General features: G+C 37.0%; 17 protein-coding genes and 1 long non-coding RNA gene across 42 annotated transcripts; 9 read left to right on the forward strand and 9 right to left on the reverse strand.

Annotated features, from left to right (window-relative positions):
• Positions 1-24,954: 24,954 nt before the first annotated feature.
• bun (TSC22 domain family member bunched) lies at positions 24,955-154,867 on the forward strand. Of its 10 annotated transcripts, XR_016196581.1 has the most exons (6): positions 24,955-25,111; positions 32,183-36,406; positions 63,514-64,266; positions 115,801-118,171; positions 126,306-126,357; positions 154,136-154,241. XR_016196581.1 is itself a non-coding variant. In XM_089258515.1 (5 exons), exons 2-5 carry the CDS (start codon positions 33,165-33,167, stop codon positions 154,616-154,618), a joined length of 4,530 nt encoding a protein of 1,509 aa, XP_089114641.1. In that variant the 5' UTR covers positions 24,955-25,111; positions 32,183-33,164; the 3' UTR covers positions 154,619-154,867. The 10 variants fall into 10 exon arrangements, 9 of the variants coding, with proteins under 9 accessions (XP_089114641.1, XP_089114646.1, XP_089114649.1 ...); XM_089258515.1 differs by lacking the exon at positions 115,801-118,171 and having other exon boundaries at positions 154,136-154,867; XM_089258520.1 differs by lacking the exons at positions 115,801-118,171; positions 154,136-154,241 and adding an exon at positions 139,935-141,478.
• Positions 51,393-53,446, forward strand: LOC115562110 (uncharacterized). 3 transcript variants are annotated; one of them, XM_089258530.1, is made up of 3 exons: positions 51,393-51,704; positions 51,768-52,586; positions 52,632-53,446. In XM_089258530.1, the coding sequence occupies exons 1-3, from the start codon at positions 51,689-51,691 to the stop codon at positions 53,348-53,350; spliced, it is 1,554 nt and encodes a 517-aa protein (XP_089114656.1). In that variant the 5' UTR covers positions 51,393-51,688; the 3' UTR covers positions 53,351-53,446. The 3 variants fall into 3 exon arrangements, with proteins under 3 accessions (XP_089114656.1, XP_089114655.1, XP_089114654.1); XM_089258529.1 differs by having other exon boundaries at positions 51,394-51,704; positions 51,768-53,162; positions 53,202-53,446; XM_089258528.1 differs by having other exon boundaries at positions 51,394-51,704; positions 51,768-53,446.
• On the reverse strand, positions 79,365-80,898 carry LOC115562116 (uncharacterized). The gene is made up of 2 exons (XR_003980063.2): positions 80,615-80,898; positions 79,365-80,560 (listed from the first exon to the last, which is right to left on the reverse strand). It is a non-coding gene; the product is annotated as an uncharacterized LOC115562116 (long non-coding RNA).
• On the forward strand, positions 95,611-96,522 carry t-cup (tetleys-cup). The gene has a single exon (XM_089258531.1). The coding sequence runs from the start codon at positions 95,781-95,783 to the stop codon at positions 96,507-96,509; it is 729 nt and encodes a 242-aa protein (XP_089114657.1). The 5' UTR covers positions 95,611-95,780; the 3' UTR covers positions 96,510-96,522.
• A 3,098-nt stretch (positions 154,868-157,965) lies between the features above and the next one.
• Oatp33Eb (Organic anion transporting polypeptide 33Eb) lies at positions 157,966-168,868 on the reverse strand. 4 transcript variants are annotated; one of them, XM_089257117.1, is made up of 5 exons: positions 168,728-168,864; positions 161,926-162,114; positions 160,219-160,375; positions 158,854-160,151; positions 157,966-158,789 (listed from the first exon to the last, which is right to left on the reverse strand). In XM_089257117.1, exons 3-5 carry the CDS (start codon positions 160,269-160,271, stop codon positions 158,101-158,103), a joined length of 2,040 nt encoding a protein of 679 aa, XP_089113243.1. In that variant the 5' UTR covers positions 160,272-160,375; positions 161,926-162,114; positions 168,728-168,864; the 3' UTR covers positions 157,966-158,100. The 4 variants fall into 4 exon arrangements, with proteins under 4 accessions (XP_089113243.1, XP_030238758.1, XP_089113244.1 ...); XM_030382898.2 differs by lacking the exon at positions 168,728-168,864 and adding an exon at positions 162,194-162,420; XM_089257118.1 differs by lacking the exon at positions 161,926-162,114 and having other exon boundaries at positions 168,728-168,868.
• Positions 162,862-164,953, forward strand: LOC108658801 (uncharacterized). Its single transcript, XM_030382934.2, has 5 exons — positions 162,862-163,080; positions 163,140-163,245; positions 163,326-163,560; positions 163,755-164,375; positions 164,707-164,953. Exons 1-5 carry the CDS (start codon positions 162,974-162,976, stop codon positions 164,913-164,915), a joined length of 1,278 nt encoding a protein of 425 aa, XP_030238794.1. The 5' UTR covers positions 162,862-162,973; the 3' UTR covers positions 164,916-164,953.
• On the forward strand, positions 165,601-171,807 carry Oatp33Ea (Organic anion transporting polypeptide 33Ea). The gene is made up of 8 exons (XM_030382900.2): positions 165,601-165,962; positions 168,052-168,382; positions 168,751-168,992; positions 169,053-169,311; positions 169,371-169,985; positions 170,098-170,158; positions 170,688-171,382; positions 171,443-171,807. Exons 2-8 carry the CDS (start codon positions 168,169-168,171, stop codon positions 171,604-171,606), a joined length of 2,250 nt encoding a protein of 749 aa, XP_030238760.1. The 5' UTR covers positions 165,601-165,962; positions 168,052-168,168; the 3' UTR covers positions 171,607-171,807.
• A 1,139-nt stretch (positions 171,808-172,946) lies between these two features.
• eRF3 (eukaryotic translation release factor 3) lies at positions 172,947-179,423 on the reverse strand. Of its 2 annotated transcripts, none has more exons than XM_030382902.2 (7): positions 178,185-179,423; positions 175,561-175,749; positions 174,726-175,495; positions 174,583-174,669; positions 174,339-174,515; positions 174,071-174,239; positions 172,947-174,004 (listed from the first exon to the last, which is right to left on the reverse strand). In XM_030382902.2, exons 1-7 carry the CDS (start codon positions 178,660-178,662, stop codon positions 173,961-173,963), a joined length of 1,914 nt encoding a protein of 637 aa, XP_030238762.1. In that variant the 5' UTR covers positions 178,663-179,423; the 3' UTR covers positions 172,947-173,960. The 2 variants fall into 2 exon arrangements, with proteins under 2 accessions (XP_030238762.1, XP_089114653.1); XM_089258527.1 differs by lacking the exon at positions 178,185-179,423 and adding an exon at positions 176,517-176,574.
• A 111-nt stretch (positions 179,424-179,534) lies between these two features.
• SC35 (SR family splicing factor SC35) lies at positions 179,535-181,990 on the forward strand. 2 transcript variants are annotated; one of them, XM_089258532.1, is made up of 4 exons: positions 179,535-179,750; positions 179,897-180,027; positions 180,995-181,438; positions 181,487-181,990. In XM_089258532.1, the coding sequence occupies exons 1-3, from the start codon at positions 179,670-179,672 to the stop codon at positions 181,389-181,391; spliced, it is 609 nt and encodes a 202-aa protein (XP_089114658.1). In that variant the 5' UTR covers positions 179,535-179,669; the 3' UTR covers positions 181,392-181,438; positions 181,487-181,990. The 2 variants fall into 2 exon arrangements, with proteins under 2 accessions (XP_089114658.1, XP_030238768.1); XM_030382908.2 differs by having other exon boundaries at positions 179,536-179,750; positions 181,513-181,990.
• A 1,222-nt stretch (positions 181,991-183,212) lies between these two features.
• On the forward strand, positions 183,213-184,539 carry LOC115562113 (uncharacterized). 2 transcript variants are annotated; one of them, XM_089257113.1, is made up of 2 exons: positions 183,213-183,970; positions 184,169-184,196. In XM_089257113.1, exons 1-2 carry the CDS (start codon positions 183,495-183,497, stop codon positions 184,179-184,181), a joined length of 489 nt encoding a protein of 162 aa, XP_089113239.1. In that variant the 5' UTR covers positions 183,213-183,494; the 3' UTR covers positions 184,182-184,196. The 2 variants fall into 2 exon arrangements, with proteins under 2 accessions (XP_089113239.1, XP_030238771.1); XM_030382911.2 differs by lacking the exon at positions 184,169-184,196 and adding an exon at positions 184,301-184,539 and having other exon boundaries at positions 183,233-183,945.
• Trm1 (tRNA methyltransferase 1) lies at positions 184,467-186,494 on the reverse strand. Its single transcript, XM_030382905.2, has 3 exons — positions 185,952-186,494; positions 184,822-185,898; positions 184,467-184,757 (listed from the first exon to the last, which is right to left on the reverse strand). The coding sequence occupies exons 1-3, from the start codon at positions 186,431-186,433 to the stop codon at positions 184,553-184,555; spliced, it is 1,764 nt and encodes a 587-aa protein (XP_030238765.1). The 5' UTR covers positions 186,434-186,494; the 3' UTR covers positions 184,467-184,552.
• A 343-nt stretch (positions 186,495-186,837) lies between these two features.
• LOC115562112 (large ribosomal subunit protein mL62) lies at positions 186,838-188,762 on the forward strand. Its single transcript, XM_030382910.2, has 2 exons — positions 186,838-187,051; positions 187,114-188,762. The coding sequence occupies exons 1-2, from the start codon at positions 186,890-186,892 to the stop codon at positions 187,543-187,545; spliced, it is 594 nt and encodes a 197-aa protein (XP_030238770.1). The 5' UTR covers positions 186,838-186,889; the 3' UTR covers positions 187,546-188,762.
• On the reverse strand, positions 187,536-190,419 carry LOC108657658 (uncharacterized). Its single transcript, XM_030382903.2, has 4 exons — positions 189,521-190,419; positions 189,295-189,447; positions 187,821-188,781; positions 187,536-187,753 (listed from the first exon to the last, which is right to left on the reverse strand). Exons 1-4 carry the CDS (start codon positions 190,156-190,158, stop codon positions 187,619-187,621), a joined length of 1,887 nt encoding a protein of 628 aa, XP_030238763.1. The 5' UTR covers positions 190,159-190,419; the 3' UTR covers positions 187,536-187,618.
• Positions 190,420-191,036: 617 nt separating this feature from the next.
• snsl (snustorr snarlik) lies at positions 191,037-195,823 on the reverse strand. Of its 3 annotated transcripts, none has more exons than XM_030382976.2 (4): positions 195,614-195,823; positions 194,083-194,236; positions 191,848-191,934; positions 191,037-191,779 (listed from the first exon to the last, which is right to left on the reverse strand). In XM_030382976.2, the coding sequence occupies exons 2-4, from the start codon at positions 194,159-194,161 to the stop codon at positions 191,211-191,213; spliced, it is 735 nt and encodes a 244-aa protein (XP_030238836.1). In that variant the 5' UTR covers positions 194,162-194,236; positions 195,614-195,823; the 3' UTR covers positions 191,037-191,210. The 3 variants fall into 3 exon arrangements, with proteins under 3 accessions (XP_030238836.1, XP_089114271.1, XP_089114272.1); XM_089258145.1 differs by having other exon boundaries at positions 195,599-195,772; XM_089258146.1 differs by lacking the exon at positions 195,614-195,823 and adding an exon at positions 194,300-194,782.
• Positions 195,824-198,213: 2,390 nt separating this feature from the next.
• hoe1 (OCA2 melanosomal transmembrane protein hoepel1) lies at positions 198,214-227,825 on the reverse strand. Of its 4 annotated transcripts, none has more exons than XM_030382891.2 (12): positions 221,261-221,546; positions 214,804-215,434; positions 204,199-204,305; positions 202,589-202,739; positions 202,450-202,510; positions 202,028-202,166; positions 200,868-201,772; positions 200,475-200,804; positions 200,039-200,386; positions 199,836-199,983; positions 199,576-199,669; positions 198,214-199,016 (listed from the first exon to the last, which is right to left on the reverse strand). In XM_030382891.2, exons 2-12 carry the CDS (start codon positions 214,875-214,877, stop codon positions 198,932-198,934), a joined length of 2,442 nt encoding a protein of 813 aa, XP_030238751.1. In that variant the 5' UTR covers positions 214,878-215,434; positions 221,261-221,546; the 3' UTR covers positions 198,214-198,931. The 4 variants fall into 4 exon arrangements, with proteins under 4 accessions (XP_030238751.1, XP_089114652.1, XP_089114651.1 ...); XM_089258526.1 differs by having other exon boundaries at positions 214,804-215,437; XM_089258525.1 differs by lacking the exons at positions 214,804-215,434; positions 221,261-221,546 and adding an exon at positions 227,361-227,825 and having other exon boundaries at positions 204,199-204,300.
• A 1,050-nt stretch (positions 227,826-228,875) lies between these two features.
• On the reverse strand, positions 228,876-234,124 carry hoe2 (hoepel2). Its single transcript, XM_089257718.1, has 6 exons — positions 233,362-234,124; positions 232,164-232,562; positions 231,941-232,110; positions 231,128-231,859; positions 230,352-230,678; positions 228,876-229,760 (listed from the first exon to the last, which is right to left on the reverse strand). Exons 1-6 carry the CDS (start codon positions 233,615-233,617, stop codon positions 229,086-229,088), a joined length of 2,559 nt encoding a protein of 852 aa, XP_089113844.1. The 5' UTR covers positions 233,618-234,124; the 3' UTR covers positions 228,876-229,085.
• Positions 234,125-239,976: 5,852 nt separating this feature from the next.
• On the reverse strand, positions 239,977-240,799 carry LOC149091625 (uncharacterized). Its single transcript, XM_089256768.1, has 4 exons — positions 240,683-240,799; positions 240,566-240,605; positions 240,413-240,477; positions 239,977-240,361 (listed from the first exon to the last, which is right to left on the reverse strand). The coding sequence occupies exons 1-4, from the start codon at positions 240,743-240,745 to the stop codon at positions 240,083-240,085; spliced, it is 447 nt and encodes a 148-aa protein (XP_089112894.1). The 5' UTR covers positions 240,746-240,799; the 3' UTR covers positions 239,977-240,082.
• Positions 240,800-266,400: 25,601 nt separating this feature from the next.
• On the forward strand, positions 266,401-267,353 carry LOC149091626 (uncharacterized). Of its 3 annotated transcripts, none has more exons than XM_089258471.1 (5): positions 266,401-266,501; positions 266,581-266,620; positions 266,705-266,770; positions 266,855-266,919; positions 266,971-267,353. In XM_089258471.1, the coding sequence occupies exons 1-5, from the start codon at positions 266,439-266,441 to the stop codon at positions 267,247-267,249; spliced, it is 513 nt and encodes a 170-aa protein (XP_089114597.1). In that variant the 5' UTR covers positions 266,401-266,438; the 3' UTR covers positions 267,250-267,353. The 3 variants fall into 3 exon arrangements, with proteins under 3 accessions (XP_089114597.1, XP_089114598.1, XP_089114599.1); XM_089258472.1 differs by having other exon boundaries at positions 266,738-266,770; XM_089258473.1 differs by lacking the exon at positions 266,705-266,770.
• The last annotated feature ends 2,761 nt before the right edge of the window (positions 267,354-270,114 follow it).

The raw sequence follows: 270,114 nt of genomic DNA on the forward strand, positions 1-270,114 counted from the left end.
AGATTTATGTGAGCTGATTCGGGTAGAAAGAGAAAGAGAGAGAGGGAGAGACAGTGAAGGAATCATGGAGCGCCACCCTTATGTAAATGTAAAGCTACCCTTAATTTAAATGCAAATGAGACGGTATGGGGTTAAGGCAGAGGGTTGAGTAACCTTTTTTTTTTTTGAAAATTCATTTCAAAGCCCAATAAAAAACGACAAACTTTTTTCAAATGGCTGCTCGGTAAAAACTGAAATGAAAAATAATGTGAATAGGGAGAATGGAAAATGAGCATATACAGAAAAATCTAAACATGATGCTGTCTCTCTCGCACTCACAAGCAGCTGGGGGAAAATGCTTTTTTCATTTTTATTGGTCGTTGGCTTTAAAATGTAGGCGTGTTTACCAGGCTTGTCTACCAATGTGTAAGTGTGTATGTGTGTTGGCTCATAATTGTGATGGCCTATGCAGGACGAACAGGAATACAGGAGCAAAACTGGAGAGTCAGGACCTCAGGCGGCAGCAGAGGCAAATAAAATCGATTTTGTGTCACAGGCACAGCAATAAGTACAAAGCGCCGCACAGACAGCGACAAATACACAGACGAGCAAAGCAAACACACACACACATACACCCTCCCACACACAAACAGCATCGTCTTGCCTCAGAGGTAAAAGTTTAGCAGGAAGAAAAAGAAAAAGTGTTGCTAGCTGCTGGACGCCCATCTCACTCATGTGTGTGTGTGTGTGTGTGTGTGTGTTGAAAACTTTGCATGTGAGGTCCTTTTGTAGTAGACGTTGTCCTGCCAGCGATAGCAGCAGACTCTGTGCGTGCACGATAAGGACTCGAGCGCAAAGCAGAGCCAAAGAAAATCGCATAAGAAAATGGCAGTTGGGAAAATTGGGTAGGAAAACGCGTTGGGCTTCAGTTGAGCTACAGCTGCAGTTGTATGTGTGTGTGTGTTTGCCTTTGTGTGTGCCTTAGCTGTCTGGCTTGTCTGCTCTGCTGCAGCAGGATATCCGATTTCTAATGTAGACAGACTTTGACAAGAAGGGGGCAAAACACAAAACAGAAAAAAGACCAAAGCACAGCAATAACAACCGAGCAGCTAGCTATCAAGGAAGAAGAGCGAGCGGAGAACTTATTACGCCTTTGCTCCCTCCCGTCTCTCTCTCTCTCTCTCTCTCTCTCTTTGCTATTTAAATGAAAGGTTATTTTGCTTACGGTCCAAGTCAAACGCACGCTTGCTGGAGCCATTTGCATTATTCTTAATTCCAGATAAATTTCTTTTTATTTTTATGCGCTTTGGCTATAAAGAGGGCCACAAAGTTGAGCGAATGTCGAACAGACGTGAGGAGATTTATAGGATTCTCTCTGATTCTAACATTTTAGTTAGCATAGATATAAATATAATTATAAAATATTTATAAAAGTATAAATTATAGTCTTTGGTTTTTAAGTAAATTTATTTATTTCTTTTATTTATTTATTTTATTTTATTTATTTTATTTTTTTATTTGTTTATTTATTTATTATTATTATTATTATTATTATTTTTTTTTTTTTTTTTTTTTTTTGAATCCGTACAATGCAAATATAGTAGCCTAAGAGCACATTTAGAAAATAATATAAATAGTCTAAACATCTGTTATTAACAGGAGGACTTATTATTTAAGTAAATAAATATCTATGAATATATAAAAATATATATGAAACAAAAATAAATAGATCAGAATCTCTTCAATTTATTAAGATTTTGTTAATCGGACTCAATCTGATTTCTTCTAAAATCAAAGGCAATCAAGCCATTACAGTTAGTACAATCACATCTAAATAGCAATGGGGCTATCTCACGATATTGTAAACAAAACCATTAAATTTGCAACAGAGAAGCAAAAAAGGCAGGCATTAAAATAATTTATGTTGCATGCTTTTAGGCAAAACGAAAAGTTGCGGCCCAATTGAATTTTATGCCTCGATTCGGGCATAAAAATTACACAAATATTAGACCGACAAAATTGCGCACTGATGAGATGCTTTTAGTGCTAATGTAACGGTAAAATCTGCTGACTGCTAACAAAAATAAAGTGAAGAGAGCAAGAGAGGGAGAGAGAGAGAGTCAAAGCCAAAAAAAAACAGGCCATAAAAATCTCGAAATGCATAAAAACCTCTTTCAATTAACATAAAATTAGCATTTCAATTCAATTTATTTTTATATATAGCCAATGGAAGTGGGGTACAAATGGGTTGAAGTTATTTACGCGGAAGACACACAAACAGACACACAACCACACGCAGACTTAGTGGAGCTAAAAACATTTACATTTCTGCCCGCTAAAAAAACAGCTAAAAGTTCAGCTTGGGGCTGATATTCATGTATATGTTCTATATATATAGATATATATTTATGTGTGTCTGCCTGTTGTATCTGTGTGTGTGTCTGTGTGGGTGCTGGCCAATGTAAGTGGCCATAATAATAAAAATAATGATGCCCGCAATAAAGCTGATTCAAGTCCTCGCACTCAGACCCTCCCATCATCTCGTCTCAGTCCGTAGATGCTTATTGGCTACAGCGCCATAGGTTCGTTGACGATTTGCGTAAAAAATGAACGAGAAAAGAGAATAAAGAAATGCCAGCAAGGAAACTGGAGACAAACAAACAGAAATAAAGCGCCAAAGAAAAGGATCTGCTTGGAGTTTTCTTGCGAATCAGCGAATTTTTCATGCTGCAGCGATTATTCAACACGGCAATTGTGCTTCAGCACCGAAAGTACACTGAGCGAAATTGAGTGTTGCTTGAAATGAAGAAAGTTGTAGCTGATGACTTGGATGATAATTATGTGTTTAAGTCTAGACTGTGATTTTATGGAATTTATTTTTAAATGGGTTTCAGTAGAATCAAAAATCTCCGGCTTAGACCTTATTCAGATTATCTCAGCTTGAAACTTGGGGCTTACGTTTATTACAGTTCCAAAAAAATAGCTCGAAAGGCCCCATTCTTATCTGAAGACCCAGCTAGATGCCTAGGCACTTCAGCCCAAATCTTTACTAGCGCCTACACTAAACTATTGAGTAGAGTTAATTAAGATCTCAAATTAATAGAAATAAAAGTTAGAAATGAAAGCTAGAAATAAAAGCTAAAGTATAGCAAGAGATTTCAAGGTCTTACCAGGGTTTAATCTAGTATTTACAACCATATACGAAGTTTGATAAAAATAAAACAAATATAAATATACATATATTTTGAAATAAGATCATTTTGATTTTAAAAAGATTTTTCAATCAGTTTCTTGACAATATGAGATCATTCTTAGTGGTACTTCTTCGAGTGTATTTCCAGTCAACATAACTTCCGGGCGCAGACAGCAATTCCTTAGCTCAAGGCAGGCAACAACTAACCACTATTCACCCATACACCCAACACCCGCCCACTTGCCACACTCACATACACACACACATACATCTCGGCCAAGTGTCATAAATTCATAATAACGCAAATAAGCACCGGCAACAGCAACAACTAGTGCAAGGGGCAGGGGGGCAGCGGCAGTGGGGCAGGGGGGATAAATCTTATCGCTGGCAACGCATCTAAATCGGCTGAGAGCAGCGGGCAATGGGAAACCCGCAACCAACAACCAGCAACAGTCGCTGCCAGCAGCAGCACTCTGTGCTGGTATTGGATGAGTCTCTGTATGTGTGTGTGCGTGTATGTGTGGCGGTAAATACGTTTTTTACGACTTTATGCTAAGCACTTTTTATGCATAAAAAAAAACAAGAAACGCAAACGCGAGGGAATCAACGAAAAGGACGAGCAACCACCAAAAAGCGGGAGAGAAGAAGTGGGCGAGTGGTTGGATGATTGGGTGGATGAGGCTGAGAGGTTGAGTGGCTCGGCAACCACCAGGCAAAAGATGCGCCATCGCACACATACCCAAACACCAAATACACACACACACACACACACACATAACCATAACCGTTATTTTTCTCGCTGCGACTGACCCTTATTTATGCGTTTTTTAGTATGGAAAGCACACACACACACACACACACACAGACAAAGAGCGAATATCCTTTCAGCAGGACCTCGCACATCCATTGAGCGAACGTATGTAAAAAACAAAGTCCAGGCGAAATGCGTTTGCCTTTTATGCTTCTGGTGTAATATATTGAAAATAGCTGTCGAGTGTAATAAAATGTGCGTGTGTGTCTGTGACTGTGCTAGAGTATGTGTGTGTGTGTGTGCTACGAGTGTGTGTCTGTATGCATATCAATAAAAATGCCAAATGTGAAAAGCAATACAACCAGCAGCAGCATCAACAACAAAAACGCAATTTGTTTACCGCACCGTGGCGCAAAGTCAAGCAGAAAGTGCAGCAAAAAATATATAAAAGTAATATAACTGACTATAAAAAAATTCATAATAAATATTGATATTCCTTTTGGTATTAAAATTTTGTTGTATTTATTTCACTCTTTAAAAACTGTTTAATAATATTAACCTAAGCTTATATAGACAAAAAATTGTTTTAAAAATAATCATAAATATAAAAAATTATATCACATTTACATACATATATTCAAGTCATAAATTGTTTTATTTCTGACTATAAGAACCACTCAGCTTTATAGTTCTTTATATATAATCATAGCAGTTATTCGCAAAAAAAAAAAAAAAAAAAAAAAATAAAATAAAAAAAATAAAACATTTTAAATTCTGAAAAGAACAGAGGAAATATTTTATTCTTTTCCTTAAAATTCAAATTTACAAAATTAAAATTTCTGCGTAATTTGTAGATATTTTCTGTAATATAAAAATTCTTTAATTATATTATTTATTAATTATAAGTGTTAAACATTTTTTTTTCTCTTTATATAAAAACGTTTACTAAATTCAACCCACTGTACTGTCCAGAGTAGTTCACAGTAGATCTCCCCTTATTGTGCTACGCTCGCTCTTCTTCAGGCAATGTTTTTGAATTGAGCTCAATGAAATTGCATCGATGATTACTTATGTTGATTTTTTGCTTTGCTCTTCAATTTTGTTGGCTGCAATAATTTTTATGCTCATAAATAAGAGATGCCCATCACTAGTTTCAAAGTTCGACAGAACGCAAGAAGAAGACGACGACAAAGTAACAGCAGCAAATGAAAAGCGCATGGAAATGCGCTGCTTTGAATAATTTATAGCCCCTGGACAGGCAGGAGCTCAAGTCGAACAAAGGAACTTGAAGGATGCGTCATGCAAGACAATAAATTGACTTCTTTTATGATTTTTTTTATGGAATGAAATCCAGAAAGCAGGAGAAAACAATATTTGTTGATTCACTAAGAATATCTAGTTATCGATTTTGAATTAAATACTATTATTATTATTTTTAATTAAAGAAAAATTTGCTACTATCTAGGAATTTTAAAAAATTATTTAATATATTGTTTAAAAATATATATTACCATATAAAATATATACCGTACATATACATGTTAACCTTTATACAAATAATATAAAACTATAAAAAAACTCCCATTTTCGTAGAAATTCACTGAAGCCCCAGTTGCTTTGCACCCTGCATGCTCCTGCATGCTCCTGCCTGCTATCAAGTACAAAACTTAATGTTTCACATTCCAGGCATTCCTTAATCCCACTCACACGCACACAGACCCACACTCTAACGCACATATGCTTAGTCGTACGTAACAAATACAAAATAGATTTAAATTCCATTTGCTGGGCATTAGCACGCAGGTCACAAGCAGTTACAGGACAGCTCGACAATCCCCACGGGAACGGGAAGGCCCCGCGCCCTACAAAAAAAGAATGCGAAAACATGGAAAAAAAACAGGAAGAAATATCGCACAAGGGCGTTGAGAAATTTACTTTTAAAGTGTTTCCATAATAAATGCATGGAAATTACAAGAGACTAGATTGTGTGTGTGTGTGCGTGTGTGACCCCACGCACATGTTTAAAATACTTGACAACCACCACAGAGCTGCGAAGGGTTTGCAAAAAATGTAAAAAAAAGTAACAAAAATAAGCCACAAAAACTTTATTTTCTCTACAAAAAAAAACCGCACAAAGAAAATAAATTTACAAATAAAATTCCACACGGGCGGGCGCAAGACTTGGCAAAAAAAAAAAAAAAAATGTCCATCATGTGTTAGGAGGGTGTCTGGCTGCAAATCCCGCATGAAAGATTACTGGAGACAGCAACTGAGCCCGAACCACCCGAGGAGCGACAAGGGCAAAAACCCACCCAAACACAGGGGACACAGGGCTACAAGAAAACTGAATAAAATCTAAAAAATAAACCGAAAAACACTAGTAAAAATATTGGGGTCGGATATGACCGACTGCATAATGCGCGCTCATTAGATGAAAATGCGGTTTTCGAGGAATATATTTGCAGAGAATATTCTGCTTTGATCTACGAGTAGAACTTGATGATGGGAGTGGGAATATTGCAATTGGGTAGAACAGACTGCGTAATACGCGCCTTTAAAGAAGAAGAATGTTTCGGTAGAGGCGGCCTTTGTTAGGCAAATGAAACTGCGATATGCAATGAGTTTATTAAGTAAAAATATGAATATGTATTGAATAAACACATCTGTTGAGGATACTCAATGATGATCCAATATCAAGTCTTTATTCGAGTAGAGACACTGCAATCGGGTATGAAAGATTACTATCTATATTCCTATACGTATATAAGAATATAAATGCATAGAATACTCAGCTGTGATCCAATACCCAATAGTTCTTAGAACTAATACTGTAGTAGGTAGAGTTTAAAAAAAAAAATACCACGCCCAAGTGGGCGTAACAGAAAAGGCATAACACCCTCTTCAAATCAAAGTACATACGAAATAACACTCGCTCAATTTTAAGACAGAGACAGAGAGAGTGAGAGATATGCTAATAAATAGCTCTATAGCTAGACTCAACTTCTACGCAAACCAATATACTCTCTCTATCTCATCCTAAGCGAGTATCATTGGATAAAAACATAATGTATAATTTTTTATGCCTCGGCCACAGGCGAATTGTTAACACTGTTGTTTTTTCCGCCTTCAAATATGAATGGCAACTGTTTCGGCTCGCCTCTCGACCCCGTGTCCGGAATTTTGACATGTTATTATGCTGAAATAATTTTATAATTTATTTATTTTGCCATGCTCCATGGACGAGGATGTATTCGTTACGCTCAAAATGGAGACTGGCTGGACTGGTTTGGTTTGGTCTTTGGCTTGGGACTGCTGTGATGATGGCAACCTCAAATATTATATGTGTGTCTCCATTAGAAGCAAATAGAAATTGTGGACTTGGGTCCAGCCCTTTTTAGAATTCGCATTTCCTGACGATGATGGCGGCCACAACTGACATTTGGTATTTCCTGTTGTTGTTGTTGTTGTTATGACTGAGTATAAATAAATGCGTAAAAGGCGACGTAATTTATTAAGATGTATATATGTACATATATAGGTATAAATATATGTATATGTCACAGTTCTGGGTTGGTTGGGCGAGAGATACAATTTTTGTTTGATGCAATTCCCTTAGCCCTAAATGGTTTTTCCTGATTATTAACGATACAAATGAAGCTGAGGTGCGTGAAATATGAGTCGAAAGCTTCAGCAATGGCTGAAAGTTAGATTGAGCGACAGAAAATATTTATAAGTCTTAAATAATAAAAAAAAAAAATTTCATTTTCTTCCTCTGGTTTCAACTGTTTCAAATTTGTTTTATACAAAGTCAATAAAATTTGTTATACAATTTTTAACAAATTTTTAAGTGAATTAATTTATAAACTTTAGGATATTTATATAAAAATCCTTTACGAAAATATTATATATGCTCTACCATACAAATTTTTTATATTATATACAAGCCATCATTTCTTGGGCCTCCATTACAACTGCACATTTTATTATGTTTTCACAAGAAATTTTCAAAAGGATAATAGAAAGCAATAACATCTGCGTATAAATTGACCGGGGGCAGGGCTGAGGGCTACGACGCTCTCATACAGAATAATAAAATATAAATATAATTTTCAATGCAGCGTAGTTAGAGAGGAGGCATAACTTCTCAAATCGAATTACGGGTCGGACGGGTCGCACGGCATCGAAATCAGGCCAAACAACAATTTATACGCCACATTACGCAATTGAAAATCGAATTGTGTTTTTATTTTCGTTTTCAATTGACTCTCATGGAAAATGCGAACATTTCAGCAAATTAGATTTTACAATTCTTTTTTTTTCGTTTTTTTTTTCTGATTTTCTTTTGCTGTAGGCCGTAATAAAAAGATTGCGTTTATGTAGGTAAAAGTTCGGCTGGATTGTGCCCAAGAGCACAATAAATAGAAAAAAATTCAACTACTACTCGAATTGTTTGGCTAAGGGGATGGCGGAGCAGGGGGCGGGCTGACGAGCTTAAGTGGCTGCCACAGGAATTTACATAAAGTCAATCAATCATTGGCATTTGCCACATGCCACAGCCAACGCCATTTTGCATCCCACTTGTGAGATTTCATTAATAAGCCTCGCTCCCTCACTCACTCTGCATCTCTTTGGCAATCTCGCTCTCCCTCTCTAGCTCTCTCTCTCTCTCCTTGGCAGATTAGCATTTCGTCGCTCATACGCCCCGTCTCTCGCTGAGCTCTGATTGCGGACTTCGTTCTGCACATGAGCTTGCATAATAAACGAGTCGTCGTCCAGGACTCGAAGGGTGTCATGATGAATGATGCGCTGACTGAAGACACCCTTCGCTGCCAACGCAACAGCAAAGAAACAAAAAACCCAACAACAACAAAAAATAAATAAAAAGTAAAAGAAGAGAGAACAAGCACTGCCATCATTTTTCATGCGCTTAAAAAGTAGCCGCTGGTCAAGTGGCTACCTCTACTCCTGCTTGTCCGCCTCCTGCTCGCCCGCCCCTGCAAAACTGTTCAAATTTGATTTACTCACTTGATTACATGCTCTCAGCTCCTCGGGGCCAATTGTCGCGGGGCGTGTAATTTGCGTAAAAATGTCATATTCATATTCCGGCTTGATGTTGATTGATGAGGCACAGGCTCAAGTGCCAACAGGGCCCAAATATGTGAGGCCAGAAAAAGCAAGTTTGAAAGCTTTAACAATAGCCAAAGCAATTGATACATATTAGTTGAAAAAGATATATTTCATATAATATATATATATATCTATATATACTATATGGGATAGGAAGTGAGAAAAGTTAAAATATGATTTATTAAAATTAAGGAATGCTTACTTCTTATAGAACACGCTTCTAATCTAGTATGATTTAGCAAGATAAATCAGAGATCTCTGGAGCTTCTTACTCATAAGTAGAGCACGCTTAGACTGAGTGCTTTTAGTCTCAAGTTGGAGTTGAATTAAAGTAAAAGTTGATACAATAAAACGACGGATTAACTATCCAAAGAACTCTTTAAATACTAAATACAAAAATATTTAAAAAAAAAAACATAAAAAATTAAAAGTTAGCTCTACTTTAATACAGGACTCTTTACTCATATGAGCTCTTGAAATAAATACAAGAGACTCAAATAATATAACGTCAAGTGTCGCATCAATGGAAATCAAAAGGAATGTTCAAATGCTGAAAATGAAAGTAGTCGAGGGGCGTGTCAGGGGCAGAGCCGGCGTCAAATTAGGAAAAGCAGCACCTAAGCTCAGCCCCAAACACACACACTAACCCACACAGACGAAAGTCAATAGAAAAGAAAATCAGAAATAAAACGAAACGCAATTTAAAATTTTTCTTGGCGTAAGGAACAAAAAAATGCGAAACTCGTAAATCCAAAAGGAGCAGCCAAAGAGCAGGACACACGCCTGATTGGCACGCACATGGCACACACACACACACACACAACAAACAAAGTCAAATATTTGATGTTGGCGCATTTCATTTTCAACTTTTCAAAAAAAAAACGAACAAGGAAAAGGAGAACCAAAGCAAAGGAACAAATTTCAGAGCGTCCAAATTGAGGAGCTGCCTGCAACAATGTAATGAAATTGACTTGTGCGTGTGTGTGAGTGTGTGTGGCTTTGCAGATAAGACAGCTCACACACACACACATAGCCACATACTTGGCCAAGTCACTCGTGTGTGTATTCATCTCTGTGCTAATTTCTACGCATTTTCCTTTTACATTTCTACGGAAAAATAAATTTTCTATCCAGAAGGCATATTTGTAACGCCAGCGACAGGAGCGGAGTGTGTGTAGGTGGATATGGGTGGGTGTGGGTGTGGGTGTGGATGGCGACGTCGACTTGTGCCACAAATGAAATCCAAGTTGATTTCTTGTGCATTTAAAAAGGCATTTTGATTAGTCGCAAAGTGGCGCGTGGCATGTGGCAGCCATTTTCGATAGCCGTTTGCCTTTTTTGAACTTTTGATTAAGCTACTTAGAGCGAAGTCTTATAGTTCATTGAGGGTCTGGCTTAAATGTGCCTCATATACAGTTTTAGGTATGTATAAGCCAAGAGAGAGACAGAGGGAGAAAGAGCTGATTGGGAAATAAATTGTTTTATAGAGTAAATATATCTAAGAAGAGCAGTATATATAGTTTGGAGACTAGTTTTAATTAATTCCTAAAGAGTTATATTAGCTCGACATAGACGACTTGGAATAGTTGGTTAGAAATATTTTATTTATATATTTATTTTGTACAAAGAATTAATTCAAAAATAACAGAGCAGGGTCTTTGGGTTAGAAATAATTCTCATTTTTTTCCGAAAATTGAATAGAATATAATGCTACATGGCCCTATGAGCTAGGACAGTATATACTAAACTGAGATGAGTTAAAATATTTTATGCATATTTCAGGTCGATAAAAAAAGAGTAAATTTTACAATATAGTTAGGTAGACAGAAAATATATCAAGCATGGCTTGCTTTTGCCTTATTTTATATTAAATTTTATTAAATGCCCAAGGTAAATTGATTAAGGCATAAATATAAACAAATTTGTTATCTGAATTATTTTAAATATAAATTTTAAATAAATAATAATATTAATAATAAATAATAAATTTACACAAATTTATTTATCTAGATTTATAGACAAATTTTTCAAATATTATATAAAGGTTTGTATTTATTTTTATAAGATTACATTCTAAGAAAGTCATACGAAATTTATGTCCTCAACCTTTCTTAAAAAAATAGGGAAATGAAAATAAAAAATAAAAAAATAGGGAAATGAAAAGAACGTATAGAAAATAAAACAAAAATTATACAAACTAATGAAAATAAATACTTGCATTTTATATATAATATTATAAATAATTATCCAATTAATTTCTTTTTTTTTCAATTTATAGCAAACCATTTTCATACCAGATTAGTATCATGTCTACCTAAGCTTTTTTCAACTACAGCCCTAATTGAGTGCCCTTCAACCCCTCGGCGAACCCTGGTCTAGCCCCAGCATGAACTCAATCAAGCACAACTCTCTCTCTCTCTCTCTCTCTCTCTCTCTTTGCTGCCCTTTGGCCAATGCTCCTTTCGCGTCGAGACAATGCCCTTCAAATTTCTTTAAATAAACGTCTCATTATTAGCGCAAAATGTAACTGCCACGCCCATTCTACCACTCTGCCACACACACACGTGGCTGACTGACTGACTGTCTCTTTGCGATTTTATTTTTATTTCATTTTTTTTTTTAACTGTCCATTTCGTGTACCTGTTTTTTGCCAGATTTTTCACAGCCGACATGTGTCCAATCAGTGGGAAACGTGCAGCGAACCAAAATCCCTCTCCTCCATCTCCAGCTGCTGCCCCTTCTCCGACCCCTGCTCCTGCTCCTGCTGCTGTTGCTCCGCCTGCCCCCATTCGAATTTTGCAAAATGTGTAACATTTTATTTACACTAGTGGGACACAAGAAAAGCAGAGCAGATACACTGTTGGAGTGGGGCGGTGGGGTATGCTATATAGCAGGGCATGCTCTTATTTGTCCTCTGTCAACATGCCCCCTGCATATAAAGAAGCAGCAACAACAACAACAACAGCAACAACAAATCAACTCACAAAAGTTCAATTTCAATGCTGATGAAGACTTCTTCTTCTTCTCCTTCTTTTTTTATTTCGTCGTACTGTGGCAAAGTTCGTATTTTTCTTTTCATGTTTATCTAGCGTTCAAAATTTATACAATTCCAAATGGGCTAGATAAATATTTGTAGAATGTCCATGACGAATACCGAAGAAGGTGTAGACTCAGCTCGAATGAGGCTGGTCAGCTAAGAAAAAGCATGAAAGTACAGTTGCTACAAAACACGAAATGTTTTGGTGAGAGAGAGAGAGAGAGAAAGTGGAGAGAGGTAAATAAGGTTTTGCATTAAAGGAAAATCTTAAAAAATTGTGGAAGACAGGAGAGAATATATCAAGAATAGACCTTCAGATCCTTTATTTTTAATCAATATAAAAATAATAATATACAAAATATATATATATTTAAAATTCTATGGGTTTAAGTAGTCAAATGCCTATAGCTTCCATTCCTACACAGATCGATCCAGATCTTAAATGTAAAAAAGTTACAAGATTAATCAAGATGGCAATTTTATCTCAAAGCAAGCAAAACCGAAGTATTATCAATATCTCATCTTGTTTAACATTTCCCTTCAAATCATTAACTCGCTCTCTGCCCGCTTGCCAGTCCCCACTTGGCAAATTAGCCAAACACTATGTAGATCCCAACAAACCTAAACGACATTGGCATCGACATTGGCCACGGCTGCAAATATGATTGATGAAGTCATTTTCAGTGCGGCATTGCTTAACACTTGCTTAAACCCTTTGTGCAAGGGCTGGCAGACCCCATTTGGCCCCTACGCCAGTCGGGCTTGCTTAAAGTTCATTAAGAAGTTTTTCGCTAAGCCAAAAAGATGGCGTCGATGACATGGTGGAAAGCGTGCGATGGAAACGCGAGCCACTGTGTGGGGGTTGCAAGTCGGGCTGAAAGCATTTTGATGTAGCGCAGGCAAACGAGAAAATCGAAGTTTTGCAAAGTGCTTCAGACAGGTTAATGACCAAAAACCGTTTTGCATTCAAACGAGGCTGACGGAGCTGGCTGCAACCCCGTACAGCTTCCGTGGAAGGCTAAGGGTTGTCATGACAAACGAAAATCTAATTTACAGCATGCAATTCTGTGTGTGCTCGGGGGTTGGTTTTTGGCACGTAAGGCGACGCCTGCCAAGGATTAATTACGGGCTGCTCAGTTAATGAATGCGGAACTGAACGTCTGAGTCGGAGTCTAGATCTGAATCGCGGCCTGAGTGGGTGGTTCGATGGGGCTGCTGTCGTTGCTGGCATGGCTGCGATATCGGCGATAAGGGGTTAATGTGTGCCATTGTGTGAGCTCAAATTACCAAGAAACTTTCTTTCCACTGCCAAAGCGAAATATTTTTGCGATGAGCATGACAAAAATTCATGCACTCCCGCTTGTTCTCTTAACTCTTTCAACTTTTTCATTAAACCCCATCTTCCGTGCCCATGCCCATGATTCAGCATTGTGGTAAATGCGAATAATACTTGATTGATTTCATATTAATTTCTATGAAATTATGAATGTTTCAGTCACTGACACCGACGACGCGTCACAGCAGTCGTCGTTAAATGTGCGGTTAGCTAAAATGATATATGGCCTGCCAACTGTAACTGTGCTACAGAAGGGGTTAGCCAGAGGCAGACTGTGCGAATCTCATGTGTACACAAATAGAGATATCTGAGATGAGCTGCGTGGGCGAAGGAGCCTTAAAATAGATGAGACGAGGAACGAACACAAGATGTACGGGTAGAAAAGTTGCTCAGAATAATAAATATGCAGCATGAAAAAATCATTTTCATTTTGGTATGAAAACATATATTTATGACTGTGGGCAACCTGGAAGGACATTAATAGAATTTTTTTTGTGAGCAATGAAACTTTCTATTTATAAGTAAACTGAATTTAAATATATCTTATTTCTTGATGTTTATGTATTTTAGTACTCTTTAAATATTGTATTTCTAAGAAATTGCTATAATTACTAAAACCAAAGTAGATTGTTTTCATTCCTAATGGCTCAATTATTGAACAGTCCAGGAACCACTCTAGAATAACTGCTAAAGGCCTATCGATAACTGCCCCCCGCAAGCTCCCACCCACACAGCGCTCACATATACCACACACCCACACACTCATTCATTCATTCGGCAGTCCACATAGATTACAATAATAACAAGTAAAAGAAGAGGAAGAGGAAGCAGGAGGAGCAGGAGCAGCAGCAGCTGTAGTGACATTTCAGCATCGTCTATAAATCCAATAAGAGTTATAATGCCTTGCAAATATCATAAATATCAATATGAAGGACAATGCGAGGCAGTTCTGGTATTTCTTCTTTTTTTTTGTTTTGGCCCCCGTTTTGCTGGCATTAAATTTTATTGATATAAATTTTATTTTAATGGTCAGCATTGCGACGGGGATAACATGAATGTCCTATTTAAAGGATTAACGCCCTGAATTATGAGCTGCAGAACGGACACATAAAATATCTCTCGTGAATTTGCTTTTTAAGTTAATTTTATTTTATGTGACTTGGGCCTAAGTCGAACGAGTGGAATGGAATGGAATTGGCCGAAACGCGTTTCGTTTTTTTAATGGTGATTTATACAGAGGCTCGTTTTTTTTGGGGTCTTAAGCTCTTTTTGTGAATACCCTGTAAGAGTTAAAGATGAGAAACAGTTGAAATAAATGCTTGAAATAAATACTAGAAAGAATACTTGAAATGTGTCCTGAGATGAGTTGAGTCTTAATTAAAATTTTTGATAGTTTTTATAACTTAAAAGTTTATTAGCTGTTTAAAAGATTCGACGATCATTTGACATATCAAATTCTCAATATTCATCAAATAATCTGAGAGGGTAAAATTTGTACTTACATTTATATAAACCAATAATAATATTGCTATCCAAACATATTATGCAAATATTTTTTTATATTTTTTTCCCCTGTAAAAGTCTACAGTAAATTTTAATATTTACCAAATTTCAATTACAGAGTATCTACTTGTCGATCATTTTTTATAGGTTTTTCAGAACTCTGCCTACTTTTTTGTTAGACATGTCGCTTTTTTATGGCATTCGCACGCCCATCAAAATTGACAAATGGCCGGCGCCCCACCCGACCGGACAGTGGAGGCCATTAACTAGAGTTGAAGCGACTAACGTGTTACATATTAATTGCACATTATTTATCGAAAGCATTACGAGAACAAAAGAAGAAGACGAACCGAGCAATTGGGGCCGCGATTCGATTTCGATTGCGTATTTCGATTTCAAACTAAATTAGCCACAAAAAACAATTTCAAAGCTCATTAAATTCGTGATTGAACCAAAGAAAACAGAGAAAACAGACAACTATTTGGTAAATAGATAACTGCTAAATCCAGCCAGAGACATGGTTTTTAGCGGGGCTTCAATTGATGAACCCATCGCATGTACATTATATTGATAAGTGAGGTTTAAGGTCGTGGCAATAATAATAAGTGAAACAAAATCGGTTGCCGCCTTTTAGGCTGGCCTCCAGACAGACGATGCGCTACCAATAGATGCATCGAGCTTATGGGTTCTATGTGGAAATAACTGAATGAGTATGGAGCTATCTAGTTCCATTTCTAATCATGTTTACTTGCAGATGATAAAATTCATAGAAACCTTTACTCATTTTCAAAAATATATACAAAATGGGATATATTATTAATAAGTAATCTTTAAGCCAAACATTTAAAGATCTAATGCTCTAAGCATTATACAGAATTTAGAATTAGGAATTGAGCTGAGAGTCACAAGAAGTACAAGAATTAAAAAACAAATATATATGTCAGTAAATATATATTTATATATACTTTACCATGTTTAGACATACTTTATCCGTATCTGGACTCTTCGCTATATAAAGAGTTTTACAGAGACTGATGAAAGGATTGTTGAATCAGTATTCAGACAACTTGAACATTCAAGACTTTTCATTAAGCATCACAGCCATAAGCTATATGTAAACCTTATTTTTTCCAACCTAAAACAAACTTATTTATAAATTTGTTTAGTTATTTATTTTAATAATTTTTCGAATACCTACCGACATTCACTTCTGTTAACCCTCGAGAAGCGCACTCAATAATCCCTTTCCGTCTACATTAGATTTCATCTAGCTTTTTTTGACAGCTTCCTTTTCTGTCTGTGCATAGTTTTTAACTTGAGCTAGCACAAAAATCTATTAGACGCCGACAAGTGGCCCCAGCTCACAAACATATGTATGTACATACATACATATATCTCATACTGCATGTCCTTTTTGGCTGGGCTGGTAGACATGTCCTTGCACGTCGCCTGCATTTCTAAGTTTGCACATTTGTTTCGTTCTTCGGGCCGCACACTCGACCGAGTCCACACATCTACAATTAATATTCAAGCAACCTTTCTGCGCAGTGTCGAAAGTAGATGCCGAAGCCCCTTCCAAACTCAGCTGTCTTTCAGGCATACCCCCCCCCCCCCCCCCCCCCCCCAGCCACTGGGCTTCACGCCCGCCTTTTTGATGGGGTGCAAATTGGGTTCGGGGTGCGATGCTGTTGTTGTGCTTATCCCGAATGTCCAGAGTATTCAGAGTCCAATCTTTTTGAGGGTGGCTCGGCTATAGTCGCATTAAGTGTAGACATTATTCATTTTTGATGATGAATTTCCATGTCTCACATGTCTAGGGTTTTTCTCCTCGCCGCCGCCTCCCTCTGCTGCTCCTGCTAGTGCTCCTGCTCCTGCTCTGCGTGTGTGTGTCCAGTAATAAGTAATAAGTGCAAGGGAAAAAAAGGAACTTTTAGTTCTGTTGCTGTTTGGCATACAAATGAGTTAAAGTTACAGTTACAGTGTAGCGAATCCTCCTCAGTCCTCCCCCTCTTCTCCTGCCAACCAAAGTGAAGTGAAAATGAATGTCTATATAGAAGAGGGGGACTGCTCCACGTTAAAGTCACGCGATTTTGGGAGGCTTTAGGCAAATTTCAGAAATTATCTTCCATTTGCAATTTTACATAGCAAAATATAAAATACTTTGATTTAATATTCGAAAATTGAATGCACAGGTAATGAATATCTTGAGCAAAGGCCCCATTCCCCAAAAAAAAAATAAATAAAAAACTATTTTTTAAGCATTAGAAACTAGCGCTTAGGCAAATTATTTTTCCCTTTAGACATTATCAAAAATTTGGGTTGTAAATACTTTTATATCGACACATTAGGAAAATTAATAATTCCAAAAAATGTATGATAACCTATAAAAAAAATATCTATCCTATAAAAATATACATCTGTTAGCTCCTGTCCACAATTTTAGAAACCTAACAAAACATGTTCATTAAAATCTCAAAAACAAAAATCCTCCAAACCAAACGTTAACATTAAAATTATGCCCGATTTATGAGCTTAATCCAAGCGCAACAAACTAAAGTAATACAAAATTCCCAAGTTGGCAATTGTCTTGCACTCCGACTATACAAAAATGTTGCCAGAAAAGAAGAACAGATCTTAGCCCTCAAGCTAGAGCTTGAGAGCTGAGCATAAATCTTGGCGCTCAAAGACGAAAATCGGAATTTGTAAATGCGAGATGCGAAATGGAGAAATGTTTATTTTTATGCGTTTTCAATGCCAATTTCTATGGCCCAGGCCGGCTGGCCATGGATAGCAATTTCCATTTCGAGAAAAAGAAGAAAGGAAAAAAAAACCAAGAGATGGACAAAAAACAACGAAGCAAATCCCCAAAAGCGATTTGACCATTAAAATTATACCCATAGGACTCCGAAAGGAAATGTGAAGGAGGGAAGAGAGACTGTTGCTCGAAAGATGGAAAACGGAATGGAAAATGCAAGCCAATAGAATGAAAGAAGGAAACGGAATCGTAGGCCAAAAGCTGTTACCAAAGAGTTTTTTTCTTCCGTTTTTTGGCTTGTTTTTTGGGCACATTTGTGTGCTCGTTAGAGGTGGGTAGCGTGGAGGGGGGGAGGCTTAGGTAGCATAGCCATAGACGGGGATAAAAAATACTTTCTTACGTGCTGTCCGGCCATATTTTAGAAACTAATGTGACATTTCGATTATTCGATTGGATTTAATGTGTTTTATGACTTTAACACGTTCCACTGTGCGTGGCTGTATGTGTGTGTGTGTGTGTGAGTGTGAGTGTGTTTGTGGTGATGACACTTATGATATCAAACGGGGTGGCTGCGCGAAAAGCCTTCTGCATTGATATACTGTTAAATGCAAGGGGCGTGGCTGGAGTTGAAGTACTTAATTGTAATTAATTGAGCAGGAGTGCAGAGGAATTTAGAAAAAATGTTAGATCGAAATCCTGTATTTTATATAAATAAAAATGGAGCATGGAATCTTGCAAAACTTGTTCTATTGGGTATAAAAGCTAAGTTTTTACTAAGAATAAGTATTATTCTGTATTAATTATCATGTGCTATAATAATCATCATATAATTAGTCATAAATTCACTTGGAAATTCATTTGGACAACATGCAAAGCATTCTATTTAATGAGAGCTATAGGAAGAGGAAGAATGAACTCTGTTAATTTCAGACATCAGGCTATTTACGATGATATACTGAGCTATTTTTGTTGGAATATTTTCGATTTTGAATATGTCTTGTCAGTTTTAAATGGATCTGGATCAGTCTATACTAATGAACAGCTTCATAGATTACTGTACGCTTCTTTAAAATCTAGATGATTTTTGTTATACTTTAATCCATAAGCTGTTCGATATTTGAGAGTCTATAAGATAAAGGGGAGGATCTAATGATCACTACTTTCTTATCCATTTTATATATACTAAGTAAAGTTTGAATCCTTAAAAATATTTCTTATAGAAACTGGAAAAAATATATATTGAGTTTACTTAAAAGAATTTGACGTTATAAAACAAATTTCCTGATATAGACATTGTAAAAACCTTTTAAGGATAAAACCAGTGAGATTTCTGTCTCTCGTTGCATCGCTCTATCGTTCTCTCTCTCTCTCCCTCTTCCTGCCTTTCTCTTCCTGCAGCTCTACCTCGCACACTTGATCATCTTTTCGGTCTCGATCAGATTCTTCACATGATTTCGCGTAGCCAGCGAATCGATGCAATAGATGTAGCCCACCAGCTCATCGCCGATTTGATTGCTCTGATCGATGCGATCGTAGGTGACGCCAATGACACCACATCGCTTCAGTTTATCCCGGATATCAGCATCGGTCGCCTCGGAGCCCCAGGCAATGCTCTGCATATGCAGCTCCTTGATATGGCCCAATATGAGGGGCTCCTTGAACAAGGTGGTCGTGTGGAAATTCAGGCCGAAGAGCTCCATGATGCAGGCGAGGTAGGCGGCATTCTCCAGCTTACGGACACGCTGATCGGCAAACTGCAAGGGTCGATCCGGGCCCTGCAGCAGCAGCATCACCGGATAATAGTTCTGCTTGTAGCGCAACATAATGCAGATGTCCGCATCGAAGCTGGAGAACATGACGCGACGCTTGCCCGCACAGCGAAAGATCACATCGAGCACCGTGTCCACATAGTAGTTGCGATCGAACGTTGGCTTCGAGCTGGAGTCCTGCCAGCGGCCTCTGGTGTCCATTTGCGGCCACTTCAGCTCCACATTGACGCCCACTCTGGGGGGCAGCGAGAGCAGTTCACCGTTGAAGATATCGCTGAGCAGCGGGAAGGGCATTTGGTCCTGCAAATGCTTTTCACAATTGGCCGAGCAGCCGCCGGCCGAGGAGACGTAACGCAGGGGCTGCACATGGCGCAGTTCCTCGTAGTAGAAGGAGTCGAAGGGCACGATAATCGTATCGCCACGCTTCCGGCCGCCCATGGCCATGAGACGGCTGCGATTGAAGTGCTCATGCGGCATGACCATCACATCGTAGTCCTCCAACAGCTTCTCCACACACCATGCCGAGCAGAGGGCAAAGGTCAACGTATAATCATGATAGATCACCACCTGAGCATCCTTCGTTAGCATCACATCCAGCTCGACCATGTCCGCATCGCTGGCCGCCGCCCGCTTGAAGGCGAACAGCGTATTCTCGCGATAAACATCGTCGCCCAGGCGATAGGTGCAGCCCGAGCCACGATGCCCGATATCCATGGGCAAATGTTTCTCGCGCCAGTAACGCTCGTAGGTCAGACTCATATCACACGTGATGCTCTCCGTCGGCCGGATGATCAGATACTGCAAACTCATCTCGATCAGTGGGCGATGCGTGGACGCACAGTGGATATGGATGCGCAGCTCGCCCTCGGAGTCGTGCAGCTCCTCGGGCTGTATGAAGCCATAGCCATAGTGATACGAGGGCTCATCCGAGGCAGCCTTATAGGCGTACGTGTAGAGATCGATGCGGTAGAACGTCTCCAGCGGATGCGACAACGAGAAATGATACAGCTGCAGATCCTGCGGTCCGCAGCGAACGCCGTTCTTCGGCTGGAACCTCAGCTTCTCGGTCAGATTGAGATTGGCCACCTCGGTGAATGCGATTCGCAGATTCTGTTGAGTCGGCGCTGTTGAACGACGACCCGCCTCTTGTAGGGTCAGCCGCACCGGTTCCGAGCCCTGGTTCAGACACTGCTCTGGCGGCGTCTCGAACATCGGCTGTATATAGATGTAGAGCAGTCGCGGCGTCTGCTTCAGCCAATAGAACGGCGCATTGAAGATCTTGAACTGGACGATCGTTTCCGTGGTGACCCAGCCACGATCCACAGACGGCTCCAGGGCATCCCTATCGATCTTGCCGAATGCATCGCAATCCTTCAACATATTGTGGCAAGTGCGGATAATGCGCGGCGTTATCATTACCTCCCAGAAGCGTATGATCACATCGTCCATCAAGGGGTCGTAGCCGACGATGCAATATCGATATTCGATGTCTTTGTTGCGCGGAATTCGCACCTTCGCCTCGAATTTGATGCACTTGCAGTTGCATTGGCACTTGCAGTCCACTGCGCGCATTAGGTACACCTCCTTGGGATCCCAATTACCCAGCGAGTCACAATTGCCCGTTATTGCCATATATTCATTGCCCTGCAGCGGTGTTTCCGTCGTCACACAGAACGGCCAGTCGGTATAGACGATTTTCCGTAGTTCTTTCTCAGCCTCATCCTCGGTGTTTACACCTTCATCCTCGGGCTCCTCGCGCACCACGCACTCCTCTCGTTCATTGGCAAAGAACCAGCGATGCATTCTCACTATATATGTCTATATCTATGTCTATCTATTCATATATAAGCAAATTTTGCGTCGTATAAGCAAATTTGATGCAAAACACAATTTCAATTTACAAGAATTTCTCACAAAAGATTCCTTTGTTAATATAAATATATATAAATAAAAAATATTTTGTTTTTCCTACTTGGCCTAGGTTTTATATAAATATTATGATTTCAATTAATTTTTCTAATATCAGTTTTTTTTAGATTTTAAATTTTAGGTCTATCAGAGATCTGTAAAGCTTTTTATATTATTATTGAAGGCGTTCAGTAAATTATTTCGTTTCTGATTGGTTATTTTATAATCAAAATTATATATTAATGTAGATCTATTATAGTCTGCAATAATAGGGTTTATTATACAGTCTATGACAGCCGAGTCTGTTATACAATAACGTCCATCCCTTAAAAAAGAATCGTTTATAGTTTAGACTGTTATGGTGATATGTAAATGGTATAGTATGGCATAGTATTTTCTTGAGATCATTCTATATATTGCATTCTATATTATAGGATATTTCTTATAACAAAAACTTCTTGTTATATGTGTGTATGTAAAAAGTCTAATCAGAGCTAGTTAAAATTCACCTCCGTTCAGTTATAGTAATGCACGTCCACTAATTGTCAGAATTGTGCCCACATATCCAGCATTTAGGATGTATTTCTTCTCCGGCCTCTTGCTACGGCGTAATTGTTCCCCCAGGCGCAGTTGAGGCCAACCTCGATTCCAATTCGATTTTCAGTTCATTATGTTTCATAATTCCTGTGGCCCATTCTTTGAGCATGTTTTTGCTTTTGCCAACTGTTCAAAAATCCCACGCACTTTATGAGGGGAAATGGAAGAGGCGGAGACGGGGACGTAGATGGAGATGGAGATGGAGATGCAGATGGGTGGACGGGGGTTGTATGTTTTACCTCACAGAGTTTTCTGCTTTTTTTCGGGTGGTTCGCGTGCCTGGCCAAATCTAATTGGACCCGTGTCGTTTCATCTTTGACATTTTGCCCTCTAACAAATAAAAATGAGAAGAAAAAAAAGCGGAAAATACAAAATTCTATTTAAATTGTTGAAATCCGCTTAGGTCCTCTCGGCTCAGCCTTGGACATTTTTTTTTTTTTGTATGCTTGAACTCAATTTGGCTCTGGAACGCTTTTGGCCACGTTTCGTGTCGAATTTCGAGCAGTTCGCAAATCGAATTGTTTAGCTGAGTTTTTCATTTCGTTCGCTTGTTAAGCTTAAAAGCTACTTAAATCGTAGGAATCGTCTATACTAAGTATTTATTATATGGAAAACTTAAAGGTCGCCAGAGAGTTAAGTTCAAGAGCTAAGAATACCCTGTAATATTTACTTCCCTGTTTTGAAATTTCCTTTCTGCCCTGCTCGAATACATTTAACGGTCAACATTAGCGATAGTCTGTCTTGGGCATACTTTACTAAACGATAAATTAGTTCGACTATTCATATTATAATTTATTCCTCGGCTTATTGGAAAGAACTCGAACTAACATTTGTGCAAATTTAATGGCTTTTCCAAACAAAAATCGATAATATGCAAATATGCGAAGGGAGAGCTAATACCTCACACACACGCACGCACACACGCACACATATGAATTGTATCTGAAGCAGCGCATAAAACAAACAAACGCACCGAGTCCTCACTCTCTATGCTTTGCCTCCCTTGCATACATACTCATACATACATACATACATATATAGCCACACACACTCCCACTCACACACACACAAACTAAATAACTAAATACGCATTAGCATCCTGTCGGATTTTCCTTTATTATTGCTGCTGCTGCGGCGACGGCTCAACGACGCGTGCTAAGAAGAAGAAGAAGAAGAAGCAGGAGTAGTAGTAGTAGAGCGCGCTAGTTGCACGCGCTTCTTCGTGTGGCAAAGCTGGACTAAACCAGTGCACAGTGGGACTGAACTAATGAAAAGTAGAATTCAAAATACATATATAAAAAACTTACATTATGTTTAATTTCAAAATATATCTGCATTTACAAAAAAAAATATATACTTCTGTTAACAATTTAAAGGGAATAAACGATATTATTTCCATTAACCTCCCAATCACATTCGCTCCACTGTGATTTGGAAAAGTTTTAGTGCTCCAAACTGAGAGGAAAGGGCAACAAATTTCAGCGAATGTATGCAGAGTGTGACCGAAGGCATTATTAATAGAGGATGTGGGCAGCAGCACACACACACACAGACGCAGGCTCACCAAACACACATACACGCATGCAAGGGATATAAAAGCAATAAGAACATTAATCTTCATAATTATGGGCAAGCAGAGCAGCCGCAAGCAATAGAGAGGGAGATAGAGCAAAGGCAAAAGTGGAGGAATTCAAATGCAAAGAGAAAGTTTTGCATACGTCGCGTCGTTCGAAGAGTCTGAGCGGGAGAGTTGAGTGTGAGCGGCGTATGCGTGTGTGTGTGCGTGTGTAAGAGAGTGGGAATATACATAAGTGTGTGTGTGTGCTTGCTTGCCTGGCAGTAGGATTTTATGGAAATGACAGTTAAGCTCAGGCACAAACTGGACGTTGGTCACCCTAATGAATGTATATATACAATGTGTGTGTGCGCGCGTACCGGCGTCGAAATGCAATCAAATGGAAATTGTTAAAGAAAGCAAAAATGCGAAACAAGAAACGAGTAAAGGGAATCGGCAAAGCAAACGCTTCGCTGCGTTCGAACAGGGATGCGGATTGCGTTTGTGAGAACGGAACAGTAGAAATGAAAGGAAGAGAGAGCAGGAGAGCAATGCGGAACATGAGCAAAAGCATTCAGTGGGGAAGGGTGCAGCACTAATTACGCAGAAAAACATGTCCGACACGAGCCTCGACCCCCGGGCAGGTTTTTGGTCAGCTTTTTGCGTTGCAATTTAGATGCGTATGATGGTGGGGTGTAGTGGCAGCGGCTGCTGCAATAGTTCAAAGGAATTGTTATTTTATGGGCTTAATTCTAATCCAAAACACGTTCCAGAAGAGACGCTCAAGTGGGGTTGAACACTGTCGATCATTAGCGTAATTTATTTGCAATAGATAATTGAATTCGACTATCTCAAATTAAATGTTATAAATAGCTCTAGTTATTATTTGCTAAGAAATACAAACAAAACTTGTACAATAATATTGAAAAATTCCAGTTACAACAAAACAAAAATTTAAATTGTAACCGCCTTCAGGGGCAGCGCTTGCACAACTGTTGAGCTTAATGAACGCTCGCGCACAGCCAAACAACAGTTGTGCGAAGCGAGCGCAAATGTTATTTGTTAACGATAGTTTCAGTTGTATATCGATAGGCCGCATTGTATTGCAAATTTCAAATTGAATAAAAACTGAAATAAATATAATAATGAATGTAGATAAATTTAATCTAGCTTTGACGGGATCAAAATCGAGATAATGTGGGATACCATTTAATTGCCGATACGTTATATAAAAATATCTTGAAATTAATATTATTATTTGCGATAAAAGCCCAGATGACTATTTTATATTTTACTAAATTATAATGTTATTTAAAAACATAATTTTTTTTAAAGTAAGAGTCACAAGTAATTATTTACTTCGCATTTAATAGATAAATTGATGGAAATACAAAATAAATACCAAATACTTGTGTTGCTAAACTGTCAAAATGCACTCGACTGCGGTATTCTCGCCCATTTGATTTAGCCGACAGCACGGTAATTTGTTAGTATCGCTTTGCAGGTCACACTGCACGAGTCAGTGTTGCAACGTACCTACCGCCTATCGCCCGACCGCCACAATCTGTCGACCGTTCGGAGCCTGCCGTAAAAATTTCAAGGTGAAAAGTTTGTAATTGAAAATAGTAACAAATACCGCAAGCGCAAGCATAAATAAGTAAATGTCAAGCCACAAGCTAAGCGCAAAATGCAAAATCAATTCGCACCCAAAACAACTCAGTGCCGAATCGTATAACAAAAAAAATGTGTAAAGTGAGTGCATGAGTGTGTGTGTGCGTGTCTCTCTACATTTGGTGTCTGTGTGTACGTGTGTGTGTGTGTGTGCGTGCAAATTGAATAAGAAACGGGCACAAAAGCAATGCAACATTTGCGTTGAAAATGTGAATAATTTACCAAAAAAAAAGAAGAAAAACAACAACAACAAATACAAGTGCTAAGCAGTTAACAAATATATAAATATATTTATATGCGTATGTGTGGACGCCGACGATTGTGTGTGCATGTACATACATGCATATCCATTTGTGTGTGTATGTGTGTAGTGGAGAGAAAAACCCACAGTTTTTTTTGGTAGCGACCGACGTTTAATACCCCTGATTGTTGTTGTGCCGTTTAAAGTGGCTTGGCCTTTTCTACTCTTCTTTTTTGCAAAAAACAAAAAAATAAATTTTTTGCAAATCTCCCATGCACGAGCTTCGCTTACTTAATGTCTCTCTCACTTTCTGCCCCTCTCTCACACGCGCTGTTGCTACTGCTGCTGCTGTGTGTGGCACTCTCTCAGCGCCCGCTCTCATAGTCTGTCTCACGTCAAAATTATTCCTTTTGTCCGATTTTTTGTTGGTTTTTATTTTAGTTGCAAAACGAAGAAAATTCAACATATTTCTTTTTGTCGCGCTCAGTTTACGTTATAATTTCGTTGAATTGAAATGCATACAAATTAACAGAAGAGAAACGGGCATAAATTAAACTAAATGCGAATTTTGTAAGTTAATTTCGCTTTGCAAAATTTTGTCGCAAGCAGCGACGCTGCGGCGCAGTCGCTAGCTGCACAGTGCAACAAATCGATGTGAAAAGACACAAAAAAAAATCTACGAAAAGCAAGTAAAACAAAAACAAATAAACAATAGATTAAATAAAAACAAAGTGATATACTAAATAACGAAGAATAACTAAAATATATTCCAGTGATTCAATGTGTGTGCGTGTGCGTGAGTCGCTATGCCGTTGAGAAGTCGACGTTGACGTCGCAGCCTATGTCCGCCCATCCTTGCAGCTGTTGTTGTTGGTGCAGAGAATGAAATGCGTTGTTGTTGTAGTTTTCGTTCACTTTCGCTTCATTTTCGCTGCGTTTGCTATTGTTGTTGTTGCTGGCAGCATTCTGCACTTTGTACCTTTTCGCATTATTGTTGCTATCTTTGTTCAATACACGCACAAACATATACACACACACACACGCGTATAGATTTTTCTGATTGGTCTTATTGGAAAACAGCTGGCAAAGCAATTTAGTCATTTTGTTTATAAATAAATCAGCTGTTTGCACTTTGTTTACACTCGACCAATTCAACTTCATTTTCAATAAATAAAATATAAGGAAATTTGTGCGAGCAAAGAATTTCAATGCTATGGAAGTCCCCTCCTCCAGTTCTCCCCTCAGCTTGGATAGTGAGTGTAATTCCAATTAAGGTAATACGAGACGTCGATGATGACTAAATGTCCAGTTGGATAAGCCTATTATGGAATATTAGTTCTCCCATACCCTTACCCAATCATCGGGTGCTGTGTGAGTGCAAACACAATGATATATTATATTTATATATACATTATTCAACTATATACATATGGATATGTAAACTATGTAGTTTTGGAAGCAGAAATTCACCAGTGGATCTAATCAGTTACATTTATTTCATACATAGTCAAATTTTAAACTATATATAGAACTTCTTAACAGATATCGAGCTAGTATCATCTTGAATTTCTGTAATATATCTATATCTGCTCTAAATGAAAACTTGATTTTCTCTGGAATGCCTAAATTTCTGGTTCCCTTAATAGAATGCCTAAAGACCATTGGAATATTCAAACTCTTTCATATTTTATTATAGACCAATTGGTCAGATTCCATTTTGCTTAACCTTGAAACAGACATGGGCAAATTTTGTATTGTACTTGCCACATGAGGCACACTTGCAGGCGCGTCTTGATTTCCTCTCAATATAGTTTCAAATTTCATTCCTTTATGGTGCCTCTTCTCTTCTTTTTTCCGACTTCTGCTGTGTCATCAGCTAAAGTCGAGCGCATTTTGATTTTATGTTCTTTCTTTTTTATAATTTGTCTCAAGTTTGATTTCTGCTTAGAAATACGATCTATATGTATGTATATGTCTATGGATTAACTGTTTGTTTGAACAATTCTTTTTTTTTTCGCAAGCGATTGCAACAAAAGACGTTGAATAAACTCAATAGAATATGCTTCTTATTCTTATAAGAAAGTCAATTGGGATGGAGAGGGTAGAGCTGTGAATAAGGCATGCGTCGAGTCACGTCTGTAGCTGTTTTATTGTTGACAAAAAATGTATGCTTACCCTGTAAGATGAGGAGTAGGGTGTAGAGTCCATTGATGATTGATCATATATAAAGCCCATTTCGAAAAAATTGATAAATGTAGAATTTATATACTACTTAAAATATATGCGCATATACTAAATAGCTCTCGAGTTTTGCTATATATACGTACACATACATATATCGATTATATATTTAAAAAATATTAATGCAGTTTCCTCTTAGAGGGTATATTCTCGTTTATCGCTATTTCGTTTTCGATTGTCTGTTTGATTTGTCTGCTATTTATTTTCCTTGATTTGATTTGCTTTAATAATTGAATTTTTTTCTATTCTTATTATAATTTTTTGCGTATCTCATGGATATGCAATATCTTTTCATGCGGCTCTTCATCAACTTTTCTGTGCTGCTTTTGCATCACTTTATCCTCCTCTCTGTTTGACTCGCTCTCGCTGTCATTCTCTTGCACGTCTCTTTATGTTGCACTCTCATTCGCATTGATTTTGTTTAATCAAATTGCAATTAATTTTGCTTTGTTGCGCTTTGATTTTGCATTTCACTTTGACCTTTTCCCTTTTGGTCTTTATCTTCGTTGCGGCTACTGTCGCAGTCGCCGTTGCCGTTGCCGTCGCAGTCGCTGCCTTTGCCTCTGCTATCATCATCAATATTGATTACCGGCAGCTGTCTTCCACTTAAGAGAGAGGGAGAGAGAGAGAGCACCGACAGCGCTGGCATTTTCTCTCAGCAGCAGCGGCAGCTTTGCTCTCTTGCTGCACATCGCGCGCTGTCTCTCTCTCTCTCTCTCGCTTTAGCAATTTGCACTGTTTGTTTGGTATGTTGGTTCCCCGTGTGATGCCTCGCCGTCGTCCTCGCTTTACTTGTAGGCGCCCACGTTGCTTTCCGTCTTACGCGTGTCTGCCTGTATGAGTGTGTGTGAGTTTGCCTGTCTTCAGTGTGTGTGTGAGTGTAGGCAGGAGGCCAACAGGCTGCCCCTCTCTGGCTCTCTGCTCTATGGCAAAATTGTTGCAATTTGTTTAACGCGCACTCGCTCTCTTTGTGCACTCTCTGTGGCTCTCACTCTCTCACTTGCTGCCCTATCTCACTCTGCCTCCCTGCATCTCTCAGGCCACAGTCGTGTTTTCTTTTTTTTTCGCTGCGCTATCTGTTGTAGTTGTTCTTCATTATATTTTTTGCTTCATCGATTTTATACTTTCGTTGCAATTAGTTCTTCTTTCTACTCTTTCTCTCCCTTTCTCCTTCTCCTTCTCATCTTGTTCTTCTTCTGCTGGGCTTTGCTTTGCGCTTGTTATTATTATTGTTGTTGTTGTTCCGTTTATTGTTTGTCGTCTCTGTTGAGGCAGGCAGCGGCGCCTCCCTCCGCCGCCCCCCATTGAGGCAAATCGTATCTGTTGGATACACTTAAAGGCGAGTGCAATTCTTGCACCTCCAACCATCAGATACTTTGATTGCCATTGTGTTGTGGCATGCACAGAGGCATAAATAACAGTTATCTAAGCTAACTGCGTCTAATAGAATTCCAAATGGGCCTCGAAGGTAATCACAGCGAAAATCCCATAAAATTCGCTCGATTTCAGATTCCTTTATTTAGATATGGAATACAATAATACATAATAATCTAATTAGAATTTAGTATACTCTATAAAGATATTAATATTTATATCCCATTGATTTCGTTTTCTTCTAACTTGATTCCCACAGAATATCCTTATCTTAAAATCTTAATAGATTCTTTGTTAAAGCTATGATCTTGATAAGTCCACAAAATTCTAAAGAGTTCTATACAAATTCCAGACATACCAGATATTTGCTTTTAATGTCTAAAGATTTGGTTAGATACAATGATATCATTTTCTTCTAACTTGCTGTTGACTTTATTAGAAATTATCCTTAACATAATATCTTAATAGATTCTTTGTTTTGTTAGAAACAACATCTTAAATAAATCTACAAAAATTCTTAAGCTCATCGCATATTTGTTTTAATGCCTGGTTCAACGTGTTTCGCACACTAATTGCCGATTAATTCTGATCTCAACCTTCAAATTAAGTCAGCACAAGGCCAATGGACCTTCCACCTGTCTCTGTGTGTCTGTTCTACCCTGAACAGAGTTGACCTATAACTGATCTACGCTTTGTTTTTTCTTCTTCTACCTCTACATATTTGTTTCTTTTTTTTTCTAATTGATTATTTTCTCATTTGCCAAAAAGTTGTTGTTTGTCGCGTTTCTTTCATGTCAAATAGTCTTGGATTCAAGGTCTTGGCTTTGCCTTCGGGCCGGGGGCACACGCAAAAGTTCGAGACGTCAAATACACGCGCCCGCACACACACGCACACACAGATGGACACACACACATTTAAATGAAAGTTAAACAGTTCACGAAATTTATGAATGATCGCCAAAGCTTACGGCTATTAACAAATACAAACATTCACATCCGTTCATATACGCACTTATTTTATTTATTTATTATGATTTTTTTTTTTTTTTTGCAAAATTTGTATATATTGTTTTCATGAACTATTTCTGTTGTTGGCATATTGAATATGTTATTGAGCTTGTAAGAAATCTGGCAATTATGTAAATATTATTAAATATAATATATAATCAAATGATATTTTACTTCTATTATCTGCTTGAGTAGAAATATTTTAAAATTTATTTAAAATAATTTTACTCAAAAATACGTATTTTAAACAGATGAAACTTGAGCTCTTCTATAAATCTACTAAAAATATTAGGCATATCTTTCGAATAGTATTAATTTGAATGATTTTAGTCAGGGAATTTACGTGTCAACGCTCTAAGCTTTTGCACACTGTTGTTGTTGTTGTTGTTGTTGTTTTTCTGACTGCCTTTTGTTATTGAATTTGGCAACGTCAATTGCGCGTTTATTTCCGTAAACGAGATCAATTAAATAATGACAACAACAAACAAAACAACAAAGCAAAAGCGAACAAAAAATGAATGGAAGATAAAACTGCCGAAAAAAATAAATATTTAAAAATAATTTTTAGACTTTGGCAAAAAAAAAAATCGATAAACACGAAAGAAAGGCAAAGGAACCAGGTCTTATGTGTGCCACTTAACTAATTCAACAAACTACGCCGTAAAACGGAAATAATGAAATCAATATATATGTATATAACAAAATTTTTAAAAAATTTCAAATAAAAACAACAAAGAAAAACATCAGCCAAGAAAAACTCAAAATCATCTTCATCATCATCAATAGCCACATGCTGACGATCATCAGCGGAATATCATAATCGTAAACGAAATACTACGCAGTTATGAAATCAACTACTCAGAGATGATACTACGACGAGCTATAAGCAGTAAAACCTAGTTATAACAGCGGCTTAAGGGATTGTTGTGATTTAGATAGAACTTCAAGAGAAAATGTTCTGAGCGCTCGAGAAGAAGAAGATCTAGCAGTAATAGTTGACTCTAGATTTAGCTGGATAAAATATCAAATTAATAGTTTCTTTAAATAGTTCAAGATAGTTTTGGAGAATACTTTAGAAATGATTTGTGATATCTAATGTTTAAGAAATTTAGTAAAATTTGTCATTTTTAGATATATTTTCAGTGGTTAACAAATTTTCAGATAATAGATTCGTTATATATGCCTAATAAATAACTGCTCTCTTTTAGTCAGTAAACAAACAAATCGCTATATATAATTAGAGCATTTTATTACTCTTAGCTTCTGACTCTAAACTTATTTAGGATCATTGAAACTTGAGCATTTTCAGTACTATTAAGTTTATAGCGCTTTGCTAAATTTCTTTTCAGCTTTTAAGTAGCTGACTATAGATCATAAACTATTCAAACATATTATTTCCTGAGCTGTTGGAAATAGAGAAAAAACAGATAAGAACTATAACATAATTTTATGATTGATTTTTCAGAATCTAAAGGCAAATAGACATAGGTATTTATAGAAAGCAAATAGTTTGATGGAGACTAATCGATAGTTCTAGTCATATCTTGATGATTTACATACATATATAATTCTATGCGTATTATAGTCTCTGTTCTACCACGAATCATTCCAGGATTTATTGAAAAATGATCTGAAATGCAAAACAGAAATATTCATGTCTATAGATTTCCATAGATGGATTATGCGACTCATCGATGTAATTTATTTGTCTAACAGATAATTTAAACATCAAAGAGTTGATATTTTATATGGCTGTCCAAAGGCTGATTCAAATAATTCCCACAGCTCAATATAACAAGAACTTCCCTTCATAGAGACAGCATGATCTTTGTAATGAGAGCTCCAATGTAAATAGTATTCACCTTATCTACAGAAACTATTTACTTTTCTCCAGACTTATGCATAGCCCATATCACATTCCCATTGTTTAATAGTCATTGGAGAATTTCACTCTAATCATGGCGTCCAATGGGTGTGCCTGGCAATCGTTGATTAAATAAACTACTCGAATAACTCGTATGACATATTCAATTCGATTCTCGTTAAGCAAAATACTTAAATCAATTATTTATGTTTATTTTTTAAATTTCTCTCTCTCTCTCTCCCCCTCCCTCTCTCTCACCCGTTCTCTTTGCAGGAATTAAATTTCTACAGCGTACTGCATTGCTAGTAAACGGGGCACCAGGAAATTGAAATCATAATAAAAAGCAAAACAAAACAAATGTAAACAAAACAAATGCAAAAATCAATTTTGTGTGTGTTTTTGTTGGTTATATAGAAAAGTGCAACAATAACAAAGTTTTTAATTTCATGCTAAAGTTAAATTAAAATTCTTAGTTAAACAAATACAACAACAACAAAAAGTAGTTAAATAATTAAAAAAAATATATATATAAAAATAAAAAATAAAATATAAATCCAAAAAAGAAAATATAATTAAAATATTAAAATATTTGTGTTACATTTAAGTAAATATCATTTACAACAGCTGTGCTGTATGTGCCTGTGTATGTGAGTGTGCGTGTGTGTGCGCCTCTGTATGTGCCCGCTAGATGGCGCTGCTCTGCGAGCTGGCGGCTCATTTAGTTATTGCGCGCCGCGCTCCTCTGATTGTTGCTAATAAAACGCGCAAAGCCGAATTATATAGCTAAGCAACAACAACAAATAAATTTCAATTTATTACTTAGCATAACAACAGCAACAACAACAACAACATCGACAGCAATCGCAGCAGCAACAATTGCTACAACTGTTTCGCGCTTTTCGGTTTACGGTTTGTCGGTTGTCGTCGTCGTCGCCGTCGCAGTTCGTCATTTGAGTTGCACCTGTAACGGTCGCAACGGTTCGCTATGTATCGTCGTCGTCGTTTGGCAGCCGCTAGTTTCATCTTCGAAGTGGGCAAATCGCAGCAACAATTGCCAATAAACAGCAACTCTAACTAAAAAATAAAAATAAAATAAAATAATACAAACTTTAAAATACCAAAAAAAAAAAATAATAATAATAATAATAATTATAAAATATATTATTTTCTTCGTCCACAAATAATCCAAGAGTAATTGTCAGCAAAACTGGATTATTTGCTGAAAACTTTGCGCACGCTGAAATCCAATTCGATTATGGCCGAGAATCAAAGCGCTGCTAACGAAGATTCTGGTCAGCAACAACAGCAACAGCAGCAGCAGCAACATCAACATCAACTTCAACAGCAACAACAACATCAGCATCAGCTCAGCACAGCAGCAACAATTGCAAATAGCGGTCAGGCCAGCGGCAGCAATTCGGCCGCCTCATCGCCCGAAAGTTCACAGGAGACGCACAGCATCGTAGCCAATACAGCAGCAACAGTAGCAGTAGCAGCACTAGCCGCAGCAGCAGCAGCAGCAACAACAACAACAGCAGCAGCCATACGCCGACAGCAGACGAGCAATATACCACAGCAGCAGCAACGCGCCAGCATCAACATGTTCGATCGCCATCTGAATGCTAAGTTCAAGCCCACTGGTGGGGCAGCTGCTGGTGCGGGCAATGCGCCCGCTCGTCGCAATTCCATACAGACGCCGGGGCGTGGCGTTGTGGGCGTGGTTGGCACCACCAGCATCAAGAAGCCGCCGTTGACCAAGGTCAATTCGTTGGGCGGCAGCGGGCAACATCATCATCATCATGGCTCGCACTTGCATCATCATCAGGCGCATGCGCATCAGAACAACAGCAACAATAGCAACAACAGTAACAGCACCAACAACAGTAACAACATTCAGCGCACCACCAGCGAAAGTCTGCGCTTGAATGCGTTGAGTCGCGGCAATGCAACGCCAGCCACAGCAACAGCAACAGTTGCTGCAGATGGCAGCGTGAGTGTGTCGCGTGCCAGCAGCAACAGCAGCTTGTCGCTGGCGCCGAAATCGAGCAGCAGCAATCACTCGACGGCAACAACGGCCACAGCGGCAACTAGCAGCAGCAGCAACAGCAGCAACACCAGCCATGCTGCCGGCAACAACAAGCCCAGCTCGCCCAACAACAATGGCGCTGCGCTGCGTAACATTACAGCGCCATGGCCACAACAGCAGCAGCAGCAGCAACAGCAACAGCAGCAGCCGCCGGCACATCATGGGCATCATCATCATCACCAGCATCATCATCATCCGCATCACACCAGCCACAGCCAGGGACATCAGTCAGCAGCAGCCACAGCAGCAGCAGCAGCAACTAATGCAGCCGCAGCATCTTCTGTCGGCAGCAACAATCGCAAACCAAAGACGACTTCCTCATTTCAAATCACCTCGGTGACTGTGGGTCACGCCAAGCTGAATGCTGCCGGCGACACGGGCGACGAGTCTGCCGATGATCTAGATGAATCTCATACGGATGACAATAGTCGGATTACAGATCTAGAGAATGAAACGCCATCCATGTCGGAGGACACGTTCTCCAAGGAGGAAGTCTTCTTTGCCAACAATGCATTGAGCACCACAGCGCCGGTGATACCCACCAGCTCACAGTACGGCCTCGTTGTGGTGGACCCGATTGGCCCAGCGCTGGGCCAGACCATACAGAACGTCCAGGTGAACGTCTCGGATAATATCATCAATGTGGTTAGCGCGGCGGTGACGCCCGGTGGCACCAAGAAAAAGGAAGACATGAAGGAGACGCAACATCGCAGCGAACGCTTTAAGGTGGTCAAGATCGAGTCGACGGAGCCGTTCAAGCGCGGCCGCTGGATGTGCATGGACTATCTGGATCACTCGAGTGTGGGTGCGGCCAATAACAATGAAAAGACTGGTAACACGGAAGGCACAGCGGCCAGTGTTGGTGCTGGTGCTGGTGGCATCGGGGCCGGCAGCAACATGCTGGAGGGTGGCTGCGATCTCCCAAAGACAACGCAGAGCATGATTTTGCCGCCGAGTATGCTGCACGAGAATCACTTGGAGGCGGCCTCGGCGGATGCCAATTGGAATTATTCCGACCAGCAGCAGCAGCAGCAGCAGCAACAACAGACGCAACAGCAACAGTTGCAGTCGGGCGCTGGCAATGCGGGAGCAACAATTGGCGGTGCGGCGGCTGGGATACACATGACGGGCACGCCCAGCGGTGTCATGACCGCCCCTGCCACTGTGGTGCATGGCATGCAGCAATTCGTAAATGCGGCCAACAGTGAAGCGCAGCAGCAACAACAGCAGCAGCAACAACAACAGCAGCAGCAGCAGCAGCTCTATGACAGCGTCAATGCCAATGCAGGCACGCCCAATGCCAATGCGGAGGGATCGCAGCACGGGCAGACGTTGCCAATGGACTATGCCACAGCAGCGGCCCAGCAGCTGCAACAGTCGCTGCAGCAGCTGAAGCAACAGGAGCTCGCAGCAGCAGCAGCTGCGGCCGCTGCGTCAGCAATGGATGTGGCAGGCAATGCGAGTGCTGGTTATTTGCCGGCCACGAGCGGCAATAACAGCAGCAGCAGCAGCAATAATAACAACAACAACAGCAACACAAATGTTGCTGGCACAGGTGCAACAGTTGTTGTCGGCGAGAGCAACATGAGCAACAGCTATGTGGAGCAACAGCAACAGCAACAGCAGCCTTTGTCGCCGGCCACGCAAACGCCCCAGGCACCGCCGCCCACATTCGCAGCAGTTGCTGCCGGGCAGCAACAGCCACCGCCGAACTTCCAGTTGGAGCCGCAGCAACAGCAACAGCCACAGCCACAGGCAACATCGCAAATCGATGGCATTGCACCGGCCACTGCAGCATTCCCAGCTGCAACAGCAGCAGCAGCAGCCGTAGCAGCAGCAAATCAGACTTCAAACACTTCCACTAGCACAGCAGCAACAGTTGCCGGCACAGCAACAGCAGTAGCAGCAGCCACTGTAGTTAATGCAGCAGCAACAGTTGCAGCTGGCCAAACGTTGCCATTGCTGACGCATCTGAACAGCTACGAGCCAACAGCTGTTGCCGCAACACCAGCAGCAATACCTGCAATGCAGTTGCAAAGCGCGCCAACAACAATTGCGGATGTGCAGCAATTGGTGTTGGACGAACAGCAGCAACAAGCCGCAGCCGCAGCAGCAGCAGCAACTGCAGCATCAACACAGACTCAACCACAAATACCGCCAACAAATATCGCGAGTGTCAGTGCCAACAGCAATGTGAATTTAACAAATGCAACTGCAACAGCAGTGGATGCAACGACAACATCGCTTGCATTGAGCGACGAACAGCAACAATCGACATCAGCGACAACGGCAGCACCAGCAGCAGCAACATCAGCTGCTTCTACAACAGCCGCAGCAACATCATCAACAACAACACAGCAACAAATACAACAGCTACAGCAGCAACCAAATGCAGAATCAGAGACTGAAAGGTAAGTTCAAATATGAAAATATTAAAGTTATATAACTGAGTATATTAGAGAAATATATCAAAAATTTTAATGATGTATTAAATTACATGAATATGATATATGTATGAAGGGAATATGTTATATAGACCTAAATACTTTAATATATAAAATCTAAAAATCAAAAACCTAGAAAGGAAATTGAAAAATTGAGATTTATAATATATAACGCTATGATGATACTTGTATAAATTCAGAAAATATATCCGATTACTTTTGGCAGTATTCCCACAGCTGAAAATGATTCATGTCAAGAAACTTATAGTTAAAAATTCTTGGAAAGTATCTACATAGGAGAATATTGCCTTTCAATTGAGATTGATTTGATTCCACACATTAAGCATAAATCATTCGCATTCGCTCGCCGAGTGAAAGAAATGCACTAATTGTAGCTGCCCAGATGTGAAATCATGTGCTTTAAATAAACTGCATGATAGATCAGAAGATGTGCCCAAAAAATTTTTGTATGAGTCATCACAGATATGCGTAATATGGGAAAAGATAACTCAGACCAGACAGCAAATTAGCAAATGTAGATAAGACTATGATATAATGATCGATATCGAAAGAGATGATACAATGTATCGATAGCCCTCAACTGACTTAGGCATGATAGGATATGATGAGATCCATATTTGAATTATTGAACTATTGATTCGAGATTTGTAAGAAATGAAATGAACTGTTGTTATCGATTGGCAGTTTATAGAAATTATGTTTGATAAAGATATCGATAATACATTTCAAACTTAATTTAATTAGCGTAGACAATGGTTTCATACATTTAACTAAAATTTTTGAACAATTTTAGATCGTTGGCTATAATTAATAATTGCAATGAAAATTTTGAAGAATAGGCAAGAGATTTTTTTCAAATGATACACAAAATGAAGCAAATGTAAGATAGTAATATCCATTTATCCTCATCGATCAAATCAATTTTCTATTGCCTCCAGCAATAGAATCAAAATGCTATGAAAATATCGCATAGCTTTCCACAGATTTATTTCAATAGATCTTCGATTATTATAGTATACTTATTTTTCCAGCAAATTATACTATAATTTCTCGACAACAAAACTCACAAACAATCATTTTTATAGCATTATATATGTATATGGATCAGAAATTCTTTTCAAAATGCTCATTCTATGTTAATTTATAGTTTGTGATTATGGTGTTGATCTTCAGCATCTGTTCTGGCTCTGTCAGTCATTTAGTTTCGGTTCGGTTCATTCACAAAAATTGTTGTTCATTCATTTGGCAGTCGAACGAACGTTCCAGCTTTGTTTAGACTCGTAGCTCTTCCTTATCGGCGTCTATTTGTGCTGTCCAAACATTTGTGTCGACTGTCCGAGTTTTTGTTCTTCTAATAATCAATTAGGCTAGCTGAGAGCTATTTATAGTGCCGACAGACCCTGAGCTGCGATTTGTGGACATTTCTAATGCTGTGTACTAAATTTAGACGCAATTGTTTGAACGCGTTTCGTATTGATATCGTAGCACTCATTCCTATCCGGATTTTCTATGGAATTTTTGCTCGGTTGTGGTTCGGTCACTGGGGGGGAGTTTGGGGCGACGGGCTTCGGGTCTGCAGTAAAGTGCGAACACGCGCCACATTTTTGTGCCAAAAATTTGTGCGCTTTGTTTTGTGCCACTTTTTCGCTCTACCTCTCCTCTGCTCTTCGCTATCTGGCTTTTATTTCTGCCATCTTTTATGGACGTTCGTTCGTTGACTTGCAACATGCCCCAAAGGGGGCCCTCCAGAGGTTGTCTCATTATAATAATTTATTTAATAAAAATTCATCAATGAAATTAGCTGAGAAAATGTTCGTGTGTGGGCGACCAAGCAGGCAGGCATACTAGCTAGCTAGCTGTAGGGGGACGGGAGGGGACTTCAATCGTTGCCCATCAACAACAATAACAGGGGCGTGACACAAAAGGTCGCTTCAATTAAGCGCACTTTAAAGCGCACAAATTTTCGCTCAATTGTAAAGAGAGAAAGAAAGGGAAATAGAGTGAGAGAGTGAGGGAAGAGAGAAAGAAAGCTTTATAGCCCAAAAGTAATTTTGTTGTTGCGTGGCTTACGTGCACTGTGAACTGGTAAAAAGTTTAGGTTGAATATAAAAAATAATTTTATGATTAGCATAAAGAAATGGCTTAAAAGAGCTAACGGTAATTAGTATACGAACTTGGCTCATAAATCAAAACTATAAAATAAAAGCTAGTTTAATTTCAAGTACACTTCCATTTGTACATAATTTTTAATAAAAACTCTAATCCTATATCCTCTATAATTATTTAAAATTGTTTTAAAATATTTTTTAAGTCGAAAGTATGAGCTTTTCTCTCTGTTTCTTAGAAACTAGTTCATTAATAATGCGGCAAACCAGTTCATTGGCAATGTATTGATTCAATTCATTATGAAAGTGAACCACTTCACGAGCTCATAAGTGATTTTACTAAATGAACATAACTGGTTCCAAAATTACTTGAATAAATAAAAAATATTTTCTTATATTTTCATTATTTTTCCCCTTCAAACTGGAGTTTTGTAACATTTTTCTTAGGGTATCTACTGTGCTTCAATGCGCTGAATATCGTTTTAAATATTCTGTTTATGGATTAGGTATGCTGTTGTTGTTGTTGTTGTTGTTGGTGACAGTTGTGTCATTTGGCTCGCTTGGTCAAACAGTTATGTGATGACTAATTTGTTATGTATGTGGGCATGAGTCTGTGTGAGTCACTGTTAGTGTGTGTTAGTCTGATAAATTGATTGATCAACTGCGAATGGGGTAGAGCAGTTGCCAATTTTAGTGCCAAAGACAAAGTCAAGGCCCCTCCCAAACACAGCAGATTATGGCCACTTATGTTATGTATCTGTATGTGTGAATGTATGTATGTATGTATGTATGGGCTGGCATAAAGACAACTGCAGCTGGAAAATGTAAAGCGGCTGGCAAATTACAATGAATTATGTGGCTTGGCATTAAAAATAACCACAGTAAAGACACAGGCAGAGGCAGCAGCAGACGCCCAACTCGAGACAACGCGTCGTATGAGTAATGCAGCGAATATCCTTCTCTCTCTCTCGCTCTCACTCAACTGTTCACTCTTTGTCTGTCTGTCTCATCTGCTTTGTCCGACTTTGCCGGCTTAGCAACAGCTTTTGCCTTGTAATGCCTGCGAAACAAGCAGAGGCAAAACATGTGGGCAATGGTGTTGAAAATGATGGACTAACTAGATATCCTATAAATGAGTGAATGTCTAATATGCTTATTTTTGTCTACATCTCCAAAGATCTTTGCATTTATTGTATTATTTTAGACTAAGATCTTTACTTTTTCATATTTCAATTCCATTGAATTCTTATATTTTAATTTCCCAACCCATTCACACTCCGAAGTCTGCCATACCCACTCAGCTTTGGCTCTTTACAAGCGGTATACAAATGGGCTGCACTTGACAGCTGGCGTGCCTGTTATGTATTTTACATAAGACAAATTTTCTTGCTTTTCCTTTTGGCCCAGAAGTTGTCCAGTTGGTGGTTATTGAAGTGCTGTGCCGGCTCGACTCTGATTGATGCAATGTGGTAAGGGCACAAGTTGTTGCAAGTGCACTTGCTAGCGGCATATGTGTGTGTGTGTGTGTGTATGTGTGTGTAGAGAGTGAGGAAGATAGAGCAACGATGGAAGCTAGGGAAATCGTGTGTTGTATCAAGTGTAGAGGCGACAAATTAAGTGGAAGCTGCTGACTGATTGACGGCTTTTATGTGGTTAAGATCTCACACTGAACCGTAGCCCCACTCAATCGAAAGAAAATGAAAGTATATCAATAGTTAGAGAGGGATAAAGAGGAGCGGCCATGGGTACATAGAAAGAGAGGGAAGATACATATGTATATGTTTTGTTATCTTTATATAATAGCTAAACCACTAGCCAGATTCAGTTGAAGCTGGTTAAATAATTCAAGCGAACAATTGGATAACAAAATGGGTAAATTGATAGCCGTGTGGGAGGCCAAAGAGTGAGATGGGGAAAGCAAGAAAAAAAGGAAGGGGAGAGAGCAATAGAGAGAGAGAGAGAGATAGAGAGAGAGAGAGAGAGAGAGAGAAAGAGGAATAGAGGTCTTTTATTCGGAACTACAATTGCAAACGTCTCGCTGATCTCTTGATTCGACTTAATTAATTGTCGTCGTATTTGCATGTATTATAATATGTGAGTGGAAAGTTACGAAGCTAACGAAATTGGAACTGGTTCTCCATTGAAAGGAATGAATATTGTGTAAAATTAATTCAATTAAATTGCTGAAAATTTAATCCGATTTCATTGCGACTAACTAGACTAGATAAGAGAGAGAAAAGAACTATATTGAGAACTGTATACAAAATGGAACCAGTATATGAACTAGATTCATCTGCAATGACTCTTCATTTATGTTGAGTTGATTAAATTGCCAGAGCTGAAGTTAATTTTAAAATCCACGGATTAATTGCAATCCCTTGCTGTGCCCCTTTTAAAATAATTACGAGAATATCTGTATAATATGAGCAAGCACATTTCATCATCCATCATTATCGCCATCCTCATCCTCAGCAACCTCATCATCATCATCATCATCATTATGCAGTGGGCAATGGTCATCCAACCATCGAGCAACTGGGCTCTGTTGTCATCGCCCTTGTGGCTGAGCTCATTGAGCTGTCATTTAAATTAGCGAATAGCGAAACAAATATAAAAGCAACAGTATATATACAGCATATGTATGTGTGTATGTATGTTTGTATATATAGAAGAACTACACATAATTTTACGATTAATATGAAGAAAACAGGCATATAGAGAATAGCCCAGAAGAAGTTTCAGAGCAGGGCATAGCTCTGTTAATACCCTGTGCTTCGAAATATGAGGGTAATAACTATAGATAATATAGATAGAGATAGATGGAAAAACAATTTATCGAGTATAGAATTTTACGAACAATAAATGTATCGATAATAATAATAACTCTAATGATCTTATCAATATAAACATAAATCTCTGAATACATAATATATACATACATATAGATAGAGAGATTGAAGTAGGGATGGGATTAGGTCTAAATAGAAGCCTCATATATAGAGACATATTTCTATGAAATATTATAATAACGAAATATTTAAAATTTAAGTGAAAAACTCAGATTGAATGTCTGACCATTCATATTATATTTTTGCACTTCTACGTAAATTTACCCCCAAACAGTATACCCTTTATCCACATGTATGCAATGGGTATAGAGCCAGACAAAAGTTTTTTTTTTTTTATGGCGAAAACAGTTGTGGAATTGTCGCAGACGCTGCGTATACGCAATAACATTTTGGAATGTCTAACACGCGTCTTTAATAAACAGCTCAACGCGCACGCTCTGGGCCACTCACTAACTCTCTCTCTTTCACTCGGTATTTCGTTGTCTCTGTCTTAAGCTTTCTTCTTTCTCTGCTTCATATAAGAGTTTTTTGCGACCTTTTCCGCATTTTTAATTTATTTTGCAATATGAAACGTAAAGCCCAACACACATTTCATATTTTATACACACATTAGTAATATATGTATATGTATATATATATATTGAGAGATCGTTCCAATGAGTGATATACGCATATACATATATATGTATATATACATATATATATATATGGGACTATCGACAGATTTACTGCATTGGAACGCAACGATCCGAACAGCAGCTACCAAAGTCAACGACCCAAACCAAGCGAACAGAGAGAAAAGAACTTGAAAAGAGAATGAGAGCGAGAGAGAGAGAAGAAGGAGAAGGAGAAGGAGAGAGTAAGAGAGGACAGAACTTCACTTGCGTCATGTGATAAGGCAAGGCAGCGATTGCTAATCCCTGGGCATGGAAATTGATTACCTCAGCGTAGTGAAAAACAATAGAGGGACGGGCAGGGAATTGTATATAAAAGGGGGGCAAATATATATATACAAGGCGAGGCAACCAAAAAGAAACAAAAATAATAATAAAACAAATTTTGGTAGTCATATGTCAAGTGTGGGTTAGGCTAGGCGCCTGGCATTGACCGACTTTCTTAATTGAAGAACAAGAACAGTAGAGAAAGAAGAAGCAGAAGCGCCTCATACTTCCGGGAAGCATAGGGGCGCTCTATTACTCACATTAATGTAGGCGTCAAAAAAATGTTATTGAAATCAAATGAAATTCAAAACGAAAGAAATTCGCATCCATATATGTATATATATATATATATCTATGTCAAAGTCATATGGCTGTCAACCAGATGTTACCTTACCTTGCCTTAAACAGCGAAACCAGAACGGTAAACGGACGGTGGATAGGAGAGAGAAGGTAGGGGCCAGACGCAGGGGGAACAGGTAGGAGCAAGTCGACGAAATTCTTGACACCTGTCCGTTACGCTCGCATTACCAATGGCACGAGCATCGAGCAGTCAACAGCCAAACAGCTCCAATTTAATAAATAGTCATCAGCTGACGAAGATTTGAAAAATGTTACGGAAATGGCAAATCGAAATGCTGAAGGTAGATCAGTAAGAATTTTAACACTTTATAACGAAAACAAAGATTGATCGAAATTTGTTTTAAATAAAATATAAAATTTGATCAAATGGCCAAATATGAAAATATTTTAGATATTCTGTATAGTCAATCAGAAAATCTTTTACTTAATTTATGGTATTTGACTCAGAAAATATATAAAAATAAATATTAAGTTGACGATCGTTCACAAATAAATAAACAGATTTATATGGGTTTTAAGTCTCAGCACAGTCTACTTAAGACTCTTATAAAGACTCTTAACAAGTAATAATTGATTGCAAAGATTTTGCCAAGTAATTCTTAAATTTGTCTAGAATTTTAAGATTAATATAGACTGAATAACAAATGAACTTTTTCGATATTTAAATATAAATAAAATTCAACGGAACACAATTATTTACTAAAACGTCATGCAAGAAGTAATGAAGAATGCAAAACTCAATAATAGCCCGTATACATCATATGTAGTTTCTTAGAATCCATTTCAATGATAGATGCTGCTGATTAATGATTTTGTTTTCTGGAAGCTCAACGACAGATGAATGCTGAATGTATATAGGATATATAGTATATTGGCATTATCTGCGGCAAGGCCGTAAATAATTCAGTTGCCAAAATTGTGCCTTGACTTCCTTATTTTGGCCGAGCTGTCAAAGAGGCGAATCATTTATTTTGATTTCTGTTTGCGGTTTTGACCTACTAAAAACGGCTCCCGAAAATTCTATGAGAGAGTGAAAACCAGAACGAAAAGAAAAATATGAAAAAAAAAAGAGTTCACTTCCGCTTTCAGTTTTTTTTTTTTTATTTACTTGTGGTGGCTTTATCGTTGGGGCTTTTAGTTCTTATCGAAGGCGGCGTGTGCAGAGAGCTCCCGAATGAACGAACTACTTGTTTATCTAAATTATCTGGCATATACTCTATATCTATTTGCTTGAACCAAATTGAATAAGTGAAACAAAAAATGCTTGAAAATGAAAGCCAATTGAAATCAGAAAGCAATTTAAATATATATATATATTTATAAATATATGTACATATACATATGTATATATGTGAAACAGCTGTGACAATATACAGGCTGGAATGGAGGAGCGAAGGTTTTGAAGACGGGTTTACTGAGCAAATTAACGTCAGAATAAATTGAAGGAAGTCACCAAAGTCAGGGAAAAACATGTGTCGATTGCTGTTAAATTAGGAGGTTTTATATATATTTTGTAGAAGGTTTATGTAGTATAAGATTTTCAAAATATACTTAGATTAGAGATTGACAAAAAAAAAATGTTTATTATAAACAAATTTATGTATGAAATATTTGCTCTATAAATAAATTTTATAAGCATAATAAAAACATAAAAATAAATTGTAAACATCATAAACTAATACATATGTACATATATATGGCCTTACCGTATCTACAATTTATGAATATCTAGTTATAATAAAAATGCAAAATATCAAAACGCTTATCTCGATATCAAATGCTGCATAAACTGAGCTGAGCGCAGCTCTTTGAAATTTTTGCGTCTTTGCCACGTTCACAAATGAATTTATAGATGCGCCAGATGCTTGATAAGCAGCAAAACTCATTATATACATATATATATGTACGTACATACATACATATGCACATATATAGAAATATATATATTTTTACTTTCACTTGAAAATTTATTGGCTCGAAATGTTCTGCAATCAGCAGAATTTTAATTCTGTATTTTATTTTTTGCATTCGTTTTGCTTGCTGTTAAAAAAAAAAAGTATTCTGATAATGTGGACTGCTATTATCACGTTATCAACGCCTTCAACAGTTACCGAGTTGAAAAAACGTCACGAACAGTTACATCAGCATTTTTTTGGCCACAAGAAATGATGCGTGTGGCAAGTGTGTTTGCACAGTGGAACGCATGCAGCGGAAAATAAAGTTCAATATGATGAAGCACCCGTCAAAATTCTGATTATGACTTTATCAAGAGCCGATTAAGAAATGAAGTCGAAATTTTCAATAACAAGTTATAAATATATATTTAGATATGGAAAATTGTATAATTTCTCCACTATTTAATGTGTTTAGCTCTCGTTTAGCCCACATACATAAATTTGCATTTATAGGTCAGAAAACAAACCTTTTCACGTTTATTTCCCTAAACGTAATAATTCTAGTTGTATTTTTCTTTTTCGCTAGCATTTACAGCTCAGCGAGCCGCCAAGCTTCCCCCTCTCACAGCCCCTTAAAGCACTTAAATAGTTGTATACGAAATGAATTGCGTCTTATGCGCACTTGCATACGCCGCTATACTATATGCATATAAAACCTTTTATAGTACATGCACACTATGTACTCTATATACTATATAGCCTTCCGAAACCCAATGCGAAATACGACGTTTGCTAATTTTCTTTTTGTGCGCAAACCAAAATGTAAAAAAATATATATATATATATATATGTATATAAAACGCAGTTTGACCTTCAATGAAATTCGATGCGCAGCTCCAAACCAAAACGGGGCTTAAATTACGCCCTACAAAGGGGTTAAATGGAAGGCGAGCTGCTTGACCAGAGGAGTGGGGGAGGGTAATGTGTGAGTATTGAAGCTATGCTAAGCTGAGCTAAGCCTAAGCGCCACTCGATAAATGGAAACAACTTTCTAATTAATGACGTAGACATTTAATTCATCTATTCACTGGGCATGCGATATTTTACAATAACAAGATCACAACGAAATACGGCACCAAAAGTAATTAGAGAAAAACAAATAGCGAAAAATAATCACATAAATCAGATCTTAAGCGAAGTCAGGCTACACTAACAACGGGAAATTTTAACGCCAACCAAAAGCTAAAAATAAAATTCTTTAAAATTTAAGCAAATCATTAATTAGTAACATTAAAATACATTTTTAATATATGCTTAAGGTGACTTGATAATTTATAAATAATATGCCTATCACACTTTGTGTAGAGTATTTGCAGCTCAGCATTGGGTAATTCTCTCTTTGTTGCCATTCAAAAGCTGCTCTTCTGCCCAGCCTAGCCTGTAATGCACAGCAGCAACAACAACAACAACAGCAATGAGGCTCTCCCTCCCATAAGACGACGATGATTACAGCACACGCCTTTGACGTCGCGTCGTCTGTGAGTCGTCTCGTCACCAAGCACACACACATGCACACTTGCGAGAAGTAATTTTGCATTTGTGGTTAGTTTGTGTTAGTAGCTGCAACGATCGTTGAGCCGGCGCATTACAGCGTCTGAGGCGCACCCCCTCGTTCGTTGCTCACTAGCTCACATGGTCGGCGCGCTGCCGCTCTCGCACACACAACACATGCATACGCATACGCACACGCACAGACACAGACACATACACATGCACATACACAGGCACAGGCAAGCAAGCAGTCATGCGTTCGTTTTGTGTGTGTCTAAAAATAGCCACAAATATTGCTGTTGATTTTTATACGGACGTCGACGTTGGTTTTTGTTGTTATTGTTGTTATTATTGTTGTTGGTGCTGGCGCTGCTGTTGCTATCAACCATCACCTATCAATGTGTGACTGTTTGTTGTTGCTTTTATTATAATGCGCAGAGTGTTATGCTTATTGTTGTTGCTTAAAAATAAACTTTGCTGCGCGTGGCAATTTTTTTTTTTTTTAGAAGCTTCACATACATATGTATTTACCTCTCACTCTCTGAGCGCGTAGGCGCACTCTCTCGCTCTTTAGGCAAGCATGTGATAAAATGTTTATTCATGCTGTAGCTATCGCTCTCGCTCACACTTGCTTGCTCTGTTGTTAACTTTTCAATTTTGCAAAAATTGGCAAATTTCACTACGAAAAAAAGTTAATGCTTTTTGTTGAAGTGTGTGTGCGTGTTTTTTTTTTTCAGTTAGTTTCTCACGCGCACATTTTTAGCATCTTTGCGCATTTTTGTTGTTGTTACTGCTGCTTTTTGTTTGTAACGGACCGCTGCTCTGTGAATTGGGGGGCGTTGCATGTCTGCACTGTTGGTTTTTTCGCAGTCGACGCCTACTTGAAAAATGTTAACTGCACTTTTCAATGGAAGCAATTTCCGAAGAATAGAGAAAAAGAGTTGCTTGGGCAATTTTATTGGGACATTTGAATTTCCCTTTGTGCGCCATGCAGTGGAACTGAAAGCATGATAAGTTATCAAATCCCTGCACATCTTGTAAGATAATTGTACTACTCTACTTATCGTATCATTTCTTGTTGTTGTTAATAAACAAAGTAATCTGAAATTATCTTCTAGCTAATCAAATATTTTTAAAATGATTCAATTGCCACATGGAAATGGAATTTCCTTTGCACTCAGTCGTGTTTGCCATGCTAAGCACATACATACATACATACACATACAATTCATTCTGTGATCTGGGTTGCTAAGCAGTCGCTTCTAATCACATTTTGCACACAACCTGCCCCACGGTCTGACAAGCTCAATGGAATTGGCCGTGAACGAAAATCAAAGAGAATAAAATAGAAATTGTTGAACAGGTGTTTCCAAGTGCGAAAAAGGGAATACCTCCGATTACGTTTGAAATTCGTTTATAAAGTTTGTTCGCTCTTGCTGTTGTTGTTGTCTTCAAATTGACACCGTCGCTCTTGCGTGTATGTGTGTGTGTTGTTGTTGTTGTTGTTGTTGCTGTAATATTGTGACAGGCGCCAAACGGCGTTTTATTGATTTATGAGCGAGTGGAATGATTGATTGATGATTGGCTTTGACTTTCGGCTGTATTGTGATATTTGCAATTCAAATTCAGCCAAAATACAAGAAAAACAGCAAATGAGAGATAGAGAGCACGCATACACATACACGGACGTATCGCAAAGAAAGCGCCGTGAGAGAATGAAGGAGAGACAGAGAGAGAGAGAGAGAGAGAAATTAAATGAAAGCAGAGAAGAAAATTATTGATAGACGTCAGTTGGCTGTTGATCTAAACCAAAACGTTGGGATCCATGGCGAGGGGCGGTGGGTGGTGGGCAGGAATGGGCCGATTGGCGACGAGGACAGTTGGACGGACGAGGCGAGCACATGATTGAAATAAAACGTATAGCACAAAAGAATCCCAACAAAAAGGAAAGCAACAAACACACAACAAATAACAAAACAAAATAAAAGGAATACATATGTATTCATTTATTTTAGCTCATAAATTTAATGCCAGACGGACGGCATAAGATGTACCCAAAATGGTTGCTCCCTAGTTGCCACAGTCTATCCCTGTCTCGCTCGCTCGCGCTCTTCTTCAATTGTATCTAATATCGCCACAGTGTGTCAATTATCAATGATATCCCAATGAAATTATATAGCTGAAACTGCGTTTCCTTGATGGATGACGATATTTTATGATTGTTATTGAATTTCATGAATTTTTGTTGCTATATTTGGATTACTTTCTTTGAGTAATCCAATATTTTAACATTGAAATATAATTTTGTTCCCATATATAGAAAATATTCTTCATTTCGTTCTCATCCATTTACTCTTACCTTTTGCCTACCTCTCCAGAACCCTCACTTTATCAACCTTTCCTGTTACTTTTTCCTTTACTTGTTCCTACCACCCATCATACTCAAATTGTCCACACCATATGCTAATCTGGCAGCCATTTCCTTTCGTCAAGTCGTTTGGGCTTTTGCCATTTCCGGTGGACAGGCGCCGCCGTCTATAGAGTAAATCGGAAAGGGAAGAGGGTATTTGGCTAGATTGAATTTTCTACTTGACCATAACCTTGAGTGTGCTATTATGGAAATTGAATGCGGCAACCAATCGACCTCCCATGAGGTAAGCCGCACTGCTTATTCAATTCCATAAAAAGTAGTATGTTAGCATATTAGGTAGTTATAATTTTAGCCCATGGCAAACAAACTCGATTATATTATCTATATACATTATATTTAATAACATATTTCATTTTATACATGCACATACATATGTAGTATATGTGGCACGATTTTCACAATGGAAAACTTTTTCCTTTATGCATGTCAAACTCAATTTGTTATTTATTTAGACAACTTTTTGGGGAAGGCAAAAAGAAAGAATATCTCCCTGAACTTAAATAGATAGTAAACAAACGTCGTGAAAAATCGAACCAACAAACGGAACTACTTGTGGCATGATACGAGCCAGCTACCACCAACGTTTTCTACGTCCTTAACTGTTCGTTGACTTGACTGAAATTATTTTTACAAGGAATATATTATTTATCGATTTTTTTTTCTTTAAAGTTAATTAATATTTGTGAATATTTAAAGTTAAAGGAATATATATCGATTTGTTTGTGAAGATTTACTTTTTCTGAAACTTACTGTTATCGATAAATATCGACTGTTTATTCTTTAATATGAGTCTACAATAATTACAATAATTAGTATTCATTTAATTTCATTGTAAAGCTGAAGTTATTTGAAAACAAAGAAATGCATTTTCCGACCTTTTCTTCCATAAGTATTCCAAGTCAAGTTCCAGTGAGTAAACAAGTTATCTTTAGATATCTGAGTAGCAGCTGAAAGGGTTTAAAGGGCAGCCAAGAAGTTGTGACTCGTGTTGTTTACCCTGTTTAGCCGGATACGGGGTTCGCTGGTATAACGAACGACCTTGACAGCGAAAAACTTACTATCGGATGTGACTGAAAATGGAAAAAAAAAAACAAAAACAAGCAACTTAAATGGAGGGATGGGGGGAAAAACTTGATTATGGATTTGCATTTTGGGCTGGAAAACGCAATTTGCAGTCGTCGTGGACTGCAAATGAAAATCAATAAAAATCGCAGCAGACGGCCAAATGTGAAATGGAAAAACGGGAGAATGTCAAATGGCGCTACAAGCGCTAAAAACTGAGTGAAACTGAAAAGCTAACTGAACGTGAAAGTTGCAAAAAGAAGAGTGGTGAGAAGGAGGGGGAGGAGAAGAGGAGAAGTAGGGTGCAGGAGCAATGGGTAACGCCTTTCTTTCATTAGCGCCTCTGCCTAAGGGGCTAAGTGGGCGTGCGAGTGTGTGTGTGTGTAGCTGTGTCTGTGTGGGCGTGTGAGTGCGGGGGCGTTGTCTGCCATAAACGCTGCGAGTTGCCACAAAATTTTCGCGTAGGTTTAAACGTAGATTTAAGCGCAGATTTAACCTGAGGCTGAGCAAGCTACAATCTACATCTTGTTCAATAGGATGCTGTTGTTGGTAGAGCTGCCAGTAAGTTCAAGTGAACTGAACTGGATTAAGGATCGGTAAATTTGTGAACATCTACTACTACTATATATCTACTGCAGTTTGATCTGGAAAACTTTGAAACTCGAATTTGAACAAACAGAGATTTATTGAACTGATTCCTATTTCAGTGAATAAGTTTTTTTGAACTGATTCCTCCCACAGCATGCTAGCCAGAAGTTATGAAGCCTAGACCAAACTAAATATGATTTAATGTTTCTGTCCTATATTCCAAATAGAAATATGATATTTATACGCTTTTGTTGCTCGAAACTAATTCGAACTAGCTCATTATTAACTTATAACTACTCAAGTAATAAAGTTTTCCTTTAGTTTTTAAGCGGAATTATATTCGCTCATTAGCGTTCATTTGTGGGCGTTGGCGAAAAAAAAAAAATATGCACAAGTGTGCAAAGTTAATAAGCGTAACTGCGTTTGCTTCACGACGTCGAGGAATATGTGTATATGGAGGGTAAGCTGAGAAAAAAATATATATATTTGTTATACATTAAGTAGGACATTCTTGAGACTGCCCTCGTAAATATTTATATCTACGTAGTATCAGTTTCTGTTCACAAGGCAGGGGGGCGAGCGGCTGTTGCAAAATTTGCGTGACAAAATGCACTCTGGTTATCGCGTCGCTTCGCTTTGCCTGGCCCAAATTGGAGCTGGAGGTGAGATGGGCAGAGGCAAGAGGCGCAGAGAATGGGAAAGGTTTTCCATAATGCATTGTCTTTTCGCACCTAATTACGCCCTCGCGTAGTCCACTGTTTGTTAATTCATTAAGCATATTTGCCTAGCAGAGGCAACAAAAGAATCATTCCCCTCCACTCTGCCCCCCCATTGTATATAGAACCTGGCCGAAGAGAATGTTTGAAGTTTATGCGAACTTAAGTGGGCTTTCGTGTGAGTTGCAGTTAAACAAGCTATTGATTGCCTCAAACCCATTATCAATTCGAACATTTCTTTTTATTTTTACTGACGCACATTTCGCTTGTGCCTTATTGGATTTGCGAGCATTTCCGGAGGTCGATGTCCGCTCTATAAAGAAACAAAAAATCTGAAAATTTGCATACTACAATTGAGCGAAAATGTAAGGAAAGAAACATACATACTTATACGTATATATGTGCAAATATAGCAAAAATTTCTCTTCGTTCACGAAAAGCTATCAGCTTGATTCAAAATGTTCGCCACACGTATTGAAATTTTGAGCAATTATACTAATTTATATAATTAATAAATTGAAAGAGAGGAAACTTAAGATGTCTCATGATAAGATATGGCCAACATCAGAAGGATCAAAGCAAAATACCGCGCAGCATCTCTCCTACTGACAATGAAAAACACTATCTCAATCAATATAAGTTTCGATAAGAGCCAAACAGGATAGAGTCACTACTATAAAAAGAGCTTGTGCCTCTTTTTCGGTCATCATTAGTCTGAATTCCAGTCAAGATGAGAGCACAATACGGTAGTTATAGTGTGACATACCTTTTGCAGAGGTCCTTTATTGTTATATCTTGAACACTTGCAGTCCTTTTGGCTTGCCTTGCCCTCCTGGCTGTCGCCATCGAAGCTGCCTCCATTAAATCATCGGCTAGCAACGATCTTTATCGTCGCGTTGTTTGTGTTAGTAAGCCGAATGGATTCCGTACTCTTCAACCTGGTAGCTGCTCGCAGTACTTCGAGTGCTTGGCTGGTGTTGCTGTACAAAAATCATGTGAACGTTTCTATGATCCCAATGTCCAGCGTTGTGTTAACTACAACACCGGCTGCACCGAGGAAAAACAGTTGAGCGACTCGAAACCGATCGCTGGCACTGTGGTAGCATCAGAGCCGTGCGAAACGACAACTTCTCCATGTGTTGAGACTACAACTCCTCCTTGTGCTCCTGAAACTACAACCACCACCTGTGCACCACCAGCAACACCGACAACCCTTACAACAAAAACAACGACAACAACTACATCCAAAATAACCACAACAAAAACAACTACAACAACTACGCCCAAGACAACCACAACAACAACAACCACTTGCACCACACCAACAACAACCACAACAAAAACAACTACAACAACTACGCCCAAGACAACCACAACAAAAACAACTACAACAACTACGCCCAAGACAACCACAACAACAACAACCACTTGCACCACACCAATAACAACCACAACAAAAACAACTACAACAGCTACACCCAAGACAACCACAACAACAACAACCACTTGCACCACACCAACAACAACCACAACAAAAACAACTACAACAACTACGCCCAAGACAACCACAACAACAACAACCACCTGCACCACACCAACAACAACCACAACAAAAACAACTACAACAACTACGACCAAGACAACCACAACAAAAACAACTACAACAGCTACACCCAAGACAACCACAACAACAACAACCACTTGCACCACACCAACAACAACCACTACAAAAACAACGACAACAACTACGCCCAAGACAACCACAACAACAACAACCACTTGCACCACACCAACAACAACCACTACAAAAACAACGACAACAACTACATCCAAAATAACCACAACAAAAACAACTACAACAACTACGCCCAAGACAACCACAACAACAACAACCACTTGCACCACACCAACAACAACCACAACAAAAACAACTACAACAACTACGCCCAAGACAACCACAACAAAAACAACTACAACAACTACGCCCAAGACAACCACAACAACAACAACCACTTGCACCACACCAATAACAACCACAACAAAAACAACTACAACAGCTACACCCAAGACAACCACAACAACAACAACCACTTGCACCACACCAACAACAACCACTACAAAAACAACGACAACAACTACGCCCAAGACAACCACAACAAAAACAACCACTTGCACCACACCAACAACAACCACTACAAAAACAACTACAACAACTACGCCCAAGACAACGACAACAACTACACCGAAGACAACCACAACAAAAACAACAACGACCACCTGTACCACACCAACAACAACCACGCCGAAAACAACCACTTGTACTACACCTGCAACAACCACGTGCACAACAACAACCTGTGCTCCACCTAAGCCAACACCCTGCTCATCTTAAGGACGTAAAAGTGTTTCCTCTCAGGGCACAATAGTTCACGTTCCTTTTATTATGGCTATGTGAAAAACGTGTTAAATAAACAGTGCAGAGTATTCAGATCTAAATCGTTTAATTTTAAAATCTAGACTTCAGGTCTCCTCAAGCATTGATCAAGTATTTCTACTTTGATCTTAACTTTAGATCAAGAAATTTACATTTTAATCTGGTTCTGGTTTTCGGTATGCTTCCCATCCAGTCCAATTAACAAATAGTTCGACGAGATTATAATACTGAATGAGATCTCGAACATGAGTTAATTAAAATGAAGAAGCAACAAAGAGAAAAACACGAAGAAGAAGAGGAGAAGCAGACAGACAACGTCATAAATTTTCGACATAAATAATTAATAGCCAATTTTTCGCCTGCCAAAAAAAAAATAATGAAAATATGAAAACTTAGGAATTTCATTATGGAGGCGGCTTTTCTTGGATGCCGTTCAGGCGGACGCCCACATAGAGAGAGAGACCTGCGAATTTCTATTACTTTCTTAATTTGTGTGAGAGAGAGCGAGACAAGGAGGTGACTGAGAGTGGAAGAGTATGAAAGGATGGAGCGAAGGGGGCGCAATTGGCAGTCGCGAAATTTATCATCTTTTTCCCTATACTTCCGGAAACGTTGTCGGAAATGTTTGTGTGGCTAAATGGAAATAACTTGTTTACATGATAATTGTGTTTCGTTTTCGCGTGGAAGCCTCAAATGCGAGTTGGGCAAACGTTTAAGAAAATGAGCGTAAAGAGAAACAGAGAATTCCGCTCTGAAATATGAGTCAATGAGTCACCGAATTCAGGACATTCCTCCAAATGAAATTAATTTAAATATAAAATACATAGAGTGCTAAGACTTTCCCCATATTCCCACTATAGGTAATGCATATTTGAAAATGCTATATATAAAAATACTATCAAATATCTTCAGAGTTTTTTTTTTTTTTTTTTATATTTATAAATTATTTTGAATATTCAAAGAAAATGAGTTTAATTCAACTAAATTCCATTTCATTCGCTGCTCTTCGGCTCATTCCGTCTCTTTTCTTCTGCAGCTCAAGACTTTTATACTGCTTGCCTTTGTCTACACAAACACACACATCTAAATATGTATGCACTTATATACACATACATATGTATGTGTACACGTATTTAATACAAATAAAGTTGAAGCCGGTTTATTCCTTTGTCTGCCATTTGAAGCTATTTTGCCGGTTTTTATTATGGTTCGCGGTTTGTTGTTGTTTCCGTTTGTTTCGGCTCGTTTTTTTTTTCGTATTTGTTGTCGCTTTATTAGTCATCCACATGAGTCGCAAACCTAACCTCACCCAACACCTTCCCCATCTCCCAAAAAACCGCCATGTATACAGCAAAAAAAAAACAACCGAAAAAGAAGAAATAATGAAAAAACTCCAACTGAAAGTCTTGCCTCTCGCTCACACCTCTTGCCAGCCGCCTTTGTTTGTCAGTTGCGTATGACTTGTGCCTGTGTGTGTGTGTGTGTGCGTGTGCATGTGTGGATTGTGACGACTCAGCTGACGCTGACGCCAGCAGCGGAACGCAGCTGAGCAAGCTAAGCGCCAAACAGCTGTTTGCTGTTATTTTTGTTGTTGCTGGTGTTGCTGCCGCTGGGTTTTTGGCTGTTGCCGGCGCTGGCTGACAACGCCCACATGGCATCCACACACACGCACACACATACACACAAGCGAGTACCGGAACATTTGTGGGCGGACTGCAGCAAATGTAATTGAAGTTGTGTTACATAGCAGTCAGCTTTTGGGTGTGACGTTTGCGTTTGCTTTAAAATTGCAAGCTGTAATTGAAAAAGTTTTTTTTTTTTTTTGTTTTCATAGCACCAGTTCTTTAATGCTCAACTCTGTGCAGCTAATTAATTAATTGGTAATTGAAATGCGACGGCAACGGCGACGGCGCCTTTACGCTCCATTAATTTCGCATTCATTTTCTTCACGCGCCAAAATCTGCAATTAATTTTATTTACTTTGCTGCCTAATGGTTTGACCATTTGTTGTTGTCACGCCCACACATGCAAAAGATGAGTCGAAGTAGAAGGAAAAACAGTGCATATTTCAGAATATTAAAATTAATATAAAAACAAATTTTGTTGCACGTCAAGCGCCGCCGAAAATTAAAAAGACGCAAGCAACAGGCGAACAAAAAGCAAAACAGAAAGAAAATAAAAATACAAAAAATGTAAACTAAGCAAAAATTTTGTATATGCAGTGATCTTCGGTTAATTTGTTTTTGCATGTACCCTATAAATGATGATGGGAATGATGGGAAAGTTTTTTAGATGCAAAATGCAAATATATCGATATCGTGATCTATGATGACCATGTTATTTAATTGAATAAGTAGACTATCGATAATTATCGGAAACCAATTAATATATAATAGTTGCAATATATTCATAGGAATTCAACAATCGATATTTATCGATATTGGCCGAAGCCAATCGAAAAGGCATTTCATATTCGCCTGGCTAATTGCTATGCTCTATTCATAGCCTTCCCAACATACATATTTGTTTAGATAGTTCTGTTTGAATTTTCATTGCCAAAATCGCGAACGCTGCTGCCTCTCGTGGCCGACGCCAGGGGGCGCTGCAGCGGCTTCCGCACAGGGTGAGCCAATGAAAACTAAATTAAGGCAAACTATAATAAATCAAATTCGTAACCACATGAAAAAAAAATCGAGCAATAGAAAACTAAAATTGTCGAATGCAATTTTCTCGAATGGCGCAGAGCCGGGAGGAACTAAAATCTGAGATTCTCGTGCTCTCGTGCCGCGCGATCGTAAAACAGTTTTGTAGAACTTACATATATTATGGGCAAACATGAAATGTGCAAAATGATTTCAAATGATTTATTTTTATAGCCATAAAAATATTTCATAGAACACCCAGTTGATACCTAATTGGACCGATCATCAAAACAACATTTTACATTTGTAGTTGCGTTAGCAATTGGATGATTAACTAAGAGTTGCGACTAACAAATCATTTGTCATTTTTCCGTATTTATCAAATTTTACTGGAATTTTTGGTTTTGCTTTTGCGATTAGGCTGATTTGCACCTTTCACTGCTCGACTCTTAGGTATTTGGGCTCTTATCAAAGCCCATCGATTATGTCGTGTCTTAACTTGAATGCCCACTGTGTCAGCACTTATAATACATACATACATATGTATGTACATATATTTATTTATAACTTGTGCAAACAGAACCAAGTATTATACCCTACATATGTACATATGTCTGTATGTCTGTATGTATTATGTACATAGTCTAGCTGGTTTTTGTCAAGTGTACTTGAAGCTGGAAGGCCTTTGCAATGCACGCTTGATAACATAAGACAACTAAGTCAGCTGCATTTGAAAGAGCGTGTACTTGACTGGCAAGATACCCTGCACTTATGGGGATAAATTGATTAAGTATTTGGTATAGCTTCATGTCTAATCCTTATGCCACAATTGAATATTTTAATATGTATGTATATCGAGAGAGTATCGAGATATTCAATTATCCACAAAGCGATATATTCAGATTAATCGAGCAAGCTTATAAGACTTAAGATGTATGAAAATAGCGGTATATGGATGTAGATTTATCGTTAATGTATCGACATCTGCATGTCGATATATTAATAGTTCAAGATATCGATATATTGCAATTGATTGCATTGCTCACAGTAGTAAGTGACAGTTAATAGCTGTGTCATTCCAGCTCTGGAAATATGCAGACACTCTTCACATTGAGTAGTGTATTTTTTCTTAATCATTTTACTGAGAAATTGAAGAACTTTGCCGTTGTCAGTTAAACAGTTGGCGCCAGGGCGCTTAAATTGCCGTTACGATAACACAGGGCGTGGGCGTGCATACACACATACACACTGACACAGTCGCAGACCCAGTCACACTCATGCTATGTACCTAGGGTACATTCCACACACACACATACATACATACATACATACGGGCAACTGTTATAAAAGCCGTCTGTGCTCCATCTCTGTCGCACCAATTGTGTGCTGAATGGCTTTAGCGACATTTTGCTTTGCATTTTTACATTTTGTTTTTATTTCAGTTTTGTTGTTTGTTAATTTGTTTCATTGATTGACAGCAACAACTATAATAACAACAAATTGAGACAAGGCGACGGTCAAGAGGAAGCAAAAACAAAAAACAAAAAAAAAAATAGAAAAAAAACCAAAACGTAAAAACCAAAAAAAATTGCAAAAAATAAGAAACGAAACGGCGCAAAGCGAACGGCGACACAGAGAAAAAAATCAAACAATTTTCAAAACATTTAAAAATAGTGCGCAAATTGCTATATTTACGTTATAGAAGACAACAACAACAAAACAATAACAAATGCCAATATTGATAACTCTCTCGAGCTCGGTGCTCTCTCAACGAAGCGCGCGCTCTCTATGCCTGAGATCAACAGTTAGAATTATCTTGCTCACTCTCTCTCACGCTCACTCACTCACTCACTCGCGCTGTTTGTTATCAGCAGCGCGCTTACAACGCTTTTACACACGTGAATGAATCGTACGCTCGCTCTCCGTCTGCCTCCCTGCCTCTCGCTCTCGCGCTCACTTTAAGCTAATTGCATTTGGCTTTGTTTTTGTTTTGCCTTTGTTTTTGTTTTGCCTCTGCCTCTGCCAAGCTTCCCTTCTCTATGCTGTTCTTCGTTGTTTTTATTGATCGACTGCGCGCCTTGCACATTATCGCCATGTTTGTATTTGTTGCCATTTTTCGTTGCGCTTAAAAGGCTAACAGAAAATAACAAAAATAACAACAAAGCAAAACAAACAGCAAAAAGATATAGAGAGACGCAAGCCGAGAGAGAGAGCAAAATATCTGTTTATTGCGTTGTGGATTTTTTGTGTTTGTTTTATGTCGCTCTACAAAAATTTTTAGTATATGACCAAATTTAATGAAATTTAAGACATCAATTAGTTGGGCAAAGTATACAAATATCTAACGATTTCGCTGGATTTTAGTTAATTTCTCACATTTTATGTATTTATTATATATTTTTTATAAATATTATATATTAGTATTATATTCTGAATTTATGAAAGTGAAATATATATTCAAATATTTTAACAACTAAATATCCCACTTAGCTCCTCAGGTTAATGTCTTGACTAACGAGTCACACAGTTTGAGAGCCACAATTCGTTCACTTTTAACACTCATACGAACACAGTTGTGAAGTGACAGCTAACTGCTATAAGTAGTGCCCTCAAATTTCCCATTAGTCTGTGCCACAACCTCACATGCGACTTTGCTAAATTACCCTGTGGAGACTTCTGTCTGTTATCATAGACACTAACCAGTCATTTATGCATCTACATAGCAAACGCTTGGGACGTTTAGCATAGACACTTACTATCAAGTAAGCAGTTCGATGCACGTATATAAGCAGTGCCCAAGCAGTTTGTGGGCATTTTTCGAAAAAATATTTTTGTTTTAAATTTGACAAGATAAATTTTTAAACAATTTTAACTAATAACATTTTCTATTCTCTTTCATTGCAGGTAAGCGCATTTATAATTTCTCTTTACTGTCTGAGTAAGTATGTGAAGCACCCAAAAACAAATTCTTTTCCCACCTGCAACAAAAATGCAAATCAAAATTTTCATTTTCGCACATTTTCTCACAATTTCGACAACAAAAATCAAAATCATGCACAAAAAAACTTTTGTAAATTTATATTTTACTTATTTCATTGGTATTTTAACACTTGTTGACATATTTTGTTTGAATTTCTGTGTAGTTGTTGTTTTCTTCTCTTTCTATTTCTCTTACGTAATTGCTTGCTCACACTCTCTCTTTCTCTCGCTCTGTCTCTGTCTCTGTCTTTTGCTAAGCTGCGTCCTGCTTCGCTAATTGTGCTGTCAATTTAAACAAATGGCACACAAAAGGCTACCACAAAAAGAAAATTCGAGAAAATAATGAAAATCTTACATAAATTTTTCGTCAAATGAAATAAAAATTCACATTGGAAAAGTTTTTGGTGGGTAAAAGCGGTTGCTAGCGATGAAACTCAATAGATAAAATGCAATTTCAAATTGAAAAGCATTTTGTTAATACCCTAAAAAAACTTATATTAATTTTGAGGAAATTTATTAATTTTATGAAAACTCAGAAATGAATTGATGAAGTAGAATTTAATATTTTCACTGTGCAATTTAAAAAAATTTCACAAATGAAAAAAATGAGAGAAAAAAAAATTATAAACTATAATAATAATTTAATAAAAAAATATAAATGAAATAAATACAAATTAATAAAATAAATTCTATATAATGGTTTCAAGAATTGATATATAATATAAAATAATATAATATATAAACAAATAGTACAAAAAAAAATTATATATATATTATATATATATTATATTTACAATTCAATCACAAGTACTAAACCATTTAATATATAAAAAAAGGGAAAAAATTTAATGCAAAATGCAAAATAAATAAATAGTTTTTGATGGAAGGAAGTTTGCAATTAACAATAACAATTTATAGAAAATATTTCTATACAACATTCTTGTTAAAAAAAAAAAATGTAGTTCATTTTTAGTTTTCTTTTATTTGATTTTTTTTTTACCGGTAATTTAATTTATTTGAATTGTACACTCTCTTTTTAGTGCATTTAATATTCGTTGGTTTACCAGTTTCCAATTTGGTTTGTTTTTATTTTTTATATTTTATTTTTTATTTTTATCTATTTTTTTTGTTGCTGGCTAATCTCTGATTTGTAGCCCCTCTTTTTCTTTTTCACTTTTCACAAAAGCGTTTTTCTCGTTTTTCCTCCAACAAAAACAACAACAACAATAGCAAATGTGGAAAGCAACTGCAACAGCAACAGCAGCGTTAGCAGTAGCCGCTCCATTCACCTAATTTTCTTTATTTTTTCTTGTTTTGGGAAAAACTTTTATTTCCTTGTTTTGTTTTTGTTTTTTTTTTTCCTTTTGTTTTTCTGCGACACACTGAACAACGACAACAACAACAACAAAAATGCGCTGCATAATTTTTGCATTGTTTTGGCCGAATAGTTAGAGAAAGAGAGGGCAGCAGGCAATGAAGGAGTGAGAGAGAGATAGAGAGACAGATGCAAGGGGCAAAGTATGTTAAATTCGCATTGTAATTCGTGCATTTTACAACAGCAGCAACAGCAGCAACAACAAATGGCACAAACAATGCCACAACAACAACAACAACAATCCGAATGCAAATTTTGTTGTTATTGTTGCGCTTGTTAAAACAAATTTTTGTTTTCTTGCTGCTGATTATGCAACAATAGAAAAAAAAAAATGAAAGGTAAAAAAGCCTGAAAAGTAAACAAACCAAAATGTTGAGAATTTAATTTCAAGAGGAATATGATAGAGCTAAATATGCTTGGGAATTGAACTAGATGGATATATCTATAATAATAAAATTCTAATTTTTAAATATCAATTTATTAAAAATAAAATCATATAAAAATAGGTAGAAAACTGCAAAGGTGAAAAATGGGGAAATAACAAAAATGAAATAATATTTATAAAATATATAATGATAAATAATATAAATAATAAATAAAAAAAATATATGTTATAATAAAAAATAAATAAAAAAATATATAATGATAAATAATAAAAATAAAAAATAAAAAAATATATAGTGATGAATAATGTAAATAATAAATAAGATATATAAATTTTTAATGACAAATAATAAATATTTAATGATAAATATAATTGATAGATCAGTCAAGTGATATATTTAATAATTTTCAAATGAAATTTGCGGCTACAAAATTTAGCCGTCTTAAAAAGAAAGTGAAAAAAGCTTAACTTATTAATAGACCAATACAGTATAAAAAAAATTGTTTAAATTAAATTATATACTAAATAGAGTATATAATAATATTTAATTATTATGTATATCATAATTACTATTATTATTATATATTCGTATTTTTTTCCAAATATATAAATACTAATGATAATAATATATATTAATAAAATATTATAATTGATTACTATTTATTAGTATTAATATATTTCCAAAAATATAAATACTAATCAATAAATTTAATTAGTGCTCACACTTGAATTAATCGATTGAGCTCTGCTTGAACATAATCGTAAACCTAATCGATTTTTTTTTTAAATTTTAATAAGATAAACATAATCGATTAATATAATTATCGTGAAATAAGTAAATATATCTCTCTATATACATATATTTTTATCTGTTTATCCCGGATGCACATGCAACATTTATTGTTGTTGTTGCTGTTGTTTTTGTAGCCAGCTGTTGGCAGCAAATGGGGGAAAACGTAATGTTTCTTTTCTTTTGCTATTTGGCTGCTGTGGCAACTATTTTATTGCAGTCTATCGACGTCGTTGTTGTTGTTGCTGTCACAAAATCCATGGAGGCTGCTTAGCCATTTAATTTATTGCTGGAGACTTCAGAGAGACAGTGAGAGCGATAGCAAAGAAGAGAAATGAAGATGTTTCTCTTTATTTGTATTCGTATTTTAGAAATTTTCTTCACTTTTTGCCAAGATCAAAAGGCGCGTGGCGGAAGCGAAATGTTGCAAAGAATTAATTGGCAGCACTTTTGTTTTCATTTCGTTCGTTCGTCTTTCACTTTGTGTTGCATGCAACAAAGCAATTTGACAATATTTTCAATTCGTTTCATTTGCGCATAAATTGGATTTTCATGTTGCCGTTTGCCCATTTCGCCACAAACTATCATCAACTCCTCACATCTCTCCCACTCTCTCTCTCTCTCTACCTTTCATACTCGTCTCGTTTGCTCTGTGTCATTTGTTTTGAGAACTGGAGCGCATCGACACGTTGCCACAAATGTTGCATAAGTTTTGAGATGTCGCGTTGCGGCTTCCGCTTTTGCGTTTCATTTACCCCGCAAATTACCAAAGGGGCGTATGTGTAATACGATAGATCTTGCTGTAAACAGTAGGTCGATAGAAGCTATCGATAGCTTGTCATTCTTAATATACTTGCTATTAACAATCAATTTATATTTGATATTCAGTATCTACAAATATCATATAAATTATGTTAATTAAATTAAAAATATCGATAGGTATAATTATATATATTTATATCGATATTTAAAATCGATAGTTTAAAACCTCTTTTAAAACATATTTTCGATGAACCTGGAAAATTTCCTATTTGTCTTCTGGCTACATAACTTATAATAGTTAAAGTTTGATCAAGGTATTGCTGAGCATAAACTCAATTCGAAAGCAATTCGTAGACAATCAATTAAGACTCATATATATCATCAATTGCATATAAACCATTTTTTTTAAACATATATTCCTTATTCCGTTGCTTCAATACTCCGCTTTATAAACATATATTGAGTTTCTGCTGTTAGAATTTAGATCAATCGATATATTATATTTGATAACTCTAGTTGCTTTGCATGGCTGGCTATATACAAGTTTTAACTGTTATTTATATTTGAAATTATGAACAAAATCGATAATTATCGATTAATATACCATTTAATCTCGTTGTTTACATCCAGATTTTGATCGATATTCTGATTAGTTGATAAATCGATATACTGTCTGCTCGATTATTTTATCTGTATTTCGAAACTTGATCAAATATTGAATCAAGAGATCAATGTATTAATTGATGCATCTGCCAATGTATTGTTTGATATGTGTATATCGATAATGCGGTATGTTTTGTCAAATCGATATTTGTAGATCGATAACACGATGTTTTTCAGATTCTTCTCGTGCACACACTTTCCATTTGCCTGCCTCGACACTATTCAGTTCATGTCAATCGCCACGCCCACCAATTGTATATACCCCACACTCTACCTGTTCCCCCTCCTCCACGCCCTCCCTAGAATTGGCCAACTCCAAATTTGATATTCGTGATATGGAAATATCTCTACATATATCTACTGCTCTCTTTCCCTCTCTCTCTCTCTTTCTCTTTTTTTCTTTCTTTTTATTTTTTCTCTCTCTTTTTATTTCAAACACAAATCGTGTGTGCGTGCGCACGCGCTTTCCAACACTGTTTTCTGCAACTCTCACATATTGTTGAATGTGCGTGCGCGCTTATACAGCTTTGTTCACGCCCACGCCCACGCCCACGTCCACGCCAACGCCCATCATCCCGCTGCCACGCCCACAACCGGTAGTCGCCAGCGCGCCTTTAGCAATCCGCACATACCCTTCGTACCGCTCAACGGCCTCGACGGCCGCCGCCTGCAGCCGCATCTCTATTACTACAATCAATCGCACTCGGGCCGCAGCTCGTTCTGCGTGGACGAGTCGCTGTGGCCCAGTGCGGGCGCTGCCAGCGACAGCGACCTGTACACGACGGCCACCGACGAGGATCCCGAGGAGGCCAGCGATCAGTTCTCTCCGACGCTCTACGGCCGCCTCGCCGCCGCCCAGCCGATCAGCCGTGCCATTCCCATACCCAGCAGCAGCAGCAGCGCCGGCAACAGTCCACAGCACCACCATCCGTTGCAGCACTATCCGCTGCACCACTCACATCCGCACCACCTGCACCAGACGCTGCAGCATGCCCAGCAGCCGCAGCGTTCGCTCAGCAGCGGTTCGGCTCCGCCTGCGGTCGCTGCTTCGGCGGCAGCCGCTGCCGCCGCCGCTGCTGCAGCTGCCGCTGCCGTTGGCTATATGGCCTTCAGTGCGGGCCACGCCCACTCGCCTCTGTATAGCAGCTCGCCGGATACGTTAGGTGGCTACGATCCAACATATGGGCCCGGCATCCATCGGCTGCAGGTGCCAAGAGACTCGGCACAAAGACGTCCCCGCTCGCCGCTGGATGGCGCCACTGTGATGGCTGTCAACAGGTCGGTGTTGGTTAACGAACAAACCAGAAAAACAAAAAAAACGCCTAGAACACGGTGTTTATGGTTTAGTTTATTGCGCCTTGCTCTATAAACTATTTATCGATTGTCGATTGAGTTTTGCACGAAAGGAACATGATTTATTTTATACATATCATCGATAAAACTACCTCATTTGGTTGCTGGATGCTCTATTCATATATATGTTATGTAATCATGGGGTATTTGTGGAGTTTAAAGTTGTTCTTTAAATGTTTATCGATTGGTTTTTTAAGTGTTGCACGTTGCATATGAACTTTACGAATGACTTGGATTAATCAGGTGTTTCATTTATCAAACATATGTGTATTACATAAATATGTCATGAATATGTCATAAAGGTATATCACAGGGTGTATATGGTTATCGATTTTCGATAGACTATTGCATGCTGCATTGTCCAAGAAACTCATCAACTTTGCTCATCTGGACTTAAACCGATTATTGATACCTTATATAAACAATTGTTGACACAAAATATCGTAGTAGCGATTTCCATAAACACCTCAGTATATACTCTCTCATATACTACTCTAAACACATTCCATCTGATATCTATGCCTCATAGGTCCTTCATCTCTTTGGGCACGTTTCATTGTGTTAAATATATATATTTTTTTTAAATATCTGAACTATTTTAAAATGTCTTTGTTGTGGCATGAAGTCCGATACGATTTCTTGTACTAATTTTATTGGTAAGCTATAAATAATTATTAATGCTTAGCTTAGCTCAATTTTATGATTCATGAGGCTGACACTTTGACTCGTCCAACAACTGAATTGATGTAAAAAATTTCAAATAATGTATGTAGAATATCTGAGCAATCTATCATTGGCTAATAGGTTGGGAGAGACTCAAGCTAAAATAATTCCAGAATAATAGAAAGTGTGTGAGTCAGTCAATGATTTAAAAATGTAGTGAGTTTAGGGATTAAATTAAATTAAAGATTTACTAAGAGTCAAATAAACAAATATTTAAAAAAAAAAAAAAATAAATAAATAAATAAATAATAATAATAATAATAAAATAAATAAATAAAATCGTATTTTCTGTCAGTTAATGTGAGTAATTCTTAATGAATAGTTATTCATAACAAAGTGTGATATAAACGATATATAAGTGTAATTATAATTTATTTCAATTATATATCAATAAATAAATAATCAATATATATATATATATATATCACTTTATACTTAAATAAATCAATAAAATATATGATATAAATATATGATATAATATACAATTTTAAAAAATATTTACACATTTTTTAGACTAAATTAAAATTTAATTAATAAAGCTAATAAATTACTTGTAAAGTAAGGCTTACCTCAGATATTTCAAATATGTTTAAAATACATTTTTAATAACACTTTTTCCACCAAATATATGAAATTCCCATACATATATAATTATACCCAAATATCCTCCCCAGTTATTAACTTCCCATTATCCAGCTGAACCCCTGTTCAGCTACTCTGCAAAAATGCTTTGTCATATCTCTCAACAACTTTGTCCACTTGCAAGCATTACAAACAAAGTTGCAGCTTCCTTCCGCTGAGCTTCAGCTACAGTTTTTTGATGTGGCCTTAGGAAATGGATTTTACTTAATATTTATCATATTTTTTCTATAGCTGTCTTCGCTGCAAATTTCCGGTCTTAAGCGCAGAAAAACAGATGATGCGTCATTTGTCATGATTCAAGTTCGCAATTCTCGTCCAGGGCCTCAAGACGCAATTTATTTGCACGAAACGAAGAGGCCCTTTTATATGTTTTTTCCCTGTTTTTAATTACGAAACAGGAGAGGGCCGGCCGGCTCTCCTGACTGACTGGCTTTCAACAAAATTTGCCCCGAAACACTATTCAATCAACCTTTGGGCATTTAAAACTCATGTCAGGTCCATTATAAATTTTAGCTTAAGACCTGCGTTGGGGCCCTCCCTCAGCTGCGAGTTCTTTTGGGCTCTGCCTTTCAATTTCTTGCAACAACCAAAAGAGTTACGAGTGCGTCTGTATGTGTGTGTGTGCGTGTGTTTGTAGTGCGTTTAAACGCCACGACCTGCTGCCGGCCAAGGAATGATGTCATTTCTAAACTTGGACTTTTCTTTGGGTTTTATTTTTGCGTTTCTCATTTCTTTTTGGCTGCTCTTAATACCCAGCGCGAAGGTTAACACCAAATACTGGCAGTGCAGCAATCTTGCCAAGGTATGTAACATGCAAGAGAGAGATATAGATTAGTTAAGCATAAAAAGCTAGTCATTGAGTTATCGGTGTGTATCGAAATTGGAGTTCATATTACTGCTCAATTTTATAAATGTGAAATGTGGATTAGCTTGTTATATATAAATTTACATACGCTTTTCAATAGCTTCTGTTCATTTTCAAATGTTCGATAATTATCGATATTTAGTCAGAGCACTCACTTTTAACGTCTAACTTACAAACTTAAGTATTTAAAAAATACAAATGCAATCAGACAACTATGCAAAAAAAATGTATACAACAAATACTTAAGTATTTCCAATATGCACAATTTTCGATAATTATCGATTTTGAAATTAGTGTCTATATGACATATTTTAGGCCTTACAGCTTATAGCTAACAAAAAAACGATGTATGCTTTAGTATATGCGCTCTAGGGTATCTCCCAGTCGTTCACTTTCACTCGAAAGCTACCCCAGCTGAGGTATTGTATAACGCCTTGGCGCTGATGATGGCATTTGATGATGAGTCGTAATAAAAAAGCAATTTTTATATGTGTATATGCTCATGCATGTAGGTATAATAAATATTACGCAGTTTTTTTTTCCCTGTGTTTTCTTTCCTTCATTTTTGACCATGGAATTGCGCATTAGTTGGGGCCGAATGAGTCCCCCAGGCGCTATTCAAGGGCTCTTGCTGGCCCGCCCCTCCCCCAAAGACAATATCCCCGTTCGGCATGAAGGAACAACAGTTTTCCCTTGATAAGCTCAATTGGGGAAGAAGCTCATAAAGCTTGCCCCCTCCCCGCTCTCCCCAGAACTCCCTTGGATTGTGCTAATTTTTATTAGCTATTTGGTTTCGGTTGGTTTATCTGCAGGAGCAGGCGGAGCAAGAGGAGGTGGAGGCGATTCTTTGCGTTTCTGGAATGCGCAACAAATTAAACAAAAATATGTCGCAATTGAGTTTTATCTTGTGGAAAAGTGGGAAAATTTCTGTGTGGAAATGTGCAAATGGTGTAAATGATTTGTGTTTTGTTTAATGGTTGATATCGTAGTAAGATTTAGATATGTAACGGATTTGATTTAGAAGTAAAAGATATGTATGTATATATGTATTTTAGTTCAGTTCCATAAATCCCACAAAGGCTATCCCCTACACTTGACTCTAAATCCTTCTTTAACAAAGCGCATTTAAATGCGCTTAATTAATTAATTTTTGGTAATTATAACCCTTATCAAAACTCAACTCAAAACGCTTATTCAAAGTACAGTCTGCCCGCACAAAATCAAAGCATAAATTTTATTGCTGCACAGGCAACTGCAACCAGCAGATGATAAAAAAAAGCCTCAGACTTCCCAAAAAAAAAAAAAAAACAAAAAATTTGTATCTGCATATAATTTGTTGCTTTTTTTTTTTTGGAAGTCCTCCTCTGCAGCAGCAGCAACAAGCAGCCAAAATGCAGTTGCGAGTCGCTGGCGAAGTTCAAGGTTAAAAAGCACAAAAAATGTTCGAATGCATTTTGAGGGGGAAACAAACAGAAAACTTGGGAGAAACAGAGAGTTCTGGAATTTTTAGAGGGGGCAACGTTGGGCGAGAAAAAGATTGCGAAGTGCAGGCAGAGGCGAAGGCGAAACATGTTTGTTTGTTTCGTGTCGCCTGGCCTCCCCAACCCCTCAACCTCCGCCAGGGGGTAGTGGAGTGGCTGGCCATAAGTGAGCTGCGTTTCATTGTCGACATTTTGGCTGCTTCGATGATGTCAGCGTTTATTTTTGGAGCCCACCAAAGCACAGCACAAAAAAAAAAAAAATAAATAAAATAACAGCCGCAAACCTTAAAAACATGCCAAAAATAATATTCAATGAGAGCGACGCAGCAACAACAACAACAACAGCAACACAAGAAAAGAAAACCACAAAAAAAAAAGAACTACTCTCTCAAGTTAAACAAATAACAATTACGAGCATCTGCTTCGAGACTTGGTTTGCTCGTAATGAGAGGGGAGACGCCTCTTTCTCTCTACTACTACCTTTACTCTACCCCCCTCTCTGTCTCTCTTTCTGCATCTCTCTCCACGAACTTCTCGAACTTGTTTGACTGTCGAACAAAACGTCGTAAACTTCTTCACTGACAAAAAAAATTACCAAAATAAAAAAAAAATGAAAAGAAAGGCAAAAACAAGAGCAAAGCATAAATGTTGTTAACATAGCGAAGTGGGCAATACTCTAAGTGGAAACTACACTTGAAAATGATTTAGAAAAATATTTACAATTGAAATGCGGCATTAAAATTCGTACTTAAATTGAGATTTTCTGTAAGCAATTTCGATATGCAAGATGTGATGAGATTTAACAGACAGCAGTATTGCATTTTTGGCTAAACTTTGGGCTAATCAATTAAATTTCCTACTTATTTAAGTTACTCTTCATATGCAAATTGTGAGCCGCAGAATAGAACATCGACGTCTTTCTCACTGAAGCTCTTTGGGTTTGTCTTTCGTTCTTTGCTAGGCAAGCAAGCTGAGATTTATCACTAGCTCTAGAGAACTCTCTTTCTCTCTCTCTCTCTCTCTCTCTCTCTCTCTCTCTCTCTCTCTTTCTTCCTCCCTTCTTCACGCTCTTTCACTTGTTTCCTGTCTCTCACATACTCTGCCAATTACAAATCTTTTCTTTCTTTCTGTTTTCTGTCGCCTCTCTCTCACTTCTCTGAAGAAGTCTCTATCTCTCGCTCTATACTCTTTGTCTCTCTGTCTTTCTTTATCTATCTTTCTCTATCTATCTTTCTCTATCTCTCCCTCTGTCTCTCTATCTCTCTCTCTCTCTCTCTCTCTCTCTCTCTCTCTCTCTCTCTCTCTCTCTCTCTCTCTCTCTCTCTCTCTCTCTCTCTATCTCTCTCAATATTCAATTAATATACAGATCAATCGAAAACCTCATCACTTGTCATTTGGCAGTCAACTGGCAAACGTTGTAACAAATCATTAAAGCCCACTGCAAGGGTAAATACCTGAAACACTAAACAAAAAGCAAAAACATAAAAAAGAAACATAAGAATTTGTTTACCTTGGCCAAGCGATTTATCTGCGGCTGAGTCTGCGGTGACTGGCGACCGGAGTCTGAGCTCTGCACTCGTTTCATATCTTGAGGTTATTTTTGGCTCGCTTTCCCATTGTTTGCCAGCTGAGAGGCTAAGAGGCTGAGACTCTTGTAGGCCGCCAAAACAGCTTGAAGAATTTGCTCAAGTTTTATATTTTTTTTTAGTATTATTTCATTTGTGGTTTGTGTTTGCTTTTGCTTTTTTTTTCGTTCTCTTCGTCTCTCTCTCTCGCTCTCTATCTGTCGCCCACTTGGCGCGAACCACTTTTATCCAGTTCGCTTGGAGTCGAGTCATCAGCTCTTTTGTTTGGCGTCTGCTGTCATGAATTCGTGACAAATTATTGCCTATCGATATTCGTCATTGTTCTAACATTTACTTTTGAGCACTTTGCATGCAATACAAAATACATTAATACAAATACAAACATATATACATATACACATATATTACTCGACTCTCGACTGAACTATTTGAATTGTTTGTTTTTGCACTCTTTTCCTTAAAGCTTTTTGACATACTTGAAAAATATTTTAGTAATTTTTTAAATATTCTCTCTCATTACAGGTATGTGAACTCTTTAAAATGTATTTGACTTATGATAAGCCTGGGCTGTGGGTAAGTGAAAAGCTAAATTAGTTAAATTAAACCATTCGAGTTGCTAGAATGTGGACAGAACTAGAAAAAGTTCTTTGACAATATCTAAGGCAGCATGGAATATGTTTGCTAAATTGTTTTGAAAAATATTAGATAATGTCCCTTGAAGATTATATGATTAATTTAATTTTTAATTATTTTTTCAATAATTCAATTGTAATTATCAAACCTAAAATAATTAATAATCTTTTTGCAATAGGAATTATATGAAATTAAATTCAATATAGACTCAAAGGTATTCAACAAAAACCTAGAATTTTTTTCAAACAATCAATTTTATAAGATTGACCTAAAAAAATATAAAATCTCCGTTTTTTTTTTCTATTTTTTTCGGACATAAATTTGAGCTTTTGCAATGTGACTTATCATAAGTCCACAAACTCTATAATAATAGTAATCAAAGCATATATCAACATTATAATCGTCTGAGTATCAATCAAAGTCAACAACGCTCAGATTTCTCAAACATGACGAAACTTGTAAAACCACTTTTTATAAACAAAGAAATACACGTCGAATCGCTGTAATTTGTATAATTAAGAGTTGGCAGCGTTAGATGACTATCCCCTGCTTGTATTGCATAGCATTAAAAGCACACCCACATTTTGCGATTTTGCAATTGTCATATAGTCAGACAGTTAATGAACTATAATATAGCATAAACAAGGAACCACGACCAGGAAATGGGTGAAGCCAAGACAAAAGAACAAGATGTGAAGCTAGCAAATCGATGTGATTACATTGGGTATTAAGACAAACAGTGAGAGAGAGAGAGAGAGATAGATAGAGAGGGTGTAAGATGATGAGGGAAGTGTGACTAATAGATATCCTATATTATCAGGAAATTGTGAGATGTAAATAAACAATTCAATATGATAAATAAATAGAGAAATATATAAAATTGGAGAGAATTGTTAAAACTTAAACAAGCTGCAATTGTGGAAGTGAATGAGCGAGAGAGAGAGAGAGATAGAAAGAGGAAAACTAATAAGGAGACATTTATCCCAGATGGAAAACAGCTTGATTTTTTCTATAATAACTCACTGAGTCGAGAGTAAAAGAGAGAGAATAAAAATAGTAAGGTGTGCATTATGTATCGATAATTATCGATCTTAAAAAGCATTAAAAAATCTTTGCAACTTGATGCAAATATTTACTAGATGATTAAATATCACAGAATATGTTATTTTCTTTAACTCAAGTCTTGCAGACAACAAACGAATACAGTAGTTATCGATTGCTGGCAAAATTTTATATATATTTATATAAGACTAAGTATAGGAAAATAGAAAGTATCCAGAAAATTACTAATTTATTCGTATTTTTTTGATATTACCAAAGACTAAAAAAAAAAGAGATTTTACAAATCGATAATTATCGATTTATTTAAAAACCTACTTCTTACTGCTAAAGAGAAATCCCTTTTCTGTCTTTCACAAGTTTGCAAGCAGTTAAACCTGTTGTGCTTCCATCTGCAGCAGCTACATACCCTTGATCTATCGATTTTCAATAGTTACAGGGTACAACGACAGCGACAATGTAAGGAAAACAACTTAAGTCAACTACGACGCCACAATGTCTGGCACGAATCGTTGTTTACAAAGGGACAGCGAGACAGCAGAATAAGAGGGAATCGTTAATTTCCACAGCGTGAACAGATACACGCTTACTGATACAGATACAGATACAGATACAGATACACAGCTGTAGATATAGATACAATGCTTGTGTACATCGGCTGGCGTTGTAAATTGCATTTAAATGGCTGCCAGTTAAACTGCCAATAAATGTAGCAAACTCTGCTCTGCCCTGCCCTTGGATGCCCACCGAGTGTATATAGTTCGTGGCCCGCGAGGCGATTTTCATCTACTGAGTTTTCACTAACTAGCAACACGTGCGACTCGGCTTCGAGCAAAGCAATTTTATTATTATCATTATTATTGCATTGCAATTCCATTATTTAGCAGCGACAATGCATTCGCTGCGAGTGGGTCTAGAAAACTTGTAGATATCTTTGATCTTTTGCTCCAGGAATTGCTTTGTAAATAACTTATATACTATATTCATCGAAATGTTTTTTTTATTTTTATATTTGTATGTAGTGTTGTAAGCCTTCCTGTCTTGTATGTCCGAGTTATTTTAATATAAATTTAGTTGCTGTGTGATTTATTTTAATGTTTTGATTCATTTTTTCTAATCTAAAAGGTTCAAACATTCCTCGTTTGAGTTTGTTGCATATGGCTGCGCTCATTTGCATTTTAATGAAACTAAGGTCCAAAGGCCAATTAATTTGATTAATGCTTGTATTTTTTATTAATCATATTTAAAAAAATAAATTAATGAATAAATAAAAAAAAAAATAAATAAATAAATAGGAATTCTTATATATATATGAGTATAAGAATAAGTAAGAAATATTATGTACTCTTCTTACTTTTATTTCTCATATATTTCTATACACTTTTATTAATCGAAACTGAACTTTGCCGCTTGCTCATGGCGGTTTTAATTATTAAATGTCAGATAAAAAAAAAAAAAAATAATTAAATACGTCTAAAGGTCATATTTAATTGTTAAGCTAATAGTTGGCATATATTAATTATTTTTTTTAATAGCCTCAGTGAATTTAGCTTAGAACTTAAATGCCTTTATATACATTGAGGTAGATCGCTTACATAGTAAGTAAATATGTATATAAATAATTAATAATTCATTTTCAGACACAAAGAAAGATCAGTTTATAACAGCTCTATTGTCTCTGTAACGCTGAAATGGGGAATTTTTCTACATATATACTTAGTTATATTTGCTAACGTCTTATATAACCACAAAGAGCTAATTAAAGTTCCTGCTTTATATAACTTTGTCCAGACTCATGAGCTTCCATTCTGGAGGCCAACGCTTTTGTTGACCCTTTGTTCGCACTGAGTACAGAATTTAATTACATTTTGTTAGCCACGTGGCGAATGTTTATATACAGTAACTTATGTAAAGAAAGAGTTATATATATGAGTATACATACATATATACATAGTGCAATAACACATTCGTTTATTTGGCCAAGCTAATGAGCCGCCTGGCCCAAACAGAAAAAGACCCCATGACTACCAGCTCTCTCTCTTTCTCTTTACACACCCTCTAAAACAGCAGGGGATGGGGGCTGTTTGGTTTCTTTTATGTCGGCTGGGCGGTAAAAATAAACCAAAGCTCTTGGCACATGGTGTGCGCTTCATTAGCCGCTACAAACAAAGCCAAAATCAAGCAAAAAGTCCAAAAATAAAATGAAAAGCGATATATAGAAAATAGAAAACATAAAACATTTGCAGAGCGCTTAAGTTCATTATGGCATCGGGTTTCAGGTGGTTCATTTATGACCTGAGCGGCACTTGGAGAGTCTATAGGGCCCATTGAGACCTCTAGGGCTGCCCTAGGGGGGCCCCCTCTCTGTCTGTCCAGCTATAGCTGTTGACGTGGCTAATATATCGCATGGAGACGCAGACAGTTTGGCGACGCGGCTAAAAACGTAAAAAAGAAAACAAATTAGACGAGTTTAGTTGGGAGTGATTGACTGGAGAATACCCTGTTTTGACTGCCTTTATATATATTCATATCAAAATCATTTTCAAGCTTTAGAAATTATTTAATACAAATATAATTAGTAAACCCTATCACTCAGAGATTCTACTTATAGCCAGAAACCCTTTTCGATATTTATCTATTTTGGGAAAATGAGACAATGTCAACTTCAATCTCTTCAGCTTCAAAAACTAACAATATAAGACCACAAATACTTAATTCCTCTATTTCATCATCCTCCTTATAATTGTAGTAAACTCCATCTAAGGCCTAAAAATGCTCGCTGAATAAAACCCTAACAATTCGCCAGTTATTTACTGGATATCAAAACGATTTTGCACAAATTTCTACGCTTTTCCTTGTCGTTTTGCATAATTCTTATGAAACACAGGGAGTCGGTAGATCGGGGCAGCTTGAGCTATGCAATTTCTGCTTGCGAAATCAACAGCAAAGAAAAAAGGCAGAAAAAAGCGAAAAAAAAAAAATATAATGCAAAATTCAGCGTAATTTATATCAATTATGGTGGATATACGAAAGTCGAATATTGAATGCACTAGCTGAGATAGTCATATGATAAACTTCATTTGAGATGGAAAGCGGGGAAAATCATATACAGTCGATAGTTTGTATCGATAATTTGTACCCCGCTAAATCGGAAATCGCGATAAATCGAAAAAAATGTTATCTCCTTGAAAACAAATCGTTCTCGATAATTCTCGATAGTTTGAATTGAAATTGATCCCTTACTTTATCTTATATATGACTCGACTGTTTTATAAAAATATTCCAGCAATCATATTTCAGTGTTGAAAAATACAACAAAAATATAATATAAAATGTTTCACAATTTTCGAACAGTTATAGATTCTTCTCTCATTACGTAGCCAACATGGCCTGAAAGGCACACTGCATTTGGAAAGAGTAAAAGCAAGGAACGCCCATTTTGGCCTAATTACATAGCCAAGTTGCAATTGACTTGAGTTCCGTTGCCAGTGCAACTGTGCAACAAGCAGCGTCTGGCAAATGGTTGCAACTTGCAACTTCAAAGGCAAATGCCGCAACAGCAAAAACTTTATTAGTTGCAATTTGATTTTATGATTGTTTTGCCTCGGCTGCTTCGTGTCTGTTTGAATTTAATTATGTGCGAATTGCCAAACAGCAGCAGCAGCAGCCACTGTAGCGAGTGCGGCCTGTAGACAGCCTGCCTGCGGTTATTTGTGCATAAACTCAAATGAAATGATTTCCAACATGAATGCAAAGAAACAAAGTGGCTGCAACTTGATGTGGCATGTGGCTGAAAGGCTAACGAGTCTGCAGATGAGATATTTATGACAGATCTATATGATATATGAATTAAATTTTTAATATATACATGTATGTCATAGCATCCATCGTACAGCCTTAAAGTATGCCAAGAATTCTATTTATACCAAAAGGCTTGAAGTTTATTCTATGATGACATATTTATAGATAAGATACTTTTTATAGGCAACATTTATAGATTGTACTCTTTCTCTACCTAAATGATATCTTTTAGTCTTTATTATCAAATAGTTAATATAAATAAATATTTTATAAAATATTTGATATAAACAAATATTTGATAATGAAATATTTGAATGATATAGAACAAATTTGTTCGATATTTTATATACTATTTTATATATTTAAGCAATTTTTCCAATTATATGAACATCTCTTCTCTACTAAATTTAAAAATATGTTGGGGAATAAGTTAATAAATAAGTTATTTGGGGGTTCTCTGAACATACTTCTTTATAAGCATGAATTATTTACTATAAATGAATTCGACTTCTTTTTATAACTTTCTGCAAGAACAAGAGAGTTGTCGACCATTAAAATACACCCTCACATTAAATACACATAAGCTAGGGTATTTTTAAGTCTATACTCTGCATTTAGATTTCCAGCTCAGTTTTGTTATGACGGTTCATTATTGAAAATATTGCCAGAGTTTGTTTTTTTTTCGGTGCAAATGGAGCAATGAACTGGGTTTCTTTCGTCCAGTCTCTCCTCCCCCTCTCTCGGTCTAGCCCTCTGTCTATGTCTCTCCCCTACTCCCTCTGCATCTTGCAGCGAAATGTACATTTGCATATGCGAGTTGTTGTTATTCGACCGGAACTATAAGTTCGTAGTGCCCATTACGACAATTGCAAAAAGAAAGAAAGAAAGAGAGAAAGAAAAGAAAGCAAAATGAACAAACCTCATGAAAAATGTAAACATTCCAAATTTATAACAGAGCAGAGCAACAACAACAACAATGAAAGGTCCTGCTAACCTACTAAAAAACCCGAAGGTGATTGCACTGCCAGAGCCTACCTAGTGCAACCGAAACTACTCCCCGTTCTCGTATAATACCTCACTAAATAGTTGAGGCACGCGATTTTGCGACTCGCCTTGGGGTCAACAATTTCTCGGAATGCATTTACAGGCATCTATTTGTTGCTATTGTCGTGGTTATTGTTGTTACTGGAGTTGCGTGACTGAATTTTAATGAAAATGCATTTTAGAGTTTGGCTCGTAGGCTTTTTTTTTTTTTTTTTTTTTTTTTTTTGTAGCCTTTTAATGCATACAAATTTGTGTAAGCTTTATAATTGCATTTAGTTTTCAAATTGTATTGAATTGAGCTCGCATAAGTTTTGGAGCACTGCAGAGGAAGAAGAAGAAGAACAGGAACCTGTATATGTAAACAAAAATATGACTTCTTGATTTAACTAATCGGGGCATGTTCAATTATTTAATCATGCTGTGCTTAATAAATAAAAACAAAATCTGTGTAGAATATTTGAGGAACAATAAACATTGAATATTGAATTGAAACAATGAAGATAGCTTGAAATTAATGGGGCACTAAGAGAACACTAAATATAAGCATATATTTATATATTATACATATATTTAGTTATTAAAAAAATACAGTTAATTAATTTTTTAATATTCAATTGAGTACATATTAACAAAATATATTTTTTTAAAACTGTTTATAAATATTTCAAGTTAAATTAAAATTTTTTGAACTTATAAAAAAAACATTTTATAAGAATGGTCTTAACTCAATTATTTTTTACAGCATGTGAATCAAGTAAATATAAATAAATATTTGATTAAAGACAATGTGCACAAATATATGTTGTCTTAGATAATTGAATAATTTAATTAAGATTTAATAATCCTTATATGGCCTTTCAGCCACTCACCATACATCTGTATGTAAAAAATATGCCAACAGAAGAGACGATGTCAGCTTTTATTTATATTTTTAGTAACCTCTTCAACTGTCCTTCGCGCTGCTTGCGCTGCCAGCGAATTAGCATGATTAGCATGCCCAAAAACAAAGTGAATTAAGCAAAGCCAACAAATGCAAATAAAAAACCCCCCTGGCCACGCCCCAAAAATAAAGTTAAAATTCACTTTGTTTATTTTGCATAATGATAAATGAATACAATTTCAAGATTTACAAAGCGCATACAAAAAAATAAAACTCAGGCAGATTTATTTTGATTTTTATTATTTCTTCTTATTTTTTTTATAACGACTTTAATTAATTTGTTGGGTTTTTTTTATGGTCTGGCAACGCTTTACATGCATAAAAACAATACCGGTTTGGCTGTTGATTTTTACGTTGTTATTTCTTTTTTTTTTTGGTAGTTTTACACAATTAATTTCAATTTGGATTAACTTTGTCATTGACACGTCGCTACGCAGACCCAGGGGCAAAAAAAAAAAACAAAAACAAAATAAACTACAGCAAAAATTACCATGCTGCATGCAAAATATTCCCAGTTTCTACCTATATATATTCATGTGTGTGCGTGTGTGTATATGCATATCTGTAATCATATTCAACTTTCACTTTCGTAAGCAAAAGCTGCAAATATTGTGATCTGAGGTTGATTATCAATGCCTGCGAGCCACAGTCAAATGACAATTGTGATTGTCAACAGGTGGCAACGCCCAAAAAGAAATCACATTATTTGGCGAGGGTATATCATATATATGTATCCAATATATGCTAAACCTTAAAAATTTGTTTATATGTCTAGTTTTGAGCTAGTGAATCAAATTATCAAGGAACTGAACTAATTCATTTTATGGAGTATGAATATACGGTTTAGGAATGGAATATATGGCATATGGTATATGATATGGGGATACTTCATATTTTATTTAAGTATATATATAGATATTTTAGGCATGTATACATCCATTAATGGATTATTAGTGAAAGTATCGTTGGGCTTAATTAGTCTTATATATACAATAATATATATGTATATTTAGGTTATTTAGTCGTTGACTCTACAAATATAATTCTTTTTCCATTCTGAACCATAAAGTATATATACATATATATACTTTGAAATCATTTTTCAATCTTTGTGTTTTTTTAAAGATGATTTATTTTGTTTTTGGAAATTGCGTAGGCCTCAACACACTCAGCCACCCTAGCTGCCCGTGCCTCCCCCTTCCTTATATCGTATCCTAAATAAATATAAGCGTGGGCGTTCTTTAGATTTATGCCTAAGATGTTTCTTTTCACAGCAATTCTGTTTTGTCGGTCATTTTTTTTTTTAATTTCTGGAAATTAAAAATGTTTTACTAGAAACGCAAACGCCTGCAATTTGTTGTCACAGTGAAGCTTGTCTAAAGGTAGCTCCAAGTATATTTCTGTGACTTCCACTTTTATCTCCAATTTCGAAACTTACCATTGATAATTATGCTTATCAAATGTATAGATAGTCCAATTACAGATAAGCTTTCAGACCTTATGTCGCTCTATGTGCTACATTCAAGAACCTTTTTTTATGCATTGGTAAATGTTACTCAAAGTGTGGACTTTGTGCTGGGGAAACTTATTCGTCAGCCATTAGGGTATTCTTATCTGGCAATAGAGCTTTTTATTGGAGGGAATACTGTATTATATTAGTATGGTTTCGCGTCTATTGAATATTAATGTTAAGCAATAATTTATTATATTTTTAAGGCTTGGCTCCAAGCTTGAATTGCTAATTTAAACAAGATTGAAGCCAGAAAACATTTTAATAATAATCAAGCTGTAAAACGTGTTATATGTATGTAGTCTAAAGAGCGAGCGAATAAAGTAAAAGTCATTTGAGGATCATACAAAAATTGTTTATTGTTATTGGAATTTGAAGAAAACAATTTTTGTTTTAACGTGATATTTAAAAAAATATATATATTAATTTCCTTAATTAAAAGAAAAATAATAAGCTCAAGAAATAAAATGCAATTGTTTTGCTGCCTGCCCAGCCTGATCAATTTTGAATCTTTTTACCACGCTTTGCACTACTCAACACTGTTAGCATTGTCTCTTACAACACTGGCGCTGTTTTGGCGTTGCTTTCGTTTGCTGCTTTTAGAGTTGAGAAAAAAAGATATTAATAAATTATCTTATTATATTTTCTTTGGAATTGTCAAACTCTTTGTTTATATTTGATCAACACATTTATTTTCCATAAAATATAGCTTAATTATTAAGGACACAAATATATAAAGTAAATTGTCGACTATGTATGTGTAATTGTGTATGTAAATGTAAGTACAAATATTGCTTACATCTAATTACAATAACGTTTATAATTAAAATCACAATATAATCGCTCTTTCGAAGAGGTTTTTTACTCCTCTTCTTCTTCTGTTTTTCATGATTTTCATGTTTCACATTTGCGTGTTTGTCTTTGTATAGAAGGAATCAAGCATCAATGAACCGAGTGAAGCAACCGACGAACAAACGGGCACACTGCCAAAAGTGTTGAAACATTCATTTTCTGCTGCTTTTGGCAAGTGTGCCCTAATTTTTTTTTTTTTTTTTTTGTTTTGTTATTGAGCACGCTCAGCACTCATTCACTCACATTCTCTTCAGCTGCTGTAGCTGCTGCTGCTGTTGTTGTTTATAGAACGGTCATGGCGATGAACATGAGCAAGACGATGATGAGCCAAGGGCAAATGAACATTAGGCAGGCCACCTCAAACATATTTGCGCTGTAGTTGCTGCCTCCTCTTTGCTCTTTATTCTATTTTGTTTTTGTTTTTGTGTTGAATATAGATCTCAGGTGGTGGACAACTTGTTGCTCTGCTTGCACTTGTAGTGGTAGTTGCAGTTGCTCTTTGCTGTTGATGCTGCTGCTATTGCTGCTGTAGCTGCTGTTGTTGCTATTGTCACACAGTTTATACGCTGTTTGCTAGCCTTTTTTTTCGCACAACTATTACGGTTGCTTGTTGCCGTTGTTTCTGTTTTGGTTTTTTGCTTCTGTTGCGTCTGCTGCCATAACACAACGACCGTACGACGTTCACTGTCACACTGAACGGCTAACCGCTTCGAATGTCTGCTGCCTTCACTGCCTTTGCTTTGCTTTGCTTCGCATCGCCGGTTTGTTTGCCTTCTTATGTGTGCGTGTGTGTGTATGTGTATGTTTGTTGGCAATCGTCAATCAGCCTCTCTCGTTCAGCACTCGACGCTGTTTCTTACGCTCCGATCGGTGCTGTTACTGCTCTCTCTGTCAATCTCGCTCTCTTTGTGTCACTCTCTGTGTCTGCCGACAGCGCTTATAAATCCGCTTACCTTTGCAATTGGAGCTGGCGCTGGTGCTGGTGGAGGGTACAGCAATTGCGTTTTATTTCATTGACCCCGGGGCAAATGATGATTTTGCTCGTTGCTGCATTCCGCATGAACAAGCACAATTCTAACAGAACTAATCGAAGCTTGAAGAGCGCACTTATCAGTGAGAAGCTGAGCTTTGACTTACAGTGCAATGCAATCGTAAAAGCTGCCACCGAATCGCATAGAGAGGTGCTTCAAAACTGAAAGCTTAGAATAAAATAGCTTTTTCTTCCCAATCTTTTAATAAGACATCAGCTCGATGTAATGTGTATCAGGTCCAAGTGGCAGATTTTTCAAGGAGCTGGAAATTTGAAATACTGAAAAGCCAAAAGGGATGTTCCAAAAGTGATAAATTAGGAAAAATTTGTTAAAATCGTTTTCCAAGACATATATACTTTTGTCTGAGATGCTAAAACTAAACTGAAAATATTTGTGTGTGTCAGGTACTTACATAATTTTGAATAGGTAAATGTTTTAAAACCAAAGGTGTAAATAGATTTATTATATATACCTTAGACACACTGCATTGCATACATTTCTCTAAAGTTGATTAAAACTTTTCCATTGACGAAACGCTTATCTGTTCGACCTTTACAGAACTGATTCGATTGTAATACACTATGAGGGCCATATGGAAAATTACAGTCAACCTGTTTTGGAGTTGGTTTTCTCTCTCTTTTGCTCTTTCCCTTCGTTCATAGCTCTTCAATTCGATATGCATTGTCATTAATAAAGACCGCAAGCACCAACGATCTATGCCTAATCTTATCAGGGCTCTCTTTAGCCACACAAAATGTAATACACATGTCCCCAGCTACTTCAGAAATTGGCAATTGTGCTAAAAATATTGTATGACCCATAATATAAATATAATAAAAGTAATATATGTGTATATGATCGTATCAAGTCGCTTGTATATTGAGGGACTTTTCTGTTTGTACAATTACAAATTGATTGGCTTAATTAAAAAAAAAAAAACTTTAACTTCGACTGCTTATTAAATCTATTTATATTCTTGTTTCATTGCAGGTATGTTTGTGACTCATGTGTTTTACTATAATTAAATAGATAGATGAGTGTAAGTAATAAGTATCAATTATATAAAATGGAATGTGGGGATACATATATCAATGTAGACATTTATAGAATATATACAAAAAATAGAAAATATACATAAATATATAATGATTGAAAATTGCTAAGCCCATATACGTTTTCCTCAGTATATGAAGTTTTATATAACTGTCGTGGAGCTTGACAATAGAATTCTAATAAGAATTTCATAGGAATGCGTTGCATGAAATTGAATACCGTCAATATATAGAGAAACAAACGTGCCTATATCACGAATAATCTCCTATATACATATATTTTTGCGATATACAGCTACAACTGATTAAAGTGCTTTTCCAATTGCCCAACTGTCCAAACACTCTGTACACTTTCTTTTGTTTATGTTTTGCGACCTATGTAGGTCATGTGCCAGTTCTGCCAAACACAGAGTGAGAGAGAGAGAGAGATAGAGAGGGACTGATAGGGGTTTAAGGAGAGCAACAGCAGATGCAAGGAAACGCATGCAATTAACATAGTTCACTCAAGTAAAAAGATGAAGGAGCAGACAAGTGGACGAGTGTCCTTAGCCTATGCCGTTGATTCGGGTCCAGTGTCCTTCCCAACAGTACTTAACTCGTGGCTTACGACATTGATTAGACAGAGCCTCGAGCCGAGTGACTGTGATTAAATATTTACATTTATTATTTGTTTTGTCATTTCTTTTTGTTTTTGTGGTCCTCGCACAAGGTCCTTAAAATTGTGCGCCTCGTTGATTATTTATAAATTGGCGTAATTAGTTAGACAGTCAGCGAACCATCGACAACGACCCAATCAAAATTAGGACAATGAGCGCCAGAGAGGCAGAGAGAGAGAGAGAGAGAGAAAATAAGAATTCACTGCTCTCTCACATCGCTCTCAAAGCGTGCAGCGTTCATTTCTGCAAGGCAGCAGCAGCTAGCACACATACACACACACACACACACGCACACCCTCTCTCACGCTCTGTCTGCTTCGCTAGCTGTCTGTCTATTGTTGTGATTGCTGCCAGTTCACCACTCACACAACGCACTTCACCTCACCTTACCATAGCTCACCACTTGTTTAGCAGCGATGACCCAGCCACATTTGTTTGTATTTGTATTTATGCTAAGCATATGCGCAGGCGCCTTTTGCAGCAGTAGAGCATAGTATGTGTGTGTGTGTGTGTATATGTAGTAAATCGTTTAACGTGCTCTCTGTATTTATATGTGTGTGTATACGTGCGCGAGAGAGCGCGGAGCCTAGTGGCATGGGCTAATTAGTTTGTGTGGCAGCACTGCTTGGGAACGGGCAACCACCCACACACACACACACACACACATGAGCACGCACTTTGCCTGGTCGCTTTTGCCTAATCAAAGGCAATTGCAACATAAACTTTTGCGCGCGCTCGCTCTGCCGCTCTCACGCTCTCGCTCACGTGGCAGAAATGAACTTGCAGCGAGCGAGAGAGAGAACTCGTATATGTGTCTGTGTGTGTGTGTCTGTGCTGCTGCTGCTTGCGCTCATCTGCATGACCGATGAACGCGCCAAACGGGTAAAACACAAAAAAGCTACCCTCAGAGTGCTGCTGCGGCTGTCAATCTATACTTTGGCTTCTTTCTAACCAACAAACAACACACAGGCAAAGCAATTCTGTGTGAATAAGTGAAAAGATAATTTATAGATAAATATAAATATATTTAAATTTCAAATAGCGAAACACAAAAAAAAAAAAATAAAAATAAAATTCGCTAGTTAACGCTGCCGCGTCTTATCTCGCGCCCCTGCAGCAAGCAGTAGCAGCTCGTCTCTGTGTGTATGAGTGTGTGTGTGTGTGTGTGCGCGTTTTTTCACTGGTATTAGTGGCAAATGCGGAAGTTGTCGTCGCTGCCATCGTCAGTCTTCGTCGGACTTCGCAAGTGTGCAACGCAGTTGCTTACATCAAATCAAAAAAAATACAAAATAAAAAGCAAAGTGCAAAGTAATTTGTGTTACATAAAATACAAATAAAAATAGAAAATCAAATTAAATATAATTAGAGCTGTGCAATTTTTTTGTTATTATTATAAAACGTACGAATCGCAATCAAAATTCATTAGCAAACGTCTCAGCCCTAAAACTCGACCAGGCGTCCGTTTCCACTCTCACGCGTTCGCTCTTCGCGCTCTCTCTCTCTCTCTCTATCCCTCACTCGCTCTCGCTCTCCTCCACACACAGTGTACGTGTGTGTGTGTGTGTGTGCGTCTGTGTTGCAGTAATTAAACGTGCGTGCAGCCAGCTGCCCCTTGTGCTTCCCCCTTGCTCCATATTATCTCGCCCCCCACCGCTCCATCACACTACAGTTACTTTGGCAGTTCTCTAACTGTTTCGCGCCTATTTCGCCTACTCGTTTCTATTCCCGTTCGTCGTGTGGAGCAAGCAACAAAAATTTCATTCATGGAAAACAAAAACAATCTAGAAATTGCCTTTAATAACGGAAATATATTTATTAAAAGGTAACGAAAATTCATTTTTATTGTTCGAAATTCAAGTTTTTTTCTTTTGATTTTCAATTGTTTGACTAAATTCTGATACATATTTATCAACATATCAGAAACCTCGACATAACATTCCTTATCTTTAATCCCAAATCTCTCTACATTCATATGCAAATTGTATATAAGAAGTCCATTCAAGGCTACGCATGCGCTCTATTTTAGCAGTTTTATTTTAAGGGAGAATTTGTAGTGTTATATAACAGTTGTTAAGGTCAAAGTGAAAGTGATTTAGCTGAAGGTCTAACTAAGCATTTTAATCGCACCTCATTTGCGAGCTAGTTATTCTGGTATTTTTTAAATTGACATCAACTTGGCTCAAGGCTCAGAAAAATGAATGTTAAGTGCTTTGTTAAGTGATATTTAATGCGGACTTATATTTAGTTTTGACTAGTAATAGTTCAAGGGTTTTCTTTTTTTTTGACATAACATTTTAAGTGATAAATATTAAAATAAACAAAATGAATCAAAAATGAATCGAAAAAATTGAACAAAAAAAACTTATAATAATAATAATAAAAAAAAATTAAACAAATGAAAGGATAACATTAAATTCAAAAATAAAAATAAAATAAAATCAAAATTAAATTAATTTAAATTTGTTAAGTATTTTAATGTGTCAAGGCATCTTCCCAAATAAAGAATCACAATATATATTTATAACGAGGCTTTCCCTTTTTGAACTGAATCGTTTCATCATATTGAACAAGTTCCCAAGACAACATTCGGAACCATCGCTGTTATTGAGCGTTTAGCGGTTTTTCTTCAAAACCAAAAATCGATTATTCTTGCTACAATTCCTTCTCATGTCCAAACTGGCAAACTAGTTCAGTTCCCCCAAATTGTAAGTGCTATCATTAACATGTTTGGCAGAGCCCATAAAAATCAACATATGAACACGCCTCTACACAAACAACCCCTGAAATTAATCCATATATAAACTCTTGCAGAGCATGCGATGTTTATCTCCAACATACACAATAATCACGCGTCCAAATTCGAAGTTTTTGGCAACGTCTTCCTGCTAGATAAAGCCAGGCACAGAAGTTGATAGTGGGATAGCGAAAAGCAGAAACAATAGTCCAATGCCATTTGGTATGTGAGTGTCCTTAACGTCCGAAATAGCCTTCGTCAATCAAATGGCCTTTTGAATAGCTCGCGATAAACCCCCCACAAAAGTCGCCTCATCAAATTGCTTTTCCAATAATTTCGCTTGAACTTGTTGGGATTTCCATGAATGTATGTATGTAGATGTGGATACATAGTACATAGGGTGTACGACACAGGTATGCCAGGGTCATTGCATCAATTGAACTGTGCAACATGCCTCTTCTGGCAGCATTTAAATCAACAATTCCTACTCGTATCACCTGAATTGTCTGTCCATTGATTTTGCTCAATTCTATTGATTGTCTCTGTCTCTGTCTCTATTTTACACACTCTCCATCTCGCTCGTTTTCTGTCTTGCTATTCATTCATTCAGCTTGGCTTTCTTATTCTATTTTTGTTTTGCATAAGTTAAGCATGTGGAATACCGTTTTTAGACAGCGAAATACCCTGGATAATTTACATATGCTATATTTTAGTTTATACAAGAAGCTAAAATTTGAAAATGCTTCATTGCATTCTTTATAATATGTAAATTTACTTTTGTCATGTTATCTTAAGAACACGCATACCAAATTATATAGCTCTATTCTTACTTAACTCAGAGATTGGCCTACGCATATAGATAGATGTAGGTATTCATGGCTATTCACTCAACCAACTGTTGATAGACATTTGTCTATCGCCTCAATTGTGACTCAGTTCTCTGCCAGCTGATATACCCCATTACAGGGTATATATGTATATACAATGAACTACATTGTCTTATAGTCATCGCAGTCGTTGTCTACGTCGTCGCCATTGTCATCTTTCATGGCTTCGTTTTCGATTACGCAATGCTCACTCGATTGCTGAAGTTTCATTTCATTCATTTCCACATTGTGGATTTTTCGTTGCCAAAAACAACAACAGCAACAACGACGCCAACAACTGGCGAACAACCCCTTTGTGGGTTTCCTTGGTTAGTCGCTGCGTATACGCAATATTTTTATAACTCTGACCACATTTCCTGGCATGCAGGCAGGGTGACCTCAACCTAAGTCAACACACCCCTACACAGAAAAATACCCAAAATAATAATAAAAGTGAAATAAATTGCCAGCTGGAATAATACAACTGCCATCGAGACAAACTCAAATGTCAATTTAAGCATTAGCTTTTCATGATCATTACGATCATTATGATGATTTAGCCAAAAGCAATAATTTTGCTAGCTCTTAATACCCTATGAACTGAATGGTGCTTAGAGAGGCTATGATGAGGTATCAAATGGAATATGAAAATATACCTTAATCCATTCTACTCTGATAAGGAAATCTTGAGAAATACCAAAGAAATAAACACTCCAAGGGCAAATGCTTATCCTATCTTTTATGTTATCTATATAGTTCCAATAATAATATTGAAAGATATATAGAATAATATCTATTCTCATAACTATTCAATTATAATTAATTTGTTTCCTCTATAAATATTTATAAATTTGTAATAAAAACTTTCCCTTTATCTTATATATGCATAAATATTTATATACTCACACATACAGGGTATTCCTAAGTTGTTCACTTTCTTGTCTCTCATTTCTTTTCGCTTGAATGCAATTTTATTGTTGTTGCGGTTTTTTGTGCTTTTTGCCTGTTTTGGCATTTTGGAAAATGAATTTGAGATTTTGCTATGCTGATTATTTTGGCATTTATTATAGACATTTTTCAATTGCTGTTGTTGTCGTTGTGCGATTTGTTGTTGCCATAGAGCTACCCACTTTGATGATAGGCTAGTCGCCGGCCACGTCCCTTGAGGTAGATCGCCACACAGCTGCCATAAGATTGTTGCCCCACACGTTAATTTAACTAATGGCCCTACGGCCCATTAAGAAGACACGACTTTTCGCCTGCATAAATCTATATAAGAGTGGATATACATACATATATATGTACATATATATACTCATATTCGTATTTGCGTCAGCTGTGTGAAACTTTATGGAATTCATCGAGTGGCGCGCGCGGTTTCTTTTGAGTGGATTAAGCGATAAAGTTGACTCTGAGGGGTGCAGCTGACGTCGCTTAGAAAAGCATCAATTGATATTTATTGACTGGCAGATCATATCGACTGCTTGTCTATTAAGTATTTCTTGGAAGAATTGTAGAAACTTACATTGTTGATGATGATTAAAATATCATATAAGTTGTAAGAAGTGTTGTAATGATAGGGTTAATATATTGACTAATGTTCATTGAATAATTTGTATTTAGGGTTTTTCAAGCACCGCTTTTTAAATGCAATTTATATTAAATAGAGAAAATGCTATTATTTATTAAAAATATGTTATAGAAAATAAATTATATTTAATTTGATACAATATATATACATAAGCTTTAACTTCAATTTAAAACTAGCTATTCTTGAAATGAAAAAGTTAGCTTAGATTATAGATATATATTCTTAGGGAGCTATAAGGAAAAGATCATACCTAAACCATACAGATATTGATGAGCTGCTCTAGATTTCTTTAAACTTTCCACTCCAGGGAAGTGCAGCTAGGAAACTATAGCTAAATAAGTGAATTGGCTATGTAAGACTTGGACTACAAATCTTAAATCAATGATAGAACTTTGACAATTGAAGTATAATACATGGTTTATCTTTTCCACACAATTTCAGTTGAATTACTAAACTAGGTTAACTAAGTAGCTAATCTTAAGCTCTAAGTAGAACTTATTGTTCTTCAAAATATTGATGGACTGTATAAATTCGATTTGGAAATCATAGAACTTCATCTAAACTGTATTTAACATTATAAATCATAGATGCAACTACAATTACCTCATATTACACATGCTCCTTCAAATAGTTTCCTCTCATGTTCGTACTCAAAATCCATTCCAAAATATCTATCTCCTATATATATATATCTTTCGATCTCCAAGCTCATTTAACATAGAAACTACATCTGCTGTTTGCCTCTGCACATGGCTGTAAAAGCTGAAAATATCAAGTTGACCTCCAGCTATTTGGGTTACATTAAAATGCTTGATGTGCTATTCAGTTATTTATTGCTCATACGCAACGTGCTACATGGACATAAGCAAAAAGAGAAGTGAATTGAATTTGTTGAAGCTGCTGAGCAGTTGAATATCGCATTGAAAAGTGAAATTTGATAAGAGAGCGTGCCCCCACATGAGGGATTGCAGCTGCTGTCGGTGGCAATAAACTCTAATAATGTTTCATAAAAACGAAATGTACGTGCTGTGCTGGGCTGCCACAGGCAAGAGATGTATGCTTAGAGCTGCCAGTGCGTCTGTGTTGCTCTGCCTCTGCCTCTGCCTCTGTCTCTGCCTCTGCTTCTGTCTCTCGTTGCAACAAAGAACTTAACTCAAATGCCAACATGTGCGGCATTTGGGTTGTCTCACATTTCCTTGCAGCTGCCGCCCACTTGCCACTACATGCCACATGCCACACACTACTGCATGCCGCATGCCACATGCAACATATTTAGGTCAAGGTTGCGCTAGCTGCTGCGAATGTGTTTTTTTTCCCTCTATTTTCTTGGAATCTGTTTTTATTTTTTTTGTATTTTTTTTTTTGCTCCCTTTTGTGTGTTGCTGCAGTGTGCAATGCGCTTTTAGAACGTTGACGAGTCCTTTGGCAACGTCCTTGCTGCTGCTGCTGCTGCTTTATTGTGGCACAGCGCAATGACGCGTAGCACACGCACACACACACACACATATATATAGAAATACAATTCACATAGATACTCTGCTGTCACTACTGCCGCTTGTAGTTTGCATAATTTCGTTATTCACGTTAAATGCGCGCTTTCAACGCCTTGATTTTTACCCCCTGCCCGCCGCCAGCTTTCGGGCTCCTTTATGATGTGCATAAATTTTACGCTTCAATGCGTTTATTCTCAAACTCAAACACACATGCACAACACACGCACACGCACACACACACACATATTATATAGTTGTATATATACTCCCAGGTCCTTTGACAATTTTCGCTATTTTCGTCTATTATGCGAAAATTATGCGTAACTTTCTGAATAGAAATTTAACTTGAGCAATAATGTCTTTTGGGGGCTGAAGAGAACTACTCGTGCTATTCAATTCAATAAATAGCTTACATATTTCATGAGCTTCTCCTTCTGGGCTGTAGTTAGGCCCGCAGTCTTTCGCTGTGCGTTGGCTAAAAGTTGTTAGGAATTCGAGTGCTAAAAGTTAAGACTACTGCAATATTAAGAGTTGTAAAAGTCGCAATCCTATTATGAACTTTCATATGCTCTATTTTCGTTTGAAGGCCTTTCATTTTGCTAAAAAGAAACTTGTGCGATAGATTTTGGAAAAGAAAATTTTCTATACTCATTGCAATTGAATTTCAGCATTTTGTTTTAGATATTTTGAATCAACCGATTGTATCTATAGCAAAGGCAATATGTTTTCCAGCCAAACAGTTCCGTTTCATAAGCCCCAAGAACTCTGCATAAAGCTGCTATTTCAATCGTTTTTATTTACTTCCGAAAAATTATATAAAGTATATAATTACCCCCATTAAGGTCTGTCACGCCTTCTTCCTCCTGATATATACATTATTCCTGTTAAAAACGATTCTAAATTCCTAGAATTCAATGAAAAATGCACTTAAAAAAATTTGTTGAGGCTCAAAAAATCAAATAAATAATTTTTCCAAATATTTTTATATATCTAAATAAAAAAACAAAAAAGCAAATACATAATTTTTGCAAATATTTTAATAAATCTAAAAATATTTAATACAATAAAAAACATGCTGAAATTAATAGAAATATGAATTTCCAATTATTGTACAATAAAAAATATATATTTTTTTTAATGTAAGCTTGAAAAAGTAATTTAATAAGTTTTAGAAATTTTTCGTAAATCAAGTTATTAAAAAAAAAAAAACACATTTTTTAGAAGCTCAACTTAATTGAAATAAATTCAAGTTATTAGCTGATATCTTTTTTTTTTTATTTATGAATGAATTTTCTTAGTTAATTTGTTTGCTGTGCGAACTATATTATGGCTTTAGCTCAAAGTTCACGTTCCATTGAGTCTTCAATGCTGTGTTTCTATATATATATTTATATACATATACATGTATACAAGTCACCCACGACTATTTCGCTAAGTACGGTTATCCTTGTCAAAACTGACATTTCCTTCTTATGTATATATAGTATATATGAAATTCTTAATTTGAGCTGCCTTTGGCCAAAAGCCCTGTCAACGTGTGGGCGACAAGCCTTGGCAGCCCAAGCATTTTGACATACAAGTATATATATATATGTATATATACATATATATATATATATATACATTTTGTGTTTTGTGTTGTGCATTCCATTTGAATAGAGATTTTCTGGCTATGAATACATTTCCATGGCAGGATCTTCATCCCACGTTGGGCGCCAAAGCTCATTTTCATTTTCATTTTCAATTGAGTGCCGAGCGAGGCTGTAAGTATGCGTGTGTGTGTGTGTGCTTGTCTTTGTGTGAGTGCTGTTGTTGTCCAAGGTCTCTAGCCCTAACAACTCTGGTACTTGTCATGCACTTGGCAACCCTACCCTAGCACACACACACAAACACTCGTCGAGTCATCAAATGCTACGTCAAGTGCCCACACACTCAGAACGTGACTTGTTTTTGGTCCGAGTCAAAGTCAAAGTCAGGGTCGTCATTCAACCCGTTGTACGTTCATTAAAAAGGGCCCTAAAATTTGAAAATCTCAACTGTTTAATAAGTGTCCGTCCACCACCGCCAAGCACCGGCCCCCTCCCTCCTCTGCCACAACAGCCGCCTCTTCAAGTGGGCCAGCTTTGGCCTTGCTTTCAGTTCTAGACTCCCCCGTAATAAAAATAAAATATGGATATACATGTACCTCTTTTAATACCCTTTTGGGGGGCATTTGCATTTTTATAAAATTTGAAATGCCTTTAAAATTAGCAATTATTACATTAATTATTATTAAAGAATCTTAAAAAAATTTTTTTTTAAATCAGTTGAATGTAAGCTATATGGGTAAAAGTTTTAGAGGTAGGCAGAGTTTATTAAAATTTGTATAAAAATACTTTTATTTTTTTAAGGGTATTAAAACTACAATATTTCTAAGAGTATCAAAGCTTCGACCTGCCATTCTCGCTTGCTTATATACACATGTATATATATACTTTATTTTATATATAAATATATATTTTTTTTTCGTTTCCACATTCTCACGTTGATTTAATTTTGCATCTAAAGCACGTGTGCTTCAGCTTGTTGCTGCCTTAATTAAATATGTTAATTAATTTCGTTGTAAACACAATTTTTCTTTTTCAATGTTTTTCTTTAGTATTTTTATTTTATTTTATTTTTTACATTTTCATATATTTTTTTTGGTGTTGGCCGCTCACCTTATCATGGCGGCAACATCTTTTTCATTTAGCTCGTGCTTGTTGCTTGCTGTGTTTTACACTTGTAAAAGTCGCACGTTGACATAGCTGCACACACACACACACACACACACACAGATATGAGGGGGCGTGGCACTCGACAGCCCAGCTGTCATAATTCCAAAACAAAACTGTCAACGTGTGCGACATTTGTTGCCAACTGCCTCACTGAGCGACTGCCTGACTGCCTGACTGCCTGACTAACGAGCAAGTTTTTCAAAAATAATCAACATATTTCGGTCTGTCCGCTTGTCAGTGTGTTTGTGTTTATAGTAGGGTAGCTCAAGAGAAACTACACGTATTTTTTGCTATAAAAATTGCAAATATGAACTGACTCTATCAGCTTAAATTGAACGCATCTATTCCAAATTTATATTTTATGCCCAAAGCCAAGCCTATCGAACTTAAATTTAAATAGTTTTCATATTTCTGCATTAGCAATAGTTTTGATAAGTTTACGCTTTAAATATCCCATTATGACGATTTTTTTTTTTTTTTCATTTTTTATTTTATTTTATTTATTTTTATTATTATTTTTTTTTTTAGTCTAACCAACTTCTTTCAATCAAATCTCCACTATGATCCTCGGCTCTATCGCTTCAGTATATACTGCATTTTTGCTTGAGAAGCTCAACAGTTAAAATGCGAAGCTTTAAAGCTCAATTCATTTGTCTCTGTTCTACGCATTAAGCTTAAGCTTATGCAATTGTTAAGGATGTGAGTGTATTACAGTGGCGTCTCAGCAAGAGCATACACGCTGCTATATGAGTGCTATCTTTCTCCCTCTCTCTCTCTCTGCTTCTCTAGCTGTGTAATTTATGATTGCCTCGCAACGAGGCAAACGGAATGTTAATTAAATGCTTGGCTCATATGAATAAATGTCTCTGATTATGAAGCATGCAATGCCTATCAACACTCACATACACAGACGCACACACACACACACACACACACATGAACACACCTAGATACACACACACACACGCACACCTGCTCGAAACGAGAATTGGCAAATTTTGTAATACAATTTTCCATTGATTGAAAATGTTTGGCAATTGCTTAATGATTGAATTTTGCTTCGGTTTCGTTTTTTGTTGTTTTAATTTGTATGTTTTCATTTGAAACGTAAACAATTTCTTTCCTGGCGGTTAACAGTTGCGATATGCAAAGTGCACGGCTAACACAACAACAACAACAATAACAAAAACAACAATAACAATAAACAAGAGAAATAATTAACAGCAACTGCTAACATGCATGTTCAATATACAAAATGGCTGCATCGTTAGCCAACAAAATGGCGGCTAGCAGCAACAGTTGCAGCAGTAACAGTAGCAGCAGCAGCAGCAGCAGCAGCAGTGCAGTAACAATGCTGCAGCAACAACAGCAACAGCAACAACAACAATTGCAACAACAAACAAACATTGGCCCTATGGCCGCTTCCGTCATACAGCCCGATTATTTACTGAATAATGATCGCGGTTTATTTAAGGTTTATTGTTTTATCAAAGATTTTATTGGGTAAGTAAAATGCATAACAACGTGTAGCTAGCTACAGTTAACAATCAGAATAAACAATATTGTTGATGTACAGATATGTTATGTATATATGCATATGTATGTATATATTGTATATATATTTGTAGAGTTCAGCCGGCAAGTTCATGGAAACTGAAATTGGCTACAGCAAAATTGCACAAGCAATAAATCTTGTAATATTTCAGTAAATATATGTGCAATATGAAGAAATAATATTATATAATATATAATATATATATATAATATGTTTACTTTAACTTGTTAAATAAAAATATGTATATATTATGAAAAATTGGATAAAGCCTTTTCAATTAGGGAATTCATACCATAATAGAATCTCTTCATGTTGGACAGGTCTCTAAAATAAATAAATTATTAAGTTGTAATAACAATATATACTTTATACAGAACAACCAGTTATAAAGACTTCGCTTATAGCGCTCGTACGGTTATTACGACGAAATTTTTGGTTCCCTAACAAATTTATATGAGTATGGACTATACGGTTATAGATATTATAGCACTTTCAGGATATTACCACAGTGTCTTGAGCGTCGCTATAACCGTATTTCACTATATTATTATAATTCTATATACAATATATTAATATCCTTTAACGAGCTGAGTCGAGCCCTGTCGTCCTATTCTTTTGATCTCAGCGATCTTGTGAAAACTTGACACTTAAAAATTTTAACTTTGACTTACAGTAGTTCGTGTGCAGGGTATATCAAAGTCTTGCTGACTAAAGCTTTTTTACTCATGCAATATGGTTACAAAAACAACAAAGTGTGTCAAGCTCAATAATGAACAGAAATATGAGAATATAAGCTCTAAAATTTCTTTTATATTCTCTAAATCTGTTTATAAATTTTTATAAATTTTATTATTAATTTCCATGTCTACAAAATTCTATTGGGAACCGAATCAGTTTCAAGGATATAATATTATATTTATATAAATAATATCAGAAAAAAAAAAAAAAATAATAATAATAATAATTTGGCAAGTTTGAAGTTAGTATGTCAACGTATCCTATCATGTACATTAAAAAAAAAATAAATATTTTTAAAAATTGTTTATATAGAGAACCTGTACCAGATAATACCCAATCATCAACCACTTCATAGAGCTCTAAGATGCTTTATACCTGTGTGTGTTACACAGTGGCTGCTACTGTTGCTCTGTTGTAAGCCCTTAGCCAAACACTTTCTGCTCTGTGTTATTTATTTGTTTGCTCATTTTACATTGCTGGCCTGGCCTCTCCCAGTGGAATGCAACACCCTGTATATGAAATATGTATTTTGTATTTGCTGGCGCTTATCATATGACACTTGTGTTTGTGTATGTGTCTCACTCTCTCTATCTCTCTCTCTCTCTCTCTCTCTCTCTCTCTCTCTCTCTGTCTTTCTTTGTCACTCTGTTTATGTTTGTTTATTTGTATGTGTAATTCATATTTAATCAACTGATAACTGTATAATAAAAAATATTTATGTACACTTTGTATCAACGTCTCTCGCCTTTTCACTCTCATTGAAAACATTATCAGGCCGTTGGGTTTGGGTGCTCGTATTTCTGAACTCCTGTTATTCCCACTGCCATTATCACCTGCTTAAAGTGGGTCTGGCCGTGTGGCACTCGCCTGGCCTGATATCATTTTGATACGACGACTGCCTGCTGTTATCAACGCAAATATTTGCTTGCTATACGCACTGCGCAGCTGTCAACTGTGCTGTGATCCGAAGAGAAAAGCAAAAATAAAATAGCTTGAATAAAAGAAAATTTGTGAACTTAAATTGTGCAATTAGCATCTGGATTTTGTAGGCTTCATCGGGTATATTGTTATCGAATCTGAAATATTTATGATTTGTCGACGATCTATAGCTCTGAATAAAAGTGTTATTTATGAAATATGATTGGAATTTGTGATTAAAGATATTTGATTATTGAGCCTATCTTACGTAATAGATGCTCATTCTCATTTTATATAAAAATAATAAAATTAAAAGAAACTCTCCTTAAATATAATTTGTCCCCCATTAATGTCAATATTTTATTGTAGATCTAAAATAGTTTTCTTTATATAGTAGCGAAAAATTGTATTCAAGTTCCTTTCGAAATTTATCTATTGAATTAAAAAATAAAACAAAAATAAGTTAAAATTTTCTCAGAATATGCCATAAATAATATCAATTAATTTTACTTCTTATAACAAAAATTTATAAAAGTTTTCTAGGCTCAAAAATCAAAGTGGCAAAAAATACTCTAATATATTAAATATAAAATAAGAGACCAAACAAATTTTTGTAATTTTAAATTTGATTATTTAACTTTGTATTAACCCAACAAAATTTTTTTCGAAATTTTTATTGACTTACATGTCATTCTAACTTGACACCTAGTTTCACTCCTAGATAAAAAAAAAAAATTCAGGTCCAGGCTGGCCATGAAAACCTTTGGCAAATCGTTGTGTAGTATCGTCGCAGTTACAAACAAAAATTCAGTCACAATCGAACTGCAAAAAGAATAAATATCAGCTCTCGTAAAAAAACGTTTTTTTTTTTGTTTTTCCAAAAAAGTAAATTCATTAATCCAATTTGTCTAAAATGGCTGAGGAAAATGGAATATTTAGTGCATTTCTAATATTCGGTCTGATTGTGGTTGGCTACTTTTTTTGCTACTTTTATCAGAGGTTCAGGCAAGCCGTTTCTGGGCAGAGCAAATCCAATCAGGACCCGGCAAAGCCGCCAGAGTTGCCACCGTTTCCGTTTACCCGTATGACATCAAATCAATTGCTGGAATACGATGGCACGCGCCATGATGGACGTATTCTGATTGCGTTCAAGGACAAGATCTATGATGTCACGGCTGGCCACGAGGAGTTCAGCTCACAGGGTGTGCTGGGCTGTGTGGCCGGAAAGAATTTCTCTGGTTACTTGGAGCGCGCTCTGCAGCCGCGCGAGACCATTGTCGAGTATATAAATCGCTGGGATACGCTGCTCGATAAGAATTATCCCATGGTTGGGCTCCTAATCGACGAGGAGGAGGAGATGCAAGATAATTCATTGGTTAACTCGGAGACGGGCATTATGGAGGAGAGTTTGGAGGATATCAATCGTGATAATGATAATGATAATGAATTTGGAAATATTACATACATAGATAGCTCGGATGTACAAGTGATTGAATCGACATTTGAGGACGACGATGTCAACGAAACGGTTATCAAAGTTCCGGTGGGCAAAGTTCAAATGAAGGATGTTCCCGAAGAGGCCCAGATACACGATACATCCGAGACGCCACTTGGCGCTGCAATTTCAGAAAAAACTTGTTAAATATTAACTGGCTTTTGTTGCTTGTTTTGCGTACCATGTCTTGTTCTTGTGTTAATAAACTGCAGCATCACACACACACAAACAAGAAAAAATTGTTGTAAAGGAGATATGGGCGAGGTATGATATGAAGGGAGTTATGATAAAGGCTACTGACTTTCCTGAAGCCATTCAATATGGATTTTGTCATTTATAAGTAAGAGAAAGCTTGCATAATTAGGATACAGACTCTTTGGTAGCTTCAGGCTATATCCTAGTCAGGCAGTTTCAAATGACCTTGGCGCCTTCAAAATTGAAGGAGAGTCCTAGCAAAAAAAAATGTATAAGACCAAACCAAAGAGGTTCTCTCCTGATTGATTCTCATGCACTTCTTAAATATTTCTTTAGCTGAACTCCATATAACAGCTATATATACAGCCGCTTTAGTTCTATCTAAGCTGAGTTGAACGCTTGATAGCTTTTCCTATATATTTATACATGAAAGAGCAAAAATTAATTTTAATTTTGGGTAACTTGAAACCTTCTGTAAGTCAATTCCAAAAAACCTCTAGCATTACCTTGAACTTCTCTTTTTTTTAAGTAACTTGAGAACTTCAGCACGAAAATTCCTTAAAACCGCCTACAACTTGTACTTTGCTCATGAAAGATCTGAGAAAAAAAAATAAAAAAAATTCATGCTACAAAGGCCACGGTCACTAATTGTGTGAGCGAAAAATGTTCTAGACATCAATTAACCGTCCGCCCACTTTTTGACATTTCAAATGTGAACAAGAACAGGGCAAGAGCATGACTGACTCAACGCCTGTCAGATGACTGATGAAAAATTGTTGTAAATATTTTAGACTGTCGCATGTGAATGTGCGAGCAACCCACTAGAATCATCTCTATATATGGCCTTATATGATAGCCAGGTGGACAACTGCCCCCAACTAGATGCTAGTTTCATTTCATTTTCGTTTTCATTTCACAGCTGACTTCGCACTTGGCTCGAAAGTTATATCCGATTCTTAATGCATTTATTTTTATAGATTTACCAATACATATGCATTCACATTAACATTTCATTGACAAGATTTTGGCCGGCATGGCTGTTGGCCAAAAGTGCATTCGATTCTTGACGTCTGCGATTCTCAGTTTATTTTTATAAATTTTCGATTGGCTTTGCGCTGTTGCCACTCGCTAAACACGCCAATTAATTAAAAACATCGACTATACATTCGCTCTGCTGTTGCTGCGTCTTTTTTGCGTCTTCACATTGCAATTTGACAACATTTGAGAGCAGTTTGTAATGCCTGTCCATGAAAAATTAGATATGTTGTATGATATGGAATGGTAATACAATGCGATGGAAAGGATAATACTAAAGAATCTTAATGTAAATACAACTAAATTTCCCTAACTATACAAGTTACATATAATTTGGGGCATTTTCTTGTCTTTTACTAAGGATATTCTATATTGTTTAACATTTTTATACAATGTCTTATACCATTTATTAATTGTTCTTTACTTTTGTATTTCTTTGCAGGTGAGAATAAACATTCAAATAATAAGTTACTAGATACTAGGCTAGACCTATGTATAACACCCCTAAGATGGGTTGAAAGTAGTAAGTATAACGACGTATGGATGGGTATTTATTGGAAATGCCAATCGAATAGAAGAAATATGGAAATATAGATAAGCATTTATTGGGAATAATAATCGAATAGGAGAAATATGGAAAGGTTTTTAGCTTTCATGGTCAGCTTATGAGCTAGTCAATATAATAAAGTCCATCTCTTTTCCTACACAACTTGTCTATCAATAGAGCACCTTCCAGTGTTGCACAACGAATACAAATATGTCCAGTATGTCAGCTAGGCAATAATAAATCAAATATGTTTACAGTTTACAGTTAGTTTCTTTTCTTGAAGGTTCATACATATACATACGGTAAACCCTTTACAGTGCTGCACAACTAAAGTAAAACCATCTTGCTCTATTTACTCAATTTATTACCCAATATCAGTTCGAAAAGGTTTACACACTGAATATTTTCTTGGAAGCCTTGTGCTTTGGTGCGTCTTTGTTATCTCAGCAACTCTGGCTTACCTTCTTACAATATTTGCTTACTTACCGTTATGTCGTACGATCGAATGTGTTTACCAACACTAAGCCCCCCCAGGGCAAACACGAAAGAGCTTTACACAAGCGAAAACCCTTCACTTCCAGTTTGAGTTCACTTGAAAGATTGTTCTTATATTTGGAACTGGAGAACAGTGTGTACACACTGCCTAACTGATATGGTACCGCAAGTCTTTCCGCAAACTCCACAAGCACATATAGTCGTATATATTGAGTCGCAATTAAAAACGCCTCACAAATGTTGACTCTCTCAGCTGCTGTAAGTGCTGTAAAAACAAAAGCGTTAAGCCAAGTGCGCTGGCAGGAGAGTAGAGAGGGAAAGTATTCGAGACAATGACAGTGTTGAATAATGATGCAGACAGCTTGTCAACATTTCGCATTTCTTTTGGAACTTTCTACTCTTTTGTTGTGTTGACGTCTCCGATAAACCTGAGCGCTTAGCATAGCGTATATCGCAATTAAATGCCAATTAGAAAAAAAAAAAATGTTGCCAATAGATACAAATTTTGTATTCTCTATTCATTCGGGTTTTGCTTACGTGCGAAATATATGTACACAATTCTCTAATGAGCCAATAAATTTAGATTACGTATACGCGCAGGTGGCCTGCTGCAGCAATTTTCTTAAATCAAAAAGGCAGAGGCACACAGAGACTGCGCATGGCATGCATGCTGCACATTCTCATTATATACCCTGTAAGAAATGGTAGACAAGAGAGTGTAGTATGCATAGAAGGGATGCATATGTTACATATGTGAGATATATGCATATAATAATACTACAATTTTTATATGTGATATATTCTGTGTGTTTCTGGAGAGCATTATCTAATACTCAGGCATTTTTCATGATATATAGATATTTATCCATATATAATATATCTCCAATAACTCAAATGCAGTTAAAAATTGAAATGAAGTCAAATTATATGTATATATGTAGGAATATTCTTATATATAGTAAAAAGTGATATTCATATAGAAGAAATTCTCTATTTACAATCTTAGTTAATTTTCTTCTATAGATATATGTATTTTATTCCACCTTGTATATATGTCTATATATGTCATACGTCCTTACTCACTATAAATGAGATTTTAATATATCAGTAGAAATCTTACTCTCAAAATTTCACATTCCTCTTTCAATTTTAAATTTTCTAGGATATCTGCCTAGTCCATGAATATTATCATTGATATAATTCTCATTTGTTGCGCTTTAGTTTAGCTATATTTTCGACGTATTCACCGCGATAAATTTCACGCTAACTCAACACTTGGCGCTGTTCGCAATTAGCGCGCGCTCCCCTCTTAATGCCGATTTTTCGTACTCCTCTCGCTGCACAGTCCATGTGAATATTTAGTTGGTTTTGGTTTTTTTTTTGGCACATAATAAAATGTCGACGCTAGAGCGAGACTATCGTGAACGGAAAAACTGCTTTCATCAACAGGTTAAATTAATGATAATCATCGTCGCAGCAGCTGTAAGCCGTTATATATATATATGGATATGTATGTATACATACGTATTTACGATATATAATGCGTTTTTGTTTCGGTTCCAACTATTTGCAAATGACGTCTCTTGTTAGTTTTATTTTGTTGTTATTTTATTTTGATTGCTGTAAGTGCTTTGTAATCAGGCACACGCTTATCAAATGCTGCTATTCAGCTGTTCTAGCTGATATATTGATTGACATAATAGCGCTTATACCAAAGGTGTGTGTATATATAGTGGATTGTGCTAGAATTAGGTTTGATTTTCAGTAAATGCATTTTGTATTCAAATAGGGTTTGTTGAATAATTCAAAGAAAAAAACTAACTTTTGGCTTAAATCTAAACTTTTTTAGGTTTAGTTTAGAATAAAGTAACATTAAATATATAATATTATTTTAAGTACTCCAGATATCAGAGTAGCTGAATTGATATTTGTAAGATATTTTCCAGATATTTCCCTTAGAATAATTCCCAGAAGAGCAACATAAATTGCTTATATTTTGGAGCGGGGTTTTTCTATAAAAAAAATCCCTTAAGTATTAATGGAGACGATTTATGTGCTTGTCTATTTAAATATAAATTAAAGTATATATGGTATATATATACTAAACTTGAACCCATTCGAACCCGTTTAACTATCTCCACCCACTGGTGCCATAATTCTTATTATTGACTTGTTCATTTATCAACGACAGCAAAATAATTTTGCTTTCAGGCAAATACTTTTAAGAAACAAATTTATTTACGGCTTTGAAATATATTTCTTAATTTTTTTTTTCTACCTGTCCTTAAGCTATATCTCACATTCTATTCATGTGCTTCTCCTCAAAGTCTTAATGATAAAATATATCACATCGTACATCATGCTTAATTAATTCCTGAATTAGATGCATAACAGGTTGTTGTTTAATTTAATATTTTTGTTTAATTTTTTTTTTATTGATATACTATATATCGTTGTAGTACTATTTATACTAATTTCTATATTTTACTGTGACAATATTTGCTTCCCATTTACTTTACTTAAACGCTTCATAATTGATGATGATTGCATTTCAATCAGCCAGTAGCATATTTTGTGTGCTGACTAAACCACAGAGACCACGCCAGCTAGACTCAGTTATATACACCACCTACACCCACACGTCAGCCAGAGCCCCATAGAGGAAAACAGTAATATCCATATAAATGCTAATTATCATACCGCGGTGATTAGATCGCGATTTGATAAGACTCTTTGTCGCAAGCAGCTAGACCACACTCTGCGTCAGTCGATTCCACAGGAATGTGCTCTTGATACTACAAACGTGAAATGTACCATATGTATAGCAGGGAGTATATTGATTGGATGATGAAGTATGTAACAGAGAGTAGGAAACCAGGCTCTGTTTGGTATATGAACGTTTGACATATATTTGATCTGCAAGAAGATCAACTGAATTATACCTTGATTTCAAAATAATATAATACATTGCTTTACATATATAACCATAATCGATTTTTGCTATAACTCGAAAAGTTTTGGTATTATAGACGTAAAATTTGATATGCTGATTATATGAAAGTATATAAAGTATGCAAATATTTCAATTTTTATACACCTCATTCATTTTCCTAGTTATATCAGTTTGTATATAGAGAATATCTCCAACTGCTTACTCGAATTCAAGGCACTCTCATCGTAGGGTATCTAGTAGTCGTACACTTCTGCAGCTTTAGCACTCCCTTTTATACTTGTTTTTAGCTAATCATTGATGTTAGGTACTCTTAGTCGTTATCGTACGACGACGTCGCTGTCGCAGTTACTGTCGCTGCTTCGGTCGCCGTCGCCGTCGCCGTTCTCTTATCGTCAAATTTGGCGGCCAGTAAAATGTGAATATTTCGTTTAGCTTAAAGAGTCCAACAGCAAAAAATACGAAGAAAAACTGAGAGGGTACAACAAAATTTGTGTATTTTTCAAAAAGTGTATACATATTTTGTTTTATTGGCGGCGTCAACGTCACAGCTGCTGCTGACGTTGGCTGCGCGGCGAGCGTGTAGCCGGCGTTGACGGCGCAGCCGTTTTTGGATTTTGAACGCCGCATTTTGTAAAAATCAGTTTTCGGTTCGAATTCAGTAAACAAAAACTTGTCGCCGGCGCGAGACACGACAAAGAGAATCAAAAAGCAAAAAGCAAAAAAAAAAAGTACTGAAATAAAAATTGTTGAACGAAAATTGTTGTTGCCGTTGCTGCTGTTGTTGTTCGTTGTTGTTGCTGCTGTTGTTCGAGTATTTGTTTAAACAATTTGCTATAATTCAAGTTGAACGTACGCGCCAAACAGAAGCAGCTACAAATAGATAGACAGATACAGCTACAGCTACAGATACAGATACGAATGCTAATATAGATACAGATACAGATACAAATACAAATACAGCTGAAGTCGCTCGCCCAGCAGCCGAACGATCGATGACGTGTGTTAATTGTGGCTGGGCTCGTATTGCGGCTGCTGTGCGACGCCCTGACCTTGTTACTGCCGTCTCGCACATGCGGGGAGAGCATCTGTATCTTTATCTTTATCTGTGTATCGGCGAGAGATACTTGCGCTTAGGCTGAGTCGCCACGTTGCGCCGCCATACAAACGCACACAGATACTCAATTTCTATCGGTGTCTACGCATATTTAAATATTGGCTAAAAATAGAAAAGAGAAAAACCAAAAAACAAGCAAAAAGAAAAACAAAAACCTAACGTAAACGCAACGCATTGTGGTATAAATTTTTAAGTTTGCTTTGGCTCTGTTTGGATCTATTAATTTTGCTGGTACTTCCACAATTTGTTTTGCATTCGGCACGTAAATATGTGGACAGCTCTGTAACGGCTCTTTGTTTATAAAAGTTAACAGTGTTGGGTAAGGTTTTTAACGGAGTACGAGACCAAAATGTGTATTAATTGATGTTCTTATGAGATGCAAAATTTGTGAAAATTTAATAGCAAATATACTAGAAAATGGATTATAGGATCTAAACGACATAAAGCTAAAAAATATATATGTATAATACGTTCGATTAATATTGTGAATATTGTTCATATATTGTGAATATGGTATATTTGCCTACCTACTAAAGAAATTTCTAGAACTCGAAAGGAAGCCAGCTTAAACAATTCATAATTGAGAATTCGACTACGAATATAGTGTTGGTTAATGTAAAAATAATAAATAATGATTCACATTTGCGGCTAAATGCTAAAATTAGATTATATATCCAACTAAAACAATTATAAATTCACCAAAAAAAAAAAAAAAAATTACCTAAAGCGTGTTGGTAAATGCTACAAAATGTCCGAATAATTTTTTTTTTACATCTCTCAATGTAGTCAAAGCAAATAAAAATGTAGATACATATATTCCTAGCTAGAAGTGAGTCAAAATATGCATCAAAGTCCATCAATCATCCTATGACAATACTCTTTCAATATGCTCTTCAAATATTTATCTAGTCCGAAATATTATGCCTCAATATGCTCGTCGCTAGCAATTAGAATCTCGTTTCTTTGTATGTTTAATTAATTTTTTAATATTTATTTTTAGTCAACGCAGTTTAGCGCTTGATTAATTGTAAATTGCTGACCAGAGAGAGAGACGGAGAGAGAGAGAGCGAGCACAAGAGGCGACAAATCTCTCGCGGTTGAATATTTGCTATAAAAATAATGCTAAATTTTTATAAAATATTAGTTGTTACCATTTGGCACGATGTTAAACAAGTTCCAGCGAAGCGCGCGCTAATAAACAAATATAAATAAACAGAATCGAAAAAAAATTTGAAATTGAAATTGAATTTAAATTAAGAAATAAAAAAAAAAAAATAAAAAAAAAACGTTGCAATTGCTGAGCGCAATTCGTGTTCATTCGTACATTTTCGCAGATATTTTAGATCAGCGAAACTACAAAATAGTATGTAAATACCAACAACAACAGCAACAGCAACAAAATTTTTTCGACGCGTTGTTTTGATTTTGTTTCACGCTCTTTGTGCTGATTGAATAATAATTAAAAACACAAATTTCTTTATATAACAGCTACAAATTAGGGCGTGGCCTACGTAAATACAATTTAAATTTATGCCAGTGAATGCGCGAAAATAGAAAACAAAAATAAGAAGAAAACACCATAAACAAATAAAAAAGGCAGACAAAACATATCTATATTGAAGAAAACCATAAAATAATAAAGAGAAATAATCAAATTGATTGTCAATTGTCAAAAATTGTGCCAAAAATAGACGGCGAAGAGCTTAGACCCCGAGCAATATCAGGCACAATAAAGTGTAATTGTTGTCACTGTTTGCCATTGTTCACCTGTTTCGTGTTTGTTCATTATGCTCAAATATCCGCGCACCTCCTCCACCACCTCGTCGGGTTACTTCGATGACGATGAGACGCTGACGAATCCCTATCAAACGCCGCCGCCATCGCCGCAGTGTGTGCCGCAGTACTTGCAGCGGCATATGGTGCGCATGTTCAGCACCGAAGAGTAAGTTTGGGGGCAGTGTTGCAAAACGTTGTAACACAATTTTTCAAACGAACATAGTTATGGTTTAGTCCATCAGATTTTTGCTTAGTTCAAGAGCTAGGCATTTCGAGAAAGAATTCAAGTACGACTGAATAGAGAATAGTGTTGTAAAACGTCCAGTGCAGCAAACGATATTTTATTTCTGATGGACCAAAAATGATCTATATTCTTTATTAATATTTTTCGATTTAAATCTAACTGCAGTGCACTAATGGGTTGCCAAACAATAGTGTTGTTAAAAGTTTGCAAATGAAGAAGAAAAATTTTCAATCGATTGGTTTTTCTCTAGGTTTTTTGTCTAATGGAAATTTCTTATATTTAAAAAGATCTAAGCAAAAGAGTGTTGTAAAATGTGTTGACTATTTTAGAATGCATATGATGATTCACCTTGCTCTTAATCTTTATCTCTTCTTCAGCTTATCTGTGTATATGTATGTGATGTACCTCTGTCAGCTTTGTTTGTTAGCTGACTTATTGGACTTAGCTCATTCAAGTTTGATCTTTAAATGCCAGAGTACTTAATTCTGGCATTAAAAAAAACAAGTTGAGTTAGTCAATGAAACGAGTTTCAGTTGTCCTAGACTGTCGAAAATTAAGTTTAAAAATATGATAAATATTTGTATAGATAAACTGAATAACATTACTAGCTGCACATGCATTATCAGAGTATATAGTCCATTGCTAAATAAAAGTAGTTGATCTTTTAAGTCACAAAGAACCTTTTATAACTCTATTAAAATTGATTGGCAGTCTATAGATAGTCAATAGCATGTATAATAAAACCAAAAATGACGCTTCCTATATATAAAGCAACAATCTAATATGGATGCTCTCTAAAGTATCTTCGAGTAAATTCGATCTACGAATATTGAGATTGAAAGCAACTTGCAAAATTTTTGCAAGCTCTAGAAAATTCCAGAAAATCTCTCTAAAGCTCGCATTATGAGTTCCTCAATGTTGCCATCGTTGCTGTGTCAGCAGTGACTGCCCACATCGATACTCTCGCACAATGGTATTATTTCCATCTACATACATAAGTCGTCGCTAGACCAATTAGCTTCGCAGTTATTTTCGTTTTTTGTTTTCAACACCTTGAAAAACATATAACTAATGCATGTATGCAAATGTTGCTTTTGATATGTTTATGTGAATTTTCAATGTCTATACAATTAGTTTAGCATAATGCTAGCCACAGTTTGCAGTGTTGAACAAGTCAGTTTATTCATGAAGTGTTGCTCAACAGCTAGAATCGATAGCATATCATTGCATTGACTAGCTTAGCTGACCCCAATAGCTATTTTCTTTTATTACTATTGCTATTTATTTATATATTTTTGATTAGCACATCAATTTCCAAGCGTTTTGCATAATTAATGCGAATATTATACAAGAGAAAAATATATATATAAGTTAAATAAATTATAAAAACGTCTTGCGAAATGTGCATTAAATGCAAATTTTCTGACAGCGAAGAGCGCAGAAGAAAACTCGCTGAAAAATCAATTATCCAACAGCGTGAGTTGAGAGGGTAGAAGACGGGGCATGACTTGAGAATACCCTTTGAGGTGGTTTAAACTAAATATGCCTAATATCTTTCTAAGATTTTGTTTTTTAGCTAGAGTCATTTGGTTTAGTTTTAGTTTTCATAGAAAATTCATAGAAAATTTCAGCATACCCTTTAGCAACTTCTTCCAGGGTATACGTCAAAATCAAGAAATTAAAATTATAGCTTTTGCGGTTGTATAGCAAAATGCAACAAGCTGACCACACGCGCCGCCCCCCTAGCTCCCTCTCCCCCTCTGGCTAGCTCTCCATCTCTCCCTATCTCTATCTCTCTCACTCCCTCTACTCGTTTTGCGGGTGGCTTTTGTTTGCTTTCCAGCCCCTCCCTAGCTGGCGGCGATTACATCGGGGGACTGCTGGCTTATCGCATAGGAATAGCACAGCCGTCGAACACTATAAACGATATGCGAGTGTTTTTTCTTTTTTGCAATTGCATTTCAAATTGTGAATGATTATGGGGCAGTAAGGCTATGAAAGGGTGTACGTAACGGCAAAGGGAAACTGTCCTCGAGCTAGGTATGTACATGCATATGTGTGCCAATCTTATTTAATGTCGGAAGAATATATAGGGAGAATACTTAAACTCAAAGAGTAAAGGTAGATTAGGAGATAAAATATATTATTCATTTACAAATTATTTTCTACATAAACAAAAATATATAAATATCTATCATATCAGATTCAAGCATTTCTTCATGCCGGGTATTTTTCACGTCTTGCATGCCCATTGTAAATCTATTCACAATTAGTTTAATATATTCCTCAAGCACTGCCAGGGCGCAGCTATTGCATTTTACAGCACACTTCTAATCTTAATCGCATAATACTTGTCGCACGTGCCGCACATTTGCGTTTGCCCAATTTCACGCAGTGTGGCAACGCTGTTATCATTTGCCTTAGCTGCCGCGCCAACTGCCAACTGGAAATTAAGTTGAAGCGTTGCAAAGATACTTAGAGACTTGAATGTACTTAAAGAGACTTAGCTACTTAACTGCTTATTACAGCTGAGCTACCGAGCCGTCCCTATGGCCACTCGCAACAATGCAAACTAATTAGACAAGCCTCACAGAAAGGCGTTGCCAACTTTTCTACAGAATGCTTTTTTATTCGAGTTGTATTATTTATCAGTGAACCGCCTTGAACTGCGTCCAAAACCTCGCTGTCTCGCTCTCTCTGTCTCACTCTCTCGCTGTCTGATTGCCGTTGCCAATCTAAAGTGGAGCTCGAATAGAGCAAATAAAAACAGCCACGCCCAGCCAACAAAGAAAAGTGGGCGTCCATGGTTGCTTTTGTTTTTGTATATTGTATATATATATATTTTTTTTTTTCAAATTTGTTTCTTGTGCAGTTTGTGTCAACGGCCCAAAAGGTAAACGCACGCGCTCGCCCGCCCCCTTGGCGACCTTTGACCTTTTCGTGCCGCAGGCTTTTAGCTTGCATGGCTCTGTCTCGCAGTCTGTGCGACTCCCTCCCTCTCTCTCTCTCTCTCTCTCTCTCTCTCTCTCTCCCTCTCTCTCTCTCTCTCTCTCGCTCTCTCTCTATCTTGCGCTTACTCGCTTGATTAGTGTGCAGTCATTTGGAAAAGCAGCGTGAAAACGCAAACACATGCTCCAGGTGGAAGCTTCTACGCTGCGGCTTATAAATATGTTATCGATTATTTGTATTTTTAATCGAAACGCTATCGGTGATGGGGTTAAAACAGGAGCTGGGTATAGAAAAAAGTTCTGAAATTTGAAAAGTTTTAGCTTGATATAAATTAAAAATGTTAGAGCATGCAGAAATTGGCTAAGTTAGGGGCAGTTCGAGAAATTCTTGGATTAGTTAGGGGTGACAATCTGTGAAGAAAGGATGTTTATGGTATACATAGAAAAGTTACATATATAGCTATATTGTATAACTAAGTGCTTTATCCTTATACATTAACTTTGACTTGAATAAAAATGATATAATAGTGTTTTATAACTCTGAAATGAGCAGAGCAGAAAACAAATCCCAGAGAAAATAAAGCACTTAAGATTGTAGAATGCAAAAAATTTACAATTTAGTTCCATTCAAAGAAATTATATGATTTTTTGTCTAGACGGAAAATGTAAAATTAAAACGCGCTGTTTTTATTACAGCACACCTGAAAAACAACACACACACACACTCGCCTGGGCAGCTGGCAAAAACACTTTTCATGGTCAATTCAATTGGCACACACACGCACTCACATATGTATATATATATATTATATATGTCTATATATGCCCCATATAACGGGCCCAGATGTTTGTGTTTTCCATAGGCCTGCGAAATGTTTGCATTTATGTTATTGTTGTTGTATTTTAGCAGCAAACAAATTAAAGCGCAAGAAAACAAGAAGAAGAAGAAGAACAAGTATTTAACAATCGTATTTGTTTATTTATGTCGAAATTAACTCTGACCAAAAAGCGAGAGCAGGAGCTGCCACAGCAGCTAAAAGTCGTTTTCGCAATTAATTGCGATCGAGCGGATGAAATTTATTATTTTCATTCAACAGACTCCGCAATTTATTTGGCAGGCATCTCAAATACCCTTTGAAATTGAGTGAACTGAGGAGTTTTTGTGGTGAAGTAGATAGAGATAGCGTGAGGAGAGAGAGAGGGAGAGAGAGAGAGGAGATAGAGAAATATATATATTTATATGTATATAATACAAAAGTATTTCCTTTTAAAATCATATTCATATATTTTATAATTCTATAATAATTTTATACTCCATTGATATTTTTCTTGATCTCCTGTAGACTTTCTTTATCTTCACCTCTCTGTACTTCCACTACGGCCTCAAGCTTATTCCTCTAATTCCAACACTCTCCCTTTCCCTCTATATTCTCTCTGTGTCTTTCCCTCTATCTTTCCCAGAGTATTTCTTAATTGTATCTTCTTCACTCTACCTTTCTATGCCTCCCACCTTTGTGACCTTGTTAATGTACTCACATACATATGTTGTTTTTCTGTTGTGCTGCTCGCATTAATCGGCCACATGGCTCCACATCCCCATTTAGCACCACTCCCTCCGTTCCCTCGCTCACTCAGCAATTACAGCTGGCGCCACGTTTCCATGCCCCAGTAGCAAATTCTTATTGTGCCCGACTTATGATATATACCGTGAATACCTTATGGTATTCGATCTGGTTCTGGTTCTGCTTCGGCTTTTGATTCTGTTTATTTGGGTTTTGTTTATTGATTTGGTCAAGAAATAATAAAAAGAGCAAAAGTAAAGGTAAACAATTTGTTTACAATGCAAAAGGTAAATTTATTGATTTCTTCAATTCGATTTTCACAAATTGCGCACAAAATGTATTACGAATTTCTGTCTACAGAAAATATGTAAAAAAAAAAGTGAAGAGAATTTCAAAAATATTTTTTGTACCATTTTTTTCTTAATTAATCACAGTTTGACATTGAGCAAATGTCAAGGTTAAGTTTGCTGTTGGCTTCCATTGTATTAGCTGTTGTTGTTGTTGTTGTAGCCACCCACCGCGTCGAAGTGTTTGTGAACAAAAGATCTGACGGTTGTTTTATTTTTGTTGTCAAGAGCAACAACAGCAAAATTATCTTAGCAATAATTGAAATCTTTTGTTCACAATTTCAACACAGTAAATAATATAGAAGAAAAAGCTTCATGGAATGCTAAAGATTACAAAAGCAGAGGGATAACAAGTGAGAAGCTGTAAGATTCTTAGTTAAGCCAGCTAAAAATACCCTGTAACTTATGGAGTGAATATACATACATATACATATATAAATATCAAGTAAACTTTTCTTCAATTCATTTTAAAGTATTCAAATAATATTTGTTGTTATTATATAATTAGAATCCTAGAATCCTCTGATATGCACTCTAATAAATAACGCCTCATTTCGTATACACCCCAATTACAGGGTATCCCAAACATAACAGCAGACATTGTGAACAAAAAAGAATTAAATTGATATTGGAAATCCATTAATCAAAGTTTGCAAACAAAAAAATAATCAATGCCTAATTAAATCATCTATAAAATTAGCATGATGATTATTTAGAAAGACGACCTTATCAGCTGGATACAAAATATAGAAAAAAAAAAGTTGAGATTAAATATAATATTCATTTTGAAGGAACTTCAGCTCTACTTTTACAACTGCTGATTACAGCTTTCGTCAGCTCTATATTTATAAGTGATTTCTAAAATATAGCTAAGATAATTGTTAGTCGATTTTTATGAAGAACTTGATACAGAGAATGAATAGGATATATTGGATTTTTTGCTATTTATATACTATATGAATAGGATGTCATATTGAATTTGAATGCTTAGAGGATTATTCTTTAAAATAAAAAAATAAAATTCTTTGATAATACTTTGATCACGATCTAAAAAGATTAAACTCAACTTTTATATAGATGTTGTCTATAGATAAATTTAAGATAACTCACACAGACCTTTAGATACATATGTTTGTATATATCTATATGGATATTATATATTGTATATTCTACAAACTGTTTTCTATAATATACACATTAAGAATAGAATCTTCTTGATACAGATACCAGTTATTCTTTATATGATGTCTCTTTATATGATGTCTCTTTATATGATGTCTATAAATCATATAGTAACGTATAGTTAGCTAAGTGTCTTCAGCTATTGCTCATATATCAAATAGTTGACAATAAACCCATTTACTTAGCTCACGACAAACAGCTCATGCAATTTCCAGCTCAGCTGAACCATCATATCCATTTTCATATTCATATACACATGTATGCACAAGTATAGTATAGCTTGATTGGTAATACTCACACTTAGCTTTAATTGATTTGGCTGTCCGTTGCACATAGGGCGTGGCAGCTGCAAAAGGGGGCGGCTGACCGGCTCGTCCGGCACGTGAAGCGCCGATGATAGCAGTCAAGCGAGTAGGTAAATACAGGCGGTGCGACAATATGCTTGAAGAGGGTTGACATAGGCGCAGTAAGGGGGCATCGAGGGGGTAGCTACTAGCCTAGACTATAGCGGGTCAATACGTGCCTGGCAGCACAAATTGAGCATTTCAATTTACGACGCAGATGGCTAAGCGCAATTGATACGGCAGCAACTGCTGCTGCTGCTTTTGCCCGCATTAATATTGCAATAACGTTTTGCAACACAGCTGGGCAGTGCTGATAACGAATGATGTTTGATAACGATAAATGTCTACAATTGTTGGTGTTGTTTTTGTTGTTGTTGATAGGCCAAAGACAGACGCCAGCCAGTCTCTCAATTCGAAGGCGCGTCTTCGTGGCCCTAAGCATTAAGCTGATTGTGATGCACTGTAAACAATTATAAGTTTTACATTATTATTAAAAAAAATTTTTTTAATTAAAAAAATTGAAAGCAATTTAATTTTTAGGAAAAAGATTTTTTAATTTAATAAAAAAATGTTTAACAAAAATTAAATTTATCTTTAGTAAAAAGATATTAAAACACAATATAAAATATAATAAAAAAAAATATATATATAATATAAGAAAAAATAAAAGAAAATTTTTTTAGAAAAACAAATTTTTATATGTAGTATAGTTTATAAAAAGATATTAAAATAAAATATATAAAATAAAATATAATATATAATAATAATAAATAATATAAGAAACAAAAAGCAACCTGAATAGAAATTAAAAAAAATAGGCTATAAAAAAAAAATTTCAAATGAGTTTATATATTTTTTTATTGTATTATTTTACATATTTTATCTTTATGTTTATTATTTGTCATAAACAATTTCAGTAAGCTCAAGCTCACTGTTTTTATACCCTGAACCCATTGAAAATGGGAAATCAGGGTATAATGGTTTTGTTAAAAGTATGTAAACCAGGCAGAAGGAGGCGTGGCAGACCCCACACAAGTATATATATTCCTTGAATCAGGGCCGACAAGCGGAGGTACGATTGGGCCCTGTCCGTCCTGTCGTCCGTCCCGTCCGTCCCGTCCGTCCGTCCGTCCGTCCGTCCGTATGTATGAACGCGTCGATTTCAGAAGATATAAGAGCTAGAGACTTCAACTTTTTTTTAAAATGTCGGTATATATCACGCGCAGATCGAGTTTATCACTAAAAAACGATAACTCATTCCGATATTTTTTTATCGATAAAAAACCTTATCGAAGATCACTTAAATAATTATATCTCCCTACATCTTTCAAGCTAGAGTCCCTGCCAAATTTAAAATTTATGATAAGATAATCTTTTATACAATTTCGGTTTTTGTAGTAAACATTTACCCCCCACCCCTAAATCCACCCCCTCACCCTCATCTTTGTAAAAGTCGTATATCCAAATACTAGGACTTGTGATCGGGTATACACATACATTTTAACATTTCTGATACGTTCTGGAAAGTTTCATTACGATCGTACGTCCAGAACTTAAATAATCCACAAAAAAGTTCTCATAATATCGCCAACACTGCAGCGCAACCCGAGCTCAATCGCCTGTATATATGTGTGTGTGTGTGTGCGTGTGTTTGGTTTGTATGCGTGTGTGGTGTGTGTGTGGATGTCGTGTTTATGTGCGAATTATTATTGAAATATCAGTTGCTCGAAGGGTTCAGGGGATCTCGTAGTCGAGCAGTCTCGACTAGAGCTTTCTTACTTGTTTTTTTCTCACTGTGCATAGTTACATTATTCATAATTGATGTGACTGGAAACTGAGTCAACCTCCAATCGAATGGATAGCTCAATGAAAGTGGGTGAGAAGAGAGGCCTAGTTATCGATGTGTGTGGGTGTCGCACGCTTGCCCTGAGTCAACCTCTTTGGCATTGGAGCTCGTTTCATGGTCGTATTGCCATCATTCTCTCTCTCTCTCCCGCTACCCTTCTCTCTATCCTTGGCTAGCTGTGACGTCATTTCGCATGATATTTGTTGATTTTTCACTGCAAATATTTTACGTTGATCTGTGCAATGCGTTTGCTCACTTTATGACTCAATTAAAAGCAAACACATACGCATCACCATAAACATAATATTTACTCTGGTCGTTTTTTTTTTCGGCTTATTTGTAAAGTCTTCCAGCTCCAAGTGCCGGCGATGACGCCAGTGTTGCAAGCTATTAAAAGATTTGATTGCGTAGATTTTTGAAAAGATGAAAGAGCAGAGCGTCGTTTTTTTTCGGCGGTGTCATTAAATTGGATGGGGGCACATTTATTTTGGGGGGATGTGGTGAGAAGATTTTAAAGATCACAGAAATATAAAATCTGACTAAAAGTGAATGGGATTTAAATGAAGATTTCAAGGGAGATTATAGACGGATCTATGAGAGTCGGAATACCATAGATCGGTCTTGTAACTGTTAAAGTTCTCGAACTATGAGCAAACTAACATATTCCCTCTTGGATTTCTAGTTATATGTAGAAAGTTGCTTAAGATGGGGATAGATTGAAGAGCTAGAGAGATATTTCATCTAATCTCTACCAACTCCCTTTCTCTCTCTCTCTCTCCCTCACACTCTCACCTCATCCTCTAATATTTCATATTATGTTTAATCATCATTTCGTACTGAACTTGAGGCAAAGACTCAGCAAAAGAGTCTGCCTTTCGCTTTTCGAATCATGCCAGAGGTCAGGCACGCCCCCTTCCTATACAAGCGCCTCCCGCTAGCAACGTTAAATTGCATACAACTTTGTGTGGCACGTTGCATTTAATAGAAGTAAAGAAACAAAAAACGAAAGTAAAATGAAGAAAAGTGCCTCACGATTTCTGTTGCTGTTGCTGCTGTTGTTGCTGTTGTTGTTGGTGTTGCTGCAGCTGCGGGCTGCGATTAATTTGCCGTTTAAGAGATGTTGGTTAGTTGTTGTTGTTGTTGCTGCTAATGTTTCATAACAACAACGAAACAATGCCTGGAAATGGCTGTCAGCAGCATGCAACAACTTTTCAGCAGCTGCTGCTGCTGCTGCCGTTGCGGCTGCAGCAACTGTGTTGCACAATGAAAATTTGTTGCCAATGAATTTTGTTGGTTAGATCTGTATATAAATATATGTATACTGTGTGTGTGTGTGTGTGTGTGTGTGTGTGTTTGTGATTGTGTGCAATTGTCCGCTAATTGGGCGTGCCCATCGAAAAGAAAAATGTTGTCTATTTTTCGCGCGATAAGAAACAGGCAAATAAACCTTAACAATCGGCAGTAAACAACGCTTTTAACAGCTGTTAACGGGCAATAAAAGGCAACTACAAAACAACCAGCAAACAACACTCATTAGCAGTAAACAACTACAACTTGGGCTTACCCAAAATAACAACAGCAACAATAGAAATTCGCACGCGTTGTCAACAATATAAAAAAAATATATATTGTATATGAATACAGTGAACACGCGCTATATTATATTTAAATTGCCAACTTCAGTTAATAATCAGGAATAAAAAAATATTTGCATATCTTATATTTATATTAACAATTTAATATAAGAAACCTATAAATGGTTTGGGATAATTTTGCCTTACAGCGAGCACAATTTTTGGTCCAATCTCCAAGGGAATACAAGAAATGGTTTATAATCTTGCCTATAAACAAATGAATACATATGTTTAATGGAATTTACACAATATTAATTAAATTAAATAGTTTTAATATTTATTACGTTTATTGAATTTACTTTAATCACAATAGATAACCTAACAAATTTTTGGACTATTTAAACGTCATTCACTCTCTTCTCGTCTTGGTGTTGCCAACCTGTTGAGATTATTTAATCAGGATGCCTCAAAAAACCTCATCATGCCACTTTTCTCCTATATTATTATCATTTATGGAAAGATATTTATAATTAGATCCACTTTGATTGTTTTCTGCTCACTGTATATACTAAAGATCCTTGAGCCGAGCGTGTTAAAATAAACACCTGTTTTATTTGCTTCTAGAATTAACATGGGCCCCTGACCCACTTCCATCGATATAGACTCCACAAAAAAAAGTGATTAAATTTAAGAAGCCTAAAGCTTAGTAAAAATGAAGTTCAACTTCTATATTGCAAAAAAAAATTATATTAATATTTTGTAAGATGCGACCATATAAGACTTAAGAAAATCAACTTTATTATTTTTTCGCTATTTACTTTAAAATAGTATTTTTTTTTTTCTGTAACCCATTTTAACAGTGCCCTCAATACAAGCAATTTTGATCTCTAAAAAAATTTATACATATGTATTATTTGTAGATATGTATATCTGATTTTCAGTTGAATTGCAAGCGTTACGCACATTTTCACTCTTGAGCATTTTATCGCCTGCGTGTCCGGCAGCAATTTTCAACATTTAATGGGCTTTCGAAATTGTTGTTGGCGTTGCCCCAAACTCGTAAAAAGCAGAATTGCGAAAAAAACAAGCTAAAAGAAAAGAAAAATTAAATAAATTGTTAAGCCTAAAGAGAGCTTTGCAGAAGATGGGGAATAAACATATGTTCATTTGTATATATAAGTGGGTAGCCGTAATTATGCTTACATATACCATTTGAAATTTTATTAGATATGTTTATTAAATCAAATTTTCCACCTTTCTTTCTATTTATTTGCAGGTGAGTTTCGCAAACGAATTGAACGTTAATCCCATTTGTATGTAAAATGTATGGTAAGCCTTAAATAAGTTTTGGGAGAGTCAGAGAAGTAAAACTTGTCATCGAAAACCTAAATAATATTCATATAAATTTGCTTTACAACCGAGAAACGTACTCTTGTACCACGGTGCAGTGTGTTTACACAGTGCGCTAAGCATAAAAAGCTTTCGCAACTCGTTCGAACAAAGCGTCCCAGATAAAGCAAATCAGCTGATCTACGTGCACAGGCAGACAGTAGCTGACAGCAGCAGCCCTCCGTCTCGGCTACTGTCCCTCTCTGCTCTTCTATGTTAACTTTGCTGCTCTTACGTCTGTGTGATTTTATATTTTCCTCCCTCGCTTTTCAACAACGTGGCAACCTGTCAGCCTGAAGTGGCATCGCGTGTGTTTGTTGCTTTTATTGTTGTCGACTATTGTTGATGCTGTGACGCTTCACTGAATTTCAAAATGTTCTTTGCCGTTAAATGTGCGTGCGCCGTTGCCGCTCTCGTTTTGAGCTCACTCTCTCTCTCTCTTGTTGCTGACAAAGTTTTGTTTACGCTCTTGTCACTTGCATTATTCAGCTGCAAAAGCTTTCAAAGCAGCCATGTTGCTTTTTGTGCTTTGCATGTGTGTGTGGGTATGTGCGAGAGAGCTGTACGCTGCTCAGACAAAAATTGTCTTACATTAAAAAAGAGATTTATTTTTGGGCATTTTTTCCTGTTGTTTGTGGTTGATTTGTTTGTTTGTTTACACGCGCCTTCTTTTTTGTTTTGTTTGCTTTCAGCACGAGCCACAAATGTGACGTAGCCCTATGCATGTGGGCATTTACACATGCTTCTATATGTATGTGTGTGTGTGTGTCAGCCCATAGCTTTCGTTCAGTTTCATGCTGCAGCTGTGAGCTAAACTTCAAGCTCCGCTTGAGCAGCCGCTGTCGCTGTCTCTGCTTCTGTCTCTGCCGCGCTGCCCTTTTGCTTCGCCTAGCTGCAAACTTTCAGCTTCGCCGCAACTTCAAAAAGCAACCACCAAAAAGCTGCCGCCGCTGTCGCTGCTGCTGCTGCCAATGTTGTTGTTGCTATTGTTGTTATTCTTCTTTGCTGTAACCTGGATGTAGTTGTTGTTGCTGTTGTTGTCTGTTTTGTGAGCGCAGCGCAGCGAGCGCTCTCACGGAACACAACAGCAACAGCAGCGCGACCCACCAAAAGCGAACGTTCAGTTATGCTGAGGAGCTCTGGCGCAGCAAACACGAAAAAAATCACAGACACGATAAAATAACATTAAAATTTTTGTTGTGTTGCTTGGCATTGTTTTTTGTTGCGTCGCGTTCATTTTTTTCTCGTTCCATTATTTTATGTTTGTTTAAGCTACAAATAATTGTGTTTTGTTGCCGCCGTCTGCATTTATATTGTTTAAATTGTGCGTGAGCGAGATAAAGAGAGAAAAAATTAAATAGCTGTGGCGCACAGTAAATGATCTTTAATCTGTTAAACAATTAATGTGCATACACGCACACGCACATACACGCGCACACAGCTGCAGCTGCAGCTAAAAGTTAAAAGTTTTTAACAAAAAAAATCGTCTCGCGCGCATTTTTGTACATTTTCTTTCGCTGAGCAAAGAGAACGAGAGAGTGATTGAGAGCGATAAAGACGGAGAGTGAGAGAACACGCTTGCTTGCTGAATACGTATACAACTGTATTGAAAGCGCCGCTCTGCTGAATAACGCGGCTGGGAGAGCGTCACAGTGAACGCGTCTCGCTCAGCAAGCATAAAATAATAGAGCTGCTCTCTTCACGCGTAGCTGTTGTTGTTATACCAGACAATTTGACATAAAGTGCAAAAAGAAACATAAAAGCTCTCTAAGGGCTTCGAAAAATAAAAAAAAATAAAATAAAACGAGAGGGAGCCACAAAAGTGAACGCATTAAAATAAAATAAAATAGCTGGGAATTTTGTGTGAAACAAAGGTCAGAAAGGCAAAACAACAATTGCTAAGGCATTCGCCCAGTGTGCAATACAGAAACACTGCATAGTAAGAAAGAAGGGGAAAGATATAAAGTACTTGCATTTGTATGTGTGCATATCATACGACTAGACTGAAAGAACATTGCGGTACTTACAAAACGAAAGAAATACAGCAGCGCACAGTGTGTAACGTTTAGCCCGCATTAGCCCACTTCGATAATGAAAACTGAAGCCGGCAGCAATAATATCAATAATAATAATAACAATAACAATAATAGCTCAAGCAAAATGGATTTTGATTTGTATCCAACTATTTCGGGCAAACAACAGGATCCCGTTAGGGAAGTGGTTATGAAGTACATTGATTACTTTCTACCAGAGTCCGAGTAAGTATTTGCATAGCGTGTAATTGAAAGGCTGTAGAGATAAGCTAAATATAGCTTTAATTGATGTGTATATAGAAAAGTCTGCTGTTGTGGTTTATCGCATTGTGTATCTTGCTCAGCTCGTGTCAGAGTCATATAGAAACTTATCTGTTCAAGTCAACAAAATGTTACTATATGTAAATATCTATGGGGTTTTTATTAGGACCCACTATAATGCATATATATAAATCAGATTATCTGTAGTTGGGCTTTGGTGACTCAAGCACTTAACAGGCCAGTTAAGGATTGTTATTATAGCTTGGCTTTGTGTTATATATAGAATAGATTATATATACTTTTCACAAACTGCCTTCGCTTTTCGGGCTTTAAATCTTGTTGCCAACTGCAGAGAGTGCAAATAAAAATCTCACAAGTCTGTGGTACACCCTCTATATATACCATGTTTTTATTTTATATATACAGCTGTATATGGCTGCCCTATCAGCTGTACGTCTCTGCTAATTAGTTTTTCAAATCCACTTTGTAGAAGCTGTTGTTATTGGTTTGTGCCTGTTTCTATTTATAACACCTTTTTGCAATTGCTTTGGCAATTTGCAATGAAATTTTAGCGAGAAAAGCAGCTAATTTATAGCTAAAATTAGCCATCAATATTTATTGGTTACATATGCGTTTTTACATGTGTATATGTACATATATGTATGCATGTGTATATAGGTCGCATAGCCAGTTGGCGCTGCAGGCGCCAAAAATTGACGTTTTCAATTGGAATTGCAATTGTCTGTCATATGCTGCCATTATGTAGCTGTAGATAACTCTGTCCGCCTGTCTGTCTGTACGTCTGTCTGCCTGTCCGCCTTTCTGTGTGATTGTATCTTTATAACTAGCTGATACAGGTTATGCACGTATAGTTTCCTGTGCCAAGCCGCTGCGTCGTTCCGCATTACATCAGCTCCAAACGCATCAGTTCGCAGTTGTTAAATGATTTTGTCTATTTTTATGCACTTGTTGAACGTAATATTGATTTGGTTTCATAAGCGGTTATATTGACTATAAGCCCATTTAAATATATTTATAATATTATGTGAATTATTCATATAACAAATAATAATAATAATAATGACAGAAACTTATTATTATTATTATTAGCTATTTACTTAGCTAGAGCTTAGATTTACGAATCACAACTCTCGAGTAAATAGAATTATGACTCGGTATTATTCATATGCTAACAAAATATTTGCTATTAAAATATGATTAATAGATCTTTCTTATCTGCTTCAAGAGACTGTTTGTCTACCCACCTATTTAGCTAATTATGTGAACTGTGTCTGCTAGAAAGTTATCTCTTGAAAATGTTGTGCATATTTATTTTTTAGTTAGAAATAAATATATGTAAATCTGAATCAGGTAAATCTATTTACTCTCTATATGATATATAATCTAGCTATCATAGTATAAAATTTGCTTTAAAAAAAAATAGGTTATTCGTATCAAAAACCTTATACTTAATCAAACATATTTACGATAGAATTTCTTTCTTTCTACATGATCTCAAATACCAAATCCTTATACCCTGTACATTTATCGGTTAGGGTATTTCAACATCAACTTTGTTGTTGCCAAGTTTTTATTCAGTCTGTTTTCGTTTCACGTCTGACCCCATTGCGTTTGGGCCCGTTACCGCGTCCAGTTGAGCAACTTGTTGCAGGAGATGAGTTGCAAAGTTGCAAAGTTGCAATGTTGCTAGTTGCCAATTGCCACGCGTTGCCAACTGAAGTTGTAGTTGACTAGTTGAGGCTGTAGCTGTCGCTCTCGCTGTTACTACAGCTGCAGCTGAAGCTGAAGCCGAAGCCGAAGCCTGCCAAGTTGGCGACATTTCAGACACTTTAAGGCTTCCTACAACTTTTTGTCTACATCTGCCAGCCCCCTTTGGCCCCGCTCGCCGCGCCGCTCGAACCGGTTTTTGTTAGTTGCGGCTTTTAACTGTTTTTAGTTTCTTTGCACAGGGCCCACACAATTGGCATTTCGTGGCTGTTATTGTTGTTGCTGTTGCTGTTGCCCTTTTGTGATCATTTTTTATCTTTTTGTTCGCCTTTTTATTAAGTTTTATTTTTTCTTTTTATATCGTTAAATGATTGACTCTTTAATTGGGTCAGGGACAAGGCGCATGAAATGCCATTTTTTATGGCATTTTCTGTTTTTGTTTTTTGATTTATTTTTATTTTTCAATTATTTATATATTTTCTTGGCGCTCAATTCAAAGTGCGAGATTCGCATTTTTATCAGCTGTGTCGGCGTTTGCTTTGTTTTTATTTTTAGTTTATTTTCTTCTTCTTGTTTTTGTTGATACATGAGCAAACTATTTAAATTATAAACCTCGAATGCGGGCTTTTATAGGCTCTGAACAATAGTTGCTTAATAATTGTTCAGTTTTGATTTGCAGCTAATATGAAATGTGAAACTTGAAACTCTCAAAGAGAAAACATTTGTTTTAAATAATTGAAGTTTTTTTTGAATAGAATTTTAAAACAAATTAATAATTAATTAATAATTAATAATTTGTGTTAGATAAAAAACAAAATTAAATATGATTTCTTTTAGAATGATTTCATGTACTTATAATAATAAATTTTCTGTATTATTATTATTTTTTTTTTAATTTAAGTATAAGACATATTTTTTAAAAATATTTCTTGAACTTGTTCTAAATAATCTTGTTTGGCTACTAAACTGAATATGCCCAAATCATTCTTATATAACTTCCTAGTAAATTGACGCTTAATTTCCAGCCACTTAAATATTCCTTATCGGCTACGTACTCAAAGAGAGCACCGCCATATCAACGAACTCATTCAGAAAGCGATGCACGTTTATTTTGTTTTTTTATTATTATATCCCACTACTTAGTCTTCTGACGACTTCCTGGTTTTCATAAACAGTTCTCTTCTCTGCTTATATTTCTGTGTTTGTTATTTCGCCCTACAAACAAACGTTTTGATGACAAATTTGTTCACTTCCTGAAATCGTCATCAATCGTCCACACATATATAGTAGATATATAATGTTTATAGCCTGATGGCGCTCCAATGCAAATAAACACTTGAGTCAAATGGAGATCTATAGATGTTGACGAAACGGGAAATACGCTCAAGAGTTGAGACCAAGACAGAACCTATAGTAAACAAAATGATGTATATGCTGACTCTTCACATTCTTTATTATGTCTCTTACTGTTGTGAGAAAGGGTATACTCGTTTTTTATGCTAGAGAATAAACATTTAATATTTAATGTTTACTTATATTTAAAAATGTTCTCTTTGTGTCGTTTTACAACACTGTAAGCAGTAGTTGTGCATATCTGCTTATCTCTGCATGTAATTTGCCTCAGTTTTTGTTGCTGCCATCAGCAAAATCGTTGGCCACTTCAATTATTCAACAACAAGTTATTTCCATTGTTTTGCTTTATGCCAACTCAGCCAAAATTTGCCGCATAAGCTGTAAATGAAAACGGAAATAGAATCCCAAAAGGCAAATCGGATTGGCCAGCCAAATGATGTTATTGTAGTTGCAAGAATTTTTGGCAAATTGTGAAATCATTGAGACCTGCGTGATTTGTTTATCTGAGATATTTGAATTGGAATTTCGCCTGAAATAGCAGAGTCCAAACGAAATGCCAAAGTGCAGCGACACGCAGTCGAGTGGCGCATTTGGTAGTGCGAACTAACACTAACTAAAACAGTTGGCAATGGGCCAGTTCAAACGATTCGATTCATTTGTCTAGCAATTGGCGTGTAATTTGATGTGCTCATTGCTGCTGCACTCGATAAAATAGCAAAACACTAAAAACTGATAAACTGAAAACTGAAAAACTGAAAACTTTAAATCAGAAATTGGCACGTCTATTAATTGTGGTTGAGCTTCACATATTATTACGTACGTATAGAGACGTATAAGAGAGAGAGAGAGGGAGAGACAGAGAACATTGTATTGGAGTGTTACATAAGACGGCTGTTATATTAGCAAATCTTGAGTGTGTTCTATTGTAACCTGAGCTTTATATGGCATATAAAAATGGAAATGAATACACAAAATGCTTTAAGCTGTTAATCCAATTTTAAATGATAATTAAACTAGCTTTTCATTTAATACATGCTAAGCGAAACGATACTGATTTATAATATAAATCATATAACACTTCTTAATTAACGTATCAATTAGCATTCCCTATGCTTTATTTTTTTTAGTGTATTTCAGTTTCGACTTCCATCGATCTTACTCATTGTCTTTGACACATTTAACTTGCTGAAAAACGATACAAAACATTTTGTATCACGTGATTTGAACGCTCAACTACATAGCAAACGTGCCGCAACACCAAAAAAAAAAACATGTGTATAAAATCAAATTTAAATTAAAGCTGTAAACCCAAATAAGAAATAGGGGGGGAAATAAAAAATATTGGATGACATCATTTGTTTGTTAATGCGTCGAAATGGGCAGCGCTTGAACTTTAATAAACTTTGCACTTCTTTTCGTTGCTTTTCTTTCTTTCTTTCTTTATTTGTTTTCTCTGTCGTGTGTGTGTTTCCCTCTTGTTCACGCTGCGCTCTGCTGTCTGTCGCATTGGTGTGTGACGTCAGCGTCAGGTTTTGATTATTCGCAAGCGTGTGTTGATAACACGTTAACTTAATAGCTGCGATACCCCTAATGTTGCGGTGTTAATGATCTGAGTTGACGTTTTCAACAACACCTAGCTGTATCAGTGTTCCATAGTTTCGATTGACGGACAGATTAGCCGGCTAAAAGCGGTTATAATTGATAAGATTTTGATTTCCATTTCAATGTGTACATAGGTGACAAAGAGTAGAGCATATATTATGGTAGGCAGGTGACGTCTAGTATTTCTATATTTATAGACATTTATGAAAGTATTATAAAATATTTGAATGCAAAAGGCAAATGCCATCAGTGAGGGTTCCACGGATGGAGCATTTTGATGAAAGTCAAATCTCGATAAACGATAAATATCGAACTATTGATGATGAATTTAAAATATAAAAGTATGAAGTATTATTTATACATTTTATTAAGGGTACACCCTGTCTGAGTATCAATGCGATTCGAACTTTACTATATGGATAAAACGAAATAATTACAATTTATACTGCGTGCTGGAAAATCCCTTGTATAATAGCTCAATTGTACATACACATACGTATTTATTTATGCTCTTTGTGAAGATTATTCTGTAACTGTGTTTGTTTTAGTTATTGAGCAAAAAGTTTCGTATTTTCTGCTTTTCGTTTATATCAAATGCGATGTACAAAGCCATTGACCGTTGCCCGCATTGACATTGGGAATGCACGCACACAGCAGCAAATACTATATACTATATACAAATATATATACATATATGTATATGTGTTTATATACTTTATTGGCGCTTACTGAAAGAAAGAGAACAAAAGTCACGGCGTGCGCGTGAGTCAGTGCACTCAACGTGAGGGGTCGTCCAGGCAGAGACTTTTACTTTTACTCGCGCCTGTCGTTTATGATTATATTATTGTTGTTGCCTTTTTGTTTGTTGTGCAAAATCTTGGGTACATCTGTGAGTGAGTCCTACAAGGGCAGTCGCCGGACGGTGAAGAAACTCTCGCCTTTCGTCCTTGTCGATGTCGTGGAACTCGAGCCGCGTCTCAGCCGGACTTGAGTAAGCCATTAAGAACAGGAAAGAAACAAATGAAGAAGGAAAATATATATACTATGTGTATTCAATCATCATTAATCTGGTCTCATTTTATTGTCGAGACCCGTCTTTAATTATTTTGCATGCCTCAACAGCATAAAGGCGCATTCTTTATTATATCACTCAATGACTGCGCGCATAAATAAGAGTAATCAAGTTATTTTTAAAGTTATTTTCATAGCCTGTACATTTATTTTTTGTATTTAACAACAATGCACAAATTTACGGAAAATTTGTGGAAATTGCATTTAAATACGTCAATTTGAGTTGGCAAGGAAAATTATGGGCATTTTCCTTTCATTTTATAAATGCAGTTAATAATTTAAGCCTATAAGAGAAATGATGTTGAAGCTTAAAACTTGGGGAAATTTGTATACAAGTATTATATATACCTATATGTAGTCTTAAATTTATGATTATAATAAAAAGAAAAGTTGAACCCTGGGCTACAAAAATTACTAGATATACATATAGCATGGTAATGGTAATAATAAATCACACTTTATGTTACCTTAAAAATCATGTGTTACCAAAACTTTCACAAAGTTCAATCATATTTCCTTTGGGTTTCCCCCAAAGCAGTAGTTCATTCATAAAATTGCTTTCCCTTTACTCATTAGGCTCACACCAAAATTATTTCATCAAATGGGGAATGTGAGTTTACCTTTGACTTGCCACAATGAGCAAAAAAAAAAAAAAAAAAAAATAGTTGCAAAAAGTTGCCATGCAAGCGAGAATTTTCCAATAATAGATTTTGACTCATCGTCGATTTTCTACCCTCATATCACGTGGAGCCATCTTATTGATGACACACTTAACTACTGCCAATTTCGATAAGTGACGATGATGTGCGAAAGAGCGCAACACATTTAACGTTAAGACGTTTAGCCACAGCGAGGGTGGTTTAAAAAATTGTTGAACATATACAAATGCAGAATAAAATAACTTGATATCAAAAGCAAAATCTAAGTAATATATATAGTTCTCATCACTTCAGCAATTTTTCAATTAACTCTCGTCTAAATGTATGCAATTTTATCATCATTCGCTTGCGAATTCTAAAGGCGCGCTCTATCATTATTCCCAGCTAGACCCTGATCTATAACCCATAAAACTCGCCTGCATTGGTTCAACGCACTCAATGCTAGATATGTTAAGTAAATTCAAATCAAGAATATTTGATTATTAACGCGTTCGCTAATTGCTAAAAGTCCTTGAGATTTTTGTTTGCTTGAATTGATTGTTTCATTTCGGTATGGAGCTGTGTGAAAAACCAGTTGGCCCAAAACATTTGCTCAAGGTGAACACGAATCGGAGCGAGTGTTGAGAACGTTTAAGTTAGAAACTGTTAAGTTAGATTTGAATTCTGTCTCTCTATCTATCTCTCTCTCTCTCTCTCACACACACTCCACCTCTTTTAATCATTCAAATTGAATTCGAGTTTTAGCTTTTATGTAACTCGTATACAAATTGCAGAGTTGGTTATTTCTTGTTTTCTAGTAATTTTTTTTTTTTTTTTTTTTTTTTGCCAGTGTTGCATAATTAAAAGCCGACTCGGACAATGCTTTCATATGCAATTTGTTTGGTCACTCAATAATTAAGGAAATATATACTTATATGTATTTATTTCCAGCTGCTCCACTGACATGTTAAACCATTTGCAATTGGAATTGACAGACCGTTAAGGGGGCATCGGCGGGGATTTTGAATAGAGTACATTCATTTAATCACTATAATGAGCCAAACGCATTAAAGAGTCTTTTGTGTGGCAACATTTGATGGGGGCGATCTATTTGATAGATCTCAGTTGTATCTTTCACAAAAACAATTTGGCATATTTTTATATTTGTTTTTTATTTTTTTGCGAAAAACTGACAATTTAATTGAGTATTTGACATTGCGCTTTGGCATGTCGGCGCTTTTATTTTTCCCACTGGGCCAAAAGTCGTTTCAGTAGGAAGTTTTATTGTCTTTTATATTGACCTCAATACGCACAAGGTCATATGAAATATGCCATAAATTTATGTAGCCCGCGGATATTTCTGCCATATAAATGAAATCCACATCCCAAATCACGTGATTTGTTTTTAATTGTTGACGTTTGATTTGAAGATAAAAGAGGAAATTAAATATTATAAATTATAAAAAAAAAAATAATTTGCAAGGGTAGCCGTTAAAATAATTATTCGGTCAATGAGTATAACAGTTTTAATATGTTATACGGAGTTGAAAAATTCGAAAAAAATTATATTTATATGTAGATTATTTCTAGATTTATGTACATTTTTTTTTTTTTTTTTTTTAATATTACACAATTTTATTTTTAATTTTAACTCTTCTATTAAATTATTTAATAATCCTAATTTATCTGTAAATTTTTTTTTGCAGTGCATCTGGAACAAGCGCGGTTGCGATTGACAACAAAATCGAACAGGCTATGGTAAGTGGCATACGTGCGTCGGCTCTATTTATAGAGTCGCAAATCCTTGTCTTTAATTATAATTTGTTTAAGTAGGCGATGTTTTTGTCCCGATTGATAAGCACACGCAATCGTTGAGGTTGTTTTGATGTGGCTTATCAAAGTCTTCTGTGGCGGGGACCGTGAAAATGACATCACAATTATTGTTATTCTGAAACTCAATTGTAGATTTCAGATCAGCTCTCAAGCTGATCGAAAATCTATAAAATTATACATTTTGTGCGCACTTATCGGTAAGGCAAACACTCCAAACGCCAACAACAAATAAAAAAAAATCGATTGTACAACACTTGAGTGTGGTGGCCAAAGACCTCACGCACGCGCTCAATCGCTCTTCTCTGCGCTTCTCATTGTCTGCAAATTTAGTTCAATTGAATTGGATGCGACGCGCTCTTGTGGATTTCTTGTGTACATATCAATGGACAAGTACGCAGCTATTTTTAGACCCAATTAAAAGAGCAGCTCAAAGCAAAAATAAAGTGAAAAGAAGAAGAAGAAGAAGCAGAAGACAACAATTGATTATTATGTATTTTTTGTTTTCTTCTCTTTTTTTTCTGCTTGCAAACTCTTTGTTAAAATATGTATCCCATGCAACAATTGAACTGCGTGCCAGCAGCTGTTGTGGGCGGCTTTTGATTGAGCTGAATTTCCCGCACTCCCACGCAAACATGTTGCTGTAAATATGATTTATATACATATATTTTATATATAGCCTTGATTGTTTAGCTGTTATTCTTGGTCGCTCTTTCATTTGAACCCCTGGCAACTGCACTATTTGAGCTGTTATACAAGCGCTTTGTATGTTATATATTGTTACATAAGATATTATGTAACTGAATTGAGTTTACTTTTATGATTGGATTATGTTATATGCTGCTGTGCATTGTTATATATTATATCAGACTCAGGGCTTCTGGGGCTTGTGCATGACTAAATTCCATTTAAGTTCCTGCTATCGATGCGCAACAAATTCATTCACCAAATGCCAAATGCTATCAATAGGTGTTTGTGGAATTTTTATGATATTCTCGAGCAATTTGACTTTATGAGTGCCAATTAGGCCATCGAAAACGTCTCAATCTTGAGTTCTACTAAAGTTAAAGTTGATAATAAATCAATTTATTAACGTAGCTGTCGTTCATATTCAGTTCTCTGTTTCAAATCTTTAGAAAAGTCTGTTTCTATAAAGTCTGATAGAGAATTAGGTCGAATACCATAGTTCCGTAAACAATTTCTGGCTGAGTTCTCTTCTCTTTAGACTTGAAATGAATCTCAGCTGAATCTTTATTTGCAATTTAGTTTCCTAACTACATACACTAAATCTTCAGCTTTCTAGCTCTTAGATATATAGGACACAATATTCATACTTCTTCAAGCAATCAGTAATTCAAGGTCAATCTTGAGATTTCACGCTACTTTTGGCAGCTATCTTTCTTTAGTTTAATACAAAGAACTTTCAAAGTCTTTCAGCGATTTCTATTGTTGTCAGCTGATCAATCAATCAATCATAAATTTAGCATTGCTTTGTGGTCTTCTAACTGCTTTTGCCTCATTCACAACGGATCTGACTAAATTTGGCTTGGCACATATTGGGTTCTGCCTACATGTTGCATGCAGCTATAGCTACGCCTAAAGTTGATTGCAGCAGTTGTGCTGCGACAGTCAATCAACTTTTCCTTTTGAAATCAAATCTAACCGAAGCCGATGCAGAAACAGAAACAGAAGCCGACGCTGTCGTTGACCATTGTGGGACAATTGGGTCAATTCAATTGCCGTCTGCACTTTCTTTCGGGCAAAGTGAGATAAAAAGCCCAAAGTCGATTCTGTGAGCGCCTTTCTATTTGCCCGAGAAGTTTCTTCAGTCTTGCACATGTGAAAGTAAGTTTTCCATTTGTTTCACTTTTTTTTAAAAAGAAAATAAAGAAAAGCATGAAACAGGATTTATGAGTGCTACAGCAGCGATTGCTGTTTCTACTGCTTCTTCTTATTCTGATATTATTATTGCTGCGATTACTGTTGACCTTGGTAAAAAAAAAAACCAATGTAAAAAAAAACAATTTTTTTAAAGCATTTTATTTTTTGCTTTATTTTTTATGAGTGCTGGGCTTATCAGCAAATTTTGTTGTTTACAAAATGGCAGACCTTTTCTTAAATGTGTGTGTGTGTGTGTGTGTGTGTGTGTGCGACGGCGGCTCTCGAATAAATGCCATAAATTGTTTGCCAAAGCAAAAATATAATAATAATAATAATCAACATCACAAAGCACACGAACATACACCCACACAAACACACACACACACTCACTCACACACAGACAGCATAATCACTTCAAGTACATTTTTTTTTGTGTCCATGATATGGCGAAAACAATATTTTTTTTCAATTCATTACATTTTATTATAAATAATTATAATTATATGTATTCGATCAAAGCGAAAGTGAAAGTCATCGAATTAGGCATGATTTTTGCTGTTGGCGACTTTGAGTTAAGTGATATTATTTTATGTTGGATAGGCATTTCGGGTGCTATAAAAATAACTTTAAAAATAGAAATGATATGGGCGCAAAAAAAGTAATAATAAAAATAAATAAAAAATATAAATATGCATATAGAAATATGAAAGTTGGTAAAGGAGTAGGCAAAGATATTTAAAGAGCTTTTCAGATAAGGTATTCTGATTAGATAATTTGAAGTATTCAAGTGCTATAAAATGCTTATGAAAGTCAATATGTAACTTATATATAAGAAGTTTGCTTTATATAACAGACTGAAGAGCATTTCTCAAATTAAATTCGTATTAGCTTCAAGTGAAAGAATCAAAACTTTTAGAGATAGCTTATCTGATTATATTTGCTATCAAGTATTCAAGAATCTACAGTTATATTATTGCTTAGGTATAGTAAATTAAAAGAAATCCATATAGTAGTACTATCTATGAATATTTGCATTCCACAATAGATATGAAAGATATGCTTCTAAAAATACCATTAAATGGTTTTAAATTTCCGGCAAATTGTTTTTAAAGCCTGGAAGCTTAAATAAATCCACCAATTTAGTCAAATATCTAATTATAATTATAAAGGAATTTCTGTGGCTAAATTTCTATATTTATTTTCTAAAGACAATATTAAATTTGGTTAGCAGCTCTTAACTTCCGACAGGAACTGCTTATAGTATTTGCAGATAAGATATAACTAACTTTATAGTATATTATACAAAATCTGCGTTTAGCTATAGTATAGACAGATAAGAAAGTAGTAAAGTTAGCATTTATACTATACATTTCAAGATAAGATAAAGATGAAGTGCTTAAGAAAAGTATATAGATTACTCTCTATAGATAGATATGCATATATAGTAAAATAGAGATATATTTACTATATAGAAATCAATTTCTGAATTTTTTCGCAGAAAACTCTGGAATAATTTCCATTTATAACTCTCAATCTATATGCTAATCGAATTCCCGATAAATTTCCATCAGCCCATTTGCTTTCAATTTGTAAATTAGCTTTCTGAATTCTTATCATATCTATTAACAGTCCATATCTGAAGTCTTTAATTCCTCCGTAATTCCCAATCGAAAAGAATTTCTTTGCATGAGTAATGAGCTGTGGGGAAATTTCGTACGTCTGTTTCGTTCAGTTTTTAAATACTTCTGCATATGCGAAATATTTTTTAATGTCACTTGCTATCTACAAATATTCGCTCATTTATAATTCTTTTCTTTTATGGAGTAATTTATTTACAGCTGGCAAGAAATATATGATATATGACATTTTTCCTGTTTTACAAATTCAGGAACAGCGAAAACAATAATGCAAATACACATGCACACGCCCTTCAAGTGGGCGGAAGTGTCTGGCGTTGGTTTCCTCAAAAACAATGCTTTCTTTATTCGCAAATTTGTATACACTTAATGTACTTATACTGTATACATATATATATGTATGTATATTGTTTATTTTGTTTAAATTTTTTACACTTATCAATCAGCAAGGCGAAGCTGTTGATGACGTCATCTTTTTTGCGCATTAAGAGTTTTTCTATATGTAGTCTATATTTTTTTGGTCAGCTAAGGCACACCATGGTGGACTATCATTAGAGAGTAGTATATTGTATATACTGATAAGCAGACACAACAGGCTCTGGCAGAGACAATGATAATTATGTTAAGTATAGGCACTTCTCGAGGCACGATTATCACAATATTTCTTATATATACACACACACACACACAGAGCCCGCAACTCACACGTTCCAATTCTATATGCTAATCTCGTGAACATTGCGCGTAAATAATAATAGTAGAATAATCTTGCGAAACAAACAAAAACATAGAACAATCAAAGCAAAACAAAGTCGAGGCGCCACTCTGGGCTTCAATATCACTTTTTTAATACATCATATATGTATATAGTCTATCGTATGTCCATATATACATATATGTACATGCACACGCACTTGATAAGCTTTTTAGGTTAGACTACTATTTAATAATTGATTTAACAACACTGCTTATCAACACTGCTGCTCGAAGCATTTCAAATGTTTGTTCAAAAGTCGAAACTTGATAAGGTTTTCGAGTAGAAGATGAAAAATTGATGAGGTGCTTTAGAGTAAATAATAAATATATTTTCATAGCTTTCAATATGAAGAATTTACAATAGCTAGATAAATTCTATAGTATATCTATCTATATAGAATACTAGCTATATAGAATATACGAAAATTCTAAAGCATACTTTTGTGCTGTTTACTTAACTAGAGCTTGCAGGGTTTTAAATTATCCTCAAATATACCTATAAATGTGTTGCATATATCTATATGTTTCGTATATCTTCATAGAGTATGTTATATATATACTTGGTTCCTTCTCTTTAAAGAATCATAATTCTTTATACTTTAAGGTATATATATATTCTATCAAAATATCTCAAGGAATCTTTAACTTAATCTATTCTTGTAACACATACAAAAAAAATTTTAATTTGCACTCCAACTTGAATATAGATTTCCGTTATGGCAACCTTTGCTATTAGTAATTCATTGAAAAAACCCTGCAGCCATAAAGATTGCATATCAGAGTATATTGCTTATACATATATGTATATCTCTCAGCATACCTTACCTGCCTCTATACGTCTAGTTATACGCTTTTCAATCTTATCAATTTGTCTAAACTTTACACCAATGATAATTAACAAATAGTCGTCGATAGTTTGACAGCAAAAAAACAAGACAAGCAAACAAGAAAACATGTTTAAGACATAAGGAAACAAGTTGAAAAGCGAAAAAAAAAAGCAACAAGCGACAACGAGAACAACAACAACAACAACAAGTGCAAGATAAGAGTTAGCGAACGAGAAGCGAACGATAATGCAACTTAATGACTTAATGACATTTATGGTGTTAATTTTTCAACGCTCGTAAGCCTATTTTGACTCGGCTAGGGTTAAGTGGGTATATTTCCAGCTCCAGTGACAAAACAACAAGAGGCGCAAGCCATAAAAACACACAGAGCAACATAATAAGTAAGAAGAAGACTTAGAAGAGAAGAAAAACAGATAAGATAAAAGAAAAAAGAAAGAAAAAAATTTAAAAACACGTTGGCCACGTTTTGTTTTACTTCTTTTTGTTTTGATATTTTTTTGGGCTTTAACCAAACTCTGTTTGTGCAAGTGCTTCGAAGTTCGAAAGTGAAAAAAAAGGAAGGGAAGAGAAGGGAACAGCGCACAAATGATTATTGCTAAATGCTTTTTATGCCACTCATAATAACGATAATAGATGATAACAAAGAGGCGCGCGCTTACATAACAAGAGAAGCAGACACACAGACAGACTGGCTGACTGAAAGAGTTCTTAACATCTGGCAATAAGATTTCAGTAATTTCCCAATTGGGAAAATCCAAACACTCGTCTGCAGTTGGCAAAATATACATATATATATTATTTTTGCTGTTTTGCATTTCTTTAGCAACGGAATCAAAGTTGAATATGCCGTCATTAATATAACCATATCTAATGTCAAGTATCTGTAGCACTATTTGTATCTGGATGTCTGTCTGTCTGTCCGCCTGCCTGTCACTCTGTCATTCTGCTCTAATTGCAGTTTGATTGGACTGACGTCAGATGTATGTAAATGTGCCGCGCTTGGCTTCTGGCTCAGACTTCATAGTCTGAATAGTGCTAATTAGTTGTGGCACGAGCGTTCCCACTGCGTGTTTATCGCTCGATCGGACAAATATAGTCAACAAACAGCGAACAGAAATGACTCTCATTAGAGATGACAACGTGAGGTTATAATCATGTCACGCTTAAGACTTTAAATGTGAAATGGTTTACGTTTAACTGAGAATTCACATACTTTATAAATATCAGGAAACATCTATAAGATTTTCTATTATGCTTTGGTATGAAGTGAACTAAATGGAGTCCGTTTTCAGAAAGGGCTAAGCTCTTTGGTTTATTATATTTACAATATCAACATTTGCATCATTATCTAACACTGTCTCTACACTAAATTTTTCTTTAGAATGTCACTGCAAAGCAAATAATATTTACTTTCATTAATGTTAAAGATTGATACACCTCATCAACTACAAATGAAGGCTTACAAATTTAAACTCTCACAAACTTCTGCATTATCCAACACTGTCTACCTACTAGGGTATATAATTGCCACATAGTCCGATTGTGAGTAATAACAACAAATATGGCTACAAATTTTCCTAAAATTTTCCCACTCTACACAGCAATTGTGATATCTATAATTGAAAGCTAGCGCTACAATCTCCAATTCATTGTGTTTCTATTAAACTTGAGACGAGAGCGCCGCACTCTGTCAAAGGCTGCTGACGTCAGTGATTGCGTCACCACTAATGAATAAAGACAGAGTGTAGGAAAAAAGTGCAACATTTTGTTCGCAGATGCTGTTTGTAATAATGATATAATAACTGCACATAAGACTATAGAAAAAGTTCACGTTCCAGCATAAGTTCTATAGAAATCGCATATGTGATGCTGCTGCCATTATTGTTGTTGTTGTTGTTGTTGTTGTTGCAGTTGTTGCTGTTGCTGTTAAGGTCGGCGACTTTCAATTCGCATGAAATTTAAACCAAAAGTAATGCATAAAGTGTGAATGTGAATGTGAATGTGTTTGGCTTACAATTTCACAAGCCGGATGAGCTCACCTGCCCCCAGCAGCAACACAACTGTGACTCAGTCATGCAACAATTTTTCGCAGAAAAAAGTGTTGTGGATTTTGTTGCAATTAGCTTTTAGCTGCATGCATTTGCATGCATGCCACAAAGTGTAGCAAGTTGTGTCGAATGTGACGACATGCCAATAAATGCTTTTGTCTGTGCACTTGCCAAGAACGAAAGGAAAAACCAAGTGCTGAAAAGACCAGAATGTGTAGGGCTAAAATATACCCTGTAGTGCATAGAGAATGAAGATAAGTATGTAGAAGTAGTATTATTCTTCTCAATAAAGAGCTACCATTTATACCAAAATTGGGAATGTTTAAAGAACCACAAAAAAAAAAAATATTATTATTCCCCCACATTAAATTTGTCCCTCGAACGAAACATCACAACCCACACACACACAGCTTCATCTAAACAGGGTATTACGACTATGAACTATACTAAATGCTCTACTTGTTATTTCTTTAGTTAGTTTGTTTCGTTTTCTCTAGAAATTTCATTTCACATTCAAGGTCAAGTTTTGCTTCTGTTTGCCATGTTTGTTGCCAAAAAAACAAAATCAGACCACACAAACACACACGGATACAAATAAGCGTTTACATTGTATACTCGTTAAACGTGTTCGACAACAACAACAACACATTCGGCCAGACTTTGTTGTATATTACTTAGTAACTGGCCTAGCGGCAGGCGTCTGGCGATAGCCTTAGACTGCAGACGCCGCTTTTAAAGTGGGTCAGTTTTATCGTTCGTTATTCATATATTTGCGAATGCATTCGAAACTTGCACTCGATAGCATTCAAATTGAACGACAATTCGCATTTTTCGTTGCTAGGCGCACTAAATTCTCATTATGCTGCGATTGTATGGGGAAAAGTGCACTGTGGCCATACAAGTACGGCTGTTGCAGCAAGAGTGCACTGTGCGACACTCGCTGTATGTCCTTTTATAGTGGCACTCGCTACGGTCGTATATGAAAAGAATTATACTTGGCAGTCCAGCTACGGCTGTAAGTGGCAAAGTGTACTTTATACAACACTCGCAGATATCGTTTACAATTAATTTCATAAAATAAAATCCAAAAGACCTTGATTAGCTAAAGCAACGCCCAACAGTAATTAGCACACACATACATACATACATACATATATATATATGCAGGCATATATCTGCTGGCCGCATATTCAGACTTATCTAGCTGTCGTTTATCAACACTCAAAGCCCTTGGGGGCGACTCTGAGTGGACTAATCAATTGTATGCTCTTTGGATTCCATTGTGCGTGATTATCGTTATGGCCTACTAGAAAATAAGTTTCATTTGTGAGTGTGGCACACACACACACGCACCTCAACATTTAACTCAGTTTCAGGCAGCTGCTGTTGGCTTTTTATGCCAACTACAAAAATTAATTAGACAGCTTCGTCGACGACAGAACAAGGCAATTGCGCTTTTATCTTTCATTTCGTTTGTCAGCTTCCTGCTGGCTAAATCTTGACAGACACGGAACTAGACGTAATAAATAAATCAAATTTGATTTATTCATTTGGTCACACAACAAAAATTGGCAATTTGTGCCGATTTTTGAGCTAAATTATTTGCCTATATCTATTGAATTGAGGCAGAAGCAAACAAGAAAAAACCGGCTGCCGAAATAACCAAAAATCATATTATAATTTATGCTTTCTGCTTATTGTTTATTTGTCTGACTGCTGCGGCGCAAACAATCAACAGATTTATGCAAATTAAACATCATAACAAACACAAAATTTGGCGCATTTGAATGAATTTTCACCGATATGGCGCCTGCATACAAATTAATGTTAAACAGACAAACTGGTTGTAGCTAAATATTGTAACGAATTCTAAATACACTTTAGCATCAATCTAAAAAAAGGTTAACAAATTATTTTCAAATAGAAATTAGATAGAGAATTATTTCAAATTTTTATATATTGTGCATGTCTCTGATTCATATATGTTATCCCCATCATAGTTTTCTAGCCAACTATTTTTAATTTCGAAATTCCCACAAATAATTTCTAGATTTCCTGTTTCACAAATTTTTCATTCGCATCTTTCATAAATTCTTTTTCATTGCTGCATTTCATGTTTTTCGACTGTCGCATTCTTTTGCATAAACATAAATTCCTCAAGTAGATATAGAATCTGTAGAGCTCTCATCGCTCAACCCTTAATATATCATAATTTTCATTCAAAGACCTCGCCATCTCTATTCACATAAATCATTATGACCCTGTCGCATTTGCATACCGTGAAATGAGGTTCGCCGCTGTGCCACAAAGCGCAAAGAACTGTATTATTAATGTTGATATATTGACATAATGACCTTTGCGCTATATAAGATCTGGTATGCGTTGAACTTTTGTTTCGTCTAGTATCTTCCGTAATGCTTAAATTGCTTTCCATTTAGCAGTCAGGAAATAATCGTCGATTAATATCCATTTCTAAACTGAATAATTTGATGCCGCTGACCTTTTAAAGTATTTTCAACTTGAATTTAAAGCAAGTTAGAGTCGATCTAGCTGCGATTGCTTCGCTCGGCTCGTTTCTATTTACGAGGGGCGTGGCAGCAGCTGTTAAGCCTCAACGGTTGACAATAAATTTCTCTTTGCGTGCGTTGTGCGTTTGCAATCACAGCAAACAAAACTCTTACACCTTAATACACACGGCCGCCTCGGTGTGCCACTTAACAACAACTAGAAATGTCAATCAGCTGCCAAACTGTCAACCTGCACTTGATATACCCCAAAAAAAAAAAACATATGAACAACAATGAGCAACGGCAGCAACAATAGCAACTACCATGGATTTACAAGCAAAGTTTCTTCCACAGTTGGCAAAATATTGTATTTATTTGTCATATACCCTGTAGTTATTACAAGTGCTGTAAAGGAAAGGGGTATCAACTACAAGTAATTTATGATAAATCATTACTTGAATGAAGATAATTGGTAAATATTTAGAATTATACAAGTTAGTAGTTGTTTATGGCTTAAACAAAGTTTATCCTCTAAATTATATTGAATATATTACTGATCAAAATTTTTAAAAGTAGTTGTAAATTTTTAAAAATGTAGATCAGTAATATATTCAATATAATTTAGAGGATAAACTTTCCTTAAGCTTTTAAGAATCTCACTAAATAGCAAATTACATTTATTTCAAAAGCAAATACTCTTAGAAGAAACAGCCTTGATTCGCAATGAAACAAACTTACAGGATATCACTAAGTCGAGCAGTCGTCGCCTTAGCCCCATTCTGACTCGTCTTATTGTCATATGTTTCATTGGTTGCCAAGCGCACGACAGCAAATTTCGCTGTTTAAAAAATTTTATACATATATATGTACATGCAAGTATATATGTATATATATAGTATATGATATATCATACCTTTATGAGTTTATATAATATTGAAAACTGACAAAAACAGTTGCTGACCTAATTAACTTTTTGGCATTCGCCGCATCAACAAAATGAGCAACAACAATGAGAAGAAACAAATAAATCAGCTCAAACCAAACTGCCTAAAAATAATTCCGCAAATGTGATTAATAATTGCCATGCCAAAAAGCGTACATCCCATGTTTTTTGGTACAAAGAAAAATTCATAAAAATTTACTTGAATATTATTAGCTTAGACTATAAATAGGAATCCCATATGAGAAGCAGAGATAATTTGCTAGTCATATACGGTTATTAAGATAAATGTGCCCAAAAGGAATCTCAGATTCGCGACTTAATTTTAAAATATATTTTTGTATATTTATAAAAAAAACAGTAAAGTTATTTAGGTATATCTATTCAATTAATGTCAAGTCTAGTCCAGTCAACATTTCTTTGCCGTTTACTAACATTGTTTAAGTCATGTAAGTCATGTTAAATTGATTTCAAGGCTGCCTACCAACACTGTTCAACTGGTCTGCAGCCTTCACTAGCTATAAAAACATATTGATTAGATTAACTAAGTCTTGATAAACAGTAAACTCGTCAGCTCTATAACTAGCCTTAGCAGTTCATCTAGTATTAAGATGTATTAATTTGCTATCAGTAATAAGCAGATTGTTTACCAACACTGCAACACAGCGACTCTAAGCACCAGTGTTTAACAATGCACATTAGCCATAAAAGTATTATTGATTAGATTACTAGAGACTGTTGATAAAAAGCGACAACTAGTCAACTCTATAACTGGACTATTTAGTAATGTTTGCTCAAGTTTTTATAGATTGAAGAGCTACAGTCATATTATACATATATTGACTTGCCTGACTCTGACTGTCGGCCTATCAAGCAAACTGGTTGGCATTTAGATGTGTTTGCCTAGACTCGCTTTATAAACTATTGACGAGCTCTCATTAGCTAGACTATGTCTACCATATAGCAAACACTTGAGATTGCGCTCGGTATTGCCTTGAACTGTGCTCGGCATTATTGATAGACGACTCCCACCTAAAAGCAATTAGCTATTGAGCTTTTGTCGTAATGCCCAGACAACAGACATCTTATATTAGAGTCGAGAGACAAAGCTCAAGTGCATTTTACTCGACTCCGAGATTGGCGATTCGAAATTCATCGAGTCAACTTTAATTCATTTTGATTCTCTCATTTTGTATTGATTTGCGAACCAGTTGAACAAGTTCATGCGAATTGCGGCGCACTGAGCTGCGTATGGGTGTGCGTGTGAGTGTGCGTGTGCGTGTGGCATGTGTCTCGCGACAGGCAACTGGCGACTCACGATTCGCGACGCGAGGCAGAGACACACCTACCTACCTGGCCTACCTGCCTTGCCTGTCTGCCTGTCTGCCTGCCTGTGTTAACCTCGTCATATAGTCGCAGCTTTTCGTTTAAATTTGGCCATGATCGCAGTCGCCGCCGTCGCCGCCAACATGAAAACGCGTTTTGACTGTTTTCTTCTCCTTCTTCTCACTTCATTTTGCATACGATTCAAATCGATCCGAATCGAATCGATCGCACAATCAGTGAGCGATCGTTTAAATTTAGATGATTTTGCAATACAATGATTAATTTTTTGTTGAGAACTTGATTATTTTTTTTAAACGAGCTAATTTTATTTTCACGTGTCGCCTTCTTCTTCCTCTTTTTTTTTTACTGCTTAGGCTGGAAATCAGCTGTCATCTTATATATATGTATAGATTGATAATGTTAATTGAGCTGTTAATCTAAACTAATCTTGCTGAACTCCTTAAACTTAATGTATAACTTTCAGTCTATTGTATATATTGAGAACGAGTTGTGTATTGGTATTAGTGATAAATGCTTTGATTTGCTAAATATATGTGAGCATCCATTTCAATAGTTACTTGTTTAAGCATAGGTCGAGAGCGGTGGAGCTATAAAGTATTATGTATTTTGATTGAACTTTATAGTAATAGATATACTTTAGCCAATAATTTTTTTTCTTATTTTTACCTTTTTTTACGATATTTGTTTTCATTTCCTAATATATTGCTAAATATATTTGAAATATGGAGAGTCTGAGCTCAGGGATAGTTTGAATATTATTTATTTTGAGCATATATTAGATATACATATACCTTTATCTGACACACATGATAAATTCAGCTATATACTGAACTCTAAAGTCAAAGTCTCAAATATCATTTGCTACACACAGTTGCCTCTCATAATATGTAGAAAACCCGTTCAAAACTTCTTTCAAACTCGATATTAAGACTAAACTATTTGAGTATAACACAAGAACGTTAAGAACTTTATACTACGATACAGCTATTGTAGCTTCTGTATACAGCATATCTCCATATCTCCATAGTCTATCACATTCAATAGTTTCCATTGCGTTTAGGCCTTTTTCACTCACAAATCTGGCACCAATATGCCAATTGAAATATTTGGAAAATTGTGGCCAGACAACGTTATTCTACGCACTACGTTTGTCGCCTCCATAGATAGTGGAAAGTTTTTTCATTGTGGACAGAACAACAACAGTAAATAAAAGCGAGGTGTGTGCGAGTGTGTGTGTGTGTGTAACTGTGTGTGGGTATCTATAAAGCGAACAACGCGTCGCTTTATGCATTCGCTTCCGCATTTAATAGTTTAGCCAAGAAAAATGGAAAAATCATGTTTGCGCCACGTTCAATTTGCCTGATGAGCCATTTTATAATTAAGTATTAAGAGGCAATTAATTAAAAGCAAGGCAGAACATAAACTATACATAATATAGAAAATTAAATGTATTTTTTCTTAGAAATAACATATATAATATGATTTGTTTATTTATTGATGTATTTTTTAACATTTTCCTTCCTACGCTCTTCTCTTTACAGGTAAGCACAACATTTATGACTATGACATAAGACAAACTTGGTAAACAAACAAAAACAGAAAATGTAAACAAAAATGATAATAAATTATTGGTTGGCTCGGTTAACGTAAGTCAATTAGTTTATGGAGCTGCCAGATGATGATGTCTGTGATGTCTACATTCTATTGGAAATTTTTCCGTTCAATGAATTTCAATCAAAAAAATCGAATGAGACAAATGTAAAATATGCCATAAATTGAGCCAACTATGCGTAAATCTATAGAGCATATAGAGGGGTGCCATTATTTTTTTTCAAGTTGATGAGAACCCTAAAAAAATTTATTTACTGATTGCCAAAAATAGCCAAAGAATATAGGAGAGCTAGAGAGAAAACAAAATAATTAAGCAGAAAACAAGGAAAAGAATATTCCACATTAAGCATATGTTGATATATATATGTATATATATCTATATTAAATATATATATCATCGGAACTTGCAGAGGCGTGTGGCATAGGGTCCACAAAAGTACAATAACAACGTATTGTATCAAAGCGGATCAGTTGTTTTTGTTTGTTCGTTCTTAGGCCTTTAATGATTGGCCTTGAATAAAATAATTCAGTTTTGCTTTTTCTTTTTTTTTTTTTTGTATTTATGTTATTTTGTTTTGTTTTTCGCATTTCATTTTGTTGTTTGTTATTTTATTTGATGAGCTTGTCCGTTCTTCGTTTGAATTTTCATTAATTTTCTGCGTTGTTCTCTTCGATTCTCCTTTCGCTGTTCATTTGTTTACGAACTATTTGTGATATGCATAGTCGACGTTAATTAGAGAAAGAGCGCAGGAGAGAGGGGGCGAAATCGAGCCAGCTATTCGATAGGTGTTGTAATGTGATAAATAGATAGGGTTGTTTGGCCAAAGAGTTGACTGTAAAATGTGTCACAATCTAAGTGTGCTTAGGGTGCTTTATGAGGAGGGCTTGATGCGTTAATGATTGAAGCTTTAAATATAATCTTTTATATATTTATATCTAATAATTTGATGGTACGATGAGATGTGAGCTTAAATTTCAATTCCTAAGTATTGAGATCTTGTAGTATTAGATGGAAAATAGATATACATTAGAAATATTGTGAAATATTGATAAACGTGTAAATTTATAATAAAATGGATTTATTTTGATTTAAAAAAAAAAATCAAATATTCGAAATGAAATTCACAATGAAATTTAAGATCATGTAGCTCACAAATTACAAATTTCTTACAAGATACATAATATAATGGAATTAAAAACTCTATTGAAATGCAACAAATTGCAAACTCTAGTAATTGTAATCCTTCAACTTGCTTCAGTCGCCCTCTAATATCCGCCCATTTTAATGTCTTCATTCAATTTGAGCAGCCACACGTATATGGCGAATGCTATTCACACCCAGTTCCACGTTTACGCAGGCAGCTCATAAAAATCCAGGCCATGTATGGCTCATAAAACTAGCTGCTTGGCCTGCTTCGGCATTTGCTGCCACTGCAGCGGCGCACCAAAAATAATTACAGAAAGCAAAAAGAAACACAGACTGCAATTAAAGTCTGTGGCAGTTGCAGTAAATGTGGCTTGGCCACACACAAAGCGCTTAACGATGCGGATTTGCATTTTGGCCAGGTAAGCGACAGACTTCTGGGCAGACGCGCGACCTGCGCTAATTGCAATCGAATGCGCAAATTAGTTGGCCAGAGCCGAAGATGGCAACGAAATACGTTAGCCACGTGTGGCAATTAACTTTTTCTCATCTGTATAGAGGTATATATATATATATATGTGTGTGTGTGTGTGTCTGTCTGTCTGCCGACAATTTGTTGACGCACACGCAAACACGAACTACCCTTTGGGAGCGAGGCCACAAGCATCATAAAAGTCCTATAAATAGCACAACATAAAAATTTGTAAATACCCTACGCAGCGAGTAATGGGCATATTGTGACAAAGTGTGTCAAAGTGTGCGCTGTGGGGGAGATGTGCGGCGTGAGAGATGAGAGAGGAAAGGCATTAGAAATAAAAGTTTAGTTGCATATGGAAAGTGCATTGGTAAATCTAGCTATCTCTGTCTACTGATGACGTAGAAGTTTATCAATCTATCAATTCATCTATCTATAGATAATATAATATAATATTTCTATCGGCCTATCTACTACAATATCTGTTTATCGATCTATGTACATTTTTATCGGTCAATCAACCGAGTGTGCGATAGACATATTTCCGTTAATCAGTCAGTTCCGCTAATCCATCGGCTTATCAGTCTATTTTTATCTCATATTAAAGATTTGGTTCATTGCATTTGTATGATATGCATATAGGTAAATTTTTTTATACATCATACACGCTTTATTGTCTTGATTATCTCTCAATCAATTTGTCTTTCTTGCAATCTCTGTTAGCTTTTCAGTTAATATATTTTCATCAATAACAATCTATGTAAATATCAATCAGCTGGCCCAATACCAATCTTAATCGTATGGTAGATGAAGAACTTTCAACTTCAAGTCAGTTTCTTTTAATATTAATAATATAATATATTAATGAGTAAAATCACAAAACATTATATTATTTTTTTAAGGATTCTTCAATCTACCAATGCCATTCTTCTTCAATACACCTGAAAAGGGTATTTGGCATTCGTTGCTCTCACCTATTTGCATTGTATTTACCGACAACAAATTTCACACATTCATTTACTGCGCATCCTTTCGTGGAACTTGAAATTTGTTCTTTTGATAATGCGCGTTGCCTAATCTCAATTTCTGTTGCCGCGATTCAGGTTGAATAAACTTTTTTCCCATTGACCTCAATTTGTGTGAAATTTAGAAAAATAATTAAAAATGCGAACACAACTAATCTGAAAACAAAAACAAAAGCAAAACTAATAAAAACTAAAAACCGAATGCAAATGTTGACGCGCTATATTATTAAATATTTCTTTGTTTAACGATTGCAGTTGAGCTCGTTTCTTTTGTGTATTATCCTTGTAACCATTTTTGCGAGTGTCGCTTAATTAGTTGCTGATGTGCGGAATTTGTCAAGTTTTGGGTTAAGGTCAAATACTTTCCCTCAAACAGCAGCCGAGCCCCGTGTCATATTCAATTCTCAATTTTCAGAAATTTCTTTCAAATATGCCGCCCCCGAGATACAGAAGAAGAAACATAAAGAAGCCGATGAGTAATAATTCTTATTCCGTACGCGGATCAACCTAATTTAAGAACTGTCAATGTGTTTAGCGAATATCTTTATACAGCATATCGTATAGATATACATATTGAAATGTGCTGTGGGCCGCACATGTTAAGCTGTCAAATCTTCCGCCCTATATACATACATACACACACATGTTATTGAAATATATATATGTATATATCTAAGATATCTCAACGAAAATAGTTTTAAAAGCAATTCTCAACTCTTGGCACGCTTTCCACTCAGATTCGATTCGATGCGAAAGCAAAAGTTCTGTTCTCACCGTTTGTTTTCCTTGATCTGTTGGGTGGGTGGGCGTTGCATCACATTATTATTATTATTATTAGGTTTATAGTGGATGTCATTTGCGTGTGCAACACGCGATTTTAATTGCTTAATTCTATAGAATAGTCGCCAAATCATAGAAATTAATTGGGCACTTGCCTTTTGGCTAAATGAACATGTGTACAGTAATTAATCATATTGGTCTCAAAGTTGCCTAATTGACGTGCATTTTGTGAGCATACATATATACATATATTACATATATTGCATATGTCAATATATAATTAAGAGAACATGTCTGAAGAATTCCTCTGAGGCATAGGCAAAGAATTGAAATGTATTTTGATTGGAACGCAATGGGAAATGTCAAAGATGTAGACATTGAGTTTATTTTAATTGGGAAAATTTGTGTAAAGTTTTCTATAAATTGAGTAATACAACAACACGCAAATCTAGAATTCTAGGAATATATGTGGTGTAAGTGATTATATTATGAAACAATCATGATTTAGATTGAGTAAAATATATATATATATATATATATATATATCTATATAGATATATATATATATATATATATATATATATATATATATATATATATATATAATATATATCTATATATATATAGGGAGATGCAGATAAAAGAGAATTCTATAATGAAAACAGATATATAGTTTTAAGTTTTGAGACCATTGCGAAAATTAAAAATGAAAACAATTTTGTATAAATTCCTTTTTCTAGATAAATCCTTTTCAGTTTTAGGAGCATTGCGAGAGCTCGAAGTAATTCCAATGAATTCAAGGTATATACTTTTCATAGACAGTAATACCTGCAGTAGTTATACGTAGTCGTATATAATATATAGGCAGTAGTTATATCCAAAATTTATTGCTTTTCAAGTTGTAGTCAAGCTTTTTTTTTAATAGTTGTGGCTCTTCAATATTTATTTCGCTGCTGCTGCTGCTGCTGCTGTTTCGTGGCTGTTCGAACCAAACCATTTTTCATTTAGCTCGTTTAGCATTTTATTGGTATTTCCTCTGATTGGCAACCTAAACAAATTGCCCATTTGCAGCTACACCCAGTTATATACATATATGCATACATATATAGACAGACATATTGTATGTATGTGTGTGGGAACTGCTTGATAAGGCGCACTGGCGCTCTGTTTGAGGTTCAGCTACACATGTGCCCGACTAAAAGATACATCTATGTACTTAGGCTCTAGTTGACACAGTTCGCCATTAGATAAATCCACCGACTGGCGAGTGGCGACTGGCTGCTGGTTACTAGTTGCTGGCTCAATTGTTTGGCATTGATCTATTTGCAAAGCAGCATACTAATTTCTATGCACACAGTCGGCTGCTCTGGCAATTTGGAAGCTCTATTTATTTTGGCCAAATATTGTGCCAGCAAAACAACTCAACAATAACAAGAAAATACTCGACTGTGATAGGCACACAAATTAGCATGAGAATCATGTACGCATGGTAGTTCTATATATATACTTGGCAACGCAAATAGCTGACTGGCTTAGATGCTGCTGCCTGCCAGTGTTGAAAAACAGTTGAGTTTATTTTAAAGTATTATTTGAGAGTTTATAGTCAAGTCATATTGTGGGTAAACTATTGTAAGGAACTTACTCAAAGCACTTGTTAACATGCAAGAGAGTGTACCTAAATATAAAAGAATAAATGTAATAAATTACAGTGTTGAAAAACATTTCTGTTTGTCCTTGGCTCACATTTTTAGTAGTTAGCAGCTTCAACTGAATTTTTTTAATCAAATTTCGATATATGAAAAAGATGTAAAAGCATGCATCGGTATGAAACTTGATGATATATTATATATATAATTTTCAGTGCTGTAAAGTAGTGCATTAACGTCATCACGTTTCTACTGAAGTTTATAACCTGGAAACAGCAAATTTTCGATTTCGTGTACAAGAAATATCATTGCTCAGAAGTTATTAATATCTTTACCCAATATACTCTACTGATACATCACCTAACAGAGTATCCAGCAACGTTTGCCTGTCTGTCTACCACGTCTTGCTTTTTTTGAGATATATTTACCTGTTTCCCCCGTTTATCTTGGACTTGTAGACAGCTGCTGCTATTTTTTATGTCCAGACTTTTTTTTTTGTGGTAAACAAATGTGCTAATAGTCTGTTGATTATACGAGCTAAACGTACTTGGCCGTTTGCTAATGTTGTTGTTATTGTTATTGCTTTTTTCTGGGATGTTCTATTCGCCTTTGAGTTAATCACGCGTGGCTGGTGTGCAACACGACTGATAAGCAACAGCTTGGCAGCTGCGATAAGCGAATCAAGATGAGGCGATTGCCGCCAGCTAGGTAGGAAGCAAGACCACACAATCGAAACCCATTTCAACTGGAATATATATATGTATACATATACGTTATATATGTAGTATATATTTCATAAATTTATGACCGATTTTTGTTGTGTCGTCGCTTGCTTTTTGATTTGTTTTTAATTAATTTCAATTGTTGCCCACTTAGCTTCTGGTCGTAACGTCAGCAGCAGCTGTTCCATAGAATCCAATAATCAAGAAAAAAAAAAAAAGGCAGCTCTCATTCAAAATCAAAACAAAAAACTCAGATACGTATCTTTCTAGATATTATGTATAGACACGAACACTCAAAGAAACGATCAAGATGTGATTAGAACACTGAAAGAAATATCTTGGGATTAATATGAGATTTCTATGAGGATTTAAGGAAAATTTTTAATTATTTTTGATCTAAAAATATATATTTATTTTTAAAAATTTTAAAAATATATTATTATAAAGTATTTTACGTAAGTGTTTAATCATTTTTTCCGTCTTCGAACTTCCATTACATTATTCCAGCTCCCATTTATATTGCCATATTTCTCTCAGTGCCTTCGGCTGCCCCAAACAAGTTCGAGGCGAAAATTCTCAGGCATATTTCGTTTGCTGATTAGCCAAACTGAAAGAGAGAGACACGAGAGAGGGAGAGAGGAGGGAGACTGTGACATTTCTGAATTGATAAGCGCTTGGGGGGCAGCTGTTTGTTGTCGAATTCCAGTTTCAGTGGGAATGCACTGATAAGCCTCAAGGCTGGCGCTGACAGCGCTCAAATGCCTTTAGGGGGCTCCAGTTTGTCTGGTAACGGTACACAGAATTTTGGCCAAATGCAAATTTGCAATTTGGCGCAGCTGTCAAAACATTTGCCATTGATGCCTTCTTCCTGTTGCTCTTGGCAAACAGTTGACAGAACGGGACGCAAAAAAAAGACGAAGAAGAAAAAAAAGAAGCTGGGCAAAATAAACGTCTTGAAAAGGTGCTGACAGGTGGCGTGATCTAACGCCGTGTCTCTCTCTCTCTCTGTACTCTTCTCTTGTCCTATTTCCATAGGCCTCAAAAATATCATATATCCATTTGACGTTCAATTAATACGACTAATCAGTGTGACTAATTGAACCTAGTCTAGACTAATTACTTTTCATTCTTATACTCTTATGCTCTACTTATATGTTTTGGTCCTATGATGATCCTATATAGGGTTTTTGATTCGGTTCCTTGATCTACTTCCTTGTTCCTCCATTTTTAGTTTAGCTTAGCTTTACATTAGCTTTAGCATTTGTTTTTCTTTGGCTTATCTATTCAATGAATATTCTTTGTGGGCAATTACAAATGAATTCTCTATGGATTTAATTCTCCATGGTCAGTTAATGTGACTGTTACCTGAGCTTATCAATTTTACTAAATCAGATATTGTTCTGCATTGTGTTCCATATCTATTTCTGTTACGCGATGGCTAGTCATCGGCAATTAATCTGAAATTACTGTCTTATCTTTGATTAACCAACAATCGTCCTTGAAGTCACTTTCTTTTCGCTTATAAAGAACTCATAGAGATCTCTTCTGTTCTACTTCTTCGCTTTGTCTTTTTGCTTATACAGAACTTATAGATATATCTTCTGTTCTACTTCTTGACTTTGTCTTTGTAATTTCATTTGCCTTTGCTTTTGCCTTTGCCTTTGTCCTTGCCTTTGCCATTGCCTCTGCCCCTGTCTTTGCCTTTGCCTTTGCCTTTGTCTCTATCAAGGCTTTTCCCTTTGACTTTGCTCCATTTTAACTTTGTTCTCTCTTCTCAATGGCTTTGTTTTCCTCGCTGTTACCTCTGTAAAGTCTACTTAGCTCATTAGCTAAGTTGTTTGTTTATTTACTATTAGGCAAATCTATTCGTAATTCATCTGTGTTAACTTCGTTGTTTATTTGCCCAAAGACGAGTCAGACTTGATTACCAAGGCAGCTGTCATCTTATATAACCCCATGACTCGTTCTGGCAGCTCTTCAACTTGGGAGACTGTATGTCTAGTTGATCTTGTCTCTCAGTCACCCGCTCTATTTCTCTCTCTCTCTCTCTCTCATTCGACCCTTCTCACTCTGTCTCTCTCTCTGTTTTATAACCAGATTTGTTTAGTATTATTTAGCGATGTTTCCCAGCGATAAGCACGAATAACGTTGCTTAATTATCTTATCGCTCGTTCGCTTGCTCGTTTTGGTCAGTGCAATGCGATTCGGTTTATTGCGGCGCAGTGTTGGGCAGCGCTCAAAGTCCAGAGTCAACTGCAATCCCGTTAATTTGTGCACCGCACAACACGCGCCGAATATGATTCAGTATTGGAATCAGCCGGAATTTGTTTTTAATTGCCACAGCTGCAGCGCTTACACTCAGAGAAACTGCCATCAAGAACTTGACTAAAAATAACTTTCTGTTTTCTTGACCGAACAAAAATTATAAAAAAAAAATTTTGTATTTTAAGACTGTATTTTATTTTAAGTACAACTTGAGTTGTACTTTTAAAAAGTCTTTAAATTACGCTGCAAACATTTTGGGTATCCAAATGCACCTCAATTTTGACATTGTTGACATTTCACTTTTTTTTGTTAAAGTGCATCACATGAAAATTGTTTTTCAAACGCGCCCCTTTGTTCAATTTTTCCGTAGCTTTCCTCTAGCATTTTCGTGCACGCGCTGAACGCGTGCCAAACTTTCCGACTAGAAATTAGTTGAAAACAACAAAATGAATTTCAAATACAGAAAAAAAAAAAATAATAATAAATGAAAACAAAAATTAAAAGAACACATGTAAAAATAAAAACAAAACAACACAAAGTTCTCTCCGTTGTAATTTTCCACGAGCTGTATGTAGTTGAATTTTATTGCAACAATTTGTTGCTTTTGCCTGTTCGTAAATAACAAATAAAAATTTCCACACGCAGAGAATTTTATAACAAATGTTTTTGTTTTTGTTTGTATTTGTATTCACTTTAGAAACATACATTGTTTGCATATGCGGGGGAGTCTCTCTCTCCCTCTCTCACCCTCTTGCTCTCAAAGGTCGTGCTTTGTCATACTCACATATGTAATGGCCGTACACACCCCCTTGATGATTAAGCCCCCGCTCTGCCCTTATCGCCCGCTCCCCACGAACTGCATTGCCAGACGCATTGACGATGTTTGTATTCGTTGTTGCTCTTGCTTTGTATCATGTGAATAATAATGAATAATAATGAATAGTGACGCGTCTTTGAGTATTGGCTGTTGGCCAAAGCAGAGAAGCACATGATAGTCGTCTAGCAACTGTTAGCTGTGCACCCAAAATTGCAATTATTGCATTTATTGTTTGAATTTGCTATTAAAATTATTCATTCATATTTTGTTGGGCAGCTTTTGGTGGGATTTCATTGAACAAATATTAGAAAATGGCAGAGTATATACATGAAACTAATCATATTAATCATGTTCTTGCATTCAAAAACTTCTGTTTGTATTAATATCGAGTTTCAGTCTTCTGATTCTTCCGATCATCGTCCTCCATAATTCTCATGGACTCTACATTGACTTCAACGAAAGTTTCTGCCGATGTGGCAGTAGAGAAGAGTTCTATTTCTGATAATAATAATGATAATGATAACAATTGGTCATTAATAATATGATGCTGTTAATTTCTTGTTGAGCAAGCATAATAATAATATGCAAATAAAAGTATTTATACTAATTATGTAAATGCTAACTGTAAATGAGAATGGCACGATAATAGTATATAATAATTTGCGTACTACCGCTAATGCTAATGGTAATGATAATGCTAGTTCCTCAATACTAACTTTTAGCTTTCACACCCTTTTATGAGACCTTCCCAGTTGTTTTCGCCTCGACAGCAAAGTGTTCAGATACACGCTTCAGTTTTGTGTAAATATTGCAATTTGTTTATACAAATGTGGCTTTAATTGTTTTTATTTATTTCATGTTTTGTTATTGTTCTCATTTTTAAATGTTTTCCTTCATTTTTTGCCGCCTGCAACGCGGATGTTTTTTTACAATTTGCAATTTGTTGCCGGCATTTGAAGCTATGGGAAAATCAGATTTAAGCTTCTTCTACACATACAGATGCACATACACATACACACATATATGTATCTGTGTACGTGTTTGTATTTGTAACTGTATCGGTGTTTGTTGTGGAGCTTTGTTTTGTATATGTGGTAGATAGATGGGCAGAAAGGTAGAGAGAGAGAGAGGGGGAGTGAGTGGGGCGGGGGCGCGGCTGCATCTGCGACATGCGCATGAAATCGATACGTTTCATGTTCTCGCGCTGTGTGCTGTGAATTGAGTTTTTGAACACAGTTGTTGCTATTGTTAATGTTTCATTCTGCCGCTGCTGCCGCCGTTGTTGTTGACAATTTGTTTTGCAAATTTGCAAGCCCTTGAAAAACAAAACTGACGGCTTGATTTGCGGTTGTTTTCTTTTGTCCATCCGGAAACGAATGGCCACGCTTACATTTGCATATATTATATACATACATATGTACATACATGCATACACATTTGCGTATGTAAAAAGAAAGGCACTTCATATCAAATCAAAGCTCTGTGAGAAACTCTGCTCTAAGGGACAAAACGCAATGCGCAAAAAGGTAAAATGCCGACCACGTTTTCTGCCTTGCGTTGCTCAAAGGCAAAAGCAAAAGCAAAATAAAAACATCGTATGTTTGCTCAAAAAGTATCTATAAGAACGCTCGCCCATTCGCTCACTGAGCATTCCTTTTTCGCTTTTTGGATGATAAAAAAAAATGTCGTAAAGTTTTTGCGTCGTAGCGCAAAAGTGTCAAAAGAAACAGAAACAAAAACAACAACAACAAGCAGCCAAGAAATTTGTCATGCCGAAAACGAGTGGCAAAATTTGTTGCTCTTTTGGATACTGTGTGTAGATGTTAATGTATGTCTGAATGTGAGTATAAATGCCGGCTGGTTTCTTAAATATGTTAACAAATTTTTCGGGCGCAGTCTGCTGCTATATTCCTATCAATATGGATATTAATAAATAAAAAAAAAAGTAAATATATATATATGTATATATAGTGTGTAAATTACTGAGGCAAAGCGCGTCAAAACAAACAGAGAGAGCAACAAAAACAAAAACAGTGACAGAAGCAGCCGCAGAAACTCAGCTTTTGGCAGAAATGCTGATAGATAGAGATACATACCCGTCAATGAGCTGCACAGACACACACACACACACAAACGTATATGTATGTACATGTGTATACTGTATAGCTGTCGCAACATGGCGCGCACTCCCAAATAAAGTATCTGCCAGCAGATACACAACACAGCGCTGAGCGCTCTCTTGTTCTCTCCCTCACTCTCTCTCACACACACGCTATTATCACATGCACACACACGCGTTCTCAGCGCGCTCGCGCTCGTGCTCTTACGCTCTCTCATGCTCTCTCGCTGCTGTCGCTGCCATTTTATATAAAATGCGTCGCTAATTGCAAGCAGACGTTCAGTCGCCAGTTCAACTCGCAACACGTCGTACGTCAAACGCAAAAATAAAACAGATACAAAAAAAAATAATTATTTAAAAATAAGATATTATTAAATATATTTTTAAAGTATAAATATTTTGTGTAAGCAGCCAAACAGAGACTCTTCAATTGTGAATTACATTCATTCAGCCAAACAAGAACTGTAAGAGCAGCAGCCGCAGTGGAGAAAAATTATTACCAAAAAAGAGCTTTCAGTGTCGAATGCAAATGCAAAAGCTCTGCGCCGGTCTCACAAATCACTGAAAGCTGTGCTGCGTATTCAGTTATTGCTGAACTTTTGCCGTGCTAACAACGCAAAAGAAAAAACTATACCAAAAATTAAATATTAAAGCAAAAAGAAAAACGCACAAAGCAGAAAAACAAACTGTAACTGTGATACAACACTGCAACAAATTGTATATTATATAAGTGCGTGAAAAGTGCAATACAAAACAATCAGAACTTAAATACTCGCAGAAGAAAAACTTAAAGAAAACTAAATACTTTTGTTCTGTTAAATACTCAAGTGTAACTAATAATAATAAATACATATATACAAAAATGATGGGCACCATGTCTCTACGTCAGCCTGAAAATTGGCTCTACGAAATTTGGCAGAAGGGCTACGACAGCCCCTGCTATGTGATGGTGCCAAATGCCAAAGTATGTATAAAGAAGAAAGAAAAAAATATATATAAATAATATACATATACTATAGTTAGTTGCATTGGCTAAAAATTTCACCTTGCATTTTCTATTGATTTTTTGTGCATAGATTTTTTTTTCGTTTCAATTGAGGCTGCGCGCATTCAAGGCAAACATGTCGTACAAGAATATACATATATATGTAGATGTATTTACATATTTATATATATGAATAAACGTCTTTATATATGTAGTAGTATAATTATTTTGTCAGAGAGAAAGAATTTAAAATAAAGATTCATCAAAAAAAACAAAAATAAAGAGCACATGGAACAAGTGAAGCGACGCCATATTTGGTGGTATTTTTTTTTTTTTTTTTGAGAGTTTCGTTGAGTGCAGGCAAAAAATAAGAGGAAAATAAACGAAAGACTCGAAAGAAAAAAACAACCAAAAACAACAGGCAGAAGTTGTAGAAGAAAAAGAAGAAGCAGCGGCAGCAGAAGCGTTTGGTGTCTACCTCAGAAAGCGACACGCATGAACCCCAAAAACGAACCTCGACCCGACCGACTACCAATTTCTATTTGTCTGTCTCTGCCTGTCTGTGTGTGTGTGTGTGTGTGTGTGTGTGTGTTTCTGTTTGTGTAAGTGTGTGAGTGCGTTAAATGCATTTGCCTTGCTTGTGGTTGGTTTGTGTTACCTGCATTTGGAGAATAGAATTTCGAATATATAAATATATGAAAAAATGTATAAAAATCAGTATTTAATAATTTCAATACTTTAAATTTCTTTAAAAAATATATAATTATTAAAGAAATAAATATTTAATAATTCTTATCAGACAACAAATAATATGTCTACAATTTATGTATAATAATGAATGAATTTTATTTGCATTCAAAATATGTAACTATAGATGTATGTACATGTTTCTTCTTTTTTCCCCTATTTTAACACTTGGTGTTTATTCGATTCAGCGTGAACCAGTTTTTGTTTTTATACGTTTATGAACTGTTTTTATATAAGCAGTGGGATTCACAAAGTAAATTTTATGAAAATTATCATTTTCATAATTTCTAATTCTATATTTATTTTTCAAATATTTCACTGTTATTCGTGCTATTTATTTACATGCATAAATCAATTTTTACATTTATTTAAATTCATTTATTAAGCATTTTGTGAACAAATGAAAAAACGTGCAAATATTTATAGACTCGACGCGTTTTTTTTTTTTTTGTGATTCAAGCGCTTGGCAAAAAGCCCAGCCAAAAAAGTAAAAAAAAAAAAAAAATCACTGTGGAACATGCGAGACGACAGCGCATTGACCATGCCCCTTAGAAAAACACCCACCTTCGCATAGGTCACCCAGCTATAAATCATATGAGCTTCTTGTTTCTTTCTGCTTTTATGACTAAGCGAAAACGCGAACAAAACGCGTTGGAAACGCGCGCAGTTTTGCCAGCGTGGCAGCAAAATGCAGTGAAGAAAATTAATGAATTAAATATGTATATATATTTATATATATGCAATATATATATGTGCATTCAATATTTTGTTGCATTTTGGGTATGAATACGTAATTTTCAACAGAAAGGAAAAGCATTTCAAATTAAACAGAAAACGCACTCACCTGGCTCCATGGGGTGTGTTGCACGTGCCACAAGCACACAATCAAGGTGTGAGCGGGTTGGCAACAGGCGGAGACAGACATTTGTTTCGTGGAAAATCTGTCGGTTTTAGATGGCCTCCAACCACGCCCACTCTACCATATAATGGGCATATTAAATTTTCATGAGCATTGCCAACACGCGTGGCATGTTGCTGGCATTGACATTTAGTCATAAAAACGAAATATATATATATGTATGTATATGTATTGTGTGGCAACACGCTACAGCAATGAAAGGCGGTATAATGAATGAGTTTTTACATTGATTTTGTCGCCATTCTGTAGAAATTGAAACTGAGCGCCAAAGTTGGTTCTGTTATCGATAGCTGCATGGGGGAATAACAGCAAGCGGTTATGTTAAGCAAGAGCAGCAGAGAGAGAGAGAGCGAGAGCGAGCGGGCACTGTTATTTAATATAAATGATCAGCACAGTTAACATTTTTGGAAATTATAGCCATGTAAACTTAACGTAAATTGAATTTGAATTTTTTTCATTTACTAATTTGATAATCTTCTTATTGCAGGACCTGGTTAAGTCGCACCTGATGATAGCGGTGCGCGAGGAGGTGGAGGTATTGAAAGAGCGCATCTCCGAGCTGATGGACAAGATCTCCAATTTGGAGCTGGAGAATAACATACTCAAGTCGAACATGTCGCCGGAGACCTTGCAGCAGTTGCAGATGCAGCTACAAATTGCTGGTAGTCAGCAGCCGGCAGCGGTCGCAGCGCCGCCAGCAACGCCGGCCATACAGGCAGCGCCGCCGGCAGCAACAGCAGCCGTTGCAGTGACAGCAGTGACGCCGGCGTCGGCAGCAGCCACCAGCCCAGCGGCGTCAACAGCGCCGTCCACAATCATCGCCAATGGCAGCGGCACAGAGAACGGAAGCAGCGGCAACAGCGGCAGCGGCATCGACGCAGCTATCACAACAGTCGTCGAAGCAGCACAGCCAGCGACCAACGGAGGCAGCGGCGTCGCAGCCATCAGCACAAATGGACCGATGTCCTAAGCTGTTTGTTAGTTTGTTTTAATCGTAATTTTATTAATGTGGCCCACTGTCCAGGGGCACTGGAATGTCGAAATAATAACACAACAAAAAACTTTGTCGCTGAGACAGAGTTAAGCGTTAGCAGCCCCCGCCCCCCTTCCAGCAAGAGCAGCAACAGCAGCAGTAACAGCAGCAGCAACAACAGTAACACCACCAACAACAAAAGCAGACCAAAAACCAAAAGTATTACAAACAAAAGCTCAAAACAAATAGAGAGCAGAGTGAGCAAATGTAAGTGAGTAACAAAAAAAGAGAGAAGAGCAGGAGGAAAAGCTCTGCTGTTAAAGTTTTGTGCTGTTGGCTGCAACTGCGGCTGCTGGTAGCGCTGCTGCAGCCGCCATTTTGTTAATTTCTCGATTGTGATATTTGTTTAACACACATACCTTCACACATACACAAAATCATCCAAACACAACATACACACAACACACACACATAGACAGACATAAATGAATAGATCGCGTTAACAGCCACGGCTGCGGCTGGCCAACTGTTAACGTCGGCTTTCACAGAGTGTTTTCATTCTTTATTTAACAGAGCGCTGCTGCGCCAATTAACATAAGATTTATGCAATGCACAGATAAAAACAGAAGATGAAAATCTTGTTAATTTGTTTTTCCCATTTTTCAATCTTTTTCTTTTTGTTTATTGAATACATTGTTTTATGTTATTTAACGCTCGACAAAAGTTGTGCAAAAAACAAAAGCAAACACAAAAAAAAACTAAGAAAAACATAAAAATAAATAAAAATTAAATGCAAAACATCTAAGCTGAGGAAAAAATTATAAAAATAATAACACTTAAATTGGCTTCAAATGAATACTTAAATATTGTAAAAAGTAGAATTTGAGCCGCGCAATGTGCATGGGTAGAGAAAGATAAAGATAGAGATGACAGGAATGCGAAAAAGAGGAAGATAAAGAAAATAAAATATGTGATAATTTGCATTGTGCATTGTAAATTGTAAAAAGCAAGCAAGAAAATATCCGAAGCAAGCGCCTAAAACAAAAAAAAAAGATATATATTATATATATATATATATATATATATATATATATGATATATATATATATATATATATATATATATATATATATTTCAGTAAATTTCTTTAAGTATATATATATATATATATATATACTTAAAGAAATTTACTGAAAGTCAGCGGTAGCAGCAGCAGCAAATATGAAAATAATATCAACAATTTTATTCACACTGATTATTTATATATATATATATATATATATATATGATATATGTAAAACAACAATCTGCTACTTTATAATTTTCAATTATTTAATTTTAAAAAAAAATGCAAATTATCTAAAGAAAAAACAAAAATCATAAATGTGCATGTTTCAAATTATTAAAAGCAAAAATGAAAGGAAAATTTAAATACAAATACACGAGAAAAAAAAACATACGTAGAAAAGAATCGTTGTAGTTATATCTATTAGAATATTCTATGTCAAATTCTTCATTTTTGCTCACAAAATTTAATGAATCAAAAAACAAAGCAGCAAGAAAATTATTGTAAATATATTAAATATATATATAAAATGTGTGCAACTTTTGAAGAGAGCGAAAAAAAAACTAACTAAAGGCAAAAAACACAATTAGAAATTCAAGCGAAAAAAAAAAATCACTTCAAAAGTGAACAGCCCTACTAAATTAAATACACCCTACTCAGCAGAAATGAAAGCGGATGAGATACAAAGCTAAAACAATGAAAGAGGATTTAAAAAGAATGTATTAAATATTAAGCAAAAGTCGTCCTATTTTAATTGTTATGCAAATATTTAGTTTAATAATTAATATTAATTTTCGAATTTTTGTATAAATCAAATCTGTTGTAAGATTTCTGTTAATCAAACACATACACACACACACTATCTCTCTCTCTCTCTCTCGCGCACATACAGAAAAGAGCATTCAATTAGCTAAAAACTGCAAAAGCAATGAAAACTATAAAGAGAAGAGTGAATAAGAAATATAGAGGGATACAGAGACAGAGAGAGAGAGAGAGAGAGAGAAATTGCGTAACGTAAACCCACAAGTTTTATCTGTCTGGCATTTTGCAACACTTTTTGCAACACTGGCCACCTGCGGAGACTCGAATTGTCTAAGGTCGGCTGCCAGCTTTATTCCAAAAGTAAATAAACCAAGCCAAGCTATACAAATATACATATGTATATATGCATATACATATATATCCCAACTAAAAGCATAAAACTTGGGCGTTTACGTTGCGCTGCATACTCGCACATACATATATCAGCTGTTATGGTACACTATATCGGCTTGCAGATCAGCCATCCACACACTATAGAAAAAGTATTTTTTGATTTTCCTTTTTTTATTATTTCTGGATGTTTCGTGTTTTTAAAATATTTTTTATTTTTATGCTACCCATGATTAATTTTTACGCGCTTAAGTCCTCATTTCTAAGTCTAACTATTAATTTATTAATTAGTTTGTAAGTGATAAATACAAAAACAAAAGATTAAAACAAGTAAATCAAATGCAAATACCAACTATATTTAAATAAAAATAATGGAAATACAATTATAATAAAACAAACAAAAAAATACAAAGAAAAACTTAAGTTGAAATCTTTTTATTGGGTGTGGGATTTAAATGGATATCAATGTAAAACTGCGGCTTCATATAAACCAAGCGAAACGTTATTAAAAAACCCTTTGACGTTAAATATAACGTAAAGTTTAGCAAAGTCCCAGGTAACAGAATATAGCAGAGTGAACTGCAGCAACGCAAAAAAAAATCGTTGCATATCCTCTAGGGCCAAGTGTCTTCAAATTCACGATTTCGTTGCATACCCGCGAGGGCCGACCTTTCAAAACAGCCTAACTAAAATTCTGCTGAAATACCAGGCGAACATAAATAAGCAGAAGGTTGCAGTTACATCTGCAAGGTAAAATCTGTTGCATATACGCCAGGGCCAACCGTCCGCTAATTCAAAATTTCGTTGCATACTCGCTAGCGGCAATCGATTAATGCTGCTGTTAAATCAGAACAGCCAATCGCTATGTTAAATGGCCACTGTAAAGTAGCAGCTGCTGCTTACATTAACCTGCGGAACTCTTCAGAAAGCTGCTGACAGAGAAGGCATACATATTTGTGGACCATTGCAATGCAAAGTGTGCAAGGATCTGATCCTTTAGGTATGGTATGGCTTAACCAAGGATAAAGGATAAAGGAACAAAGAATACTTTGACTTTGCTCAATGTAAGCCGATATATTTAGTCATCCCTAAAATAAAATACCGTCTGTTTATACATAGATTATACATTTATAGATTAATGCTATAAATAATTAAATGTAAATGGTAAAACACAATAAAAGTGCGAACAACTCATGAAAAGTATACGTAAAAATACTATTTGCTAGCACTCAAAAAAGGGGAAAATATTTGATCGTCCAGTTTAGAAGTCGGTCTCTGGGCTCTGGGGCCTGGCAGCAGGAGCAACTGCTTCCTGGTAGCCAGGCAAAGGTTGCTCTTCAATCACATCCGTATTCTTAGCTGGCTGGGCTGCATTGAAGGACTTGAGTGTGCCCAGCTGTGCGCGCACGTCCGCTTCGGAGAGATGATGCAGTGGCACATTCGCAGGCACAGCCAGGCGCTTGGGACTCGTGTTGCCGTCGTCTCGCTTGCGCTTGTCCGGCGGAAAGATGACCTGTGCATAGGTAACTCCAGTACCATTCGGCTCTACAATGCTTTGGGTGCCCGAGGAATCGGTCAACGAGCTGGGCTGCCTGTAGAGACTGGTTTCCATTCGACGCGGCTGGACAACTGCCTCCTCCTGCGGAACATCGCGACGTTGCATGGGCGAGCCAGAGGCAACAGTTGTCGTCGTCATCGTCGGGCTGCCTCCGCGGGCCGCAGCCGTGTCCTCGTGCGGCACCGGCGCATATAGCGAGGGCGTGTAGTTGTTGTCCGTCACCTTGCAGTTGTAGAGATTGAGGCCCTTCGCAAAGATGTAGACCAGGATGTCGAAGAGCACGCTGGCCAGTATCAAGGAGGCGGTCAGTATGTCCAGAATATTGCCGTGCTTGGGCGTCTCGCGCAGCAGACAGCGCTCGTAGTTGGGCGCCCAATAGACACAAGTGGTGCCTGAAATACCAAATCAATCATGGGATAGAGGATATCAAAGGGAACCCCGCAAAGGAAAACTTACGTGTGACCAGATAGTAGCTGAGATGCACGGGCACATAGGCGAAGAGTCCCACAAGCATCACCTCAAAGGCCAAGGCCAAGGCTTTGTCCTGTGGCAGAACAGCTCGCAGTGTGATCAAAGTCTTGCCAATGATGGACATGCCCAGCAGGAAGGCGGCGGATATGCTTAGTACCTGGAAGAGGATGATGGTCTTCTCGCACCTGTTGGCGCTGCAGGCGCCGGGCGTGGCACGCGAAGTGCCGCCCGAGTTGAGCGACTGATCGCCGAGGCAGGAGCAGCCCTCGTAGAGCTCGAAGCTGTTGATGGTGCTGCGCCTGGTGCAGCCCGCATAGCAGGGCGAGAAGTAGGTGATGCTGCTGTTCTCCGGGCAGACGGGCATGAAGGCGGTGGGCGTGCAGAGGCACTGGCTGGCGCAATACGGCTGCGAGAGCTTGCCCCCCACGACGCCCGCAATGGCGCCCACGTCGCAGCTGATGAACACGTAGGCCACATAGATGACGACCAGATGGATCGCCAGCGAGATGTTGATGCCCGTGATGGTGCGCGCCGAGAGTTTTGCCTTCGATATGAGCAGGCCGGCGATGAGCATGCCCACAGCCATTACGGGCGGCCGCAGGAAGTACGAGACGAAGGCCGCCCGCCACTCCTGGGTGAGGCCGTCCTGCTCGTTGTACGGCAGAAAGAAGCGACTCTGCAGATAGTTCTCCTCCTGCAGGCCATAGTTGAGGACGCCGCTCTGCAGGAACATGATGCTCAACAGGTTGAACATGAGCAGGCGATTGTTGAACAAACGCTTCAGCGATGGCCAGAAGTCCGAGTCGTCGAGGTAGGTCGAGAACTGGCTGCCAAAGCTCCTCATGTTCGACTGCTCAATGATGCGCTGTGCCGCCTGATGGATCACCGTCTTGGGCAGGCGCTTGGGGAACAGACCCAGCAGCACAGCGCCCACAAATATGAGTGGCGCGAGCACAACCCAGCCCAGCCACCAGCCCACATGGGTCAGGCCCACGCCCAGCACCAGGAACGAGCCCACCTGCTGGCCCAAGGCTCGAGACGCGAGCACGACCGCAATCACCGCCGGACTGTCCTGCGAGAGCGAGTTGTCGTCGATGTAGCTGACGCCCACCGTGTAGAAGGCCAGCGAGCCCATGCCCAAGGCCAGCTGCAGCACGAACAGCATCGCCAGCGTCAAGGTGCTGCTCTGCGTCTCGGTCAGCGTCAGCCGCTGGAACTGGGCCAGCGAAGTGGCGCACAGATTCGCATCCACCAGAGCATCCTGCGACTTGTCGCCATTAGCACTGAGCCAGAGAAAGGTTTGCATCAATTTGAGATCTACATTCATATATGTATATGCCATGTACTCACAAGTTCATTATAGCGGGTATCACTGTAATCACACAGGCCACCGACTGCAGCATAAGCGTGCCCACCAGCCACTTGATCGGATGATAGACGTCCGCCCAGTAGGCAAAGGCCAAGGCAAACACCGCCTGGAATAGGCCACTGCTGACCAGAAGCCAATCTGTGGAGAGATTAAATTGAAAAATGAGATAAATATGTGTAGTTCAATTATCGTAATGAAAGACCTGGAATAGCATCAGCATGTAAATTAAGTGAAACTATTTATGATCTGGTCCATGTTGGAGAACTCAGCATCTTCTGTAGTTCATTTTTTAGGTCTCTAATGGAACTATTTAATATAAACTTAAAATAAGTTAAGTTATAAACTAAATAGCGCATTTAGCTCTAATCCTTAACTACCTTTAATCTACTATATATACATAAATGCATACATCTAAAATCTAGACATACATACATACATTCTATTCTTTATTATTCTTCTATTCTATTCTAGATTTAGATCTAGACATCTACATTATATTCTTTATTTTCTTCTTCTATTTTATTCTACAGTATTCAATTGCAGAAATTTTATTTATTTTCTTAATATTTCAATTTTTTTTTTAATCTTCCAAGAATATATATATAATAGGTTAAAATTTCCAACATTAAATCTCTAACAACTCTACATATGTCAGGATAAATAACTTGTTATTGAAAACAATATATAAATGTGAACTAATCGACATATATTTGTCTAGTATGATCATCAATCCCTTGATATGATATACCTTTGTCTAGATATCTTTTGTCTAGAAGGAATCAGTTACATTAATCCTTAATCAAATGTTAGATTTCCAATTGTCATACATTGAAACGGGAATTTGGAATTCTTTTAAATCAGATAAATAAAAGAAAAGCCTTGCCAAAGTTAAGATCTCTATTTTCAATTCCTAAAATATTTCTTATTCTTAATTTTATTGACAGAGTTTAAGATAAAGCTCAAGTCCTTTGGGATTCTTAAAGACTGAATAAGCTTCAATTTTCGATTGATATAAATATGTCTTACTGATAAATCCCTTAGCAATGGGGCACACGAAATTGATATTCACAATATTTGAGCAATTTAATAAGGAACGATGACGTCACAGTTATTTCCAAAATGTTTGCAATGCTTTGACGATGACAAATACTTAAGTGTAAATAATAAATAAATATGATCCATTATTAAATTGCAGAATCTACATACATATATTAGTTTAACGTCAACATGGCTAAAACATATTTTTGCCCTAATGTTTGTAAATAACACGAGCTATAAATAGTGGAGCTAGCTATGGGGTTTTACTTGTCCCGTTGGGCTGTATCGTTGTCCCATAAATTGTGTAAAAAATAGTCCTATTGTTATGATTACACGGTATGAAATCTAGCCCAGTTGTTGGCCACTTGTATCTGTGATGACACACACTCGCGCACACACACACACACACACACTCACACACACACACATAGCCAAAATCATAAACAATATCGCAAAAACTGATAAGTTTGCTCTCTGTTCTGCATGCCCTCTCGCTCGCACTTGGTGGCTGGAAAAGCTTAGCAACATTCGAAGTTCGAATAAACGTGCATTGAGGCCAACAACAAGCAGCTTCGACCGACTCTTTGCCCACTGTCGTACACATATAAATGTATATATGTATGTGTTCGTATATTTCTTGGCTTACTCACCGACTAACAGAGGATTGTAGCCGTACTGGAAGGCCGCCTGCTTGGCCGAGACACGGAAGTAGAGCTCGCAGGCGCCTTGCAGCAGCCCCGAGCAGAGCAGGACAATGGTGAAGGTGCGCAGGCGGGCGTATTTCTGGCAGGCGGGGCCGCGACACCAGCCCAGACCCTTGATGCCGCAATCAACGCTGTCTGTAGAGGAAACACATACATATATATTGTATATAGTATCGTATAGCTATAGTATATTCATTCCTTATCATTCACACACCATCGGGTATATTGTTGGCATTGACGGCAATCTGCGATAAGTCGGAGCTGCGCGTATTCTGCACCATTCTCTGTTACACTATTCGAAATTCGATGATTCAAATAATTCGTTTTAATTTGTAATTGTTTTTTTTTTTTTTTTTTTTTTAGCTTTTCAGTTAATTCGTTTCATATTCGCGCGACTATTCGAAGCAATTGTCAATGGGCGACTAGCGGCACAGGTGCGAGCACCGAAATGCAGGTGCCATAACTATAACAGACCCTGCCCCTGCCCCTGCCCCTGCCCATGCTCCCTGTTGGCCCTGATAAGCATTCGGATTTTATCTTATCGCCGCTTGATTACATTTCAATTCCCATTCGGACCCAACTTTATTGCTTACGCACTAGCAACATGTGGCCAGCCACTCGAATTGATCTCGGCAACATTCGATATGTCCCTAAGCAGCAGTCGCGCTTTCGAGCAACATTCGCAGTGTTATTTATGCTGCTGGGCACATTTTCTCAAATATGTTGCGAGACATTCGAACTGTTATTAATGGCATCATTTGATCTGCTCTCAGCAGTGTTGCTTAGCAACATTTGAGCTTCATTGTATGTTGCAGGCTACCAAATGTGCCTAAGCCCATTTCGACAAATTCCAGGTTTAATTTTGACTCGTGCTAACTTCGAAAATGCCTCAAAGCAAGCTTTGCTCTAGTTTTGTATTAACAGAATCAGTTTCAAATAGAAGAGCTTAAGATTGGAATGTTGTAAAAATCTCTTCATTTTCTAATGATTCATTATGAAAATAGCACTAATTGTAAAAGTCATATTTTTGATGGCTACCATGAAGCCTGAAGCTCTGTCATTACCTTCGACTCCGCCTGTCGTCATCTGGGGCGCTAAACTGTAAGTCAGAAATTGCTGCACTCTGGCTATTGTTTATGGAATATCCTTGCCACACACAGAACGGAGCCACGCAACATCTTCCACACAATCAAGCCGAAGAAATTTGCTGCTCGCCTGCGGCCGTTGCTCAAGGATCACATGTTGATTGTTTACTTTGCGCCGCTGGTAAGTCACAATGGATTAGTTCACAGTCCATCTCACTTGAACGCTGCTTGTCTCTCCCTCTCTATCTCTCTCTCTTGAAGCTGACCTCGAAGGATCTGAGCTGCCTGCAGCCTGACTGCTTTGCCTATTTGCGTAAAATGGAGCCACGTACGTACTACAGCAAGATTCGAAAGCCGGTGACAGCGCTGGGAACGCTCTTGGCCGAGCACAATCAGGAGCTGGTCTGGAGCGAAAGAGACAAAATGTTGCAGCTGCCCTGCAAGAAGGGTCACATATATGCCTACAATTTTCAGACTCAAAATCTAACCGAACATGGTAAGTCGAACCAACTGAACTGGTTCAATAGAACTGAACTATAGCCAGATTACTATTGCATTAGTTCTATGTGATCAAAAATGAACTGATAATCACTCTAACGGGTTCATTCTTCACTGTTCCGCTCAGGAACTAGTCGTTCCACTGAGCTATTCAATTTCCGCTTATGATATCAATTTATTGCTACTCCACAGATAAGTTTATGGAGGCTGTGGCCTCCAATCTAACGGCCTGTCAGGTTGTCCAGCTCTACACAGCGCATGGGGAGCCGACAGAGGAGATCGAGCGACGCATACGTAGAACAGATGAAGCAAAGGGACGTCCACTAGCCGAGCCCCAAATGCAAACCAAGTCGCAAATGCCATCGAACATCAGCCGTAGTGAACCAAAAGGGGATGATCAGAAGCAGATTACAGAGATAAGGGTCTTTCGACATCCGAGGGCCATCATTACTTTGAGCACGATTGTCTATGCCCAGGAATACTCCACTGGCGTTAACGTTTACTACACACGGGAGTACATTCATATGACCGAGGCGGTGAAGTTTGACGTTGAACTGCGCGATCCATTGAATATAATGAAAGGCGTAGCCTTTCTCATAAGCACGGCAGCAGGAGATCTTCGGATAATATTGTTACCTGTTGTCGGTAATTGGCGTATATACAAATTAGTTTTCCGTAATGTAACGCATACGCCCAGAGACCTACTTTTCTATGGCAAAAAATTTAGTTTTTGTTGCCAATCCCTAAACGCGTATTCCAAGGTAGGCAGTCGCGTCAGCATGCAGTCACTCAGCATGGATGTTGTTGCAGTTGGTAAGTAAACAAATGGATATCCTGATCTATATACAAAAGTTTATACAGTTGATCTATTGTAGATCTGATATATTTGTCGGTAAAGCAAAGTAATATAAAAGTATTAAGTAAGTGGAGGATAATAGTTGTCTAAAGACTGCGACATTTACAATTTATACGTAATTTGCAGGATCGAAATATACAAATTAAGTCCTATGATCTATTTTCATTGATATGATGGAATAGGAGAGGGTTTATTTCGAAATTTCTCTGTATTAAATTTATGATCCCCAGTACTTATACCTATTGAAATAATCTAACGCATTTCTTTCTTTTATATTTCTATATTCAGATAGCGTTACGGCGATGGATCCCGACTATATGCCCAAGCCCTGTTGGCTCTGCGAGGTATATCTAACACCTGCTCTCACGCAGACGCTCTTTACTGTGGCCATATTGCTAATGATGTTGGTCTTCGGCATAACCCTTTTCTTCAATATGGGACAAAATAACCAACTGCCAAACGGCAATGAGCCGGATCCATTTGTAAAGTCTCATTAAAGGGATCAAAATACTCTAATCAATCAATCAAAATAATTCCAATAAAATGCCTAACAATGAGAATATATTTTTTTTATATATAACAAAAGTAAATATTTGCTGTTAACTATAGAAAAATTTAAAGATTAGGTAATTAAATAAAATATACAAATATTGTATTATACAAATATTTATATTTTGTATTAAATCCTTAAGTTTAGATTAAAATACTTTACAGAAAAACATTTTTAGCATTGTTAAATGACTCAAATACCCAGATAGATACTGAACTGAACTATTGTAGCATATCTCGCCCGATTGTTGCACATTTGGAGAGCAGATTCTGGGTTTTACATTCTATACTCTACGCTAATTCACTTACAAATCCAATCACAATGGGACGAAAGGGAGATAGACATAGATAAAGATGAAGACAGGCAGGCAGGCATATAAATTGTTTTGAGCAAGGGGCTGAAGCGTGGATTGTGAACTATATTAATAGTAATAGTGTCATTGTCGCATTTGTCATTGTTTATTATTGCATTATTGCTATGGTCCACATGCAGCTCTCACACTGAAACAGACAGAGAGTGGGAGAGAGATCATGGCCGAACTACTCACACGGATTAGGAACTCACGTGGCGCATGAGTAACGTAACGTAACGTAACGTAAATGGGCCTGATAATATATTTGCAGTCCACTCTATATATTTGCTGATAATGTTATTTTATTATCCGCATTATCGAGCCACAATTATTATCGGTTCGCCTTCGGCGAGTGTAGTTGGGCCAGGCCAACACAGTTATTTCGCGTTTCTATTCGTCAGTTTGATACGCGACACGCGGCGGCACGGTTCTAAACGTCTTCATTGCCTCCGTCTCTCTTTGTCATCCTTTCGCTCGTTCGCTCTCTCTTTCTCGCAATGATAACTATCCGCGATCCTCACATCTGATTACAACAGTCGTTCTCTAAGGAACCTAACTGAACTGAATTTAATTAAGCATATATTAATTGCTTTTCGAGTGCCGATAAGTTTAATCATAATTGCAAACGTCTCCTGATAAAATGTAAATATACATATAGAGTGAAGCAAAAATAAATCAAAATGTGAAATATTCATTAAGTTTCTTAATCTAATTTGGGACTAATCTTAACGTGCCAAAAATAATAGTGCTATATTAATTAATTGTCCTTAATTTTGATTATATATATTGAAAAAAATCTACGTAAATATTAATTATATCTTAATTTTTTTAATTAAAAAAAAAAATACTAAGAAGTGTTTTGGATACTTTCTTAAAAAAAACAAAATAAGAATAAATAAAATAATTTGTAATACCTTATCAGTCTATGAATATCCAAACAGAACAATCAAACTAGAAATCGTGAAAATAGCTTTCACATCTTTCGCAATTTGCTTGAACGGAATTTATAATTAAACCTTGTTAACCCCTATCAACCTTTAGTCTAATTGATCTGCAGTAAAACTCAATATCTTAATTAAGCAAAATAATATACGAAACACTTTATGTTCCTTCTAATGTAAACCTAAAAGTTTAATACGTTCCTAAGCTCTATTATCTCTGTATAGAAAACAACTGATAAATCTATTTAAAGAAGGCTTTGAATACTCTTCATCTCTCCTCATCCTCACTTGAAACAGAGTTCATAAGCGTGTCGGATGTTTCTTTTGTGATTCGAAAAATAAACGCTGACCGATAGCTCGACACATCGACCTCTTTGTGTTCAATTGATTTGTCGTGTGAACGCCTGGTATTATCTGATATAGAACTATATCTGTTTGTGCGGGCTTAGTTGCATTTATGGCTGCACTCGTCATTCGTCTGTTTGCCTAGCAGGCAATTAGTGAGAAGGAGAGGAATCAAGGGGGTTTTTTTTATTAATATTTGCAAATTGGATTACACATGGATTAGATGTGTCTCGCTTCTATGGGCCCGACTATTGTTTGTAAAGCAGCTTTCGGTCGAGCTTGCATAGTGCGAAATTATTGCTATATTTATGTTCTGATATGTTTCTCTTTAGTGTGCAGTTAGAGTATAAATAGATCTTATGAAATCGTAATTTATTTGCCTGTTTTTTAAATTTATTGCTCAAAACACTCAAAATTAATCTTTTGGGATCGTTGTTGGTAGCTTAACGGTCAGTAATTTAGTCAATACCAAGAATTATTATTGTTTACATTCTCTATTGTTAAGTTTTTCCAATCAGCGTGAGATAAGAAAGAGAAAAGTATATTCCGAGAAGTTATTATTTCGCGTATAAAACTCAAACTAAGCATAAAAATAAAAGAAAAAACAAAAAAGTATAAGATCTATAATTGTTAAACCTAAGTTATTAATATACATCTCCATAGCCAATTAAAAATCAGTCTACTCGAACCATAATATTTGTGCTATTTATATAGTTTAACAGGGTATTATACAATCGACTAGGCAGGCAATCAGCGATTTGTTAATACTCAACGATAAGATAATGTCCAACCGGACCAGACCAAACTAAACTCTATATAACTCTACAGTCTCGTAAAATCCAGATGGGTATTTTTCGACTATCACTTGGTGCTACATAATTCCAATGCAAGTTCACTCTCTCAGCATTAGCTGGCATATTGTAAGAGCATAAAAGAAGAGAATGCGAAGATCCGTTTATAGGTCGTGACAGAAGGAGACTGACCAAATATTATGGTAGGGCTTATCTAATCAATAGAGCGCTGGCGGGCATAATGTGATCTTGAATATGAATAGGTAGACGCCCAGCGTAATCAATAATTGTACCTAGAATTCCTATATCATGCGATTTCGCAGTTTATGCGCCGAATTCCAGATGAAGAAGTAACAATTAGAACGAGTCACGATTAATTAAGTATTTTAAGCAAAACAAGGTCGATCCATAACAAGATTGTGTTTTGCCAAATATGAATAATACCTATAAATAGAAAATTGAGAATATCTCAAATTGTTTTTTATGATATTGATTTCAGTAGGATTTGCACCATAAACCTGACGTATCAGAAACTATGTAAGCCCCTTCCTCTTTCTCGTCTCTATCTCGATCATTTTCATCCTCTTACTCTCTTTATCTCTTACTCTTACGCTTGTCTCTTCTTCTGGGTATTCAATGTAAACATTTTTTCAGTTCCGAGGTATAAATTCGCATTTATATTAATCTTATCAGCACGACATGCTCATGTGCAGTGGCCATTGAACACAGCAGACAATCAATTACAACCACTCTAAACTTGAGCCCGGAGCCATGTCGGAGCTACGGAAACAACATTTGCCCCCGGGACACTATTTGTGTGGATTGGGCAAATGGCATCCCGCCTGGCTGCAGAAATATGCCACAACAAAAGCGTTCATGGGCGTCTACGGGCTACTGGGAACAATTCAAGCCATGTCCTACATGTATTTCATTGTCACGTTGACCACACTGGAAAAACGCTTCAAAATCCCTAGCCAGACGACGGGTGAGCATAACACTTTGATTGATTGACATGGTTGTGACTGAAAATATGCATGTTGCCGATATCTACCACGATCGAATAAATATAACAAACACAAAATATAAACAACTTGAGTGTTGTCGACTCAAGTATTTAACTTACAATTCAGTAGTGCGTTTCCTACTACCTTCTTGAAAGTTTAAAGACTTTAATAAATGTAGTGATAGACATAAGAGAGCAAAGCGACTCTATTTCTGGTTATTTTAAACTTCAAACCATTAAAAACCGTAAGCTTTTTCATTATTTACTCCCTCAATCAATCAAATAGCCTTAAAAGTTACTATTAGCATATGGTTATCACTAACTCACCTAAACTGATCCATTCCTCGCAGGCATTGTGCTAAGTGGCAATGAGATATCACAGATAATGCTGTCCCTGATCCTATCCTATATCGGTGGTCAGCGCAATCGTCCACGCTGGATCGCCTGGGGCATTGTGCTCTGCGGCATATCCTGTTTCATATTGGTACTACCGCACTTTATCTATGGAGCCGGCGATGAGGTATTACAGTTAACACAGGAATATCAGGATAGTCTGGTGAATAGTTCGCTCAATGTGAGCTTTACAGCCGCGGTAAGACGAAACTTCATGAATGGTTTAATATTCATCAATAAAAATATTTCTTCTATATAGAATGCAAGCGCCTCGAAGAGCAAGCCAGAGCAGCTCTGTGGCGTAGGCAAGGCGGCTGACAATTGCGATAGTCTGTTTACGTATGTGCCCCTGGTGCTGATCTTCTTCTCACAGTTTGTGCTGGGCGTGGGTAATACCCTGTACTATGCTCTAGGTCAAACGTACCTAGACGATAATACCAAGCGAACGAATACGCCATTGATGTTGGCGGTGGCCATGTCGCTGCGCATGATCGGGCCCGTCTTTGGTTTCTTCTTTGGTGAGCCTTACATGATTCCATTATCGTTGGAGTGCTGGCTAATCTCTGTTCAATTTTAGGATACATTTCATTGAACACATTCATTGACCCCCGGAAAACGCCTTTGATTGACAGCAAGGATCCACGCTGGTTGGGCGCCTGGTGGCTTGGCTGGGTTATCCTGGGCACCTTGATGTGCGTCTTCTCCGGTCTGATTGGTCTCTTTCCCAAGCAGCTGCCAAAGAAATCGAATGAGGCGAATCGCAATTCGCATTTGCCCCATGCCCTTCGTCACGAGGAGCTGAAGCGAGAGGAGGGATTTCCTTTGAGTAGTCGCGTGTCCTCGATTGCCGCCTTGGATAGCATTGGAGCTGGCGCCAATGCTGATCTACCCAAAATGAAGGATTTCCCACGTGCTCTAATGCGCCTGCTGCGTAATAAGCTGCTCATGTTTAACATCTCATCGGGCGTCTTTTATATACTGGGTGCAACGGGCTTCATGACCTTCCTGACCAAGTATATGGAGGTTGTGTTCCATAAAGCGGCACAGAGTGCCACCATTATCGTTGGTCCTGTGTCCATTCTGGGCATGATCATTGGCCTCTTTGCCTCTGGCATTGTCATATCCAAGAAGAAGCCATCCATTAGCAAGGTTCTAATGTGGAATGTCGTTGTGGGCATTATTTACATATGCGGTTAGTTGAAAAAAAATGATGAAAATATATATTTTACATACATATATATACATATAAATTATATATCATTTCTATTCTTCAATTCAATTTCTCTTCTATTGCACTTTTTCAGGTCAGATCTCTTATGCATTCTTGTATTGTCCCGATTCCTTTTCAACAACTCATCTCGGCAAGTAAGTCATATTGTCTTTATTACCGCACTTATTTATTATGATTATTATTTTAACTATATTTTCTATTTATCGTTAATTTGTAAAATTTGCACACAGTTTTCACACTTTTTGCATGCCGCCATCTTGTTTGTTTACTTTAATTTGCCATTCTGCCCACTTTCTAAGCTCAGCCTTAACAAGCGTTGCCACCTGGTCGCGATCATATGCTAAAGTTGCCGTGTGTTGTTTTGTTTCATAGAAATTCGATAAAGCAAATGCAGAAGTAGTTAATAAATTAATAAAATAAAACGACCGACATAAATGCATAATCGAAAATAAACATATCATAAAGTGGTATAAATACGCCGCCGCTGCGTGACGATACTTCAGAATAATGTTATTGATACTGCTCTGCCAATCAGAATATTTAACCTTAGTTGCAGCAAGTGCTGCCAGCTAATAAAACTTTCCAGCACTTGTGACGTCACACCGATCGCACAACTTATAACTCACACATACTACATATATTGTACTCCGTTTCTTTTAACAGCCTCAATTTGACCAGCAACTGCAATGCAAACTGCTCCTGCGAGGGCGTCAACTTTTCACCAGTCTGCCATGAATCGAGCGACACCACCTACTTCTCGCCCTGCCATGCGGGCTGCACCAGCTGGAATGCAGATACCAAGCTGTACGACAAATGCGCCTGCATCAAGGACTCGATTGTTCCTATGGAGTCGTATGGCAAAGCCGCAGAGCGTTTGGTATTGGAAGATGGCACCACGGAGATGACGTTCATAGATAGCACGGATCTGGATATATTTGGGGATGATGTACCGCTACTTAGCGATGATAATTCCGAGGAACTTGTCGACAATATATTGCAGCGCAGCAAGCGAGCAGTTGCTGATCTGGTGCTGCGTCCAGGCGTCTGCATGAAAGGATGCGATACGGTCTTTTGGATATTCTCGATAACTTCCATTATTGTGAACTGGTTCGGCAGCTCCGGTCGTATTGGCAACGTGCTGGTCAACTATCGCACCGTTGCGCCCGAGGATAAATCATTTGCCCAGGGCTTGGCCTTGATGCTGATCAGCTTATTTGCCTTGATTCCGGGCCCAATAATATTTGGTCGCATCATCGACTCCACCTGCCTGGTGTGGACGAAGACCTGTCATGGCAAAGGCAATTGTCAGCTCTACGATCAAACGAGATTCCGTTATTCCATCAACTTTTTGTCCTGCTGTAAGTAAAAGTAAATGCCGTAAGGCCTGTTGATTATCCTTTCTCTCCATCTCTCTGCAGTCTTCACGTTTATTGGCGTCGTATTTGACTGGCTCGTTTGGTACTATGGACGCGACCTTGACCTGTATGGCGATAAGGAGGCAAAGCGCCAGGAGCCAGCAAACAGGCGCGATCAGCCCATAACACCGCTGTTGGCCAAAAAGTCGGTGCAAGCCGATTGTTGAACAGCTTCCAATACTCCAGCTATTGGTGCGATATTCACAGCCATTTGTACAAACATCTCGCAGATGCAGAAGAAACAGGCAATATTCCTGTAATCCTGTATGTTGTTAATACTGTTATTTGTTTATGAATAATACAATGAATTTATATGTATGTTTTAATCAAAAAAGCAATGAAAATAAATAAATCGAATCGATTTTTAATTACCTTGTATTCAGTAAGCCATCCATAAAATGATATATACTGTGTTGCGAATTAAAAACCATGTGCTGCAGCAGGGAAAAATATAAATAGAATAATTATCAAACTTTTAAAGCATTGCTGAACTTGTTTCAAGTCAAAAACTGCACACCTCAATAACCGTTGTTTGATCTAAACCTATTGAACTAGTTCAAAAGCAATTATCAGTTCTTTTATGGCAGCCTATCGATAGTTTTCTACGTTTATAAAAAAATCTGCATAATTTAAAAATACCACTAATAAACGCCTAAATATGTTAATATTAAAAGTTTTTACAGCATTTTTAATATTTTATCATAATTTATAAATCGTTTAATGTTGGTTCGTTTTTTGCTTTCTTTTTTCTCGTTTCGCTTTTTATTGATAAAAAATGTTCAAATTTATACGGATCTTATTGGTTTGTCTTTAAATATGTATACATACATGTATAATAATAATACATTCAATGTTGTATAAATATTCCCGTTTTGTCTATATAATTTCTATTATTTCGTTTTTCCTTTTTTGTTTTTCTTTTTGTATCTATATTTCATACAATTTTATAAATATTTATTTATCAGTTGCATAGTTCTTTTCGTTTTATTTATATAATCATTTACTTTGTAGTTACGAGTTTTTTCTTTCTTTTTTGTTTTTTTGTTGAGAAACATTTTAAATATTATCATGTATAACTGTCGGAGAGATTTTTAACAATTGTATTTTCATTTATATTTCATTTCATTTGTTCGCCCTTGTTTTTAAATAGAAAGCGCGGTAAGCATTAAAAAGCAGGTTTCAAATATTTCAAATATATTCATATATGTATATAATTTCCAAGTTAATTGAATTAACTCAAATACGGGCGATCGTTCAACTTAGTTATGGTTTCGTTATATAATTAATTCGTATATGGTAACAACTTTTTAATTCAAATCTTTAATTAAATACAATAAAAATTGTTTTAAAGCAATCATACAAAAACTGTAAAATAAAATGGAAAAGAATCGGGGAAACTCAACTAGAAATATATAATCGATGAGAGCTGAAACCTTCTCTTGGTCCTGATTACATCCAAAAGTAAAGATCATGCATAACTAAATAAAAATAAAATTACAATTGAATATTTATTTGCATATTAGGAGCAAAAAGGCATTTTTTTATTTCGTTTTCGTGTTTGGGGTTCAGGAGCTTTGCGTTTGCCTTCAATTAACTAAATTTTACAAAAGCTAAAATCAAAAGAATATTTTTGACAACAGTTTAGCATTTAAAATTTACAAACAGTTAAGTAATTAAAAGTATGATTTGTGGTTTTCTTTTCTGCAGTTTCATTTTGAGCTTAAAAACCTATGTATTCAAGAGAAAAAATTATTAATAGTATGCTTCGTAGTATAACAAAAAAGAAATTTAAATAAATTTAAATCAAAGCTAGAGCAAAAAAATAATTGTTTTTTTTTTACTTTTTTTCGTGTTTTTATAAGTAGGAGCTGAGGAATTGGCAACTATTTAATGCTTATATCTTTTCTTATTCCTTTTGTTTGTATAAATATAAAAATTGTTTAGCTTGCAGCTTTTTAGTTTTTTTTCTTCTGGATTTTGTTTTAAAAAATTCACGAATGTTTGCTTAAAAGTTTACAAGTTAATAAAGCGATGTCTGCTGCTCAATTTCCTTGAGTTTTGAGTTTCTTTTTGCCAAGTCGAAACAAACGTAAATCCGACAAATATCTGTACATATAAATAATTAGTACATTTGCATGTTTCTTTTAGTTATACATAACATAGTTTATATTAATTTATATAAATATATATTTATATAATGCATTTCTGTTGCTCTGTTGCTCATCCTGTGTGTGTCTCTCTCTCTGTGTTGATAACTGCGTGTGCCAAACTATTTACTTCCTCCATGTTTTCTTTTAGATACTTGCTATATAATTCTTTGCTCTAACCATTATATCAATTGCTATTGTTGTTAGGTTACATAATAATTGTGTATGAAATTAAAACTGTAGAAAGCGTGGCGTAGGCGTTGGCATTGGCGTCTCATCTCATCTCATTCCGTTCGTCTGGCATATATAAAAAGGTGTTTTGCTGTAAAGCCGCAGTGAAAAAGGCGGGCGTTCGAAACTTAGCTTGGCTCAATTTATTCGATCACCTTGAGTACCTTGCCAATGGCGATTGTTTTATCTAATAACAAATATAAATATTTATATATTACTTTCTGACTTTGAGATTTATCAATTAGTCACTCACTTTCATCTCGCAGCGTAAAACGTCCCATTTGTGGGAACAGCTTAAACTGTTCAAGGCAAATCATGCCGTAGCATTCAATGCGCATTATTGCGACCTGATCCTGTTTAACAAATCGTGGACGTGTTTTTGATTTCTCACCAGTCTTTTTGTCTACCAAACAGATGAGTGCCTATAACCGAGACATAGATGAAATATTAGAGATATATCACTATAAAAACTAAAAAGAATATAAACTGCTATATATATAATATATAGAACGATATCGCACCTTGACCGTAACTTCCTCGGCAGCGCAGTGTATGTGCATGACAGCTGAATAGCCCGCACAGATAATTGATTTGTGTTCCAATATAACGACCTGAGCATCAAAGATTTTGCCTGTCTTAATTGGGTTAGTGGCATCACAGAGCACAAAACCAGGCGAAACATCTTCTTCCTCGATGCCCTACAAGAGTTGATAGTTGTTTGATTAGTTTTGATTAGGTAATTAATTTAGTAATAGGTAAACCTACTTTCAGCTTGATTTTGACATTCTCGCCGGGCCCTACAGAGGTCACCTCATAGTCATCTGAAAACAGTTGATCAACAGCCACTTGCGTCTGTAATACAAATACAGTTAGTGACGGATCGACAATTTTTACAATGTTTTCCTTACCCTATTGGGCATAACCAGCAAATTTTGACCCTTGCGCGCGCAGCCGGATTCAACTTTGCCCATGACAACGGTGCCCATATCCTTATATTTATCTACAATGGGCATAATGAAGGGGCCATCCTGATTGCGATTTAGCGAGGGCAACTCATCGATAAAGGGTATAAAGGCAGGCCCCCTGTACCAGGGGCACAATGTTTCTGGTATTTGATCCTTGAGGCCATAGCCGCTGAGTCCGGAACAAGGCATAAAAGTTAAATCCTTGGCTGGATTGAAGCCGAGCTTCTTGAGGTATGGTAGTATCTTGTCTTTGCATTCGTTGTAGCGTCCCTGATCCCAATTAACAGTTGGGTCATCCATCTTATTCACGAGCACAACCAGATGCTTAACGCCCGCCGTTTTGGCCAACATGGCATGCTCTCTCGTCTGTCCACCACGATCAAAGCCTGTCTCAAATTCACCTTTTCGCGCGGAAATAACAAGCACAGCCAAATCCGCCTGCGCCGCTCCACCAATCATATTTGGGACAAAACTCTTGTGACCAGGTGCATCCAAGATGGTGAAATGCTTGCGATCCGTTTCAAAGAAGGCTCGACCTACTTCCACGGTCTTGCCCTTGTCGCGCTCCTCCTGATTTGTGTCCAACGCCCAGGACAAATACCAACTCTCGCGCGATTTCTCTCGCGCCTCTCGTTCATATTTCTCCAATGTGCGCTTGTCCACCATGCCCGTCAATGACATGATCTGACCGCCAATAGTTGATTTACCAGCATCTAAAAAGCAAGTAAGTAAAGACTGTGAAAATTTTTCTACATTTTGTGACTAGTTCCGGACCTACCAACATGACCAATGAAAACCACATTCACATGCTCGCGTTTGCTTCGGTTCTCTTCCACTTTGATAATCTTTTTCTTTGAGACCTTCGGCGTGGCTTCACCCTCAACGAATTCAACATCATCGATTTCCTCCTCATCAGGCGTAATAATAGGATCATCTTCCACATCCCAGCTATCAGCGGGATCCGTTTCTGTAATGCATATAGAATATTATTAACACAATCTATATGTACAAAGAATGTACATATTTTTATGTGCAAGCTAAGTGATTCAGTATGCAAGATAGGTTGGCAAATAACTAAAAGATCTAGTTTTAATAAAAGTGTAAACAATTATGAGTAATCATTATTTAATGGTTTTGCAAAAAATTCCAGAAAATAATAAATTAACATCTAAGAGTTTCTTTCTATATCAACAAGTTCCCGCCCATGATACAGAACATATTCATATTTTCATTTTTACTGCAGCCCTGGCTTATTGTTATCTTTGGCTTTTGTGCTTTTGTTGTTATGAAATTGACAAGATATGGCGGGCATGCATTGTTAACAACCTCGTTTGAAGGCGTGACTCATAATATTTGGTTGCAGTGTTTGATTAAACGTGCATTAACGTGCGTATAATGAAAGCCTAAAACTTTTCAGGTTTGGAGATTTCGCAATATATTAAATAACATATTGATATGTCTCAAATTGTAAATCACATTTTGCGTTCGTGTCACAATTCAAATATACGCCACGCGCCTGATTTCAATTCCATGGTACAACTTGCCGGGCCGTCAAGAAGGGGGAAGAGTGCGGCAGGTCACAAGCAATCAGCATTAGTTTTTTATTTTGTTGTGGGTTTTATTTTTGTGGACACAACTCGATGCTTTCAGTTGGAACTGGTGGAATCTAGTAGCCCTAGGTTATGGCCTCGTTTAGAGGCCAATGCGCGCGAAGCCTCATTAACCGTTACTAACTTTTTTTCATGAGTCGAGTGGGACTGCCGCCTTTTTGCAACATTTTAGCCGAATACAATTTGTAACAAAATTATAATGAAAAGTAAATAAAATTCGAACGGAATCAGCAAACGAACTTGCGCACACGTTGACGCGATCGACCGTTCAGCGCGGAAATGTAAAAGTAGCTAAAAGCAAAGCGAATGCCAAGCACACAACAAAATTCATTACGAGCTGGGGCGTTCGCCCGCTCAGTTGGGTCAACGTCGTTGTTGTTGCTGGCGCTGCTGCAAGCAGCCGACTGAAATTCATAATCAAGTTGAAAGCGGTTCAAACCGCAAGCAAGGTGCAAAGCGAGTGGCACGCACACACCAACGTCACTGTAATTTTGGCTAACAGCGCGCGCAGCTGCTTATAACAATAACAACAACAGCAACATACAATCCTGTTGTGCTTAGCAACAACACAATGGCCCCAAACCAGGGCTGCATTCAGCAACATGCTGGAGCCATGTGACGAGTGAACGAACATTCGCCACTTGAAAATCCAACCAGAGCCACTTTCAATCGTTCAACAACGAGCGAATGTCGATACGAAAGCAGCAGGCGGCAATAAAGACAAACGAAAAACGTAAACGTGTCAAAACACAGACAATGCTGCAACAGAGATGCGCAACAGAGCGATTACAGCTTTAATATGGGATATGTAGCCGAATAATATAAACAAGAAGGGTTAGAGTATTAAGGAAAGAAATTTATAACAAAAATATAACATATGAAAAAGTAAAAATACTGGGTGAAATAGAGAAATAAAGGACAAAAGTTAAAAGTAAATAATTAGATTAAGACATGTACAAAATGAAAATAACTCAAAGAAATAAACCTTACAAAATCCTATTCAAGTCAGAGTTATAAATTTATGAAACACTGAATATTTCACTTTCTTTTGTGCTAAGAAAGTAAGTCATTTATGATAATTATAATTATTGAACTAATTAATTGAAGAGCAAAGAACAAAACAAAGCCATTCAGCAAACTATTCAAATATAAATATAAATATTTATATGAAACACTAAATTACTGAAGGCACGAATCAAATAAATATTGCGCACCACTAGCACCAACCCGACAAATGGCAGTTCACAACATGAACAGCTGCTGCATCTCATAGATGTGTTGTGTTGCATGCGTGTGTGAGTGGGTTAGCAGCATGCAAAGTGCACATTTTGCAAAAAATACCATTGAGAGCACAATAGGCACGCATTCACACCTGCTAGCACATACACACACACTTACTCACTCAATCACTTACACACATACTCACTCATACACTAGGGCGCTCGTTACCGCAACAACAATTGAGGTTATGTTATGCGATATACCGATAACCTAAACATATTTGCACTTTTATGTTTTGCTTTTGTTTTTATCTACATACATACAAGCCTGCATATATAAAAGATTATAAACAACAATAACAGTTGACAAGGTAGAGTTTGTAGGGCTGCTAATAAATACAAAGAGCGGTACACGTGACGTCACAATGCAAAGGTTCAATGCGCCCGACATTTGCTCTAAACTACCCCCAGGGCGCCCACTCACTCACACAAATAGGTACGCATACACATACACTCGCACTTTAACTAAACATGTTTATATGTACATGTGTGTGTTTTTCTTTTATATTTACCATTGTTTGCCGTTATTTTGTCCGCCACATTTATATGCTCAATTGGTGCTGCTGCCGTTGTCGAAGGCGTGGTAACGGGCGAGCCAAGCGCTGGTGATGCCGAATTTGAGGCGGCCGTCGATGATGGTGCTGCAGTACCCGTTCCTTCGACCGTACCCGTTCCTGCTCCACCTCCGCCAACGCCGGCGTTTAGTGCATTTGTGGAACCCGCACTGCCTGTGGAATCGGGCGTTGTTGCAGGTGTGGCACTACCAGATGCTGGCACTGATTCACTCCCAGGCGCAACAGCATTATCCACTGGCGCTGTCTGCTGCTGTTGTTGTTGTTGCTGTGTAGTCGGCGGCGCTTGCGCTGCAGCCGCTGCAACAGCAGCTGCGCTGGCAGCGCTGCTGTAATTAAAGCTGGGCACAAATTCCACGGCATTCACATTGAGTGTTGAGAATTTTGTTGAAATTTCCGTGTTCTCCTGCGCGGCCATTGCTGATGCCTTTTGAGGTTTCGACCAAATCGCTTTTCGAGTGGAAAATTTCACTTTTCGCCTCTGCGCTGGCTTGCTGCTTGCACACACAATAACACACACTAACTGCGACGTCGACGGCGACGACACACTTTCGCCCTGCTTCTGCTTTTGCTGCACTCACACAAACACGCGTTTGACTTGCGTCGCCGATTGCCACCGAGAGCAGTAGAACGGTTGGATAATGAAAGGAATACAAAGGGGGTAAAGGACACAGCCCTGCCTTTCAATTTGTGAATAATTTGCTTTTATCGTTTCAACGTCTAAGCCAACTAAGACGTCGCTGCTTTTGCTTCTGCTTTTCTCCTGCACTTTACTACTGTCTGGCAGCACAACACAAAATTCTACGTGTATGTGCGTGCGTGCGTGTGGTTGTGTGAGAGTGTTGTGTGTGTGAACAATCTCTTCGCTCCCTTTGACACCGTTTCCAGTTCAGTTCAACGCCTGTGCCAGCACATATGCAGCTGTCAATTGATTTTCAAACAAAAATAACTTTTTTTTGCGGTTAATTTGGCGAAATTGTTGCAAAATTTCTAACAAAATTTTACACGTTTCACCGCCACGCGTTGCAAAGCCAGGGATGGAAAGTATCGATAGTTTTCAATACCGTTGACGACAATTAAATATATTTAACATTTCAAAAATCTGGAATTTACTGTTTTTGTCGGTGTAAGTACAAAACTATGTGAACAATAATTGATTTATAAAACTTTAAAATTAAAGAAATATATACATATATGACTTATCGTTACATGAAACGATAAGTGCCATAATAGAGCTGTCAACTTGATTTAATTGAATATCGATATTTTCTCTAAGTCAACATAGAAAACTATCGAGACGGAATTCATATTTCATTCATTGATACAGTAAAGCAGAGCAGGCACAGCTGAACAGCGGCGGCAAAAGCAGTAAATTTTTGCAGAAGAAAATTATAATTTTCAAAACAGTGCTACAAAAGGCAAATAATGAGTACTGGTGGCACCGGAGGCGGTGTCGGAGGCGGTGCACGCCCACCACCCAGGATCGATGGCATGGTCTCGCTAAAGGCAAGTACCCAAAATATCACATGGAAAGTACAGCAACGCAGGCATGCACCCAGACAAAATGGCGGCCGGCAATTGATTTACTGTCTGTGTGGGTTAGGTAACCTTTTCTCATGCGACACTCAATTATATTGTATTTTCGGATGCAGGTCGACAATCTCACATATCGCACCACACCCGAGGATTTGCGTCGTGTCTTCGAACGTTGTGGCGAAGTAGGTGACATTTACATACCACGCGATCGCTACACACGTGAAAGTCGTGGATTTGCCTTTGTGCGGTAAGTAATAATGATGGAGAAACCAAAGTAATTTGTGATCATGCACAGGTGCATAATGAAAGTCATATAAGTTTTCATTTCTGTATGCCCGATAATGCATAATTTTATACTCTGAGGTTAGACACGAATTGCATACCTTATGGATGGAGATTCCCACGATTTTCTTATAATTGGTATATTTACGTAGGATGTATGTATTTAGTCAATTTAAAGTTATCCGATTGGCCAATTTAAGTACTTTGCATTTTCGCTCTTATTTGAGCATGTTTATATGCTGTTAGACATGGTCGAAGCACAAATGCCAGATAAAATGTGTTCAATTGCAACTGTTGCCTACCCAAACCTCTGCTAGCCAACATACTGCGAATACAACATGTATTTATATAAGAAGCCAATTGAAGTGAATACTCTGCATTTTTGTTCTATATTAGCATGATCAACTACTTATTGATCGTGTTCGAAGCAAAAGTGCAAGATGAACTGTGTTCAATTGCAACTGTTGCCTACCCAAACCTCTGCTAGCCAACATACTGCGAATACTACACGCGATTTCTTAGATAATAAAACCTACTAGAGAAATAACCTGCATTATTGCTCTGTTTACGCATGATCATGTCTCTATTAATCATGCTCGTAGCAAGTATGCTAGATAAAATGTGTTCAATTGCAACTGTTGCCTACCCAAACTTTTGCTAGCCAACATACTGCGAATACAACACGATTTAATATATGAGTTACGCAAATTAAGAATATGCAAGAATCAAAATGGAGTCTCTAAATGCAATAAATAAGAATCTATTAATTATCAAGTCACTTATCAAGCCAGGATGTCCGTTGGCTCCACAACTCATTGTTTTCCGTCTCATTCTCATTCTCTCTCTCCATACACTTGTGTAGAGTTACGCCCTCACTCTCATCAACACCATTTCAAATGATAACATCTTTACCTTTTTCATTCTCGCTTTAGCTTCTATGATAAGCGTGACGCTGAGGACGCACTAGAGGCCATGGATGGTCGTATGCTGGATGGCAGGGAGCTGCGCGTTCAAATGGCACGCTATGGTCGACCCTCGTCGCCGACGCGCCGCAACAGCAGCAGTAGTCGTCGTGGCGCTGGTCTTGGCGCCGGCGCTGGCGGCGGTGCTGGGGGACGTCGTCGCTCGCGTTCACGTTCCCCGATGCGTCGTCGTTCGCGCAGTCCGCGACGACGCTCGTATTCGCCGCGTTCACGCTCGCGTTCTGCGGGCAGTCGCTCACCCGGTCGTCGCAGCAAATTCTCACGCAGTCCCGTGCGCGGTGACAGTCGCAACGGCATCGGCAGCGGCGGCTTGGCCAGCGGCTCACGCAGTCGCAGTCGTTCCTAAATTTGCCGGCACGCTTCAGACGTTCCATACTTTTACGTACGAAAAAGGTGAGTGGAAATCTATAAATTTCTGTATTAATCATAAATATATAATAGTTTGTGATATCCCATTCGACTTTCAGCCTTAATTGACTCGTGGACAACGGTATATCCAGAAAACCCCGCTCAACAAGGCTGCTGTAACAACATCTCAATGCTGTGTACCAGAACAGCAGGTATACAAAAACAAAACAAAACTGATAAAAGATTTACACAATTATACACAGAATATTTATAGTACACTATTTTAAGTTGAGGAAGCGAACAAACTACTAAACAAATCAACAAAAGAGAGCAAACTAAAAAGAACTATAAGAGTATATAAAACAAAGCATAGTTCAGCCTGGTCAGGGTTTTGGGATTTAGTTTTATATTGTTTTTTAGTTACTTCTGTTTGTTTTTCTTTTGCATATTGTGTTTAATATAATTTGTCTGCTCAAACGGGTCAGCAGCTGGCAATAGTGTTTGCTAGGGTATCTAGGGTATAGCATTTAATAATTTGGGCGCCATTATTGATGACTTGTGTAGCACACACTACAAAAAATAAAACAAAAAACGAAATTAAATAACATGTATATTTATAAAACAATTAATGCGCGAAACAACACATTCTACTAGCCGATGGTCCGTTAAATTATTGCAATTATATTTTGTGTTGCTCGTTACTTTTCGTTTCTAACTGTAACCCCCAACCCCCCATTTACGATTACGATAAACAAAAATTTATTAACAGCTTTCCAACCATTTTACACATTTATATATACGCAGGCAAGTGTGCGCGGCGTTTGTTGCAGTCGTTGCTGTTAATGTATATGTTATGTTATGGCTGGCGTGCGAGTCGTGCGTGGGCGAGGGAGAGTCGGTCAGTTGGCGAGCGAGAGAGGTAAAGCGAGAGCGAAAGTGCGAGCGCGGAGCAATGCAGCGTGTGTTTATTTCTTTTTATATACATTATAAACTGAGCAGCATACACAAAACGAGAGCGGAGAGCGGGAAACGTCGCGTCGCTGCTGCCGGGTGCTGCTCATGCTGCTGCTGCTACTGTTGCTGTTGTCTGCAAAACTTCGCTGCGCTGCTGATGCCGCTGTTGCTGTTACTTCGATCTTCCCTACACACCCACACCCACACATATACACCCACACGCACGCGCACACCCATATACTCACAATGTTGCCGTTGCGTCTGCGTCTGCCGAATTGGTGCTGTTGCTGCTGTTATGCTGCTGCAGATGCCGGCGTCCTTGTCTGCCGACGGCCCTCAACTGTTTCGCTGTTTAGTTTGCCGTTGGCGTTTTGCTGCTTCACTTCTTGTTCGCACTTGTTGCTGTTGCCGGCGTTGTTGGCGTTGTTTCCTGCTGTTTCCAGCTCTGTCTAGCGATTGGGGCCTACTTTTGACTTTAGCGAAATTTGTAGCGGACTCGGACAACTAATGACGTCCCCACCCCGTCAACCACTGAACACCCATTTGAGCATAGATTTGAGTGATCCACTTGGAATCCAACTGGTAAGTAGAGCATTAACATATGAAGCTAATATTTTGGATTATATTACAGCGAAATTCAAATTAACTCATAGATGACAATAATTAAGCAAATTTAAATTATATTACAAATAAAAATCGAATTAACAGTACAAAACACTTTTGTGTATTATTGAAGTCAGAAAATTTAAATTCATTTGTTATAATTATGAAAATACAAGTCAGCTAGAAATGCATATTTAAAGCATCCTATGTAGACATTTTTCTCTACACAAGGATATATGCGTGGGTTTATTGACAAAACGTTTCCAGCACAACCAAACGAATACCAGTTGGATCTAAGTAAGCGAGGACACATACCTCATGCTATCTTTGTAGAGTTTCCGACAGTTGGAAAGGGTGTCAGTGGAGAAAACAGCTGTGTTTATTGACAACACGTTTTCAGCACAGCAACGAATTCAATTCCCAAACAAATTTCCATTCAATATACATATTTTTGAAAAACAAACAAAAATTCGCTCTAGCCCAAAAAGAAAAGGATTTTCTCTCTGCTAAACGCAACAAATCGGCTTACAAAAAATCTATCACAATGTTTATGGATAAGATGGTGAAGAACGACTCTTTCGAGCCGGATCTGCGAAAGGAGGGCACCTACATTTGCCCTTTTCCCCGCCCACCGCCGCCTCCTAATGCCTTCGACAAGTGGCACAGCCACCTCTCGCCGCACGAGCGTCTCTACTATCATCGGACTATGAGCTCGGTGCGCTATAGCAAACGCTTTCGCGCCAATCCGAATATTCCAAAGGATTCACTGGACTTTCAGCTCCAAGCTCGTTACGATCACGGCCGTGAAACGTTCCCGGAGAATATTGACGTAGTGCTGCAACGTGATACGTGTCCAGCATTGACCAGCTGGGCAGCTCCGCATGGACAGAAGGAGGTGGGCTCCATTTCACGAGTGAACGTATTTCGTGTGTTACGCAACACGCGCATTGTGGCACACAAAATGGAGGATACTCTGGGCCATCCATTGGTCTTAGGTAAGGCAGTTTCAGTTCAGTATGAGTGCGATTGAGTGGGTCACACAAAATGAGCTGCTGACCCGCAAGCGACTCTCATTATGGAGTCGTGAAATATATCGGCTACTGATTCAGTAATTGAATAGCTCACGAATGTGATGACACTGCTGAGTCAAGGAATTTTGGCAATGTGTTCGATAAAATGAACTGGAGCACCAAAGCCAGAATGCGCTTGGAAAGTGAGCGATAGGCCTTAGTCAAATTTAAGGATAGTTCAGAAGATGAACAATTCTAGAATTGTCAGCGCTAGTTTTTATTTTTTTCAGTTTTATCATTTTAACATTAAAAATGTTTTTCTTCCGCGTTCTCTTCGCAGGTGGCATTAAGGAAAAGATACATCCATCGTCAGTCAAGCTCATATGCAGTGGCGTCCATACACAGCTGGTTAATAATGGATTCTCGCGACAAACCTCCGATGGCAATTTCTTCCGTTATTAGAGAAAGAGAGTGACAGAGACAGAGAAGAGAAAGGCGCTCAAAAGTTTGCTAGTTTTCAACTTCTGCGTTTAAACTATTGGCAAAGGAAAATACAATAAAAATTGACAGAGCAAAGAATCATTAAAGCGGTTCACGTAGTCGGCGACAATTTCAACTGCTTTGCTGGCTGTTGTTCCTCATCTTCTTGACACTGGTCTTGCACCTCCTGCTCCTGGTCCTGCTCCCGCTCGACCCTCGTCTCATCCTCCTCCTTCTTCGTCGTCTGCTGCGCCGCTTTGTGACGTTGCTTTTTGTTTTGATTGCGATAGCTCTTGGGCAGTTTATTATCGCCAATCCTATAAAATATTACGACTTGTTTAATACAAATACTTAAGGGAAATGGTGTAGGCTCTATCTTACATGATCGTGGCTCTTGTGCCGGGGCCCCAGTGCGGTGCCGGATTCTCCTGGAAACGCGAGAGCGCCTGTTTGCGACTGCTTGGATTGGCCAGAGGATGCAGTTCGTCGAATTCGTAGTCTCGCTGGCAAGGCTGCGAAAGTATGGCTTGCAGGGCAGTGCCCGGTATCAGGCGATCCTCGCGCACCGGATGCCGTTTGCTCCAGCAGCGCAAGAGATCCCACAGCACCGAGGCAGGAGCATCAGTTTTCAAGGAGTTCTTGTTGGCATGGGAATAAGAAACACGATAGCCAGCATGCAGCAGAGCCGAACGCATCTTCAGCATGGGCACAATCTCCAGTTTGAGCACGCAGCAGAGCTTGTCGGGCGTGTAGTAGAGCGGCACATCGGGCAGCTCCTCCCTGACCATGGACAGGACGCCCACAATGCGACGGTGTGTGCCTAACTCAGAGAGCGGCGTCGCTTGCACCGACTGCAGCAGATCCTCAACAAATTCCATATTGTGTATGGGCGCCGACCAGATCGGTCCGCCCAGATGATGCCGATGGTTGCAGTGCTCGCATTGACTGTTCACGGCGGGTCCAGTGGGAATGCCAAATTTCACCACCTGCGGTTGCTCTGCGGATTTGCTGCGCACGGTGCCTAGCGGCTGGAGGGTGAAGGCCTCACATCCAGTACATTGGAACAACCAGGATTGCTTGCTCATGCTATACTTACACAGAGCCTGGCTGGAGTAGACGCGCACAAAGATGCGGACATAGAAGTCGGCAGAGATGCTGAGCAGCGGTTCAATATATTTGCCATGACGATTTGCGTGCGTTTCGATGCAGTGCAGCAAAATGCGTAAAGCCATCTCGTGGCAGCATTTCATCCGCAACGGCACAGAGCCGTATTTCACATAGCAGGATTCGGGTGCGTTGCCCGCCAGAACAGCCATGTCAGTGGCGGTGACCAGGAGCAGACCGCCATCGACTATGCACTGTAGAGCGCCGTCGAGAAAGCGATTCGGACAGCCATACGGATCTAGATCGACGGCATCGAAGCGCTGCTGAGGGGCCGTTGACAAGTACATGAGAGTCCTGCAAGGTGTTATATTTAGAAATCATACGGCAAAGTGTATTGGGCATCTTACATGGCATCCGCATGGCTGGTCTCTATGAGATGCTCCACACCGTTGTGTTGTACATTTGTCTTAATCGACTCTACCGCCTGTTTGGACAAATCATTGGCCACGATTTGACGCACTCCGGCGATCTCCTGCGCATAGCGGATGCTCCGTAGTCCCGTTGCTGCCAAAGCCTCCAATATGCGCATGCCATCCTCATACTTTGTTCCCGCAGTGTAGCTGGGCGTTACAGTGGTTTCCTGCTGCCCATTGTCGTCTACCTGTTGCTTCTGCTTACGTAGCTGCTGTTTTTTCGCCTTCTCAGCGCGCTCTTTCACCAAACGCTGAAAGTAAACGTTGAGCACTGCAATGCTCAGATCACGATTGAACTCCTGCACTGGATTGTAGAAGACATTGCCGCCGGATATGATGTTTGCATTGCGTTCTGTAATTATGTTTGCATTGGGATTGGTAGGCGACGGTTCCTGTTGCACTTCTTCTACTTCCATTTCACGCGTTGTCAACACGTTTTTACAATAGCGATGAACAACGGGCGATAGCTTGTGGCGGCTAATCGATAACGAAAATGAAGCATGCAAACAGAAAACATATGTGCTGTATGGTTAGTTGGCAATGCAAGTCGCACAGCTGTTGGAGGCTTGGCTATTTTCCCCGACAGATTTGGGAATAGCTCTTGGCAATTAATTGGCTATTTATTCATGATATAATTCTTTAAATAAAAGCCTTTATTCTAAAATATGATATATTAATACATGACTTCAAAAAAAAAAAAAAAAAAAACAAATGCTTGTAAGCTCGACGCTATTCATAGTCGGTTAGCTTTATTATTTAGCCATTTTTAGCTATCGCTCATCGTGAACTCTGATTGTACAACTAGTTGGCAACACTGGCTTGTATCTGTCGTAATAGGCGGCCTGCATTTAGTTTTATTCTGCATAAAAAACATGAATAAAATAACCTGCGCCTTTATCAGCGTACTGCAGCACAGCAATAAATCATATGGAAGCGCTACGCTGCTCGGTCGCCAGTTGTCCTACAAAAGTGATTTGTCTCTAGATAAAATCTATCCAAATGCCCGTCTGAAGCTCTACACGCCGCCGCCTCCTGTAAAGATTTGTATTTGCTCTCGAAATCCATGAAAAGGTTGCTAATCTATGCATATTCTCAGCCTGGCAGTGGTGACAAATTCAATGGCTATATACCCATGGACAAGCTAGAGATCAGCTATAGTCGCAGCTCGGGGCCAGGTGGCCAGCACGTCAACACCTCCAATACCAAAGTCGATGTGCGGTTTAAGCTATCGGAGGCGCACTGGATACCGGAGAAGACACGCGAGAAGCTGTTGAAGGCGCTGGCGAACAAGCTCAACAAGGAAGGCTACTATTTCATCAAAAGCGATTTGACTCGTTCCCAGCAAATGAATCTGGCCGATGCGCTGGAGAAGCTGCGCACGTTAATACGCGCCCAGGAGCTAGATGAGCCAACGGCGCCCAGTGAGGAGACTGTGGAGAAGCTGCGTCGCCGCCAGGAGAAGGCGGCCAGGGAGCGTCTGCAGCAGAAACGCTCTCGTAGCCAGACCAAACAAGATCGTCAGGCATAGATCGATTTTTAGTTTCTAGTTGGCCAAACAACAATTTTTGTTAAACATTAAATATTTAAATGTATAATTTATACTAGTGATTTAGTAGCTCCTCTGCGGCGGGGGTGACTGTGAAGCGTGGAACAGCTGGCACATTGATGCGAGTGCTGGAATCAATTATCTCCGGCTGTGAGACTCTATGTGAAGGCATGCTAGAGATGCGAGCACGCTGTAAATAGAAGAGCAGATAGTTTCATGAATAGGAATCGAAGCTTATTAGAGAAGGCGTCGTCTACATTCACTGGCATTTCTTCAGGTGTCGGCAGGCGCAGCGTGTGACGCCTCTCTATGGCTGATTGATTTGTAGGTGGCCTCCTCTCTGGCGGCTTAGTCAAGGATTGTGTGTAGAGCTGTTCCAGACGATTGATGGTCGCCACGCCCGGCTGTATGGAGAAGCTGTGTCGTATGCTACGCGGCGACCAGGTGTGCTGGTATGCAGCCTCATCCAGATGACGCAGAATGTCGCCATGGGTGTCCTCTTTAGCGAGATCCGCCAGCAGCTCGTCGATAATAGCAGCGTCACCTCTCGGCACCTTGATGTCGTGCATCCAGAACTGACGATTGCTGCGTCCAATCACTGGAGCAATCTGTTTCACCTTTAGCACTAGAATGCCCATCAGGTAGATGCATAGGATATTGGATAAAGTTAAGCACATGCTAATGCTGCCCAGGACAGCCAGTTCTGTTGCCTGATTCTCGGAGTAGGTGCGCGACTTGACCACATCTACGTAGAGCGTATCGTCCTTTTCATACAGCTTGTAAATGCAGGCCAAGGCCCACAGGAGACCCGAATTGACAGCTGGCGGCAGCAGCGAGGCGGAGATAGCCACGCCCACCAGCGAACCAATATTGCCGCCCAGTATGCCAATGGCAGCTGCTGCTCCCGACGGTATGGCCGTGAAGAGGCCCACGATCAGTGAGTGCAGATCACAGCGGGAGAGCATCTCCTCGGTCAGTCCCTCGCCAATGCCATACTTCTTGTCCGTGGTGCAGACCACGAGGCCAAAGAGAAAGCCCACCAAGGTGGCCAGCAGTATGCCGATTAGCTCGTTGCGCATGCCCAGTCGCCATAAAGAGCGCTCCTCGATCACCGTGCCGAAAATGGCGGCAATAATGGGTCCCATCAATGGGGAGATCAGCATGCTGGAGGCCAGAAATATGGTGCTGTTCTCAATTAGTCCGAAAGATGCCAAGATGCTGCAGTATAGGAGGGAGGGAGAGCAAGAGGAGAGATTAGAGATAATTATTGAGATGACTTGGTGAGGAAATCCAAAGAAAATTTTTAAATCTTGAGAGGATTGGGCACCTGATTGCTATTTATAGGACAGTTATTAATCACCGCATTATCGCGTGGATCGTCTGGGAGCCAACTAAATTTCAAATACTATAGAAGAGTTGTGAATCAGTAAGAAGTCTATAGTAAATATGGCTGGCCCACTAATTTGTTAAGGCTTAGAGCTCTATAGCTAAAAAGCAAAACTTTGATGACATCATATAAGAAATTGAAGAGAAGCAGGTAGAAGTGAAATTCTTGGGAGAATTAGGTAAGCGAATTGGGGTTTGTATAAGAAGCTGCAAAGTGAAGTCAATCGATTTTAATCTTAGAGCATATGCTCTTTAAAATAAGTAACTTCTGGGTGCAGGATGCACTTAATCTGTCACTACAAATGGGATCTACGGCATCCACTTTCCCTTCTCTGTTCCACTTACGCTGCTGAGATAAGGAGTATGCAAAAGTCAAATGTGATGGCCGCGTCCAGGCGGACATCTCTAACAACTTGGGCGACGTTCAGTCTGGAGCGCACAGAGTTCATGAAACGATTCCAGGTGCCCTGTTTGTGGGCGTTTTGCATGTTGTTGCCACTGCAGAAAAAAGCAAAGAAAGAGTTGCGCATTAGCGGGTCTCTACTGTATCTGCTGGCTCTACTGTACTCACTCGCTGTGCGCCGCCGGCTGCTTGTCGGATTTTTTGGGATTATTTTGATAGGTTTTCGAGGCGATGCAATTCATGACGGACACGGCGGAGCCCTCACGTTCGCCGATGCCCCAGTGCTGCAGTGCGTCGTAGAGATTCTCGTAGACTTCGTTGAATTCCAGGGTGAAGGTGATCTGGTAGCTGGCACCATCTTCGCTACGCAGCCAGAACGCATTTGTTATTTCAAATTTACGCAATAGCTGCTGCAGCACGTGCTCCATGGCTGAATCCAAAGGTAAGTCAAGCAGCTCGGCATGCTCCGACACATCTGTCAGCTGCGTTGGCAAGCGACGTCTGCAATCGAACGTCAGCCCACCCCCGCCAGCTGCATTGGCCCCGGCACCGCCCACACGTGCAGCAGGTGACTCAAACAGACGCAGGCTCTGCTCGTCAAAGGCCGACAATGACATGCTCATTAGCGTACTGGTTCCCGTATCGATTCCAGTCTCCATGCCCGTACTGTTCCGTATGAGACCAATGGACCCGTTCTCATCTGTCGCCTGAAGGTTCATCTGCCGTCTGTAGGCATCCTTCAGGCGCTGCTCCTCGCTGGCCGTGGGAATTGTTATTGTGAAAAATACAGCTGCCACATCCAACATTTTGTTCAAATAGATTTTACACTTAGTTCACAAACAGATATACATTTATATACAAATACATATATACACAGACATATATTTATGTGTATGTGAATCACATCAGATATTACGCACACTCTTTTAACATAGAGATTAATCTAGATGTTTTTTTTTTTTTGCGCACAAAATCAACAAACGCTCGACGACTGCAACGATCTTCTTTGCACTGGAAATGCAGTCGGTACGTTTGGCGCCTTGTTGTTCATCCGTCTGATAACGGTTTCTGCTCACAAGCTCTGCTAACAGCTGCGCTGTTAAAGGCCCCATACACGACATTTTAAGCCGTCAGCTTTGCTGTTAGTTCCAGACAGTGATCATGCGAAAGGAAAAGAGAACTGAAAATGAACAAAAGCAGTGACAGAGCACTGAAATGTTCACTGTTAAAGTCGCATGCAAAGCCTAAACACTAAACGACTGGAAGTCTTGTAGTTGTTGCTGCTCTGCACTCTTTCTGTTAACGACCTCTCACGCGGCAATGATCTCAGCTGAGAGGCCGCTTGCAAGCCATTGCCACTGAATGAAGAAAATAAGCGGAACGGTAAATGAGATGGGAATAGAACGCGGAAGTACAAAACGGCAGGTGACGCGTTGTTTCAGATTCCTTAGATAGAGTCGGCCACATATGCAATGTATGTATGTATATAAGTTTTTCTATTGATATTATAACATTGCCACTAACCAGAGAAATATGGATAGTGCATTGCTCTGTTAAGCCGACTGTTAACGCAGCAGAAGGAACAGTTACTCTTCAAAATGACTTTCGCAGTCAACGTTACCATTGAACAACTGTAAATGTAATTTCAATTTGAATTTCAAATGTTAACGGCCTAATTTGGCACTTTTATTGTTGAATATACTACTTATACGGCAATTTTATTGATTTAGAATACTTTATTATGTATTTTGATTTATTTACAAAAGAAATCGCTTGTTAAACCAAATATGCACATATTTACATATACTTAAAATATATATAAACCCATTATTTATATATCTATTATACATCATACAAGCTACTCCTCGAGACTGACATTCATGAGCTCCTTGGTGACTTCCTCTCTGCTCTTTGTGGGCCTATTGCTATTGCCCAAAGAGTTGGTGTCCTGCTCGAGTGCAGGCGGTGGCAATTTGAATCCACTTGGAACCTTTTTCAAACGTCCATTTGCTGGAGCCTCTACAGTAGTGGAAGTTGAGCTTAGCGTTGCTTCGGTGGCCATTTTGTAGAGCTGTTGCAGCTGCTGCATTGCATCCACTGGCAGAGGTGCGCGTGTGGGCAGCGTCTGCTTCTGATTGGCTTTCGCCTTCGATTTTGGCTGCAGCTTCTCCTGCGGCTGAGGCTTCATGCCATTCGACCAACTCTCTAGCCAGCTGGCTGCATTACGCTCCGTGCTGGTCATCAGCTGCTGCTGTCGCAGGTGCTCGCGCTCATCGCTGGGGCTCACCTGACGCTTGCTAAACGACTGATCACTCTTGTTGGGATCACCCAAGGGACGCGTGTTCTTCTGTGGCCCCAGCTCGAGCAGCACCTGGAAATCCGCGTGCTGGCCGAGACGAAAGCCAAAGCCAAGACGCGAATCGGTGCCTGTACAAAGAGCGAGAGAGAGATAGAGAGAGCTCAATCAGAAATATATTATTAATCACCTCACTCACCTTTTTTAATGGGCGGTATATTGGAATAGACTAGTGAGAGCGCCGACTGCAGCTCTTGTGGCACGATGAAGCCATTCACATTTTCAGCTGCAATAATAATTAATAAAACTAGTTTATATGCAGGTCTATAAATATTTATAATATATGGAGAAATATTCATTTCTCTTTATATTTGCTCAGACAATTAACTAATTTGATCAAGTTAAATAATGTTTTATATATGAATACATTATTATGCAAATTTGTATACATTGCATGCGTCTGTATGTGTGTGTGTATATGTATGTATTGTATATGGGTTATGATATAGCTAATCTGAATATAACTAATTTAAGCTTCATTCAAATCTGTTGAGTTCCAATTTGACGATATATGTATTCCTATACAATGTATATTAAATATCTTTCGTTAATTGTATTTCAAATTAATCGACGCTTAGCGTTAAGTTTAATCTCTAACGGGCAGCTTTCAATCTGCTTTGAAGTTTGCTTTTTTTTTTTTTGTATTATGCAATATAACGTTTTTATGGGCTGAGTTTTTGTTTTTTAGGGCTGGTACGCTGGTTTGTCTGCGAGGCTATGGTATGCGTCTAAGCAGTTATACAACAATTAAAATTGGCAGCTCGCTGGCTATTAAAGCTCTATTGAGTTTATGCTAACGAAGGTCACAAACTCTATGAGCGAAGCATCTGAAAATAGGTATATGTATTTTTTTTTTATTATTTATTTTGCCTAGCTTTGAAATACAACTATCCAAAGTACTAAAAACTTGATGGTAAATAACCAAAAAGTTTGATATGGTATATTTTTTATTTTCTTATAAATAAGCTTTGCCTTTTTAGGCCTTCAGACCGTTAAGATATACATATCTATCTGTAGGCATTCTACGCTATATTTTTGCTATCTATGCTTATATATCCATAATAACTTTTTTAGCAACTCAAGTCCTCTTTAATCTAAAATTCAAGTTCCTTAATCGCTTTTAAAGTTTCATCCAATTTATAAAGTTAGTGCTGCTGCTGTCAGGGTCAATGATTGCTCGTTTAATTCTTCTAGCGAACTGACCTCTCTTAATTCTGATAGCTTTGCACCCAGCAGCTCGCACATAATTAATGCACGTACTTTGATCTATTCTCAAGTATCAGATGCTCTAATGGCCCGCAGCGACTATAAAGCAGGGAAATAATGAATTCAACTTAATAGATTCAAGTAGTTTGTCGAGCGACTGAAAGCGAAATGAACACAAGAGACGCGCGACCTTGACACAAAGACCGGCAATAGCTTCAACTTCAGCTGCGACTTCAGCTTTAGACTAAACAACTTTGCTTTGGTGGCCCGGTCTTTGGCTCGCACTACTCGGCTCTGCTGTGGCCTGGCCTGGTCCGGCCTGGTCTGGCTAGGTCGTCGCATTGGATCGAATCGAAGCGGGCCAGAGCAAAGTCTAGAGTTTCGACTGCGTTTGGCTACGTTTGGGCAGTCAAACCGGTTGCTGCGGCGGCTGAAATTCAATTTTGCTATTGCTTTATTTTGGGTGAACTGCAAAAAAATCATAGCACTGATTGCAGATGGAATGTACAATGTGAAATATTTGATCAAATAATCAATTTCTTTAGGGTTTTTGTGAGCATTCTATAGACTGTTTTTATTTTTTATGGTAATTATAAATTTTTAAGCTTTTTTTCAATACAATTTTTAATAATAACAACAATTTGAGCAATTATTAAAATTTCTTTCTCATTTTGGGATAAAAAATTCTGAAAATGTTTACTAAAGCCTTAAAAATTTCTTTAAAAATTTTTATAATATTCAATAATTTGTATAATATAATTTAATATTATGTTTTTTTTTTTTTTTTTTTTTTTTTTTTTTTTTTTAATAATAAAATATTTATTTTATAATTTTTATATAATTTCTATATATATTTTTGTATCAATATAAACCTATTTATAAATTTTATAAAAATTAATGTAAGTATTAATATAACTCTCAATACAATACATTTTTAAAATTTTTTAGCAATGAATAAAACAATTTTCCATATCTAAAAAATTTTATATTATAATTTTTAAACAATTTCTAAAAAAAGTCATATTCATAAATTATTCAAAATGTACAGAAAATTCTAAAACATTTTACTTTTCACATTCAAAATGTTGTCAAATTTAAAATATATATTCCTTAATATAATTTTTGTTACAGCTAGAAGTCACCTCGAATTGGTTGTCAGTGTACTTACATTGCAGCAGGCCAAGTAGCAGTAGAAACAGCAGCAGCTGTTGGCTAACAGTGAGCGGCAGTTGTTTTGGCCAAAACATGATCAAAAGTCGAACAATTTGTGGCTAGCATTTAGCCAAGTAGAAGAAACGCGGTGCGTCAAAAACGTTCAGAAACTGCAAAAATACAACAATAATACAAACACAAACACCAATACGCACACACACACACACACTCACAGATACAGAAACAGAAACGGATTACAACATTTGGCAAATAATCGTTTCTTTTTTTTTTTGGGTTTTTGAGTCTGTTCGAATGCGTCATACAAGAAAAGTATTTCAACTATGTCTCGAGCAGCGAATGTTTTTTTGTTGTTGTATTTTTTCGCCGTCAATAAAAAGCGTCAACAAAAAACGAATGAACAGCAGAAGAAGAAGAAGAAGTAAAAAAACACACACAGCAACTATAAAAAAAAAACAACGGCAAAAAATGTGTTTGGAAATCACTCTCACTTTTGTTCAATGCGCTTTTGTTGTTGTCTTTTTTTTAAGGTTTTGCCCGCGACGAGAGATACTCTAGCATGGAGGAAGAGCTTTGGGAATTGGGGCAATGGTTGGTAACGTTGTCTATAAGTGAACCTTAAATTCTATATATACCCTATATAATATATATAATAAACGAGATTTCTACATACATAGAGATCAGAGACTAGGGATCAGAGATGAAAGATAAAAGACAAGGAATAAAATATTCAGATATTGAAGAGATACATATTAAAGATTCAAGATCAGAGATCTATACAATCTAATATCTATACAATCAAATATCTATATGTTCTTCCACTATCAGGGATGCCTGACATAAACTTTATTATGTACTTTCTGGGAATTTAAACAAATAGCTGAAGAAATTAAGAAGAAAGAAGAAGAAAATAAGAAATTACCAACTATGTTATTATAAAAATTTAAATAATTCATTTGCTACTCTATACTAAATATTTTCTATGCTCTTGTAGACTATGCTTTTATAGAGTACTCCAATGTCGCCTTGCCAAAGTCTATATTTTTGTATCAAAGGGTCGTGATTATATTTGATAATTTCAACTATTTGATGCGGCCTTGTTTTAAACGTTGATTTGTTTTTGTTTTTCTTTTTGTTGTCTTTGTTTTTGTGTTTGATTTTATTTTGGAATTTTGTAATTCTATGCTTTGATTTTTGAGATGCATAGAAAACTTAAATGCATTTACACACTCGACTGCATAATTATTATTTGTTATGCTTAATGGATGTAAATATGATTTACACTTATTTCAAAATTGTTGCTAATTAAGAGCGCAAATAAAACTTTTATTTATTTTTTTTTGGTAAAAAATGAAAGCGCGCACGTTTCTCAAATTTTGTTGTTGTTTGTTTCATTCAATTGGTCTCCCATTTCAATTTCAATTCCGATTTGGATTTGCCGAAATGATAAGTATATATTGCCGTTTACACTAGGCTCATGCAAATGGGCCTCTTAGTGCCGGATTCGGTTTTACCGCTATGTTTCGTACATTTCTCTATTTTTATTTGTTTTCGTTTCTGTATTCACTTCGTTTCGATGGGATGCAATGCGATTGGCTTGTCTGTTGGACAACCTGCGCGCAGCACGTCTGCGTTTCAACTGAAATGGAGAGTGGAAAGACAACGGCTCGCACTTGCAACACGCGCCAAAAGCTAAAACCGAAACCGAAACTCAAGTTGAAGCTGAGCTCCAGCTCGAGCTCGAACTTAATCTCTCAATGCTCGCAAAACATCACGTAACATGTCTATACCCTGTACTCGGTAAGCAAATGATGAAGAGCGAGAGAGAGGGTCGATTGGTTTTCTTATGGTGTACATCAGAGATCGTTGACTTGAGATAAACGATTGAAGAAAGACATTTTAAATCGGTGACTTGAGATCATAAATTGCAATGAAGAGATCATAGATCAGTGATCACAGATTAGAGAACAGAGATCAAAGATCCCAGATCAGCGATCAGAAACCTGAATATAGAGATCAATTATCAGAGATCAGATATAAGAGATCAGTGATCAGAGATCAGTGATCAGAGAACAGTAATCAGATATCAGAGATCCGAGATGAAATACATAAGGGATCAGAAATTAGAGATTAGAAATCATAGATCTGTGATCACATATTCCAGAACAGAACAAATATCCCAAACCAGAGCTCAGAGAGAACTCTCTTTTTACCGATGCTACAAATAGGGTATATTCCAGTCGCGCGCACCCATTACTCTTATTTACATGCCTCGAGCTCAGTTTCAATTTCAGCTTCGGCTTCGTGAGAGAGATCAGAGACCGGCTCTTGCCTCTAAAAATTTGGCGCACTTGCGATTCCGACAAAGCGTGTTGGGGCGTGGCAGTTGTAAATGCGACTACATATAGTAAATGTATGTCTTATATTAAATGTATACATACATTATATATATTTATGCTTGTCTCTCAGCTGTGAAAGGTTGGACCTCTTATGGCCCTGTCCTGCGCTCACTGCGACGGTTAATTTGACCGCATTTTCAAGCTTGAGTTATTTATTTGGAAAATAAAAAAATGCGTTGGCCCAATTAAATGTACCATAATGAATCATTCGTGTTGAGATAAGACATTGATCAAGTGGTAACCGAATAAAACGTTTTTTAATGAAAGTTTTTTTGGCTGAATTGAAATATGAGATGAGTGTTGCTCTATGTCAAAATAAATTTAAAAAAGTCCAACTGAATATTAGTCTAAGGACTGCACTTAATTTGGATAAAAGGGGAAAAGTAATTTACTATTTTTTAATTTTGTTATATATATATTTTTAAGATTTAAAATATAAATAAAAACAACATATAAATATAAATATTTTTTTATTTTTTTTATTTTTAGTCAACACATTCGTTTATTTGATATATTATTATTGTTAATTTTGATCCTCCCCTCGTTTTTCAAGTTCATTGAACGCGTTTCCCTGGCATACGCATCCATACATATATGTATGTAGATTCAATAGAAAAATTACTTTACAGTACAGTGAAGCTTGCTGTGCTACGCACTGCTGCTCAAGGCATACACATACACACACACACACATACGCACACATATAGAGAAATTTGCATAACCAGCTAATTACTTGAACCAACAGTCAGACAGTAAAACCTTTGACGCCCACCTCAGTCATAATGCAGTTGAACTATGCTAGACATATGCTGTTAAATGTTTAATTACCCTCAACAAAGTGTTATGTAATGCACTTGCACACACACACTCGTACACACATACAAATGTGAGTGTACATAGCATATTGCTTTGCCTATTGAAGCACAGCAAATTGAGTGCATAGCCAGACGCCGTTGACAGAGGCAGACGTTGCGGTCAATGCATGAATTGCAAACAATTGGTCAGCAGCTATTTGGCCATAATTGACAACACATGAGCGACTAGTGTTTATTTGCGCCTTGCCCATCGAAGATGTTTAAATATTGACAATTTTACTACACTTACGAATGACAAGTTTCAACTAAACTTTCAGAGAGTTTTGCTTTTAAGTTTGAGTCAATTATATTTAGTAAATAAAATATAGAATTTGTAGGTTCATTTACCAATTTCCAATATATAAGAGTGTATGCCTTGATAAGCATATGAAAAGTTTGCGCAAAGTAAAAAATGTTGCATGCTTTTAGGCTGCTGTAAATATATTAAAAGCCGTCGCGCTATTCAGCATATCAAAGAAGCACAAAAACTGTTGCGTGCATTTAGGCGCAGCAAATAAATGCTGAGCAAACAACCATTTGCCATATTTATCTTTTAGATGTTGTTCAAGTAAGCATTTAAGTTTGAATTTCAAAATCTTTGAGAAAATTGGTCATTTCATAATGAATTATTTTGAATGTATATTCAAAATATAAATAGAAATTGCATTTAATATTATGTATCATGGTATTTGTGTTAGATTTTCTTTAACTTACCAACAAATAATAAAAGGCAAAATAAATAGTTTAGCATAACACATAAACATCTTCTGCAGAGCGTCTTTCTCTAGAGCCCGACAGTTCTGGGCGTGGCAATATTATTTTTAATTTAATTTTAATTGAAAACCCATCGAACCCATTAAAATAAACAGCAAAATGCAAAATTGCGACATTTAAAATAATTGAGTTAAATGTTTATTGTTCTTCTGACATTGTTTTTTTTTTTTTGTGTTTTGGTTTTTCTTTCCTTGTTTACAGCTAAATGTATAACAAATTAAATAACTAAATTTTACAATCAACATTCATAGCAGCTTTGTTGGAAACCAATTTGAAATTGTTATTAAATTAAGACGAGCAGCGAAATATTTATCATGCATATTATTATTATTCTTATTATTATTATTTTCGTACATAAGACATTTTAACAATTGTTTCACAGTTCAGCGACATTTTTTTAAATTATTATTATTATCTGCAGTTTGTTTTTTCATTATTTTATTTATGTTTTATTTTTACAATTACATTTATATTTAAATTGTTCTTTCGTTTAGTTTTTAGACTACGCACTACACTAACAATGATGTGTAAAAATAAATGTGATTTTTTTATTTTAATTTTACTTGTCTCATAAATTTATTTGTTTTGTTTAGTTTATTACTTTTTAGCATACTCAGAGTATGCTTTTCTATAGAAATTCATTTTGTTCTTTTGTTCTTGTTCTCGCTCGTTTCTCTGTCAAAAAAATGTTTAACATTTTATTTATTTATTTATTTTGCTGTAGGTAACGAGGTAAAGTGCGCCTTGTTCTGAAATCGTTGTCGATTTTGTATTTGTTGTTGATTTAGTTGGGTGGGAGGTGCGGTTGGGGGGCCAATTATCAATGCCACGCAAATAGCGAATGCGAGACGAGAAGATAGCCCGTTGTCACAATTATGCTGCCAATCATAATAGGAAAACCAACTCTGTGAACCAAAAGAAAGTAGTTGAAAAATAATTAGTTAGAGTTTTACCCATGTGAAATTGTTGCTTAAAATAATCTAATATCAAAACTTGAGTTTTTAGTGTGATAAATTACAGAAAAATACGTTATTGCAAAATAAATTCAATCCTGATGAATGTATACCTTTTTTTGTAAGTGATCTCCAACTAAATTTGATCAGTTACATGAACTGGGACTCCCCTCAGAATCACTTAGAATAATTTCTTGAGGGCGGAAATCAATAGACAATTGTCTTAAGGGCTTTCCTTCATCTTATTTCTATTGAATTCCTCTCATATATTTCTTGATCTTATTTTATCCTCTCTCGCTCTTTGCCTTTTTCTTTCTTTTTCATTCTCACACTTTGTTTTGTTTTCTCTACTCTATATCTGTTTTTCTTTCTCTTCTTGGCCCTATTTCCTCGAGCTTACCATTCCCTTTCCCTTTTAAGAGTTCATCTTAGTTTAAGATCTTTTATGTATTTTTCAACCTTATAAAACAGTTATTTTTGGTAATTAGTTAAAGCAATTTGTAGAACTCACTTGAAAAACTCAAGGAATGTAAATTTGTAGCCATGTTGCTCGGCAACGCCGGCACAAACAACATTCGCCGAGGCGCCAATCAAAGTGCCATTGCCTAGAAATAGAGAAAATGTTTAGTTTCAATATCGCATATCGTATATCGTAGATCGTAGAATGTATGTCGTATATCGTAACCCTCATGTATGTATGTATCGTATGTTATATGTCGTATATGGTAATTCGTATATCATATATCGTATAGCGTATATAGTATTACTTACCGCCCAAGCAAGCACCCAAAGCCAGGGCCCAGACCAGAGGCTGCAGCGGCAAATTGAGAGTGCTGTTCTGAGCTAGGGATATTGTGATCTTGACCATCATCGTGGTCAGCGGAATGTTGTCCACAAAGGCGGAGGCAATAGCAGATACCTACAGTTCAACATTAGATATATGAATCATATATGTATATGGATAAACGACTTACCCATAGTATAATCAATATAGCCACCATTAGGCGCTGATCCTCGCCCACGCCCAAAATAATGCCCTCTGTCATGTTGCCTATCCATTCGATCAGGCCCAGCTCTGTGAGAGCCTCCATGAGTATAAATAATGCGGCAAAGAACAACAGTGTGGACCACTCCACACGCGCCAATATCGCCTCCAGATCGTCAATATCAGCCAGTATGATCAAAAATATAGCACCCAATAGAGCTGTCCAGCCGAGCGAGAGACGCTGCAGCTCCGGCACCGAGTGCAAGAAGAACAGACTGATCACAAAGGTCAAGGCGGCGGTGCACTTGATCAAGAGCTGTTTGTTGCGAATGGGATACTAGAGAGAGAGAGATAGAGAGAGAGAGAGAGAGAGAGATGGAAGATGACTAATAATAGAAATATTATATATACCATGGAATACCCACCTTTGCTTGCAGATTCGCCAAAGTCTGTTGATAGTTGGGCGCTGGCTCAATGACAGCTGTCATGCGTTTCTTTAGGCTGCGCTTCAAGCGATTCACCTTCTTCATCAGTGTCTGACGCACCAGCTCCTCGTCCTTGGAGTAGGCCGACAAACTGGCCGCCGCACGTTTCCACACATGAATCTCATGTCGCAGCTCCTCCACCTCTGGTGAGTCCTTGAACTGCAGATCGCTGATGTTGCGAAACTTGAAGCGCAGCTGCAAATACGTCTGGACCATGACCAGCAGCACGCCGGGCAGCATGTGCAGCGTGAAGACGGCAAAGTTGACGCCCTGCGAAGGGAAAAACATTTCATAGTAAATATTTACAGGGTATGCAATGGCTCTCATACTCACGTTCTTGGATATGTAGCTATTGGAGGCAATGATGACATTGGGCGGATCGCCAACGGGTGTCAGGGCGCCGCCAATGTTCGAGTAGATGACCATGCACATTAGAATGGGCACCGGATTGAGGCTCATGACCTCGCAGAGACGTATCGTCACGGGCGTCATGAGCAACACCGTGGTCACATTGTCCAGAAAGGACGAGAGCACAGCCGTGAAGAGGCACAGGCAATTGATCAATGGCCAGACGTGTCCATTGGTGATCTTATAGGCATACACGGCCAGGTAGTCAAAGACGCCCGTCTCGGAGAGTATGGCCACGAGTATCATCATGCCGAAGAGCAACAGCAGCGTCTCCACATCGATCCAGCTCATGATTGTGGCCATGGAGGGGCGCGAGTTTAGCGCTGCCAAAATGCCCACCGACAAGGTGGAGGCAATGATCGCCGCAAAGGTGCGATTCACCACCTCCCAAATGATCATCACGTAGAGACCACAGAGCACCGCCGCCGCATAGAGCACACCATGCGCCTTATAGATGGGCGACTCGTCCACATTCAGCTGCAGTGGCAACTCGCCCTCGATGCTGCTGCTGAACTCGAAGCTGAGACGCGTGCCATTCGACTGAGCCAGCCAGCTGGAGTCGCTGGGCTTCAGCTCGAAGGTGCGCACCTTCTTCGTATCCTTGGTGGCATCGATCATCTCGAAGTACACGATGTCCAGTTGCCAGGGCTGGCTGGCATTCTCCGCGTATATCTCCTGCCCCAGGGCATCCAAGTAGCTGCGCGTCACCTGCACCCGCAGCACGGGCAGCGGCACACTCTCATTCAGCAGCAGCTCGTTCTCCTGCAAGCGGAAGGGTCCACGCAGGCCCAGGCCAATGCGCTCTAGACTGGACGTGGCTATGGGAAAGACTGGAATGGGAAGATATAAGAGAATGAGTTGATGTAACTGACTGCTTAATACTCGCTCATGATTAACTTGATCTAAATCGATCTATCTGATAATGTAATAGTGAATCTCTTGAGAGTCTCGAAGCCTTTATCATCAATCATTTTATCAATTATTGATCAATTTATATTATAAAACTTATATACTCGTTTTGCATTTCCCTACGGAGTATTAATAGTCTAGTTTATGCTTGAGGCTTTTTTGCTCTTGATACTCACCTCTTGTAGATCCATTACTGGGCACACTTATAAGACTTAGTTGGTCGACATGCTCGTTGTTGGACATGAGAAAGGCCGTAAAGACGCACCAGACCACAAGTAGTATCGTGATCTTAATCCAAATTAGATATTTTTTAATCTGTGAAGAGATAAGACATAAGGTAAGTAATAGAAGTAGTTGGATTATTAAAATAACAGTTCTCAGCGTAATATAAGCAAAGACAAGTCGATTGAAAGAAAATTCAGAAATAAAGTCTAGAAATGAAATCAAGAAAATAAACTGAAATACACATACAACTGGAAAGTTTCGCATTACAGGCTCTATATAAAGGTCTATTCTCCAATTAACTAATTAATCAACTAAACGTTATTAGTCAAGTTCTTCCAGCTGTACTCATAAATTTTCTCGATTTTCTACTTACGTTGCTCTTGCAATAGCCCTCGTTCTCATCGTGATGATCCTCGTTGTTGTTCTCCAGGTCCCTAGAGGTGCGGGGGTATCACAGAAAACTGGTTGCACTAATTACGTAACTGACAATCGAGTCGAACAGAACTACGAACCTGCCATCGAGCACATGCTGCACCTGTCCCGCCTCGTTCGTCACATTGATGCCGATCTGTGTGAATGCACGTGGATCTTCCGCATGGCCATTGCCATGCTGCACCGTCTGTTCATTCTGGCGGACATCCTCTGAGGGTAAAAGCTCCACATCTGCAATGGATCATACGGAAATTATATTAATACTATTGTGAATGAATATTAGAATGAATGAATTATGATAGTGATAATCATAATGACATTACAAGTAGAAATGACAATAGTAATGAGAAGAACAATGACAATCACAATGGCAATGGTATTGATAATAGTAATGAAAACTATGCATTGACAATAACTATAACAATAATTATATCAATGAATTGAAATGATAATGCATATAAAAATATTAATGATAATAAAAATATTACTCCATCATATTTCTTAGCTAAATTAATTTCTTGCATCTACCCTTGTGGAAAATTGGTAAATATTTGTAGCTCGATTTGCTCATTGGCTGCGCTCACATCGACAGGACTTTGCTGACTGGCAGCAGTTGACATTGGCTTTCACATTTTATTAGTCTACGGGAAACTTGTCTAAAACTAGTCGCTGCTGACCCTGAACTAAAGCCATTTGCCAATTGACCACAAGGATACGCGACGCCAATATAATTTGCCACGAAAATATGCTTCAATTGGTTTCTTGGGCTCCATTAGCATCGCATCGTTTCGCATTGCGGAAGTTATAAAGGCCGTCCCATTTGCATATTATGCTAAGTCCAGAAATAGTAGTCCCCATCAAACAATTTAAAGTGATAAATATTGTCGCAATTGAGACCCAGCGACACAAAAAAAAAGCTGAAGAAGAAGCTGAACGAAATAAGCCCACTTGAGCCTGTGGCCAATGTCAATGCCGAATCGGGTGGGTAATAAAATTTTTACAATAATTACTGCAATAAAACAAGTACCTATATAAAAATAAAATAAAAACTCAATAGTACAATGTATACCAAGTCTGTTTTGGCAAGTCGCAGTTGTAATACGCTGCTTTGTTTGACTGATCATTATCGATAAGTAGTCGATGAGACATTATACAAATTGGTGATCTATTGATATGCAAAAAGTATTACATTGTTTAATCAACTGATTTTTTATTTGATGACTAATAAATAAAATCCTTATTCTGATTTTTCAATTAATCAAACGTAGCGATAAATTAGTTGTGGCATATCGATGAGTTATCGATAGTTAATCGTTTTAATGAATCTTCATCAAATTGAATATGTTTATTTTTGCAGGCGGGTTATTTTTGAGAACATTGCTCTTTATATTCCTTGCCAGCACACCATTTATCGATAAGTAATCACTGCAAGAGATTTGTCCAAAATTGATTAGGCTTTACGCTAAGACTCTTATTAAAGGATATTCTCCTAATACGCTCTACCTAAACATTAAAACGACGCACAAGTAATATATAGAGCATATGATTTGGGGGGAGCCCAAATAAATGTTTTCTAGCATTAAATATAAAATGTCGTAGATGGGGATGGGGATGGTGATGGAGAAGCAGCAGAGGAATATAAAAAGCTGATGGCTTTTGTTCCAATGGGGAGAGAAAGAGAAGGACTTACCGCCATGTAAACGCTCGTGCTCCTGCTGAAAGGAGGCGAGACTGGGATCCTGACGTATACGCTCCGGCAGTGTGCGCCACACTTGTAAGGCACCTTCCGTTACTTCGCTGCATGTGTGGCAAAATGGGGGTGTGGCCGGGGCGTCGGGCGGACGGTCATGACCATAAGTTGTGCGTTTGCATCACGTTGGGGAGCCATGAAACGAAAGAGAAGGCAAAGCCAGAAAAAAAGGAACCGACGTTAAGATGTTATAGGATTACTTTAATACAAATACACGCGCATAAATACAAAAATTTGTTTGTTCAGGTATATGGGCGTGGCCAAGGGCGTCCCTACGCTTCACCCTCATCATCTGTCGCCAATAAACTGTTTGAGGCCTTGCTATTGCTATTGATTTTTTTGGCTCTTTTTTCGCGCAACAATTTGTAGAACTGCCTAAAAATTGCTCTTTAAAGAGGTTTCAATTTTTTGTAAGTAAATTCAATTGTGGTCTTAGCATGCGTGATTGTCAACGTGATTGACATAGAGAGACCCAAATGGGAATTAGGCTAAGAAGATGCGATTTCAGCGAAATCTTCTAAAACAGTTTTCGAATCAAAGCAAAAATCGAATGGGGTAACGCATGTAAGCAGCTTACAGGAAGTAAAAACTGCTGGGAATAAAATCTATAGCTGGGGGAATCACCAAAAGAGATATAAAAAAAAATTCTGATATATGAGATTTTTGTGATTGCCATGGAAATATACATAAAATATTTTGTGATATCCATAAAAATGAAAATGAGAAATGAAAAACGAAAAGGATTTTAGTATTTTCAATGTATCAAGTTACGCGCTGAAGATATCATAGATTGTGGGGCTTATTTTATTATAAGTGAGTTGGGCAATCAAGCAAAGAGGATCTGGACTGGTGCGTGGCTATTGTGCTATCTCAGTTGAAGCTGACAATCAGCGAAATTTATTGCCAAGACAAATATTTGCATACATGTTTCAAATGTATAATATATATTCATTTTTCATTTATTTTCCATTTCATTATCAGAACAAATAAAAAGAAAAATTCTTAAAAATTATTTGCTAGCTAATTTAATTAGCTGTAAAATTTGAGCAATTAAAATTTTTAATCGATTCGAATTTACATTTGGCTAATTACAGAATTTATATGTAGATGGGCTGCTTGCCTAATTGAAGGTCTTAGAAAATATTTCAATTCTTATGCAAATTGTTGGCCGAGACTCAATCAAAGTCAAAGGCAGTGAGAGAGACACAGGAGGGAGAGAGTGGGGGACAAATAGACATAGAGAGAGTGACTAATTTGAAATGGACTTAATTAGGCACGCTTTGGATTTATTGTAAATCGCAGCTGTGTACAACAAGCCAAGCCAAGCCATGGCAGGTACGGCAAGAAGTGGATCTAATAAGTCGTCTATCTGGTTTATCTGGCAAGTGCGTCTTTGTATTCAATTACAACTGAAATGCGAGTTTAATGACATTTTTCTAGCAATTAGATTGTCAGCACACACAGCTGGGACACTGAAAAGAATAAATATATACATACATACATACATATAACATTAGATATGTTTTTACGCTCTGAACCCATTGGCATTATGTTGAAATGTATGTAACAGGTAGGTGGAAGAGTGGCTGTTGCCATAGGGCATATTAAGTCTTCTTCAAGATCAACAGACAATTTGGTTTTATTCGTTTCTTTCCTTTCACATGTCTGCCTGGTTATCCTAGAGTCTATCCACATATCTATCCGTTCATCCGCTTCCCTCTCTTACTGACTGTGCATATGTCTATGCGTATATCTGTCCTCACGTCCATCTATTCGCCTTTCTACCCATACGTTTGTTTTTTTATCTGTCTGTTTTTATCCTTTCCGCACTACACACAATCCTTATACTATCCTTATCCTTAATAAACAAAAATTTCTATCCATGGATACCACCTCAGCGTTTTTCCCACACAGCTACGTACGAGTCCTTATCCCTAATAAACACAAATTTCCATCTATTATGAAGTGCTATACATCAGTGTATCTCTCAGTCAGCTATATTCATACGATGCTTAGAAATGAATTTGCAAAAATTAGAATCGGCTGCATGAATAAGTCTTCAAAGACCTTCCAATTCATCTACTCAAATGGCTTGGGTCATAAATTATATTTAGTTAAATTTAGCTGATGACTTTGCACGCAAGATAAAACAGAAGCCATCAAAAGTTTCGCCCGATCTATATAATATGTATATATCCATTTGGATAATGGGGCAATTCCCGCTAAATTTCGCTGTACGAGAATTTGTTGTATGAGAAAGTCGCTGGACGATCTTTTCGACTTTTCATAGCATTTGCTAAATTGTTTTTATAGCTGTAGATAAAGCCATATATTATATATATATACAATATATAGTAACATTTCTGAGCTTTATATTATCTTGTCTATTTGCTTGATTTTGAGTGCCGCAAATCTAGTTAAACTATAATGTTCACAGAATTGCCTGAGTGTTATATGTGGGATATACATACATATGTATGTATAGAGGTATACTATGCATCGTATAAAAAAGTATTCTTAAAGGGTAAAACTAACAAAACTGACTTCCAGAGTTGAATAAAAAGTTTGTTCCCAAAAATCTCTTGAACATACCCAAGCAGTAATCATATTACCACGCATAATTTATCAATTCTGACTAAAATGATATAAAGATGAAAATCTAATAAAAATTCTTGCACATATTTTTCTTGTCACATTTCTCGGAATAATTGTGGCACGCTTCTGATTGTTTAGTCCTCAGATGGAACCCACAGCAAATTGTCAGCCATTGAATTTGTTGTGCAGAGGACGGACGCACTTAATTTTTTCGTTTGGTCAGGTTAACATGGTCAATGAGCCTACGCGAATTTGTTGCTTGACTGGGTAAAAAAAGAGACACACCGTGAGAGGGCGGTGGAGAGGAGAGAAGAGGAGAGAGAGAGAGAGACAGCGTGTTTAATACACATACTCATCCTCGTATGGGTTATCCTCGGTGCGATTACTGTAATTGTAGGACATGCTTAAAACGCAGTTTAACTCGCACTAGGGGCACTCAAGAAAAAAGTCGTTTTTATATGATATACTATATAGTATATTTATTTATGTATATGTATTTAATACTCTTCAGAGAGTATTTTGGTTTTCAGTTTTTATTCTTCTTTTAGTTTATATAGTTATTTTGTATATTTATTATTATTAATTATTATTTATTTTTCACTGCTCAGCTCGATTCACATTCACTTTGGGCTGCGCTCGAAATGCGACTGCCCCACTGCATTGATGGGTCGCCCTCGCGTTACTAACTAGCATGCACAATTTTTTACCCTATTTTGTTGGCATCGCCAGTCGAATAAATAGCTAAACCAACAAAAGTAACAAAAAAAAGAAGAATGGGGGAAAAAAAACTGAATTTTACTGTAGTTTTGTTCTTGTTTTTTTGACATCTGCGCTTTGCTCATTATTCGCATTTGTGCGTTCCCATCCCTCCCCAGCCCCGCGCGCTGCACATGCAGCTCAACGAGCTGAGCTTAACCGATCCGAGATCTGCTCAACATAACTGTCACTCAAACTTGATTGTTGCTCTTCCACACACACACACACGCACACATACACAATCACCACCTCTCTGCCTCCCTCCCACTCTCTCTATATTGGTATCTCTTAACGTAAGCCCAAAAACAGCCCAACTATATTATTTTTGTTCTTTTAAATTTGACTTTGCGTGTTTACTTTATTGTTTGCGGCTCTCCCTTTCCCTCTCTCGCTCTCGCTCTCGCTCTCTCACTCTGTTTGTCTTTCTCTGTGTGTTTCGGTTTTCTTTTGTGCTTCTGTCGTGCGCCTCGGCTTTCATTGCTGGCGTTGGCTTATTCGCACTTCTTTCAATTACACTTGATTTATCATATTTGACAGTTATTCCGCGCTGCCTTTGATAACGCATGTGATCTGAGTCCATGCCCTAGCGCTTTAACAAAGTGACTATATTAGTGCGCTTATTAATCGTGTATGACGTTATGTGATCATGATTCAAAGCTTTTGTTTATATATCTTACTACAAATGTGTTTAGCTATACTGGTTCATAGAGCGTATTGGTTTACCATATACCATATCTAGCAGTACATGAATACTACTATCTAAGCTATTAGGGATAGTAATATATACTTGACAGACTAATATATAAAATACATTTATTAATTATACTTATATACCTATTTTTTTCAATGTTTTGAATATAGATCTCTAGAAATAGACTCTAACAATTTTTTTTTGAGAACTACTAAAAATGAACGATATTTATTTTATTTTATTTTTTTTTTTAAATTTTATTTTTAACGTGAACGAGTATTAAGCAGTAGGCTACAAAGTTTTACTTGTCTTATATAATATTTTTATAGGCATTTAAATAGACACAGACATGTACATATGTACATTCTGTTTTGTGCATTCATTCATAGTTTACTTAATTTAAATCTTAAATTAAAATTTAAAAAATTTCTCCACTGTGATAATAATAATTTATTAACATACATACATATATATATAAATTTATCAATGTATTACTACAACACAATAATCATTAATCTAGAACAGTATTATCTATTATGATCATTATCAATGACAACAAAATCTCTTAAGAGTTGAAAAACTGATTCTCTTTGTTCAGTTGAAATAAAAAAAAAAAATTATAATCTGATTGAAATAATCCGGGTTTCCAACCCGGAAACTCATTGTTTAGTTTATAGATATGTATAAGTATATACTAAAAATATGCATACATACTCCCCTGATAGACAAATAGAATTAATTCCAAGAATATGTTCCCAATCAATTTTCAATTCATAAATATTTATTTTTGTATGTGCTAGTTTACATATAATATGTTTTCAATTTAATTATTCATACAATAGAGGTAAATAATATCATATATATAGATATACATACATATATACTCTTATCCACATCAAAGCAATTTTCTGTCATAAAAAACAACTCAACTTGAGCTCAAAGCGAACTCAACAAGTTTTTGCAACTCAGACGAAATTTGAATTCCCCTACGTGACGTCATAAATTCTTTTGAATGGGTAATTGGAAACCCTATTTGAAAGTCGTGCCAAACAATAAAGAAGTACCAGGTGACAGCAGACACCTGAGACTTGGATCATACCCGCATAAGCGCTGAGCACAATTTTAATAAAAGCCAAGTGCAGCCCTTGCGGTTGACCATGGCTCTATAAACACAACTACTGCGTAGTCAAGACATTTACATGTATACTATACTTTATATAATATGTGCATATACATATATCTCTATATGAAAGAGATTCTCATATTACACTGCATAACAGAGGCAAAGTGCATGCGCTTAAAATGGAAAAGTTTTGTATTTTGTATAGCTGCTGAATTGGTATTATTCCACTTGTTACAGCTGATCGCACGCGTCAATAAATTAGAGGGTGGGGGAGAGAGAAAGAGAGAGAGAGAGAGAGAGCGCGTGTGTGTGAAGAGATGAACAAAGAGACAGTATTTGATCTATAGAGCATTTGCTTTATCATGCAAACCAATTAAGTGCCGTTAAAATTTCGGCTATTGTCGCTCTTTCATTTCAATTAAAAGTTCAGTTCAGTTCAGTTGAGTTACGTATTTTTAGATGAATTCATCTATAAATAGTAAAACTCATTTGTCATAAAACTTGATCACGCGAATATAACGGATACTCATGAGATACGCTTTTATAGTGTTGATTATATTAAGCTATAAACTCTTGTTAGCTTACTAATAAACCAGTAGTACGTATATTTGAAAAATGTGTTCAGACTTTGAGAGGTTGTTCACACATTTTATAATCGATATTATCATATATTCATTATATATATGTATTAAATTGAAATTGATTACACATAAAGGCAAAAATCTATCATGGTTAAAAATAGATTTGACTGTACAGTCAGTTATACAATAAGTTCAGCAACTGTAGAAATCGTTAGGACAAAAAATCGAAAAATATTAGAGTCGACATATATGTATGTATATATTGTATATACTAAAATTCTGTATTCCTTAAAATTTCCATTTATAGAAAACTTCGTTGGACACACTTATACCTCTTAATATGTATTTCTTTCTTTAGTTCCTCGATTTGGTGTGCTTTCCCAAATTGAATAATCACGTTCACTTTTAAGTAAATTGACTTTTGTTTCAGACAGCGACACCATTTTAGCTAAACGAACCCAATTTTGGTCAGACATACGAGAATATTCATACATAATATACAGTAAAAATGCGTTAATATGGTTTATATTGCCGCCAGTTTGATTAAAAAGTCGACAGAAATCTGTATGTTTGAGCGCACTTCGTGGGCTTTTGGCAAGGTGTTGCTAAGGGAGAAGATCTTTTTGGGGTCGCTTTCAATCTGAGGCACGCTTCATTAACTTTTTAGCGTTTTTTTTTTGGTGTGTGAAAGAAAATTGAGTTTTGAGGTTAAAATATGAGTGGTGGATATGGGAGAGTGTGCATTCAATAAAACATTAAGTGGTTAGGGGTGCCTAGGTGAGCAGGCACAGAAGTGGTGCGTGTGTGTGTGTGTGGGGCGGGGGTGGGGAGGTGTGAAGACATATAAAGTTATTTTTATATTAGCTGCCGGCAACAATGGCCAAGACCTGATAAGCATGTTAAATTGCTTGACAGACGTAAATTTCCAGTAAAAAAAAAAAACAGAGTGTGCCATTTAGAGAGAGAGAGAGAGAGCAACGAAACTAAGGGAGAGCGAGAGCTAGAGCGACTGTCAGTGAGAGAGAAGCCTGGTTAATTAATTGAAATACGCGCACGCTCTACAAACAATTCAATCAAAAAGTTCCTCCTTCTGCGTTTCTATCTACGTGTTCCTAACGACTTCATACACCCACGTATCACCTAACCGTATATATAAATACATATATATGTATATATAGCAATATATATCTACTATGCTAGGAACTGTGTGCGAATGCATTATATTTTTTATGGCTCTTCTCATATTGGCATACCAAGTGGCTATTTCTCTCTGTTAGCTGGAAATGCTTGTCATAATTAAAGAAAATATAAATAAAAACGATTTGCGAGTCTCATATGCAATTTAAATAATATACTCATTCATTATGACGAACTTATGAGAATTGTTGTTGCTACTGGGAACGTAGAGTCTCGCATTTACACAATCCTATTATATGTAAATTCACTTAGAGTTTGTAGTTTAGGTATGTAATTATCTAATATGTGGTAATTAAACAAATATTATTAATTATCACAATAAACCAAGCAAAATGAGTATTATTAATTAAAAAAAAAATTTTTTTTATAGTTTTTAGTTTATTTCTTATTTGTTCATTTAAATATAAAAAAAATTGTGTATATAATCTTCCAGTTCCTATATTTTGTAAGAAATGTATTTTGTTCATTTATTTTTTTTAACGATTTTAATCTGAACCAATTTTTTTTTGTTTGTTTTTTGTTTTTTTTGTTTTAATAAACTGTTATAAGATATCATAATATTTTTTGAAGTCATACCTTTCAGATTATTATTTTTCTTATTTTATTTTTAATATTAGAACTTTTTTGAATTGTTAGGTAAATATTAATCATTTTTCTAAAAAAAAAAGAATAGCTGGAATAAGATATTTTAATAAATAATGAATTTACCTATTTAAAGCATAAATTATTTATGCACAATAAAAATAATAGAAGATATCTTACAGCATAATAGAGAGTCTTCAATATAATTTTATAATTACAAAAATAAATAAACCGTGTATATTTTTTACTATCAGAGGCCCACGCGCAACCCTAGCTAAAAATACGCCTCTATCATAATTTACATTTTCCATGGCATACTTTTGGGGCTGATGACCTTGAAGGCCAGCCGAGCCGGCATATACTAATTTATGTGCCCGACATAATTTGATCTAATTTATCTATGCATTACATATATTTAGAATTTAAACTGTTTGCAAAATTTTACCTCCACGAACAAGCTGTCATCTGCAATAACTTTCCATTTCGTACGAGTCTACAGCATCCAGAAGGCTTTGCTCTGCTTTTTGTACATTGTTTGCCCTTTGGCCTTTCCTTTGTGCTGGATGTGTCAGGCGCGATTCTCTAATTCCCAATTTTGGCATTAAATGTTTTAATTATGCATAACGTTTATGACACTTGCCATTACGCTTTTCACACACAACGCACAAGGCAGCTCAGACACACACACACACACACATCTAGACGTACTTTCTCTCTCACACACATACACATAGAGGCATCCTCTGGCACATTCATAATCGCATTTTTAATGTGTTCACAACAAGCTGCCGGGCGACAATGTAAAATTTTTTGCTTGCTCCCCCGCTTAGTTTTTGACCTTGTTGCATAGAGTAGGTCGTCATTAACACCGTTATACCCTATAGCTGAGATGCACTGAAAGGGTATTTGCATTGAGTTGTGCGGAATGGGTAGAGGAATATATAAAATATACCTTCTGCTTATATATTTGCATATCATATTCCGATAGTTCGATACATTTAAAAAACCAAAAAAATTAATCGAATTTCGACTACATTATCCATAACAATATTCATCAAGCAAAGTAAGCGCTCCATAATAACCGAACTCTGTCAAATAAAAATGAACATTTTATCCACGAACTACTCAAACTTTCTTAAATTGTTTTGCAGAGCATCCACTAGTCAGCTATGCTCGTTTATCGGTTCAGTTCTCGTGTGTTTTGCTCTGCTGTCAGTTTTAGTGATGCGTTTAGTGATGATGACCCACATTTTGGTTAGGTTCTTTGGTGGCCCAAATGCTGATGGCTTATTTAAAATTAAATGGACAAAAAGTCGCCAGCTGGACTTTATGGAGGCACGACGGGGCGTATGAGTGATGAGTTTCAGCCAGATATTACGCATACGCCTGCGGGCGCTGCCCCTGCAACCATTTGCCCATTAATATTGCCCTGCTTAAGCACACAAAAGTAAATTGAAAAATAATTGCTAAATAACACGAGATGAACGAAGACAGCGGAAGGGAGAGAGAGAGTGCGAGTACAAGAGAAGGCGAGACTGAGTGGGTAGTTTGGTTGGTCTGGCAACCCGAATAGCAACGGAATTAATTAGAATTTAGCTCTAGCTCGATTTTCTTGCTTAACACGTTTTTTCCCTTCAGTTCCAGTCCCAGCGAGTTGCTAGGACAACGTGACTGTGGGGCCTAATCTCGAGCAGATTTCTGGCTGGAGTCGTGTGTTTGATTGATGATGGCTGGATTGAGTTGATACCACCTGGCACACTGATATTCCACTCTCTCTCTCTCTAATATCCTGGCCCTTTGAAATTCAATGATGTGCCCAGATTATTTAAATAATTTCCCATTAAATTGAGCAGAGAGCATTTGTCAGTCGAACGGAAATTAAATGTTTGACATTATTTGTAGAGCTGAGTGCCTTTTACATTTGGTGACACATGTCCTTTTTGCCATCTTACTTGAGGTAAATTAGTTGTTAGCCTCAGCTCGCCCACCGCCTCGAGAAACGCTCGCCGCATGTTTATGTTTTCTTTTATTTTCCTCTTATTTCCACTTCGTGTTGGGATTCAGCTTTGCGGCGCTCTCCACTTGGGTCGAAGGCACGTGCGTTGCTCCTGCCTGTGCGGATATACTTCTATACCTATATACATATATCTAAGTATATGCTTGTTTATGTGAGCAAAGATATAATAATTTATAGCACATAAGTGTGCTGCTCGATTGAGCTTGAACGAGCAGCAGATACCCTGCCCGCAGCTGAACTCAAAGTTGAGCTTTGAATTCTTTGGAGAGTTGTTCGTTTTGAACCCTGATGACTTTATGTGGATTCAATAAGTGAACTTTTTAGTAGAGCTTGAGCGACCAGTGGATACCCTGTAGGCGGTTGATAAGACAGAGAAGTGGCCAGAGGCACGATATCTTTTTGGGAAGTCAAAAGTTTGATTGAGAAATATCGACTAGCACATATCCTGCATGCAGCTGAATATATCGATAAATCGATAAGTCTTTCGTCTCTCGTTAAAGACAGCTTGACGATTCTATGTTCAACAAGAAAACACGTTTATTTCTATATATAACATATGGACTACTTTAGATTGATATAAGTGGGGTTTATTTCTTAGATTATTTATATCTTTTCGAGTTTAGAATATTCATCGATATCATAAGAGTACAGTTCTGCTAAATTTTTATTGATGAATTGTATAAAAATGTGAACTATATTTAGTTACTTGAAGCATTGCCATAAAAGATATGCATATGTGTTACATATTTTTAGGTTTATATAGATAGGACTCTTATAAGATTTAAGTTAAGTTTGATTATTTATCGATCACTTAAGAAAATGGTGACGACAGCTGTCACTAAATACAGCTCAGCTTTTTATTGCAAGAACTTTGTATTATATTGCCAAACTTCTTTGTCAGCGCCATAGATGGTGCTTATTGCGCTGTGGCTGTCCCTGTCCCTGCCTCTCACTTTTTCCCTGACCTTGCCTCTGTCCCTCTGCTTGAGGCATTTCAACTCACCTGGGCAGTGGAAACTTTTCGCTCTGGCCTGATGCCTGGCGCTGCAGGCAGAATTTGCCCACTTTCATGCGCATCCTGAAACGCTGTCTGCGGCGTCTCGATTCGCTTCCAATTGCTCGCTGGCTGTGACCCACGCTGAAGCCGTTGCCCAGACGTTTGCTCAAGTTGTTGTTGATGTAGTTGCTGTATTTACTGTGGCTGGCCTCGAAAGTCGTTGCTGACTTTAATTAAATTAGCTCGCGTCGTTTTTGTTCACTGAATTGAATTGAGTTTAATTTGCGCCTCTGTTGAAATTAACTAAGACCACAAATGTTGATTTGGAACTTGTTGTGGCTATTTATTAATTGTTATTAATTAATTATTATCGCAAATCACATTCACATGTATTTTTCTTATTTCTGATTTGATTTTTTTTTACGTCTGCTGCAAATCGAGTTTGCGCTTTGCCCTAAGCCTTTCTCTTGTACATCTTGCTGTAAGTTTCCTCCCTTAGTATTATTTTTGTTAAATTTATTTATTTATTTATTTTTTTTTTTTATATATTTTTTCGCTTCTGCACGTTCCTTTCGTTCACTTCAAATGTCACTCGCATTACGCATTACGCATACGCCACGTTGCTTTCACTTTGCTGCTGCTGAAGTGAATGAAATATTCTGTCGTACGTCACTTCAAGTTCATCCGCTGGCACGCACAAAACAGTTACATGAATCGACTCCCAAAAATAGCTAGATGGAGTGCCTGACTAACAGATACCCCAAAACTTTTTCAACTTTTTTCTTCCTCGAAAAAGTTCAAGTTTTTAATTTCTGGTTTCGTTTGAATAGGGCGTTGCTATTCATGAAATCAAATATTCTAAGTTTGTATGTGAGCTTTAAGAATCCATATACAAAACATGATTCATCTAGCTCTTAAAGTTCTCGAGATATACTTAAAATAGCAAGTCTGAAACTGAAACTTACAAAATATTTACTTTAAAAAATTCTTTTACATTTTATTCTCGTTTAATTTCTTACTATTATTCCATTGTGACAAAACATATATCAGACCAGTCCCATATACATATAATATCTACAATCCTACATCTATTCCATCGCCTTATCACATATCTAGCCAACAAATCATCATAGTCCCTTTCACGTAATACTAGAAAGAGACCAGGATTAATAATAAGTTGACAAATTAGCAAGATAGTCGCCAGTAATTAGAAGTGGGCTCGTGCCAGGGGGCGGGGTGGGCACAGCAGGTGGTGCTTTGCACGCAGCGTGTCATTCCTTTGTGATGGATGAACCACCCGCGTTGCTCCACTGATTAGAAATCAATGAATCAATATTCATTTACGCCTTGGGCAGACTTTCAGCTCCAATCGACAAATCACTAGACACATCATGCACATACACACACATACTCTTGTAAAACTAAACGCCCGCACACACACACACACCCACACACTCAAATATGGGCAGCTGTCTTGGTGTAAGCACGTCTCAGTTGATCTGAAAGTTTTTATTAAAGCAGCACATCCACCTAAGCTCTATTAGACTAGCCAACAAATGTTTGTTTTACGATAGTTTACGTATTAAATAATAGATAATAATATATAGTTATGCATTTAATAATTTAACCACTTACTATTATTTATCTATCGTCCATCTATCAATCTATTCATTTATTCAGGTATACTTCTATACATCGTACTATCCATTCATATCAAAATTTATCCATATCTCTTCATTTATCCATTTATCTCTCAATTTCAATATTATCAATCTCTTCGTCCATCCATTCGTGCATCTATATATCTATCCGTGTATTCATTTATCATTTATAAATATATCTTTCCATTTTTATCTCTCTTTCCATTCGCCCATCTAATTATTTGTTACTTCCTTATAACCTATCCATCTATTCATCGATCATCTATCTTTTTAACCTTCTATCTATCCATCTAACCCTCTATCTATCTATTTATTTTCCCAACTGTTCATCCATTCATTTCACCAGCAGTGCTATGCCAAGATAAATCTTTCCAACTGTGCATTTATTCATCTAGATATACATCTATTCATCTATCTATCTACCTATCCACTTATTCCATCTATTCAGCTTTCCATGTATTCATCTATACACATGCTGCATCTATCCTCGTTGCCCTTCATCTATTTAATCACCTATCCACATATATTCTCTATAATAATGTGATTTCATATTTTCATATTTTCCCAAGGCTGCACCCTGTTGACTAGTGTTACGAACAGTGCGAGTAGATAATTGTATTGGGTCTTGTGGTCGGTCACGTAGCGTCCCGGCTTTGGCTGGTGTTTGGTACTCAATTTGTGTAATGCGTATTAATTTTCAGTTGATTATGTTGTTTGCCAAAAACTAATCCTGATGCAGTCGTGCACCATCGACTAATCGATTAATCGATTAATTAGCTGCCGGCCGGGCCAGAAATAAATGAAGTAATTAAAAATGTGGCCTGGCTGCTGCTGCTGCTGCTGGCTGCTGGAATTTGCCAAAGGGGTTGCTCAACAAATTATGCAAAATAACTGACTGAGTGCACACACAAGCACACACACACACACAGAGAAACACCCATACACCCATACACACCTTTACGCACACTCATATACACCTGGGATTAGGTGCTGTGCCTGCTTGGACCGTGATAGGGATATTAAATGGGCTTCCGGTTGGACGCTCTGGCAAGCGAATGACCCAATGACCCATACCCATGAAATATAAATGTGTGTATGTGTGTATGCGCGTATCATATGCAAATTAACTTTTCCTGAATTCCTTTCATATTAATTATGTAGCAGCTTTAATGACTTTGCGATTTGGAAAAAAGTTTCGACATTTACCCAAAAAAAAAAAAGAGAGATGTTTGCACAAAACGTGAGCCGCAAAAATAAGAAAAATGTTTTATTTGCTGTGTTCTGAAGTTTTAATACCCTCACTCTAGGTTCTTCCCAGGGAAACTTGTTTGCATTTGATTGAAAATTTGAATTTTAAGGAAGTTCTAAGAATAATGTAGATATTTTTCATTAGAATATAAATACACGTATTTCATTTTCGGTTTTGAATATTCAAATATTTTTGCTCGTTTAATTATTCTGCATTAATAATTTATTCTGAAGGTATTTGGCATATAATTAAGGGGTTAAGGTAGAACAGTCCTTAGATAATAGAAGCTATCCAGTCGCTTTAATTTGAAAGAAAATTGTATATCAAAAAGCAAATTTTCTGCCTCATTTGTGAACAACATTAAGACAGCAGGGCTAGCTGAGTTTTGTTTACCCTTATCAAATCAACTGTTACTGCTGATTAAGAATAGATTTAAATTTTCAGAAAAACCCCTTGCCATAAGTAGGGTACAAAAAGGCAACAAATTTAGACATTTGTTGTAACCGCTTGGCGCTTTTGGCAATCAGTTAAAAATTTATGAAATTCCAAATGTACGCAAAAAAAAAAGGAAAAAGTCTGTAAAGTATTCTCAGAGCAGCGACGCGAAAAGTTTTCGTGTTGTTTTCGTGCAAAGTTGGAAAAACAAAATGAAAATGAAATGAAAACGAAATAAAAGTAGGTGTTTTGTCAGCAAGTCCAATAACAAGAAACGCACAGACAAACGCACACACACACACACATGCACACAGAGACAGACAAGTAAGACATAAGCCCACGCACAACAAACAACAAGTTGGTGTTATGTTGAGCAAACATTGCTGACTGTGAGATACCCTGGGCCTTAAGTAGAAGGAAGGGAGACCAGAGATAGAGAAAAGAGAGAGAGAGAGAGAGAGAGTGGCTGAAAAAGGTTAAGGGAGAAAGAAAGGGAATGTGAGAAAAGAACCATAAAGAGTTAAGGCGAGAGTATGAGAGCTAGAGAAGCGATATGAGGCAGCGAGGAGGATAGCAAGAGAGAGGAAAGAGGACTGAAACAGATGAGGGAAACAGAGCTAGGAAACCAGAGAGTGAGATAAAAGAGCGAAAGCAAGTGAGAGAGAGAGAGACCGCAGAGAGTGATGACAGAAAGGCAGAGAGAGAGAGAGAGAGAGAGAGAGAGAGAGAGAGAGAGAGAGGGAGTTAGTGAGAAAGAGAGACACAGAGAGAGCAGCAAAGAGAGATGACGGATTGATGACAGATTGCCAACAGTGAGCAAGTGAGTGAGAGTAAGAGAAAAAGTGCGAACCAAAGAGAGAGACATGGTAGGGAATTGAAAGTACAGAGATAAGAGGGTAAAGAAAGTGAGAGAGACAGAGACAGAGAGAGAGAGAGAGAGTCAGAGCTGATGGTCTGGAAAGTCAAAATGATATGCGACTTAACAAATTATATATATTTATTATATTCATTTTATTAAATAAACTTTTCTACTACATTTTTAATTAATTTTCGTTTTTTTTTTTTTTTATAATTAATATCAAATTATATTTCTTGTTTTTTTTTTCTCTATAATCTATTCACTCTGCTTTTTCTTAAAGTGTAACTTCAGAGAATTTATATTTTATGTAAAAGCCCAAAAATTCGTTTTGTCTATTTAATACTCTTACCCAAAAAGTTTTGTGGAAACTTTATTGAAATTGCATGTGCTATAATAGGTTTATGCTAAGTCATAGTGGATGTATTTCATTTTGTGTGTGTGTGTGTGTGAGTGGGGGCAACAGTGTGTGTATGTGTGTGGAAATTTTTGTGTAGCCTACTTTCAGGTTCAGCCGGCTATACGAAATGTGCCTCTATTTGGCTGTCTACTTTTGTCATTTCTTAATGATTCTATCTGTTTGGATGTATTACTTATTTGCGTGGCCAAATGTAACAGTATATGTATATACATATACATATATACACACATACATACATAGTTGTACATACAGTTAATTATTGAGGTGTGTCTCGGTCAATCGAATATATGATTAATATGATTAATATTTATGTGAGATTCTGTCACACTTTGGCCTCTGATAAATTTCCAATGAGGTTAATTGAATGCTGAAGAATTTTTCGGCTTCGGGTTTCCTTTTTTTTTGTCTCTTTTTCGTGTACTTTTGGGCAGGTGCACTGCAGGTGCGATGGTCTTTTTTATTTCACAAGCTTCAAGGATATAGGTGAAGGATAAGAATAACAGTAAATTGGATAGATTATTTGCTGTTAAGCCAGACAGCTTATATATGAAACGAGTTGAACAAATGATAAGAGCTCATTGGCTACGACTGGCAGATACCCTGCCTTAAACAGAATTGTAAACATCATTTTAATTAAAACTAAGACAAGAAAACCTTAACAATATTTTAGATGGGTCCCATATCATATATAATTTCATGGTATGTAGTGTATACCAAATGTTAAACTAATTTATATGATTTGTTGAGTCTATACTAATTGGCAGTCATTGGCTTAGCAACCGTTTTTTTTAGCACTTGTTTTATGATATATGAAATATTTATTGAAATGCGATGATTCGAATTTATTTTAAGTCGATTAAGTAACTTATGTGTCATCAATTGAGTGCTATGAGTAGTCTGGTAAGCAGTAGTAAAGATATATTTATTTATGTATGCATATATAAAAATATATATATATATATATATATAACTTTTACTGCTAATTTCACTTTGTATACTCTTTATAACGAATATGCAAATACATACATATATATTCCTGGGTGATACTGGGCTTCATAAATTTATGTATGAGAATCTATGAGCTGAACTATAGATATAAGAACTATACAGATATTATAACAAATAACGTCATTTGTAAACGCAAATCTATGTGAAATAAAAATTAAGCAAATATGTAATTCATTTATAAAATATAAATTTCATATAACACGATACTATAAATTTATTATCGTCTAAGTATAATTGACTGGGTCGATTACATTTTATCAGCAACGTGCACATAAATTATAAGTATGTATCAAAACACGTTTTAAAATTTGCATATGTAAATTACACTTCTTTTTTTTTGCATTAAAAGACTGTAAAAATCTGCATTGTTATTATATACCTCTCGGCACACTCTGCAGGTATATAAGCTTTTAATTATATATACATGCATACAAAAAAAAAAAAAAAACGAAACCGCCCATCCAACCATCTCAGAGGCTTATATATCTATAACCGGTCCGGTATATTATTTGGAATTCTATTTAATTGCATGACTTCATAAAGCAATCCATTAATTATTACTCTGTATGAACTTCTCCCAAGTTGAGGTACAAAGAATTGTATATAATTGCGATATACTGCTATATACTAAAATATCAGCTTGACTCTTTTGCACTGACAACCTCAATCTCTTGATCCCAGCTAAGGGAGCTAACTCTGCTTAGTCTTGGTATTCTTAGGCAATTCATGTAGCGTGCAGTGCCCAGGTTATAGTACTATAAAATATAGAATAAGCCGGCAGCTTATCAAAAATCAGATACCTGTCCCAAGAGGCAAGCAACTATTTTACGCACTTTACAACACTTTTGGCTGTTCACCAAATTACTTTTTATTGTTTCAATTTATTTTATTCGGAAAGTTTTTTAATTGTTTGTCGCTTCTGTATGTTTGCTTCTCTTTTGACTTTTTAATTAAGCATTTATTTTGTGTTCAGCTATTCTTTTTTTTTTCTCTATTTTTCTTCTTTGTCGCAACTCGCAAACCCGTAAAACGAAAACCGAAAACCGACGCAGAGAGCGACACACAGAGCACGGGAGCGGCACGTCCGTTTCAGCCAAAAGTTGGGCACTGAATAAATCTCGGATGCTACGCGCTGTTCCGTAGTCTGCCCCTTCTTGCTCAATAGAACGCTTCAAGTCTGCCTACGCAGCTGTTTTGCCTCTCTGATTGATTGAAAGACGCATTGAAAGCTAGTTTGTTTGAGTTGAATCAAGCATTAGAGCTTTCAATTGCCGCTTTCAATGCAAGCTGTTGAATGTTCTCGATGCGCTCTCTATTTCCAGTCAGCTCTCTCTCTCTCTTTCTCTCTCTATCTCTGACATGTGACCTTATCTCTTGCCCCTTTGTCTCTCTCTCCGTGCTCGACTTGAACTTGAACGCCTTGGAGGACTCTTCCTAACCCTCTCTTTATCCATTTGCCTATTTAATAGCCCTAGCTTTGGCCATTGAACTGTGAATAATGTTTTGGATTCAAACACTTTGATTTTTATTTAAAATTCATATTCATATTCATATATTCATATTCAAAATATAAGCCTTATTGATCTTAATAATCGTTTGTTTCTTATATTGATACTCATTGATATTATAGTATTCATTCATATTCAGATATACCTTCAATATTCATATTATATTCATATTTATATTCATATCCATATTCATATTCATATTCATATTCATATTCATATTCATATTCATATTCATATTCATATTCATATTCATATTCATATTCATATTCATATTCATATTCATATTCATATTCATATTCATATTCATATTCATATTCATATTCATATTCATATTCATATTCATATTCATATTCATATTCATATTCATATTCATATTCATATTCATATTCATATTCATATTCATATTCATATTCATATTCATATTCATAATTCTTCTGGATTTCTAAGAATAGAGTTTTTGGATAAGTCTCTATGAGTTTATCAATTGACAAAACAATTTTTCAAAATTTATAAACAAATTATGAACACGCTCTTTCTATTTTTTATGAAGCTACAAAAGCTTAGCATTTTTTTTTTTTTTTTTGCCTAATTTATAGCAATAAAAGTTAAGTTCCAGTTATTAAAGGTATTTTAATCATTTTATTTTTATAACTTTCCAGTATATATATATATATACTTTGTTGTTTATTTATTTTTGTTTATTTATAAATAGAAAGCTGAAAATGGCCTTAGAATCAAACGAGCGTCAATATATTTGACGAACCAACCAATTAATTTTTAAAAAGATTTGATTTATGACGCTATCGTAAGATCATATACGTAAGAGGGCCTATATGTCGAGGGAGTCATCAGTGACTTGACTGCGATGAGTATCCCATGAACTATGAAATATATGTGAATATTTCATATAACTTTAAATTATTTGAATTAATGTTCAGATATGAACAGATTAAGGACAATGAGTGGAAAATGATAGAAAACTAATATACTCATTTAACTAAACGAAAGAGTATGTTGTAATGAATACATTATATACACATGTATATATAAATTTATATACATAATAGCAAATTGATACAAATACTTTTTCGTTAGTCACGTGTCTCCAAGGTTTCAAGTCCCCTATTCAGTCACATGTCACATCGCCCATCAATGGGAAGCATAAGAAAATCAACCTAACTACGTAGAAAATTCGCAATATCCAACCAAAATATTCTCAAATTGACAACGAAATATATTCTCGCATTTATTTATAGACTGACAAAACGCACAAAAGATGAAGCAAAAGCAGAAGCAGAAGCTGAGCCCGAGGCAAAAGCGAAAGCTCAAGCCTTAAATCTCGAATGCTCTAATTCTCTGCACTGACAAAAGATAAATTTGTACAAATTTACATCATAGTGTGCGTGTGTGTGTGCTGAGTTTTCTTGCGCTTGTCTAAATTCTCTCGATTTCTTCGCATTTGCAACTCAATTCAGCTCAAGTGTTATTGAATAGAAAAAAAGGCGCAAAAAATCAGTGACAATGAAGTGAACATAGATTTATATAGATATGACCACACAAACACACACATACATACATGTATATACATACATATATAGGTGATACATATGTAGCTAGAGCTGGGAGGTCTTAGAGTAGGCAGAGTCTATCCCTGGCATCCCTGGCGTATGCGTATTATAATAACTACGATAACATCACATTATTGTGCTATACATATACCCAATAATTTAAAATCTTTTTAAAGGGGTATGCGCAACTAACAGTGATATGAAATAATATGTTTTATAAGAAATATTTTGCAGCTGTGATTTATACAGGGTATTTCAGATATATTAAATATCAAATACAAAAGGAACCTCAAAAAATATAAAAAGAACATTTAAAATAAAATACTTCCGTATAATGGGACAGTAAATAATATGATTTAATTTCAATGTGAATTTTATCGATTTGTGATTTTCTAGGATATCACTAGGTCGTGTCTTTAAGGGTATCTTGCTCTCACATTGGTTGCGTTGCTCGAGCCACGCGCTGCTTTGCACTTAAACCACATTCAATTGAAATTTACGCTCCTTTATTTTGCAACTTTCACCCCGCCCACAATCATTTAATGAAGATGAAAGGCGCAATAGGTGAACAGTCACTGTGAACAGGCGCTCTCACTGTGACCGAGTGTCTCGAATGTGACATGTGATACGCCAAATGGGTGCAGCTGTTGCATACCTGACTTTGAGTGTTTTCTGCTATTGAAAAGTACTAGAAAATGCATTTAGCAACAGGTAGCCGAACGAGCAGAGAACATGGATTAGAATGGGTTTCAAAAACACTTTTTGCCTGCATAATTGACTTTTCTGTGTATGGCAAAGCGATTTACTTAAATGCTTTCAAAGTTCGTCTGGTGCTAATTAAAAGTTGTTAATTAGAGTCTAGACTAATTAGAATTTAGACTTTTCAAGTTGGGGATTGAGGTAAAGTGTGAAAAACTTCATATTAGAACCAGAATAGTGAGCATTAACCTTAAATTCCCTAAAGGGTTTCAACTTTTGAAGTGTTTGCTTGTATAGAAATCTGTTGTTGTCATTTAAGTGTGCTTCTACAAGATGCCAATTAGAGAGAGCCTTTATCCACACGTTTGCCCAATTTACATTGATGAGAGCCATGTAAACGCAGACCTATATGTTGTATATGCCAACTTAGTTCAACCTGTTTTAATCGCTTCCCAAACACAAAAAGACTGGAACTTGCACGGAAGTCGACACACACACACAGACGGACACACACATGGATAGACATGTTCATACATCTGTATTGTAATCCAACACCTATTCACACCTGGTCGGGCTGGCAAACAATTCGTTTCACAGAAAATTCTTGGCGGAAAACCCACAATGCACAACCGGAAAAGGGCGCTGAAACAGAAACTGTGTTAGCCGTGTTTCCGCACACACATGTGGTCAGTGTGGGTGTGCCACACCCACTGCCAGCCACGCCTACTAGCCTCGCTACCAGCCCTAATGGCACTTGGTACATCATATCAGGCCACCTTGCTTTCGACGTGTTTTCTTACCTTTTGTTTGGTTCTATTAAAAATTGATCACGTGGTAATTGCTTTTGCCACTTTTCTATACCTTCCTAGTCTTGCTCTCTCTCGCTCTCTCTGGGTCCCCCTTTCTCACTCTATGCGTCTGTTTCCCTGCCTCTCACTCTTGTCGTCTTTAATAGTCTGCTAGACAACTTTGCTACCATGAAATAGATAGTCTCTGCCACTGCCAAGGCTAACAGTTCTGACCTACAAATTGAATAAAGAAAAGCCTTCTGTTTATTTCTTGGAATCTAATGACATTCAGGCAGCTTAAATAGATTCTAAGCAATTTAGTTTAATGTATTATTAATGAGAAAAAAAAAAAGATTTTTGTTTGAATCAATAATCGATTTAGTCAGGGGCTATATTTATGAGCCTCTATGAAATTATTTAACGGTGAATTTGCGGCGCTGAGTCATATGCTATGTTAAGCATATATAGCAACTGATTGATATGACATATACATATACATATGCATGTACATATCTGGTTTGTTCCTGGTTTTTGTATCTATAGGATCATTTTACGCTTGTTAATAAATTGATTGAATGACTGTACATAGCTAAATATATAAATTAATTGATTAAAATTGATGTCTGAATAATTGATTGAATGATTGATAGAAGGATTGATCGACTGATACACATATTCTAAGAACTACTAGGTATATTGATGAGTAGATTACTTAGTTTTTTTTATTTACAATAAAAATAAATGAATATTAGAAAAACCTCGCCCAAAATTATCCATAATATCAAATCTTTATTCCATTCCATATTATATAATACTTAGGCTGAAATATTTTTTTACGTCTCTTCTTTAAGCTTAGCTTTATTTAGACAGCTTTATTATCTTCTTCAATTAGATCTAGCTGTGAGTTTTCGTCGCTGGCGGAACTTTTAATTGAAATCGGACTATAGATAACGCACTCTTATGCCTAAATTGGCATTTATGTGGCTCAAGAGTCGACATTTAAATTGCCAGCGGCATAAATGCTATGAATATATGAGCTATATATTTATAGGTCTATTAATTTTCATGAGTGGGCAGCGAAAAAAAAAAAAAGAAAAACAAAAAACAACACGAATCTACGATTTATGTTTACGAATATTCCCCGGCAGTAATATATTTCACTTAAAATAACTCAGATGCATTCAGATGTTAAGCACGTCTCTCAAAAGTCTACTTTTTAGGTAGCTGCACTCATTAACTGTTCTCTGAAATAAAACTGTGAATAATAAACAGCCCGTCATCAATCACAATTCGAATCGCTATTGACACTAATTGTATATTGTTATTATTTATATATTTTTGTTAAAGCTTAAAGTTTGACTTTTTTTTAATATTTGGAATATTGTGCTCAACAATTGGTTTTTTAATTTTATTCATTTATTAATATTTATATTTTTAATGCTTTACAAATATATTTACTATTTAAAATTGTTGTATTATTTTATTTAATTTCTTATATATATATTTTTTTTGTATTCTTGTAAAACATAAATAATTTATTTTCAATGTTTTTTTATATATTCAGCTTTTTTTATTTATATATATTTTTTTTTAAGGTTTCGTTCAAGTTTTCATATGTGCGAAATTTGTTTAGTTTTTTATTATTTAATTGATTTTGATGTATTTTATGCTTTTCTATCTAAAATTTGTTTGTTTTAGTTTAATTTTTTTGCTTGAGTACGAATATTATGCACGCTTATTTTTTTTATAAACTTATTTAATGTCTTTTTTAATAAATGAATTATTTTGATTTATTAATTTATTCTGTTGTGTGATAAAACTTCTATGGATACTTTTTATATATTTTTTTCACCCTGTGCAGGAAAAGGAACCGATATAGATCCAATCTGCTTTCTTTTATATACATGCTTCTCATCATACTCTAGCTATCTATCTATCTATCTATTTGATTGCTGTCCATAAAAAGACAGATAAAGCCATTTGGGTCATATTTTTCACAATTTGCTGGGCAGAATAAATAAAAACTCTTGTTGTCGACCAAAAATGTCACTTGAGTTGGGAAAACTAAGCCAAATGAATAATTTGCCGATTTGTTGAAATAGTCTTCAAGCGGAAAAAATTTGATTTCCAAGAAAAGCAGCACTAGGGTCCTGAAGAGAGCGCGCAAAACATTGTAAAAGGGGCTCGAAGCACGAATGCCCAATAAAAAGTACTTAAGACCAAATCAACAGACGGGGAAACGTTCCCAATGCCATTAGGGCCAATTAAATGCTCGAGTTGCTTAATTGAAAAACTTTCTGTCAGACAAATAAAAGTGCGGCCGCACGCGGCGTATACTTGATTTGGATAAAGGACCTGCAACTTACCGACTGCGACTGCGACTGCGATGCTTGGCATTGAAGTGCAGCCAGCGTACGAGATCCTGGAGCTTGGTATAGCGATCCGCATCCTCATCGGGATCGTTGTCATCGTCCTCGCCATTGGCCGCCGCAGTTTCCAGGGGCTGCAGGTGGAAGGGATCATACGAATGATCTGTTATTGAGAAGGTGGGCTTCGAATACGTATAGGACGACGACATTTTCGCTTGGCTCGGAAGAATCTATTTTATAATTATTTTATATAATATACGATTCAGGTATGCCCCTCTGCGTCTCTCCCGCTCTTCACTTGTGCCGCACTTTGTTTGTCTAGCATTTTCCAAGCATTTTTGTTTTCTTATTGAATTTTCCGAATTTTCATCACGTTTTGGCTAATTAAAATGCGTTGGCACCACTCGGTTCGCCTTTTGGCTGACATCGAACCGCGGGCGAGCTCTGCGTTGCGTCCACTGAAAATTGATTCGATGGAAAATAACTGAAAAGTGACATTTGTTGTGGCGAATCATGGAAAGCGGAACCAATGTTTCGCTTTTGTTTTTCTTCTCCGTTGCTTTGCCTCAGTTCGCTCAGTTTGCCGTTCGCTAATCTGTGCCCTTATTTGCTTTCACTTGACAGCCAAATTGATTGTTTTCCCATTTTCCCAGACGTAACAAATTGCCTACGCGTTCGAGAATTTCACGAACAGCTTGAGAGTCTTATGCAAAGTGCCCTCCATGGTCACATTAATTGTAATAAATATGTCAACAGTGAGTAGATCTCAATTCAAATGTATTCTGAGCCTGCGCTTCAGAACACTTTGCTGTAATTCCCAATAGGTTTTAGCTACGAGCTCCATTTAGAGCTTATCACAGTCTAGATACTAAGTAAGAATGGAAATATTAATAATTGACTTTCAATTATAGGGCTGTTTATATTCGAAGGACCTTCCTGGCAACCTCAAGGCTCAAAGTTCAAAGTTGAGAGCCTTGAAGATGAGAGATATCATATATAATAAATAATGTTAACAAGCCTTGAACTAATTGATTTAGGGATTATCGATAACATAGGGAAACTTGTCTTTTTCTTTGTTTACAAAGGAAAGACATAGGTTCGTCAAACATGGTTGACCTTCTAGGATTGTAAGATATTCGAATATGGATCGTCGAATATGGATATTCCTATATCTCTTTTGCATATAAAAATATTTATCTTGATTGAGCAACTGACTATTTTGATTGATGGTTGATTGATTGAATGATTGATTGAATGATTGATTGAATGATTGAGGGATTGATTGACAGATTATTTGATGTTTAGCTGAGCTCCAAAGTCGGTCAAATATGTATGTCTTATAAATAGTTTACTATACTACTGACTAATTGCAGTACTGATTAAGTGATCAACAATTCTTAAGCTAAACATCTGATATACACAATACAATATATGGACATATTCCCTATTGAATGAAGTTTATTTAATTTAAGAAAAAACTTTTTTTCACTCTGATAAGAGGAATGGAATTAAAAGCTTGTTTCATAATTGATGTGAAAGGAATTTTATTTTTGAGAAAACACTAGAAGAAAATCTAGATGGAATAACATACATATATTTAGTATTTAATTTAGAGTTGTATATTAAATATATAACGAATCAAGCAAAGAACACTTAAATAAATAGTTAAAAAAATTTGAAATATTCAATTATTATTTGATTTATATATGATTTTGTCGTATTGCAATTAATTCCACTCGAAGACGCTGTGGGCGAGCAGCAGATAGATGGTCATCAGGACTATCTGGCAGAGCATCAGGGGCAGCATGGTCTTCAGATACCGCGTGAAGGAGAGCTTGTAGCCATGCTGTTCGGCAATGCCGGCGGCAATGACGTTCGCCGAGGCGCCGTAGAGGCTGCCGTTGCCGCCGAGGGAGGCGCCCAGGGTGAGGGCCCAGACGAGGGGCTGCAGTGGGAGGCCGAGCGATTGCTTGGCCACCAGAGAGGTGACCAGTTTGACCATCATCGCCGCCACGGGTATGCTGTCCAGGATGGACGAGGCCAGCGCTGTGGTCCACAATATCACGAATATGGCCATCGTGAGGCGATGCTCCATACTCACGGCGAGAATCACGTGCTCCGTGAACTCGGCAATGCTGACCAACAGCCCGAGCCGCTCCACGCACTCCATCATCACGAACATGGCGCCGAAGAAGAGCAGCGTTGTCCACTCGATGCGGTGTATCAGATGCTCCATATCCTCGCGATTCACCATGATCAGCAGCAGGATCACACCCAGCAGCGCCACCCAGCCGAGGGGCAAGGTGCGCCAACGGGGCACCGACTGTACCAGGAAGCAGACGATGACGAAGATCAGGACACCGGTCGACAGCAGCAGTAGCTTCTTGTTCTTGATGGGGTACTGTAAGGAGTGTAGAATGATTGATTGGCTGCTTGATTGATCTGATCTGTATGATAAATGACTGATCAATCTGTCTATAAACTATTATTAGAAGCGATCTATGAATAACATAAAATTGATTGACTGATTGACTGATCTGATCTGGTATATGACAAATGATTGATTGATTATAATAAATAGTGAATAAATATTTCTTGTGTGAAAAATTCATTGATTGATTGATTGATTGACGCTTTCCGCAATGATTAAATAGTTAGAGCAAGAAAGTGGAAATTTTCCCTGCTTTTGACCTAATGCTAGATATAGCATAGGGCAGCATAAGTTCATAAATAGATAAGATTTACTTATTAAACTTGCTGATTGGCTGACTGAATGATTGATGATCTATATAGAGACTTCGTGATCATAAATATGAGACTTTCTTCACTCAACTATAGTGCTTTTATATAGGGCTCCTTGAAATATGGAGTGATTGATAGGATTATTATAAATCTACTTGATTGATTGCTTGATTATGTATGCCGATACCAACTGGTAGGCACACAGAAAAGTCTAAATTTGACAACATAATATGAATTATATATCTCATACCTTTTGCTTCAACTCGTCGAGCGTGCTGGCATAGATCTCGGTAGAGCCAACACCCCGCTCCTTGCGTCGCAATGTGCGCTTCAGCTGCTTAACCTTGCCCTGCAGAGTGCCACGCACCAGCTGCGCGTCCTTTGAGCAGGCTCCAATCGCATTCAAAGCACGTTGCCACACCTTAATCTCACGTCGCAGCTCGCCCAGCTCCTTGGGCTCGTTGAGCCGCAGCTCATCCATATTGCGATAGTAGATGCGTAAGTAGACGCAGCTCTGCAGCAAGGCCAAGATTACGCCGGGCATCATATGGGCCATGAATGTCAAAAAGTTGATGTCCTGCAATATGAGTTTGAGAGGAAAAGTTTTAGGAAATACTATTGGACATATTCATTTTGAAATTGGTCTACACATTGTTCTGATTATCTTGTTTCTACCCATACTTAATGATCTCTAAATTAAATTATCTATTTATCATAGGTCTAGCAATAGGCCTATCCACATATGATTCTATATATCTATCAGTCTGTTGATGTATCTATCTGTCAATATATATTTATTATCTTGTCTGTATTCAGATGTCTAACTATTGGTCTATTAGTATCTACCTATCCACTACAAATAACTATCTATCTATCTATCAATAAAACTATGCTTCTATCTATTGATCAGTCTATCGATCTCTACGGTCCCTACCATATCGACGACCTCTACGATCTCTATTATATCTATGATCTCTCTCCTTCTACGTTTATAAAATTAGAAATCAAATCAAGTATTCGACTCACATTCTCGATGATAAAGCGGTTCGTGCCCACGATGATGCTGATGGGATCGCCGATGGGTGACAGAGCTCCGCCGATGTTCGCGTGGACAATGATGCCCATGACGACGGGTATGGGATCCAGTTGCATGACCTCGCACAGACGTATTGCAACTGGTGTGAGCAGCAGCACGGTGGTCATGTTGTCCAGCAAGCTGGACACCAGACAAGTGATCACGCAGAGGCTATAGATCATCGGCCAGATCTTGCCGCCCGAAACCTCAAAGCAAACGACGGCCAGATAGTCGAAGACACCCGTCTCGGTGAGTATGAGAATGAGCAGCATCATGCAGAAGAGTAGGGTGAGCAGTTCCATGTCCATCCACTGCTTGATCTCCTCCATATTGGGGCGATCTTGAAAGGCAGCCAAGGCCGTCACTGAGAGCACTGAACAGATGATGGCCACAAACGGACGATCGAGTTGCTCCGAGATGAGCAGGCCGTAGAAGAGCAGCAGTATGAGTCCCGCTAGAATGCTCCCAGTGCGATTGTTCACAATCAACGGATTATAGCTGAGATCCACAGCCAAATCCTGTTGAGCATTGCTGTAGATGCGCAAACGCATGCGACTTTCCCGATGGGCGAGCAGCTCACCCAACTCGGGGGTTATGTGAAAGGTGTGATTGCGATGCACAGCGGGCGACCTGAAAAGCTCATCATCCGGCACCAAAGGCAGCTGCCAGGGTGATAAGACATCCTATGAAGGCAGAGAGAGAGAGAGAGAGAGAGAGGAGAATTAACTTGATGGCGGAGTATTTGATCTATTCTTCAGCTCTACCATATAGTCCCGACTCCCATTGTGGGACAATTGCGGCTGCACAAACAGATAGCTGCGACTATCCGTCTCGTTCTCCTCCAGCTCAGTCTGCAACTGTTTGAAGGACTGCTCGAAGGCGCCCTCCAGCCTCAGGTAGAAGTCGCCCATGGGCTTCTGCTCCAGCTGAAAAACTAAGCGGAAGATTAGAGTGCAGAGAGATGTGGGAATCGTGCGTGTGCCCTACATTTGCCAATCTCCCCTTTGGGCACCTGCACAATCTTCTCGAGCAGCTGCTTCTCGCCCACGCTGATCAGGACGCCGGCTGCCACGACCCAGATGACGAGCAGGCAGCATCTCTTCAAGCGTTTATCCCGCTGCTGTTGCTCCTTGGAGCGCTTCGATTTGTGATGCAGACGCCGAGCCACGGCCTTGGCGCTGCCGGGTCCATTTGCGTGCGGCTCGTGATCCGAGTGAATCGTGGTCGCCTCATCGTCTGTGCTCTTGTCGCCGTCATAGTTCGGCTTCATTTTGATGTCCAGAAAATCGGAGCCCGCATAGCTAGATTTACGGTCGTCTGGCTCCTCCACATCCAGCTCGACCTCCACATCGTGCTCCTCCGCCTCGCTGTCGGCGACCATGGAGCCTGTTCACATATGCCAACCAAATGAAACACATTTATTACCACCGAGACTCAATTGCCTGTCAAGGGCTTTTCATCTGCCTGCCAAGTATTTGTCAAGTGCTTGTCAAGTGCTTGTCAAATGCTATTCAATCTATCGGGTCTGACATTATTTAATAATCGATAGGACTCAAGATAAATGTTTTGACTGCTTTTAGGTTAATTTATCCCACTCAAAAGACTAAAAATTAAGGGATCTGCTGCTCGACTAGCAGATGCCCTTTAAATTAAATTTCTTTTATTCTTTTATACATACTCTTGGGATTAGAGTGAAAATTTTAATATATCAGCAGCTTATTAATATTGTATGGTAAATATATGAGTTTGCTCGACTCGAAGATACCCTTTAATATACACAAAACAAAATAAGTTTTAAGATGATGATCGTGGAATAATCTATGATTTTTGTTAAATTGAAAAGAGAGTAAAAATGACAATTGATAAAGTCTGCTCGACTTATAGATACCCTAATCATTCGTTTCTGTTATAGAAATCAACTTTTTTGAATTGACTTTTAAATTCAGCATGCTATTCATGGTAAATTGGAATAATAATAATATAATATAAATGGAATTTCAATGGGTACGGGGTATTGCATAGTCGTGTGCAATGAACTTAAAAGAAATTCCAGTGTATTCTTTAAGCTAATCTTCAACAGCATGCGCTCTTATACATATATACTTCAGCATACACTTTCAGTACCCCTGTACATGTGTATACCCTGTAACTGCGCTTGCTGCTCTATTGGGTCTGCTCGACTCACCGTGAACGCGCTTGTTTTCCATTTGAAAGCTCGCCATGCTCGGATCATGTCGAATCTCCGCTGGCAATGCCCGCCACACCTGCAACGTTTGCTCAGTTAGATGGGGCGAGGACTGAGTCGTGGTCAGGAATGGAGGCGGAACCGGAACCGGAACCTGTAGATCCAATTGCGTTTTACTGCGATGCTGCAGCTCGATGCCGTGCGAGGGGCTGCGTGGACTTGGACTAAGTCGTCGCAGCGTGCCGAGCAGGCCCATGATGCGAATACACTACACGCTGTTCTACTGCGCTGTTATACTGTTCTACTGCGCCGTTATACCGTTGCACACACCTTTCCGTTGGGCAGCTGGGAACCGTACACATGCTGTCAGGCCACGGCTCGGGTTGCGACTGAATCGTCAGTTGAGACGTGTCGAAACATTTTTGTGGTTTCGTCTTCCAGCAAACGCTTTCAATATTGAACGAACCACTCTGCCCCACTCTGTCCCACCTGCCGCACTGTTACACTCTGGGCTTGCTTCCAGGATGGAAGCTGGCGCCTGCGCAAGTTTTTTATTTTTTATTTTCTTTTTTTTTATGTTCTCATTTAGCTCATTCACGTTTCCGTGTTTTGGTCGCTGTTCGCTTTTTGTCAACAAGTTTCCTTTTGTTGAGCCACTGAAACCACTGAACCACTTGCCTTATTCACGGCGACGTGTCAACAGCTCACTTAGCTGGCCCCCCACAGTCACAATTAAATAATTCATAATTAATTCACAACTTTTCGGAACTGCGCATACGACATGTGTGACAAATGCAATTTGAAGCTCGACTCTCTGTGACATTTACTGGCAGAGCGAAACGTGCTGCAGCTAGCTAAGGAATTTAATTGCCACGACGTCACTTAATGGGCACAGTAGGCACTCGCAAAGTGAAATAACTCACTAAAGAGTTCATCTCAAAATGAGAAAATAGTTTTTAAATAAATTACATTTGACTAACTATAAATTTGTTAAAATCAAATGAATAAAAATATTATTAAATATTTAGTAATATTTTAAAAAGATATATAATCAAATATTAAAAAATATTTTATAAATAGAAATTTTATGTATGATTTTTTATTTCAAATAATTTTCTTTTAATTATATATTTTTTATATATTAACATTAAAATAGATTTACATATTTATTGAAGAATTTATATTTGTATTCATAAATTCGCTAAGTATTGATTTTAGAATTTTATTCCCACTGTCAGCTGGTGGTGGGCTTCACTAAACCGACTTAGCTAAGACAAGCACATATGCCCTGAGTGGTAAATATTGCTCAGTTCACCATTGTGGAGTTGTGACATGGCTTCTGATGCTTAACTATAGAAATTTATATGTGTGGTGTGTAACTGGGATAATTTCAAATGTAAGGTGTGTGTCTTGGGTTAAATAGTTCAGTGAGTGGGTATTAAAATTTGTTAATAATACATTATATAAAGTTCTCAGCATTAATTCAGAACCTGTATACGTTTAACTAGATAGATATAAGGAATTAATATGTCCAAGTTCAACACTCATTTCTTCTATTAACACGACTCAAAGTCATAGTTAGCAACTGGTTTCAATGAGCTTTAAACCTGGCATGGGCGCCAGAGTCGATTACGAAACATAGACATTAAATGCAGAGGATGTGACACTAATTGCATTGATTTACCAGGCCCTGTAGGCCGAACCGCCAGATGGGCGGACGGATGGACAGACAGACTGGCTGGCATGCAGGCAGACGACAGGCAGGCAAGCAACTCGACGACAGCTGATAAAAGTAGTTCACTCTCTGCGCACCATCTCCCCCTGCTCCTCGCCCCTTTGAGCATCCGTGGAACCTGTTCCGAGTCAACAAACTCCGACAGACTGTTAACTCAAGCACCCATTGTAAACATTTTTCATTTATGCAAAATTATTCGTAATGAGAATTAAGTCGAGCTAGTGCTAGTAGAAGTATTAGAAAACTCTGCAGTGTGTAAGTGCCATCACGTACATAGTTAAGGAGTAAGAGTTTGGGAACTGAAAATTAGGAGTAAACATTTGAATAACCTCTACGGAATTACGTAAATAGGGGCACTCGCCTTTTTGACTAGATATTGAGATTTTACTATGCTTCCTGGTTTCCACCTCTTCAAGAGTATTTCATATTCACCTCAATTCATCTGAATTGGTTCCATTTCTTTTTTTTTAAATAGGTTCTCATAAGCAACTCCGAGCGCCATTCATGTTTTGCTTTCGCTGTCGTATCCATCGTAATACCATCTGGTATATATTTCGGGCTTTACGTACAGTTGTTCTTGCGTTTGTTTGCTGTATTCTCTGGCTCATTTGGATTTTAATTGGGCATTTAATGGGCTTTGGCCTCGGAATGAGTTTCACAGCGATTTCTGCGTGCAAAACAATGTAATTGGCAAGCGAGCAGATGGGCAGGTGGGCGTTGGGGGGAGGGGGGTGAGCAGATGGCGCACGCTGCCTTTTGGCTGTAGTCCTTTTGTCGAGTCCTTGAACCGAAGTCCTTTGGTGGCATAGCAATGTGAATTTCACTTTTCCTGCAGGCAAAACAGGAGCCGTTGCTGCAAGCCGGCGGCATGGCTGAGCTGCCTTTTCGACCAGGATCACCTGTGCATGCACACACACATATGGCACACACACACACATTCACAAATGGCCTTTGGCTTAAAGGACACTAGGGCTTTGCTAGCTGAATGCCCATTTGCAGTTCCCATTAACTAACGCACACACACACACATTCACACGCATATGCAGTCAGTCAACCTCACCGCTCTTAATTAATCAGGTTGCAATCGACTTTGACGTTTGAAAACTTCACTCAATATGCCAATGCCAACAGCCAATGAGAACCGCAGTCCCTTCCCCTTATGCCTCTTCCAACACTTTCCTTTAAGACCTCTCCCCATCTCTGTCTCTCTCACACTTTCTAGTTCTCTAGTTGCCATTTACACACTTGCAGTTCAGTTTTGCTTTCAACTTTTCGTTTCGTTTCGTATCGTTTCTTTTGAGCGCTTTGTCTGGCGATGCCTTTTGACTGCAGTGGGTACTGGTTGGGTTAAGGTTGTTTTCACTTTTTTGATATTTCCAAATTATGCGGGTAAAGTGAGCTGTCATTATTGATTAAAAGTCTCCTTTGTGCTACACTAAAGCTTTTTATTGTGGCGAAAGTTCTTTCGTTTCGCTCGCACCCATATAAGCTCCCTACTGTGATGTCACAACACACAAATTGCTGAATTTTTTTGCCTTATCTGTGTCTCTGCTAAACGCGAGCACAATATTTGTTGCTGTTGCTTTTAATGCCGTTACATATTTTGGTTTCACTGATGCGCTGAACGGGAGGGGTAATTGAATATGTCCATGGCGCGCATGCCATTGGCTGAAATGCTGCTGATCCCGTTAGCTTAAGAGCGACTGATGGTCCCATTGAGAGTAGTGTGAGCGCTAGCGCATTGCGAATGGTGTATGAAGAGCAGAAGCGCTGTTAGTTGAGTGCCTTTGTTGTTGCTTTATAAGTATAAATGCCGGCTGCTCTTAGTTGTTGTTGTATTAGAGAGAATGCCGGCTTAGCGAAGGAGCGCACTTAATGAGTTATTTTTAGTTTGCGTGCGCTCCTTCTTTCGATCAGTCGGGATCTGTGCGCGGGTGTTATGACTCGTAATTAGTTAAGTTTAGCTATCAAAATGTGTTTCAATTGATTATTATATTAAATTTGTTTGTGATACAGGAGCATTTTAAGTGATTAGTGATATATTTTGTTAGTTTCATGGTGTGCAAAATATGTATTGCGTAATTTTTGTCAGCTGGAGTTTTTGTGGTAAGGACGCGAATGAAGGAATGCACATAAAGTGAGAGAGGTGGAGAGTGGCGAACAAATGCGCGTTGTGAGCGGAAAATAATAAGAGAGACACAAATGAGGTAAGCGTGCTGAGATTTTTGTATACCTCTACATAACGCTAATATTGTCTTTAAAAGGTATATTGATTTTCTAATGCATTTCGTTGCTGTACAACAGAATAATTATGAAATTTAAATATTGCAATTTTATTTTTAAAAATATATTAATGTTTTAAAACCTTTCTATAGAACAGAGTTGAAGATATTTGAAAAATTGTAATATAAAACATATTATAAAATTAATTTATAATAAAAAAATAACCGCTAACCGGTATTCTCTTATTATTATTTGTGCCCTTTATATAGAGCAACTCTTTGCCTTTGACTACAATGCAGACTAAAGCAGTTTTTTATATGAAATTTATTTTCGATTTTTCATCGTCAGCATCATCGAGTTTTCCGCCTTTCCTTGCTTTTTTCGCTTTTCAGTCTGGATTCCTTTCATGCGAATTTTTGGCTTTTGTCGAGAGCTCCGACTGCGAGTCGAGCTGTTGCCGTCCATTGTTTACTTCCGCTTCCGGTTCGAGGGCGGCACTCTGGCGCGGCGCGGCATATGCAAATATTTTCAACATGATTGCATTTCTCTATTTTGATTTCTTGCTTTTGCTTTTGTGTATTTGCCCATTAAACGGGGTGTAGTCCACTTCTGCCTTCTGCCTTCAGCCATTCACGACAAAGCAAATTGATTCCAGTTAAAAGCATAATCAGTCAAATAAAATTAAAGATAACGACCCGAATGAAATTCAATTTGCGATTGATTTTACTCAGTTAAAAATGGCTGGTTAAATGCAAATTAAATTGTGGTTTGTGTGGTATGTGGGTGATTGTGTCTGTGTAAACTCGACTCTGCATGTGTGTGTGTGTCTTAGCTTGTTGCTAAAGCTTGGGAAAACTTTTTGAAATAGAAACTACTAGGGACCAGAGAATAACTGAGAACTAAGGATCAGGTTGTTTGTGATAGAGCAACGAATTTTGAAATTTTATCCCATAATGAGCTGCAAATTATGAAAATAAATATTTATATTTTTATAATAATTTAGTTTACAATTTTTATGTTACCTCAAACTGAATTAAATATAAAGAATTTTAAAAATTAATAAAATATATATATATATTTACATATATAAATAACTTATTATAATATTAATTTACATATATGAAATTTGTAAAAAAAATTTGTTTATGCAAATTTTTTGTACATTATAAATAGTTTTTTTATTCAACATTAATAACAACATTTTCTTTTCATTTTTCTGATTTTATATTTGAGTTTGCAGGGTATTTCATTAGTCCAGCCTACCTTGTGTCTCTTCTCTTTGCGCGTTCAACTCGTGCAAGTTTAATAAAATTAATTTGTTTATTTACCAAAATGAGCTTCGCACTTTTTACGCGTTTTTAAGCACATTTCGAGTCCTTTTCCACTCCTGCAGTCACTTGAACTAATTAACTCTAAATATTTACACATGCCGCATGTGACCCGCTTCTCCCTGTTCCTTTCCATTACCCTTTCAACGTTCTCCTGCCACGCCTGTTTTTTTACCCTCTTCTTTACCGAGATTTTACTGCATTTCGCCCTTTTATTTAATTTTCAACTCTTTAGCGATTTTGTGTTCCTGTGTCATGTAAATACAAATTAAAACAAGTCCTTGTTTTCCTTGGTTTCCGTTGAGCTTGCTCGACTGGGAGATGCTCCATAAACTGCTATACTGAGATTATAAATAGAATGAACTAGATTAAACTTTATTGAATTTATATAAAAAGAAATGTCACCTATATTATTCTACATACCATTATCTTAAAAACTTCGTGTCAATACACCCCACGTATACATTGCATTTAAGCACAGGGTATAACAAGCGAGTATGTGTATATATATTGTAAGCAAGTCGTGGAAATTTCGTCCTGTCAGAGGGTTTCCCTCTTTATCTCGACCAACTTTTTAAACCACTTTTTTGTTTCTGTTCGCCTGGGCTAAACTTTTATATTTTTGCTGGGGTTTTTTGTGTGAAAAATTGATATACTAATTTTATAAGCAGCATTTTAAAGAGTTGCGAAGTTTGGTATTATGTCCAGCGTATATGTGAAGGGATTCATATTTGATAAGGTATTGCAGTTAGTTGAATACACTTGAAAGTTTATGAGAGATGAGCACATTTAATATATTAATATTAATATTAATATTAATATTAATATTGGCAAGGCAAAAAATACTACTTCACGATATCGAATGTACCTACTCGAATACTTTTTTGCCATATCGATTTCAAGTGTTGTGTAACACGAGCTGAGATTGTATCTCTTGTCCGGCAGCTTTGGCATTTAAAACAATTAACAGAATTTATTATTAAGTAATTTGCATGTAATTCGCAACACTTTAAGCTCAGCAAATGTTGCACTCTGCCTGTGGCAAAGAGAGTGGCATGGCATGGAGCTTAGTCGAATTATTAACAGCTGGCCAGCTACTGTGCTGCAGCACCGATATAGACAGATAAGCCGTGTAATAGCCATTTTGCAATGCAAATTATTGGCCAGAATGAGTTGGCGCTTATCGCGATGTGAAGCGCGTGAGAGATATGCGGGCCAAAGATCTGACAGCTGCGATAAGCATATCAGAATAGCGTTTAATGTCAACATAGCAACCAATTGTAGGTTGAGAAAAAAAAAAAATAAAAATATAGATATAATGCAGTTATAGATGTTATTCTAGTGTTTTATTTTGACGTAGATTTTTTTAAAAATCTTATAAAAATTTCATGGCCGTTAGATGTTCACAATATAACCATAGGATTTTCATTATAGATTACATATGATTAAGTAGATATGGGGCATGCTTCCTTACGTCCTCCTCAGTTACATACTCTGGCAGCCTTCGATGCTTGAATCGGACAGCAAATATACGCACATTGTCCTGCATTAATGACATTACAACACGTTCTGGCGTTAAACCGCGTTCAAACCCATTGTTGACGCTGAGCTTAACCCTTTGCTTGTATTTCCGCATAGAACTTAGCAGTACCTTTTTAACAACATCTATGTTCTTGTCCGACTCTTTCTCTTTACTCTCTGCCACCAGGTCTGACTGCAGAGAAGAATCAATAACTGGCGCATTGATACAAAAAGGAATACTTACATGCGGACGTTTTGTTGCTTTTGAGTCTGTTCCTGCAATAGGTAATGCCACAGTAGCGGTGGAAGCTGTAAGTATGTGTATACATGCATATATAATAACTAAATGCAAAATTATAAATATAAATTAATGTAAACATCTAAATTTAACACTTACGTTGCATTTTCTCTTCAGAAGAATTCATTCCGTCGTCAAGCTAAATTAATTCACATCCAGTTAATATTGAAAAAAAAAAAAATTAATAGAAAATAAAAGAAAGTAAAAAAAACTTACCGATTTAATTTCCGAATTTTCCTTTTCCATTTTAGCGCAAGACTGATGAATTTTACAAAACATTCAGGTCTATAGCAAGATATTTGACAGCAAACACGTGGACTACTAGATTGCTTGACGCTGAGCAAGCATCACGATTGAAAGATAGTAGGTTATGCAAAGAAGTCAGCTGTTTTAACAGTGTGACGTCATTATTTCAGTTATTTGTCTCAAAACTAGTAGAGTAAATAAAATGAGCTGGGCGGTTAATCTCAGGTTCTACATAGACTCACGAATAGGAAAATATAAAGGTTTTTGGCAATTTTTATACTCTAAGTCTTTGTCTAGGCATTTATTGATCACCCAATCTCTTGACCACTTTTACTTTTGCATCTGTGTCTTTTAACAGTGTTGCGCAACCTACTTTGTCTTTTAACAGTGAGCAACCATAGTTTGCAAATAACTGTTAACCGTTTCGGTTTGTCTGTAAAAGTGTCTTTCCCTTGCAGTTAGCAGAGTGCGGGCTTATGCGTGCGTGTGGATGCATATGTGTGTATGTGTGCATAAAAAAGTGCAGAATCATCACGATTGAGTGTGTCTGTTAGCAGTGCAGAACATTCAGAATATTAGCTGGCAGGGTTCAAGGTATCTGCTAGTCGAGCAATCTCGACTAATCGAGAGCTCCCTTACTTATTATTATTATTATTATTTTTTTTCTAGATTAAAGTGAAATGGAAGAATATTTCCATTATATATAAATTATAGAAAATATATTATAGAAAATATATATTTTATATTCATTTTAGACGATTAACATTTTGAGGATGAACTTCGACAAAATCTAAATGTATTACCTAGACAATTATTTTCATAAATTTTTTTAAAAGTTATACTCAGACGTACATATAATTGCTGTGGTCAAAGTACTTTTATCATCGACTGTATCCTGTAATTCCCTCTAAATACTTTCCTTTAGCTCTGTTACTGCGCTTAGCTTAAGTAACTGCTATCCATAACTCAGTTAATATTACACAATTAACACTTAATAGCATAAATTTTAAAGTTAAGGCATCTGCCACAAAGAGGTCCTCGGCCTGGTGTCCATGTGTTGACGCCGTTAAGTATAAGTGAATGAATGATGGATGCATCATGACCAGACGTTGGCTCTAGCTCCTTTTTGTAAAGTCAAACATCTGCTGCGGCTACTGGAATTGCTGCTGCTTTGGCTCTGTTGTTGGAACGCATCCATCAAAAGCTAACAGTCCCTGCGGAACAATGGATGGCACAAAGGATGCGTTTGGGCCGTTGCTGTTGCCGCCGGCCATAATGAAAGCCAACATTGTCAAAAGGCAGTTGGCCAAAAGCCTTTTGTTGTGATTTATATTGATGGAACGATAAGCGCCAACCTACAAAACCGGACCATGAAGCTACCGAAACATGGGTTATTGAGGCACTTGACTGTAATGAATTGCGGCCTTGGTTGAAGTTTCTGAAGGCTTCTTTGGCCCAGCTGCTTGATGCGACAGGATTAGCCAGCTTTTCCTTGACACAATTTGAATGCCTTTAACTAGAAAATTGAGAGATATAAATATGAATATTTTTAGGCTATAAATATGGAACAGATCTTGATAAAAACACCTAAAAAAAAACAGCAAAAAGATATTAAAAGGAGATATTTTTGTTAAATTTATTGGACTAGGATATACCAGAGAGATATGATAATATAAATTTATTTACTTGACATTTCTTATATAATACCATTACACTTGAGTCTCCTTTTAATCTGTCCACCTGCAAGGCAGCTTTCCATTTCGTGTTTGAAAGTCTCAGGCGAGAAGCATAAAAAGCAAAACCGTCGATTTGTTTGGCCTTTCGCCACAGAAAAAAAAAAAATAAATACTAGTTACGTCAATATTTGCAACACATTTTTTTGTTGTTGCTGTGGACAATTTGCATTACCATGCGAATTGCTAATGTTTTTTATTTAATTGTCGATACCATAAAAAAAATGAACTATTGTAAATGAGTTGAGTTGAGTTGTTGAGTTTATGGTAGCGGAAATTGTTTAGTCAAACTTACGATCATCGTCAGCCTAGCTAAGTACTCCATATGAGTAGTTGCAGACGTCTAAATGTGGAGAAGTCAATATATGGGCATATAAAGAGATTAAAAGTTGTAAAAGCATAGGTGATATGATAGGAATATATTTTAAGTGCGCTTAATTATATAGTTTGTGTGATTACAGATACTTTATGAAGTGGGCCTGGGAACCAGAGAATGTTTGTAGATGTATGTTATATGCATTATATATGTCTGTATATAGTAAGTAAGGACAATTACTTCATAAGTAAGCTTCAGGTATATCAAGTCGATTTAGAGTAAGAGGCAATCGATTTATAGTAAGGTAAATTATAGTACCTAATCCTAGGTTATATTGATCATGAGGCATACCTAATTAATCTATGTTAATAATGTTTGGGAGTCTCTTTTCTATCTCTAGCTAATCTCTACCTACCTTATATATATACTTTAGGTATATTTATTTCTACCTATAAGCTATATTACCATTATCCTCCCACAAGTTGGGAAGAATCTGTACCTATATTATTTAGAAATATGTTGCGAACCAAATGTCATTCTCTATAGTTTTAGTAACTACTTTAACCAAATATCACCTACTACAAATTTTACTAGCCTAGCTCAAAAAGATCCTGAGATATTAGGGACGTACCTGTTAAACCTAATTATATACATATGAATCCAAACAGAAAGGGTTTGTTAGTTATACTTACTCTGTCTCTAAATTTAATAAGCTTCAAGATATACTTATAATATTACGAAATATAAATACGAGCCGAAGCTCTTTCGATACATTTTTACTAACTACAATAATAAAATTCTACCTGCCGCACGTTTCACTAGTCTAGCCCAAATAGATCCAAAGATGTCAATCGTATGCCTATTAAACTATATCAAACATAAATTTACAACTTCTTCGATAGCTTGACAAATCTATTACCATTTTGGGCAACTTCAATGGCCCTAACTCAAGGGTCAGTCGTGCTTAGATTTCAATTAGCAATTAAATAATTTTTATGCTCCATTTCCGCATATGTAGATGAACCCACGCTTTCAACGTATGCTTGAAGTGTGCTCTACATATTCAAATTAGCCCAATTTGTCAAATGTAAATTGACCTTCAGTTTGATCGACTCTCTGACTCATTGGTCCTACAATACCTATCGACACCTACTGCTGCGTTTTTATTCTCGAAACCAGTTTCTCTTCATTTTTTTTCTCTTGTTCACTTTTTTTTTTTGTTGACATTGAAAATTATTGTTCCATGGCCCCAGCACGAGTCCCATTCATGAGATGCACAACAAGTTTTCTTAAGATGACGATAAATTTAATTGGGTAGCTCTCGTGTTGTGGCTGTCGCTCAGTAATTTGTAAGCTTTATCAATTTATCAAGATGCGGGCCTTACGCACTGCTTGTTTATGCATGTCATTAAAGTTCTTCTTCTTATTCTTCTTCTCATCGTTTTTTTCTTTAATGTTATTTGAGTCTTTTGTTTTAAAGTTTTGCTGTTTTGGCAGCTGTTGTCACAATATTGTCGTAATGATTGAAGAGGAAGACTAGAAATTGGTTTACTGCAGGGAGTTCAGCTGGTGTTAAGAGTTGAGGGCCAACTGTTCAGCTGTGCAGCTTAGCCTGAAGCCTAGGTAAGAGAACTTTTGGGGCTCTTAAAATATTATTATAATATTATTGCAGATTATGACAAACTTGATTCTTAGAATTTCCCCTCTCTTTTATGTGTAAATTTTCCTGGGCAAGCATCTTCAAACGTTTTCTATATATAAATCGAAGCAATGCTCTCAATGACCTCCACGTTTCAAATTCATATAACTTCCTAATGAAATCAATATCTAAGCTCTTGGCCATTCTTTGAAATTGATCGCCTATTCGAAAGTTTTTAATTGACTCTATTTGCAATCTATTTATAATTGGTATTCGTGTGCGCACTTTGTGGTCGCTGCTCTGGACCACCAGGGAAATGATGCCGTTAATTTTGGCTAAGGCATCGTCTGCATTTGGTCAATAACTTCAAAGGCTTTTTATCAATGCTGTTTATCGCATGTGCGGCTAAATTTCAGCTTTAATTGTTGCTAATTTCAAGAGAGATAGAGAAACGAGAGAGAGAGGGAGACAGTGCACAAAATTTAATCACAACAATTACGAATGGCAATCTTCATTGGTTTTATCTACTGCATTTGCATTTTGTAGCCTTTCATATTGGCCGCCAGTCAACAGCAGCAGCAGTAGCAGCAGCAGCAGCAGGAGCAGCAGCAGCAGCAGCAGCAGCAACAGTAGCAGCAGCAGCAGCAGCAGCGATTGCTTTGCATTGCTTGCATTTGGTTAGACCTCGGGCTAGATTTGACCAGGCCTTAGCATATTTCGGTCATTTCCGCTGTGGATTTGGATACCCTGGAAATATCAGAGAGCTCACTGAGAGACTGAACGAATATGCATGAAAGAGTTATGGAGTTATTATCTTCATCACCATGTCTTTGGCTTACTATATATATTATTTCATTCGCTCATCTTTGTCTTCTCCTCAAAAGTCCTCAATCAATTAGCTCCAGGGTATCGCCATTTCGAGCAACTGTCTATTAACTGTCTGTTAATTTGATTTTAATTGCAATTGGCAATTGTTGAGGATTATGTAATGTGACAATTGAAGCATTGTGGACATTGCCAACTGTAGTGGGCTCTTGACTTGACACTCGCAGCTGCCACTCAACGCTGCTCGCCCGCCCCAGGCCATACACACTTTCCTCTCCACAGTTTATCAACTACTTGCAGCATGTGGCTGATGTCATCGTTAGTCAGTTGAGTTTGAACAGCGGTTGTTTTTTTTTTTTTTTTTCCAACTGTATTTGACTTGTCTTTCGATTTTGCGGCAGCTCTTTTTTTTTTTAGCTATTTGCTTTGCATATTTGCTCCAATGCTCGTCAACCCACTCGACTGCCCCTCCAGCTGCAGTTGGCTGTAAAGTGAACTCTGTCTAGGCCCTCGGCTAGCAAAAAAATACAAATATACAAAAATGAGCAGCTGCTTACCATGTGCAAAGTGCTCGAATGCGACTCAAAATGTTTGCTTTGGCTGCCTTTGCGTTTGTTTTGCCCAAATTGAAACATTTTTTTCGCCTGGCCATTGCCAATAGGCAGAGGCTGTTGCAACTCTTACTGCGGTGCTCAAGTGACGACAAACAAATGGAACGAAGCTTGAACAAAATGTCATATATGCTGTAAGGGAATATTTAGAAAAATATAGTTAAATAATGTTTGGTATATATATGTATGTACAACAATAATACAAAATAAAAGTTAATAAATAAAAATTAAAAAAAAAATAATAATAATTAAAGAATTGATAATAAAAACCAATTAAATACAAATATGTTAATATTATATTTTCATATAATTAGCAAATAGTAACAAAAAAATTTAAATAAATATTTTTAAAATATTTTTCTGTTTGTGTGTTAGTTTATTTAATATTTGGACAATGATTAAACTTGGTGATATTTAAGATATATATAAATATTTTTATTTAAAATATATTGAAATTAAATTTGATCTGTTAAATGAAAAGTTTAAATTGAATTTTATTATACATACATATATAACAACCAGACACTCTCTCTCTCTTTCTCTCTCGCTCGCTGTGTTCGATAAGCTTATATCGCTTGACTTTAGCCACACTTTAAGTCTATCGCCCTTCTTTGCGACTTTCATAATGTCCAGGCAGAACCAAAAGCCTGCATTTCCTCTCTCTCTCACACTCACTCTGTTAGCTCCTCCCTTTTCTCAGCTTGCTCTGCGATTTTCATTAGCTACCTGAAATGTTTGCACATATCAAATTTTCAAAAATTTTCCGCTCTTGTTGTGGCATGCAACAGTCGCATTGCGTGTCACATGCCACGCGAAATATAATTCTGCGTTTTACATTATGTATGCAAATATGGTCATTAAAATTGTAATCAAGCGGAATGGCAGTTGAAGTGTGGCGCATAAATTCAAAATTCAATTTGCATTGAAATGCATGTTAAATATAAATTCAATTTTTATTTTCATACTGAAAGTAAAAAAAATTTAAATGAAATAAAGTTGTTTGCGTCACATTTAAAACTGAATAAAATGAATTAAATGAAAATAAATGTCAATTGGCAGTCGTTCAGTAAATTGTTCCTTCTGGTCAAAGGGTTTGGACAGTAACTGACAGCTAACAGGGGAAAACTAAAATAGTTGTGAGTGGTAGACAAATAGATACCCTGTAGAGGTAATAGGTATCAGATCGAAATGATTTTGGATGAGCTAGAGTCCTCAACTTGGAACTGGATTCCAATGAAAATAATAATCATTAATTAAAGTTTTTCATAATATTACATACTATTGCCACAAATGGTATACCCTATCAAAATCTTTTTTGACTGTGTACAAAACTACGAGTAAATATTAAATGAAAAATGTCTAAAATGAATAAACAGGCAGGCGGACATGAAAAGTGAACAGGCAGACAATCAGAATGGCAGACGGAGAGGTGGAGCTGGTTGGATTGTAACTGGGAGAGAAATGTTTAAATGCGTAAATAAAACTAGCATAAAAACCGGAACAAGGCAAGCAAAAACAAAAACAAAAAAAAACTTTGACAGGAAAACAACAAGGAAATCCCAGTCCAGTCCAGGCACAAGCCAAAAACCATTGGCAGACGCTGTCAAATCTGGCCAACTGACAATGACAGCTAGCAGAGAGAGAGAGAGAGAGAGAGAGAGGGAGAGAGAGAGAGAGAGAGAGGGGAAGAGAGAGGGGGGGAGAGTGTGGTAGGATATTTTTGGGAGTTGGAGTATTCATGCCGTAACAAGTTCCACAGCTAAAATAAATTGTTTTCGCTACACAATTTTTTGGTGTTATGCGCGCCACTTGACTTGTAAATGGGCAATGGGCTGCTCACACACACACACACACACACAGACACAGACACAGAAATACACGGGCCAACAAGGATGGCAACAGAGTCTAACGCAACTGCCATTGTTGACCCAGTTATGAGCCACAAAACAGTCCTCAAAACAAATAAAACGCCTGGGAATGCGAAGAAATGTTGAGAAATGTTCGCTAATGACAGCTTCGCAGCTGCTTGAAAGGACGAAGAGGACGAGGAGTTGCTGAAAAGTATGCTATGGCAAATATGCTGACAGCAGATTGAGAAAAAGCAAAGAAGGGGGATAGATAAAATAGGAAAGAGAAGTCGCATAAAAATTAAAGATATATGAACCAAATGCTGACCATAAACGCACAACAGAAGCCAGCGTGACGCCAGCAAAGTTTTGGCCTAGACTGAAAGTTTGCTTCCTTCACGCAGGATATGCTGCTCTGTGTGTGTGTGTATGTGAGTATAATTTGGTTGTCTGTGTGCGTGGAGAAAAAGCTTTTAAGCAAACGCTTTTTGGTCCCGCCCGATAAGTCGACTCGCCGCATAAATATGACTTTCCTTAGGTACTTAAATAAATATCCACGAAAGTGGAATACATTAAACAAAAAGATTAAACTAAGTGAGTGGATAAAAAATTCGGATATATATACACATAGGTATATGTATATAGTGTACATAAAAAACAATTGGGAAGTTGGATAATTTATTTGTCGAGACTAAAATATGAAAATTATATGAGCAACATTAATCAAGCTTAAGTAAATATTATTTAAGCTGCTCTGAATGAGGAACATAATCTTTTAAGTAAATGTGAAATGAAACTTGAAGATGATTTATGGCATAGAATTATAGAAGAAGTATATTTTTATATTTAAAGGAAGTGATATCGGATATGACTTAAGGCTAGAGCTAGGCATACGTAAGGAGATAACACTAGATATATAAAACTCCATATTATAGGCTCACTATAAAGCTTTATTGGGCTATTCCAATTTTTTTTAGTATTGAATTTCCAATATACAATTGAAGACTCACAAGAATAACATTTTCTATAAATAATTTCTATAAATATAATTTTGATTGACATAAATCTACCTAAGGATTTCTCTACATCTATTCCAATTTTTTTAGTATTAAATTTCCAATATACAATTGAAGACACAAGAATAACATTTTCTATAAATAAATATTATTTATATAATTTTGATTGACATAAATCTACCTAAAAATTGTTCTACATCAATTATAGCTCAAATGATTTAATTAAGTTAAACCCATCAATTATCGCTCCCTTAAAATACAATCAATTGCGTCTCACACGAAAATCCCCCACACAAAGTTTCCGAATTTTCCCAAGCTCTTGACAGCGGCCGTCCCGCTGAGTGCTCGAGAAATTTTTTGCCCGTTCGCAAATATTTGGCAGCTTCAACAAACAAATTAATACAATTTTTGGACTAAGCGCTATACTTGGGCTACCCTCGGTCCAGCATGGACGCCCATCGAGCGAAGCTTTTGTCTATTTGTCTAGTAATTAAAAAAGTATAAAACCAGCAAATTAAATGCGCCAACTGTTGAGAAAGTTTTGTTTTTGGGTTTTTTTTTTTCTAGCATTTTCATTTTGAATTTTTTTCGTAAATTTTTTTTTGGAAAAAGTTTTTTGCACAAGCAAACAAACAGGCGTCGCGTCGTCGCACTTAATTAAATTAGAAAACGGCCATAGTGTGCACAGTGGGACCAAGCACATGCTGAATGTAAAAAAAAGTCAACAAGGCTCATAATAAGCTGAGCGATAAGTTTAATGGAGATTATGTTAAATGTTTGTAAGCTCAATGTGGATACTCTATGATTCTCTTTTTCTGAAGCTCAATTTTACAGCTTTCTTAAGGGTCTATCTGATCTTATTATATAAATATATATATTTATATATATATATATATATATATATATATATATATATATATATATGCATTTTATGTAAATGAATGAAGTGTTTTTTTATTATACTTTCAGAATCTTTTTAATATTTATATATTTTAGTTTTTAAGTTAAATTCAGATAATTTTGATGGGATTTTTATATAAGTTTTTCTCCCGTACTTATGCTAAATTCTAAAAAATTAATTTCCAAATTATGTTTAAGTAGAAAATGATAATGATAATAAAAATATGTAAAATACATTTATATACCATAAATTGATTAAAGCTTAAGTGTTCCATGGAAATAAAAAATAAATATTATTTATATATCAATGTAAAAATATTTTTGTGAATAGATATTTATACATATACATATATATACATATATACTACATATGTGTATATGCATTGCACAGTGGCACCAATTTAATCCCATGCACAATGACAAGCTGAAGTCAAGGCCTTTCAACTTTTGCGTTGTCTCAACTCGACGCATTATATTAAAGTTTGCCTTTCTACGTGATTCTCAAAATTTAAAGTTTTACTTGCAGATAAAAATGTTTTCGGTAGACTGTAAATATAATTTTAAAATAAATTGCTTGATAATTGGATTAGGCCTAGACCTACTTGATGTCATTGAATTTATATTTAGATATATGTAGATATAGTTGTACGTATAAATAGCTATTCAAAGCAGCTGCATAATTGATTGTGCATATCCACTTTTAGAAGGGTATATTGAGAAGCAAAGCTCGAAGTCAATGTCGCCGGAAATCAGCAAAACTAATGCCAAAACTTTTGCAGTCGGTGTGGTAGCGGCGGCGTGAGGCAGCGAGAGGCGTGACAGCAGCTGCTTCGGTGGTCGTGTAAGTCAAGGGGCGTGCGTGACTGCCAGGGATGATAGAATGAGGTTGAGTGGGCTTGGAGTGTTTACTGTGGCGTAAAATGGCCAACGACGACGACGACGACGACGACGACTTTGTCTGCCAAATGAAATCCCATTCCACTTGTCTGTCCCACTCGGAGCGTGGGCGTGTCAGAGAAAGTTTATCAACTTCATTAGAGGCTTGATTACGTTAGATGGTGCTCATCTCTAACGTTCTGAATGCCGGCCATTAAAATTAAACGTTAGCTGGGCCGCAGATTGTGGACAGAACGAAAATTAGTGGGCTGGGGAGAGAGCTCATAGCCAGGCCTTTGACATTTTTTAAAGTTGAATACTGGAGACGAGTCGAGCTGAGTCGAGCTGAGTCGAGTCTTATCGCCTGCACGTCTCTCCAGCAGGCCGAGTCTGTTATCAGCTTATGGCTGCCATTTGGTTAGCAGCCCTTTAACTGCTGGCCATTTATCCTAGATTTGATTTATGGGGCAATTAAAAATTTGTGACCCGCCGCCCGCGCACACGCCGCCCATGTCCTTCCGTTTAGGGCGTGGCAGCGCTCACACGATCTGCGCGCATCGATGCAAAATTTATGGCAGCGCATTTATTGCCAAGCGGCGTGAAAAAATTTAAATGGCGCTTCCTCAGCGCAGCGACAAATGGCGAGCTGTGTGTGAGCGAGCGGGAGAGATTGAGTGCAGTGCTGTGAAACAGAGAGAGCAAGATTTATATATAGAGAGAGAGGAAGAGAGAGAGAGAGCGACGTATCCCCCTGAGAGATTTCGAATCTCGTTTCGATGCAATATGCCAAAAAGGCACTCGTTAAAGTGCAAGTTTTTTAGTGCAAGGATTATGTGAACTGTGCGAGGGCAGCTCAAGAAGTTGCCAATCGATTGATAGAGAAATGAATTGAAGATACAGCTGAAAAGAATCTCAATAGATTTACGTTAATAGGAGAAACGTTCTGTGTGTTTCGGGTTATAAATTGAACCTTTGATGTTTTGTTTTTTCAAGTATGTATTGCCATTAATATAGCTCCTATCAATGAAATATCGGATTCCCAACTAAGAATATTCAATCCTGGATAGATTTACTTTCAGATTGTAAGCATATTCTACTATAAAATTCCAAACTTAGAATAGATAATCTAAGCATAGATTCCTAACTAATCTAGATAGTTTTACTTTCAGTTTATTAAGTAAGCAGAATACTTAACAGACCTGTCCTAACTATTTTAATTCATCTCGTTAGGCTGCGATTGTCGCCATTGTTAGCTGCTACTGCTGCTGTTGCTTCTGGGATGTGGCTCTTCTTCATCTCTACCCCAATCCCTTTAGCCATGCCCCCTGATATTACCCCTTGGCCGTTAGCTTTTGCGTTCATCTGACAGCTGTTAGCTTGCACTTTGAGTAATCGCAGCCTTATGGCGGCTTTTCCACTTGGACTTGTGTCAAAAGACCACACACACACACACACACACACACTGATACATACATATGTATTTGTGTGTGTAGATTGTATCGGTGGGGCATGTTAGCCTGGCATCGTTCAGTGCAACATGTTGCCTCTGCCATGAAATGTATATAAATTTCTTATGCGGCCTGCCATGTCGTAAAACACGAGGTTAATGTGGTAAACGCTGTCGAGTCTGTTGTTGCCTGGCACTGAGGCGGTAAGGCGGCCAGAGAGGGCCAACGAGCGCTATCTGTGGGTGGAGCAAGGACTGGAAAGCTTTGCGCAAAAGGGGTTTCAGTGCGGGCCTCTGCCGTAGTCAAGAGCATTCATATTGTTGTTGCACAGGCACAACTATTAGGGCCAGTAAGTGGCATTTAATGGGCTGGCAACGGGTTTGGCCACATATTTCACTGCCAACTTTGTTGCAACAGCTTGTGGGCGTGGTCAAGCAGCACAGATAAACACAAAGCGAAATACGGCTAAACATAGATATTAGAGCTGCGAACTCCGGTTCAATTTGCTGATTAAGTTCCATCCATAGTGAATAGAATATTTGTTGATGTGTGAATTGGGTGTTTCCAATTTAAATTAGATTAATTATATATCGATATTTATGCAGTCGTTCAGTTTGATGAATCAGCTTTAAAATCATCGACTTGAGGATTCAAGAACTGGATAGTTTTTTTAGTGAATCAGTTTGGGTAGTTAAGAACTTTCGAATAGGTTCACTGAAATAGAGAAAAAGTTCTGAGATGAAGTAGGAGAGAGATAGATAGATTAAGAGAGAGAGAGGATAGAGAGATGCGTAGAGTCAAACAGGGATAGAGAGGAAGAGAGATAGAGAGGGAGAGAGAGAGAGAGAGAGAGAGAGAGAGAAAGAACGATAAAGAGAGTAAATGTAGAGTGAGAGAGACAGATAGTACATATAGAGAGAAGCAGACAGAAATAGAAAGGATGCGAGATAGACAGAAAGAAAGAGACAGAGAGAGTAACAGAGCGAGAGAGAGAGAGGGAGAGAGAGCAACAGAGACACAGAGAGAGAGAGAAAAAAATAAAGCTTCACAGTTATATAATTAGCGAATGAAAAAATAAAAAGTAAATTGGTTCACTTTACCAAAGTGTTCTATCGAACTAGTTCGCAGCAATTTAACACAGCTCTAATATAAATATCCAAACTTATATTTTTTAATTATGTTGCAGCTTTTCCCTTCGAGGTAGAAGAGTGGGAAAGAGGTAGACAGAGACAGAGAGAGAGAGAGAGAGATGCAGAGAGATGATGTGGCTGGGCTCTGTGGGTCCTTCCAACTAATTATCATAAGCTGACAAATCTTTGCGGCTCTTATCATCACCAGACAGCCAAGAGGCAACGACCCAAACCCAAGCCTAAGTTGTGTCAAATCGACTCAATTTCAGCAGCCACGCCCCGCACATAGTCGTAGCAACAGCATTGACGCCCACGCTCCTCGGCTGTCTATTTGATTAACATTCGCACACAAATTTGAGCTCAACTTTTGGCTTCAAATTAATTTCGGGCGTGCTCTCTACATAAACTTCTAATTGGCAGCACATTTCGCATACGCCGCGTTGGCCCGAAACTTTTTCTTTTTTTTTTTTGTGTGTGTGTGTGTGATGGCATCAACTTTCTCTGGTTGCCCTATAAAAGTTGTGATAGATTTTTTGTTAGTTTTTACTCATTTAGTTGATTTTAGCCGAGTTATTTTTTGCAGCAATCCTTGAAACAGGCAAACTAATCATTTGTAGTTATGACCAAAGTTGGGGCTTAAAAAAACAGTTTTTCCGAAACAAAAGCATTGTTTGCGTTGTGTTTCCCCTTTTCTCTGGATTATGTTTCTGCGGTTCAGGCTGCGTATGTGTTTTGTTGTTTGTAAAATTCTCGCTATATTTTAATATTGATTAAAATTTTGTCGTCGCTGTTGGTGTGAATATTTCATAGGGAATATATTAAAACGCAATGTAGAATGTCGAACTATATTTTTATAATAACTTAAAATATTACAAAAAAAAATTAATTAATATAAAAAATTTGTTTTTGGAGTTTATGTTCTATAAAAACGTATTAAAATTTTAAATTATTTTTTAAATTTATTTATTTGATTTTTTTTTTTTAAATTGAGTTATTAAATTTATTTTTTTATTGATATTAAAATTTTAATTATTAAATATTTTTCTTTAAATTTTTTAATATTTTTTCCATATAATAATATTAAACAGAATTTTCCCAACAGTTTTTTGAAGTTTGAAGTATTTTTTCTTTTAATAATATTCACCAAAATTACAAACCAAAAGTTATATCAAATTTAAAAAATATAAAAAAGAAACAATATAATTTTACTGAGCATTTCGAAGCGCCTCATTAAAAACATATTAAATTTGCTCAAGTAATTTTAAAGTTTGTTGTTTTGCAAGCTTTTGGCACGTCTGTTCGCAACTCTAAATTGTTGTTTGCCCAATTTCGGTCAATGGCCATTGGCCAGGGTCGTTTCCAGAGTTGTCAGGGTTGTCCGGTCAATGGGATTTCGTGCTGCAGTCGTATATAGAGGCGTCCACCACGCCTCCACACTGAAGTTTTACCCTGCAGGAACGATGTCAAACATTGGCAAATTTCAATTCGATTTGTGTAACGAGTTTTCTATAAACATTTTGCTTTTAAAGTTAGCAGCTGACAGTTGCTGCCACTGTTGCCACTGCAGCAGTGTAGTCGGGCAGTAAATGAAAGAGATAGAGAGTGCGTGAGAGAGTGAGGGTGATAGAGTGTGAGTTCCATTTACTTTTATGGCATTGCATTCCGTTGGCAAGAGGACTTTGCCTTGGCTTTTGGACATGTCCAAATGCATTTCACAGTTGTTTGTCTGCTGGTGTTGCACGTGTTGTTGTTGTTGTTGCTGTTGTTGCTGGTATTCCTGTTGTTGTTGTGCACGTCGTGACATTGCCGCAATCCTGGCAGCTCATTTCGACAAATGGCTGACAGGAAGTGCACTTTTCCAGCTGACGTTTCTATGGCCAATGGCAACTTATGCAACATGCAGCATGCCGCCTGCCGTATGCCGAATGCCGAATGCCGCATGCCACACGCAGCTGGAGGCTAACAGTTATAGCGTCGCCATTCCCATCGCCTTAAAGCCCTAACTTAAATCTTGCAGCCCAATCAAAGCATTTGCTGTTCTGGTCACGCACCCATCAATGTCGTCAGGTGGATAGAGTAAATGCGTTCGCATTTGAATAGGCATAGGTATAGGGTATATAGTATTATGATATTTGAAAAATATTAAATTTTTTTTATAGATGTGTTTTTACTTTCAATAAAAAATAAAAATATTTTATTATATTTTATTGTTAGTAAATGAATAAATATTTCAAATTTAATATGTACAGGAATGAATATTGTTTTAAATTAATTTTAGTATGCATATATTTTGAGTATATCAAATATACTCAATATAAATATTTAATTTTTCAGTAATTTTTTTTTATTTCCATGACCATGAATATTTATTTTATTTATTTATTTATTTTTTTTTTTTTTTAGTATGTTTCGTGTATTTCTTTTTCCTTGAATTCAGGTTTAGCAAAATATAAAAACTGCTTCAATTAAGAAGCGAAGTATTTTGTTTGTTTCATAATTTAATATGAAAAATATTTTTTATCGAACTTTGAGATGGACAGACCATGGTTATTTATTTTATTTTATTTTTTTAATATGTTTTGTGTATTTTTGTTTCTTTGAATTCAGATATGGCAAAATATTATAAAAGCTGTTTCAACTAATAGAGCGAAGAAAGCTGAAAGATCAACCCGCTTAGGCATTAACCGCATTCAACTTGAGTTCTGATTTGTTTTTCTTGGCTGATTGCTGGATAACTCTGAGTCGTGCACATTAAATCAATGTCGCCGTGTTTTGCTTGTGGGAAATTGTTTATTATTATTATTTTTATCGTCAGAGCCGGGACTCGTGCAGGCTGCTGGAATTGATTGAGTTAGCTGGGCAGCTGGCGCTGCGCCTGGGTCTGGTCAGTTGGTCAGTTTGCTGGGCTGTTTTTATTGACACTTTCATTGAATTATGTTTTGATATGAAATATGTGTGTGCCTTCACACATAATCGTGCCTGAAACATGTTTCGCAGGTTTGTTTATTTCTCAGAGCATTTCTCTGGGGCTCAAGTGTGGTTGACCGCTGGGCGGGCATAAATCAACTCGAAATTCCTCGAGAGTGCCTTATGCGTGCACATGTGTGGGCTGTGTGTGTGTGTGTGTCTTATTTACAGGCAATTTTCGAGCAAATATTTTTCCACTATGCATTGTTGATGTCCATGTTGCACCCCCGCTTATCCACATACCTCTTTCCCCTTTGTCAACCCCACCCACTGCACCATTCAATAGACCCACGGAAGCGTGACCCAAATATATGTTTGATTTATTAGCTGGCTTCTTTTTATGTGCCATGGAACAAGCTGTTGATATGTGTGCATATATATTGGGGTATTTGGACTAACTTAAAATATTTGTATGTATCATGTTAAGGAACTTTGCCTTTATTATATATTTATAGTGATGAATGCGAGGTTAAAAGGTGTACGTTCCAAGGGTCTAGTCTCTAGAGTATTGTGCATAAAGTATTTTGGATTCAAAGTAGAGTCATGAATAAATTTCATATTCCACTTACATTTCACTGAAGCAAATGATTTTCACAATTTTTCTAAAAATATTTTTCATAAGATTTTGTATGCCATTTTTGTCTTTTGTAAGATTCCATAATCGCTTTGATTATCTTCTGATGATGGATAGAGAATACAAATTATTGTCATATATGTATATATTTTTTGGTAGAGTATAAGCACATCGTTTACTCCCTGAACCACTTTCTCTATATTCATTTTCATCTGTTGCATTCTTTCAAGAAAAAGAAAAACGGAATGAAGTGCGACAGAGTTCGCACAAGTTCTGAAATGCAACTGACAGATACAAAGCACGCGGCAACAAATTCGTTCCAACTGCGTTTGTGGTCATAGAAATTCTCACCTAATTGTTGGGCAGGCAGGTATTTAAAGTTACCTGTTGGAAAAGCAAACAAGCAAACAACTGAATGAAGTGCGCTGCAATGAGGAAGTGAAACGTTTAAGTGCCGAATTGTATCTGAGAGATACCGGGAGCACGTGCAGCTGCTGCATCTTTGGCACTCGCTTGATTTGAGGTTGTTTACTTGGCCCCTTTTGGAACGGAGCCCTAAAACTTTTTACGGCTCTGCAGTTACGTAAGTTCTCCGTCTGCATTTTCATTTTGTTCTCCACTGGAATTGAATTTGACATTTGTTTTCGGCTCTGGGCTAATTCAATTGGCATTGGCCAAAGCCCAACAAATTCGACACCAGATTTATGAGCTGACCAAGCCAACGAACGATTCGATTCGATTCGATTCAATTCGATTTGTCACGCTTTTCTCAATCGAAGAAAAGTCGTCGCAATGTCAAAGCCAAAGCGACGCTAAAAGCCAAGGGGAAACTTGTTGCCCGCAAGGCATCAATTGTATCTGTTTCTGTATCTGTCTCCGTCGCCGTATCTGTGTCTGACTCTATTTGAGCCTTGCCTACGCTTCAATTATTCAAATGCTCCCAGCCAGTCCCAGCCAGTCTGTTGCGGTCCAGCTCCAGCTCAGCTTACCCCCAGCGTTTAGCCGTGCCAAACCACATTCGGTTTTGTGTTTTGCATTTGTTCAGCTTTTTCTTGAATGATTTCTGTGATTCTTTCAAACCATTTCGCTTTGCTTTTAGCTCTTGGCTGGTAACACAAGGCGCCACTCTAATAGCTGTTAATGGATATCGGAGAATGCTCGAGTGGGAGGTATGGGGTTAGATATTCAATTTGTGAGGGTCTCTGTGGGAGCTACTCAATCTAATGAAGAGCCTTTTAGATGTTTACTTAAATTATAGAGCTTGAGAATATATTCAATTCATAGCGGTTTTTCTGATAGCGTAATGTTAAATTTAATTGGGTATAATACCAAAAATTATGCATTCGATAGAAAATATTATTGCATTAGCATTATATTAGGAATAGTAATGAGCCTTACACTTAGCATTAGCATTGGTCTTTGGAGCTAGCACTAGTGTCAGCATTAGCATTGTCGTCAGTAGTGGCATTAGCATTAGCATTAGCATTGGCACTAGAATTAGAATTAGGATTAGCACTGGCATTAGCATTAGCATTAGCATTGCCATCAGCATTAGCATTGGCACTAGCATTCGAATTGGGATTGGCATTGGCATTAGCATTATCATTGCCACTCGCATTAGCATTAGCATTAGCATTAGCATTAGCATTAGCATTAGCATTAGCATTAGCATTAGCATTAGAATTAGCATTGGCATTAGCATTAGCATTAGCATTAGCATTAGCATTAGCATTAGCATTAGCATTAGCATTAGCATTAGCAATAGCATTAGCATTAGCATTAGCAATAGCATTACCATTAGCATTAGCATTAGCATTGGCATTGACATTGATATTAGCATCAGTATTAGCCAGTCATTATCATTATTAAATAAAAGTATAATTATCATTTCTGTATTTGCAACATCAACATACCTGTATGAAGACATATTCAAAGTATGATTAACTACCAGGAACTGTCTGAAGAGTTCGTACGTACACACCTATGTAGTTCCTCTTTGCATATTCAGTTACCTATGGTAATTTCACTTTGGCAATTGTCAAACACTGTCAGATGGTTAATTGCGGCCTCGTTTGGGCAGTGTGTTAGCCTCACAGCTGTTGACTGATTTCTAGCTGCCTTAACATGGCCTAAAACGAAAGCGCCTTTCGCAGCCAAACCAGAGGCACACTGACAACTGACAACTGGCTATTGGCCATTTCACTGATGGAGTCTGATGTCTTCATTGCTAATCACTTGACTGCTCCATTTGGGTAGCAGCTGTTGACGTTGCTCAGCGGCGTGAGCGGTGCAAGTGATGCGATTGCTTCTGCAGCTGGCCCCAGGCGAAATTTGCCAGCAAATGTGTTTGATTTTGATTTATGCAACTGCACAAACTGTAAATTGCTAAACTGCAAGCTGCAAACTGCAAACTGCTAACTGCAACTGCATATTCGATGCTCCATTTCTAATAACTGGACTCGGGAGGCACTCATAAATCAGTTTCTAGTTGCCGGTTGCCAGTTGCCAGTTGCCGGTTGTCTGTTACCGCCTGTCAACGTTGGCGGGCCCAAAACGCAAAACTCAAAACTCAAAACGCAAAACGTGTCTGCCATCTAATCACCGGCATCAACTGCCCCTCACAGGCTGCCACACAGCCTGCCACAGAGCAGTTGCCACTTCCTTCGAGCACCTTCCGCATTGCCTGGCGGCCAAAGGTAGCAAATAGACGGTCTCTTATTTATAGTTGTTGCATAGTCAAGGTCAACTCTTGGTTAATTTTGATATCTATTTATAAAATTGAAGTAGACAGTAATATCCGAAAATAAACGTAGCAGTTTATTTCTATAAAATTGTTATTTTAAGAACTTTCTGACTGTCGGACGATTTTTGCTACGTACTTGAAAATTTCGTTTTGCTTAGGAATTACAATTACATTGTAAGGCAATAAAAGTCAATATGCCGATAAAATAGTAAGAGAGAGAGAGAGAGAGAGAGAGAGAGAGAGAGAGAGAGAGAGAGAGAGAGAGATAGACAGAGAGAAAGAGAGAGAGAGAGAGAGAGAGAGATAGACAGAGAGAAAGAGAGAGAGAGAAAGAGAATGAGAGAGACGAAAGATAGTCAAAAAGAGAGAGAGAATAAGGAAACAAATTTAGCGATCGAACAGAGAGATGAGAAGAGATCAAAGCAGAGAGAGAGAGTAAAACAGAAAGAGAGAAAGAGAAAAATAATGACAAATAAAGAGGAGAGAGAAGTAGAATGCACGGAAATTGAAAGAGAGAGAGATCAGAGAGACCATAAAGGGAGTGGAAAAGGAGTGCGAAAAGACAGATAAAGGTAAAGAGATGTCAAAGATATTATAGATTATAGAGAATTGCAACCAACTTTTGTTAAAAAATTTAGATATGGAATACATTAGACTGACGTTATTATAGATTATTATATAGAGAAATGCAACTTATTAAATTTAAGTTTTTAAGCTAGACGCATTTATATATTATGAGTCAAACCACTTTTTAATCAACTTCTGTCGACTTCTTTAAGAAGCTCTCATTTGGAGCTTTAAGTGAAAGCATGAATTTTCATTAGACCCTCGCGTGTGATCTATTCACCCATTCACATTAGACTCTTTCCCTGTGGAATATACGTACTTCATATGAAATGTATCCGTGGCAATGTATTGCAATGTGGACATGGCTATGCGGACCCTTCCACTTGCACCTCCAACTGCGTCTCCGTCTCCTTCTCCGCCAAGCCATGCAACGCCATTCGCATGCAAATTTGATGCAAAAATATGTGAAATTTTCGATTTTAAACAACGTCGTCGTTGCTGCTGCTGCTGTAGAAGTTGGTGGTGCTGCGTTTTGGTGCTCAGCTGATGCTGCCCCACAAAGAAATTTATGGCGTTTGCATGTCTGAATTTATCTGCTTGTTTCACATGCAAATGCGGCGCAGTTCCAACTACGTAATGTTGATAAAAATGGCAACATTTTACAGCACAACAGTCGCGAATGCGTTGAAGCTGGCAGCGGCTGTGGCAGCGTTTGTGGCTGCCACAGACCGTGGCAAGTTACCGAGCAGCACTAGAAATGCCTTAACTGATTTTTGTATTTTTTTTTTTTTTCACTCTGCGCCACTTAAACGAAACCATGTCAGACGAGGGCCGATAACAACAACAACGGCAGGAGCAGCAACAGCAACAGCAACAGAGAGCAACGGGCAAGAAGCAGCAGAGCAAATAACAGGTAGAATACAGTGGTCACAAATGACCATTTAGTTGACATAAATATATATAGAGTCGTATATATTAAGTTCGTTGAAAAAAGGATATTGGAAGGGTCATATACATATAGTACAAGAGTGTGAAAAAGACGGACTGAGAGAAGGGAGGAGAGATAGTCTGAGAGATATATATAGTGAGACTGTTAGACGAAGATAGAGAGAGACAGAGTAGCAGAACGGGGGAGAGTTAGAGAGAGAGCGGCATAGAAAGAGACACGAATAGAGAAACAGAGAAAGAGAGAGACACAGATACAGGGAGAGCAGAGTGACAGAGACAGATTAAGACGAGAAAACTTTTCAAAGAGGGGAGAGAAAAGAATATAAATACTTGGAAAATTATACAACCATATAAGTTTTTCTAAAGGCTTTTCTAAGCTGCCTTTTATTACTCTTTAAATTGTTTCTGAATCAGATTCTGTATCCATTTATAATTTTCATAAATATTTTTCCTATTCAAAAATATCCCAAGTGCTTTTCTTTTTGGGATATAGAGGAGATTGGGACTTGTGCTGGAGATCATACGTGAGAGAGAGAGAGAGAGAGAGAGATAGACAGATAAGAGATTGAAGAGACAGAGAGAGAGAGAGAGAGGACTAAGGAGAGAGAGAGAGAGAGAGAAGACGAGAGAGACAGAGAGTGAGAGAGGCAGATAGAGACGATGAGACATAGATATACAGAGAGAGAGGAAGGAGTTAGAGTTAGAGCGTGAATAATAATTAGAGTGAAAGAGAAACAACGAAAAACTTTTCAAAGAGGGGAGAGAAAAACTGAATATAAAATACTTGGAAAATTATACAACCATATAACGTTTTTCTAAAGGCTTTTCTAAGCTGCCTTTTATTACTCTTTAAATTGTTTCTGAATCAGTTTTATTCTGTATCCATTTATAATTTTCATAAATATTTTTCCCTATTCAAAAAAATATCCCAAAGTGCTTTTCTTTTTGGGATATATGAGGCCCATTGTATTGGGACTTGTGCTGGCACATTGCTCTTTCATCATACGTGTTCATTCATAAAAATTGTATATTTATTTGCATGCACACACAAGCTATCCACAAACCGACGGACGTACGGACGGATGGTGGAACGGGCGGACAGGGTTAGCAACAACAACACATTTGGATAGAGATTCAGATTTGCCTTTGCCAGTTGTTTTCGGTCTTTTGTGTGTGTTTATTTTGACCTTGAGCTATGTGAAGAGACCCAATCCAGCAGAGTGAAGATACCTCTATATATATGTAGGTATCTCTGTGTATATGTATGTATATAGCAGTGACAGAGGGAGAGAGAGAGAGAGAGATGGCATCAGCTGTGAGGTAGTTTTGTGCCTCTGTTTTAATATTCCTTTAAAAGCGTGCACCCACTCTGATGAGCATGATTGCGAGATGTTGCCCATGGAGGTAATCTCTGGGGGAGATCTGGGCGCCTGGGCGCATTTGAATGCCACAGTTTGCTTATGTTTTCGCTCTGCTTTTACTGCCCCACAGAGCTGGCATTTATTTGCTGGTTGCCACCTACGTGACTGCCACCGACTTTGATGTTCAGCGTAACTCTGACGGCAACAAAGTCAGCCAGCCAGCTAGCCAGCCACGCCCACCCAGAATGGGCGTTGCCATAGAGAGCAACTTAAAGGCCCATCGACTGCCTCCTACGGCCGATGACCAGCGCTACAGTTCTCACTTGCAGGCTAGGTAGGCTTAGCTGCCACAAAAATTGACAAAGGCAACGTCAGTTGACCAAACTTCATCTAATGATGGACGGATGGACTGACTAGTGGGCGGGCATGTGTGTGACTGACTTCCTGCTTGTGGCAAACTTCTTAAATTTTCGACCTAGCACTAAGCGTAATGACTTTTACCAGTCAAACTTCTTGGAGAGTGAGTGGGCAGGCCATATTAGTTTATTTGAGATTTAAAGAAATAAACTTTCAGCCAGAATTTGTGGAAAAGTAAATGAATACTCTTAGGCAAATTATATTATATTTATTTATTTTTTTTTAATAAAGAGTTGCATGTATTATAAGATATTACAATATCATTGAACTTACTTTAAGCATTGCCTTGCAACAGCTTCATCTTCAGCCACATCTTCATCAGTGAATGTCAATTTCGAGCAAGTCAAGTGAATGCACTTGACAACACTTGCCGCACGCGACTTTAGTGTTGGTTAGCGAAAACTTTCCCATGACTCTTTTGGTGTAACAAGTTGAACTCACTCCGTTGGCATTTGCAACCTGTTTGCCTGACTTGCGGCGACACGCCCAGCACTTCCGCAGTGCCGCAGCACTTGCATCAATGCGTTGCCATTGTCAAAAAGGAGGTCCAGAGAGTGTGTCTAGTCGAGGTACGTAATATGTACGTACATAGGCAAACAGGGAGCACTAAGCATTCATCTTTAAAAACCATTTTAGTCAACACAAAGCGAATGCGTTCTTTCACTAAAAGAAACCCAGACAAAGGAAGATGCCAAACAACAACATCAACAACAACAAGAAAAGAAAACAACAAGAATAGAATAACAGCACACGACTTTGGAGACATGAGAAAAAAAAAACGCGTAAAACTTTAGCCAGGACACGGAAGGATGAGCTGGAAGCTGCGGAAGCTGTCGCCTTGTTGTGCTGTTAACAAGGCAAAAACAGAGACAGAGGCAGAGGCAGAGGCAGAGGCAGAGGCAGAGACAGAGACAGAGAGGCTGAGGTAAATGCTGAGGCAGAGGCAGGGCCCGGGACTGGGACTGAGACCGAGAGGCACAGGATGGCAGCCACACAAGGAAATTGTAACCCGACAGATAGTGAGACGCGTTTAATGGAAGCCCAGCCATATTTTTCAGATTTTAACGAGGACTAGTTGAAGAAGAATAGAAAGCAGAAGAAGACGAGCAAGAAGGACTACCATCAGTGGCAAAGCATTTGTCTCAGGCCAAAAGTGCTGCAGCTTGCTGGCCATTGTAGTTGGCTTCATAGTCTCCAGCGGGTCAAATTGAGGGCGTGTCAGTAGCCAAGTGAGAGAGCGAGAGAGGGAGATGGGAGTGGACGCAACATTGTGTTGAGCATGGTGTGGCATGAACTGCCCTAGGAATGGGATCTCTGATGCCTTACCATTTGTCATAAAAGTGGCTACAATGTGTGGCAGGTAGAGCAAATAACAGCTCGGAACAGATACGTGTGGACATGGCAAGCAGGGACTTATTCACTCACTCAAAGAGGTTCAGAGTTGAGCTTTGGGGTTGCAATAAAAACGCACAAAGTGTGAAGAAAATCAACATATTTGAGTGAATCCGATTTTAACAGGCATTGGATGTAGCAAAAATGTTTAGCTAAGCAAAAATATAGACAGAAAAAGAAATGAGATAAGTTATGAGCATATAAATGATATGATATAAAAAAAAATATTTAGATAAATATAAATGAGCATGAAATGAAAGAATATTTAAGTTAAAGTTAAGTTTAAGTATATAAAAATGTATATAAAATATGTTTAAAGTACATAAAAAATATATAAATGTATATACAATTATTTTAAATTATTGATAACATTTTTTAAAATTTAAATATACCAAAAAATTAATTAATAAAAATACTAAAATATATTTAAAAGCTATTTTCATATTTTAAATTGGTATTCAACAATGTCTTCCTCAAATTCATATTCAATTTAAAATGCTTTACACCTATTATTAAAGTTTATTTACCATCAAAAAACACTGGAATTATTTTTTCTCAGTACTTTCTGCCTAGCTGCTCCTACTTCCAGAGGCCAAACTCTTTTGTAAGCTGTTTGTAAATTTGCTTCTTTCACTCGGCATCTTTTCTTTGCAGCGATTAAAACTTATAAATTGTTTAAACACGCATCGAACAAAAGCAAATTCTACTGCTGCTGCTGCTGTTAGTGCTTCTTGCTAAAGTTGCACGCTTTGCTGGTCGCTTCCCTTGGGTTTAGTAATTTTTTCCGTGTGTCTGGCTTATCGCTAAAAATTGTGTACAAAATTATATTGTATATACTGAGAGAAGGGACAAAAACAAAGAGAGAAATGAAGAGAGAAGATTAAGTTGAATGAACGAATTATAAATACACTAGATGAAAGAATTGTATATATTATTTTATAAATATTTTATTTTATATTTATAGTATATATATATATGTCATATAGAATATATAGTAAAGTAATACAGTAATAAACAAAATAAGATCGATGATTCAGACAACTCAAAGTGTTTAGTTGATAAATAGTTGCACCATAGATATAGATGTTACATACTATATGTGTTTATATATAAAAAAAATCACATATATATTTTATTATTCTTGAACTTGCCCTTCAACACCTTCTCAAGCATACTCGAATGCCCTATTCGTAGTGTATTTTTAAACCGAAAGGAAAACATGATTTCCATCATCTTCGCTTGAACTTGTTTACCAACTCTTGACTTTGGTGCTGCCATTTGGCCATTTTGCCAAACGTTTTCTTATTGTTTCTATAGAAAGAGTTCGAGTCGTTGTTGATGTTGTTGTTGTTGTTTTTTCCTGCAGATATGGGTGTGTTGCCCCTTGGGTTATGTTGATTGATTCGCATCTATCAGCAAAGTTGCTAGACTCAATTAAAAATGCTAATTGATGTCTGTTCGGGGCGTGTTTGTCAAAGCAATAGAAAGACAGAGACAGAGAGATAGAGACACAAAAAGAGAAACGAGAACGTGTCTCTAATTAGCCACAAAAGTCACAGGCAGCAATTAATATTTCATTTTGATGAGCGATTAGTTAAATTCCGACTCCAAATACTCATTTAAATTAAGCGTAATTGCAATTAAATACCCTGTTAAAGCAATGAGATTCGGAATTGATGCTAAAAATAGAAACTATACATATTTATACATTATTTATGTTTTTTATAACTTAATGAAATATTGTTGACAGCTGTGTGCGTTTCGATATACCCTCTAAATTGATTATTTAACTTCAAATACGATTAAATCCTTTGGATATACAAAAAAATAACAAAGAACTTACTATTTAAATGCTAAAATTTTATTCAAATTACCAACTAAAACATTGTATTTTTTATTTTAAGATATATTTTATTTGTATATGTATTTTTATTTTATATTATTAATATAACACTTTTACAGACAAACCGAAACGGTTAACAGTTATTTGCAAACTATGCTTGCTCACAGTTAAAAGACACAGTAGGTTGCGCAACACTGTTAAAAGACACAGATGCAAAAGTAAAAGTGGTCAAGAGATTGGGTGATCAATAAATGCCTAGAAAAAGACTTAGAGTATAAAAATTAGCAAAAACCTTAACATTTTCCTATTCGTGAGTCTATGCAGAACTTTTGATTAGCCGCCCAGCTCATTTTATTTACTCTACTAGTTTTAAGACAAATAACAGTGCCAAAATTGCTTTATTTTCATACAAATCTAAACGCGTGCCCACCATATTCTGAAATAATGACGTCACACTGTTAAAACAGCTGACTTCTTTGCATAACCTACTATCTTTCAATCGTGATGCTTGCTCAGCGTCAAGCAATCTAGTAGTCCACGTGTTTGCTGTCAAATATCTTGCTATAGACCTGAATGTTTTGTAAAATTCATCAGTCTTGCGCTAAAATGGAAAAGGAAAATTCAGAAATTCAATCGGTAAGTTTTTTTTATTTTCTTTTATTTTCTATTAATTTTTTTTTTTATTTCAATATTAACTGGATGTGAATTAATTTAGCTTGACGACGGAATGAATTCTTCTGACGAGAAAATGCAAAGTAAGTGTTAAATTTGGATGTTTACATTAATTTATATTTATAATTTTGCATTTAGTTATTATATATGTATACACATACTTACAGCTTCCACCGCTACTGCGGCATTACCTATTGCAGGAACAGGCTCAGAAGCAACAAAACGTCCGCAACGTAAGTGTTAAATTTAGAAGTTTACATTAATTTATATTTATAATTTTGCATTTAGTTATTATATATGTATACACATACTTACAGCTTCCACCGCTACTGCGGCATTACCTATTGCAGGAACAGGCTCAAAAGCAACAAAACGTCCGCGTGTAAGTATTCCTTTTTGTATCAATGCGCCAGCTATTGATTCTTCTTTGCAGTCGGACCTGGTGGCAGAGAGTAAAGAGAAAGAGTCGGACAAGAACATAGATGTTGTTAAAAAGGTACTGCTAAGTTCTATGCGGAAATACAAGCAAAGGGTTCAGCTCAGCGTCAACAATGGGTTTGAACGCGGTCTAACGCCAGAACGTGTTGTAATGTCATTAATGCAGGACAATGTGCGTATATTTGCTGTCCGATTCAAGCATCGAAGGCTGCCAGAGTATGTAACTGAGGAGGACGTAAGGAAGCATGCCCCATATCTACTTAATCATATGTAATCTATAATGAAAATCCTATGGTTATATTGTGAAAATCTAATAGCCACCTCAGTGGTTTTGGCTGGGTTATTTCATGATTAAAATTAAATACGCCATTTACAAAAGTGTGGGTGAGGGGATTGATAAATGGAGGGTAAATTTAATAGAAAAATCTAAATTCTATAAAATGCATATGAATGTACATTTTACATCTTAGTGACTTTAGCTTTAAAGATGTAGCAGATATGTATATAAATTTATTACTGATATTTGATCATGTTTTTAATCGAAACCAAAATAATGGGACAAGTTATCGATTTTTTTACCATGAACCCATACTTTGTGGGGTCTGCCACACCTCCATTTGCCTGTTACATACATTTTAACAAAATCATTATACCCTGATTTCCCATTTTTAATCGGTTCATACTGCCCACACTGCAGCGCAGTCGCTGCTTACTGCGCAGTTAGCAGAGCGCGGGCTTATGCGTGCGTCTGGATGCATATGTATGTACATACATACATACATACATATGTATGTGTGCATTAAAGAAGTGCAAAATGATTAGAATATCAGCTTGGAGGGTTCAGGGTATCTCCTAGTCGAGCAGTCTCGACTAGAGCCTTCTTACTTGTTTTATTTGCGAATCGTTGTGTGTTAAATGTCAGCTCAAATATTTATTTACCTAGCTGCTGATATTTCAGGCGACTCATTAAAGCAATTAAAATTTTGTTGTTGTTTGATCAACTTTGTTGTGCTTGTGTTTGTGTCTGTGCCTGTCTGTGTGTGTGTGTGTGATTGTGTGTGCGTGTGAATATTTATTTATTTTGCTATTTTGGGGGCTCGTCGCTTGTGGGGCGTGGCACTTTTTAAATAGTTTAAACACATAAAAAAGTTACAGAAAAGTTTACGTTTCGTTTTTATTACAGAGTTCAGAGCACCGCACAGCATACTCAGCCCAACCGAGCTCTCGCCTCTCCGGCAATTCTGTATGTCTGTCAGCGTTGCCACCCGGCCGCAGAAGTTAGCTGTGTAGACTGTTTGGCAAAGTTTTAGTCAACTTAATTAGCACGTTGATTATTTTTAACGCCCAATCGAGCAGAGGCAATGATTTCATTAGGTGCCTAGCGCTAGCTACTTACCATCTCCCCCCACTCCGCTCAGGCGTTGCCACATGGTTGATGTGGGTTTCTGGCTTACGAGTCGCTTGGTTTTGCCTTGCCCGAGTGCAGCGTAAAGTGCGCTATGATTATTTAATTGCCGCAAAGTCTCGAAAAGTGGAATAGCGGAAGAAGAAGACGGTAATAGAGTGCGCTATTTGCGCTGAGAGTCGAAGTTGAAGAGTTGTAAACGTTGCCAATTAGTTGGCATATGGCAATGCGGGCTGCCATTTGGCCAATTTGAATACTTGATGACACTGCCAACTGTTGGTCTTGCATTTTAAAACTTTAAGTTCTTCTTCACCAGAAACGTAATGTAGAAATTATATAAAGTCTTCTATTGTAATTTGTTTGATAGTCTTTTTAGTGAGCTAGATTAGAGAGTAATATAATAAACGGTGCCATGGTAGAGGGTAATTTGTGATCCTAGCATTAAATTAAAAGAAGTTACTATTTATATAATTAATAATTTTAACTGGTACAAAAAAAAAAAAAAAAAAAAAAAAAAAATTTAGAAAATTTTCAAAGTTCTTAGCTTGGAAAATCTAAAGAAATTAGAGTAATTAATTGAATTAAAAATATATATAAAGCCACAATTATATTAATAGGATAATATAAAAAAAAGTCATCAAAATATTTAAACAAATATTTTTGAAACTATTATAAGCAGAAAAAGTAAACAAAATGAGTTTATTACGATTAAAAATTTGTTTATTGATGAAATTATAAAAATTCGTATAAGAAATATTTCAAATAATAATATTATATTAATTGCCTTGACATCATTCAGTCTAAGCCTGTATAAATTACTTTTGACCCTGCCCTACCCTACCCTAAGGAGTTTTATACGTTCACCCGAGTCGTTTTAAGTTATCAGAATTTAATTCAATTAGACAAGCCGTTGATGTGCAATCAAATGAACTTGTTTTCTGAAATGTTTTAACTCGCACTGCAACTGTTTACTGGTATCACTTAATGTTTTTAATGAATTTACCAAGTTATTTATGCAAATCGAAATCAATCAAACATGTTGACCTTGTGCATATTTTCTCTGCGAATTGCATAAATTTCTTCAATTTCTCTGTTGCTTTGCTTAAAATTTTATTAATAAATTAATTGACATTTAAATCAAAGCAAACAAGCAAATTATCGAAATTGCGAAACGTGCATCTGAATATAATTTCTTTTGACATAATTGCCTCGAAGCAGTTGCAAGGAAAGTTTTTATTTTCATTTTTATTTTTTTGCAGTGTCTGTGTAAAAATTCTCAACCGGTTCTAGGGCCGGTTTTAGTGAATAGCTTAGCTCCAGCAACAACTGAACCTTTGTGCAACAGCACTGTTGCTCTTGAGCTTTAACGAAGATTTTATTTCTCAGGAATACATACATATATCAAGAACTAAGCGGGCTATACATATAAAAACTTGATTGAAATTGCTTTAATTTAAACAGCTTCTCGCACTTGGCTCCCACATTAAATTACAATTGTGCAACCGCACAATGCATAACATCTCTATTATTTACATTCATCCATTCCAATTGTCGAATTTTGTTTTGTTGTGTGCCATTTGGACCATTTGTTTGTCTCATTTAAGCCAAGCAGACAGACGTCTCAAATTAAGCGTTAAATTCAACACATAATACACGTTTTATGGCTTGCATGACTTTATAGCCCAGCTACACACACAAACACACAGACACGCACATACATACAGCTCGTTACAC

The sequence above is a fragment of the Drosophila navojoa genome, chromosome 3, assembly GCF_054131105.1.
Source record: "Drosophila navojoa isolate 15081-1374.11 chromosome 3, UAZ_NAV_1.0, whole genome shotgun sequence".
In the NCBI taxonomy this organism is placed as follows: Eukaryota; Metazoa; Arthropoda; class Insecta; order Diptera; family Drosophilidae; genus Drosophila; species Drosophila navojoa.

Coding starts and splice junctions, on each gene's coding strand:
- Oatp33Eb (XM_030382898.2), bottom strand. CDS start 162,260: ATGGTGCAGAATACGCGCAGCTCCGACTTATCGCAGATTGCCGTCAAT. Junction 160,376..161,925: donor CTACAATCCTCTGTTAGTCG/GTGAGTAAGCCA, acceptor ATCTCTCCACAG/ATTGGCTTCTGGTCAGCAGT. Junction 158,790..158,853: donor CAGCTACTATCTGGTCACAC/GTAAGTTTTCCT, acceptor TTGGTATTTCAG/GCACCACTTGTGTCTATTGG.
- Oatp33Ea (XM_030382900.2), top strand. CDS start 168,169: ATGTCGGAGCTACGGAAACAACATTTGCCCCCGGGACACTATTTGTGT. Junction 168,383..168,750: donor AATCCCTAGCCAGACGACGG/GTGAGCATAACA, acceptor CATTCCTCGCAG/GCATTGTGCTAAGTGGCAAT. Junction 169,986..170,097: donor GGGCATTATTTACATATGCG/GTTAGTTGAAAA, acceptor GCACTTTTTCAG/GTCAGATCTCTTATGCATTC.
- snsl (XM_030382976.2), bottom strand. CDS start 194,161: ATGTTTTGGCCAAAACAACTGCCGCTCACTGTTAGCCAACAGCTGCTG. Junction 191,935..194,082: donor GCTACTTGGCCTGCTGCAAT/GTAAGTACACTG, acceptor TTATTATTGCAG/CTGAAAATGTGAATGGCTTC. Junction 191,780..191,847: donor TATACCGCCCATTAAAAAAG/GTGAGTGAGGTG, acceptor CTCTTTGTACAG/GCACCGATTCGCGTCTTGGC.
- LOC115562113 (XM_030382911.2), top strand. CDS start 183,495: ATGTTTATGGATAAGATGGTGAAGAACGACTCTTTCGAGCCGGATCTG. Junction 183,946..184,300: donor GGGCCATCCATTGGTCTTAG/GTAAGGCAGTTT, acceptor TTCTCTTCGCAG/GTGGCATTAAGGAAAAGATA.
- Trm1 (XM_030382905.2), bottom strand. CDS start 186,433: ATGGAAGTAGAAGAAGTGCAACAGGAACCGTCGCCTACCAATCCCAAT. Junction 185,899..185,951: donor ACCAGCCATGCGGATGCCAT/GTAAGATGCCCA, acceptor AACACCTTGCAG/GACTCTCATGTACTTGTCAA. Junction 184,758..184,821: donor GGCACAAGAGCCACGATCAT/GTAAGATAGAGC, acceptor AATATTTTATAG/GATTGGCGATAATAAACTGC.
- bun (XM_089258515.1), top strand. CDS start 33,165: ATGGCCGAGAATCAAAGCGCTGCTAACGAAGATTCTGGTCAGCAACAA. Junction 64,267..126,305: donor ACTGTGATGGCTGTCAACAG/GTCGGTGTTGGT, acceptor TTTTTTTTGCAG/TGCATCTGGAACAAGCGCGG. Junction 126,358..154,135: donor ACAAAATCGAACAGGCTATG/GTAAGTGGCATA, acceptor TTCTTATTGCAG/GACCTGGTTAAGTCGCACCT.
- eRF3 (XM_030382902.2), bottom strand. CDS start 178,662: ATGGCCGCGCAGGAGAACACGGAAATTTCAACAAAATTCTCAACACTC. Junction 175,750..178,184: donor CAAAATAACGGCAAACAATG/GTAAATATAAAA, acceptor TATGCATTACAG/AAACGGATCCCGCTGATAGC. Junction 174,516..174,582: donor ATGTCAAAATCAAGCTGAAA/GTAGGTTTACCT, acceptor CAACTCTTGTAG/GGCATCGAGGAAGAAGATGT.
- LOC149091625 (XM_089256768.1), bottom strand. CDS start 240,745: ATGTTTTGTAAAATTCATCAGTCTTGCGCTAAAATGGAAAAGGAAAAT. Junction 240,606..240,682: donor AAAATTCGGAAATTAAATCG/GTAAGTTTTTTT, acceptor GAATTAATTTAG/CTTGACGACGGAATGAATTC. Junction 240,362..240,412: donor AAGCAACAAAACGTCCGCAT/GTAAGTATTCCT, acceptor TCTTCTCTGCAG/TCAGACCTGGTGGCAGAGAG.
- SC35 (XM_089258532.1), top strand. CDS start 179,670: ATGAGTACTGGTGGCACCGGAGGCGGTGTCGGAGGCGGTGCACGCCCA. Junction 179,751..179,896: donor ATGGCATGGTCTCGCTAAAG/GCAAGTACCCAA, acceptor TTTCGGATGCAG/GTCGACAATCTCACATATCG. Junction 180,028..180,994: donor CGTGGATTTGCCTTTGTGCG/GTAAGTAATAAT, acceptor TTCTCGCTTTAG/CTTCTATGATAAGCGTGACG.
- hoe2 (XM_089257718.1), bottom strand. CDS start 233,617: ATGGGCCTGCTCGGCACGCTGCGACGACTTAGTCCAAGTCCACGCAGC. Junction 231,860..231,940: donor ATGGGAGTCGGGACTATATG/GTAGAGCTGAAG, acceptor CTGCCTTCATAG/GATGTCTTATCACCCTGGCA. Junction 229,761..230,351: donor TCGACGAGTTGAAGCAAAAG/GTATGAGATATA, acceptor CACTCCTTACAG/TACCCCATCAAGAACAAGAA.
- LOC115562112 (XM_030382910.2), top strand. CDS start 186,890: ATGAATAAAATAACCTGCGCCTTTATCAGCGTACTGCAGCACAGCAAT. Junction 187,052..187,113: donor TCTACACGCCGCCGCCTCCT/GTAAAGATTTGT, acceptor GCATATTCTCAG/CCTGGCAGTGGTGACAAATT.
- t-cup (XM_089258531.1), top strand. CDS start 95,781: ATGGCTGAGGAAAATGGAATATTTAGTGCATTTCTAATATTCGGTCTG.
- hoe1 (XM_089258525.1), bottom strand. CDS start 227,568: ATGTCGTCGTCCTATACGTATTCGAAGCCCACCTTCTCAATAACAGAT. Junction 204,301..227,360: donor GCATCGCAGTCGCAGTCGCA/GTCGGTAAGTTG, acceptor CATGCAGCGAAG/TAACGGAAGGTGCCTTACAA. Junction 199,670..199,835: donor TTTGGGTGCTTGCTTGGGCG/GTAAGTAATACT, acceptor CTCTATTTCTAG/GCAATGGCACTTTGATTGGC.
- LOC108658801 (XM_030382934.2), top strand. CDS start 162,974: ATGAAAATAGCACTAATTGTAAAAGTCATATTTTTGATGGCTACCATG. Junction 163,081..163,139: donor GTCATCTGGGGCGCTAAACT/GTAAGTCAGAAA, acceptor TGCCACACACAG/AACGGAGCCACGCAACATCT. Junction 163,246..163,325: donor TTGTTTACTTTGCGCCGCTG/GTAAGTCACAAT, acceptor TCTCTCTTGAAG/CTGACCTCGAAGGATCTGAG.
- LOC149091626 (XM_089258471.1), top strand. CDS start 266,439: ATGTTTTGTAAAATTCATCAGTCTTGCGCTAAAATGGAAAAGGAAAAT. Junction 266,502..266,580: donor AAAATTCAGAAATTCAATCG/GTAAGTTTTTTT, acceptor GAATTAATTTAG/CTTGACGACGGAATGAATTC. Junction 266,920..266,970: donor AAGCAACAAAACGTCCGCGT/GTAAGTATTCCT, acceptor TCTTCTTTGCAG/TCGGACCTGGTGGCAGAGAG.
- LOC108657658 (XM_030382903.2), bottom strand. CDS start 190,158: ATGTTGGATGTGGCAGCTGTATTTTTCACAATAACAATTCCCACGGCC. Junction 189,448..189,520: donor CAGCCGGCGGCGCACAGCGA/GTGAGTACAGTA, acceptor TTTTTTCTGCAG/TGGCAACAACATGCAAAACG. Junction 188,782..189,294: donor ATACTCCTTATCTCAGCAGC/GTAAGTGGAACA, acceptor CCTATACTGCAG/CATCTTGGCATCTTTCGGAC.